The 280,442-nt window shown below is 40.9% G+C and overlaps 11 protein-coding genes and 2 long non-coding RNA genes across 31 annotated transcripts; 7 read left to right on the top strand and 6 right to left on the bottom strand.

Moving 5' to 3' along the window:
- The first annotated feature begins 2,515 nt into the window (after positions 1-2,515).
- On the top strand, positions 2,516-5,879 carry fezf1 (FEZ family zinc finger 1). The gene is made up of 4 exons (XM_077004607.1): positions 2,516-3,675; positions 3,757-3,891; positions 4,554-4,686; positions 4,828-5,879. The coding sequence occupies exons 1-4, from the start codon at positions 2,890-2,892 to the stop codon at positions 5,085-5,087; spliced, it is 1,314 nt and encodes a 437-aa protein (XP_076860722.1). The 5' UTR covers positions 2,516-2,889; the 3' UTR covers positions 5,088-5,879.
- Positions 5,880-6,592: 713 nt separating this feature from the next.
- On the top strand, positions 6,593-24,979 carry aass (aminoadipate-semialdehyde synthase). 2 transcript variants are annotated; one of them, XM_077007321.1, is made up of 25 exons: positions 6,634-6,746; positions 7,233-7,267; positions 7,388-7,608; positions 10,804-10,980; positions 11,471-11,555; positions 11,912-11,979; positions 12,427-12,573; positions 12,726-12,804; positions 13,021-13,148; positions 14,071-14,219; positions 14,450-14,572; positions 15,676-15,787; positions 15,994-16,053; positions 16,381-16,448; positions 19,769-19,890; positions 20,049-20,178; positions 20,348-20,458; positions 20,589-20,697; positions 20,969-21,109; positions 21,378-21,545; positions 21,942-22,037; positions 22,510-22,625; positions 22,739-22,827; positions 22,925-23,101; positions 23,288-24,979. In XM_077007321.1, the coding sequence occupies exons 2-25, from the start codon at positions 7,246-7,248 to the stop codon at positions 23,404-23,406; spliced, it is 2,817 nt and encodes a 938-aa protein (XP_076863436.1). In that variant the 5' UTR covers positions 6,634-6,746; positions 7,233-7,245; the 3' UTR covers positions 23,407-24,979. The 2 variants fall into 2 exon arrangements, with proteins under 2 accessions (XP_076863437.1, XP_076863436.1); XM_077007322.1 differs by lacking the exon at positions 7,233-7,267 and having other exon boundaries at positions 6,593-6,746.
- ptprz1a (protein tyrosine phosphatase receptor type Z1a) lies at positions 24,973-83,533 on the bottom strand. Of its 7 annotated transcripts, none has more exons than XM_077007316.1 (31): positions 83,260-83,532; positions 67,498-67,569; positions 62,261-62,440; positions 61,852-62,003; positions 61,546-61,644; positions 60,270-60,336; positions 59,734-59,891; positions 58,505-58,655; positions 55,181-55,365; positions 54,718-54,844; positions 52,620-52,657; positions 50,760-52,455; positions 49,914-50,393; positions 48,241-48,385; positions 47,592-47,683; positions 46,252-46,337; positions 45,041-45,061; positions 44,775-44,871; positions 44,500-44,576; positions 43,846-43,980; positions 43,489-43,623; positions 42,471-42,634; positions 42,097-42,232; positions 28,931-29,077; positions 28,057-28,150; positions 27,773-27,846; positions 27,513-27,641; positions 27,102-27,254; positions 26,560-26,702; positions 25,947-26,082; positions 24,973-25,831 (listed from the first exon to the last, which is right to left on the bottom strand). In XM_077007316.1, the coding sequence occupies exons 1-31, from the start codon at positions 83,318-83,320 to the stop codon at positions 25,688-25,690; spliced, it is 5,574 nt and encodes a 1,857-aa protein (XP_076863431.1). In that variant the 5' UTR covers positions 83,321-83,532; the 3' UTR covers positions 24,973-25,687. The 7 variants fall into 7 exon arrangements, with proteins under 7 accessions (XP_076863431.1, XP_076863432.1, XP_076863428.1 ...); XM_077007317.1 differs by having other exon boundaries at positions 51,264-52,455; positions 83,260-83,531; XM_077007313.1 differs by having other exon boundaries at positions 49,914-52,455; positions 83,260-83,533.
- Positions 83,534-102,123: 18,590 nt separating this feature from the next.
- On the top strand, positions 102,124-107,658 carry slc15a5 (solute carrier family 15 member 5). Its single transcript, XM_077004646.1, has 9 exons — positions 102,124-102,484; positions 103,088-103,310; positions 103,443-103,612; positions 103,866-104,086; positions 105,709-105,895; positions 106,007-106,195; positions 106,376-106,507; positions 106,643-106,751; positions 106,871-107,658. Exons 1-9 carry the CDS (start codon positions 102,124-102,126, stop codon positions 107,007-107,009), a joined length of 1,731 nt encoding a protein of 576 aa, XP_076860761.1. The 3' UTR covers positions 107,010-107,658.
- Positions 107,659-116,618: 8,960 nt separating this feature from the next.
- tmem17 (transmembrane protein 17) lies at positions 116,619-118,211 on the top strand. Its single transcript, XM_077007326.1, has 5 exons — positions 116,619-116,833; positions 117,218-117,321; positions 117,428-117,541; positions 117,635-117,778; positions 117,873-118,211. Exons 1-5 carry the CDS (start codon positions 116,719-116,721, stop codon positions 117,969-117,971), a joined length of 576 nt encoding a protein of 191 aa, XP_076863441.1. The 5' UTR covers positions 116,619-116,718; the 3' UTR covers positions 117,972-118,211.
- Positions 118,212-118,325: 114 nt separating this feature from the next.
- On the bottom strand, positions 118,326-128,247 carry agbl2 (AGBL carboxypeptidase 2). Of its 3 annotated transcripts, XM_077007325.1 has the most exons (24): positions 127,373-127,436; positions 126,916-127,086; positions 126,393-126,543; positions 125,558-125,743; positions 125,227-125,334; positions 124,913-125,063; positions 124,044-124,277; positions 123,553-123,958; positions 123,248-123,390; positions 123,001-123,157; positions 122,752-122,878; positions 122,286-122,386; positions 122,058-122,170; positions 121,740-121,806; positions 121,497-121,610; positions 121,319-121,411; positions 121,127-121,234; positions 120,828-120,906; positions 120,460-120,627; positions 120,249-120,282; positions 119,899-120,119; positions 119,382-119,511; positions 119,043-119,152; positions 118,326-118,839 (listed from the first exon to the last, which is right to left on the bottom strand). In XM_077007325.1, exons 2-24 carry the CDS (start codon positions 127,009-127,011, stop codon positions 118,826-118,828), a joined length of 3,111 nt encoding a protein of 1,036 aa, XP_076863440.1. In that variant the 5' UTR covers positions 127,012-127,086; positions 127,373-127,436; the 3' UTR covers positions 118,326-118,825. The 3 variants fall into 3 exon arrangements, with proteins under 3 accessions (XP_076863440.1, XP_076863439.1, XP_076863438.1); XM_077007324.1 differs by lacking the exon at positions 126,393-126,543 and adding an exon at positions 127,813-128,247 and having other exon boundaries at positions 118,326-119,152; XM_077007323.1 differs by having other exon boundaries at positions 118,326-119,152.
- Positions 128,248-130,834: 2,587 nt separating this feature from the next.
- Positions 130,835-140,746, bottom strand: fnbp4 (formin binding protein 4). 2 transcript variants are annotated; one of them, XM_077007328.1, is made up of 17 exons: positions 140,565-140,746; positions 139,803-139,886; positions 139,516-139,646; positions 139,056-139,224; positions 138,672-138,819; positions 138,324-138,430; positions 137,825-138,153; positions 135,992-136,190; positions 135,746-135,837; positions 135,473-135,577; positions 134,204-134,337; positions 133,218-133,381; positions 132,834-133,063; positions 132,592-132,727; positions 132,267-132,457; positions 131,978-132,135; positions 130,835-131,851 (listed from the first exon to the last, which is right to left on the bottom strand). In XM_077007328.1, the coding sequence occupies exons 1-17, from the start codon at positions 140,683-140,685 to the stop codon at positions 131,758-131,760; spliced, it is 2,592 nt and encodes an 863-aa protein (XP_076863443.1). In that variant the 5' UTR covers positions 140,686-140,746; the 3' UTR covers positions 130,835-131,757. The 2 variants fall into 2 exon arrangements, with proteins under 2 accessions (XP_076863443.1, XP_076863442.1); XM_077007327.1 differs by having other exon boundaries at positions 137,825-138,157; positions 138,328-138,430; positions 140,565-140,745.
- Positions 140,747-141,082: 336 nt separating this feature from the next.
- lrrc10 (leucine rich repeat containing 10) lies at positions 141,083-143,048 on the bottom strand. Its single transcript, XM_077007330.1, has 2 exons — positions 142,884-143,048; positions 141,083-142,613 (listed from the first exon to the last, which is right to left on the bottom strand). The coding sequence occupies exon 2, from the start codon at positions 142,587-142,589 to the stop codon at positions 141,777-141,779; it is 813 nt and encodes a 270-aa protein (XP_076863445.1). The 5' UTR covers positions 142,590-142,613; positions 142,884-143,048; the 3' UTR covers positions 141,083-141,776.
- A 2,683-nt stretch (positions 143,049-145,731) lies between these two features.
- On the top strand, positions 145,732-152,905 carry cnot2 (CCR4-NOT transcription complex, subunit 2). 3 transcript variants are annotated; one of them, XM_077007332.1, is made up of 16 exons: positions 145,732-145,811; positions 146,868-146,917; positions 147,193-147,315; positions 147,512-147,584; positions 147,669-147,816; positions 147,962-148,147; positions 148,339-148,415; positions 148,629-148,754; positions 148,922-149,046; positions 149,271-149,388; positions 150,292-150,448; positions 150,601-150,662; positions 150,758-150,807; positions 151,068-151,168; positions 151,341-151,485; positions 151,623-152,905. In XM_077007332.1, the coding sequence occupies exons 3-16, from the start codon at positions 147,205-147,207 to the stop codon at positions 151,707-151,709; spliced, it is 1,566 nt and encodes a 521-aa protein (XP_076863447.1). In that variant the 5' UTR covers positions 145,732-145,811; positions 146,868-146,917; positions 147,193-147,204; the 3' UTR covers positions 151,710-152,905. The 3 variants fall into 3 exon arrangements, with proteins under 3 accessions (XP_076863447.1, XP_076863446.1, XP_076863448.1); XM_077007333.1 differs by lacking the exon at positions 145,732-145,811 and adding an exon at positions 145,859-145,962; XM_077007331.1 differs by lacking the exon at positions 146,868-146,917.
- Positions 152,906-154,984: 2,079 nt separating this feature from the next.
- washc4 (WASH complex subunit 4) lies at positions 154,985-171,881 on the bottom strand. Of its 2 annotated transcripts, none has more exons than XM_077007335.1 (33): positions 171,680-171,881; positions 170,735-170,874; positions 170,579-170,632; positions 170,277-170,342; positions 169,818-169,863; positions 168,828-168,895; positions 168,604-168,686; positions 168,448-168,490; positions 168,245-168,348; positions 167,874-167,994; positions 167,279-167,402; positions 166,991-167,118; positions 166,525-166,685; positions 165,914-166,040; positions 165,467-165,592; positions 164,974-165,081; positions 160,408-160,554; positions 159,756-159,835; positions 159,539-159,644; positions 159,225-159,341; positions 158,919-159,087; positions 158,525-158,679; positions 158,336-158,410; positions 158,124-158,228; positions 157,812-157,946; positions 157,610-157,718; positions 157,450-157,516; positions 157,284-157,370; positions 156,935-157,082; positions 156,713-156,809; positions 156,429-156,625; positions 156,182-156,278; positions 154,985-156,008 (listed from the first exon to the last, which is right to left on the bottom strand). In XM_077007335.1, the coding sequence occupies exons 1-33, from the start codon at positions 171,738-171,740 to the stop codon at positions 155,950-155,952; spliced, it is 3,510 nt and encodes a 1,169-aa protein (XP_076863450.1). In that variant the 5' UTR covers positions 171,741-171,881; the 3' UTR covers positions 154,985-155,949. The 2 variants fall into 2 exon arrangements, with proteins under 2 accessions (XP_076863450.1, XP_076863449.1); XM_077007334.1 differs by lacking the exon at positions 171,680-171,881 and adding an exon at positions 171,162-171,288.
- Positions 171,842-187,206, top strand: slc41a2a (solute carrier family 41 member 2a). Of its 6 annotated transcripts, none has more exons than XR_013131061.1 (13): positions 172,320-172,635; positions 173,437-174,026; positions 174,104-174,211; positions 174,629-174,700; positions 174,816-174,960; positions 175,162-175,308; positions 175,490-175,637; positions 175,925-176,004; positions 177,793-177,924; positions 183,258-183,406; positions 183,518-183,718; positions 184,099-184,287; positions 186,409-187,206. XR_013131061.1 is itself a non-coding variant. In XM_077007338.1 (12 exons), exons 3-12 carry the CDS (start codon positions 173,691-173,693, stop codon positions 183,701-183,703), a joined length of 1,503 nt encoding a protein of 500 aa, XP_076863453.1. In that variant the 5' UTR covers positions 171,842-172,246; positions 172,536-172,635; positions 173,437-173,690; the 3' UTR covers positions 183,704-184,058. The 6 variants fall into 6 exon arrangements, 3 of the variants coding, with proteins under 3 accessions (XP_076863453.1, XP_076863452.1, XP_076863451.1); XR_013131059.1 differs by having other exon boundaries at positions 184,123-184,287; XR_013131062.1 differs by having other exon boundaries at positions 184,123-184,278.
- Positions 187,207-227,759: 40,553 nt separating this feature from the next.
- Positions 227,760-244,544, bottom strand: LOC143515226 (uncharacterized). Its single transcript, XR_013131064.1, has 3 exons — positions 243,694-244,544; positions 231,731-231,913; positions 227,760-227,863 (listed from the first exon to the last, which is right to left on the bottom strand). It is a non-coding gene; the product is annotated as an uncharacterized LOC143515226 (long non-coding RNA).
- Positions 244,164-273,162, top strand: LOC143515225 (uncharacterized). Its single transcript, XR_013131063.1, has 4 exons — positions 244,164-244,368; positions 263,504-267,193; positions 267,287-267,337; positions 272,679-273,162. It is a non-coding gene; the product is annotated as an uncharacterized LOC143515225 (long non-coding RNA).
- The last annotated feature ends 7,280 nt before the right edge of the window (positions 273,163-280,442 follow it).

Consider the following 280,442-nt stretch of genomic DNA (forward strand, 5'->3'; position numbering starts at 1 on the left):
AACACAACAGTATTTTAAGTAGTGGACCATCTGGTAATGTAAGCAGTTCCAATTATAGGAATGTAAGAAACGGACAATGGCTTAAGACTTTGGATAAACTAAAAACGATGTTTAAAAAAAAAAGTATGTAATGGAGCGTCGTATGAAATGTGTTTCATCTCGTAATGCTGCAATGATGCGTTGTTTACAAGAGCATAACACTTTTCCAGATAAATATTTTCCAGATGTGTTCACGAAATGCAACTGGCAGCTTTTAGGTACATCAAGGTTAGGCTGCATCTTTTTCCCCCCACATTCTCACCCTGAAATGAACAAGTAAGCCTACAGTCATTTTACCACTCGGAGAAATCGAGTTTTAACAGAACACTTTCCTGAGCGCAGAATACTTTTCAAAGACTCGAGAAATGAGCATCGTCCGACCTCCGCCTACCGTCCATCTGTCCATTAAACTGAAGCCTCGTGTCAGTTGTCCTTTGCAATAAGAATGTTGGCTTATCAACATAGGCCTAATTATCAGCTTCATAGCCCACGAGCTGACAATAAAATGATCTTGAGCTATTAGTGGAATTCATGAGGATATAGTGAGAATAATTCTGCTTACGTTGGAATGCGGCTCGTGCACAGGAGGACAATCCGCGCGCCCCTGTCTATTCCCGTCTCTGAATGAGAACTGAACACTTGCACACTTTAGTCAAGCAGGCTGAAAAACGTGTTCACTGTCTTAATGGAATAAATTGGCGAAATAATATGTTCGCCAACGAATTTATAAGGCAGCACTTCATGTTACGGCTGTTTACTGATCCCGGTGTTTTTATTGCAGTGTATACAAGTTTGGCCTGCAGTAAATTATAAGCGACAAATATCAGACAGCTTAACTTGCCAAGTAGCATATTGTCCAAAATACTCAGCATTAAATAAAAGCATATGACATTTTTAAAATCACAAAGATATTTTTATTTAACACGTCGTTTCACTGAGTTTAGCTTGTACAGTCTGGATAAACTGCTACGTTGGATGTCCCATACACGCCATTTAAATGAAGTAATTTTCTTTATGAATAGTCACTGAGCCGAGACATAAGCTTGTGTCAACCCATTTAGAGCAGATAAAATAACATAAAGGTGTAAGGCCTGATGGAGTAGCACAGAATGTTTTTGTTGTTTAAAGAAAAAATAAAAATATCTTATAATGTGACAATATTTTAAGACCACCATCTTGACTCACGTGTATGCTGTGCGAAGAATTTTCATTACATTTTCTTTCCCATATTGCAGTATTATCAAATTAAACATTGCTGAGAATTATAGTCATTACATCTTGTGTAGCCTATACAACTCTATCAGCTGTCATCTTTTAAATAGGTTTTTTCAGAGTCCCTTACTTAATTCTGACACGAAGCGCAGCACGACAGGAGAGGGTTGAATGCTGATTAACTGAAGAAATCTTTAAATTACAGGTTATTTGATACCCATCTGCCACGAGTTTAACAGCCTCATTAGGGTTGTTAAAATTGATGAAGCTGTAAAATTACGTCCTTTAAAATGTAAACACCATTTTAACGTAACAGACCATTGTTGTTTTAAAAGGCATTCATATATAAAATTTTATTCTTGCAAACTTAAAATAACTAACGTTTTTGACGTTTTAAAAATATTAACGTTTTAACCTGAGGTCTAACCTAACAGACCATTATCTTTTAAGGAAAATAACGATGTCATCTCGTTATCTTTAATTTCTACGTTTTCTCATGGGAAAACAATTTCTCTCCTCCTCTCTCTCTTTCTCTTTCTCTCCCCTTTCTCTTCCATCTCTCTCTCTCGCTCTCTCTCTCTCTCTCTATCTCTCCCTCTCCCTCCCTCCGTCTCCTTCTTTCTCTAAATGCATTATTTTCAGTCCACTGGAGTGTTACTCACTTGTATGACAGTGAATGCTCTCATATGCGTTAGCTGTGTTAGCAATTTCAATAAAAAAATAATTTATCTTAAAACCCCGTATAGTTATAACGTAGTTCTTTTCATAAAATCCTCTATGGTGGCCAGTCAGATGTAGTTACATTATATATATATATATATATATATATATATATATATATATATATATATGATTCTAATGATTATGATTATTGGAATAATCACGTGCTTGTTTTATTTTTTCTGGACCAGCAAATATGTAGGTTATGTGCATGTAATATTTAGCTTATAGATTATAAATAGTCATTAAATAGTCATTTAAAAGGTCATTCTTTAAAGCGTATTTTTATTGTTTTTTTATTTAAAACATTTCCTTAATTTTCTGTTTATTTAGCCAATACAGTATTCAAGTGTAGCACAGTTTTTTTTATTGCTGTTTTTTTTGGGGGGGTTTTTTGTTTTGTTTTTGTTTTTTGTTTTGTTTTTTTTAGCGTGTCAAATGATGACAAACATCAAACCCGAGCTGGGGGGGGCCGTCATCTTGAAAGATTTAAAATGATGTCACAGCAAGCCGCGAGGGGACCTGAGATTCCCAACCGCTTTACACTTGAACAAGAAGCTTTCTAATAAAGAGCTTCTTCGAGTTAGTCACCCACAGCAGTGGACGACAGGTTCAAGGAAGAAAAAACCAGGTGTGGTGATTGATATCAGTAAATCGAGCAGTTATCTCTACTTTCCGTTGCTTTGCCGTCTGCGATTGGTGAGCTTAGAGTTGTGTTATTGGCAAACACGCCCTACTGAGCGGTGATAGACTTAAGTGTTGATTGTCTGAAGCCAACGGGAAGCGGATCAGTAAGGGGGCTTGAGTCGACTGTGCTTCGCTTGATGATGTCTTTTCTTTCGGGTCAGTGAGAGGAATCAAACTTATCTACAGAAGTAGCACGGACACCCGGCGCATAACAGGTGTTGCCTTGCAGTCATGGACAGTGCGCTGCACCACCCAGCAGGAATATTCGGCACCCCTTCGCCATCGGGAAGCCTAACCGCGGGAGAAAGCATGATCGCCGGCACCAAACCCCTCGCTTTTTCGATCGAAAGGATTATGGCCAGGACACCCGAACCAAAGTCGATACCTTTTCCAAACTTGTTGCACGCTCCCGTGGGGAAAGTGGAGCCCAAAGCGGCGCTGAGCGTCAATGGTGCCCCGCTGCACTGCGTGATCCCCCTGGTGCCGCTGGCCTACGAGCAGGGTCACAAACTTCACGTGAGCGGTGCGGTGGAAGTCAACCATCCCGAGGCTTATTCGTGCAACGCCAACAAACTGGTGAGTATTGGCGCGAGTTATAAAAACGAGCAGCAGGACACGGCGCCGACGATCGGACAGTACAAACTCTTCCGTCCGCAAGTGGTGAACCAGTCGTGTTTCCACTCCATGGGCGCGCTGTGCTATTTGAACTGTGGAGAGGGCGCTTGTCCACCTCCACCGGGCTTGGTCAACCTTCACCCCATGGCCTCGTACTTCCTAAACACTCCTCTCCAGTCGCGCCAAAAAACTTTCTTGTCGGAAAAAAGCAAACCCGGACACGCTGTGGACAGTTACCCGTCCGGATTGTCGTTTAAGGAGCTTTCTCAAACCCACCTGCATCATTACATGAAGGAAAGCGCACAGATCCTGTCAGAGAAACTCTTTAAGAATTCGTCCAAGTTAAACAACGGGTCTCCTCAAACTAAACCAAAAGTATTCACTTGTGAAGTGTGCGGCAAGGTAAGAATTTTTTAATAAAATATTGTCACATTTAGCGATCGACACAATCACGTTGTCATAACATGTGGTTTCAACTTGCAGGTGTTCAATGCGCACTATAACCTAACACGCCACATGCCGGTACACACGGGAGCGCGACCTTTCGTCTGCAAAGTATGTGGCAAAGGATTTCGCCAAGCAAGCACTCTATGTCGGCATAAAATTATTCATACTCAGGTACAGCTACGCACAATTATGTGCTTTATTGTTGTTGCTAGAATATAACCATATAATATATAATATATATACCCATACAGGTATCTTATATATATATATATATAAGATAATATATATAACATATATAATATGTTATATAATATAATATAACATAACGTAACGTATAATATATATATATATTATATTAGTTATATTGTATATACAATATATATATATATATATATATATATATATATATATATATATATAGATATAGATATAGATATAGATACCTGTATGGGAATAATAATAATGGTGATAATAATAATAATATGTTATTATTATTACTTTATTGTTGTTGATGATTACATTTATATAACAATAATGATTTTGTTGTTTAATAACGAGTTTTAATTGTTGTAAGAAGAGAGAAGAGAGACAATTTTTATAGACTCTAACAGTTACACCTTTTTATTTGTGTATGTTTACCATGAGTTCATTCTCGTGTGAAACTCCACATTTTTGGGAACTATATAAAGTTAACACATTATATAATTATATATATATATATATATATATATATATATATATATATATATATATATATATATATATATATATATATATAATTATTATGATTTGTATATATGTTGCTATTGCTCATTCACTATGTTTGTTTGCAGGAAAAACCGCATAAATGCAACCAGTGTGGAAAAGCTTTCAATCGAAGTTCAACTCTCAACACTCATGCACGAATTCACGCAGGCTACAAACCCTTTGTATGTGAATTCTGTGGCAAGGGATTTCACCAAAAAGGTATTTGCAATGCAATGCAAAATTCATTCTCTTGGTGTCTTACGTTCTTGTATTTGTTGGGTGCTTATTTTATGAAAAATGTGAATTCATATAAACATGAAGTATTAACCAGAAAACGACGTGCGCATTTTTTTCTCTTAGGTAACTACAAAAACCATAAATTGACACACAGCGGCGAAAAACAGTTTAAGTGCAATATCTGCAACAAGGCCTTCCATCAAGTGTACAACTTGACGTTCCATATGCATACGCACAATGACAAGAAACCTTTCACTTGCCCGACTTGTGGGAAAGGGTTCTGCAGGAATTTTGATCTTAAGAAGCACATACGGAAACTGCATGACATATCACCAGGACCCCATTCACCGCCGACACCTAATGACAACACAGAGACCCAATAAAATCTCGACGCTTTAACGCTGGTAAAAAAATCGGTGTCCTATTAAAAAAATTCTTCCTGGTAATGGAAATATTTTTATCCCGCATGCAATCCAGGCATATTTTGCGACCAAACGTTTCGCGCACCGCGTTTTTTGAGACATGTTTGTAAAAATGATGATTCTTTTCACTCTCAGGGTAATTACGTTGTACTATGTTGTATCTTTGTAGGATAGACTTTAATTTATTTGAAATTGCAATGGTGACATTAACTTAAGAGAGTGAGATCAGTATACGAATAATTTAATCGTTGTGACTACAGTGTAAATTCTTCATTTTGTATAATATCTATTATTTATAGTTCATCATTCTTTATCAGCTATGTTGTTTGCTACTTTCTGTGTGTTACATCAGTGTGAATTATGCAAGGGGTTGTTGTAAATACCATTGACATCAGATTTCTCATTACAACGACAGATTATAAATCATTATAATAAGGGAAAATACAATTTAAATGAAATGGTTTTTGTTATAGCGTTTCCAAATAAATATTTGGAATGCATGCAGTTTTACATTTGTGCCAACATTTAAAACCGTTTCGGTCCCTTAGAAAACTGCGAAATAATGGGAATTAAAACTAATTAACGATAAGTACAAAAAAAGCTATAAACATTGTATAGGATGATGAGTATTGCGGATAAAATAAGACAGCGTTCTCAGTTCAACGAGTACTTTTCATGTGTAAATTAAAGACCTAAGAAATCTGTAATGTTTCAGAATAAAGGCATGTGCAGATTCAAGACTGCCCCAGAAAAGTGCATTAAAGTATATGCAATGCCAACGAATTATTAGTGTTACTATATTACTGTTTCAGCATAGCTAGTTCAAAATCAGTATATCAGTAACATAACGATATGATACTGTTGCTTCTTCATTTCGTGAATGGTTATTTATTGGCTACTCTATTGAGATGCTCATAAATACACCCCCTAGTGGAGAATATCTTAGTATCTCACTACCAGTTTAAACATAATGGATAGCCTCTCCTTATAAGAACATTTTATTTTCAACGCATGTAGCATATTGTTATAACATATATATTATAATTCAGTTGTCTAATTAAACGTAAAATTCACTCTCAGTCATTACTTTCCCAGATGGCTTCCGACATTTAAACATTTTCAGCACCACCACATTGGAACAGTTCCCGGAGTGGCGTATATAATCTTAAACTAGCTATAACTTAGCTATCAACTTTATTCGGATTTATCATATGTTGTGTAAAGAGTACATTTCTTGAAATACATTAGACATATTTACTGGGTTATTTTCTTAACTATATTGTAATTATTTGTAAGCAATTTACAGTCCAAGCTCCAATACCTCCAGGGAGGTATTAATTAATATCACCGTTCGTACGCTGTCGCAGCCGGTCGGCTCGGTGACGTCATAACGCCGCGACGCCTACGTCAAGGTTCGCTGGAGGAGGCCGAGCCGCGCGCTGCGCTGCTATTGGACGAGGCCGCATCAGCGCTGGCATTCCTCAGCAGAACAAGTGTGCTGCTGTTCCATAAACACACTGAGCTAGCTGCCATATGCCCTTACACCCCAGTTCCGCATGAAGCTTGATAACCTGCTGCTGATGAAAATACACATTGAAAACAGAATTTGAACACTAAAAGGTAGGTGAGGATATTGAGAAAAAAATAGTGTTATTTCCAGCGAGGCCTGCAGCTAGAACACTTTGTTTCTTACGAAATGAATGCTATCCTCAGCTAGCTAACTTCTAATTCATTCACACATACTTCTGTGACCTTATTAGCATGTTGGCTATTTGCAGGGTCTTCAATGCTATAGACTAATGCAATATTGCTGATATTTTTATGCAGGTTTCAAGTGACATAGATAATTACATTATTATACCTAGCTTTCTAAAGTGCTATAGTCTTATTTTTCACATATTTGCATATTCCACTCTGTTCTCCATGATATGGCATTGGTGAATTTGTTTACATGTTGTTGGCAAGCAAGGATCAGTTATTAAATGTGTGTAGCTAGCTGTAGCTAGCTGTGTAGCCAAATAATCCATTCAGAGAGGCCTCAGCATCTGAAATGGCAAATACAGTGCCTGTTCATTTTGTGTTGATACAGTCTGATCTCTTGCACAGATACTGCTATTGAATGAAACATTTGACCAATTTTAGTGAGTCCAGTACATTGTGTCTTCATTCTTATTATGTGTAATTGTAACCCTTATTATTTGTATCTGTAACCCCATAACTTGCAACCGTTACCCTGTAAGCTGTAATTTTCTTTCCCGAAGCCATGCTCCGATTTGTAAGAAACCAAGCCAGGGGGTTAAGGGGCTGCATGTGCAGCCAAGAGAGGTCTCTCCACCACAGGACTGTGATGGCCATCCGCCGTGAGGATGTCAATGTATGGGAGAGGCGAGCACCCCTTGCCCCTCGACATGTAAAAGAGATCACTGCAGCTGGCCACAAAGTCCTGGTTCAGCCCTCGAACAGGAGAGCCATCCACGACCGAGTGAGTAGGCAGGGTCATCCTAATAGGACCTCAGGTTTAGTGCTGCTTACTGATGAATACAATGATGACCAGTTCCCTCTTTGGTAGTTGCCATGAGTGTTTTAATAGTAGAATAATTCATAATAATTTATAATTTTTCAGTGAATAGCACATGGTAACATACAGGTCTAGTTGAAATTCTGTAACCCTTAAATGGCAAGCACAATAAAAGTCTGAAGCAGTTGGGTAAAGCAATAAAGTAAGTAATTTGAGGTTTACAGAATTTCAACCACACAGGCATGCAAAATATCATTAGAATTCTGCTACATTTCTTAGTTACACTTTAGCACTAGAAGTCCCTGAAATTTCAACCACCCCCCTGAAGTCCCTAAAGAGGGTCCAAAGAACCTTAGTCCAAACTGACACCTCTGGTGGCTCCAATTAACATCCATTCATTTGCAAAAGTGTCCACTGCCTGAGGAATCAGCAGGGGGGAGAAGAGCTGAACTTGCCTCCAGTGTTATGTAAATGAGGCGTGTGTCAGGTATGGGTGGTTGCTGCTGAAAGCTTGCACCTCCTTGGCTGCCATATGAGACTGTGCAAGATCTCTTGCAAGAAGTCTCCTCATCTACAGAACCATATGTTTGAGATTTGATTTGTGAAAGGTTGAAATAATGTGAAATTGACACAAACATAATATTTGAATTATAATGGCATATAAGTGGCATATTGATTAGTCAAAATGGCTCTGATATTTTATATATATATATTTTATACCAAATACAGCCATAACCAGCAAACAAAAATAGGAAATTTAGGAAATCTTACCAAAAGAGATTTCACTACTACAGATTTTCACTACTTTCTGAAAACTAACAATGTGTTGTGTGTGACGTTTGTGACCCTAGGCTTGAAAATTGCTTCATATGGGCTTTTTTTTTGGCCCACCTCCAACCTTTCACCTTTGGAGGACAACTTTGTTTTCATGTAAGGATCAAAAGAAAACAATTCTGTATAATACAGTACAATAGTGATAAAAACAATTGGGGTTAGGTGAACCATACAGGACAGGAGAGAAAACAGGAGGAGAGAAAAGAAGGGGAGAGAAAGTAAAAAGGGAAAAGACAGAAGAGCAGAAAAAACAGCTCAAATGACCACTGCAATGATTCACCAACTGCTGCTACTAAATGAAGAGCAGAAAGTAAGACATACAGCACAAATGACTGATGTATGTGTGTGTGAGTGTGTGTGTTTATGTAAGTGCAACATAGGATAAATGTACATAATGTACTTATTAGCAAGGCCCCAGAGGCCAGAGGCAGGCAGAGAAAGACCAGGGAACCCCACCCGCCCACGGCCCCTCCAGGATCATGTCCAAAGCCTGCTGTGTACTGGAAACCTTTGCTATCCTTGCTTCTCAGTCAACAGAGTAAGTGAAATGTGTGGTGACATGGATTTTCATCCACATGTAGGTGGCTACAGTCATCTTTCTCTTTATTATAAAACTGACAGACATTATTTGAACTATAATTCCAAAACATATCAAGTCTACCTCCTTTGTACTAATTTTGGATTTTTTTCTCACTGCAAAAGGTGACATGATTATTGGTCAAAATAGCTAAAGTTCAGATTTCTCTGAAAGGGTCTTTTCTTCTCCGTCTGAGTCAATGGATCAACATAGCTCACACTATCACCCATCCCCCCGTCTACCTAGAAATGGCTGCATGACAAAGGATGGCCTCATGGGATGCAAAATACCTCAGCACTGGCTTTGGCAGGCTCAGGTAGAAATGTAGTAATGTTAGTAATGTTTTTCTTCTAAAAAAGATAAGTGGGTTCAAAATAACAATTTTTGAAAAAAATGACCAAATTAATTGTGATGATCCACCTCAAAAAAGGTCATGCAAAAGTCTGTAAGCTGGTCCTGAGTGTGTCTGCCCATCCCCCAGCTGCATTGTTGTGCAGGGGACATGCATAAGGTGAGAGAGGCAGTCAGAGGGCCTGGCTGAGAGCAGCAGCTACAGAGGACATGATGTAAGTTTAGAAATATATACAATAAAGTTGAAATGTTCTCAACAGAGCACTCACATACAATTATCCACTCAGTCCGCCACTCCCTCATTTGGGGAGAAAGCTACACTATTGTGGCTATTCCCCACTTTAGACAATTTAGACAATTTTTAATCATGGAGGGGTCTGAAATTTTCGTCTTAGGTGCATGTCCTCACTGTATTGGAGTATTTTATTGTCTGAGTGAAAGAGAAACAAAATGGGGTCACTAAAGTGGGAATAGCCACAGGACTGTAGCTTTCTCCCCAAATGAGGGACTGGCAGACTGGGTAGATAGTTGTATGTGAATGCTCTGATGAGAACACTCATGAACAATTGTGCAAATGTGAGATGTGTCGACTGCTACAGATACACGTGTGGCAAATGTACCAGGGAGATAATACCCTGGCAGTGCCAGGCATGTTCTGACAGACTGCTGAGTGACTGTTGAAGTGCTAGTCACACAAGAAGGACATGCCACTCACACACACACACACACACAGCCCTGCACTGCAGCCTATTGTAAATATGTGTGGAATTGTTTTATTCCTTGTATTTTTTGTATAATTTTATAGCAATAATAAAAAGCATGGAACATAAAAAAGCATGGAAACATAACAGTTGTTCTTTTGTATGTTTCTCATGCTGAAATTTCAGTCCTCCTGACTTAGACACAGTTGTTCTTTTGTATGTTTCTCATGCTGAAATTTCAGTCCTCCTGACTTGGTCATTGCTCACATGTACCTGGCTATAAAATTTCTAATTTTCTATTTAAAATATAAAAAAATAATTTATTGTTTGTGCTTTGTTGCTCAGATAAAACTAAACTAAATACAATATATAACCTTTATATTATAAAATACAATAAACTAAATAGAACTAACTAGAAACTAAATGGCTAAACTCAATGGAAAACAACAATTAGTTGTGAGCTGAAGCATGCCCCCTCCTGTGGTGCGCCAGTAATGGCCTTATTTACAGGACAAAAGTGCCTGCTCGCAGCTGATAATAGGGTGTTAGCTAAAATCCTTCAGTTCTCTCGACCCTTCTCTGGGTTCCGATGGTAGAAGTGTTGAAAGACCCTTCTCTGGGACTTCTAGTGTTAAGGAGGACAGCTAACTTTTTAAAAGAATAATGAACAAATGTCAGCAGTAGCTCTTTTTTTAGTTCTATGAGAAAGCAGGAGCCATCATTCAGGAGGACATCTCAGAAGCCTCTCTCATCATCGGAGTAAAGAGGCCCCCAGAAGAAAAGGTCATTCCACATAAAACCTATGCATTCTTCTCCCACACCATCAAAGCACAGGAAGCTAACATGGGCCTTCTAGATGATATACTGAAAAAGGTAATGCCCTTTGAAGATGTCCTCTGGTGTTAATAATCGTTGTTTTTCTTGGTCACAGTGCACTTTATTTAATCAGTTGTAACTTATTACCTTGAATCATAATGTATATTTTCCTAAGTTCTTGATATGCTTGATATTAACGTTTCTATGTCAAAAGTGATTAGGAACATAAAAACGAATTCTAAATTCTAGAACTAAAGCCAAGACCATTTTGAAAATTTGAGATGTAATAACTGACAAAATAAACCTCCACATGTCTACCAATCCCTGACTTTTATTGTATTAGTACATATTATTTATGAATAATATTATTGCAAAAGTTATGAAGATAAATACTAAAAAATAAAAAAGGTTCTTAATATTTCTATCTCAGAAGGCCACAGTGGTCATTTTGACCTTATTCTTCACACCGGCTACTCCAGTATTACTCAACTACTATGCAGCAAGGATTTCACTTCTGGTTCTTTAGGTGGTATTTTACTCTTTACAGGAAGTGCGACTGATTGATTATGAGAAAATGGTGGATGACAATGGGTTCAGAATTGTTGCATTTGGACAGTGGGCTGGTGTTGCAGGTAAATGTCCATTATCTGATGATTTTGAGGGTTTTTGAAATTCTCCCTTACCATTATAGTCAAAATATCCATAACCTATAGGAAATTGCTTAATCTCAGTTTTGATCTAAGTGGTGCCTTTTTGTATGGGTCACATGTTGCAACTTGTGCAATACAGTCAAAAATTCATTGAATCATCTAGTCTGGTCAAAGAGAACATGTGATGTATAAAGAGTTTCATGTACATTTCCCAGTTGTGTCCAAAATCAGTTAATAACAGTTGGTGAGAATTGGTGGCACTGATGCTGAATACAGCTGTGGGAAAAGCTACTGTTTGTAAAACCCCTTTGCCTTAATTATTTCCCTTATCCATGCAGGAATGATTAATATTTTACACGGTTTGGGCCTACGTTTCCTAGCCCTGGGACACCACACTCCTTTTATGGTATGTCCTTTTAATTCACCAAGCAAGACTGTGTTGCACTACAAAAATCCTTACATTGGTATGAAAGACACTTTATAAATATTTCATTTTTCTTCATCCTTAACTATATAACATTATGTGTTACATAACAAAGCATTATATGTTTGTTATAACCTTCTGTAATACATGCTATATATACATATATTTTCCTCTGACCTATTCTCTTACATTTTTTATTTTCCTAAAATGTCAGGGCATGTTTGGCCCAGATTATTCTCCTTTTGTTAGTTAAACTGGAGTTACAAGGCAGTATAGCTAACTGGTACTGGTACTGGACCACCTAATTAGTCTTGTACGCCGAACACCAAATCTACCTGGTTTAACTCTATTTAGGATGAGTGAGAAATTTGGTCAGCTTTGACATTTCCTTTGTTTTCTTTTTTTTTTTTTTTTACTATATGGAAACAGCATATTGGAATGGCCCACAACTACAGGAACGTCAGTCAAGCCGTCCAAGCTGTAAGGGATTGTGGGTATGAGATATCACTGGGCCTGATGCCAAAGTCAATTGGTCCACTGACATTTGTGTTTACTGGCACTGGCAACGTGTCTAAGGTATGTCTGAATTGTACTGTACAACCATGTTGTGACATGGTCTTCTTTGGCTTGAATCTGACTAAATCACAGTGTAAAGACTAAACTTACATGAAAATACATGTCAGACATACATGATGCAGTCCCCAATTTTGTCCCATCAATTCCTGTAGGGTGCACAGGATATATTTAATGAGCTTCCTTGTGAATATGTGGAGCCACATGAACTGAAAGAAGTCTCTGACTCCGGAGGTACTACTGCCTTCTGTCCTTTAAATGCTTTTTAGTACTTTTAATTTATCACTCTATATAGGACCATAAAATACAGAAGAAGTTTGGGGGACACACAAATATTTCTCTCTTGTCTGTAGCATGCTCTTCTTTTATTCTCATTTTTCTGTTTGTTGGTGTTTTGGTGTCCATGCACGGAATCATCTAATAAATGAATTGTTGTTAATGTAACTCCAGACCTTACCAAAGTGTACGGCACAGTGATCAGCAGACATCACCATCTTGTTCGAAAGAGTGATGGGCTGTATGATCCTCTGGAATACGAAGACCACCCTGAGCGTTACACCTCTCATTTCAGATCCAGTGTGAGTAACAGATGCAGCAAACAAGTAGTATTTTTTAACCTCACATAATACTCCCAACAGTCTTTATGAAGAATGAAAATGCTGGAAATTACACAACCATTCATTCTGCAATCATGTTAATTGAAAATATCTATTGGGTTAACATCAAAGAAGCCATCCCTGCAAAAATACGAGGCCTGCATGTAGTTGGACGCCATATGTGATTAGAAACAGCAGTTTGACAGTAGACAAGACGTCCATGCAGCTGTTGCCATAATTTAAGGTTTCTGAAAGCTCGGTGGTGTAGGGAATTACACCCGTATGTGTTGTTAGGACACATCAGTCTGTAAGACCCAGAGCAGGATTGGCTGTTTTGTAGCAATGTCAGGTTCAGGGACATCTCAAAATCAAAGGCTACCTTCTTTTCATCATTCCTTGTGAGTCTGCTTCCCAGAAGAAGTGACTTAATCTGCCCTCAGCAGAACAGTAATGCTATGAATGACTGATAGGCTTTTGCCTTCCCAGTTTTTTAAATTCTCCACAAATGGCTTTTTTAATAAGTGATGCTTTGCTTCAGCCGGCAGAGCTGCAAATTCAAAAAGCAATATATAAGCTCTTACGCTATTGCAGCTCTGCAGAACACATCAACATCTCTTCATGTGTTGCTTAAGAGGAATGAAATCACTAACGCTCAAGGTTTTCTCACCCAGAAGAAATTCATTCACTCTTTGACTCATTTTCTGATAAAGCATTTTTTACATCTCCATACGAGAGGCTAGTTTTCAGTGCATTTTGAGAGTGCTGTGTTTTAAGGAGTCTGTTTACTGGATGTTTTAAAAGTCTGTTGGAAATAATAAAAATATGAGTTACGTCATTTGTGCCTGAGATGAAATGGATGGAGAGGAAGAAAAGACTGATATTGGGCTGGCTATTTTGTCTAAAGGTGGCACCTTATACAACCTGCTTGATAAATGGCATCTACTGGGACCCTCAAACCCCCAGGCTGTTACGGAGACTGGATGCACAGAAGCTTATGAGAGCCTCCAAGAATTCGGTCTCCGCCACGGAAGGCTGGCCAGCACTGCCGCACAAGTGAGATTCCCACTGCATGATCTCTGGCTTCCTGCTCCGCCGTGCACCACAACGCTGTGATAGTATCTGCTGCCCAGAAGATGAGCAGTGTGTTGTAGGAGGGTCTTCTGTTTGGTTTTAGAGATGTTTGAATATTGAATATACCCTTAACATGATCCTCCATGACACTTTGAGCCCGGTAATGCTCCCTTTGACACATTATGGGTTTTCTCCTTCTCATATCTTCCCAGGCTTTTGGCAATCTGTGACATCTCTGCAGACACAGGGGGCTCCATTGAGTTCATGACTGAATGCACCACCATTGAGAAACCCTTCTGTATGTATGATCCCAACCAGCACATAGACCATGACAGGTATGGCTTTTTTTTCTACAGCTTTCTACAAAGGCCCGTATCCTGCAATTTTTTTCCCCATTTGTTTTTTCTGTTCACTCCAAAGATTAAAGTCATAATTCATTTTATATGATACTTTTCTTATGTTTGTTTACCCCTTTAAATTAAACAAACTTATCTTTTATTGCATATTTAAGAATATATTAGCTTTATGCTACTGCACCTCGTTCAAATAGCACTCAGATCTGAAACATTCCTGAAAACTGCTGTATAAGTGGACATAGCTGAAAAGGTGGACCAGGTAATTTTTGGTAACCAGCATATGTAAGCTAGTTTTTCAAACGATCATAGTCTCACTCCCTGTGTTCAGCCTTCCCTCCAAAGACACTGCCCCAAAACGCATGAATGTACACTGCCTGACTACAGGAGGGGTTCAAGAGTACTGAAGAGACGATCACAATGTGTTGTTTTCGTCAGTCTGTGCAACTACATGTTTCATTTGCATGAAGGAAAACACCTAGCCAACATCATCATAATAGACGTAAATAACAAACATGGATACTGTTCGTTTTCACATCTGTCAAGCTTGTTAATCTTGGGAAATGTTCAGTTAAAAAGAATTTGATGCAGTAACTTAATTGGCTACCTTGCAGTATCCAGCAATGGTAACATTGTTAGATGTCAGGCAAAGGTAAAAACATCAACAAGATTAGTTATCCTAAACAGCTGAAGTTTTGAATGGTTACTTTGAATTTTCAGTGAATTTCCTCCTAAATGTTTGCTGATGGAAAAGCGCTGCATTTCCTAGCAACGTAGCTAGCAAGCTAATTACTTTTGCAAAACCTCATTAGTGTTCACACTGCTTCATATTTACACCATTTGACATCTGACAGAACCTATTCCAGAGCTACTTACAAAATTACTTGATAATTAATGATCACTGGAGTATTTGATTTAGTGATTGCTAAAGAGTATTCAAAAATATATATGAAACAAATGTGCTTTGACAGTAAATTACCTACTCCACCTTTAAGGCAAGAGGGAAATGACTACAAATGCATTATCGAACTACAGTATCTAAACAGAGCTGCCATCCAGAATATGTCTCTTCCTTTATTTTCTAGTGTGGAAGGAAATGGCATTCTTATGTGCTCCATTGATAACCTTCCTGCCCAACTTCCCATTGAGGCTACAGACTATTTTGGTGACCGCCTGCTCCCTTACATCTGGGAAATGGTAAGACCTGGTGTTTTGGACCTGGTGTTGTGGGATAGGTGCTGCTGCAGGCCTATTGTGTGTTGCAGAAGACCAAAGGCAGTCAGGTTTGGCTCTGTCAGTTAAGCAGTACTTTAACATTGCACGAAAGTTCAGCGCACTTGAATAGCTCACGTCCTGGTATTCCTGTTCGATATATTTAGATTCTGCTTTATTTATATCCCAAGCTCCCCTCAGATGCAACCAGATCACTGGACAAGGAAGGTTTCTCTCCTCAAGTTAGAGATGTGAGTGTACTAGAGCTGTTCAGTGAATTGTATATGACCATCTACGATCAGTTCATATGTCTTTCTAACAAACAAAACATGTTGCACTATTGTGATTATGCCTAAACTCAAGTGACTAATCTAGCTATGCCTCCCATTTGAGAACTATTCAGCAGACATAACTTACACTCTAACACTCTAATCTTAGAGTTAATCCTTAACTAAATACTTCTTTTGTGTTACTGTCTAGTTTAAAGTTGTATATTTTTAACAGATTATGGTCTTGTTTACGATCTCTAGATCACACATTTATCTGGCTTAATGTTTGATCCGTGTCTACATATATAGGCTGTAATAACGTCCAACGGGAAGCTGACTCCTAAATTTGAGTACATTGAGAAGCTGAGAGAGAAGAGGTAAGGAATGTTCGGTTGGTTTGAGCAAGCTATCTATATGCCTTAAGATCATTAAAATAGCACAGCGCTAAAAGATATGTGAAACTGAAGCAGAAGTGCTAAGTTAAGCTTTAACATATATCAGACACTGCAAATATAGAGACTTGTGTTAACTCCATAAGCCATATAGTATATTACCATATGTTATTTATTGTATATTATTTATGTAATATGTAATTTATGTAATTACAATACAAATACAATACAAGCACTTGTGAAATTGCTTTTTAAAAACTACAAAAGTTATTTTGTATGAATGTTACAGGAAGGTACCGCATAAGACTGTAGGATGGGTAAAACCTACAGAAATACAATTAATAGTAAGACATTGCAAAACATATTGTTGGTTAATAGAGCCCTCTAACCAAATTGTGATTTTTCTCTGTATGCTGTTAGCATCCTGCCCTTTTTCAGATGTTCCAGTATTATGTGGAATAACCACGTTATTTTGACCACAAAGTAATTTTATTCAAAGTAGTGCAGTTCAGTCTTTATCACGTTGATGTATTTCACACAGTGAAAAGTTAAGACTAAAGCTAAGTACAGACATTCACTGTACTGTACATGCAGTTTTACTTGCTTTATTAATTTAGCAATGATGACTTATTTTGTGTTACATTTTTCTCCACCCAGTAATATTTATAGTTATTATGCATTCATAATCGAGTCTGCCTCTACCTGTGCCTCACCTGAACATGCTTCCTCATACTAATTATGCCACAGTTATGTCACTAAACCTCCAGCCACGTCTGTTGTGTTCAGCCACAGTGCAGCCTCCGTGTGGTTTTTCTGCCTTGCTCATTCCTTAACCCCTTGCATGGCTCCAGTGATCGAGTGTTCTCTCGTGGCTAGTCGAGATTCGCCACAGCCACCACCTCTGTCTCCTGCTACTTTCTGTCTCTGACTTTTCACACACAGCCAGTAATGCAGTCATATATTTGTGCATTCATGCCGTCCAAGCTCACAAGTAAGCTTTTCTGTTTGTTTTTCCAATTTCTAACCGACCTTCCAATTTATTTTCTACCCACCAAATAGCTAACCTCCTCTTGTCAAATGGCAGCAAATCCTTGCTCACACGTGATGCCACATCACACGTGCTTCATCGGAGGGCAGCCCAGCACACACACAGGCTGGCTAACTGCCCCTGTTGCCCAGGCACAAACACAGTACTGCCGCCCCTCCCACAGCACCGGGTTGTTCCTGTGGGCCCCCTGCCATGCGTGGCTGTGGTCTTGAGCCAACACGCTCACGAGGACAGGACAAACCCTCTTCCCTTGCACTACTCAGGGTCACATATCGGTTAATTAAGATTTCTTTTAATAATTGACGAGAGATTCTGTTAAGAGATTCTGTTGTTTTGATAATGCTCCTCTCCACAAGGCCGTCTTTTCATTTGTCCCTTTCACTCTTAATGCATAATTTATCTTCAGTAGCTTGCACGCAAAAAAAAAAAAAGAAGTGGTCTTTGTCTCATCTCGCTGGGCTTCTCCTGCCTGTGCGCTTGTCCCTAGAGTGTGTGCTTTCTCTCCCACGTGCCGCTCCATGTTCAATACAGCAGATATGCTTTGTCATGCAGGCTTGTGAAATCATGTGCTTGTAATATGACACACAAGGACTGGACTTAGCAGTCCGCTTCATGCTCATTGTTATGTACTTAGTGGGTCTGAACTTCACATAGAAACGGCTGTCTATTTAAAAGTGGACTTGACTGTAAATGTGGTGAGCATTTTTTTTTCTTTTACAATTTTTTCTGTTGAAATAATTAAAGCATTAACATCATCTATGAAATAAGAAAGTGGTTAAGTGGTTTCGGTTGCATTGGTGCACATATGCAGTGTGAGGTTTGCATTTAAGCTAAACATAGATGATTGGCAGAGACTCTAGGGTCTGTCTAGTAAGCACTGATTTGTTCCTGTTTATTTGAAATTGTTCCTGTTGAGAATGCATCTGAAAGATGGGCATTTTTTTTCACATCTCAGTGCCAACTCACTGACAAGCTAATGCTAGAAATACTCTGTCCTAGAAACTAGAGAGCTACACAGGAGTGGGGACGGGGACACCACCTTGACTATGAGGACAAAAATTAATATATTCGCATAATATTACCATGTTCTGTGGACTGGAACATAGTTTAACCCCAAACATTCTCTTCTTCTGTTCTGAGGAGGTTGTCTCACTGTGCATAGGTTAATGATTTTGTAGAGCTTTGGATTAGTATTGATGTTAAGAACTAGAGATTCAGCTATTTTGCTGAGATCGTTACAAAAACGAATACGTCTCTTGGTCAACACCAAGGCTGGCAAATTGAAAAAATAATGTGTAAGTACAAATTAGAATTGGCTTATATTTGTATACTACCATATCATGTAAGTGAATATTCTGTTATAAATGGTTATAAAAGCCAAATCCTAAAAGGCCATTTGTACTAGGTAGTGGTGTTTAAACAGGTGGTGATGAGCTTTGAGTGGTGGTAGTGAAGTCGGGGACGAGTGGGGTGTCTACAGAATTTCATCCATGTGGTGCTCTCTATTGTGTAGTGCTGATCTAAGATCAGTTCAGTTCTTATTTAAAGTCTCATGTGTTATGTACACTACCAGTAAAACGTCTGGACACACCTAGTTTATTTATTTTATAATATTTTCTACATTTTTGAAAAACAAAATAATGAAATAACATGTGACTATGCACTTGTAGGATGAGGGGCAAAATTCACTTTTTGAGGAGGCAAAACATTCATTTCATTAGTATTATTTTAATTATATACTGTATACATTGTTTTGGGGGTGAAATCATAAAATAGGCTATCAACATTACCTGTTTATATTTGTCTTAGAAGCAAATTTAAGCATAGTCCATTAACTAAAAATAAATGTCTTTAAGACTTAAAAACATGCATTCACTCAGTTGTGTACAAACGTTTAACTGGTAAAGTATGTATTAATATAATCCATGCTGATCATGTACTGATGTTTCAGTATCTTTTTTTTAAATAGCAACATCCTTTATTATTCCTGACAGTTCTAATCATTCACTGATCATAATGAAATTCTAATGAACGTAATCCTAACAAGACCTTATTGGATCCATTAGGTGACATTTGTAGACGCGTTAGAGAAACAACATTTTGTTTTCTTTTATTCAGTCTTTCATCTTTTCATTTGCCTTCAGTGGCATTCATCTTTTATTCAGTAGTTTATAACACCACAGTTCGAAATGCGTCAGCATGTGGGCAAGAGCATGTGTACATATCAGTAGTCATGGACGCACCATCTGGCCCACAGGGAGTCCCAGCAGATCCTGCAGAAGAGGGGAATGAAGCGTGTCCTGCTGCTAGGATCTGGCTACGTGTCTGGGCCAGTCATCGAGTATCTCACCAGGGATGCCGACACCCAAGTCACTGTGGGTAAGTGCTATTGACCAGAGCTTAGAAATCATGCGAGGGTGATTTAAACAGCATCGTTTTTCAGTTCTATGTATGTGTGCATAGATGTTCTATGGATGTATGCACATCTTAGAAAGCTAACTTCTATTGTGGTTGTTGATTTCATTGTCTTGGTTTAGCTACAGTGCTTTTGCACCAGGCTGAGGAGCTGGCTGGCAGATACCCCAACACCATACCTGTGATGCTGGACGTGACCAGCCAGGAAGGTCATCTTGAGTCGTTGGTCAAGGACCATGATCTTGTCATCAGGCATGGACCCTGCTCACACCACACACAAATGGTTTTGTACCATCCAAAATCGAGTTATTTTCTAGTGTGATGAACAGTGTTTGGAGCAAAATTACCATCACTAAATATTTTCTGTTGTGTGGCCTTTTTGTTTGTTGTTTTGTTTTTTATTTATTTGTTTTTTTTTTAGCTTGCTGCCATATATTCATCATCCTTTGGTGGCTAAACATTGCATAAATAAAAAGGTGAACATGTTGACTGCCAGCTACACAAGTCCAGCCATAGAAGACCTTCGGAACAGGTAAACATTATCAGTAGTCTGTTATTATTGTTTGATGAACAGGTGACTTGATTGGCTGACCTGTATGTTCCTATTGGCTGGCTGCATCAATCCATTAGTGTTGCTTTATGATGATTGGATGTTTTGCCAGTGCTGAGGAGGCTGGCATTGCATTATGTAATGAGATGGGCCTGGACCCTGGCATTGATCACATGTTGGCCATGGAGTGCATCGACCAGGCCAAAGCAGACGGTTGCACTGTAGGTATTGTGTGTTTGTGTGTTCCCGTCATGTGTGTTTATAGATATGTGTGATGGTGTGAGATATCTCCTTTGGTAGAGTCATTAGCATGAGTGGAAGACATATGACTTGGCTCAGTCTAGTGACACTTTGTCTTGCATGTTCATTTTTGATCATACTTGATAGTCTGGTGGAAGATAAAAACTTTATTTTTTTTTATGTGTGCTGCCATTAGAAGAAAAGATGTTAAAAGGCTGATAAAGGTTGTGTGCGCTCTCAACATATACCAAGGTGGAGTCCTACAGCTCTTTCTGTGGTGGGCTTCCTGCTCCAGAGTGTTCTGACAACCCAATCCGTTACAAATTCAGCTGGAGTCCATATGGAGTGTTGCTTAATACCATCAGCCCTGCCATATATCTAAAAAACAACCAGGTAATAAGAGTATGAAAGTAAAGCACACCAAATAAATCTTAAAACCCCATTATGAAATGGCTGCATTTAGATTATATTTCTAAAATCTTTTACTTTTACAGTCCTTTCAAAATTTTGTCTTTTGTCTGGTCTAAGGTTATAGTATATTATACATATAAATATGTGTTTTCACACATCAAACAACACAACATGTCCTTATATGTTAAAAGATGTCTGTGCATGGTAATTCAATGGCACTGCTAGTTGTCTTTTCAATTTGTGTTTCCAGGTGATAAGTATTCCCCCTGGTGGTTCTCTGATGGAAGCCACGGTGCCCATGGACTTCTTGCCAGGGTTTAATCTGGAGGGCTTTCCCAACCGCAACAGCACTAAGTACGCTGAGCTATATGGCATTGAGTCTGCACACACGTTGATAAGAGGGACATTGCGCTTCAAGGTACCCCAACCAGCAGTTTCCAATTGTTCCGGACTATGACAACTTGCAGAACTTGTGGTTTTTCTCTTATTGCACAAGTTTTGAATTGTGTAACTTCATAATCAACCTGATTTAATAAGAATGTCATGCAAAATCTGAGATGCAAAGACTGGGAAAAAAAACCAAGTGTTTGCAGCAGTCGTCCGTCTGCTCTGCTGCTCCATACTGGCTTTTATTGATTTGAGAGGTTTTGGTTTTGTATGTGGCATGCTCTCATTGGACGGTTATGGAACTGTTGTGGAACTGCTAGACTGCAAAGATCTTCTTGTGAGCTTCTGCTTTGCTTTAGAAACTAGGAACTTGATGACCAGGGCACAACCTGCAGTACAGCGTGTGTCTTTGTGCATCTTCCTGCAGGGGTTCTCCAGTGTGATGACTGGCTTTGTCAAACTTGGGCTGATTAACACAGACCCTTGCCCAATGCTGGAACACACAGCCAGTCCTGTTTCCTGGGTATACATATTTTACATACTAAACATATAACAGATATTTTTGATAATTCCATTATTGTGTGATTTTTTTTAATGCCCAGATTGAGTTATATAAATTGATCAATTCATCTCAAATAATCTAGACTACTGAGTCTAATTCTTAGAAAGGTTAAAATGAACAATAAAGTCCATAGCTCCTGGAGTATGTACTATATTATCAGAAGTTCTATGATCATTAGTACTTTTCTGGCTTTTTCAGGGGGCGGGGGGGGGGGGGGGGTACTTAGTTTCTTATAGGGAAGAGGGGATTTATGATCGTTTATGTTGGGTTAGCATGCTTAGGATGTTCTGTAAACAATTTAATAATTAGTTTACCATTATTATTTACTATTATTACATATGTTAAGATATAGAAATACATATTGATCCAGAAAGACAGATATTGTTGTTTACATATTTTAATATTATTGAGATTTTGCCCTTTCTGCTCACAGAAACAGGTCCTCTGTAAGCAGATTGGCTTGTCGTCTTCTGTTAGTAATGACTGCTTTGAGGAAGCTGTGTTCAACCAGATAGGACGGGATGAGTTCAGGATGCAGACTCTCAAATGGTGCGTAGCAAAATTGAACGACGACAGGATGGCAGTGATGTTGCTTGTCCTTCTTTGAGTTTGGTTTCGGTTTTGTAATCCCAGCCAGGATGGATGTTGTTTTTTTTTTCCAGGTTTGGAATGCTGAGTGAGGAACCCATACCTCGTGCTGATACCATCCTGGCAGCACTTGCCAAACACCTGGAGACCAAGCTCTCCTTTGGTAAAGTAGAGCAACTCTTCCGTCCATCTCACTTACGACGCCAGGCCTCAGGTAACAAGGCCTATGCTGGAATGTCATGTTACTTTTTTCCCCACAGAGAAGGGTGAGAGAGACATGATCATCTTGAGAAATGATGTTGGCATCCGGCACCCCACAGGCGAGCTTGAGACGAAGCACATCAGTCTTGTGGTCTACGGGGACCCCAAGGGCTTCTCGGCCATGGCCAAAACAGTGGGCTACCCTGCTGCTATTGTAGCTCGTATGTTACTCAATGGTCAGTGTCCACTCTACAACTGTTAGACATTTTGATCCCTTTGATCATTTAGTGTTCTTCTACATTTAGTGTTCTTCTAGTTTCTACTAATTTCATCTTAATTTTTGAAACTGAATACATTAAAGCAATGCAATGAATAAAATGATTCAAGGAATGTAAAAGTAAGCTTCTGTCGCACTTTTGCAGGTGAGCTGAACACTAAAGGACTTGTGGTACCAATGACAAAGAATATTTATGGCCCAGTTCTGAGGAGACTTCAGGAGGAAGGCCTTCAGTTCATCAGCAAGAGTACTGTAACAGAGTAGCGTGTTCTGGAAGCCTTGGATCAGCAGACACCCGAGACGAGTCATCTAGGTAGTTTGTGAAGAACTGACTGTGAAGTATGTACATTGTTTATTTTGAGGCCAGATATTTGAAAAGAAGTTGATACTGTAACTAAAGGGTACTGCACTTATTCTCAAAACATATTTTCTTACACATGCAGTTTCGATTTTATGTTACCTGCTGCTGGAGGTTCATATTTAAAGTAAATGTTGATATCAGCCTGATGAAGAAACGGTTAATAGGTCAGAGGGTCAGAATAGCTTAATATTTGAGGTTTTAGTTTTTGCATAAAGGTGTATGGAGTAGATAGTTTGTTTTGCTCACGTTAATTCAAATGTTTTAATGTCTGAAACTCAGAAATCAGTCAGTATTACCTGAGGCCACACTGAAGAGTGCATAAGAAACAGAACTCATGTGAGCATTTTCTGTGGAATGTTTTTGAAGTGTTTGCATTACAGAAATGTAACCTTATCAAAGTCAAGACTTTAACCATTATATATTTTAATGTAGTATTTAAGTTTTTATGTAATATTTGAGATATTTTTAACATGTCACAACTGCCAATCACACTGTAAAGAGGAGTCTTGAGTCTTTCTTAAATAGGCCAGCAAGTTAAGAATAATTGGGGTTGTAATAAAAAACACAAATTAATGGAGTGAAACTGGTGAGGATGATGTCTAGCCATCTGACCCATTTCCCTGCAATGCCTTTAACCTTTTGTGTCTTATCCAGGATTAATAAATAGAAAAGAAGATGGAATAATGATTCTTGAAACAGATTATGCTGTACTTACGTAGTCATCTTTGTCATCAAAGCCTTAGCCTTAATGCTGTAACTGTGTGTGCTGCATGGGTGTATAAGCTACATCTTTCCTGTTTCGTTAAGCATGGTCTACATAATCTTAGAAAGGCCTCTTAAGTGTCTTGTTATGATCATTATGATTTGGGAGTATTGGGTTAAGCCAGGGTTGAAGTGATGAGCGGCTTGTTTGAGTTAATTGGAAAAACAGTATATATTTTAAAAACAAATGATGCTGACGAAACCATGATTGCTAACTTGACCTTAATGACAGTTTGAATGGTGGTGAAGTGTAGCACATGAATGAAACGCATTGACCCAGTCAAGTGACGTGGTGTCTCACAGCCTTAATCAAGAGTTTTTTAAAGCAAATTGGTACATTCAGAGGAACCATTTTAAAACCATTATTTTTGCTACTTCAAGGCATTCCCCTAAAGTCATCACCATATCATCTAATATCCAGTTTGCCCCATCAGGAGATATAGGGGCCCTCTGACAAGATCCTGTTATTGTAAATATACTCATGAGCCCACTTCAGTTGAACTTGAAAAACCTTTTACACCTTTTTCTGTTAAGGTCATTGAATTCATTGTGTTTCATTTCCCCAAAACCATAACAAATAAAAAGAAAAAGTACAAAATGTCTGTGGACGTATTAAACGCCACATATTACCTTCTGAAAATGCCACTTAATGGATAATTATAGAACAATGAGGAACATTTTCATACTATTGAAATACAAAACATACATTCCTGATTGATTGGTTTTATTTTGCTTTGTTTAATCCTACATACAGCAGAAATGATTTATATTTACAGCTAAAGGGTATCAGTATATTATGGTATTCCATTAAGTGAATTACAGTACAAAATACTGGGACAACCTCAGAAATATTAGAAGAATGTTTGACTAGATTAAGTGCATTCATAGATACAGTGTAAAGCGCTACAGCCTCAACAATAGTAAAATATAAAAATCTAGACTTATAAATAGAATTTTGGTCCATTGGCATGATTGCTATAATATTATTTACAAATTAGAATATTATTTCATGCCCTTGTCAGAAAACTGTGACGGGAAAAAAATTGCCACATCCGTTGCAAATTTGTATTTACATCCGTGTGAAAAACAATGTGGCCCTTGTTTACTACAAAATATAGACTAACAAAATGTAATATTAAAAGCAATATCCCCCATTTAAATTAGCTGTAATGCCAATAAATATGAAATTCTATGAAAAGAATTAGTAAGGTTAGTATAAAGTCACAGGGGCAAAGGTTTTTATATCAAAGTGGTCAAACAAAAAGAATGTACAAAAGATACACATTCCCAAACCCCAGGATCATACCATGTGGCACACGCGGGTCTCGCGTCTGAAGGCAGGAAGCAAACAGATTAAAAGCAGCGCGGCACAGCAGGTGGACAGGGACCGGCCGTGGGAGCTGTGTATGGTCGTTGCTATGGTTACACCAGGGATTCCAGACTCTCGGACGCGCTAGCCGGTCCTCTTGGGATTACGCCGTTGTTGTCAGATGACTGGAGCGTCTTCTCGTCCTCCTGGGTCCCAACCAGACTCAAGATGGCTTTGTAAAGGAATTGGTACTGCTCCTATTGGAGAAATGAAGAGGGGTGTCATCAACATAATGTTCCAGGTTATAATTAGGATGAAGATATACTGGGATGCATTAATTCGGTTGCCTAACAGCACAAACAAAAGGCGCACTATGTCGGTGAAGATCCCGGGCCTCATGAGGTTGGTCATCTTGGCCACCAGGTAAACGTCCACGGAGCGCCGAGCTTCCAGCTGCAGCAGCAGGGTGTGGAGAGAGCAGAACGTGGCCGCCATAACACCCCCATAACTGGAGACAGGACGGGAACGTGGTCACGACAGGCAAGATTCAGAGCAACAGTCACAAACACACAATTATAGTTATTTGTTTGTTATATCTAATAATGTGAATCTTACATTTTAAAAATGACAGAATGTGTATACACTTTACTGACTACACTTTATAACAGTGAGGTAGTGATACATTTGCCCAACATATTTGACAGATTTATGGATTTTAGAGTGTTTTTTGTTTTATAGAAATTAAAGTAATATAACTTTAATTAAAACATATTGTTGGTAAATGTTCTTAGAGAGAACCCATTTAATTGATAGCACCCATAATTCTTAATAGAAATATTTAGTATAGGTGGGCAGGCACAGAATTAGTTATAGGTAAAACAAACAAACAAACAAGATCCATTTTGTGTCAAGGAGAATATGTTCCCTTTTTTTCTAGTCCATAATTTCATCACATGCCATATTAAAGGTGAAGATTAGTGCTTACTCATCGTGGACAACCATGGGTCCCTCCGCAGAGCTCCGCTCCCCCCGGACAATGTTGATCAGCTCAAAAGTGTTACTGATGGGGCTGTCTGGGTTGGGCCAGTGAGGGGCTCGGTAGTGCTTCACCTCCAGTACGTAGTCATCCTTAACATGGAGGAGGAGGAAGTAAGAGAGACGGAGAGTGGGAGAACATTTCACAACCTGTTTGGTGTGTGTGTGTGTGTGTGCGCGCATGCACGGGTCAGTAGAGTTACATGGGTGTGTGTGGTATGTCTACTGCAGTAATCCTAAATACAGATGGAGATGTGTTCGAGCTGTGAAAGGCAACAGATGTGTTCATCAGAGGCGTGGCCAGTCTTTACCAGGCTCTACTCTTTTAAGGAGCCGTGTGTTTCCAAATGAACTGCACAATTATTTGTTACAATTTGTGACAGAAATCTGCATATAACCTATAAATGCACATTATCCGAACAAACCCCAAACAAACCCGGGTGAGAGTACTAGAACCTCAGTAGCCTGTGGCTCTCTCATGGCATCTCAAACCTGAGTAGCTTCCAGGAGGTAATCCTGCACGATCAGCATATCCTCATTAGACAGGCACATATGCTCCTCCCTTGTTAAAGTAACGGTGAACATGTTATAGTGGATCGGCTGCTCTTTCCTGGGCCAGAAGGCCTCTTGTTCAGCTTCATCTGTCTGAGGGCACAGGATGAAGATAACGCCTAGTCATCACCACCATTTGTGTGCAAAACTGGACACGCTGTTGTATCTTTTCATCTTTTCACTTTTTAATTATTTATTGTATTATATCCTATAACTACTAAACACTCAGATCATTCAGATCCATGCACATATAAATAAAATGTAAAAAAAAAAATACAACAGATAATAGCACATTGGAAACAGTTTAACATGGAGGTTAATAAATGATTGCAGTAGGAACAGGCTACCCACCACACTGGTTGGATTAGGTAGTGAGACAATAACTTGGGCATTGTGGTCCCAAATCATCCTCCAGAAATCTTTTACTGTATTGGGCAAAGGATTCTGGGTAATGATGTATTCATTTTTCTGATGATAACCCTGGAACACAGCCCCACATTAACTTGAGTTAAGCACTTGAGTTCTTGAATGTACTTCAATTATTCTATTAACATTTGTATAATAAGAATTTCAAAATTATGCAAATTGCATAAAATGCATAAATGTCCCACCATAATATAAGAAGCGTTGATGTAGTCTGATGTGTCCTCTATTGATGTTGACAAACATACTCTTGATCTTTCCACTAAAAGAGAACAAATACCATCAGAATTGAATGTTTCTTCTATTATAGCCTTCGTTCACATGAAGAATGGTATAGAAAAGTGGTGGACTGGGGATGGAGAGCCAGTCAAGCTCATACTGGAATCATGGTGCAAACCATTGTCACAGTACAATCATCTTTGATTGTTTTGATTGTTGATCGTTTCAAAGTCCAAAGTTTTAGGAAACTCACCGGGTATCAAAGAGGAGCTTCTGTTCTTCTCCCTGTTGCACTCCTTCAGAGCAGATGAGTAATCACACTGCTTAGCACTGGACTGGCTTACCAGCTGCAAAACAATGGAGTACAAACATCACTGTAATCAAACACCACAACCGGGAAGAGCAACAATCACTGTAGTTAAACACCAAACCCGAGAAGAGCAACAATCACTAATCAAACACCACAACCGGGAAGAGCAACAATCACTGTAGTTAAACACCAAACCTGAGAAGAGCAACAATCACTAATCAAACACCACAACCGGGAAGAGCAACAATCACTAATCAAACACCACAACCGGGAAGAGCAACAACCACTAATCAAACACCATAACTGAAAAGAGCAACAATCACTGTAATCAAACACCACAACCAGGAAGAGCAACAATCACTGTAGTTAAACACCAAACCCGAGAAGAGCAACAATCATTAATCAAACACCATAACCGGGAAGAGCAACAACCACTAATCAAACACCATAACTGAAAAGAGCAACAATCACTAATCAAACACCACAACCAGGAAGAGCAACAATCACTGTAGTTAAACACCACAACAGGGAAGAGCAACAATCACTAATCAAACACCACAACTGGAAAGAGCAACAATCACTGTAATCAAACACCACAACCATGAAAGAGCAACAATCACTGTAATCAAACACCACAACCAGAAAGAGCAACAATCACTGTAATCAAACACCACAACCATGAACACAAAAATCATCTGTGTACACAAAAATAAAGGAAGCTTGCAAAGCAATCAGAGATCAACCCCCCCCCCCCCCCCCCCCCACACACACCCTTTATACATTCTATGTATTTGACTATTTGCATTTATCTTCTTACTTTGAACTGCTTTTCCATCCGTGTCCTGCAAGAAGGTCCAGTGGTCAGCAGGTCATTGACGTAACTATGGATACAGCTTGTGGGCACCTCAGTCTGCTTACTCATAATGGCTTCTACCAATGCATCATGAATGAATATGTACTGCTCCTGTGAATTCATTAACATACAGAAAATTTATAATAGACACTATGATTATGTTTAAATACTTTTGTATTGCAAATGAAACTTACCATTGTTCTCCTATTGTTGTTATCAATCATCATTATTATGTTGGCTTGCGAAGCAGCCAACATACTGTTCTCCCTATTCTTCTTATTCTTCTTCTTCTTATTATTATTATTCTATTCGAGTTTTCGGTAACTTTCACAGGTCGCAGTTTTTGAGCTAGAACCTTGAAAATTGGCAGGTTCACAGATCTCATATGGAAGAAGTGTGCTTGTGCTTTTGGGACATGTCGGACATACGGTGTCCTCAGGACAAGTCCTCAAAGTTGACTTTTTCCCATAGAGAATGAATGGCGGAATGTTCAGAAATATCCCCAGTTAGTGTGCTCTCATGAAAAATCTCCTGGATAAACAGCTGTAAATTCCTTCCACTTTCATCTAGAAGCTCCATTTAAATTTTAAATGAGAGAGAAATTTGTCCTTTCTGGCAGGCCAAAATATCTAATCATTTTATTAATTACTTTTAGAGTTATGAGCATTTGTTTGGCACTAGACACAGAAAACTGCCCCATTAACTCCCATGTTAATTTCTCAAAATCAGAACTGTCTTTTTCACAATTTGCCTCTGTGTTTAACTTGTCATAAATCAGACAATATTGGGTCAAACAACACATAAATTACACCAAAATGATCAGCCAGGGGTCCTCTCTCATACAATATCTTCGGTTAAGCGATACGTTAAATAGAGCCCGAACTACGACCGTTTGTTCGGAGGGTGCAAATCACATTAAACAAGGCGTCTACAGTGGCAGAGACCGTGTTTCAGTTAAGGGATTTTTCACAATTAGCCTGTTTTTAACTTGTCATAAATCAGAAAATATTGGGTCAAACAACACACAAATTACACGAAAATGATCAGCCAGGGGTCCTCTCTCATACAATATCTTCGGTTAAGCGATACGTTAAATAGAGCCCGAACTACGACCGTTTGTTCGGAGGGTGCAAATCACATTAAACAAGGCGTCTACAGTGGCAGAGACCGTGTTTCAGTTAAGGGATTTTTCACAATTTGCCTGTTTTTAACTTGTCATAAATCAGAAAATATTGGGTCAAACAACACACAAATTACACCAAAATGATCAGCCAGGGGTCCTCTCTCATACAATATCTTCGGTTAAGCGATACGTTAAATAGAGCCCGAACTACGACCGTTTGTTCGGAGGGTGCAAATCACATTAAACGAGGCTCCTCCACTCAGAGTGGTGTCAGTTATGTTGAATGTGTCTCCCCCTCCCCCTCACACACGTACGCACACACACATGCATCTCTCTCATACCCACTCCACACAGACACACACAGATGGAGCAGAGGAACAGATGGGGAAGATGGAGCAGAGGGGCAGATGGGGCAGGTAGAGCAGCAGGGCAGGTAGAGCAGCGGGGCAGATGGAGCAGACGGGCAGATGGGGCAGATAAAGCAGATGGGGCAGAAGGGCAGATGGATCAGAGGGGCAGATAGAGCAGATGGAGCACACACGCACGGAACCTCTTCTCTCCCTCAGTCCCTGCAGCAGTATTAACTGTATAACTGAACAACCACTCAATTTTAACTAACCCACAACCAATTACCCCTCAACAGTAATTGCCCCACCACAGGTAAATACCCCCTCAACAAAACATTCCACATCTAAACAAGCTTTTAACAGGAACTACACAGTAATCTTTATACCCATCAACAACAATAACCCCAACAGGTCAATAACCCCTCAATATCAACTACCCCACAGCCAATTACCCCTCAGCAGTAATTGCCCCAAACAGCTATATTACCTATTCACCGCAACAACACCATTAAACGAATAGCCTTCAACAATATCAAATACATCTGCATTAACTACCCCAATGGCAATAGCCCCTCAACAGTAATTGCCCCACCACAGGTAATTGCCCCTCAACAACAAATACAACATCTAAACAAGCTTTTAACAGGAACTACACAGAAATCTTTAAAGCTATCAACAACAATAACTCCAACAGGTCAATAACCCCTCAATGTCAACTACCCCACACCCAATTACCCCTCAACAGTTATTGCCCCACCACAGGTAAATACCCCCTCAACAAAACATTCCACATCTAAACAAGCTTTTAACAGGAGCTACACAGTAATCTTAATAGCCATCAACAACAATAACCCCAACAGGTCAATAACCCCTCAATGTCAACTACCCCACAGCCAATTACCCCTCAGCAGTAATTACCCCAAACACCTAAACTACTCCTTAACCGCAACATAATCTAACAATGATGACATTAAAACAACCTTTAACATTAGGCCATCAACATTCAAAACAGCGTTTCGACTGCTTTGCAAGCCAACATAAAGTTTGTTCACAAACTTTGCCTATCTAGTATTATATTGTACTTCTTCCATTCCGATTTTCGGTCATTTTCACAGGTCACAGTTTTTGAGCTAGAACCTTGAAAATTTGCAGGTTCGCAGATCTCATTGGTAAGAAGTGTGCTTGTGCTTTTGGGACATGTGGGACATACGGTGTCCTCAGGACAAGTCCTCAAAGTGGACATTACCCCCATAGGGAGTGAATGGCGGCCTGTTCAGAAATGTCCCCAGTTAGAATGTGCTGTCATGAAAAATCATCAAAAATCTCCTGGATAAACTGCTGTAAAATCCTAAAACGTTCACCTAGAAGCTCCATTTAAATTTTAAATGGGAGAGAAACTTGTCCTCTCTGGCATGCCGAGATATCTAATCATTTGATGAATTAGTTTTAGAGTTATGAGCATTTGTTTGGCACCAGACACAGAAAACTGCCCCATTGGCCCCCATATAAATGTATGAGAATCAGAATCAGCTTTGTTGAGATTTTTGTGTGTTTTTAACTTGCCATAAATCAGTCATTTTAGGGTCAAACCACACCAAAATATATCAAAATCATCAGCAAGGGGTCCTCTCTCACACAATCTCTTCGGTGAAGCGATAAGTTAAATGGGTCCCGAACTACGACCGTTTGTTCGGAGGGTGCAAATCACATAAAACAAGGCTTCCCCACACAGAGTGGCAGTTATTTTTGAATGTCTCTCCCCCTCCCCCACACACGCACACACACACACCTGCATCTCTCTCATACCCACTCCACACAGTCACACACATATACACCACACAGACACACACACATACATACATGCAGATGGGGCAGATGGAGTAGAGGGGGCAGATGGAGTAGAGGGGGCAGATGGAGCAGAGGGGGCAGATGAGGGTGAGGGGCAAATGGGGCAGATAGAGCAGATGGAGCAGAGGGGGAGATGGAGCAGAGGGGCAGATGGAGCAGAGGGGCAGATGGAGCAGAGGGGCTGATGGGGCAAAGGGGCAGATGGAGCAGAGGGGCAGAAGGAGCCGAGGGGGAGATGGAGCAGAGGGGCGAAGGGGCAGATGGAGCAGAGGGGCAGCTGGGGCAGAGGGGCGAAGGGGCAGATGGAGCAGAGGGGGCAGATAGAGCAGAGGGGCAGATGGAGCAGAGGGGTGAAGGGGCAGAGGGGCTGATGGGGCAGAGGGGCTGATGGGGCAAAGGGGCAGATGGAGCAGATGGGGCAGGGGGGCAGATGGAGCAGAGGGGCAGATGGGCAGCAGTGATAACATTTAAACAACCTTTAACATTATTTAACAGGTTTATCAACATTTAAACAACCTTCAACATTCTTTAGCAAGTTATCAACATTAAAACAACCTTTAACATCATTTAGCAGGTTATCAACATTTAAACAGCCTTCATCATCATTTAGCAAGATGTCAACATTAAAACAACATTTAACATTATTTAGCAGGTTATCAACATTTAATCAACCTTTAACATCATTTTAACATTAATAACATTAAAACAACCTTTTAACATTAGGTCATCAACATTCAAAACAGCCTTTTTAGCTGCTTTGTCAAGCCAACATAAAGTTTGTTCACGAACTTTGCCTTTCTAGTTATTATTATTCTATTCGAGTTTTCGGTAACTTTCACAGGTCGCAGTTTTTGAGCTAGAGCCTTGAAAATTGGCAGGTTCACAGATCTCATATGGAAGAAGTGTGCTTGTGCTTTTGGGACATATCGGACATACGGTGTCCTCAGGACAAGTCCTCAAAGTTGACTTTTTCCCATAGAGAATGAATGGCGGAATGTTCAGAACTGAACATTCCATAAGGGAAATCCCCACAGGCTCACACAACACACGCACGGAACCTCTTCTCTCCCTCAGTCCATGCAGCAGTATTAACTGTATAACTGAACAACCACTCAATTTTAACTAACCCACAACCAATTACCCCTCAACAGTAATTGCCCCATAACAGTAATTGCCCCACCACAAATAAATACCCCCTCAAAAAAAAAACAAAAAAAAAAAACAAGCTTTTACCTGGAACTACACAATAATCTTAATACACATCAACAACAATAACCCCAACAGGTCAATAACCCCTCAATATCAACTACCCCACAGCCAATTACCCCTCAGCAGTAATTGCCCCAAACAGCTAAGTTACCTCTTAACTTTAACAACCCCATTAAACGAATAGCCTTCAACAATATCAAATACATCAGCATTAACTACCCCAATGGCAATAGCCCCTCAACAGTAATTGCCCCACCACAGGTAATTGCCCCTCAACAACAAATACAACATCTAAACAAGCTTTTAACAGGAACTACACATAAATCTTTAAAGCTATCAACAACAATAACCCCAACAGGTCAATAACCCCTCAATGCCAACTACCCCACAGCCAATTGCCCTTCAACAGTAATTGCCCCACCACAGGTAAATACCCCCTCAACAAAACATTCCACATCTAAACAAGCTTTTAACAGGAACTACACAGTAATCTTAATACCCATCAACAACAATAACCCCAACAGGTCAATAACCCCTCAATATCAACTACCCCACAGCCAATTACCCCTCAACAGTAATTGCCCCACTACAGGTAATTGCCCCTCAACAACAAATACAACATCTAAACAAGCTTTTAACAGGAACTACACAGAAATCGTTAAAGCTATCAACAACAATAACCCCAACAGGTCAATAACCCCTCAATATCAACTACCCCACAGCCAATTGCCCCTCAGCAGTAATTGCCCCAAACAGCTAAGTTACCTCTTAACTTTAACAACCCCATTAAACGAATAGCCTTCAACAATATCAAATACATCTGCATTAACTAACCCAATGGCAATAGCCCCTCAACAGTAATTGCCCCACCACAGGTAATTGCCCCTCAACAACAAATACAACATCTAAACAAGCTTTTAACAGGAACTACACAGAAATCTTTAAAGCTATCAACAACAATAACCCCAACAGGTCAATAACCCCTCAATGTCAACTACCCCACAGCCAATTACCGCTCAACAGTAATTGCCCCACCACAGGTAAATACCCCCTCAACAAAACATTCCACATCTAAACAAGCTTTTAACAGGAACTACACAGTATTCTTTATACCCATCAACAACAATAACCCCAACAGGTCAATAACCCCTCAATATCAACTACCCCACAGCCAATTACCCCTCAGCAGTAATTGCCCCAAACAGCTATATTACCTATTAACCGCAACAACACCATTAAACTAATAGCCTTCAACAATAACAAATACATCTGCATTAACTACCCCAATGGCAATAGCCCCTCAACAGTAATTGCCCCACCACAGGTAAATACCCCCTCAACAAAACATTCCACATCTAAACAAGCTTTTAACAGGAACTACACAGAAATCGTTAAAGCTATCAACAACAATAACCCCAACAGGTCAATAACCCCTCAATATCAACTACCCCACAGCCAATTGCCCCTCAGCAGTAATTGCCCCAAACAGCTAAGTTACCTCTTAACTTTAACAACCCCATTAAACGAATAGCCTTCAACAATATCAAATACATCTGCATTAACTACCCCAATGGCAATAGCCCCTCAACAGTAATTGCCCCACCACAGGTAATTGCCCCTCAACAACAAATACAACATCTAAACAAGCTTTTAACAGGAACTACACAGAAATCTTTAAAGCTATCAACAACAATAACCCCAACAGGTCAATAACCCCTCAATGTCAACTACCCCACAGCCAATTACCGCTCAACAGTAATTGCCCCACCACAGGTAAATACCCCCTCAACAAAACATTCCACATCTAAACAAGCTTTTAACAGGAACTACACAGAAATCGTTAAAGCTATCAACAACAATAACCCCAACCGGTCAATAACCCCTCAATGTCAACTACCCCACAGCCAATTACCCCTCAGCAGTAATTGCCCCAAACAGCTATATTACCTATTAACCGCAACAACACCATTAAACTAATAGCCTTCAACAATAACAAATACATCTGCATTAACTACCCCAATGGCAATAGCCCCTCAACAGTAATTGCCCCACCACAGGTAAATACCCCCTCAACAAAACATTCCACATCTAAACAAGCTTTTAACAGGAAGTACACAGTAATCTTAATACCCATCAACAACAATAACCGCAACAGGTCAATAACCCCTCAATGTCAACTACCCCACAGCCAATTACCACTCAGCAGTAATTGACCCAAACAGCTAAATCACCTCTTAACATTAACAAACCCATTAAACTAACAGCCTTCAACAATATCCAATACATCTGCAATAACTACCCCAATGGCAATTTTACTACCCCACAACCAATTGCCCCTCAACAGTAATTGCCCCACCACAGGTAAATACCCCCTCAACAAAACATTCCACATCTAAACAAGCTTTTAACAGGAACTACACAGAAATCGTTAAAGCTATCAACAACAATAACCCCAACAGGTCAATAACCCCTCAATATCAACTACCCCACAGCCAATTGCCCCTCAGCAGTAATTGCCCCAAACAGCTAAGTTACCTCTTAACTTTAACAACCCCATTAAACGAATAGCCTTCAACAATATCAAATACATCTGCATTAACTACCCCAATGGCAATAGCCCCTCAACAGTAATTGCCCCACCACAGGTAATTGCCCCTCAACAACAAATACAACATCTAAACAAGCTTTTAACAGGAACTACACAGAAATCTTTAAAGCTATCAACAACAATAACCCCAACAGGTCAATAACCCCTCAATGTCAACTACCCCACAGCCAATTACCGCTCAACAGTAATTGCCCCACCACAGGTAAATACCCCCTCAACAAAACATTCCACATCTAAACAAGCTTTTAACAGGAACTACACAGAAATCGTTAAAGCTATCAACAACAATAACCCCAACCGGTCAATAACCCCTCAATGTCAACTACCCCACAGCCAATTACCCCTCAGCAGTAATTGCCCCAAACAGCTATATTACCTATTAACCGCAACAACACCATTAAACTAATAGCCTTCAACAATAACAAATACATCTGCATTAACTACCCCAATGGCAATAGCCCCTCAACAGTAATTGCCCCACCACAGGTAAATACCCCCTCAACAAAACATTCCACATCTAAACAAGCTTTTAACAGGAAGTACACAGTAATCTTAATACCCATCAACAACAATAACCGCAACAGGTCAATAACCCCTCAATGTCAACTACCCCACAGCCAATTACCACTCAGCAGTAATTGACCCAAACAGCTAAATCACCTCTTAACATTAACAAACCCATTAAACTAACAGCCTTCAACAATATCCAATACATCTGCAATAACTACCCCAATGGCAATTTTACTACCCCACAACCAATTGCCCCTCAACAGTAATTGCCCCACCACAGGTAAATACCCCCTCAACAAAACATTCCACATCTAAACAAGCTTTTAACAGGAACTACACAGAAATCGTTAAAGCTATCAACAACAATAACCCCAACAGGTCAATAACCCCTCAATATCAACTACCCCACAGCCAATTGCCCCTCAGCAGTAATTGCCCCAAACAGCTAAGTTACCTCTTAACTTTAACAACCCCATTAAACGAATAGCCTTCAACAATATCAAATACATCTGCATTAACTACCCCAATGGCAATAGCCCCTCAACAGTAATTGCCCCACCACAGGTAATTGCCCCTTAACAACAAATACAACATCTAAACAAGCTTTTAACAGGAACTACACAGAAATCTTTAAAGCTATCAACAACAATAACCCCAACAGGTCAATAACCCCTCAATGTCAACTACCCCACAGCCAATTACCGCTCAACAGTAATTGCCCCACCACAGGTAAATACCCCCTCAACAAAACATTCCACATCTAAACAAGCTTTTAACAGGAACTACACAGAAATCGTTAAAGCTATCAACAACAATAACCCCAACCGGTCAATAACCCCTCAATGTCAACTACCCCACAGCCAATTACCCCTCAGCAGTAATTGCCCCAAACAGCTATATTACCTATTAACCGCAACAACACCATTAAACTAATAGCCTTCAACAATAACAAATACATCTGCATTAACTACCCCAATGGCAATAGCCCCTCAACAGTAATTGCCCCACCACAGGTAAATACCCCCTCAACAAAACATTCCACATCTAAACAAGCTTTTAACAGGAAGTACACAGTAATCTTAATACCCATCAACAACAATAACCGCAACAGGTCAATAACCCCTCAATGTCAACTACCCCACAGCCAATTACCACTCAGCAGTAATTGACCCAAACAGCTAAATCACCTCTTAACATTAACAAACCCATTAAACTAACAGCCTTCAACAATATCCAATACATCTGCAATAACTACCCCAATGGCAATTTTACTACCCCACAACCAATTGCCCCTCAACAGTAATTGCCCCACCACAGGTAAATACCCCCTCAACAAAACATTCCACATCTAAACAAGCTTTTAACAGGAACTACACAGAAATCGTTAAAGCTATCAACAACAATAACCCCAACAGGTCAATAACCCCTCAATATCAACTACCCCACAGCCAATTGCCCCTCAGCAGTAATTGCCCCAAACAGCTAAGTTACCTCTTAACTTTAACAACCCCATTAAACGAATAGCCTTCAACAATATCAAATACATCTGCATTAACTACCCCAATGGCAATAGCCCCTCAACAGTAATTGCCCCACCACAGGTAATTGCCCCTCAACAACAAATACAACATCTAAACAAGCTTTTAACAGGAACTACACAGAAATCTTTAAAGCTATCAACAACAATAACCCCAACAGGTCAATAACCCCTCAATGTCAACTACCCCACAGCCAATTACCGCTCAACAGTAATTGCCCCACCACAGGTAAATACCCCCTCAACAAAACATTCCACATCTAAACAAGCTTTTAACAGGAACTACACAGAAATCGTTAAAGCTATCAACAACAATAACCCCAACCGGTCAATAACCCCTCAATGTCAACTACCCCACAGCCAATTACCCCTCAGCAGTAATTGCCCCAAACAGCTATATTACCTATTAACCGCAACAACACCATTAAACTAATAGCCTTCAACAATAACAAATACATCTGCATTAACTACCCCAATGGCAATAGCCCCTCAACAGTAATTGCCCCACCACAGGTAAATACCCCCTCAACAAAACATTCCACATCTAAACAAGCTTTTAACAGGAAGTACACAGTAATCTTAATACCCATCAACAACAATAACCGCAACAGGTCAATAACCCCTCAATGTCAACTACCCCACAGCCAATTACCACTCAGCAGTAATTGACCCAAACAGCTAAATCACCTCTTAACATTAACAAACCCATTAAACTAACAGCCTTCAACAATATCCAATACATCTGCAATAACTACCCCAATGGCAATTTTACTACCCCACAACCAATTGCCCCTCAACAGTAATTGCCCCACCACAGGTAAATACCCCCTCAACAAAACATTCCACATCTAAACAAGCTTTTAACAGGAACTACACAGAAATCGTTAAAGCTATCAACAACAATAACCCCAACAGGTCAATAACCCCTCAATATCAACTACCCCACAGCCAATTGCCCCTCAGCAGTAATTGCCCCAAACAGCTAAGTTACCTCTTAACTTTAACAACCCCATTAAACGAATAGCCTTCAACAATATCAAATACATCTGCATTAACTACCCCAATGGCAATAGCCCCTCAACAGTAATTGCCCCACCACAGGTAATTGCCCCTTAACAACAAATACAACATCTAAACAAGCTTTTAACAGGAACTACACAGAAATCTTTAAAGCTATCAACAACAATAACCCCAACAGGTCAATAACCCCTCAATGTCAACTACCCCACAGCCAATTACCGCTCAACAGTAATTGCCCCACCACAGGTAAATACCCCCTCAACAAAACATTCCACATCTAAACAAGCTTTTAACAGGAACTACACAGAAATCGTTAAAGCTATCAACAACAATAACCCCAACCGGTCAATAACCCCTCAATGTCAACTACCCCACAGCCAATTACCCCTCAGCAGTAATTGCCCCAAACAGCTATATTACCTATTAACCGCAACAACACCATTAAACTAATAGCCTTCAACAATAACAAATACATCTGCATTAACTACCCCAATGGCAATAGCCCCTCAACAGTAATTGCCCCACCACAGGTAAATACCCCCTCAACAAAACATTCCACATCTAAACAAGCTTTTAACAGGAAGTACACAGTAATCTTAATACCCATCAACAACAATAACCGCAACAGGTCAATAACCCCTCAATGTCAACTACCCCACAGCCAATTACCACTCAGCAGTAATTGACCCAAACAGCTAAATCACCTCTTAACATTAACAAACCCATTAAACTAACAGCCTTCAACAATATCCAATACATCTGCAATAACTACCCCAATGGCAATTTTACTACCCCACAACCAATTGCCCCTCAACAGTAATTGCCCCACCACAGGTAAATACCCCCTCAACAAAACATTCCACATCTAAACAAGCTTTTAACAGGAACTACACAGTAATCTTAATACCCATCAACAACAATAACCCCAACAGGTCAATAACCCCTCAATATTAACTACCCCACAGCCAATTACCCCTCAGCAGTAATTGCCCCAATCTGCTAAACTACCTCTTAACCGCAACAACCCCATTAAACGAATAGCCTTCAACAATATCAAATACATCTGCATTAACTACCCCAATGGCAATAGCCCTTCAACAGTAATTGCCCCACCACAGGTAATTGCCCCTCAACAACAAATACAACATCTAAAAACGCTTTTAACAGGAACTACACAGAAATCTTTAAAGCTATCAACAGCAATAACCCCAACAGGTCAATAACCCCTCAATGTCAACTACCCCACAGCCAATTACCCCTCAACAGTTATTGCCCCACCACAGGTAAATACCCCCTCAACAAAACATTCCACATCTAAACAAGCTTTTAACAGGAACTACACAGTAATCTTAATACCCATCAACAACAATAACCCCAACAGGTCAATAACCCCTCAATATTAACTACCCCACAGCCAATTACCCCTCAGCAATAATTACCCCAACAGCTAAACTACCCCTCAACTGCAACTACCCCTTTAGCCAAATACATAAGCATCAACCACACCAGTCAATTTAGTAGCTGATGCCTAGTGCTACACTGAATATCATATTGATGCCATTTGTCTATCCTCCCCTTCTATCATTCCATTCATCCTTCCATCCTCCCATAAGAATGCATTGACTTAATCAATCCCTTAATTTTCAAGATATAGTGATCAAACTTGGTAAAATGACTCAGAAGCTGATCCCTAACACTACACTGAATATCATATTGATGCCATTTGTCTATCCTCCCCTTCTATCATTCCATTCATCCTTCCATCCTCCCATAAGAATGCATTGACTTAATCAATCCCTTAATTTTCAAGATATAGTGATCAAACTTTGTAAAATGACTCAGGAGCTGATGCCTTGCACTGCACTGAATATCATATTGATGCCATTTGTCTATCCTCCCGTTCTATCATTTCATTCATCCCCCCATCTCATAGAAATGCATTGATTTAATCAATCCCTTAATTTTCAAGATATAGTGATCAAACTTTGTAAAATGACTCAGGAGCTGATCCCTAACACTATACTGAATATCATATTGATGCCATTTGTCTATCCTCCCATTCTATCATTTCATTCATCCCTCCATCCTCCCATATTGACCCATTGATTTCATAACTCCCTTAATTTTCAAGATATCGTGATTGAACTTGGTGAAATGAATCAGGAGCTGATGCCTTGCACTGCCCTGAATATCATATTGATGGCATTTGTCGATCCTCCCCTTCTATCATTTCATTCATCCTTCCATCTCATAGAAATGCAATGATTTAATCAATCCCTTAATTTTCAAGATATAGTGATCAAACTTGATAAAATGACTCAGGAGCTGATGCCTAGAACTGCACTGAATATCATATTGATGTCATTTGTCCTCCCCTTCTATCATTTCATTCATCCCTCCATCCTCCTATAGGAATACACTGATTTCATCAATCTCTTAATTTTCAAGACTTGGTGATCAGACTTGGTGAAATTACCCAAAAGCTGATCCCTAGCACTACACTGAATATCATTTAACAGTGATAACATTGAAACAACCTTTAACATCATTTAGCAGGTTGTCAACATTTAAACAGCCTTCAACATCATTTAGCAGGATATCAACATTAAAACAACCTTTAACATTAGGAGGTCAACAACATTCAAAACAACGTTTCAGCTGCTTTGCAAGCCAACATAAAGTTTGTTCACAAACTTTGCCTATCTAGTTATTATTATTATTATATTTTTGTTATTGTCATCATTATTATTACTGATGTTAATAATAATAAATCATTACAAAATGAAATTCATTTTATGAATTTATATCTAGCATGTAAAAATATGTCAGAAACAAAGTGATTAAGCATAATTCTGTAAAGTAAACAAACAAATATAAGTATGATGGTATATGATTAGCATTCCCAACGCGTGACCAGTAGAATGTTACCTCAGTCTGCACGAGGTAGTTCCTCTGTGAGCGGATGTGTTTGAGGAAGCCCATGACGTTCACTGTTCCCTGCGCTTTGATCTGCTTCATCATACTGTCCAGCACAATGTAAGTGCCTGTTCGCCCAACACCCGCACTAACATGCGTGCGCACACAGACAGTACGTGTAAATAGCAATAAAAAGGCTGAACAATTGAAAATCTAGTAGCAATATAATAACGAGTCAACTGTGTATTAATTGCTAAAATAAATAAAATACACTCTTTTCAGTAATTCTTTGTTTACTGAAAAAAAGATGATTTAGCTATTTTAGCAAAGAGCTGTATTTCAGGAGCTGTATGTTAGGAGCTGTATTTCACTCCCTTCATTCGTACCTGCAGTGCACGACCACAGGCCCCATGTCTTCTGTCCTGCCTCTGGAGGTGCTGCGTACAAACGAGAGCACTGGGAGAGCGTAGTGGGGCACGCCCATGTCTGGCCACTGTGTGTACTGGTAGTGGACCACCATCCTCTCCTGGGCCGGAGCCCTCGTGCAGCCCTGGAGGCAGCCGGACAAGATAGGGCTGAGTGCAGAGCTTTGGCTGAGATGCTGACAACCACAGTGGCTGAACAGTTGAGTTAGTGTTAGTGTTAGGGTAATGCACCTTTGGACATTTGGAATACGCAATCATTGGTTTACACTTTTGATGTAAATCTTCATAACACATTTCAAATACTGTAATATTTTACTAGCATTCCTTCATTTACTTAATCTTTACCTTCTTTATTTTATTGTTAGAATTAAGAATAATTTAGGATTTTGGAGGGTTTTGCAGGATAAATAAATATAAAAATATAACACAATAGGACAAATATATACAATTCTGCTAGACTGTTGAAAGCAGATTTCAGGTGATTGGTATTAACTTCATAATTTAATCAAATCTGAATATTTTTTCTAAAATATAATTGTGTGCTTACTTTGTTTTATATACAATTGCTTTAGATACAATATTTCCTGGGGTAGCTCCCCAAGTGGCGTAGTTGAGTTAAGTGCCATATCATTACATTAATGAGGACCACAAATGCCCAGAGCAAATATTAGGCCCTGCACTCTAGAAGGGAAGGATTACACAAGTCCATAAGGTTGTGTAATCAGAAGTGTGTGGTCAGTGCTCTCCACCACATGCGTTCAGCTGGCCAAGGACATTGTTTGAGCAGCAGTTTAAAATGGCCATACATCTTAGAGTAAGTGCACATTAGCCTTCAACTCCCTAGCTGGTGACTCTCAGAGGAGAAATAGCTTGTGAGTGAGAACTCACAGAAGAGTTTAAAAAAATTATGTACATTACCCATAGGTAAAACGCAAAAAGCATGTAGTTGGTGTGAGGAAGGTAATGTGCGTTTTCTTACCTTTTTAATTTGTGAGTTTCTTATGGTGAATGTCCTCTGAGTGTAGAAGGCCATGATCTCAGTGCTCTTAACAGTCACAAGGAAACAACCGTACTCTTCCTGGGTCTCCATAGGCCAGTACTGGTCACACTTTTTCTGTGAGAGAGATAAATAAGCATAACCAGAGGCGAAAATATCAAGTCATCAGGCATCTGATGCTTTATTAAGATTTATCTATCATTGATATAATGGTGACATTTGTGAAATGTCTGGCACAGAACATGTGTAAACATTCTTGATAGACTCTCTAACAGATTGTCAAAGGTGAACACATTAACAAAATGCAGACTGTGTGGAGGTAGACACAAGATGGCTCACTCTTCCGTTCTCAACGAGGTTTGTGATCATGACTATCACTCCTACATTCTGTTCCCACACCATCCTCCAGAAGTCCACAATACTTGATTTCAGAGGGCCCTGGGCTGCTATGTAGGTCCGTGGTTTATTGAAACCCTGTGTGGTAAACAGCAGTGAGGGTGACAGAGAGATCAGACCAGCGCGGGAAATCAGAGAGGGAGAAGATCAGTGAGGGTGAATTCGGATGTTTCATTGTAATATAACAGCACTGTACTCTGAGTTTGATCAAATGAATTCCAACACTTTTAGTGAAAATGGTGGATAATGTAAGGTAAGCTCTAGCATCCCAGGTTTCATTTTCTTAGCAGACATTTTCACTGGTATCGACAGAGCTGGACATTCCAGGTTCAGAAAGTAAAACTCCTTCCCAGGATTTTATTCAAGCTTGCTGGATATTCTAACTAGTGCAAGTCAGGTAAAATTAGTGGAATCAACACAATCCAGGAAGCCTGAGCAAAATCTTGGTGAGGACTTTTACTTTCTGAACCTTGAATGTCCACCTCTGGGTATCGAAAAAGTACAACAGCATGCCATCTCTCACTGATCGAAACTTCAATTTCAGTATGCCACATTGCAACTAGTCTTCAGTAGCTCAGAACAGGAAGATATACTTACATCCACATAGTTGGCATTAATGTAGTCACAATCAGTCTTTCCATCTTTGTCAGACAATCTGACTCTACTGTGGTCATCTGAAACATCATTCAGAAACAAAGAATGAGTCCCTGTTTACTGGGTTTGAAGTAATCTCAATGATTGGATTGTGGTGATCCCAAATAACTGCATAATTTTTCATTTATGTACAAAACATTTGTTTATGGCTGGATTTAAATTGCATGACGCAATGCCCACCAGCGTCATTATTTGTGTGGTTTGTGTGTGCCACATACAGGCTAAGATGTTGACATATCGGTTCTTGCTCTTGTTGTCTGGGTGGTTGGAGCTGTCTACTGTAGCTTCCAGATCTACGGTGCATGCCTGGACCGCCTACAAACACACACACACACACACATACACTGTATTCAGAAGATGAGTTCTATGTTACAGCAGACCAGACAGTTACACAGAAAACACTGCATGAGTGGAACAAGCAGTGTACGCTACAGACGTCAAATTCAATCAGATCAAAGGAAAACAGACGGGAGATGTGGCTTACCTCAAAATACTCTTTCAATATCTAATTAGGGGAGTGAGAATGCAAAAAGCACAGCAATGAAATTCCATGATGCACAAACACATGACCAGAAGAAAAGAAAAAACAAGCAAACAGACATGGCAGATCACTCTGAGAACATGCCTCATGCACACTGTGGGTCTAAGCAATGCAATCACAAAGCAGCCTAGAACAGACCACTGACCAGTCTCCTTAATACCCACTAACGTGTAGATTAACTAAACAAATCACTTCTTTAATGTCTTTGCTCAGGTTTAGTTCATAATATCACACAGAAAACACTGGGACCAAAAAAAAAAAAGTCAGCCAGAATCATGTGCATCTGCATTTTATCACACAAAACCTTGTGAGACTGCAAGCAGCATCTGCCAGATTTGAGCTTGCATGTTACCAATACCATTCAGAGCTGTATATGGGCTCAAGATGGGCCACCGTGGCAAGACAAGGCCAAGCATTCTAATACACAGAGTGTGTGTGTGTTGTTGATAAACCATGCAGGTTACACACAAGATGGCAACCTTATGCCGCACAGTAACCAAGGTAAGTGTGAAAAAGAGCAGAGGACAGAGGCCAATGAAAACCTTTCCGCAATAATAAACTGTTTAATGTGAACATGAGAAACTTAAGTGTTATCCTGCCAACGCCATATAAATGCCTCAGAATATTTTCAGAGTAGAGAATACTGTAGATAACTCCGCTCTCTTTCACAGTCCTGGACTGAAGGGTGCTATTGTTATTGAAACATAATTACAATTAAGCCCTATTTCAAATGGCAGCATACCTCATTTATTTTTAATCATGTAATTAAGAGCAAATAAATGAAACTCAGGAGTGGGGGAGGTTCCAATTTGACACTGATTGATGATAATTAAGCTTTCTCATTATGTGCTGGTGTATTTTTATACACATCTGAGTTGAATATTGTGAACAGCATGCCAGCACATGTGAGTGACTTGATTATTCTTTAGAAAAAGTTACCTACAACTCGTGTTCATACATGACTGAATATGGGCAGGGCTAGTGGTCCTGAATTAACTAAAAGGGACAAAGTGTGTTTTGCAATCTGTACCCGCATGAGTGAAACTACATGAAAAACCTAGCAAGTCATTAATTTACTTTCTTCTCACATACATTTTCAAAAGACGGAGAATTGGCTGAGTGTGTCAGGTCAAAGATAGAGAAAGAGAACACACCTCAAATTCACGAGAGAAAGAGTTGTTGTTGTGAAGTTCTGTGACATGTTGGACAAATTGTTTCAGTGAGAGAAGCTCCTGCTCATCTGGAAAGGCAGAAAGGAGAAAACAGAGAAACATCTTCAGTCAATAACTCTCAGCAATAGAGACACACCGCACTGACACCGCTCTCAGATATCTTGGACAAGTAGGTCAATACATTTAAAATGAAAAACTCTACAGCCTGACAGCACACAAATGGGACTCTTCAAAACCGAGGTGCTATATTCTCCATATGTAGTGCCCATGACAGGGGTCTGTTCAACCTATGGCTAGAGATTTACAGACCAATGGGGCCAATGGTACTGTGGGTATGAGGACAAAATTAAATGGATAAAAAAATATTGGTATTGAGCATGAGACGATTGGGTAAGGAGGGTATTAGGACTTGAGGAATTGGGGTGGATGGTGGATGGTATTAGTGCATGTGATGTGTTGGGTATGGTATTAAAACATGAAGAGGTGGAGAGGGAATGGTAGAATAGAATAGAAAAAGCCTTTATATGGTGTTGGGATGGGTGTGGTATTAGGACATTAGTATTATGATAATGTGATAGGGTGGGTATGATATTAGGGATTAAGGAAATAGGCACAATGAATATATATTTTTTTCATCTCCAAGCAACTTTCTACAGCAGGGCGTATTTCAGGTTATTCATGTTTATAGGTGTAGCACATTTAAAAGCAACCATGGCTGACCAAAGTGCTTTATAACAGCAGTGTTTAAAGCAGGTTTGACCAATGCCACTGAATAAGCAGCTCTTTAGGATGTGTGAAGTACTGGTGCCCAAGGCTTCATCAGAAACACAGTACCTGTCAGTATTTGAAGACACACTGGCTTCAACTCTTTTAAGAACACAAATGCAGGAGTTAAAACTGATCATTCATATTCTGCAAGTTGCTAATCCTTATGTTATTAATCTTATCCACAAATAATTGTGGAAATCTACATAGCGTTCTGAATGGGAATTGGGGGAAGTCAACAAGAACTGTGTTCAAAGTACTGAACAGTATTTTTTTAGATAATGTCATAAAAAATATTCTGACCTCTTAATTTAATTTTCTTCCATCTGTGCTCCAAATTCCTACTTTCCTCCTTCATAGCACAAGTAGTCTCTTTTGTTCAGAACCGAGTCTAACACTGTTTCTCTACATTTGTACACATGGTTGGGTAGGACAATCGGTGATCAATTACTTCTAGAGTCCATCACACAAACCAATACTAATACCATCACAAATACCTACATCATACATTCTCAGCCCTTTTCCATGTACAGGAGTGCACACATGATGAGAATTACCTGAGTGATTGTACAGAGGAGATGGGGAGGACGATATGACTCTTGGAGAAGTGTTGTCCTCGATGTAGAAATGAGCAGTCTGAAAGCACGTTCTGTTGAGATCATAATCAAATAACAATCACTCTTGTGCAACAGGGGCACCATCTCGGGTGATTCTGTTGAAAGCCTGAGTAAATAGCACACAGCAAATGAGTACAAGAATGAAAGCTTAGCAAAACTCCCTCTGTGTCAAGCACATTTGAAGACATCCTTCATGCTTGGCTCAAGTGTGCATCTGTACCACTACCCAAAAGAGCACCATGCAGAGGACTACAAATTAAACTCACTGCTGTGCTGACACTCGAACCCAGTTCTGGACAAGTCAGATATAAATAATATCTGATTCATTAAAGATAATACGCAGGGCCTTCATTCAGCCCACTTCATGAAGTGCAAACAGATTAGCAATTTAGAGATTTAATCTCTGACATGATTAGTGACAAGATTAGCGACATAATCTCACACAACCTGGTATAATATAATATGTGAAACAAAAGCAATATTTGAACCAGTCAGGAGCATAATCAGGAGGAGAAAGGGACAGCCTTGTGTCATCAAACTCGTTATATTAAGTCATGAAATTGAAGGGATTACAAAAGTATCAACTTACTTCCAGTAAATGAGAATGCCCATCAGAATTATAAGACACAGGAAGGTGAGAGCAGAAACCACAGCCAGAGGAACCACAGCTTTCCTCTGTTGCTCCACACTGTCTACCAGGCCCACCTGGGACTCGTGACTACTGTTACTGGCATCTACAAGCAAGAAAACGTGAGGGCTGATAAGAGACTGGGTGTGATGTGCTAAACCATTCCACGTGTAGTCCTTGGGCACCACATGACACAAATCACATCAGTCACCAACAAACAATGATTTTAAAAGCTTCCTTGCTAGTAAACACAATTTACTTCCAGGCTAGCATTCATTCAACACAAACACTAAACTGTTAAATCAATAATGAACAAAGCTAGCCAAATTGTTCATACCATATCACAGTCATTTGCAAACCAGTGGAGTGTAACGTTAGGCATAATAGCAAGTAAGGAGGCAATTCAGACTTACCTTTTTGTGTACAGTAAATAAGCTGCTTGATAAAAAAAAAACCTGCCCTCAATTGACAGCAATGTAATCTAGTACAGTGTATAAATGTAGTTAAAAGGGGAAGAAGTTAAAAGGATTTTTATGGAAGTAATGGTGATGAGAATTATGCTGTTTGGAGCAGTTGTGATCTGCACCCCCACCCCAACGTGCCATGCCCCCCCCACCCCAGATCCTCCTCCCCCCCCCAATGTATGTGATTAAAAATAAGATATATCTATTTTTATATAAGCCTTTTTTGTTAGTGAATACTTATTTTCTTTGTTCTCTGAGTCCTAATTTTGATTTGTCTGGGACACTGACCCGAGTCTTTCTGTGTCACAGAAAATAATTTTCATAATAGCCTTGTGCAATAAGTGTCATCCTTAATACCACTGCTAAATCTTTTCATTAATAAAGCCTTGCAAGAATCCTACATTCAGATTCTGAGTAGTTCATAGGACAAGATTTATAACAGACTGACATACTTGAGAGATTATGACCTAACCTATGAATGACACGACCTCATCATACAGCCCAAGCATAATTGCACCAGCTGTTAGTTAATGATGCACAAGGCCAGGTCCTCTGCTTCCCTCTCCTGGACAAACATGGACATGACTTGAACATCTAACAAGCACATAGTTTAGGATACACTTACAAGAAAAAAAGTCTAGAAAGGTTAATAGTTATTTTATATCTGTTATACTTTGTGTCTATATATCAGTTTTTGTTTATATATCTGTAAAATTTGTGAAGTATCAATAATTTGAATTTTCGGCTCTATAATCCTAGATGTGGGCTATTTGTAATATATCTTTTTAGCATTTGACATCAACCCAAGAGCATGTGATGTGGAGGTAAGCACACAAGACAATATAGAGCACAAAGAGCAACAAATGAACACAGGCAGTGTGATGATGGCTGTGGGACTGTCAGATGGCTGTGGGACTGTCAGAGTTTTGGCTAATTCAGGATGACAAGCTAATTTATTAGTGCTTCTATATAGCAAAATGTGATTTTAGATGATGCAAACACTATTGAGCCCTCCAAACCTTACCTGGACCACGTGTCGCTGTGTTACAGCATATACTTTCTATAGGGGGTTCTATAGACAAAGACTCTTTGTATAAAATAAGACAGGAAGATATTTCAGCCTGTTGTTCTAATCCTCGAGGAGCAGAGCTGATGGTGGCAGAATTTTACCTGCCACCGGTTCATCCTCTGAGTCTTTGTCAGCGCGCTCTGGAATGCTGAAATCAGAGGACGTCTCATTATCCGTGAGGCTCTCCCCTGAGCCGCTGTCTTCCTCTACGCTTCCCAGGGCCCAGGGCGGGCTGGGGGGGAGGGACACCGCTGCTGTGGTAACCCTGCTTTCTGTCACATTCTCGCTCTCAAAGTAGAAGGACGAGGAGTGCTCCTCTTCCGACTCCTCCGGCAACACCTCCATGGGGACAGAGGTGGGTGTGTGAGGTGCAGAACTCCCATCCCCCGAAGCCGAGCTCTGGCCCCAGTCTTGGTCCACAACCCAGCCAGAGGCGCTACTGTCCAGAGGCCCTTCGCCAGACTGCGTGTGTGGCGAGGCAGTCTCTGGGCTTGAAGTAGGCGATAGAGTGGGAGCTTCCAAGGGAACCGAGGGCCGTGGGAGCTGGAAGCTTTTGCTGTGCGTGACGGCGCCTGCGGTGGCTGTAATAGAGAAGTGTAAGTCACTGGAAGGTTCGGCGTGAGAGACAGGAGGAGACGGTAGGACCCCAGAACGCAGCTCCCAGTCGGCTACACTGCACATGGGAGTCCCTACACTGGAGGATGACGGAAGTGAATGGTCTACCAGACTAGACAGGTCACCCGAGAGGCCTCCACCGAGGGGCATCCCCAAGGTGGAGGAGGGCATCAGGAAGATGGGGGAGGCATGCAGAGAGCTCCTGATAGACACATGCGATGAGACGGCACCGGCACAGCCAGTGCAAGGAAGGTCAGCGTCTTGGCTAACAGTGAGGGCTACCACCGGAGAGTCGGCCCACTCCACAAACAGGCTGGATTCCCCCACACTACCTGACAGAGAGGAGGTGGAATAAGGTGTCGATGCCACCAGGGAGTGGTCCCCAGAGAAGGGGACCGAAGACCTCATGGACGGGAGAGGGCTCGGGGGAGAGGCTGTGCCGGGAGGCTGGTGCAACTCCGAGTCGGACCACGTCGAGAGCGCCAAGTCAGGTAAGGTTTGAAGGAGGAGAGCAGATATACACGGGTGGGCACCCGAGGCTGACCCAGACATCACATCACCATCATCACCATCATCATCATCACCACAACCACTAGAGACAGGCTCCACATACCCATGAGACACAGAGCTGGAGGGGGACCCAGTAGGGTTGGATAGGAAGGAGCTGACCGGCCATGTCCCACCCGACACCAGCACGGTAGCGGTATATGGGACATCCCGGGCAGGGGTGGACGCAGACTCAGACAACACAGTGCTTGAGGGGAGAAGGGACACAGGACTGGCATGCAGGCAGAACGGGGAGTCGGATACACAAGGGGCAGAGGGAGAGCTCTCACCCTTAAACACTGGCTCAGTGGTCTGCAAAATAATAGCACTGACAGCCGTGATGGTGGGAAAAGGCACGCTGGGAGTTGTAGGCTGCAGGTCCTCCGGCAGGAGGGAGGAGCTTTGTGTCACGAGGCTTTCGAGGAGGGGCGTCAGAGTGACCAGGTTCTCTCCATAACTGTCTGAGTTAGTGAGCTCCCCTCCACCTGCCGATGGGCTCAATGTAGCCTCTGTGTCAAGGGTGGCAGTTTCTACTGGAGGTTCTGTAAAGCTGTAACTGCTGACAACTCCATCTACTGGAGGTTCTGTAAAGCTGTAACTGCTGACAACTCCATCTACTGGAGGTTCTGTAAAGCTGTAACTGCTGACATCTCCGTCTACTGGAGGTTCTGTAAAGCTGTAACTGCTGACATCACCATCTACTGGAGGTTCTGTAAAGCTGTAACTGCTGACATCACCATCTACTGGAGGTTCTGTAAAGCTGTAACTGCTGACATCACCATCTACTGGAGGTTCTGTAAAGCTGTAACTGCTGACATCACCATCTACTGGAGGTTCTGTAAAGCTGTAACTGCTGACATCACCATCTACTGGAGGTTCTGTAAAGCTGTAACTGCTGACATCACCATCTACTGGAGGTTCTGTAAAGCTGTAACTGCTGACATTACCATCTACTGGAGGTTCTGTAAAGCTGTAACTGCTGACATCACCATCTACTGGAGGTTCTGTAAAGCTGTAACTGCTGACATCACCGTCTACTGGAGGTTCTGTAAAGCTGTAACTGCCATCTTCACCTTCTACTGGAGGTTCTGTAAAGCTGTAATTGCTGACATCACCGTCTACTGAAGGTTCTGTAAAGCTGTAACTGCCATCATCAACTTCTAAAGCAGGTTCTGTAAAGCTGTCATCACCTTCTGGGGAAGTAGTTGGTGGTGTGTTGTCACTATAATCTGACTGCGAAGTGAGTATATCTGTGATGGCAGTAGTGGTAGTGGTCATGGTGGTAGACTGGGTGGTCAGTTTCACTGAATCGCCCAGGTTACGATATTCAGTAGATGTAGTTGGGCTTGTCTTTAAACCATAGATGGGAGGGTCTGGTTGCTCTGTTGTAGAAAACCTGGGCTGAGCTGTTGTAGTTTGGACGGGATGGAGGATTTGACCCGAGTCAGGCCTAACCCAAAAGGGATTGAGTACGTAATCCTCCTAAGTGATAAAAGGAAAAACAAATTAGTAAGTTACTTCTCAGTGTCCTGTTTTAGGCTCTTTGTTTATTTTAAATGTGGAAGTGATGCAATAATCATAACAACAAATCACAATAATCATAATGTTATCTAATGCTCTGTAACATAAAAGTGCTTCCAAGTTACCTCTTCAGATTCAAAAGAATTAGGATCAGGGTCTGGTTCTGAAATAAAGACAAAAAAGCAACAAAAGTCAAACCAACAGTATAGGTCAAGCTACCTCAGTTTGACCACAAAGACGAAGAAATTGATTATGAAATTATATTTATGTAACTAAGGCCATTTCCTAGATATCAGATGTGAGCAAACATCTAGAAAAAAATCTTCATGCGGATGACGATATTACTGCTGAGAATATCAAGCAGTGGTGGAAAAAAAGGATAACCGACATTCATTTATAAACAATTTTTTAAGGGAAGATATACATACTAATATACATGTAAATAATCTTTAAGGGGAGATATACATACTAATGTACATGTAGACATATGTGGAGGTCACATGGAAACCAGCCTTTATTTATGAGCTAATATCATATCAAGTATCAAGTGTCATAAATGTAAATTTCAAATTTTACAAACTGTTGTTCAGACAGCATCTTACTATTCATAAAGGAAAAACCTCTTAAATGCTACGGCAAGGAGCACCGGCTTTTGTGTAGAATTTGTACATTGTTGGTGTTGGTTTAAACGTTAGGTGAGGGGACTGAGAGGGCGGGTGAGACACACCACAGTAGCAGTCAGGCATTCCACATCACACAGCACAACGAGCACACTAGAGGAGAATGTTCAAGGCCCAATGACAGGCTGGTAATGACCACAGGAAAAGAAAACAGTACCAGGAATACTGGACATTCATGCACGTAAGTGTCTCCCTACAACATTACAGGCGGAGAGCTTGTAGACTCCTACTGGATCTTACCTGCTATGTGGGAGTAACTGAATGACACAAAATGAATGGTAGAAATGACTCCAGCATTCTCGTCATGCAAGCATCACAATGAAATGTGAAGCTATGTTTAAGGTCATTATAACAGTATGTACTGAATTTAATGGGTACAAGGTGAATTGTATATGGGTTTAGTACAAAAATACAGATGTTCTGTTTTGTACATACAATAACGGTATGTCGCAGACAAAAAATATTCTTGTTCATTACTTCAAAAACAAAATGTTGTGGCTTTTGGAAATACGACTCACACATCCATAGACACTGAATTATGATGCAAAGGATTTTATGTAATACAGGTTAGTTTATTATATATGGCAGCATTACAGATTCCCAACATTTCAGTGCATTAACATTTATGTAGTTAAATAGTGCTGTGAGAATGTCAAACTGTTTCTGTTAAAGGAAAAGCTTAGTTATGCTCAGATTACAAATGACAAAACATGAAAGCCCTTAAAAGGAAGATCTGCATAGAGAAAATCACAAAATCCATTAACAGCAAACATCAGAATTGTGAAGAAACATAGTATACTGCCAAGGTGAATATGTTTGGTATGCGAATGTAAAATATTCAGGTTCTCAGTACAGAAGAAAGAACAGAATGCACAGAGAGATGACGAGCAACATTGGGAGCAGAGATGTGAGAGATCTAGCATCAAGAAGGAAGCCACGTTTAACGTGTGTCTAAAACCCAGAGACTGACAGAAACCAGCAAAGGGCCATTCGAGTTTTCAAACAAGAGAAGCAAGTCTGTGATCATCCATACAACTACATCCTAATAAGATTTATCTATACTTCTGAACAGCCACTGAAGAACCAGTGCAAATTTACTTCAAAATGTGCCAATTTTCTTAAATATTAAAGATTTCCTTGAATTAAATGTTTCCTTAAATTAAAATCGTAAAGTGCTCAATCAAATTTAGCAAATAACTTGGTTGTCCTATTAAACTGAAATCCTTACTCAAAAGATACATATTAAACCATAATCTTATTTGATTGAGTTATATTGAAAATAATACTGATGTAATTTGGCCTTTTCATGTTCATGCAGAGATGTAGTTAATATTATGCCTACTAATGGAATGTAACATTATCTGTGTTTTTTAACACATGGGTGACATTACTATTCACAGTGCTAACTAGCACTGGTTTGTACAAATCCCACACCATTATCTATAGAAGAAACTGGTTTGCAAAGGATCAACCTACAGCATGAAGCAATGGGCATATTGTAGCTTTACTCAATTTTCAGGCCAGAGGTCACGGTTGGTCTTACCAGGGTCATCCACGGGTATGTCCACCATCAGCTGCTCACTCGTGCGGCCGTATAGACCGTTAGTACACACAGCCACCACCTCCAACATGTAGCTGGTATTGGCTGACAGGTCCGGGATGATGGCTCCCTGCAAGGAAAATATCCCACACTCTCAAAAATACTGCATGTCTATTCATGGCTATTTATTCTGAATCTCCATTATATGTCTGCATAACGAACAACCTGCTGCAATATCGTTATTCCCTAATATATGGAAAAAATTTCCCAAAAGGTCCTAAAAGGTCCCAAAAAAAAGATTAAATTTATACTGAATGCATTACAGTAAACCATATTACCTTTTGTTTAAAAGCTCAGGAAACAACAAACTTTGGGTACACTGATTTGAAAATGCACCATTAAATAGGCAAACTTCCATAAAAAATGAAAGAGAGTACGTCATTGTCTTAATTCATAGGTAACTTACCACGTCCTGGTCTCCGTCAGTAAAGTACTGGAGTTTGGGGGGGTCGTCTCCCTGGGGCTGCCAGTAGGTAACAGAATATCTTTCTATGGCGGCATCATACACAGCACGAGGTCGCTCCCACATCACCAGCAGACTGGAGTAGTTGTGTGGATACGCTTGCACATTCTCTGGTTCCGAGCTACAAACTGCAAAAAGAGGGTAGCAGGAAAGGAAATATTTGGATTATATATTTGGTCTATTTTCATTTGACTGCTTTTTTGGTTAGATCCGGAATGTTTTCTATGGAATGTTCTTCATGATCTCAGACTATTATCAATTAGTTATATTAAGATGATTCATTAAAAAAATTAAAAATAAATGTTACAAAACAAAATGTTACATGAGCATATCTGTACAGAGTGTGTTTTTCAGTCATCTCACTCATTCATCATTATTGGTCTTAGCACATGGTGATCTTATTATGGGGGTCATTCTTCACCATCTGTGTGTAAGACAAAATACCCTCAAAAAAGCAGCAATCAGATGCCAGATTAGTGCAGATTAGATTACCCATGTGGATTTTACTAAGATTTTATAACTAATTTATTCATCACTGTGCTAACAAACATGAGGTGCAGATGAGAGAAGGTCTAATGAAAACAAACAGGCTGGTTTAAAAAATTCAATATCCATTTCAACAGCAGAGGGCAGAATATGGTTGTACAATGAATCATTTTCGATGATCATTACATTAGCTGTCAGAGACCATGTGCTGGAGGCAAGCCTCAAGCACTGACTGCGATTAGCAGAGTTGGCAAAAGCCACGACGTTTAAGAAAGAACTGAAAACGCCTGCTGTATTTTTGTTAATTTCTTCTTGTTTGTCTTTAGTGTTGGCAATGCTGGTCTCCCAGGTAACCATTGTCCTTTTGATTCCAGTTAAATCAGTCACAGCTGGTTAACAGAATTGTACTGAAATTAAAGATTTGCGTAGTGTTAAACTGATAAAGGAACCCCCAGGTGCATAAGACGTTCTTCAACATTCAAACACCTTCATTGTAAACAGCGGAGTTTACTGAGTAAAGTCAGGCTTGGGAGCAGACGTCGGACGTGGTTACCTGGCAACACAAAATGCTGTCATTCTAAAATAAAGTGGGAATCAGCAATGTTGAGGGGTGATGAGTTGAGACACTACTGACAGGCAGGCCAGTGAGGGCGAGCTGAAGCTATCCAACATTTATTTATTTATATATTAATGATCCCTTGTGCTGCTCCCATACATGACTAGAAAGGCTGCATAGGATTCTCTGAAAAAAAATTGAAGTCACACACATTCTCTCACTGACATTGACACAATGATGGCATTTCTGTATACTGTTTCTATATAGCCTGTTAGCTCAAGTGCTTATACCAAGAATTCACAGAACTAAGCGCATTTAATTAATAAGGGTCAGTTGTGCTTTTGCCATTAAATACCTTGATAACAACTAACTTTCACACTCAGGAATCACAAAAAGTTAGGGATATTTGGCTTTCGGTGAAATTAATGGAAAATGTAAAAAGTTCATGCTGCTATGATATCATGAAAGTAGGGCATTTAAGTAGAAGCAGTAGAAGCATGCAGTGGCGTTTCCCCTCATCTTTACTGAAACAAAAGCCACAGTGGTGGGTATACCCCAACAAAAAATGGTAATGTCTTAATATTTTGTCATATTCCTTTGAGCATCAATTATAGCTTAACAATGAGAACGTGCAGGCCGCTCTATTTGAGGTACCCCAGTCTCCAGCAGCCATTCCCTAATTATGCAACCTTGATCAGCTGGAGCATTGATGTCCATGAAAATTAAATTAGGCCCATGCTGTGGATGCAGAGGCACAATGATTAATGATGTTATTCAAGTATTATGGGCATGTGTAGGGCAGTTCTGTATTGACTAGTCGCACCTGCCCACACTGGAACACCACCACCACCAAAGGCTCGTCTGGTTACATCCGAGGTGTCCGTGGCATAGCGCTCTCCTTGACATCTCCAACATCACTGGCCACCATCATTTCTGCCAGACGTTCCTGTCTGTGCCTGGTGGTGTGGTCAAGTACCCTTGCAGGTCATCTAGCACGCAGACCACTCTGATGTAAATGGTTCTGAATGGTCTGACATGACACTTGGGTGCCTCTCACCTCCCTTAAATGTGCCTGGAGTTGTGCGGCATTCATCATCCAGTTCCGCAGGGCACTGCTCACAATAACGCGATCATCAGTGTGGGATGTGGCCAAAGGACTTTTCCAAAGGTCCACTTTTATGCCTTTATGTGACTCTTCCACATGTGACTCTTCTGTTGCAACCTGCTGCGACACTCTAAGCCCAGTGGCCACTTCTCACACATCTAAGAACATCCTGTTTGAAGCCTCACAAAGGCGAGGTGCTGTTGATCAACTGTTAGGTGTCCTCCTCATGATGTCAGATTGTGAACAGTATATAATGAGGGTGACTGTTTACATACCAATTCTAACTGAACTAGGAAATGTTTTGGTCTATTCATGGATCAAACACCTGTTGTGAATTTTGCAGTCAAGCTCCTTGTTGAAGAAAAGCAAGTTGTGCAAAAAGTTCTGAAACACCGAACAGCTGGGCACGTGCATTCAAAAGTTTAGAGAAGGTCACATTGAGTTCACTTATAAAGATTAGAGTGCATTTTAGGTTCATCCTGAAATTTCACCCGAAAGCCAAATATCCCTTTTAGTGAAGAGCTACTACCATGTACAGGGTTCCACATTCATCATATTCAGTGTTTAAACAGAGACTTTTTTCTTTTGACCTTTGTGAAAAGCCTCCCACGGATTACTGAGGCCTGCAGCAGAGATCTGTAAACCAGGGCACTACTGTCCCCCCTCTGGAGTGTCAGTGCCAGAGACAGACCCCTCCATATCATGGGCTCCAGCACAATGTAAATGGCAGTGCATGTTAAAAACCTGATGATGTAATTCACATGTAGTTAGCATTTCACATCCAAGAACAGTACAAACTGGTCATGATATGTTTCTGTAAGCTACTTGTAAATAGGTCAAAATGTTAATTTGGTTCACAGACATAAGATGAAAGCCACAGGGGCAGGCGTATTATGAAAATAGAAACCTTATCTAATTGGGTGGTGTTAAATGTGGCATGTTTTCATTCAGGAGGCTCAATGGATAATAGATAATTGACCTTTTGTTAGATTTTCTGGGGAAAACGCTCCCAAGTGTTTACAAAATGCAGTTGTACATTTTTGTTTGTAGATGTGCGCTCGTCTGTTTGTGTGTGTGTGTGTGTGTGTGTGTGTGTGAGAGAGAGAGAGCGCACACATACTCTGTGTGAGGAGCTCTTCTGTGCCGGTGTATGAGGAGAAGATCTGGCCCATGAACTGCGGCTGCTGCTCTCTGAAGTTATTTTGGAGGTAGTCCATCAGCATCACATAGCCAGCCTGCTGCATGGTCATCACCTCACAGAACATCTCCAGCTGTACCAGTACAACAGCACACATTTTAGAACGTCAGACATACAGCATACAAGACACAAGGGTAAAATGTCACTAGTGCAGAGACAGGTTATAGATATATTATCTTAGTTTAATAATTGGTAACTTTAGCACACAACACACAATCTAGGAATAGCTAGGTAGCGAGGTAAAATAGGAAGGAATTTAAATCAAAGGATTTTCCAAACCATAACACAAATAAAAACTTTCATGTCACACCTTTACAAGGATTTGAGCTTGAGGGTACAGTGCCTGATATAGGTGATAGACAAGAAAACTCTAATCTACATTCCTGACACATAATCTGTTTCTTTCGTGTATCATAAAGGAACTGGACTAGTGTCTTTGTGTGTAAGGGTTTGGGGCAATTTTCCACTGCATGACTCCATAGCTCAGAGGACAGTGTCTATATATAATACTGTTGACTGCAGTATAACAATGATTTGTCAGAGGGTTGATTTTCATGTTTAAATTATTACATCCTGGATTTGAAAAAGTTATTTTAAAAAATGACATCTTGCTAATAAAAGCACAACAAAGGAAAAAAACAAATTAATTTAACCTGCTGCTTACATTAGTTTCTTAAAACCAGACACTTGACCAGATCAAGTCCCCACTTGACCAGACCAGCCTGAAAAATGAGTTTTTCTACATAGTAATTTGCATCAAGAACATTATGCATTGTACTCAAACGTTCCAGCTTGGCCTGTACCTGATGTGACTGAGACAGTGTCTGTCCATATATGCTGCTACATGTTGTTTTGAATGAGACAGGCCACCTGTATTTGTCTTTCTTCTTCCTAACCCTTTCAGGCATTCAGTCCTTGCCTCATTCCACAAAGCTTTGTGTCTACTTGTAAGTTGCTTAAGGGACATAGCCCAAGGCCCAAATGACGCACAACATAAAGCCTTTAAGTATTCACACGCTTTTGATGTGTGTAAGCCTATCCTCAGTCGCATTTCAGATAATGACAACTTGCTATGGAGCACGAGACGTGCTAATGTCACATTAACTGTTTGACGCACCGCTTCACAGAGTGAGAGAGTATGGTGTGCTCACCTGTGCATCCGAGATGGCTACAGTATTCTTAAAGACAATCCACTCCACAGTCTCAGAGCATGGAGGGTGGGTGAGGGAGCCATTATATATGAAGTACTTCTCCGTGGAGTTGGGCAGAAGGCCTTGCAGGACGAAAGGGGAGACACTGGCACTCTTGCCTGAAGGAAAGGAGGCATTGTTACAAACCAGTGTAATTCTTCCTCAGTGTGATAATGTTTGATGAGAAGCAGATGACATCAGCTGATGATAACGGGTGAGGTGGCGTATAAAGAGTCTCTGATTAGTGGTTTAATATATGAAAAAAATGCAATGCCAACCCCCAGCACCCGACCACACACCGGGACACACACCAGTGATGATCACAGGCTATGAAGGAAGTCAGCAGAGACTGAGATGGAGAGATTCTGGGAGTTGAGCTGATCTCTGTATGAAGCGAGTTATTCATTGATAGGTTTCACAGGTTGTCTTGCCACTGGCTGTCCATCCTTAAGGGCAATTTGAAATTCCATGAAGTGCTGTAACTAAAATGTACATACCATGTCTGCTGACACTGTTGACTGCATCAATGATGGCTTCGTAGTTTTCATTATCCTCAACACTTGTCTGTAAGAGAGGGAGAGAAGATGCTACAGAATTTTAATGCAAGACATAAGAGAGTTCCTTTACAATGATATGTGTTGCTGTATTATATGTCTCTGAGGGATGGATTTGAATGTGTGTTGTCTCCGAACCTTTGCTAATCATCTCTCAAACCGCTGAGGGAGCCTCCCTTAACATCTTACTTAAAATATCATTATTGGAGTGTCACACTGAATTAGGCGTGAAAACAGGCAACAATAAATACTAAAAGGTCGTTACCACAAACTTTCCAGGCAATCTACACTTGTACACACAGGTACACTCCATACTTCAGGAGATAACATGTTGCAATCTCTCTAGCGTCTCCACTGAGATAACGTGCCTAAACAGGCCATGAATGTATGCTACTGCACAAATTCACTGGGTGTTTCATGGTCTGTGATCACAAATGTACAGCCTGAAGGTGCCACCATGCAACATTCTCACATGAGCAAACTTGTTCATTTCAGGGATTAATGATTTTCTCCACCGCACTCATCTTAAGTTCCTCCACCCAAACTGTCCCACAGGCTAAATGGAAACACTCCTATCAGCCTTCAAAACAGCAGGCTCTTATAGAGATGACCCAACAAAGTAACAAAGCATAGAGACAATATTTAGACACAAAAAACATAAACAATGGCCTGTAATGGCTCATGTGTAGTTTTTATTATAACATTTTTAATTCCTCATATTTCTTATATGATGATTATAATATGACCTCAGGTTGAGCAAATGCTCATAACTTGAGAACATGACTATGTGAACAAAACAACCGCTACCTGTTTGAATCAAAGCATATGCATTCATTACAGCTGTGAACTAGCATATGTGATGTCCAAAAAGGCCAAAGCTGATATCTCATACTTCAGAAGTGTCATTTTAAAAATGCCATACAGAATAAATCAGCAAGAGTTTTTGTATTCAGAGATTACATTCTCAATGACAAAAAAAGATTAATGCACAACTCTTGCATCACTCCTATGAATAAAGAATAGTTCTGTTCATATGAGCCGTTCTTGAATAAGGCCCAAAATTGTATGTACACAACTGTATGACATAATTTTTGTGTAAAATTATTTGCTTGACTTTCTTGTGTGTGAACAGTTACAATAGGGACACATTAGGCTATAGTAGTCACACACACACACACACACCCACACACACACACACACACACACAAAGAGCACCTACCTCAAATAGCACAGCAAGAGCAGTAATCTTTCCTCCATCCTTCAGGACATCATCAATTGATTGGTTGAACTGATGGGCTTCATAACAATATATCTGCATCTGTGTGTATATTCAATCATTTTACCAAAAACACCAAAAACCTAAAGACCATCAAATAGCACGGACAGACTGTATGTGAGCATCTTCAAAGGAGCTGTCTATTAAAGGCATGTCACATGACACAAAACCATGCTCAGATATCCTAAAACGTTTGAATGCCTCTATGAAAAACAACTCTTCATAAGGAAACTAAGACGTCCCTCTTACCTCCAGGGGGAATCTGACTCCATTGAAGCCATGCTCAGAGCCATCAGAGGAGGCATTGCAGTGGCCCCAGTGAAAGGTGATTCGACCCACCCTAAACCTGGACCTTAGCCCCCCTCCACTGACATAGAACTCCCCACCCACATCGATGGCCACTGAAACGAGAGCAGCATTGCAACTCCGTGAACACATCACTACGATTAAAACGCGTGATCATTCACAACAGTCACAAAAGGAAAAACAGATGATAAATGTGACTACCAGAGGTCAAGGCACAGCTACTTGAATTTAGGCTTCTGCTTTTTAACTACCGTACATTCTGCACTCCACATTCTCCATTTATACGTCCGGTTTAAATTCTCTTAGCCCTCATAGTCACAGCCTAAGCAAAGACGCACTGTAGCAGGCTCACCTGTCTTGCCATCATTCTTTACGGTAGTATCCTCAGAGGTGTACCTCTCCCAGCCGTCTAAACTCAGCTGCTGGAACTGAACTTTGACCTGTGCCAGACTGTCTTCGATGTTAATTGGGGACTGCTTGGCATTGTTGCATGAAGGGTATTTCTTGGCCCATTTGTTCTGGTTTAGTGTTCCTATAGGGAGTAAAGCATCTTTGAACATCCTTTTCTTAGAAGCATAAAATTAGGATTAAAGAAAGAACTTTCTATAATCAAGAATGGTGGGCCTCAGTGAATGGCAATTTCTTTAAATGTATACACACACACACACACACACAAATGAACCCCCCCCCCCCCCCCCCCCCCCCCCCCAACCATACACAGTCACACGCATATATACATACATACACTCAGGTATATTATTAGACATAGTATATTAAGTGGTAAAATGAACGCTTAATCTGGGTTTTCTCATGGAACAAATCTATGGAAGACATAGGTCATAGATCTGGGTTATAGCTATTTGCATGTCAATAGCTGCTAAACAGCTAAGCAGAACAGAGCAGAGGAGAGGAGAGGAGAGGAGAGGAGAGGAGAACAGAGCAGAGGAGAACAGAGCAGAACAGAGGAGAACAGAGCAGAGGAGAGGAGAACAGAGCAGAGGAGAGGAGAACAGAGCAGAGGAGAACAGAGCAGAACAGAGGAGAACAGAGCAGAGGAGAGGAGAACAGAGCTGAGGAGAGGAGAGGAGAGGAGAACAGAGCTGAGGAGAGCAGAGGAGAGGAGAGGAGAGGAGAGCAGAGGAGAGGAGAGGAGAGGAGAAGAGAGGAGAACAGAGCAGAGGAGAGGAGAACAGAGCAGAAGAGAGGAGAACAGAGCTGAGGAGAGGAGAACAGAGCAGAGGAGAACAGAGCAGAGGAGAGAAGAGGAGAGGAGAACAGAGCTGAGGAGAGGAGAGGAGAACAGAGCAGAGGAGAGGAGAGAAGAACAGAGCAGAGGAGAGGAGAACAGAGCAGAGGAGAGCAGAGCACCGCAGCAAGGACCACGACGCAGTATAATGGACCAGATTGGGCCTTTTTATACACTCTATGAATAATGTCTGTATGTGTGCGTGGGGAGGGTGATGGCAGTGAAGGATAATTTCCCAGGATTCCATAGGACTGATGTTATAAAGCAAAGCCACTTCACCTTGTCCAAGTGCAAACCAGGTCATATCCACCATTGCTCGTCTCTGCAGAATGGTTAGGGGCATGCCATTGCTAGATATTACTGCATTAATGATATGTTTCACACTCTGCAGCATTATGAACTGTAAAACTTGCTGAAGGCAAGAGCCAGTTAAATGCTCTCTGTCTCTGTGTCTCTGTCTAGCCATGTTACCTGCTTATCAGCATCTATGATCTAAGAAAAAACATACACCATCACTTGAGGTGCTACATATATTATCTTTGTACATTTAATGAAAAATATATCACCAAACCATTTTCTCGTTTAACACACAGAAAGACTGCAAGGTGTTTATAGTCATTATTATTAGTATTATTATTATTATTATCATTATTGTTGTTGTTGTTGTTATTATTATATAGAAATGGCTTCATATATATATATATATATATATATATATATATATATATATATATATATATATATATATATATATATATATATATCCTGAGACCCAGAATTTTTTTCTTGTTGATATTTTGTTATTTCTATGATATTCTAAGTCTAAATAGTCATAAAAATTTATCAAATCAATTAGAAACTGAAAACATGTTTTTGTTTGTTTTTTATAGCATGTCCTCTACAGAGGACATCGGGACTCAATACATATAAATTGACTATGTAATAAATATAAATAATAATAAATTGTAACATGCACAAACCCAACATTCATGTAAAAATGATATATTATTCTCTAAATTAATGAAATACATTGAAAATACATTGAAAATATTTGTACAGTCATTCATAAATTTATCAACAATTCAAGTGAATAATAAATATAAAAGTAGATTCAGACTCAGAACATAAAATATTACTCATACTATTTACATTAAATTCTACAGATGAACAAATTTGAAATGAATCAACAATACATAAAGTGTAATGTGTACTTCATGTAAGGAATATGGGTCATTCCCAGTGAGCAGTGAGTCCCGGCGTCCTCTACAGAGGACATGGTATAAATAGGCTTTTATTTTACATTTAGAAATGTTACACAATGCAAAAACATGGATAAAACTGTAAAATAGATGTTCCTCTAAATTAAAGCATCTAAAATACAAATTAAATTTAAATTTAATATTAAATTTACAGGCTTACCTTTTCCTTGCCTATAAAATGTCCCAATTGTGATGCCAGCAATTTTGAAAGACCAGGAAGTAAACATTCACAAGGTCCCACCCCCAAACATGTTGCATCATTTTAAAGCCCACAGTCTGTTCTTAAAGGCACATTAACAATCATCATGGTATCTTGATTAGTTTTTTTTATATAACTGCAAATCTAATGTCCTCCACAGAGGACAAAAATGAATGGCTGGGTCTCAGGAGGATATATATATATATATATATATATATATATATATATATATATATATATATATATATATATATATATATATATATATATATTCCCTTAAATAAAAGTCTTTAATGTGTTTCTCTAATGAGTGCTGACAGCTGCATACACAGTGAGGGAAAATGTAACAGTGTGGAATAACTTGTGAAATTCCTGCTAAAACAAGTCGCCACCACTAATCTGACGTCAGCACTGCAGCCGTTAGGAATAGGGGATTATGGGATACTCGCGACAGAAATGTTTGTATACTGTCACAAGTAGGTATTTTGCCCCCCGCAGGCTACTCGTTTATTCAGTTAAACATGAATTTGTAAGCCTACATACTGTACATTAAAAGGGGTTGCTAACATGTTTATTCAGCTAAACATGATATTTGAAATTTAAGCTAACATTTAGTACATTAAACCTCACCGACGTAATTTGGGGGGGACTTTTTCAAAAGCCGGTTTTGGTCCTCTGCAGTTTTAACGGTTAAAAAGAAATATTTAAATAGCGACGAATCTAGCACTAGGACCATGCAGAAAACGACCGTTCCGAGCTCCGCTCCGGTAACACTTTACGTTCCTAAAAATGAATTTTCCATGAAGCAAACCTGGCGACTTCGTGGCCGCATCCATGTAAACACACGTACGATTTGTAATTCACAGGTTTGAAAACACGTTCTCGCCCCTACTGTGCAATTTGGTTAGGAATACAGCCGAACTAAACTATCAAGTTGAAAGTCATCATAGTTTGCTTACCCATTTTGACCCAGTTCCCAACCCAACTTTAAGAATAGATTAACGGCGATCATTTTTATATCGCCCGATAAGAGTATCAAATTCACGAACGGCCCACCACTAATATATATATATATATATATATATATATATATATATATATATATATATATATATATATATATATATATATATATTCCCTTAAATAAAAGTATTTAATGTGTTTCTCTAATGAGTGCTGACAGCTGCATACACAGTGAGGGAAAATGGCCAGATGTTATATGGCAGCTTATTTATATATGCATGTTTATATATGCTTTGCATATAGTCTCCAAAACCCTTTTTCTATCTGTGAAGCAAACACATACTAACTAGTCTTAAACCCATTCTCTCTCTCTCTCTCTCTCTCTCACACACACACACACACACACACACACACACACGCACACGCACACCCAGACACCTCTCTTCCCGTTTTTGTGGCTGAGAGCAGCACATAGCCTTACCAGGAATGACAGCCCGTCAGGCTGTAATTACAACACACCTCTCACTCTAGGTGCACGTAGCTTTGAGTTATTACAGTCTCTTTTACCAAGGCATTAGCCCGTTTGCCTACTCCTTTTAAGTCCCTCAAAGTTGCCAACTTAGGATGATAAAATTAACCTAATTTAATCAGACCAGTTTTATGGGTGATCCTGAAATTATGCAACACAGAAGAGAACCAGGTCAGTTAGTGGGAGGAGGTGCTGGCATTCAGTCCTGTGCTGAGGAACAATGCCCCATCTGCCAGAGTGCTTATCTGCACCCTGGGCACAGTAATGCCCTCTTTGTTGTGCCAATCTCATGCCTTCCCCAGATCTGGCTTGTTGTGACACAGTAGAGAAAGGCACAAATTAAGTGATGACTGCAGGCCAGAGATTCTTACTTCCACATCCTGGGTTAATAACTCGTATATCAGTGTATTAATTAATTATGTAAAGTGACAGCCAAATAAAAATGTAAACAAAAGGGATTAGATTTTGAATGTAAGCAAAAGACACCTGCAATGACATGCCACGCTACACCAGTTATATCCACCGCCTGACAAGACATACCCTACTAAGATAAAAATAAGCCATAGTAAGCCTCTTAAAACAACCATTCAGTTCAGGAGTCAGAAACTCAGAAAGTAAACCAGATCAGAACTTCAAATCTAGCCTACTTTTGAAATCAGAGCTGTGTGAATCCCGTATTGGTGGAAAAAGTGAAAATAAGTGAAAAGGAGCCCCAGATGTTACAGTCCATGGAAAAGCCGCGGCACTTGGCAGTGTTGAATGGATATTTTGTGCTAAGATCCTACATTCACTGATACTTGAGCATGCAAAACAGATCGACAGCGGTTTAGAGACATTAGCTGAGGCTTTTGTGGGACAGCATTCAATGAGAAACTAATAAGGGTTCAGTTCTTGTTCTACTTTGCCATGTTTGTTGTACGTCATCTCTAACCAGGGCAATTGTGCACCTTTGTTTTACACAGTTATAATATTTCGTGACCCGGAGCCATTTGTCAAGGGCTAGCAAAAATGTGGCTACTGCCATTAATGTCAAGCACGTTTCTTTGACCTTTGTCATCCTTTCGTCATCATAGCACAGAGAAACTCAGTTTAAGAGTCAAGACTATGAAGCTAAACATTATCAAACATACTGTCTTCATGAGTTATTTCACAAGCATCAGAACATCAGTCTGGGCATGATGAGTTAGGGCTGAATACCACATATCATGCTGTAAATGCCCCATTTAACCAATATCAAACAGTTTCATCTTTTGTGTTATGTAGTGCACGAACAAACGTGACCCGTTCCTGAACCTTTGCTGATGTTGCGTGACAGCTGTCACTGTTTCGACATGTCTTCCCTTGCTGGGTGCTCATATCTCATATAATAAAATTATCAAACAGTATAATTTACCTGTGTATGACCAGTCAATGTTTTCTGCAAGCTTCTTTTGTGATCTGGATCCATAGGCTTGTGACACATCTACTGAAACAAAAAAATGGAAGAGTTTTCAAATTCTGCATGCTAATCAGACCCATTTTTGATTATCATGTAGCAGAAGTTTAGTATCTAATGAGAAAAGTGATATGGATGTGGACAAAATGTGGTAGAAGGTACTGGAAAGGCCAAGTGTGAAAGATGGTGGGAAAATTCTGACATAACACACATGGGAATGACTGGGAGGGGTGGCAGTGACTCCATCCCATTTAAAAGAATTGATTTACTTCCGGAAAATACCTAAACAAAGTCATGAAATTATCCAACATTATCTTAACAAAAGACATAACCCTTGTGGCAAATTGAGAAGGTCATGTATGTGTGAAAGTGTGATGGTTTTGTGTTTAATCCAAGATAAATGGTTTCTAAGGAAGAAAGAGTAGCATTCTTTATACCCACTATATTAGGTACATAAAAACAAAACTGTATTATCAAGGTTGTAAATTAATAAAGATATTGCAAATTACATGTAATAGTTATAGTATGTAAAAAGACAACTTCATGTTTGTATCTTTTATATACAGTTCGTGTTTGTATATTTTAGTAGATAATATCAAGGGCCAAAAAATATTCGAATAATATTTAGGAAATCACGTACAACACACAAACTCCCATGCCATGAATATCAACAAATAGGTGAGTGGCACTCTAGTTCATCAGTTTGTTTTCTATGGCAATACGACCATACTGGAATGTGGAAAGTTTTGTTACCATTGTGAGGAACACAGTTTTAGTGCCATAGCGGTGTGTTTCAAGTCATTACAATAATTTAAAATTAATCAGCCATTAAAAAACAAAAAACTTCAAAAAGTAGCTTTAAAAAAACACAACCAAAAAGACACACACAGGGCGACATGAACGATGGAGGCAATAGCAGGGTTTCAGTTTATATAATACGCAACACTTATCACTTAGAGAAGCGTATGAGCAATACAACAGACATAGAATGCAAGACAAGGTCCAGTGACGTGGACACCATTGGCATAGAAAGTATGGAGCTAATTCAGCAAATACACCCCCCCCAATTTACATTAGGAGCAGCACAGATGGGGAGCAGCTGAACTCAGTGATTAATAAACTGATGTTCGTGAGCGAGGAAGTGGTTATGAAGATGGTGCTGGTGTGAGATGATTCCTGACTGGGTGCGGACCAGGGTGTGACAACCTCTCTCTCTGGGGGATTTATTCATTTGTAAGCTATTAAGAATCCTCAAAGGGTCATCCTTCATACAGAGTCAGAGCCTAAACTTTCCCACACACAATTCGTTCCTACACTCAATTGAAATTATTCCTCATCATCCCTGGAAAAATGTTTTTCAAAATTAACATTATTTTGTAGTACAAGATGGTAAGTAAACTCTATAAAGCCCAAAATACTATTTTCTCTGTAGTCATTAAACGTGTTTTCATGAACAAATATTCAATAACTGTACCTACACATTATATGGTACTTTCATACTTTCTGTCTGGTTCTTTGGGAATTAGTGGTTTCTATTCTGATGTGTTTAATATTCTGATATGTTCAAAAGATCCTCAACAAATTACGGAGGACAGAGGACAGAGAAAAATATACTAACAGGCTTCACAGTGATGCTCTAATTACCACATGATTAGTGCACCTTTATGTACGCCAGGTCTCTGATCTGTAGCGGTCAACTTTCTCCTCGTGCCATTTCAGTTTTAGCAACAGCTAGAATCAGTGAGCATCAGCATTGTAAGGTACAAAACAGGGTTCTGCATACATGAAAAAACTATGTTTATCTAGACTGTCATGGCATCTTATAAACATTCCTGATTAAATTAACTTGTGACCTAGTGCACAGCCATTGAAGTTCTTGTGTAATCAGACCTAAACTGTCTCATTTTCCACCATTAGCTTCATTGTGTGAGGCAAAACAAACAGTTCAAATAATACTTCACATATTCTTCAAAGCTTTTGCCTTCTTTCTATAACAACAGTATTTTACACCCCAAACCATGCTATGATCCTCATTGTCCACACAAAAGAACAGTCCCGAGACAGGACACAGGGCCTCTCTCTCATGGATGGAGTGAGCAACAATGCAAGTGACAATAGCCAGGACATGAAACACCTTTCCTGTACTAGACCCTGCCCAACAGATGATGATACAATGATACATTACACTGAAAGGGGTAGCCAAGGGTCCCTACCTATCCAGTATCAACTGAGGATTATAGCTTTGGCTCAACTTCCTGTTGGCTTTGTCTGACAAACAATGTGACAAAGCTTCTGCTGCATGCCTCAATGTGCACACACACACACACACACACACACACACACACAAACATCTGGACACGTATCATTCTCATCTGCCAAACCTCAGCATTAGCTCCCATTGAAGAGCCCAAAGTAACATCAAGTCGATCTTAAATTATTTGAAGGACTTAGGTGCCACGTGCAGTATTTAAAAACACGGCATCATTAAATCGTTAGAACTACATAAATACTTCACAAAAGCACATTTGCTTTCATGCAGCACATAAGTGCATAATGAGTTCACTATGACTGAACCATGGCTACACTGCATATGAGTTCGCTGTGGCATCAAACGTCTGGCCTGATTGCCTTTGTCCAGTTCCTATTCCTTCCATCAGCATGCAAGCTCCACACCAAAGCTCTGGTGACGGCCCAGTTCCTTGTTTGTGGGAAAGGAGTGTAAATAGAAGTGTTCAAATACCTGCCGCAGCTTAACTGAAGGAGACACTGACTTTTTCTTTACTGTTTATTGTATAATTAGATAGGTGACAATTAGGTGTCAAAATTGTGAAGTTTGCAGATGATACTAGTCGTCGTTCTCATCAGAAGCAATGATGAGTCTGCTTACAGATGGAGGTGATTTACAGCTGGTCCTCTGGAGCAGTCACAACAATGTAAAGCTGAATTTACTCAAAACTGTGGAAATGACAGTGGACCTCAGAATTCTCCACCCCTGACAAGTCTCAACTTAATCCACAAGCACTTGATGGCCGTTGAGTTCTTCAAGTTCTTGGAAACTACAATCACCAAGGATCTGGAGAGGCACATCAACTTCAGGTCTTTCATAAAAAATAACCAGCAGAGGATGTTCTTCCTGGGTCAGCTGAAGAAGTTCCTCCTGCCTTACTAGCTGACCGTTCAGTTCTACACAGTCATCATTTCCACCTCTCGTACATTCTGGTGCAATGCTACCATCAAACAGGATGTTCACAAACTGCTGCGTATCGTCAGGTCTGCAGAAAAGATCTCTGGTACTGCTCAGCCCATCCTGCTGGATCTGCACTCCTCCAGAACTAGGAAGCAAGCAGTGATGATCATGGCTGATGCACTGAACCCTTGCCGTCACCGTTCCTGGCTTCTCTCCTCAGACAGGCCCTTCAGCATAATGAGGGTCCAAATAACCATACTGCAGAAAAGCTTCTTTTCCCAGACCATCACACTTCCGAAACACCTACAACACCAATGTTTTATGTTGCCTGATACAAGTCTGTACCCAACCCTCCAGATTCTATTCTTTTCCAAGTCTATTCTATTTTTATTATTTTATAGTATTGCAACCTCCCCTTCAAAGTCAGTCAAATTTATCTAAATAGCCCTTTTTACAACACATGCTATCACAAAGCAGCTTTACAATCACATGGGTCCAGATCCCTAATGACCAAGCCAGGGGTGACAGTAGCAAGAAAAAACTCCCAAGGCAGGGATTAAGAAGAAACCTTGGGAGGACCAAGACTCCAATCGGCGGTCCACAAGTAAAAGTCCATATTTATAGTTCTAATATAGTTCTATAGTTCAAGTTATAGTTCTGATTCCAGGCTGAGCAGTCACAGTCTCCCCAATGTAGATGCTGAGCCCCAAGTGGAGTTGGCATCAGCCTGTCCACTGGCTACTCACCGCTGTTCTCTGCACTTACCTTTCACTAGTATATATGCAGCTGTTTATATGCAGCTGTGTACTGATGTTTACAGGAATGATCATTTGCTGCATGACAGTATGTACTGTATGCATGTGTCAATGTGTGTGAGCGTATATGTGGTAGAACTCATGTATAGATGTTCATTACTGCAACAGTGTATGTTCTGTTGTCAGCTACACTGTGCTGTGTACTATGAGACATTGTGAGACCGTGGCCAAATTTTTGTATGTGCAAACATAGTTTGCCAATAAAGCCTGATTCTGATTCAGAGCATTCATCTAAAGTGACTTAAGCTTTCGTTTATAAAAACGTTATGCAACATATTGGTAAATTAATAACTGAAGTTAAGAGAAAGCCAGCATGTGATACCTCTCCTCCTAATGTCCTATATATTACCAGCTTCCCCTGTGATTTCCATATTTTTGCACCCCACCATGTCTCTGTTTCCTCCCTGCGTTTCCTGACTCCTGCACCTCTCTCTCGGTTCTTCGGATATAGGGGGAGGGGAGAAGGGAGATCCTACCTTTTTCACACAAAACAAAAACCATTGTAATTTCCAGCCTCTCCTCAAAGCTCTACACGCCCCATCTACACTTTAACATTCCTCAAACTATAGACTATTAATAGTAACATTCTAATAACAATAATAACACTCTGCAGTAGTAAATATAAACCTAAGATATAAGACTAATCTTAGCCTACTGATCTTGAGTTTATGGTCAGAATGGACAATGGCCTGACAACAAAGCTTGGTCAAGTCTGAGTGAAGTTAGCATATGTAAAATATGCACACTGCTTTCAAAATAAAAGGATTACAAAGGCCATATGAGGCTCTGGCTAACTCACGTTCACACACCCCATGTCCCATCCCCCACACACATGCAGAGAGAAAGACAGCAGCAGAAAAAGAGAGACAGAAGGAGACAGAGAGAGGGAGAGAGGTTGAAAATTATGCCTACTTGCCTAGTTTTGGAAAGTGTGACCAATTGCACCCATGGGGGGTAGGAGTACGTTTTTAAGATGGTAAATCTTGGAGGGCTTAACTGCTGTGTGAAACTGTTGTAACAGTACATTTTAGCAGAAACAAAGAATCCAGGGGTTAACCAGGCGCTTTACCTCTATTGAGGTACTGTGATATGGCAGACTATTTTGCTGTTTGTGTTTTTTTTATATTTAATATTTTTCTGTGCATTAACATTAAAGTAAATGAAAGAAATATCATTGCTTCATACTTTGTTGACTCACACAAATGCACACACCTGAAAATTGTAGTACAGTTCCTCTTGGTTTTCTTTTTTTTTTTTTTTAAACAATGTGCCACCCATAAAGTAGGTGCACAGGACAGAACAAAGGGGACAGGGCATGTGGGACATGACAAAGGGGACAACATTGCTTCAGAAACTAATATATTACTAACACATAGTGCAGCACAACTTCAGCAATTAAACACGCATGGAAATTAGATAGGAACAAAGGGGACAAAGATAAAGAAAACTAGCTAATAAGATACTACATAAATCATTAAAAATATTCTGTGATTACTTCTAAATACCTATTCAAAGTCAGAATTGAATGATGTGCTATTCCCTGTGGAAACCTATTTTAGATTTTTATTTTGGATGTTTAAAAAAAAAAAAAACACTGGAATGGTCTTTAAAAACCCTGCAAAAGGGTTTCCAGTAATTTAAAATACTCAAGAAGCTATAAGATTTACTGGAAACCAAAAGGGAATGGACTCAGAAGTACAAGGAAAGGATGAGCAAAGGAAAGCTTTGCTCACAGAAAGTATCCTGTAGCTTAAGGCATACTAAAAGAGATACTCTCTCCCCTCTCCTCATAGCTATGAGTTAAAGAGCTGCACTTCAAACACCAGCCCACATTAGCCAAATGGACCCCTGTTAGAGAACAGAACTGATGTAGATCTAATGATATCTTATAAACTCAGAGTACTCCAAAACTAAAACACTCCCTTTATTATGAGACAAGGACACTGTGCCATATATCAAGAAGATAATATTCTACAGAATGTTTTGTTTGGATTCATCAAAACAATGTGCCCCATACAAATATACTACACACATTAAGCTATATGTTGTCTTATGTTCTTATTAGTCTTATCGACATGCCACAGACTTGAACAAGTCAATGGTGTGTAATTAAAAATGGCCAATACAAGTTCATGTATGAAGAATCCTACAATATTAACATTTACTTCATAATATTCATTCATAATATTCATAATATTTACTTTATTTAAAACATTAGCATGTTGTGAACAGGCCTGTAATTCAGTGTTTTATTGTAGAACTTTTAAAAGTTTATTAAAATCAGAACACTGTTAGCAGATACTTCAAAAGCTGCCACAGAAACATGCACTAGCTGCCTATTAAAGTGAATGAATCATTTAAAATGTGTGAAAAAGAAAGAGAGACAGAGAGAGAGAGCGAGACAGAATAAGTTTGCGAATTTGACATGGATGCATTAGTGCAGTGAAATGGCAAAAATTTAAATGGGAGTTGACATAATTGTGCCCCAGTGTGTGTGCCATGATTCTTCGTGTCATTCCCTGTGAGATAAGGCAGCGTGGATGCAGCCAGCAACTGCACAAATATGACCAATTTCCCCTTGACTACCACCGGCCCCGTGGAGTCACCCACTGTCATGTGGATCTGGCATATTTCAGGGTCAGATCCAGGCCTCTTGCTGATGTACTGATGACCCAAAGAATAAAAAACTGAATGAAAACATTTGAGCAATACCCTTGGCTATGAACAAGTCAATCAGGACGATGGAAGTACTTTGGTGATGAATTGCATTTGGTGGTTGACTTGCTTAAACAAATGCTGCGAAATTAGGTAGTAACCTTTTTTTGTCATAACACAGCAGTTCAAAATGCCTTCTTCTGAACTTGAATTTATCATGACCACTCCAAAAAAACCCCAAGTCCATTTCCACCTCACTCAATTTCTGTCCTGATCAGGTCACTCAGTAAAAATGATCACCAGTCAAAACATCATTTTCACCTTCCATCAGTATTAGCCCAGGTTACTCTGTCTGCCTCAGCCAATCAGCATGCAGGCAGCATAGCGAAGCTAGTCCCAGAAAACAGGCAGATCTCCACATGGCCTCTGGCCACCGTGACTTCCCTCTATCCCTCACTCATCGCCATGGACACAGCACCAGTCCGGCCCCTTCAGTCAAACTGCACAAGTGTATATTGCGTTACTCTGCGTTCCCTTTCTCTTCACTAAACTGGACTATTTTTTACCAGTCACAGACTCAATGTGGCCTTTTGTAATGCTCATACAATTATTGTAGTTCTAGATCATTAGCCAGACATTAGCAGAACATCCCAAGGAGGGAAAAAGGTGCCTCTCTTTTCATCCAATCACTGCCTCCTTTGTGAAATATCTATAAACATTTACAGTGGGCCTGGAAGTGTTTTAAACATGAGGTCCATTTAAATGCTTTGTTTATAGAGTGACAGAGCTTTGAGGAGACTGGAGCGACAGAGAATAAACCTCCTTTCATTGAAGAGGTTTATTTCAGACGCACACATGCTTGCTACACTGTCCCTGTAAGAGAGCCTCGAATGCCAGACGCGAAGAATCGTGAAGACTGGGACCTACACAAACAAACAAAGTCACCATTTCTTTCTAATTATACAGCAACACTAGCACTGGAAGAGAAGTCCAACTTTTTACTCAGTGTCCTGACACATTCACAGAGCTTCATGAGAGACTCTTCATGAGAGACTTCATGAGAAGCGTAAGCTGAGAAGGGGCACATTTCTGCCCACACTACTGCTAGTGCAGCTTCAGCTGACAACATATTAAATCAACATATTAAAAAATACAGTCTAGTGCATTCAACATGAAAGTGCTAAGCCTGCTATCCCCTTCACGGTTAGTGGCATGAATTTTAAAAAGGTATTCTGCGCACCACCACTGTGCGTCTTTTTTGTCTGACCAGCAACTTATTCAGTGTGACTTCTGAATCTTTGGGTGAAGAGACGTGTCTAGGATAGCTGTGTGCATAATTTTCTAAGATGCACGATTGACAATTTTGCTTGTCCCGTTACCAATACCAACTTTTTTCTGTTATAAGAGGACCCCAAACTAGGCAATAAAAGCCAAAGTAACAACAGGTGACCCTGGTACAAATGAGATGTCAAATCTAATGACATTTTGGAGTTCTTTTTTTTCACAAATACACAAAGCAACAACTAAACAATATTACATCTGAGAAGACCAAAACAGAGATTCCGTACAAGGTGTGAGGAGCGAATAAGGTGTTTCTGAAGAGAAGACTAATATAGTTTGATCAAGACTAACTCAGGAGGGTAGATTTATTCTTATAAGGGGGAATATTGGGTTACTGTTAAATACCGGATTAAATAAATTACATACTATATATTCACACTTTAGTCTCTTCAGAAAATCTTGAATATCTTGTCAGAAGATCTCTTGATATGCGGGGAGAGTTAAATATACAGTTATGACTAAAGTTACAGTCTTCTGGTAGACTCATATATATATATATATATATATATATATATATATATATATATATATATATATATATATATATATATATATATCAAAGATTCATCCCTATATGTGAAAGTTTAAACTTTTTAGAGATATCAGTCTAAAACAAAAATAGGAATTCAGTTAATAGTAAGAACAAAAGAGAATGCAAGAAAAGTGAAAAAATAAGGTAAATGAAATTCAGAGAGCTTGAAGTGTTTTACAAAACTGTATTCTAAAGTACCAGAGGGACGCACAACCCAAATTGACATCAACCTGAATTCCCTTAAGTTTACTCACTTTAAACGATGACTGCTGACAAAATTGAAGGTGAACTAAAAACTGCATTAGTAGGCTTAATTAACAGGTCACCAGGATCAGATGGTTTTATGACAGAATAATGAATTTTAAAGAGTAGAGTGCTAGAGAATACTGCTTTAGGGTGTTCTACTCCCCACACTGAAATTGGCTTAAAAAAAAACAGAAATGCACTCAGTTCAAGGAATAATCATAATCATAATAGTCATAATCTCAGCTCTACATAAAGAAGGCAAGGATAAAATGGAACATGGGCCATTTAGACCAATAACTGTTCTAAATGTAGATCATAGATTATTTACTTCTATTGTGGCTCCACTATTACAGTACATACCCACACTGATGTATAACGATCAAACAACAGAAATGTATGTAAACATAAATACAGTCTCTTACAAACATAAAACTGTTGAAATTACTTGATTACAATGCCTTAATTGTATGCCGTAATAGAAAAATTACACTGAACCAGATTCACTGATATACTTCAGTATCAGTTCTACTAGTACTCATCTTTCCCTCAGCCCCTCTTCTCAGACTGTGTCCAACATAATTGTGGCAATGCTATAGCAAATCCATGTGTAGGTGAGGACCACCTACCAGGAGTGTCAGTGTGAACAGAGACCGTGTTTAACAGGTCAGTGGGACACTTTACACACCGAAAGTTGCCTAAAAGCTTGATAGCAGTATGATACTTAACACATGGCAAATGTATACAAAGCATTAAGAGTGCTGAAACTAGCTTTAAAGTAAAGACCTCCTTGTCTCATTACAGATATTTAATAATGTCAGATTTTTGCATAATAGGACCTGAGCACAGTGCAGGAGCAGTGGAAGGAAAATTAAAGATCTAGAGCCTCTGAGAGATGACAGAGAAAACCACTGAGAGAAATATCATTTGGCATATTAAGAGAAATATCTAAAACTACTGAAAAATAGCATATACATTAGTCTACATTCCAGAGCCAACAAGCCATTATCCATATTGTAGGTTATCAACTGCACAGAAATAACATACCATCAACCTACCCTGACAGAGTCTCTCCCTTTTCAAGATGTCTTTAGTAAAGCAGAAACTCACACAAAACTACTGACTCAACTGCACAACTGACTCGAGACTCAACTGCACCACTGACTGTGAGGGCTGACAATAACTAGGAATATTGCTGAACAAGTCTAACCTAGTTTTTATTCCCCCTTGTAATATGAAAATTGTACTATAGACCAGTTCTCATACCCAAATAAATGGTGGGTTGTCCCCTATAATGTGAGCTGTCTGGTGGTCCCCGTGGACTCTAACAAAAACACTGATTCAGACATTATATACCTATTTCATTTTTTCCTAATTGGATTATAAAATGAATTATCATGGTCATCTGTCTCTTATTTCATGAATGATGATAGTATCTTGTATTGTCTTATGTATAATGGTAACGTAAATAGCTGAAGGCATCTTATTTCTGCATTACATTGTTCATTGTATTGAACCACCACAGTGGCTCATAAACCAAGACCACCAGTTTTACACCACTCAAAGAGTCAAGCTCTCTTTCACCACAGGACCTGAGGACTATGTTTCTTGCTGCACTCTAAGTTTCTGATATACCAACTCATTGTAAACAGAACACAGCCACATGTAACATGAACTTTGCAAATTAAATCTTAATTAGGCAACCTTTATGCAAGGGGCTTGTGTTCAGAAAGAGCACATACTACAATGACCACAATGACCACTGTAACATCCCTTATACTAATATCATCTTCTCTCCTCAGAGGTTATGTGTTATCATCCACAACTGCAGAACTGATTAAGAATATTTTGACAGATTAACAACACTTTTCCCTGTTAACACTACAGCAAGATTTGACAGCAAGATTTCAAATTAGTGCTGGATTCAACAGCTGTTTCATGCTAACCTTCAATAACTATAAAGCACTGTTGTAGTTACAGACACCTGCAGATACAGAAATATGATATACATCATAATACAATATGAAATAAGTTGAAACACTAGGCAGCAGAATTCAGAAGAGCAGAATTATCAGTAGAGAACCTTACAAAACATGTAGTTTGATGAATTTTAGAAACTCAAATATTTATATCATACCAATGATCAGTACTGGTGATCAGTCAGGATATCTGGTGCCAAACGTGGATGAAAAAGTTCAAGATCCCCCCCCTAACTAAGAGCACTGATATTCACCTCTAATTAGTCTCAAGTAGCCAGAACATGGTTTCAGTGTGTGATCAAGCAATTACGTATCTTCAGCTAAATCCCCCCCAAAACAGCAGCCAATAAGAAGTGTACGGCAGGCTGAGGAACGTGAGAGGAACTCCGGTGTCCTCAACAAAGCAAGGCACCTACCCACTACTTTTTTCTTGCACCTTTCATTTGCAAGAAGGTTTTACAGGTTCAACATCATAAATATTCCAACCCAAAAGGGGGGGAAAGAAAAAACAACAGTGGGGAACCAGTGAGAAGGCTTAATTGCTAATTTCTTTTCACCTGCTTCACTGCAGCAGTTTTCTGAGGACCATGCGGTGAACTGGATTAACAAGAATCGGGCTCATTAAAAGACTCTAAAGATCTGCCATTATTTCTTTGATGGCCCGGAGTACCCAAGCGAGTAGCTATTTGGAGTGGTATCCTAATTGAAAAGGGCACAGATTCTCAGATGGGGGGGAAGGGGAGCGTGGGTAACTGGAGGATTGTTAACCACTCTGAGCAGACTTTGTCCTTGACTGACCCTGAAAGGTTTGCAGCAGGAGTGCTGTGCGGACACAGTAAGCCACAATATCATGCAGTCTCTTGACTGAGGGCTTGTTGGCCCAAACTGGCTGTTTATCCAAGCCTGCTTTTTACTCGGTTTGCACTCGCTCCTGAAAATAATGTCAATGGTTTGATATATTAAAAAGCTAATACAGTATGTTGATGCTGATATGCTGATACTGTTATGTCTTAACTTTCTTTCGACACCATTGAGGTCTCACATTTTAGTGGCGTCTACTTTTTCTCATGACAGTACATTTTACATCTCATCAACTGTAGGTTTATTAAACGTCCAGTCATCAGTAATGCGTGAAAAGCTGAAAGGATGTGTACCACCTGCAGATCAACCTCTGCCTGTATCTTTCCGTCACACTGATAGACAGTAGTGTGCTCAGTAGGCAGGTGATGGAGCCTTTATTATGTCATCCCTAAGGTGTCCTAACCTTGTAAACAGACACAATCAGTGTAGAAAGTGTGCCGGACAAGTAAAATAGGATGGCAAGAAGAATGGGCAGAACTGTGTAAGATGCTGTTTTATATAGTCATAATGCCAAAACAACACTGCATATAATTTGAAATGTGGTTTGGGAGGAGTTCAAATAATGGCAAACCAGATTAATCTAGCATCATTCTCCAGCATTCAACACCTGGATGACAGAGGTACATTCCACCTGATAATCTTAATAGAGAAAAAACCCTCCCACTTTACAAACAGCTCAAGGACATATGACATAATATGCTATGACAAAATTGCTTTATGCCACAAAATTAATATCAACATAATGAACAGATCATTTGGCATTTACATATATTCTTCCAAGTATCTGTTCTACCAAGTAAAATGAGTACTAATTAAATCAGTTATGAAATTGATAACTTATGCGTACTTAAAAAATGTGTTTATGCATTTTACCAGAGGTGGTCATTCCAGGTTCAGAAAGTAAAAGTCCTCACCAGGATTTTGCTCAGGCTTCCTGGATTGTGTTGATTCCACTAATTTTACCTGCCACTAATGAAAAAATCCAGCAAGCTTGAATAAAATCCTGGGAAGGGCTTTTACTTTCTGAACCTGGAATGCCCACCTATGCATTTAACTATCAATGTAAGTAATGACAGAAGCTCAGAAACCACTTATTCTTGCTCAACCAGCAACCATTGCATCAAAGGCAACTCGTGTGCAAGCTTTCTGACAACTTCCTGTACTCCCATTCAGCGTCTGGTCTTGTGTAGGTGTCGTTAATATCTACGACACCTCTAGACCACACATTTCCAGACCACTAAAGAACAGAAGGAGAACTTATCACTTCTTTAGCAGCCATTCAACAGGAATCCCGTTGTCCCTTCAAATTGCTGATGTGAGGTTCCTTTGAAAGTACCCTGCTCCACCGTCGTTAATTAAGTGGCTAGTCAAGTCCACTGACCTCGCTGGCAGAGAAGCATCAGGGCACCAGCAGAGCCTGTCACACCACACGCACGATGATGAAGGCACCAAGTCCGTGAGTGAAAGAGAGCGGGATAAAGGGGTCATCTGATGGTATACAGTCTCAGACAGGCAGAAGAACAATGAAAACAGTATATAGTAGGAGCGAAAACCGAGAAAATCACTTGACACCAGGCAAAGGATAATGACTGAGGTGATGAAGCACAAGTGGACGCGTATGTGTTTGGTTATAGTGACAGGAGCATGAATGTATATGAAAACAGAGTCTAAAGAAATTTGAAAAGACATTTAGGAGAAGCACACATGGACAAAAAACTGGAGCGGGGGGGTGGGGGGGGGGAGTTGGTCAAGAGTGTGATAGAGACATGAAGAGAGGGAAGACAGCGTAGAAGAGGGCTGACCTCTATTTGAAAGCCTTTTTCCAAAATGCTAAAGGAAAGATACTCAAAGTCCTATTGGCTTGAGTCCCCAGAAAGAGAAAGTACAAGCAAGGCTGCCAGCACAGTCCTAGAGCTCACTCTCATGATAGGCACGAACCATACACACACACAGAACACAAATACAAGGACAAACACACACACACACACACACAAAGGACTTGACACCCTCTAGCCTTCAGTAACTGCATCCTGTTCCATCACTGCTGGGACAAATCAGGGGTCTGCCTGAGTGTCACACTCACATGCCATATACAATGAGTTCCCCCTCCCAGCCTGACTCCCTGTGTCTCTCTGCACCCACAAGCACCGGTCGCCTCTTGCCAGCCAGGCACAAAACAAATCGAGCAGCTGACAGCATAATTCGCTGGGGGGACTAGGTCCAGGGCCCTGGGCTTTCCAGCATGGGGATTTGGCTCTGCCCTGAAGCCCCCCCCACGGCCATCCCATGGAGGACAGACAAGACTCAGAGGCTTGGTGTGTCCTCTCTGCATGCCTGAGTGAATACGGTTGAGACTAATACCCACTAATCTGCTCACTGAATGCCCCCAACGCACAGGAGAAACTGCTTGCCTTTTTCACAAGCAGCAGACTGAGTTTGGTGAGTCTGCATGTATAACCACCCCAAGAAAGAGAGATAGGGTGGTAAAAAAAAAGAGTTACCAGAAGAGAAATGTTAAGAGGAACTTTACAGAAAATAAATGAAAAAGCTTTAATTTATAGACTAAAGTGATACTGAATAATGCATAAAATTAAAACTGTCCCAGATATTATGTGGACATGCAGCTAATTGGACAGCATGCCCTTCATAAGCACACACAAGGAATGCGGAAGGGGGGGGACCTATGAAACGTAAATGCCATTTCTGACTGACGGCTCTGCCGTCAACAGCCACCATCTGTCCCAAGTTTAGCTCTCACAAACAACGTAGGGACTTTGGGAGTAAAAAAAAAAAAAAGAACCCACAGTAGCCAAGATGCAGAGGGTAAAAAAAATCTCATCTATAGTACAGGTCTTGGGAAAACAGATGGTGTGGAGGAGAACATTTCATTCACGGGACAGTGTATTCTACTTCCGCAAAGGCTTATGAGATCCAAAAAGATTGAGCCTTTCTTTGTGCCACAGATTTTATGAAAGCATCATTGAGAGCACTTAACTGAAAGGGATGAATAAAGAAGGAGTTGAGGGTGGAGGCTTAAGCTGAGCTTTGTGGAGCGTGGAGCAGGCTCCCATCCCACAGACAGCTCCAAAGGGCATAATAGAATTGAGATCATCTTAACTGTTAGTGTGGAAAGAGACATTTGCACTTCCAATTTACAATAATATTTGCCTCATATTCACAGGCGTTTGCCCAAAAGAGTTTTCCTATCTCCTATGCAAGCTGGATTCAGGCAGATTTTAGATTCTCTTGATACAGTAAATCCTAAAAGCAGTGAGCCTGTGGTGGCTGACTGACTCGGTATTGGATATGTGACAATTTTGTTAGCTAGAAGTCTACACTGAACGAATTAGATCTAAGTCTTTTTACTTGTCTTGTTCTCAAATGTCAAAGCAGAAATCTGTGAGTAGTCATATTCTATACGAGCACAGTTCAGCAGCATTTCATTTACATGAAATACAGTGCAGTATATAAATACTGTGCAGTATTTAGGAATCACGATATAATTAGACTTAAGCTTTAATTCACCTTGACCCTAATCCTGTGAAGCATAGTTTAGTTTAATGCATTAATGCTCCAAAATGAGCTGCATCACTGTTAATGTTACATGTACTTCATAGCTCATCTACGAAGGGCTTCACCACATCCAGCTTTGTCCTGAGATCAAAAGATAACACTGTGGAGAACAGATTCAGATTACCGTAACACCACTGCCACCAGGCCATCCATTCACACCACATTATACACATTACCAAAGGGTGCATATGAAATTAGACAGAATGCAGTATAATAACCACAAAGCCTGTCCATATTTAAAAATGAAAAGCTTCTTCTAATAGTATTTTATCACCAAAATGAACATGAAATAAAAATAACCAAAAAGACTTATGCTATTGAATTTTTGCCAACTTTCCAAAGATGAAAATAAGTAACATGTTCATATGGGTATATCTTTACACTGTGCAGCTGTACCTGAACTTCAGTCTTATCCATGAATATGTACACACATAAGCCCAAAGACATAAAGTTTGAAGTTGCCCGCCAGCTAATCTGTAGGCAACTTCAAACATCGCAATCCAGCTCAAGAATAATAAAAAAACAAATACACACCTATTTGACAGATGAGTAAGAAACCCATAAAAACTGCATATTTGCTGCCGGCTGCTTCCATATTCTTCTTGCAAAAGGTTAGTAAATGGAAAACCTGCGAACCAACACGATGACAAGGAACTCCACATCGACGAAGCTGGAAAAATTACATTTGGTTAATGTGGGAGTTGATGTTCCTGTTACGTACGAGCCATTTCTCTGAGTATGAGGACGCAGCCCGGAGCGAATGCATGGCTCGGCGAGACGGAGGTGTGTGGTGCGCCTGAGAGAGTGCGCCGCCCACACACCACCACGCTCACGGAGGGCTGTTCGTGGCGAATAAACAGGTTCACAGCGCTTTTCTCAAACCACTATTTCCTCTAACAGAATGTAAGAAAACATATAACCTACGTATTTATCCACAAAATAAAAGAACAGCAGATCATTTGGTAGGTTGTGTGAATTCCCTGCCCCAGAGCTGATTCCACATCTCAATAATCGTTCTGAATGATCAATGTTTGTGAGTTAAACTCAAAGTTAGAGCTAAAGACAATGACAGGACAAGAACAAAATGGTATTTGTTGCAGAGACCGTGTCCATAGGTGCACTATAAGGATGAACAATGTTTGCCATTTAATGCTGCTTTCAGAAAGTTTCAGTTTAAACAACAAAAAAAAAAAAACATCGATATTTTTGCAGCACGAATTGACCGAGTTGTGAGGACGATGACATTTCTATTTCGGTTTAACAGTAGGCTACATCAGCAATAAGTATGCTACTCAAATAACCATATGTAAATGATACATGTAAATGATAAAATCGCTAATGGTGGTATAATTGTAATGCGAATTTTAAAAGTTGTACAAATCATCCAAACGTATTTTTTTCTACATCTGTACATATAGCCTACTAGAGAGACAAATGCCTTAGTTCGTAAACAAGCATTAACTTTACTGCAATTATAAACAGCCAAATTGTAAAGGCCAATTTATCTAGCTAACAGATCTTGCTAACAGAATCATCTTATCCAAGCCTGTTGTGTTTATATGAATGCTGCTTCATTCATAATCAAACAGGACGTGAATCAGGTTTCTCAACCTCCATCGTTGGACTTGCACTTGGAAGCACAAGGTGGTCAAATGACCTCTTGACTTTAAGGAGCAGGTTAAGTAAAATGGGCTACTTAAAATGGCAACTAGTAGATTACCAGTGACCCTGAAAATTAAGTGTGTGTGTGTGTGTGTGTGTGTGTGTGTGTGTGTGGGTGTGTGTGTGTGTGTGTGTGTCTTTATAATGGGAAACGAGTGGGTGGTAAAGATGGTAAAGATTTCTGCTGTCTTTGGTTGCAGATGGCGCACTGGACACAAAGCTTTCAACTGCAAAATATGACAAAGGTAACCTCACAACCTATGACTCAAATTGAGTAAACAGAACTACATGTCAGTGATATAGATATCTCTCTCTCTCTCTCTTTCTCTCTCTCTTGTCCACACTATACTGTATTTGTTTTAGCAAGGTAAGATTAACACATTACATTTACCCTAGCACTTCCCGATAAGTAGCCTCAACAACCAAACACTCCCAAAAAATTGACGTTTGTTGGGGAAATCTGATCAAATATTAATAAGGTCAAGACAATGAGGTCAGACTCTGAACAGTAAGGCATTAAGACAGACATGTGACATGCCATGTGAAAAAAAATAGAAACTAAACCTTCTCAAAACTTATGCTAGTCATTTTCATATTTGGTAAATATTTGAAAGACACATATACAAGATCTACAATTGACAAATGGTGACACAGTAACTATTTAAATTTGTCATAGGGAGTTTTTCCTCGCCACTGTCGCCTTTGGCTTGCTCATTAGGGTTCTGGACCCATAGTATTGTTAACCTTGTAAACCCTGTAAAGCTGCTTTGCGACAACTTGAGTTGTTAAAAGCGCTATACAAATAAACTTTGATTTGATTTGATTTGATTTGAAGTAATACATGTATTTTGATGTGTGGGTCCAAGATACTCAAAAAAGTGATGCTTTGGTAACCTAACTGCACAGGTTCTTAAAACATTACCAATATACTACTGTGTTCCTTATTTTAAGCCAATGTGAATATATTTGCATAATTTATGAAGGATTATCTTTAATTTATGCAGTGCTTGCACTTCACTTGTGAGATTGCTTGTTTCCAGGGGGCTGAAAAAAAACTTTATTCTTGTGTGTAACAGAATAGAGAGATAGAGTTCTGAAAGAAAATATCTAAACAAATATTTTATCCATCAGATTACTGTAAATGTTTGTCATATAGACTCAAAAGGACTATATGCTTACACTTTATTTCCGAGCTGTTATACTGCAGTGGCCGCAAATTAAACCTTGACAACTATGCTACTGACTGTAAGGCTATCAGTTACAAACCACTTCTTGTGAAACCTCTGAAATAATAATACCTTCATATGGATATACATGTCAGAGACAAAAAGGTATCTGACTGGCTGGATATTAGCAATTTAACACAAAGGCATAGAAAACCTATGGACTAAATACAAACCATAACTCCAGCATTTTTAATAAAAGTAACAAAGTAAAACCTTTGAACAATGTGAATTCAATCCTATGTTCAATGTGTTCAGTCATTACCAGCAACTAAATTTGTTTTAGCCTTTTGTTTGCTTATTTCTCGATATCTGTCATATCAAAATGTACATTTTCAAGAAATAGCAGCTGGTTTTGAACAATACAATGAACAGTATTGATGTTTGGCCTCATGAACCCACAATGTGAAAAGTTAAACTTAACAATCTGTATGCAAACATTGTAAAATACAAAACAATAAATAAATATGCTCTACTCAAATTAAAATCAAATTAGAAGTGATTAGTGATCCATTGCAAATTTCCCCACTGAGGGATTAATAAAAGATTATCTTATCTTATCTTAGGTCACTTCAGTAAAATTCAGACACAGCTACCATTACAATCAAATTCAAACATTTTATGGTAAAAGGCACAAGACATTTTAGCCAATCCTCTTAAATACTAAAGAAAATTTTTAAATGGAAAATTTAAAAAAAGAATATTTAAGTAGTGAAAATATTATGGCAAAACCTGAAGGGAATATGACCTCCAGTTGCAACAGAATTTCATCAGATTGCTACACAACTGGTAAGCCTACTTCATTGTCAGCCTCTGAACAGGAAGTAAGTCAGATCTGATTTAGTGTAAATCAATAATGTTAACGTTATTGAGATTGATAGATAGACAGATAGAACTTTAATACATATAACAAAAAATAGGTTGGAAACGCATTAGTTGCATTATTTGCTGAAAATGAAAAGTCTACTGAAATCAAAGGACAGAAACGCAGTCTCAGTCAAAGCATAATAATAGATACCAAATAACACAGTACAATTAGAGTGTAAGTCCAGTTACAACGTCATAATATGATATAATGTCAAGGGCAATTACATTTTTATGACACCAGAGGTTGAGAGGTACTACCAGCCATTGACTAGCAGCAGTGTGATTTGGTCTCTCTTGCATGAAAGTGAAAGTGGCTTAAATAAAATGGAGGATATATTCCCATTACTGATTATAAGTACACACCTAACAGGAAGGGGTTCAATGCAAAGTGTTCTTATTTCAATACAAACCTTTGGTATTGAGCCTCATGTAGTCTACACATCCACTCTTTGCCAGCTTTGTTGCCAGGTAATCAAGAACTCCACAGTCCTTCATTATCTGGTTTAGGTGTAGGAGTTGTTCAAACTGAACAAATACATTCTATGGTCCCTGAAGGCTGGATTTGAAAACATCTAATTTACACTATTGAACACAATGACCTGGAGCTGAGAAGATTAGAGAAGTGTTCATGGGTGCACATGTAAAACTTGGGATAGATTTGACCTCTAATCCACTAATGCAGACAATTCCACATCAGAGCTCCTCAGACTTTCTGATGCTTAATCAACATTTAAAACCCTGGAGCGTCATTGTCAGAGCCAACAGTTCACAAGCCCTGGTTACCATTCATACGTTATGAAGATTAACTGTCATTGTGGTACTATAATGCAGTGAGGCTCGTGGAGACGATTGTAAGCCCCGTTTCCCAAATTCATTTTCCCTGGGCCGAGAGTGGTGTCCACTGCGTCGTGGAGCTCTCTACATACCAGCCTCAGAACAAAACCCCCCTTCAGAGGCTCAAACAGAAGCTTTAAATCAAAGTGCTTCCAAATGACATCAGGTTCCCTGAGTCCTGGGAGAGAAAAGAGGAGAGGAGGCACTGAGAGGGCCTTTCATCTGAGCCCCAGTGACGGAGCCAAGCCCAGACTTACGTCTCTGCCACTCGACGGGGGAGAGGAGAGATGACACACACATACCCACACAAGTAAACATGGCTCAGACACAGAGAAATTTAGGAAACCTCAGATATTAGCAAATCTCAGTGGCTCACTAAAACAGGAGAGGTGTCACTTTGACACCGAAACACACCCATTCTGTTGCATATGGTAATCACTGAACAGAAACACAAATCTCCAGTGTATGATTGGCAGGTGTACCAAAAACCACTGCACACTGCTGAAATGGAGCACTGTGCGTGCCTAGTAATCTCACTCCATCGGTGTACACACACAGTCTTATGTCCATTTATTTTTTGTCCATTACATTTGTCTAATGGCAATAATTGGCAAATACTTTCTAAATAGGCCAGAAAACTACGTCAGAACCCAAATCTCTTACATCCAAAGCATCCGCCAAAGGCAGAGATTGCTAACTCAGCCTAATTAATGTGTATTGATTGGCCAGTTTTCTGCAGTTGTGACACAGAGCTCCAGCTAATTAGACCAGGCCCTTTCAAAGCAGCAGACAGCAACATGTCCTCACTCTCCATCAGAGCTGAAAGGTTACAAAATAAAACAGCTAAACACAACATAAGTGAGTCAATTGGTAGTGTTCATCAATGAAAAGGTAACATTTAAAGCTCCAGCTTGAGCTTACGTGTGCATTTGAACTAAGCTATTTTCAAAACGCCCTCAGTAGTTCAAGTGAGATGTTGACTTTGGTCTTACACTGAGCTTTTACACTGGCAAAACTGGCAAGCCAGTGAGCAGTATGACCCTGACAAACTGCAAACAAAGTATTCAAAGCCCTAATTGTTTTCATCTCATATGTAAGCTGTCTTCAGTTAGACAAAAATGTGGAAAAAAGAACCCAGAATAGGAAAAAAGAAGCCAGAAAGGGAAAGGAACTGAACCAATGCAATGACGTTTCCTAGCAACAGGAGAGGAGTGAGGTAAGTGCCAGTATGCCCCATTCTTTGATTTGAATTTGAGAAAAGAAAAAGTTTTTTATACATTTTTGGCAAACATTTGAAATATTAACATCAAAGTATTGCTTTTAAAAGTGGAACACTTTAAGGGAACTGTTTGAAAGGCTGTGTAAGGCTTACACAGTAAGGGAGCCATTACTATAGAGATACAGGGATACAAGCCACCCACACTACTTACCAAAATAAAAAAGGCTGAAACACTATTTCCTGGTGAGAGGAAATGCAAAAATCTTGATATTTGCCTTACTTTCATACAACTAAGAGAACCTTTAAAACACCATCCTGTTCCACACCTATCCAAAAGAGTGTAAAACAAACAAACAAAGCAAAACAAAACAAAACACATAAGGAAAAACACTGATACGGTATTTTTAACTATGCCCCCACCTCTCCATCCCTAATTTCTTAATCTTCAAAGCCGCCCAGCAGTATTGTTTTGCCTTGGTACGGCCTTTTCCAACGCTATTCACGCTATTGAGGCCTCGGAGGCCGGGCAGAAGCATATGTAGACAACGGCTCCGAACTCACTCTTTCTCAGGGTGTCCAGCTGCACAATGCTTTTCTTCAGCTCGAGTACAAAAGAGTGTCGGACACAAAAACGCTCCAAATTCAATGGCATTCCTCTTCACAATCAGCCCCAGCTAACCTTCTCAGACGAGAATGTGAAGATGTTTTATGGTAAGTCAGGAGGCAATGCTGAAACTTACAGGCAAGATTTTCATGAATAAAACTTCACACATAGTTTATAAGCAATTTATTAACACGCATTTCTAAGGCACTGTCAATAATGTCCAGCCAGGTAAACTAAAAACCATAAATGAAAAAGAAGAAAACACAGACTCCTCCCATAGATGTAGATACGGAGTCAAATGTGGACTGCTAATTTGTAAATTAATATATTGTCCGTTTATTACATAGGAAGCGCGCCGTCCCATGTTGTGTAATTAATATGGTAACATGGTTGGTGCCCTCACCTCTCTGTGTGCACCCACAGGCTACATTAGCTCCCCTATCACATCCTCCGTCTGGGCTGAGGGAGCACCATTGTCACACCACACAACAGCCCCTTTGGCACCCCACCAGCTTAACATCCCAAGGCTGCTATACCTCAATGCCCAAGTTTCCAGCAACAGAGAAAGGCCTAATCCTTTTGCCCTATACATCTGCACTGCCCGTTTGGCGCTGTAAAGCAAAAGCCACCTTGCTAATTAGTACACTTGATCCTTTCACTGCTTTCCCACCTCAGGGAAGTGATCTGCTCTTCTCTGTGTATGACAGAGCACTAAGTGAATGGCATAGTGGACACTGAAGAGTGTCTATTTTTCGCCTGTGCTGTCTGACAAGGATGTAAGTGAATGCTTAGGAAGTTCTGATCTACTGATACTTTTAAAGCTGTAATGTCTGACTTGAGGGGCCGGTCTATAGGTAGCTCCACCATGATGTGATTAAAGTTGTCTAGACCTGAATTTCAAAAAGGAAGTAAGACATATGCCGTTTGATACTCAGATTTATGTAAATCAAAAGTAGGTGTACTATGAGATGCCTGGACACCATAGGATTGGGGAACATTCAGGTTGTCCTTACAGACAATATTACAATAATTATTAACATTACATCTAGCACTTCTTATCTTACTGGTGAATAAAGCAATTTCTCATTATAATCACTCTTTCCAGTAGTGAGGAGATATTTTGACTAATTTAATAACAAAATGGCTTCTGTTCATATGGCTCAAAACTTTCCATATAATGCTGCACGATTTCAGTAGGACTGGTGTCATGAATCTTGGTCTTTCTTCAGCCACTCTGATATTGTTTTATATGTTTTGAATCTACTGGATCAATCAATCAATCAATCAATCAAAGTTTATTTGTATAGCGCTTTTCACAACACATGTTGTCACAAAGCGCCTTACAGGATTTAAAAGGTTAACAATACTACGGGTCCAGAACCCTAATGAGCAAGCCAAGGGCGACAGTGGCGAGGAAAAACTCCCTAAGATAGTGGGGAATAGGAAGAAACCTCGGGAGAACCAAGACTCAAAAGGGAACCCATCCTCCATTGGGCGGCCCGTTAACACACAGATTACACAAAATACAGACAAATACACAAGTCACACACAAATCACACAATCAGACTAAGTAAAGGTAAAAATGAAAGTTCTGGGTTATGATATTGTCACTGTAAATGTCTGTTGATGAACGCCAGGCTTTCATTCCGTGTCGGAGCAGCGATGCTGGTATTGTAGGCTCCGACTGCAATGTTACTCTCCAGGTGAACCTCGGAGAAAAGATACGAGATGTAGTAAATATGTAACAGATTAATCAAAGGCCAAACTAAACAGATGAGTCTTTAATCGAGTTTTAAACATTGAGACTGTGTCTGAGTCCCGAATAGAGGCAGGAAGATTATTCCACAATTGTGGAGCTTTAAAAGAAAAGGCTCTTCCACCTGCTGTGATCTTTTTGATCCTAGGAACAGTTAATAACCCTGCGTCCTGCGAGCGAAGTGAACGCGCTGGGTTATATTGTTCAATAAGTTCACTAAGATAGTCTGGAGCTAAGCCATGCAGCGCTTTATATGTTAATAAAAGTATTTAATAGTCAATACGGAATCTAATTGGCAGCCAGAGTAATGACGATAGTACGGGACTAATGTGATCAAACTTTTTAGTTTTTGTTAAAACTCGTGCTGCTGCGTTCTGAACCAGCTGGAGTTTGTTTATCGATTTACCAGAACATCCAGCTAGGAGACTGTTGCAATAATCTAAACGAGAGGATATGAATGCATGGATTAGTTTTTCTGCATCACTAATATTTAATATGTTTCTAATTTTGGCAATGTTGCGCAAGTGAAAGAACGCTACCCTAGTTATATTATTAATATGTGTATCGAACGAGAGATCTGGGTCTATTGTGACGCCCAAGTTCTTTACCTCTGCGCTGGGGGTTATAGTAAAAGAATGTAGATTCAATGCTGCATTATGTATCTTGTCTCTCGCAGCCCTAGACCCAACTATTATCAATTCTGTTTTATCGGCATTTAGTGCTAGAAAGTTACATGCCATCCAATGTTTTATCTCTTCTACACATTTCTCAATCTTACTGTTTGCGCCTAAATCATCGGGTTTTGCCGATAAATATAGCTGAGTGTCGTCTGCGTAGGAATGGAAACTGATGTCATGCTTATGCATAATTTCGCCTAAGGGTAACATGTACAGTGTGAATAGAAGTGGTCCTAGGACTGTCCCTTGTGGGACACCATATTTAACCTGCACAGATTTAGAGGTTTTATTATTAACACTTACACATTGGAAGCGGTCAGTTAAATATGATCTAAACCAGGAGAGTGCGACTCCTTTAATACCTACTGTGTTTTCTAGTCTATCCAGCAAAATGTTGTGGTCTACAGTATCAAAAGCTGCACTAAGATCCAACAGTATAAGGAACGAGACGAGCCCATTATCGGCCGATATTAGTAGATCATTCACTACCCTGAGTAAAGCTGTTTCAGTGCTGTGGTTTGGTCTAAATCCTGATTGGAACTTTTCATGGATACTATTTGATTGGAGATAGTGGTTTAACTGATTGGAAACTGCTTTTTCTAAAATTTTAGAGATAAATGGGAGATTAGAAATGGGTCTATAGTTGGCTAAAATCTGCGGATCGAGATTCTGTTTTTTAATCAAGGGTCTAATTACGGCACATTTTAATTGTTTGGGCATGTAACCTAGGTTAAGGGAGGAGTTAATCATATTAAGTAAGGGCCCTGCAGTGGCTGGGAGTAGGTCTTTAAATAGACGGGTTGGAACTGGGTCAAATATACATGATGTAGGCTTAGACGAATTAATCAATGTTGTGAGCTCTTTTTGCGATATAGGATTGAAGATATTTAGCTCAGTAATATTTTTGGATGCATAGTTACTAATAGCTGAACTACTGGGGTTGGATTGGAGGTTAGGCTGCGATGTATTATGACTGTAGTCGGATATTATCTATTTTATTATTGAAAAAGTTTAAAAATTCATCGCTAGTGTGTGTAAGTGCTGTGTTAGAACTAGTGTCGTTGATATTTCTTGTTAGTTTAGATACCGTCGCGAAGAGAAATCTAGGGTTATTCTTGTTGTTTTCTATTAGTGTCGAATAGTATGCGGCTCTAGCTTTTATTAGGGCATGTTTATATTTGACTATGGCGTCTTTCCATGTGATTCTAAACACTTCTAGTGAGGTGGATTTCCATTTTCGCTCCGCTGCTCGAGCTGCCTGTTTTAGAAGACGAGTGTGTTCGTCATACCATGGTGATAGCTTTTTCTCCCTAATTAATTTTGTTTTAATTGGAGCTACACTTTCTAAGGTATTGCTGAGTGTGGAATAAAACTGTTGTGTTGCCTGTTCCAATTCATTGGGCTGCAGTGGCATAGTGTTCGGTAGCTCTGGCAGTACGTTTATAAATGTTGCTGCAGTGTCGGATGTAATAGTGTGCGTGGTTTTTGTATGGCGCATCTGATGTACATTGTATAAAGTCATTTCATATATTAGTAAGAAATGATCTGAAATGGCATCATTTTGGGGGATGACTGCCAGATGTTCTATGTTTAATCCGTAAGTAAGTATTAAGTCTAAGGTGTGTTTACAGCGGTGGGTAGGCCCTGTCACATTTTGGGCTATACCTACTGAATCTAGTATGGAGTCGAACGCAATTTTCAGTGGGTCTGATTCATTTTCATAATGAATGTTGAAATCACCCACAATTACAAATCTCTCGATGGTTAAGACTAGTTCCGAAAGAAACTCAGCAAATTCCTGAAGAAATTCTGAGTAGGGACCCGGCGGTCGATAGATGGTCACTAATTTAAGCTTTGTTTTATTGCCTATAAGATTATTGCCTATTTCACCTATCAAAGCCTCGAATGAGTTAATAGAGGTGGTTGGTTTTACAGTAAAACCTATGTCTGTGTCATATATTGTGGCTACTCCACCTCCACGCCCTGTGATACGGGGCTGATGAACATAACTGTATCCAGGAGGAGCTGCTTCATTAAAACTTACATATTCGCCTACTCTAGCCCATGTTTCTGTTAAACAGAGTGCATTTAGTCTGTTATCTGAGATTATTTCGTTTACTATCACAGCTTTTGATGCAAGCGATCTAATGTTTAAAAGTCCTAGCCTTAGCTTAATATTGCTGCTCACTTCATGTTGATTATTTAATTTAATTTTAATTAGATTTTTAAAACATATCGCCCTGTTATTCTTATACCTGCCACGGCTAACAGACACAGTCTCAATGGTTTGGTAGTTAGGGAAGTAAGTTCTACTTAGCTGATTTGCGTGGTTTGTTGTGGCTGGTCAGGATCACATTCTATTGTAGATTTAGTCCCTATTGCCATTTGTATCTGGAGAATATGATACTAATGTGATACCCCTCCTGTGGTCCCATTAACTTAATTTCTACTCATTTGATCTCTTATTGCTATATTGTTATAAACTAGCAAGTTGTTATCTCCCCAATCCTCAGGACAAACTGAGTATGAATTACTGTGTAATGTTAAAATTAAAATGACCGAATGATGGAAACCAATTTTTGTCCGAGATCCTCTTCCTAAAGCCCAAGACAAGCAAAAGCAACTATGCGTCTCTGCAGACCAGAAACCATGGAGTGGGAGGGACTCATACAGCAAGTGTATGGAGACCAGCAAATCTTAAGTTATTGCACCACAATAGAGCCAGAACAGCCAAAACCATAGAATGTCTTTATGTGAAAATGACACCGCGGCTTTGATTTTATTGCACGTTCGTTTAGAGAATTCAGCATACTTTTGACATTTTTCTGTTATTTTATTTACATTTATATTTACATTTATGGCATTTAGCAGACACTCTTATCCAGAGCGACTTACAAAAGTGGTACATAGTTGCTTGGAATCTCCAAGGTAGTATAGATCAGTGGCGATTGCTTTAAGACTGCAAGGGAAGCTCAGCTTCCCCTAAAATGTCAAAAAATAAGTGATCAAACATATACTGTTGTGTGTACATGTCATTGACTAAATATGCGCTACAACGCGCTCAACTTTTATTCAGAATCAGCTTCTTATCACTGGTAACGACGCGGCTTTCCTCCCACTCAGTCCCGCAGCTTCACGGTGCTTTAAACGGTGTGGACGCTGAGCGTCTACAGAGTTCAATAGCGAAGCAAAGAGTGCAGCGAAAAGAGACGAGCCATTGGATAAATGCTGGGCTTTGTCCCGCCCATCGGACGCTCAGCGTCTCTGGGGGTCTATGGGGCAGTGGGCTGGCCTCGGCTGGCCCGGACGCTCAGTTTCTGCATGATGATTGGATGATTTGTCTGAGGACGAATTGACAGCGAAATGAGCGAATCAGCGATATTTTGGTGTAAACCTCCACGGGAGCATTTAATTTAATTTTTTTTAATTTTTCATTCTGTTCTGAGTTGAACTGGAGATTTTCCTAATCCTCTTAGCGGCATTTTCTTCGTTAAAAACGATTAGCGACAAATCGAGCTTCTATTTCTGGTCGTTTTTGTTGTAGCTGCTTGTGTTTGGAGACTGACTTCTATCACTCAAGTCAAAATTGAGCTTCCCCTCCTTGAAAGACCAGCATCCGCCACTGGTATAGATAGTCCTGGACAGAAGGTACTCTAAGCTGGAAAAACCACTAGACGAAAGTCATATGATACCTAACAATTATGCCAAGTCATTATTATAACTGAATATACACATCACCTGAGGAAAAAGACAGTAAGCAATTCCTATAACCCAATTATGCGCAATACCTGAGAAAAAGACAGTAAGCAGTACCTGTAATAAACACCTGAGGAAAGAGATGATAGAGCACAGTAGACGAAAGCATAATTATGTAAAGTGCACTTGAAAGAGGTGGGTCTTCAGTCGGCGTCTGAAGACAGCAAGTGACTCCGATGTTCGGACACACAATGGAAGTTCATTCCACCACCTTGGAGCCAGGACAGAGAAAAGTCTGGATGCTTGTCTCCCATGTGTCCTGGATGATGGAGGGTCAAGACGAGTCATACTTGAGGCGCGGAGGGCAGGTATGCTTCTGGGTTTTTACCATGGCCATCAAGTAAGGAGGAGCTGAACCGTTCTTTGCTTTGTAGGCCAGCAATAGGGTTTTATATTTGATGCGGGCAGCTACCGGAAGCCAGTGGAGGGATCACAGCAAGGGAGTGACATGGCTGAACTTGGGAAGGTTGAAGACCAGCCGAGCTGCAGCGTTCTGGATCAGTTGCAGGGGTTTTATGGCATGCATAGGAAGACCAGCCAGGAGGGAATTGCAGTAGTCCAGTCTTGAGATGACAAGGGACTGGACAAGGACCTGAGTGGCCTCCCTAGGGAGAAATGGCCGAATCCTCCGAATGTTGTGAAGGGCGAATCTGCATGATCGTGTTGTGTTAGCAATGTGGGCCATGAAGGAGAGTTGATTGTCGACAACTACACCAAGTCTACGTGCTTCCATGGATGGAGTGATCACGGTGTTCTCGAATGGGATAGAAAGATCACGATGAGGACTGGCTCTTCCAGGGATGTACAGCTTCTCCATCTTGCTTGGGTTAAGCTTTAGTTGGTGAGCTGCCATCCAAGAGGCAATGTCTTTTAGACATGCAGAGATTCGAGCTGAAACCTGTGTGTCAGAAGGTGGGAAGGAAAAGGAGCTGGGTGTCATCCACATAACAGTGATAAGAGAAGCCATGTGCAGAAATTGTCTCACCCAGTGAGCGGGTATAAAGGGAAAAAAAGAATTGGACCCAGCACTGAGCCTTGTGGAACACCGGTGGGGAGTTTGCATGGCGTGGATGTTGATCCTCCCCATGTTACTTGGTAGGAACGTTCCTCCAGGTAGGATGCAAACCACGTCCATGCATTGCCAGTGATACCAAGGCCTGAAAGGATGGACAGGAGGATCTCGTGATTGACTGTGTCAAAGGCCGCCGAAAGGTCAAGCAGAATCAGAACTGATGATAGTCCAGTTGCTCTAGCCGCATCAACCTGAAAATGACAATTAAAGAAGATCGAAAATTTTACAAATAATATTTGATCACTGTTCTGACACATTACAAGCTTTTCTTTAGCAGTTATGAACATTAAGCATTCCAAACTGGTATATTTCACCAGCCATTGAAATTCATCTTTAATGTAGATAACTGGTGGTATTATTTATTTGCATATACCAGGTATCACCAAATGGCGGACCGCGGTCCGGACCCGAACGCCGTCCTGTCCGGACCCAATCACATTCCTGATTAACTGGATACGGACCCAAATGCCAAAAAAGTTTTAACGGGAGACTATATTTTAAACCGGAGAATTTTACCCATTTGAGTAAACATCAGATTAACATCAGGTTCTTAGTCCAGGTGGTTTATGATGTCCTACCTAGTCCATCCAACCTCCATGTCTGGGGCAAAGTAGAGTCACCATCCTGCCCCCAGTGCCCAGGACAGGGATCCCTGGAACACCTCCTCAGTAGTTGCCCGAAAGCACTTGGAGAGGGGCGTTATCGCTGGTGCCACAACCAGGTGCTAAAGGCGGTTGCTGAGAGTATAGCCAAGGCCATTAAGAGCACCAAGGGACACTGCAAGCCCAAGTCCATCAGGTTCCACAGAGCTGGAGAGAAGCCCAATATTCAAGCAGGGGCCAGTTCAGGTCTCCGTACCACTGCCACAGATTGGTAGCTGGAAGTGGACCTGGGCAAGCAGCTAAAGATTCCAGCAAGAATAACATCGACTCGCCTCCGACCAGATATGGTCATTGTGTCTGATTCCACCAAGCAGTTGATCATTCTGGAACTGACAGTGCCCTGGGAGGAACGCATGGAGGAGGCAAATGAAAGGAAGCGTGCCAAGTACCAGGAGCTGGTGGAGGAGTGTAAGAGCAAAGGCTGGAGGACATACTGTGAACCTCTGGAGGTGGGATGCCGAGGATTTGCAGGGCAGTCCCTTTGTAAAGTCCTCACCATGCTGGGCCTCACCGGTGAGGCTAAGAGGAAAGCCATCAGGTCTGCAACTGAAGCTGCAGAAAGAGCCACAAGATGGCTTTGGATCAAGAGGGCTGATCCGTGGACGAATGCTGCTGGAACACAGACCGGAGTCTGATCAACTCCGGTCGGGTCGCCTGGGCGAGGGTGTCTGATGTTGAAAGACCCGAAACACCCAGTGACCCCAGGATACATCACTGATGATGTGTCCCAGCGCATCAGCAAGATGTATCTTTCACCTGTTAACAGGTCGGTTTTGATCCGTGACTCAAATCAGCCATTAGATAACCTAAAAAGAACTTATTTATCATCCATTTTGTTTCTTACTTCTTGGTTACGTTGTTAGGCTTGCTTATCCATAAAAGTATTGGTTTTAATATGTGTGTTGTGCCCACCTGGGCCGTACTATTGACAGTATACACAACAGTATACACAACTCTAAACTGAAGATATTGTGTAGGTGTCACGGTGAGGGGGCTGGGTCGCCACCGGAGGGCGCGCGTCCCGGCCAGCAGCCGGTCCCAGCACACACCCCCGAGCATGCAACCACTCCCACCATCCAGTTCTCCCGAATACTAAACACCTGTTCACAATTATGTCTCTTCTTTTTAAGCCCGCAGGTCATTCGGTCCAGTGCTGCACATTGCCTCTACCAGCTACACTGGACCCCCCTAGCTCTGTTTCGACAGCTACGCTCGTCCTTTGTTTTTCCTTACGTCAAAGTATCTCTGTCTGTTTTCTTTTATGTCTGCATGGATAATAAACTTCCTCCCGTGCAACCTACGTCTCTGGCTGCCTCTGTCCCGACGCCCCCGGCGTCACAGTAGGCCTGTATAATTAAAAGTACAATATTCATTTACCTACACATTTCTGACATATTTAATTATTTTTTATCACTTTTACTATTATTTATTTATTACTGCAATAAAGACCATTTAGCTTCCCCGTTATTTAAGCAGCGGACTACCTAGTGATAAATAAGCAATTATATATAACCACGTATAATATATATATACAGTCCCTGACATAAGTGTTCTGTCGCTTATCCATGTTGTGGAAACAAAAGCTTATAACCTGACTTTAAATTCATCGATTGGTTTTACAAATGACTCATATGAAAGGTGAAACCCTCCCAAATGAGATTTAATTTACGAAAATAAATTTGCTCTACTGCAGAAATATTGATCCGTTAATGAAGACAGAAAGGTCAGATTTTGGCAAGACAAAAGTTTTGTCGCCCACAGAAAGTAAGGTGAAAATCAAACAAATAATTCACTTCATATACAAATATATGCTTCATAACACTGGTGAATGACGTTGTGGTGCTATTAGAGCCATATTTAATATTTTGTGTGCGATCCGGTAACATTTAATGTTGTCCGCTGGGTTGCCAACTCTCACGCATTGCGTGAGTTACTAGTTCGCTAGCTCTGGCGCCAACCACCGGCGATATAACACTCAATCTGTGTCCATTTTACGTTCGCCAACGCCACCTGTTGACTGTTTTCTGGGTGAATCTTGGATCCATACAGCTCCAGTAGGTCTCCTGCAGTATTTGCGGCAGCTGTGATGTAATTCAACTGAAGATTCATCTGAGAAATTCACCTTCTGCCACTTTGCCAACGTCCATCCGTTTAGCAGGCTGCGGGCCTTGGCAAATGCCACACATTTTTTTACCTGCCTTTTGTTTAGTGCTAGCTTCTGGGCACTGATTCGACCATGGAGGCCATCTCGAGACAGAATCCTACAAACTGTTCTAGTTGACACAGGGACTTGAGGTGACCAGGCCTGGTGGAACTCTGCTGCAGTGGAAGAGGGACTGGCTTTGGATTTTCTAACCAAAAAACTTTCCTCCCGAGCAGTTGTCTTGTGGGGTCTACCGGACCTGGGCTTGTCAAAAACATCTCCAGTCTCTTCAAATCATTTTTTTTATTCTTTGTACTTGATGCTGAGACACATTAAAGGTGCCAGCCACCTCTGCAGTGGATTTGGTCTTCAGCGTCTTGATAATCAAGGCTTTGGTCGCAGAAGGGATTTTTGGCATGTTGTTAGAGGTCAAGTTGCAGTGCAAGTGAAGGTCTGGGGTGCCGTAGTGCTTTTTAAACACACCCACTAATTAACCAATCAATTAGTGAGCACAGGTGAGGCTGTAAACTAGGATTGGGTGCATTATATGACAAGGCGACAAAACTTTTATCTTGCCAAAATCAGACCTTTCTGTGTTCATTAAATGATCAATATTTATGCAGTAAAGCAAATTTATTTTCGTAAATTAAATCTCATTTGGGAGGGTTTCAGCTTTCATATGAATCATTTCTAAAACCAATCAATGAATTTAAAGTCAGGTTATAAGCTTTTGTTTCCACAACATGGATAAGCGACAGAACTTATGTCAGAGACTGTATATGAACCAGGAAGGTTCATATATACAGTCCCCTCCCCACCCACCCCTGTCCCATGTATTTTATATTTTACACCTTATTGTGCATTAAAAAAATATGTAATATTAAAATGTAAATTTCTCCACTAGTGAGGCAGACACCTTAGCGCCCTCTATTGGCCAGCTGCCACTGTGGCTCGGCACTAATAGAGAACCTACGACGATGCGTGGTGTTTACCAACTGTGCAGCAGTTGGGACCGTACAGTACATAAATGGTTTTGTCTGATTACCTAATTAAGAAGGGTCTTGTAGTTATTACCAGAATTAGGTGTTATAATAGAGGGAACACATTTGCTGCACTTTAGTTTCTCAGAACTGAAAGTGCAGTGAATGATAGTGCACATAGTCTTGCAGTTCATACTGTAAATTAATTAACTGAATTCAACCAAAAGTATACATTACACAAATGCTGGTCTTTAAAATAATATTTTAAGAAGTTTTTGTATCCTGAATAATCCATGCTTTATCCATGCTTTATCCATGCCTTATCCATGCCAATTCAAACAGTGCCTCCTAGAGGAAAGTTTAACAACTGCAAATTAGATTTACTGGCACAAAATCAATTATAGTATTTTTTATATAAAATAGTATTATTAACAGTAAATGCTAATTTGAATTGAATTTGAGCAAATAAAAAAAAACTTATAGAATATCACAAACCTTTATGGTGGTTCTAAAATAATGTCAACAGTTACATGTAAAACTAAAAGCGAAACAAAAATGACAATGGAAATGATTTCATGGAAGTGCTTCAGGTCCATGATGAAACAGGATGGGATCCATGGCAACCAAACTACAAGCGTATTCACTGATGCACCACACAGAGCTGGTATTCTTTCAGTCTTACTGGTTTCCTTTCTCTCTCTTTAGTGCAACTCTACTAGCTCAGAGCTCCATTCACACTCAGTCAGCCCCACCAGTGTGGCCCTTTCTCTGCTTATAATTGGTGAGCTCAGGCAGAAATATTCAAGTCCAGCACACCGCAGCCATTCAGAACAGTACATTTGTGATGCCAAGTGGCAATAAGCCAGCAAGAACCACAAACAATAACAAAGAAGCTGAGAATTCACTAAGAAAAATTCTTCCAATAAATTATTTGACTTTTTGAAAATCAAGGCGCCAAAAATAATTAATATTTGAACTTTCCATTTTGCTAGCTGGAATAGCTGAACTATTGTACAATTACTTTTGACTAGCTGTTAAAAGTTACTTCGTCAACAAAATTATTGTTGTTATTATTGTTGTTTGTCTATTGTTTGTCATCCAGTAAATAAGTCTTTTTGGACATTATTTATACACATTCCAAAAAAATACTAACCATGGGACTCAAAAGGGTTTGAAAAGTGAGCAGATTCATTTAGGTGGCTAAATTCACACTTCATGCCCTTCTACTCTTACTAAGCCTGACACCCAGGCCTAACACAGAGGACTGAGGTCTTTCACAAATACACGTTACATGCTGTAGGCATCTCCAATCATTAAGTATTTAATTAGCTTTAATTTACCACCACTTACTTTCAGGACTGTTTGTCATAATATTGCTGCTTTCTATAGTAAATAACTAAAACTTTACTTTATATACAATGATTAAAAAAAATAAAAATACAAAGCATGTATGTGTATGTTCTGATCAGATGTAAAAAGTCCAGGGAATTAAAACATCACATAAACTACACTACCACTGTGATGGTCTTTACATGTTCTTTCTGAAATCTCAATATCTATACACTATTTTTTTTATCTGGGGTAATGACAAAATAACTAATCATAATCTAGAACCAGCAAGAAACTCATTATGAAAATATGTCACACATTCCTGATATCAGTTTCACCATCAAAGCTCGTGCCATCACACTGGTATCATGTCCACTGCCCTAATGAGGTGCCCCAGAAGCCAGAGAGCAGAAGTTCATACACTAGTGCGGAGAACAGGAGAACAAACATTTCGCAGGACTCTCGGCAGAGGAGCAGTGCGCACTTATTTACATGCAGCCATACACAAGACTTCACAGGGCTGTGTGAAATTGCTCTTGCAGTTTTCAAGCGTGGATAGGGGTGATACTCCAGTGCCCCAACAACACTTCTAAAGCAGGACCTCAAGAAGCAGCATGGTGGCTGTGAATGTTCCTGGCCTTCATGATAGCCATCCACTCCAAAGGGTCTCCGCCACTCGCAGCGCAAGTGGGATGGTTAGTCCATGTAAGCCTTTAAAGTCTGAAAAGAAGCTACAGGTGATTATCTGTGTTCTTTTTGTGGAGTTATTCGAGAGGTTCACCTTCTTTGGGATTGTTTGCAATATGATCCTCTTTTGCACCATCAAGCTGGGATATGACAATTATCAAGCAGCCACAGTGAACCTTTGTTTTGTGGGAGCCAGTACACTTACACCTGTTCTTGTGGGCTGGTTTGCAGAGACATGTTTGGGAAGGACAAAAGTTCTCTATCTTTGCACTCTCCTTCATTTCTTTGGTAAGTTGATCTCATGACTAAGCTCAAAGTCCTGAAAGGTTTTCAATTATCAGAAGGTGTGTTCAACAAGATTCTACATTTGTAATGTGGGTTTAAAAAAACTCAGTATTGTACAAGAGCTGTCAAGCTGTTAACAGACATATTTGACATATATGAATGTTGACATATAAAACGTATTAAAACATCAATTTATTGAACTCAAGTACTGTGTTTTTAGTCTACAGAAGAGTTATGACAAAATATATGACAGAAAATTTGGCACTTAGAAGTATACCAATGCATGAAGCTTATATGAGAATTAAAATAATCCCTTCCTAGGCAAAAACGTATTATGTCAGCTTTTAAAATTTGCTCACTCAAAAATCAGTAGTCAGTGTGCACTTTTTATAAACAGCATCTATATTTCAAGCAATACTGTTTTGTGAAATAACCACAATCACACATATTTACAATAAAACAGCCTGATGAAACTTTTAAAACATGATCCTGGCTTTATTCATTAAGTATAAGGCTACATCATATCTGACTCTAAGAAACATTATCTCAGGACCTAACATTTCAGAATCCAGAATCTAACCATTGTGCTGTTGATCCTCCTTATAGGAACTGCGATGCTCCCTGTAGTTGCGTTCCCTTTTGAGGATTTCTACATCGACACACACAACACTATTCACCAGCTTGATCCACAGGAGCAACATATTCTCTTCTACACAGGACTGCTGGCTGCTGCTGTCGGTACAGGTGGAATACGTGCCGTACTTTGCCCATTAGCAGGCTATCACCTTCAAGGCTACAACCAACACCAGATTCTGTCCTTTTTCAACTGGTAAATAGTACGATTTATTATTGATGATTATGCGTACATAAATATGAGTACAATAAATGCTGAAATTAGACATCTATATAAAATTTCTGGAAGATATGGTCAAGATGTAATTTGTGCATATTTTGCCCACAGGCTCTATTGGCTCGTGAATCTAAATGCTGCAGTTGTGCACTTGGGAATTGCTTATATACAGCAATCTGTGGCCAAAAACCTGGGCTTTCTCATTCCCTTCACTTCTGTTCTGTTGGCTCTAATTGCAATACATATGGCACGAAACAATCTCATCTTTAATCCCAAAAAAGGTAGGAAACAGAAACTAGAAGAATCTAGAATAGATGCATAGATCATACAATAGATCCAGATACCATGGATTTACTTACCCACACAATATATAAATTATATATATATATATATATATATATATATATATATATATATATATATATATATATATATATATATATATATATATATATATATGCATCACTGTACCTAACTTTTTCCTTCATGGATATTTTCTGAAATCATGAACTTTGTGTTTTGGAAAATATACAGGAAGTTCGATACTCACCACACTGGGTGTGTTTATGAATTCCCTAAAAATGTGTTGCCTCCATTATCGTCACTTGAGTGGAGACGTGGCCAGCTGGCTGGACCGTGCCAAGGAGAACAACGGAGGACACTACAGTGAAACAAGTGTAGAAAATGTGAAGATCCTGGTGAAGCTTTTCCCTCTTTTTGGACTTCAGCTTCTCTACCGTGCTTGTATTACCCAGGCAAGTAGAGAAGGAACACATAATCAAAAGGAAAAGCTATATTACACAATTGAATAATCTGTTTACAAATCTGTTTACACTGAACTCCAAAGAATGCTCCAAATATTGATGAGGAGTTAAGTTTGTGATGAGCCAAGAATGACATTTGGTCATCCACAATTGCATCAATTATATTGATGAGAGTCTCCATGAAGAGACTCCCTTCCAAGTCACCTAATAAAAGTGACACTCTAGGTATGAACTAAACCATTTCCACTCTGAGTCAGTGATTTCTAGTTTGAGGAGGACAGAGAGGTGAATCTTGAAGCAGTAGAGGTCTTATAGAATCAGGGCCGATTACATTTTGGCTTTCTAGCCACATTGTGCTTCTTCATAAATGTAAACTTAATTTCAGTAGAGAGTGCCAGTGTGAAGCCAGACTTATTTGCATCATGGAGTTGGTTCTAAGTGAGAATGACAATTGGTTATATACTCTATAATTAGAAATTTTTGAGAGAAAATAAAGAAGAGATACTGGTTGATTCTTGTCGATGTTAGAGCTTTCTAGTGTGGGTTTCTTCAGTGTTGGTAGCACACTGATGAACTTGAAGACAGGACAAGGAGTAAGGAGAAAAGAGAAACATGTTAGAGCAGTGGTTCTCAAACTGTGGTACGCGTACCACTGGTGGTACGCAAAGCACCCCGCGGTGGTACGCCAGATGAACTCGGAAAATAAAAGATGCTTTGAGGTTTTTTTTTTTTTTACACAACACATTTTTTTTTATTAAAACAGAATTATGACAAGTCCTGAAATTCAGAAACTAAAAGGGATTACTCGTATTATGTGCGGAGAAAATGTCGCTAAACAGTTCGACCTGGTGCATCTTTCAAACGACACGGTCACTCGCAGAATTGATGAAATGGTGGACAACGTCAGACAAACATTGACCGAGAGAATTAAAATGAGTAAATGCTTCTCACTGCAGTTAGATGAATCCCTAGATGTCGCAGATTTAGACAACTTGCTCGTTTACGTGCGATATGCGTATGAGGGCATGTCGCACGAAGAATTTTTGTGCTGTACCAACCACTACCAACACGAACTACAGGAGAACTACATTATAACATATGTGTGTAATGAGCAGGGTTGCCAAATGCGTGAGACACACGCATTTGACCGTCTTCACACGCCACACATCCGATTTCTCACGTCGACAAAAAAAAATCTAGTTTATTTACCTCTGATCCACATCTATGATTCAATGAGTTACTAGTTCGCTCTGGCGCCAACCATCGTGATATAGCCTAATACTTAATTCGTGTCTATTTTACATCCTCCCGGTAACAATTTACATTCGCCCCCCGCCCCCCCCGTCAACAACTTAAACTTGCCAAACAGCTTTTTCTTTTTTTTTTTTTTTTTTGGGGGGGGGGGGGGGGGGGGGTAGTAGGTGGTACGTGGAGGTTTTTCGTTTGACAGTTGGTGGTACTTTGTCTAAAAAGTTTGAGAACCACTGTGTTAGAGGATCAAGAGTAGGAGGGAAAGCACTGATGGGTGGAATGGAGATGAGAAAGACATTATTTACATATTCATATTATTTTTTCTAAATTTAAGCCTCTGACTTACATTTGTGTTTTTACAGATTCCATCAGGATACTATCTTCAGACGATGCATTCAAACCTGAACATCAATGGTTTCCTCTTACCAATAGCAGCACTGAATGTGATCAGTATTCTGCCATTGCTAATTTTAGCACCATTACTGGAATTTGTGAGCACCTGCTACCTATCTTTAAAGAAAACACCTCCTTCTCCAACCAAATTCATAAGTACGCTTCTCCACTAAATGATACATACATACCAGTTAACTGACTCCAAGATTCACTAAGTAAACTTAAGAGATTAAAAGAAATTCTGCTCTGTTTTGTGTTATCTTCTAGCAGTGGGTCATACCTGTGCAGCTCTGTCTGTACTAGTTGCAGGTATCACTGAGATCCACAGGAAAGACTATTCTCAGGTAGAGCAGACGCTGTCAGGCACAGTTCTGCACGTGTCCTCCATGGCTTGCTTTCGACTTGCACCTCAGTACATCTTACTGGGTGTAGCAGAGGCATTTGTCACACCAGCATGTAAGCATCAATTCTTAATATTGTCCACAAATGCAAAACCTCTAAGTCTCTGCTCTCTGTAAGATCCATTGATAGTCAGTAATGACATGATCACTCCTACCACATCCTACTATTTAGCTAAAAGCAGAACATCTATCCTTCACTCCTTCACACAATTCATTCTTGTGTCCCTTTTTTCAGGTTCCCTCATTTCTTTCTGTCTGACTCCGAGCAACCTCAGAGGTATCTCTCTGCACTTCCTTACTCTGTCCTACGGAGGAGGATGCTTTTTGGGTGCCTTTTTGGTTCAGCTCTTTTGTCTTGTGTCGGGTGGTAAGGCAACTTCCTCCTTAGCCCTTTTGGCATATCTTTTAAGCAGTACAATTCGTTGTGTATTTGTGCCATTTCCTCCTGTATTTGTGCCAAACTACTGCACATGACTAACCCTTCAATCACTTCTGCTTCCAGGGAACTTTTATCCAAACACACTCAGCAATGGTAATATGGAAAGATTTTTCTTTACATTGGCAATGTTGATGGCCATAAATACACTGGTGTTCTGGAAAGTATCTTGCAGGTAGGCTATGATTTCATTCGTTGTGTAAGCTATCCCATCTGCGTCTCAGAAATATGTGATGCTGCATGCTACTTTGACACTGAGTATCAATTATAACAATTCAATGTTTTGTTGTGCAGATATACTAACCTGGGTGTTGAACTAGATAAAGGAGTGAGGCAAAGTAATCTCTCTGAAAAGCTGCTACAGCATAAAACCTGTCTGCGGTTTTATGACACAGTGGATTGTTCAGGAACCTCCTTGGAAACTATCCTGTAACTTCAGCATGATGGCCAGATCGTAGAAACAGATAAAAACATATGTATTTATGCATATACAGGCCTAAACCTATGGGACAGACCCTAGATGCTGGTGTCACACAAACTCCAAGCCCTATGTTTACCCTGCCTGTTTTGGACGGTTTGGACTGTACATGTGCAGAATATTACGCCTGTGTATATTACATGTTTTACACTGTATTGCACATGGATGTTTTTTCCTATCACAGGCAACTTATTATAATAATTCTCTTATTGCAAGATTAACTATTTTTTTATCATGATGCAGAGATTTTATGTTCTCTCGGAGAAGCTAGTCCATGGTTAGATGGAAAAAAAATAAGTTGTTGTGTCAGTCACTTTATATTGATATAACTTAATTGCTTGTTAACTAGCTTAGTTGGAGAAATCTAGATAGGTTGTTTGTTTGTTTTGTTTTTCCTCAGTGCTAATGACACCTTATATTTGTCAAATAGAATCTAGTAGGTTATGTTGTGAAAGAACATGATAAAATGGTAAAATTTGTGTCTAGCTTCCATAACCCTGCAATTTTCTCAGGGATCAATAAAGTATATTTCTATTTAAAAATGTAATAAAAATGAATAAAAATATAAAGCATGCAAGTTCAAAATTCATGCCAATATGCTGGGGAACAGTTTTTTTGAAAAGTATTGGGTTTCATGTTTACTAGGCATGTATTTTACACAATAAATCAAATGTCCTTTGAATGAACTGGTTTATAAAATGTATTTTATGGTTGTCATAAACTAAAAGTGCTGGATTAGGTACAGTATTATATCATTTGTGCATTAAAGGTCATTTTAGCTATCATACTGTATGTCATATCCCACACTTAGTCAATTATGGCTAGACCACTTGTGTCACACGTCATCTAGTTGGCATCATACCTATTAGGAACTCCAGGAAATATGTGGAATGTGGAAATATGGAGCCATTTTAACATTTAATGGGTTTTGCTTGACGATCCATAATTGTTGTACAATCTAAAATCATCCACACCCCTGAAAGGTGATTAGCTATGGCTTGGATTATATTATGGCATTCTGAAGACCTAACTGCATAACACTCTGTAGTGTTATTTTCTGCAGTCCAGTTTTATGAGTTATGACAAGAAGCCCACACTGTCACGATACGGCGGCCCCCTACTGGTCGCCCTCGTCTACAGCAGCAGCTTGTCCTGTGGGTGTGGTGTTGTGTTCGTCCCTCAGGTGGGCGGACCCCGCGATCCGTCTCACCTGAGGGTTGTTTGTTCATCTATATATGTCTTGTCTTTGTACCAGTTGACCACTGGTTATTATATCCTAAATTCGGATCAGTTCACGGGTTTTGGTTTGCGCACTTTACATATTAAACCATCCTTTTTCCCTGAGACTTGGCGTGATCGCTTCCATTTATTTTCGCTCACCCTACCCGTCACACACACCAGTGTGGTGGCAACGTCCACCCACAATGCAGGAACCAGTGTGACATCTATGTAAACATGTCTATGATCTCTAATTATAGGTTTACAACAGTTAGTTCTGACTAAGTAATTTGACTGGATAAGAGACATTACATGGGTTTTTAACAATATATGTTTAATGCTGCTTTACATGTGTGTTCTATTAACTGTCAATTACATGAGTATGCCAGAATTAAATATTAGATTGAATAATATAATAATTATATTCAACATTTATATTGCTTGTGAATGGTAAAGTGACCTGATCTAAAGTCATGGATAACACTTGCTCACTCTTCCTAACACACATTTAGATATTTACATTTACATTTTATGGCATTTGGCAGACGCCCTTATCCAGAGTGACTTACATTTTTATCTCATTTTTTATACAAGTGAGCAATTGAGGGTTAAGGGCCTTGCTCAGTGGCACCTCAGTCATGGCCTCTGGGAATCGAACCCACAACCCTCCGGTCACAAGACCAGTTCCCTAACCGCCAGGCCACGACTGCCCAAAATGTAGATATTATATGATATAATACGAATATCTTCATATATATGTGTATATATATATATATATATATATATATATATATATATATATATATATTGTTGTGTTTATCCACTACTGTGTGACTGCGGGTCAGGGAGGTTACTCACCATTGGTGCACGTAGCCAGCTATCTTCTAAATATAGTCCAATGCGAGCTCATTGTGAGCAGTTGGTGTCCAATGAGGAGCCACAAACAATGTTTAAGTTGCGCTCGCGCGAGATTATGAACATGGCGTTTTATCATTGACGGCGGCGCATCACCAGTTTATGACCTAAGAGCTACCTAAATGCTGACTAAGAGCCAACTAAAGGCTGCCTAAAAGCTGTGGGAATAACCTGAAAATAAAGAAAATAAACAAATCCACAAAGAGTTATATCTGTCTGCCGTTTCGTCAATGCCCTTTCGGTGGGAAAACCGAACAGTCATAAACTGCGGTGCCTCAACGAAAGAAAAGAAGAAATCCTTCTAAAATAAATTTCGCCTCTAAACGTCAAAAACAAAGGAAAATGGATTCTGCCGTAATGAAAAGATCTAAAGGGAAAACGGTCCTCTGCACAAGCTACATTCACCAGGAGAGCAAATAAGCTGTCTCTCACTGCTGACGTCTTGGAAAAAGGAGCTCTTGCTGATGAAATGCGTGCACACAGTGCTGACTTTAACAGGATGCATGACACTGCGCTAGCCCTCTTGGAGGCTCTGGATGATGTGGATGACAGTGAAGAAGAGGCAAGAACCACGAACGCAAAAATCGAGCAATGTCTTGTTGTTTACAGTGACACCGTCCAGCTCACCAGAGAAACGCTGTACAAGAAGTTTGCAAGACCCGAGATTCTGCTCTACATTGAAGGAACAGAGGGAAAATGCAAGGAAGTGGAAAATGCAAACGTTGCAGATATGCCAGAACATGAATTTGAAGCCCTACGTCAGGGGTGGCCAACCCGTCATAGACCAAGAGCCACTTTTCTTACTGTGTTACGGCAAAGAGCCACATCGTACATGGGCGAGTGTAATCTGTTGAGCGGGGGGGGGGGGGGGGGGGGGGGTGCAAATCATTAGCTGTGAAGACAGTCAAATGCGTGTTTTCCACTACGCCGGTTTTAAAAGTATTAGTGGCTCGCTAGGCTTGTAAACTAACCGCGCACCACGGGTGGGGAGCCGCATGAAACCAGGCAAAGAGCCGCATGCGGCTCGCGAGCCGCGGGTTGGCCACCCCTGCCCTACGTGATGGCTTTTTGGAAGGGCTCCATGAATTGGAGCAGAAGGTCTTAGCATGGGAACGTCTCGTGTCTGACAAAGTCACTCAGCATAAGCAGGAAATTTATAACCTTAAAAGCAGAGCACGGGCCTGGGAACTGAACAGGAGAAAACTGAGCCGGATGCCCAAACCAGAACCTGTTGCAGTTGATGCACTGCAAACAGTCAACCAGCTTAGTGTCTCAGAGGCTTCTCTACCACCTAAAACTCCTACCATCTCAAAGCCACAGATCAGTCTGGAAAGAACGCGTCTGCCTGTTTTTTCAGGAGACATGACAGACTACTATCGTTGGAAAGCAGAGTGGGCGGAGTTGGAACAGCTAGGGAACCCGATGAGAACTGCTGGAGTCACACGCTTCCATCTGCTGGCAAGCTTGAGTGAAAAGGTGAGAAGAGACTTAGTTCTTTCCAGCTGTTCGACCCCAGATGAGATATTCAAGCGCCTTAACAATCGTTTTGAAAATAAAGCAAGGATAGTTCTCAAGATTGCTGAGGATATTGAAAGCCTACCTCCCGTGAAGGGAAATAACCCTAGGAAGGCAATTGAGTTAATCCAGGCCGTGGAGAGGGCCCTGAGCAATCTAGTCATCCTGGGAGAGGAGGACGTCTTGAAGAACAGGCTGGTCGCCCAATCACTAGAACGAAAGCTGCCCAGCTCCCTTAAGGAGAAGTGGATTGAGTATAAAGCAGAACCTCTGCATGGATTTAGTCCACAAACCCACTTCAACTGCCTGCTGCGTTACCTTCAGAAGCAGGAGGCTGTGCTGGAGGAACTAGACCAGCTGGATGAAGGTCTCAAAGAGGCAACTCCCTATGCAAAATTGCCTGTGGTCAAAGTAGCTAAGAAGGCATATTCCAAAGCTACCTCAGGCCAGAGGGGGTCCCAGCCAAAGCCACAGGCGAATGCTTGCACCGCCTGTACTGACACAGCCCATGCTGGTAGGCTTTTTGCATGCATCACATTCCGAGGAATGGATCTTCAGAACACAAGGTGGTCTGCTATGGGTTGGAAAGCATTGCCGATGTCAGTCACCCTGTCACCCCGCAGCAGCTCCTGAAAATATTCCCGGATGTCGCTGCAGCAGAGCTGACCCGGCCTGAGACCATCGACCTGTTGATTAGTCACAGAGAGGGTCGGCTTGTCCCACAACCATTGAAGATGGAGGGTGATCTTATCCTCTGGGATGGACCACTTGGCAAAACAATAGGTGGTACCCACCCCGACCTCTTCGAGTCTGTGGACTTGACCCTCCACCAGTCTGAAACCCACTTTGCTCGAACCATGAGGACCTCTTCGAAACTTTACAGAGAAGTTCTTGTGAGCTCAGGTGGGGACCTGCGACAGATGGTTCATAGCAACTCCACTGAAAAAATTAAGGACTGTCTCTCATATGTCTTGACAGACAAGCACAGTGATGCTCCTCATTGGGATACAGCTTACCCTTGGAAAGTCAACCCAGCCATTTTGCCAAATAACCGCCAAGCAGTGGAAGCAACCTTTCGAAACACTGAAGCTCGGCTGGCAAAAGAACCACTGTGGGAGGCAGCATATAGGGAACAGATTCAAGATATGGTGGCAAGAGGAGCCGCTGTCAAGTTCACAAAAGAACAGCTTAAAGACTGGAATGGGCCGGTGTGGTATATTAGCCACCTGGTTGCTCCCAATCCTCACTCCAGCTCCACGCCAGTGAGAATCGTCTGGAATAGTAGCCAGGAGTTCAAAGGGTTGACTTAAACAATCTACTTCATAAAGGTCCTGACGTTCTTAACCCCATCCGAGGTGTCCTCCTTAGATTCAGAAGTGGATTATACGCAGCCCTTGGCGACGTCAGGAAAATGTATAATTCTGTGTGGCTTAAAGATGAAGAAGTACATCTCCACCGATTCCTTTGGAGGGATGACCCCAAAGAAGAAATTAGCGAGTTTGCTGTGGTCAGGGTCAACATTGGGGATAAACCTGCTGGTTGCATCGCCCAAGTAGCTATGAGGGAGACTGCTAACCTGCCCCAGTTTACATCTATGACTGCAGAGCGCCGCATCGTGACAGAGGACTGCTATGTCGATGATATATTGACCTCCCACAATGACGCCTAAGCTCTAACCCAGATGACTGAAGGAGTTGAAAAGATCCTAAAAGCAGGTGGCTTCTCACTTAAACCTTGGGTCCTAAATGGCCAAAGTGGGAGGAGTGAAGAACCTAACAGTCTCAGTACCGAAGCAACAGTACCTAAGACTCTGATACTTCCAAATCAAATGCGAGACGAAGAAAACAAAGCACTTGGTCTAGGTTACGAGCTAGAAACTGACAAACTCCGCCTGTTGACATCAGTGAACTTCTCGAGGCGGCGAGGAAAGATGAGAATTGGGTTGAACCTACGAGAGGAAGAGGTCAGGGCAAACACTTCTGACCCTCTCACCCGCCGAATGCTGCTAAGCCAAATTGCAGGGTTTTATGACCCTATTGGCCTAGCCTCACCCGTCAAGCAAAAGGGTGTGATACTAGTGAGGGAGTCCTTTCAGGAAGCAGGAAAGGATCGTCCTGTCAGAGATACCTGGGACGACCCCCTCTCACCGCATCTCCGCGAGGCTGCAATAACGCTCTTCGAGCAGTACGTACGACTCGGCAAAGTAAGATTCTCCAGAAGTCTTACTCCCCCTGGAGCCACAGGCCACCCTATGGGTGTCACCTTCTCAGACGGTAGTGAAGCTTCATATGGAGCAGTGCTGTACCTCCGCTGGGAGACTGCAGGTGGAGTTATTGTCAGACTCGTCGAGTCTAAAGCTAAACTAACCCCACTAGATCAAAAGGGTGATGCCATCAAAGCAGAGCTGTGCGGAGCTGTCTTTGCAACGCGTCTGAGGTCCTACTTCGAAAAGCACTGTTACATTCAAGTCGACAAGTGGGTCCACATAGTTGATAGCCAGACCATTCTTGGAGCCATCCAGAAGGATAGCTATGGCTACCAGTCTTTCTTTGCCAATCGGGTAGGGGAAATCCAAATGGCCGGGCCCGTCGACAGTTGGAGATGGGTCGAAGGGAAAGTAAATATTGCTGACCTCATCACGAGGGGAGCCCCCCCTGAAGATCTTGCTGAAGGATCAGCTTGGCAGGAAGGCCCTGCATTCCTCAAACTCCCTTTTGAAAATTGGCCCGTGAAAACTGCCGGAGAAGTTCTCTCCTCTGTCACCGGAGATGTTGCAGCACTTCAAAGGAAGGCGTTCTCTTCAACAGTCACGTCAGTTGCAGTTCTGCTCAGGAAATGGTCAGCCCAGAGCATCATTGCTCTTGTGGATCTGGTTGAGCCTAAGCGATTCAGCTCTCTGTCACGCCTATGTGGGGATGTCGGCTGGCTGAAGAGAGCAGTAGACACCTGGCTGAGCAGACGCGCCTTGACCCCTAAAGCCTTAAAGTGGGAGGGAAAAACTTACCTCTCAGCAGAAGAAAGGGCTGTTGCTTTTAACTTCTTGGCCCTTGAGGCCCAGCACGGCGTCACGTTTCAAGACTCGATGCTTGATTGCATAGTCGTTCAAAGAGAGTCAACCATAGGCCTTCTTGTCTGTGGAGGGAGAGTCCAGTGTTTGGACGAAGATAAAGTCGTCGTTCCATTGAACCCATTCTGTTCAAGGCTTGCATCTCTATTAGTCAAAGAAGCCCATGAAGAAAAGCATGAAGGTATCGCTCCAACTTTCCTTCGAACACGAAAAAAAGCCTGGATTACTCAGGGACGAAAACTCGTCAAAAAGGAAACTAGCAGTTTTACACTCGCCCGTGTTCCCTTTTTTGCCCTGTTCCCTCCCTGGTTTCCTGTTGGTCCCCGTTCCTGTGTGCGTGTCTGTCCGTGTCCGCATGCCTGTCCCTGTGTCCATTCGTGGTGGTGTCCTCCATGTCCCTGTTCCTGTCTCTGTTCCCCAAATCGTCACCCACTTTGTTCCCGTCCCCATTTCCGTCGTCCTCCGCCTGTTTGCCTCAGCGTCTCAGTCCTCCCTGGTGTCCAATCCTGTGCCCTTGGCCCCGTCTTGTCCGGCCCCCTTGGTCTCGCCCCCTGTGTCAACCCCCTGTCCTGTCTCGTCTGGCCCCGTTCCCGCGTCGCCACCCGTTCCTTGTCCTGGTCCTCCCATACGTCCGGTGTCCGGGCCAGTGTGTCCGTCCTACCCCGTGTCTGTTGTCCCCGCCCCGGCCTTGCCCTCTCGTTTCCCTCTGTGTCGTGGTGTCTCTGTCCCCGACGTCTGTCCGGCCCTCCCTGGTTGGCGTGCCCCGGAGTTGCAAGCCTTGAGGGGGGGTTATGTTACGTCCAGCTTCGCCCTCCTCCCTGGTCCCGCCTAGTTCCCCGGTTCTGTGCTGTCTGCTCCGCCCCGTCGTTAGTGGCCACACCTGAACCTCGTTTCACTCCCCTGTTCAGTGTATATCTTCCCTTCTGTTTCAGTCCTCCGTGTCGGTCATTGATTGTAGTGCTTCCCTCTGTCTTCTTTGCCCTCGCTCGGTTTTTGCCTGCCGTACGCGTTCGCTGTGATCCCTGTCTCCTTTGTGCTTTTCGTCTCGTCTGTCTAAGCCTGCGTGTATGTCTCCGTGTTTGCTTAGCCATCCCATCCCGTCTCAAGGTGTCTGTTATGTTCCTGGTAGATCTGTGTTATATTTCTATGTAATGGTCTTCGTTTGGTCTACGTGTCTGGTTATTGGGTTTCATGTTTCTACCTGTTGGTCTGAGTTTTGTGCCGTAGTTCTGTCCTGTTCTAATCATGTTTGCGCGTATGTTTCTGTTACCTGTCATTTAATTAAATCTAATCAAATCTTGCACTTGCGTCACGCCTGTTCCCCCTGAAACGTTACATAAACAAATCCACAAAGAGTTATATCTGTCTGCCGTTTCGTCAATGCCCTTTCGGTGGGAAAACCGAACATATATATATATACATATATGAAGATATTATAGATATTATACGATATAATATGAATATATGAAGATATTATACATTATGCATTTATACATTTAAAACATTCCCCACTCACCCTCCTCCAGGTCTTTATCTTTCAAACTTCATGTGCCCGACTCCACCTGCAGGTGGATCACAGACTTCCTCATGGACCGCAGTCAGCGAGTACGGCTGGGGAAGATTGCCTCGAACATGCGGACTTTAAGCACAGGATCTCCCCAGGGCTGTGTACTTTCCCCTCTGCTCTTCTCACTGTACACCAACTGCTGCACCTCCATCCATGACTCTGTCAAACTGATTAAGTTTGCGGACGACACCACTGTCATCGGACTCATCTCAGACGGAGGTGAGTCTGCTTATAGGAAGGAGGTGGACCGGCTGGTGACCTGGTGCAGCAACAGCAACTTGGTGCTCAATGCCCAAGGCTGCAGCGCATCGTGTGCTCCACTGAGAAGGTCTCCAAGACCTGTACGTCTCCAGGACGGTGGGGAGAGCGGATCGGATCATAGCAGACCCTTCTCACCCCGCACATGGACTATTTGATCCACTCCCCTCGGGCAGGAGGCTTCGGTCCATTCGGACCAGAACCTCCCGCCACAGGAACAGTTTCTTTCCCTCTGCCATTGGACTCAAGAACAGCATATAATCATGTCACCTATCTCTTTACAACCCTGCCTTGGTCACTTTACTTGAAATGCACTACTCCACGTGCACAGTTGTTTATAGTACTGTTGTTGTACACGCCTTCTGTATTTTTATTCATTCTATTTATATTTTATATTCGCATAGGGTATTATTTATGTGGACTTAATTTTGCATGCCTATTACTACTTGTTTTTATGTTGCACCTTCATGCTTCATTAGCTGTTCCCAGGACTGCAATTTTCTGGATGGAGATCTTGGATGATGTTTATTGGGATTTTCTGGAGGCATGCTCAAGATTTCAAGAATTTGCACTAAAGCCTGTTTTCAGAAATATTAAATATATATTTTTTGAAATAATTTTTATATCTTAAAATAATATCTTATATAATTTTATATCTTAGTTAGTTTTAACTAAATCGGATTAATTACCTACTAATTAGAAACAAAGTAAACATGTCTAATTTGCTTTATGAGTAGTTTAGGCCATTTAATTTTGGATAGCCAATCTTTATTTATGTATCAGATATTAAAACTGAAACTGAATTGCAGATATCTTGATTTGAAACTTCCATGCAACTCAGTTGTAAAAGTGATGTCATTCTTTCTAATCCAAATTTAATTCTCATTATGCCTTCTCTTAAATGTAAATCTGGCGAAGCAAATAAACGTCTAGAGGGTTTCTCTTGAAAAACAATAACACAATCATCCACATCCGATCCTATGATAAATAAAAGCGAGTGTTTAAAACGCACTACGTTTTAATCCAGACCCTCCTCCTTCTATTTCAAATCATCCTAGTTAACACTAATGTGGCTGGCGTTAGCGATGCTAGCAGGCCAACCTGGGTGCAGGGGCGTTTGAACGATGGACCTCCCAGAGCCCATAAGAAGACGTTTGGGGGATTTTTCAAGAACTGTATTTGTAGATCAGAGACATTCAGAACTTTCGCCCGAGGATCACGTCTCATTTCTGAACCAGCGTGAGTTCCTACAGCCTGGACGCCCGGTTGCTGAATCACAACTAGATGGAGTCAGCTTCACTTAGCTGGCCAGCTAGCCTTTGGTTGCTAGCTAGCCTTTTCAGCAAACTAGCTGACAACTTTGCCAACTTGGTTGTTATCTAGCTACACATTAGTTGCTAGGATTATTTAGCTAGCCAACGACTATTAAATCAGCATATTTAGCTAGCCGGCTGTGTATCTAGAACTGGTCTGACGTTAAGTTTGATGTTGGCCTTTGTCTATTGACACTGTTAGCATCGCTAGCTTGGCTTTCTATCCACCTAGTGATGGTGAGCAGCTGAGTTTGGCATGACCTACTCCAACACTGCGTTGACTGCACACCCATTCTTGTTCCGTCCATAGATGCAGACGTCGTATCCAGTCTGCCTCTACAGATGTCACTTTTCTTCAACATGTGGTTCTTTCCTTTTTGGTGGATTAGTGAAGTGGTGATGCTGCACCTCAAAGTAATTGATGTTTTCCTAAGCACTGTTAAAGGTGGGCTGTTTGATACAGTTGATTGTAATGGGATTTTTTGGTTTTCTGACTTTGATACTTGTTCTTCTCACCCAGTATCCCGCACTCCAAGATTACTACAAGTTCATCCTAATTACTATACTAATTTTAATGACTCTCATAGAGGCTATCAGACTTTACTTGGGGTACGCAGGGAATTTACAAGAAAAGGTAAGGTGCATGACTTCTGTATCTCATACAAATGCATTTACATAGCGAGCACATTTTTAAACCTACAGTCCTACATGTTATGCTTTATGATAGGTTCCTGAACTGGCTGGGTTTTGGCTCCTGAGTCTCCTTCTGCAGTTTCCTCTGATACTATTCCAGCTTTTCAATGAAGCTATACTCATTCAGCCTTTGGAGAGAGGAGTTCACATAATTCTGGCCTCATTCATTTTGGTAGAGGTAGGGATAGTATACACATGAGCATTTTATTTTATTTAGAAAGCTCTAAGAGGTTCGTTGTTTGTAATATATATTTTTTTACCGCCACATGCAGGCTCTATCTGGTTTTGCTGCTCTCCGTGCAATGGTCAGACACACTGAAAGCCGCTTCCACCTTCGACAATTTAGTGGAATTCAAGAATTCAAAGCATGAACGTCTAATCACGATGACCTGTATTCATCTTTGGTAACAGTGATCACTTGTACAAAACAGATAAATTATAATTTAAAAGAAACCACCTGGCAAAATAATACATGTCTGTGTGTCCATAACTGTAAATACTTATCTTGAATGGAAATGTGTGGAATGTTCATATGAAGTATTTTGTAGTGAATTACTCCCACTTTACTGTTATATAACTACAGGTTACATAAAAACTTGTTTATTTCCTTATGCATGCTTCCTTGTATTTCTTTCATATAGCAAACACACTTGCACTGAAAGTAATTACAGAAAAGCATAGGCTATTTAAAAGTATTCAAACACTAAATGCTTAAGGGGGAATGAAGACGTGCAACAAGTTTTCATAAATCTGAATTTCTTAAAATGTTTCTGAAAATTAAACAAAGCAATGCTATGTTCATATAATCCTTGTTCAAAGTATCCTTGTCTTCACTTTTATAATGCAACAAATATGTACTTGACTGACCTGAATGCAAAGTAAAGTATATTAGTGAAATATGTATATCTAAATTATGAAGGCTGACTGCATAGCTGCACAAAACATCTGTTTAAACATGGCAATATGATCTTAAAACATCATCTTACTGATGTCACCATGTAAGGTTGACCTTAATATTATATTCTTTGGCATTGTGAGGTTTTACATGGCAGATACAATAAAGACAAATACAGCAAGAAGCTCTTGCATCCCTAGTCTCCATGGTTTTCCAGACCATTCTCTGAAATGAGAGTAACCCTGACAGCCTTCTAGACTTCTTTCAATTTCTTTCACTCATCTTCACAAGCTAGTAGCTTTGAGCTTTTCACTAGAATGTTATCAAACTCTATAAATCATACTCTGTGAAGGTAGAAGAAAGAAAAGAAGTCAAACTTTAGAACGGCATAAAGGAAGAAAATTGGGTTCCCCAATAAAAAGTAATTATTTCTTCAGTGTTGGACCTGAGGTTTTAAACTCACAATGAGTGACATTAAATTACAAAAAAGCTTTCAAAGAGGAGTGTTTTCATTAAACACCACTCCTGCCTTCACTGTGAAGAGCACCTGATGAAGCTGCATCTCCTCCTGACATCTGCTGCCCTGCAGTCCCGTCGGGTACCTTTCCCAAACACAGGCTTCCCAGTCCAGCCAGGCCTCCTGAGGGCCTGTCACGGCTGTGGAGTCAGGTCACAAGAGCACTCTATTGTAAAGGCTATAATTAATACTAATATATAATAAAATAACATTAACCACAATATATTAACTACATATATAGATAGTAATTACAATAATAATATATTAACAATAATATATTAATATTGAAATAATAATGATAAGAAAAATAATTAAGAATTACTAAATGACACAAAAGTATGCACTATGGGGAAAACCAGGCAGAATAACCTTTTTCCACTGGTGTCTATGCTTCTCAGATCAGGAAAAAATAAAATGTCCTCTTGTTCACTGAGTTTCTCTGCTTCAGCTGATTGCTCAGTGTCTGGTTGTGCCAATCCTGCTGTTGGAACTGATAAGACTGAACAATATTCATGTCTGAGTATTAACATTAAATACCAATACAAATTTACACAAGTTATAATGAAAGATTTTTGTTGCAAATAAAATATTATATAACAATCTAGCAATGATACAGTAATGGAATTATGCTCCACCTAAAATATTTGTCCTGCTATAAATGTTTGGATTTTTGTTGTTTTTTTCCATATAAAAATTCATATGAAACTGAAAATAATAACACAGAACTACACCTTAGCTGTGTTCATCATGTAGAAGCTCATGCATTTTTTGTCTTTCAGATCTGAACATTTTCATTTTAATCTGCTGTGCGTAAACAATCATTTCAAGACTTTGCACTGAAGTTAGCAGCACCAATAATGCATATGTGAGTATGAATAGTCTCCACCTCTCGCATTTCTCTTATGATTGATCCTCAGGGTGCCCATGGTGTTCTGTTTTTCAGGCACGTAGTATTTGAACGAAATGGTGGTGGTTTGTTTTTGCCTGAGCTTCTGCTTGTTCAGAGAGTGGGCAGGATTGAAATGTGCTGAGTGGGAGGCCTGCAGTCCTCTGGTGGGGACCGCCTCTGGAACAACTCCATACTGTACATGATCTGTTACCACAGCTCTACAAAAAATGATTCAGACGAATAGGGCAGATTAGTGATAAATAGAAAACGGAACATTGCCTTCCGGACCACACTGGGAAAAGCATACATATATATTGTAGTGTAATATATATATATGGAGTGCTTACCTATGCAGTGAAATGTTCGTCACAGAGTACCTTCCTGTGAAATGTAACAATTAAATTCATTTGAATGTTTAAAACTTTCACACATATCAGTCCAGCAAGGACTCATGAAAACAAAAATGAGACAGATTAGTGGGTAGACTTGAAGGGACCTCAGAGCACAAGAAGGCAAAACAAGGTACAAAAAAATGAAGTACCAAAGTTATGGACACACCTCTTATTCGTGGGTGTCCTCTGGTGTCTGGACTGAAGAGCAAGGGCTGAACTGGCACAGAGGACTGGCATACAGGCCTGTGGCGGACTGCAGAGACAGACAGGGGTAGGCGCTGCCCCTGCCTCCGGTAGCATGAGGCATAATGACACATGGTCTCTCTAGTCTCTTCTGTTCAGACAGGAGAATACACCTAAGCTATACTCAACAAGACAAAGGTTCATGATCCATGTTGACTCACAAGGAACCTTGCATGGTGACAACACTACTGTTCTGGTTATCATAATAGCGTAAACAAGATATTACATGTATTCTCCATGAAAAGAGTTTAACAAGTACATAATGACTGAAATGACGTATTAGTAATTTACCTGAGACATGCTGTTGACAGGAATCTGTCGAGTCTCCTTTGCAGAAATAGGCAGCATTCATAGCTTCAAAATGTGGATTCTGAATGACAGAACAGTGTATTTGATACATGCTAGCAATACAATGAATTACATATCCCAATTAATAATCAACAAATCAGAACAGATAATGAGTGATTAACAGTCATAAAACAGCATTTCATCTAGTCAGAGTACATGCAAGTACAAATTACTTGTGCACAGGTAAACCCTACACTTCCTATGGAACCCCAACTGATGTAGAGCAAATAGCATCACTATACCTTGTCTGGCTTGTTCTTCCAAAAGGTTTCATGGTCAATGACACCAATGCGTGTGGTATGATGTGGGATCCAAGATCTTTTAGACTGATGAACCCTCACTACTAACTCCTGAATACAAAAACAAACATATTTCAGTACTACTGTGGAGATGTTTTAACATGATTTTTCATGTTGTTATCTATATTTCATTACATTATGTCTCTTTTCTTTCATGTCTTTCACTGCAGTCACTGATTTCTCTTGGATCCTCACATTCAACAGATCTTCATTTGACAATAAAGAATCCTGCCAAGAAGAAAAAGACTCCAAGCTGAGGTAATGCTGGGGTTGACACTTTAGACACTTGGAATACTGGCCATGTTAAGCTTACTGTGTGTTTGACACTTCTGTGAAGGATCTTGGATGATGCCTTCTGTGTCTGCTGCTGCCGCAGTTTATTCCTTTCCTTTCTGCTCCGCAAATGCTTTTTCTTAACTTTGATATTCTTGACAAAGCAAATACAACTTGAAAATGTCATCATAAGCAAGGGGAAATTCAGGAAATCTACAAATCTAGAACAGTGCCCTTATGGAACTGAAATTGTGTATATTAATTAGTGAACTAAATACTGCACCTGGTCTGTACAGTTTAACAGATGAACAGGCAGGCCATCTGATTCGGTGCTATTTGATCCACTTGTGCTGTAACAAGCCAACATTATTGTCAAATATAGATCGTTCTCACAGTGTTTATTCAAGATTTCATGCTAGTTTGCCTCTATTATTAAAAGGCCATTCTGAACCACAATTTGTCATTTACCATTTATCATTTATCATCAAGAAGCTATTAATTCTATTCCTGATGAGGCCCTCAATGTTGCATTTTGATTTTTGTGTGTGTGATGTGCAATTAAAACTAATGTACATACTAAAACATATATGGGCCTTTTCACCTTGATTCAATGTCTACATCAGACAGGTCCTCTAGGTCCTCCGTGTCCCTACCCAACTTCTTCCTGATCTCCTGCCTGAGCAAAGCCTCCAGCTCCATTAGACAATGTGCAGTCTCAAGAGAAAAATGAAAAATCATTAGAAATGTTTAGTATTTTATGTAACTACGATGTTTTAGGCATGATACAAGTTTTTTAATTATGAAAGTTGAAAGTGTGAAAATATAAGACCTTGGTTTGATCTGGATCACAGAAGTCCAGCAAGGTGTCACATAAGTGATAGCCCATGGACTTCAGATCTCCAATGGAGAAATGAGTTCCTTTCCTTTCACCTTTCAATGATGAAAAAAAAAGCTGCTGAGCAATTTTGGCAATGAGAACCAGCTAGATGAGATCCTGTAACTTAGTCCAGTATATCCATAATACTGCACAATTTCAAACGTTCGATGTTTATTGAGTCCTAAATATCCAATCTGATAAAGGAAGAGTCTGTTGTGTCTGTTGATTCTGTTAATTTACCCAATAATTTACTGATAAATAAAATTAAATCCTTTAGAGAAGTGGAAAAAAACCTGAGGTGTTGTGTTCCAGTCTTGCACGACCAGAAAATGCAGGACCTTAGGTAGCTTGACACAAAGAAAATCATGAGGTTGCAAGGAACTGCATAGATTTGCATGGCCTTTCTGAAATCCCTTACCCAAATTTGAACCTCCAAAGGTGGACTCCATGGTATAGCTGTTTCTAATTCCCAGCCTCCACATCACAATACGACCAGTGCCTTCTTTGCTTTTTTGGATTTTGAACTTACAGCTCCTGAAAGAAAACTAGACCAAACAAGTATGCTGTGTTATCATCACACTTCAGAATATAATTAGTAAATTAGTGGTATTAAATGAAACTTAAATAACCACTGTGATATTCTGATTCAGCCCTATGGCATCTTCACCTTGTCTGTGGCATTCTTGCTCATCATCAGAGGGAAAATGCGCTCCTGAAGATGTAGTGAATCTTTCCGATCTTTACATCCATACATGAACACATTGTTTTTCCTACTGTGGCCATGAAAGTCGCAATAGAGCACTACCTCTCTCTCAGCGAGCAACCTGAAAAGTTACAAAAGTGCTTTTAATCAAATATCTTTAAATCAAATCTCTTTTTTTATACGTAACAAATATTAAAGGTGCTTTACACACCGTTTCACCATATTGCGAGTGTACCAAACACAGGGGAAAGAGTCCCGTAGGAGAGTGCGATAGTTGCGGTTCAGATCACATCCTGCCAGTGAGCAACGATAATTCCCAACCACCACACCATCAGGGTTCAGCATCGGCACCACCTACAGACGGTTTAATTTCCCTTCATCAAAATTTTGGCCCCCTCAAAAACTTGTAAATGTAAAACATATCATTATACGGTGTCATTCCATTTCATTTGTAAAGTTTAAAGAAAAAACTCATGCAGAAGTAAAAAAAAGTGTTTTGTGCACTCATCTCCTCACCTTAAAAATAAAGGTTTCCCTCAAAAGACACGCATCGGGTGACTGGCCTAGCAGGAAATCCAAGAAGCCCTGCATCATCCACGACCCGTTTGTCTCTCCTGGATGCACCCGTGCGGTCACTACTACTGCCCGTTTACTTCGTCGTTCATGCCAGTTGGTGCAGGGGGCTGTGACAGTCAGCACATACACGGAGTTTCCCGCCAGGCTGCGGCAGAGTACCCGCACTTTACAGTGAACTGCCCGGGATGGGTCTGTCATCACACCGTGTAAGTAGCGCTGGAGGTCTGAGTAGGTATAAGGGTAGCAGTGGGCCAAGTAGCAGGTGTCATTTTCGTAAGGGAACTGGAGCGTCCAGGTTAGGGAATAGAGTGCCTTGCCCTCTATTTCACTGTGATTGCGGTAGTACCTGTGATAGGGACAGGGCAGTAGTGTGGTGTTTATGCAACAGCCTAATTGATCACCAAGTCTGAACAATTGACAAATGAACTCACCGAATGTTGGCGCCTACACGTCGCCACCCCTCTCCCTTCATCCAGGCAGCAATCTCAGAGTACAGCAGAGGACGCATGCCTGCTTCATACAGACTGCTGGACTTCATCAGGTTGATGATAGTGAAACGATAGGTGACACCTGCCTTCATGTTCGACACACGGAAGTAGAACCACTGTGTATGCTTTGTGGTGTACATGTCATTGCGCAGGGTGAGCTCATAGTCATAGATGCCCCTAAAAAAGAAAACAGCACTCATCACTGTATACGTTCACCATACACAGAAATAATAACGGTCATGAATAAGCTGAAGCAGGGTCCATACTACTCTAGGACTTTCAGATGTTCTTGTCCTAAACTGGAAGTTAAATTAGTTGACGAAACTAATGAAAGAACTTCAGAAAGATGACATATTGGAAATTTCTGTTAGTTAAGTATTTTTTAGGCAATAAAGGTATAAGGTGTGAGGGGCATTTTTTTGTTATTCTTTATTTAATTTATAGTTAATTCTAAAGCAAATTCTTTGAATTGATGTTTCTCTTTGTAACTCTTGTAAGGTGTGTAATGTAACTCTTTCACATTCCTGCAATGAACAGATAGAAAACACAAAAAAGCTCTCGTATAACTGTGTACTGTTCATTTTATTATAAACTTCAATATAAAAATAATCTGATATACTCATCAACTATATATTTACATCCTAAAGAATCAATAAATCCTTGCCTTTAGTAGTCCTATCCCAACACAAATGTAGTTGTAAATCCCAACACCTGTTAGTTGTAGCAGTATATGTAGTTCACTTGCCTCAAAAACCTAAAGATGTGTCAATCATAAAGGCAACAGATTTGATGTGTTGGTATACTACACTCACACTCTAACTGCTTTTTGAAGATTTCCACTCTCAAAGCGGGACTCAAAAGACAAGGTGGGCACATCTTGGCTTCTAGCACAAAATGTGGCACTCTTTAAAGGGCCTTTGCTACCACCAACACGAGAATGGGTGAAGTAGGAGGTTTTTGTGGCTTAAACAAATGAAGAACAACAAAGATTAGTGTTATAAACATAGTTTGAAAGTAGTTGATAATGCAAAATTAGGTTAACAGTGTTATAAAAGGTTTCAGTATAAATATTATAAAATAATCGTTTTAAATTTCCAACAAAAAGTTTTACCATGCTGACTGTTACCTGAGTCTATACAGTAGACAGTATGTCCTCTGTCTTCTCCCACTGGCACAGGAGTCCGCTCATGGCCAGTCTGTTGGTAAAAAGGCTCTGGTTCAGGAGGTTCCCATTCTATGAGAAAGGTAGACAATTAGAAAACCAGTTCACTTTAACTTTTTCGGTTGTACAAAACTAAATTTGCTATGGAAGATGCATTTTAGCAAAAAACTGAGTTCCAAGCAGCTGTAAATGACAGGTGTTCCAAATAGACCACAGTAGTCACAGACAGTTTCAAGTCAGGCATTAATGTCTTGTTTAAGCATCAAAGACATAAGCAGAAGCATAGATTAGATACCTAAATGATGAATTTTGTCACCAATGACTTCACATTCAACAGGCCAGCGAACACCTTGGAAAGGAGAGTCAATGGATGGGATAGAAAATAGGTCCATTGGTTCCCTTAGGCGTGGTATAGGCCGTCCACCTTCAAAGTCAACTAGCAGCTGCCTGGTCCTGAGATATTTCTCCACATTAAATGAGTCTAGAAGCATAACAAAAGTACACACATTACAAATTAGTAAAAAAGTACAATAAATAAGTAAATAAAGTACAAATTAGTAAAAAAAAAACAGCATACAGCTCATACTGGAACTATTTGCAGCAACGGAATGGAATATCAGTGGAAGAAGGGATATCAACATGAGGTGTTTAACTAGTGAATTAACATTGTAACCTAGAGGCAGTATACATTTACTTACACGGTTCATATTACTCTAAACAATTACTTGGGTAAGTGCCTGAATCTTTTATAAGGGCAGAACATTTGAACTAGGATTTTGTTAGGTGATTAAAGTATGGTGTAGGCCATGACTTCACTGCTGAAATAATTATGCCCACCACCCGGGAACCACAAAAAAGGTACAAGGTATAATTATGTAGAAACAATTAAACACCTATTTGTCACAGTGGGTCAGCCTAGACGCCACCAGCGGGCACGCACAAGCACATCCTCATAGCCATGCACGCCCACTCCTACACAGAGCACACCCTATCATTCCAGGTCACTCCCCTTATCACAATCACGTCAATACTGACACCTGTTCCTCATGCTGTCCAGTGTTGCACATTCAACCTTCACCTTTGCCTCGCAATGTAGGAAGTAGCCTGCTCTACACTGAAGCTGCAATCACCTGTGGACACTCTCTCTCCTTTAGGACTCTTTGAGTATACTTTTGCGTTTCTACTGCCAAGTGGCCTGAGTTCTTGTGTTCTGTTTGACATGGATAATAAAGCCTTTTGGTTACAGCCTCTGCCTCCTGCTGCCTCTGTCCCCGTGTCACACTATTAATAAAGGTGTTGAAGAAAACAGAAAAATCCAAAATAATTATACACCTATTTTAAAATATTAAAGAAGGTATTTTTTATGATACCTTCTGCAGACTTTTACTGGATAATCTAGTGCACTGAAAATTGTATTTAATAAAATGTAAAATGCAAATTAAACAACCTTTGTTGAAAACAGTATAGAATATACAAATAGAAGAAAATAAACCAGTAAACTTTAAAATTTTAATTCCTATGTAAACTAGAGTTTTAACATCAAATATAATTGCATTGCTAAAGATTTCCCTAAATATGCAGTGGAGTGAAGAGGAGGGTAAGAAAGGAATTTCACAGCCATTCTACTGCACAACAAACAATTCAAAGACTTACATTTTCCTTGATGTAATTCTGGTTCCTCCTCCTCCTCCTCCTCTTCCTCTTCCTCGTCCTCCATGTCTGTGCTGGTAGCAGGTAAATGGATGACATCTGTTGTTACAGAGTCACAGGTGCCATCCCGTGTTTTACTGGCTGGGGCATTTGTTTGGAGAGATGAACTCTGGCCTAAAGACCAAAATAAATAATAAATTAGTCCTTCCTCATGTTAAAGAAAAAAGCAAACTTAAATTCTGGGTCAAATTATTAACTGTACTCTGGATATCACATGGATTCTTATTTTGTCACACAGCCTATTCTACAATCATACTAACTAGCTAGCTACTATTTTGTCACTAATAGTGTGCTTCAACCAAGTCTCAGTAATTTAAAATTACAGTACTTATAATTTTTATATCACATAAGCAATCTGAGACTTAATGTAAAATGCATAATCTAAAAAGGACGAGCTTACCAGTAAAAAGTCCATAATGCTTCAGGTGTTGCAGAATGAATTTGTCATAGGGGTCCTCTGAGGACTTAAATAGATGAGTTATGTTTAAATCTTATATATCGAGAGATTAAACAAATATTAATCTGGGTAGAGTTATCTATCACAATAAAACTAAATCCACCAGACTAAAGCGCCCATTTATGACCAGCATTAATGTGAAAATAGAACTTATTTAGAGTTAGAAATAGTTATTTTAACTTACGTACGGGTCTGTTCAAGGACCGTACATTTTAAACCAGAATTCAGCTATTTTAGCTATAAGATATAATGATATAATGACACTTGACAACGCGTCTTAATATCGATGTTTTGGCACTAAGGAACGCACTAACAGTCAGCATGCACGACGTTCACCAAATTAGGTAAGCTATGCTAGCTAAAGTAGCTAGCTTAAAACTTACCTGCATTTAATTCCCCAGTTCCCAATGGTGTAGTTACGATAACTAGGTGGCTAGCTATAAATAAATGTCTCAGAAATGTTCATCTCAACAAAGTTTATTTGGTATGCTTTGCTTTGCTCGTGGTTAGACACACAACTTAAAAAAGACAGGATTAACTACTTGCTGTCTAATGCTTCTGACGAAAACTGAATACTGACATAGCCAAGTTAGCTAACTAATGAATCTTTTCGTAGTTGCTAAGCAACTGACGTCACTGTACCGTTGTTACTATGGATTTCAAGCGCCTTTTCTGTTAAGCAGACGATGAGCCAAGATGATTTGGAAATGACGTTTCCAAAAGATACACAATTTTAAATTGATTACATTTTCAATAACGTTCTGACTTAAATTATCAAAGATCATCTGCTGTTAATTCATCGCCCATTGTGCAAAGGCCCAGAGAGACCCGACATTTGGTGTTGGCTCCCTGGTACCGGTCATCTCAAACATTCCTTTCGGTTTACATATAAACTACATTCAAAAAGGAAAGTTCAACAAGAATGACCCAGAAATAAAAACTGCTGTGCACAACTGCTCTGATTTAGGCCTATGTAATTTAGCATAATTTAAATGAAAAGTATCATGTTATTTAATCAGCTGATTTTCAAACATGGAAAACAACTTGTTTTTAGCTTATAAACAACAAATTGTAGCCTGGTGTGCAATTACAAATATAACAGTTTGGGAACATGCAGCAGTGTATAAAACGTATAAATGTATAAAACAACAAACAGTAAACACATACTCATGTAAATACATTTATGTATAATTATCTTTACACTTGACAAATGTAAAATAGAAGTTCTGACATATGTTGTGTATATTTGAAGACCTAATTTATAGGAGATGATGTTGAGAACAGCCTACATGGTTTATAATAACTTTAAACATTTCTACTTGGTTTCACCAATAATCCAGCAGTCTCTAAATAATTTCCATAGATGAGGTATAGTGATGCAAGGGATGTCCTCATGGAGGCCAGCAGTTCGTAGTATAGTGTAGATCAGTGGTTCTCAAACTTTTTAGACAAAGTACCACCAACTGTCAAACGAAAAACCTCCACGTACCACCTACTACCCCCCCCCCCCCCCCAAAAAAAAAAAAAAAAAAGAAAAAGCTGTTTGGCAAGTTTAAGTTGTTGACGGGGGGGGCGGGGGGCGAATGTAAATTGTTACCGGGAGGATGTAAAATAGACACGAATTAAGTATTAGGCTATATCACGATGGTTGGCGCCAGAGCGAACTAGTAACTCATTGAATCATAGATGTGGATCAGAGGTAAATAAACTAGATTTTTTTTTGTCGACGTGAGAAATCGGATGTGTGGCGTGTGAAGACGGTCAAATGCGTGTGTCTCACGCATTTGGCAACCCTGCTCATTACACACATATGTTATAATGTAGTTCTCCTGTAGTTCGTGTTGGTAGTGGTTGGTACAGCACAAAAATTCTTCGTGCGACATGCCCTCATACGCATATCGCACGTAAACGAGCAAGTTGTCTAAATCTGCGACATCTAGGGATTCATCTAACTGCAGTGAGAAGCATTTACTCATTTTAATTCTCTCGGTCAATGTTTGTCTGACGTTGTCCACCATTTCATCAATTCTGCGAGTGACCGTGTCGTTTGAAAGATGCACCAGGTCGAACTGTTTAGCGACATTTTCTCCGCACATAATACGAGTAATCCCTTTTAGTTTCTGAATTTCAGGACTTGTCATAATTCTGTTTTAATAAAAAAAAATGTGTTGTGTAAAAAAAAAAAAAACCTCAAAGCATCTTTTATTTTCCGAGTTCATCTGGCGTACCACCGCGGGGTGCTTTGCGTACCACCAGTGGTACGCGTACCACAGTTTGAGAACCACTGGTGTAGATGCTGCTGCCACTGTAGGGGACTAGGGTTCAGACCTCTTCCAGACAAGTGTGCTACGCTATACCAATAAGAGCCCTTGAGATGGTGTTTCTAATGGTGTGTTTGTCTAGTGTTGTAACATGCTTGAAATATATCTGCTGCATGTAAAAATGCAAATGTTTGAAATTGCACTCTGGTGTTTGGATGCAACAGTGACAAAGTGCTGTGTTTAGATGGTACCACAGATCACCTGATATACTTTTCTGAAGAGGCGATGAGGACACAACAAGGCAATCCATCTGCAGCAGTTTGTAAAAATGATGCTATGGTTAAGTACATACAAGTCACAGGAGAATGCTCATAACCAGCCCTGCATTTTGCCATTTTGTTACACCTCTGCATGTGCTATTTTAGGGATGCAGCCTTCTGCAATACACCAAAGATTGAAACTCCTGCTGTATGAACGAACAAGCTGAGTAATAACCATAGCATAATATATTCTCTGTGCCTGTAAATGTGAATCTTACAGTGTATTTCCTTAGCAAAAAGTTGACTCCCACCCAGTAATTTGCACTCTGACTCACTCACTTTGCACCATTCACCTCTACTTGAGCATAGTACACTACCAGAATGGGGCAGTGGGATGTCAATCAAGAATGCTTATTTGAATATTTGGACCATACCCAGTTTTTGAGCAGTATTTTGTGATTCTTGTTTGTAGGTTTTTATGTTTTTGAGAATTTGCCAACAAGCATCCAAATCACACCCAAATTCAACAATGTTGTGCAGAACGTTATCTTGGTATACACCAATCATCACTTTGTCTTTGACTATGCAACAGCAGATGAGGACGATTGGATACCATGTTGTCAGCGAAAACCAAGACTTTGTGTCTCCGGAAAGGAAACGGGATACCCTCCCTCATGTGGAAAAAGCAGTAAATGCAAGCAAAAAAAGAGCGTGTACGAGAGCGTGTATCTGCCTTCTGAATTAGTCATCCCACAAAACACTTAACAAAATGTTTGAGGATGATTGTAATAGAAATTGTAATTATATTAAATCTGTGTATTTTGTTGACTTTGATTTTTACTACCACTTTTAATTTTCTAAATATCTAAAAATTAACAACTACAACAGGTGAAAAAATTTATTCATTATTTACAACATAAAACTTCACTAACCTCTGTCCACAGTGAAGGGCATATCTATATGTAACATTCAATGTAGAAATTACACTGCAGTAAAAAAAAAATGTCCAGAAGTGTTTAAAACAATTGGCACATCTGTAGTGGTGGCTTTTTTCAGTTCTAATTCACTGGAGAAGATGAAATATTTTTAGTCAATTTAAGAAATCAAGAATGCAATGATTCCATCTGGCTAGTTTCATCCAACACACATCTGGACATCACCAGGAACTTGAATATCTGATGCCTACAGAAAATTTAATTTTCATTTTCTACAGGTCTGCATCAAATTCTAGGTGGTCATTCTACAGTGGCTTGTTAATTCTTCACCTGGGTAAATATGGCCTATATTTATGGGGATGTCTCCCAGGCATCAAAGTGTCTGTCATGTACATCCATCCATTTTGGAAATTAAAAGAATTTCCTCACAGTACATGATTTTGGGATCCAAGGCTCAAGATGCTTAAACAATGATTCCCAAAAGCAACATCAAAATGGGCGTCAACTTTAAAGTCAGTCCACAATGAAATAAAAACTATTTTAGACATTTGATTCATGTGAATAAAGTAAACAAAAAAGCAATATATGTACACTTGGGCTAAATTACAAAACCCAATAACCAGAAAGATACCTTTTTAAATATCTTTGTACAGAAAATTTTAGTTTTACAAATGGGTTTGCGGAAAGGGGATGGTTGGTGTGTGTAATTTTACATACCATATAACATTCATACACGCACACGCCCACACACGCGCACGAATAAAAACATTCACTTCAGTTTGATCTAATTTATCCTATAGGACCAGGATGAGAAAAGATGTAGTCCAATTCAGTCCACTCCAAACTGAACGTGAGGTTGTTTGTGACAGATGCTATGAACTCTGCATCATCTTCCTCTTCTTCAACAGCCTCTCTCTCCAGTCGTCAGGTAAAGCCTCAAAGTTGGCATTCTTCCCTGCTTTCCCACTATAAACAGAAGAAATTAATAGCTTTCCCAGGGGCAGTCTTTAATATTCTGCCAACAGTAAACACACACATGCACAAGTACAAGTACAAACATGGGCAAAGTCCTCTGTTCTTCAACGGACTTACGTGACAAGCTGTTGCTGTTTCCACTCTTCTATCCTCTTGTTGTTCACTTGGTCTCGATCTTCATCGCTAGAACTTGACTTCTCCTCTTCATCTAGCTCTCTCTGGATGCTCTGCCATTTTTTCACCAAAGATGGCATCTTTGTCTTGCTCTTTTTCATCTGAACACACATTTATTAAGCTAGTCAGTGACACCAGTGTCTCATCTACTTGTGAGCTTGACGAGCAAAGAAAGTTTACCGCAAGATAAATCAATAAAGAAAGCATGCGGGGAAAGAAACTCAACAACCACCTTATCCTTTTTAAGTTTCTTAGTTTTGTCCATAGGCATTTTCCCACATGCTGGATCATTTGGTGGCTGAGGTGCTGGAGGTGGTGGTTGTGAGGGTGGAGCTGGCACAGGTAGCACCAAAACCTCTGGCTGCAGGTGAGGAGTAACTGCTGCAGGCATTGCCCAATATGCATTTCCAGCCACCACAGGGGCTGTGGACACATGGAAAACACATGCTAAGCATCTATGGCTTCTCATTAACACAGTTAGGCATTGGCTGCAGTAACTATATAAACAAGACTAATGTATTCTCATATTTGTGAGGCGCATCAGTCTCTCGTGTCACCTGCACTGGCAGTAGGCTGGCTGTATAGTATGGGACTGCTCCCAATTGTGATGGACTTGTTCAGTTGCCCTGAACCTGGAGTTTTCCGCTTCTGAGCTTTGGCTGTGGCTCCCTGGGTTACTGCTGTTTCACTGGCCTGGGAAAGGCAAAACACGTAAGATCACAGGCACAGTGCAAGGTTAAAGAATTTAACTCACAATAAAGCAAACAAAATCTCCTTGTAGGGGGGAAAAGAGCCTCACCTTGAATTCTTCTGTTCCTGGAGCAGGTGGCTCGGCATCCTCGTCCTCCATCTCCACTTCCTCAATCTCTCCGTCGTCGCTGAGGGGTGGTGGAGGGGGTGGTGGTGGAGATTCTGGAGGTGGTGGTGGTGGAGGGGGCTGCTCTGTTGGGGGTGGCGGGGGGGTTTCTGGAGGGAGTGGGGGTTGAGAAGGCGCAGACCAGTAGGACTGGGTTTCTCCAAAGGACGGACCTGATGAGACAAGCAGGTGTATATTAAACTGTGTGAAATATGTACACCACCATGACTGTTAATACTACACTACAACTAGAATGCTCTTTAAAACTCTCTAACTGCAATCCTTGTTCATTCTGACCTCAGTATTAATGCTGAAACAGATACCTACCTACAAGACCACTAGATGCTTCAGAAAGCAGTTGACCTTCATTTTCTGGACCAGCTGTAGAGGGTTGGAGACGCTTTGCATCCTCTGTCTCTTCCTCCACTACTGGAAACTCCCACTGGGAGGCACTGGTCCGGTCATTCACGTAAAAGTACCGCCTGTGATCTCTAGAGGTGGAGAAACAAACACACAGCAACGTCTTACCAGCTGGTTTCTAACCTGAGTCCAAGATCATGAGACCCACGGAGACTTAAGGGGAGCAGGGGGTCTCTAGTTCCCCATTGAGGAAATGTTGAATTGGACTTTGCTTTAAGCCCAGGAGAAGAGCCAGATTGGAAGGGGGCAACTGGTGGAGAATCCACCGTGTCTCTAAAATGAACAAAAAATAAAGCAAATCCTGAAAAGTTTAGTAAACAACAGTCATGGCAATACTCACACAGAAAAAAACCCACCCGAGATGCATTTAAGTAGACATCTTCAGCAGAGGGTAAAAGACAGAGCATTTATGCAATCACCAAATGGTGCATGGAAAGCAAACAGTAAACAAAATAGATTGGTCTGACCTTCAGGCTCCAAGGGCAAGGCACCGTCTTCGCTTTAACTGATGCTTGTGTGACACGCTGCTTCCATGTAGTCACTCTGTGTCACTCATTCTCCCATCATTTTGGGCCAGTCCTGTAAAGTTCAAAGCTCTTGCACGCGCAAGCACCTTCCTAAGAGCTAGTGAACCCTTCTGTCTGATTTGGGGGTGACTGGGCTCATCTCTTGGGGGCTCTGTTGCTGCCAGGCAGGCTCTTTACAGACGCTCCCTTACACCACAACTTTGTGTCTTTCTCCTCGCTTGGCGTTATTTCCCAATACTACTTGAACCAGTCAGGTACTTGCCATGTAGCAGAGGCAATGTGGTCAATCGTCACACGCGTGAGATGGGAGCAAGTTTCTAGGGAGGGAGTGGAGTGATAAAGATGTGAAAGGTAAGGAGCGCGTACCTGTCCCAGTGGCAGGACCAGCCCTTGGGAGTGGCGTTAAGTTCATAATGTTTTATGTGCTCAGCAGCTTCCTGCAACCTGCGGCGGAGATAATTTCCATTCAGTGCACCCTCACGCCAATCTGCTATCCGCGTCTGCAGAAGAGAAAAACACAGGGAGTTCACATTCACATTAGACACAGCCTCAGTAAGTCCAGGAATTATATGCTAGAAATCATATCCATAGGGCTCAATGGATTCCAATAACTCCCAAATTAATTTCATTACCCATTTTATTTCAGAGAGTGGCTAGGGAGTTAGGGAATGTGATTGTGTTTTGCTTTGTTTGCTTTCACTTCTAGGTTAGTTTGTTAGTTGCTTAATTTTGGTTTCAGTGTTTTTGGTTATTTTGGCCTCTGTTGGTTGCTGAAATTCACGCCCTTGAGGGTCTACTGGAAGCAACTTCCTCATCACCATTCAGCATAAATGTTTATGGGTTTTCAAATTAAATGTAGTGTAAAACCATGAAGCGCACTGCTCTGGGTAGAGACGTGTGCCATGTGCTGCAATCATATGTCCATGTGCAATTATGTGTACATTTTATATATAAGATTTTATAACTTCATATTGTAGAGGACTAATAAAGGATAATCTTATTTTGCTCCATCGGCAAGTATGTAAAGAAGTGTGCTTCACAGAGTGTGAAAAAGCAACATGTGAATGCCCCCATAGACAAATCTGGCCACTTGGCAGCTGTCTTGGCAACACCTCTGGCCAGTTATTTAAAGACATGCAAGACCAGGCTTCTATGTCTCTGAATGGGGAAAGACCTATGATCAAAAATGGGAGCTGAAATATTGTTTCAAACACTTTCACTGGTACAAGCTGAGAAACAGCACAAAATTGGGGTTTTTGCTCCAACATGTGTATATCTAACAAGAGACAATTTTTGAAAAATATAGAACATGTTAGGCCTAACAGCCTCTCCTTTACTGACAAGACAACTGGTTTTTAAGTGAAGAAAAAATGAGAAAAAAGAACCCACACCATATTAGCATCAACTGAAAATTAAACAGTAGCAATATGTACCTCATACAGTTTGTTCATAAATTTTTTTACAAGTACTGGGGAAATATATATGAATACATTAGTGTTTGTTTCATAAAAAACATTTTCTTTTTGTCACTTCACAAAAACAGGTAAATAAATACTATAGAATACTAAGAATTAAAACCCGCTGAACTGAGGTGAACATGCTATTGTTATATTAATAATACTGAAGCACAATTACCTCCGTTTGCAACAAAAGGAGCTGAAAGTTAGAGATGGCCTTTTTGTTGATTCCCAAGAACTCCATTTTGCTGGTTAATGTATTTGCAAGCTCTCCAATCTGAAACTGAAAAGCAAAGCAAAAATGAATGAAGCAAAATTTACTTATACAACTGACTCAATTTACTCAGTCCTACCGCATGCTGTAATTCATTTAACCACAAAGTGGTTGATTGTAACTATCTGGTTCTTACATTTCATCAGCACTACACATATTAGATGGTTTTGTGATTACCTTGAGGTCTGCTGGATCCTCTTCTTGTGTTTTGGGTGCAGTCCTCTCCTTGTCCTCTTTGTCCCCTTGCTTCTCAGCTGTTTTGGAATGTACTAGAAAACAAACAAAAAAAGGTTTTAAATTATCAAACATATGATAATGTTGGCTGCTGTTGTCACTACTTGTGGGGGGAAATTAAATGCCAATACTGAATACCAACGTCTTGGATTACAAATATGATATGAATCTTGTGCTGGAGTTATTCACCTGGGTCTGAAGGTTCTGGTGTGTCCCATCCAGGCTTGTCAGAGCCCCTGCTGTTTGAGTCGGGGCTTTGAGCGCGGAGGAAAGCAGTTTTCCACTTAGCCTTTTTCAAAAGGAGACGAGAGCCCTCCTGACTGGCCTCAGAACAGGGGCTGGATCCACCAGCACTGCCATCACCTTCCTCCAAGGCACGAAGCTCAGCCTAGGGTTGTACAGGAGAGTATGGTTTTATATAAATAGATACTTCACACACACATACATATGCACACATACCAACCCCTGCCTGAAGGACCATAACCATAACTACTTAGATTTATGGCATTTGGCAAATACTCTTATCCAGAACACATTAATCAGAATGACAGTTTGTGTGCTCCCTGGGAACAAGACTTGATCTTGTCCTACATGCCCTGACAAGCCCCAACATGTACATTGCAATTTCACAAATACTCATAGTTCATAAATGATTAAAACACACCTGGATAGATTTCATTGTAATGTAGGTAAAATTTGTAGCAAACTATTTTGGCAGACAATTACGGACACAAATATTAGGTATGCTGACGAACCAACGTTCAATGCAAAAAATTCGGACTCAGTAATGTGTTCCAAACTACGTTGTACTTTTGTAAGGGTGTCATAGAACATCACTCCTCACCGCCTAGCAGGTGTAAGTTTTTTCCTGAATAATACTGTGACTTCGTCAAGCACAACCCAACCAATCATCAGGCACTGCTAATAGTCAACTCTGAGGCGATTTCAGGTCGGGAGACCAGCGAGAAGATATTTTGTTGTTTTCAAGCGGTCTGTGGGCTACGGACACCATCGAAATATATGTGGACCTAAAAATACAGCTTTTATCTCAATACTGGCCAAATTTAATCGAAATCCGTGCAGGCGAAAGTATTTTACTCGACCACGGAAAATAGGTAGTCATGATTGACATTTGTGTATTGAACGTCACGGTAGCTAGCAACTTTAGGCTAAAAGCAGCGTCTCTGTTTAACTCGTTCCCACAGTGTTTTCTTGAAATACCAGTGTTGTGTAGTTTAATATCTCATTGTTTTCTGATATAACTTGTTGTTAAATGGTAATATAGTTAACATCACTTCGAATTAGATTATGATTATTTATTAATTATGATTAATTAGAATTAGATTGTGAATTTCAGTCACATGACTTCTATTGTAATTAATGTATTATATTTTAATGTGATGCATGATATTATAAATATCATAACTATCAATTCTCCACCAATTTTCAAAATCCAGGTATAATTTTAAAGGTATATTTCAGCTTTTTTAGTTATATTGTAAGCTTGGGGCTGTTTGAAAATTGTGTCATCATACCTACAAATATTAAGAAGTCGAACTTGAAATATTTTGAGACACTACTTTGTGGAACTGTAGAGCCCCAACCCATAAACAATCAAGATTATAGTTCGGTCTTTGTGGAAAACAAAATGACCTGAATCGACATTACAAAATGAAAATCCTTCCTATTGGCACTGAAGTATTCTATCGGGTATCATATAGCAGCAATGTTATTTCCAGCAGAACGTATCTCAAATACAATTGTAAAATTTGATATTTCTAAATTGAACAATACTGAACAATACTCAAATATCCATCAATTATGACAAAGTCTGAAGATATACGACTTGAAAGGTACTTGAGATAGAGTAACATGAATCAGTATCTGCAATAGAAAATGATACATCATTCTTAGTAATAAAGTTAACGTGTTTATATTTCCTAATTATATGTGCATATTTGTACAGAAAAAATATGACAGAACAGACCCATGAAAAGAAATGTAAACCTTTTTGCATCATACCTTTTTTCTCTCTAATGCAAGCTCCAATTCCATGGTATCCTCTTCCGTCTCCTCCTCTCCATCCGAATTTTCAACAGAATCATTCTTACTCTGCTGGTTGCTTTGAGATGGGCTCCCTTCATCACAAAGAGCAGGAGAGCCCAACGGGTAAGGGGCACCTTCCTCAAACTCCTGAGCATTCTCCGGTTTTTCCTCTATCGCCAAAACCTTTTTCCTCCATTTCTCTTCTGCCTCCTTCACTTCTGCAGGTATGAGGGGTGCGAGTAGAGAAGCAGCCACACCTCTCCTCTCCTCCTCATCACTGGTTAATGCAACCACACTTTCTATCACTTCCTGTGAAAAGGAAAGAACTGGGAATTACTCATGAAATTACTTACTCACTTGTACATCACACATGTGCCACAGATGTGTACATATGTACAAAGTATTTTGACATAAAATATATATTTTAAAAGACCGAAGAAGCAAGACAGTCAGCACTGAAGTAAACATTACAAACATGCCTTCTTTTTGGGTTCCCTCTTAGACACAGGGGCAGTGTCGGCAGACTGCTGGTCTTGATAACCCCCTGCTTGCTGTAACATGCCATTGCCATTCACAGATGAACTGTGGGATATAAAAGGGTCAGGTGAAACAAATCAAGTGTCTGAAAATACTTCCAGTAGACCTTTCAGCAGAGAAAATCATTTGAAATCAAACTAGCTTCATTCTGGTGAATCACCAAATGGACATTTGGAAAATGCCTGAGAAAAGTAATGAACGTTTAAAATAATCACAAGTATATTTAAGCATATTTGGAAATGTCATCTTCAAAACAAGCAGATTTAAACTCTTTGCGAAGGCTCACCTGTCTGTGTACTGCTGAAGGCCCTGCATCTGGTCTGCCAAGTAGTGAGGGAGCTCCCAGGCCACCTCGTTAGTTTGGGTGTTCCAGTAGTAGTAGCAGCCGGTGTTCTCGTCCCACACCTCCTGCCAATCACCCATCTCCAACCCAGCTAAACCAAAACAAACACAACCCCTCGGTTTACTCACCGACTTGGACTGCTATTCACACTCTCCTAACACATCTGAAAATGTTCAATATCTTGTTACCACAATATGTTCAACACTTTTAAATACGATGCTGCATCTAATAAAGTGCATGACCTTCAACACAAACTATACTGCAAACCTGCTCTGTTTTCACAGTACACTTGACAGAGAATTTCTGAGAACACACAATAAAACCCACCTCCTGCCAGGGAGTACTGCGTATTATACTGAAATTCTTGTGTAGAGCCATTCTGATTATGAGTGTGCTGTTCTGTCTTGGGCTCGGGACGTGGGGGAGTAGGTGCAGGGGCACTGGAGACCCTTGTAGAATCATCAGCCTGTGGCTGAGTGGTAATAGCATCAATTTCCTGCAACAGGGAGATTAAAATTAAAGAAAGGAAAACAGCCATGCTATACTCTCTCTCATTATATATATCTATATATATATATATATAGTAATGGTACAGTAATGACAAACCTTTTTTTACAATGAAGATGTCAACTAAGAATTGCTTAATTGTCAATTAAGAAAAAACGATTTAATATTTGCGCCATAGCCGTCGGCTAAAAAAGATGTCAATTAAGAATTGCTCTAGGATTCCACTTAAGATGCAGAAAAAACACCAGCACAAACAAAAAATAAAAAAAATCATACTCACAGCCATGAAACTAGCAAGGGTACTATCGATATCTGCGGACCGGTTGTGTTTGCCCTTAACGATGGAGCTGGTCGCTTCAGCTGCATCTTCCTCCTCGCTGTCCTCATAAGCACCAAGCAACGATAAGCCCTCTGCAAAACGAGCACGATTGGCAAGATTACCAACAAGACCTAATATTATATATATATATATATATATATATATATATATATATATATATATATATATATATATATATATATAAACTTTTAAGCACAAACTCGTTGTCATTAAGGCGCTGCACTCACGCGTTGCCTTCACTGCTGGAGTCTTCATTTCGATGTTTATTTCTCTGTGGACACCTTGTCCGTCGGCATTACCTTCGGGCTCCTCTGTTAGGAATGTGTATTTTTGTCAGAAAGGCAACAGACACGTTTAAGGAATCAAAAGCAAACTGGTGCTTGGGGGTGAACGTCGACGGTCTCACTCACTACGATGGCCCGCGGTGTAACGGCGGTTAGCCACCGCTAGCTAGGCTTAGCTAGCGACCAAGCTAGCCACCTCACTACAAAACCCCAGTCTTTTGTTACCCATCTAGATAGCCACTGCTAGCCAATATTTACCACGATAAACTTTAGCCTACAAATACGTTCAATCAACAAAGATATCTGCCCGTTTGAGCAGCTATCACCTAGCTCGCTAGCGTCATATGCTAAGATATACCGAATACAGGACGAAAAACAAAATGTTTAACGTAAACGATTTAATATTTGCGCCATAGCCGTCGGCTAAAAATCTAGCTAACCTGGCTAGATAAATCAGCCATTTAATTTACCAGCTAGTTAGCTAACTCGGCTAACATCGACCAGTCAAGTACGTGTCAGTCAGCTTTTTTAATCTTTTCGGCCTATACGAGGAAGAGACGCACCCATGTCTCGGGCTAAGGACGGCTAACTAGCCAAGACGGCTAACTAGCTAAGACGGTTAACTAGCTAAGACGGCTAACTAGGACTACTCACTCGGCCTGTCAGAACCGACAGAGTAATAAAATAGAAAAATATTTTCCTTACCCTCGGACCCAGAACCTAAAGCCTCCTCTCCTCTTACTACTCCTGTCCCACTGCGCGGTCCGGGCGGAGAAAGCTGTAAAATTGTCCGTCGTCCCGTCCCCGTGCGGGTTTTCTTTCCCATGACTAGCTTACTGTTAATGGGTGAAACGGCGTCGATAATGGAGCCGCGCAAGCGACAAAATGAGACTCTTGTTAGGCTACGTGAAGACGTCGTCAATACCACTGCGATCGCCCTTCAAAATAAAAGACGCAACCCGCCATTGAGGTACAGCTTTTGATTAATTATAGTGCAAGTTATATTCCAAACGGCATAAGTATAATGAAGCACTATTAATAAGAAAACGTTTGTCATATATACAGCTTTTTTACTATGTTCAAGAGAATGAGCACACTACAGTGTATTATGTTATTTTCAACGTTAACCACAAGGTAGGTTATATCTGCATGCATGCGCAATAAAATTATTAAAGCTATTGTAACATAGATGTCACGAAGAACTGAAATGCCTGAGACATACCGAAGCTTGTGACGTTTTATTGCATGAAAATGTGCAGTCTTTGAATGTGTGAAAAATTAAACACTTGATTATTACTGACATCATTAATCACATGGGAACATTCTTTTTGCTTCTTTACTATTACCATTGTGATTACTAAATTTGTATTTCTAGCGTGTATTTACTGAGTGCAAACATATATGAAATTAACCGACAAATTGGGTGGACAGTGCTGAACCACCACAGACCAGAAGGAACAAGCATAATGATAAAAACCTATTAAAGGTCTTACATAAAAATGAAGACCCAGATCTGCCACATGAAATATGTATTATTGAGGAGATGAGGTATATTGTTGGAATTTAACAATACATCATTAAAATACATTACTTCACACCAAAGAATATCAGAAAGAAACAGTGAGTTAATATTGGAAACCTATGCATAAATCATAGCTATAGAATGCCTATTTGCAGATGTTTTATAAACCTTTATGCAATATTGTAAAAGCAGGTCTCTTAAAGTCCTTTTTTTATTATTCAAGAGAAACATTTCTACAAAAAGTAAGATATTTGCATCTTGAAGTCAATCTTCAATGTCAAATTGACATATGTGTACACCCATTCATACCTGTCTTATTACATGCATATCATACTATGACATGCAGTCTTATTTGTCAAGTCATTGAATACACTATACTCCTTGTATAGTTCATGTTATTCATTGTCTGGGAGTTGCTCCCTCACCTCTATTGATACCTCAGTTATCTTACCTTCAGCTTCATTATCTTCATCGTCAGAGCAGTCTGCCCAGCGCCCCACTCGTCTCACACCCTCTCCCACCACAGGCGCATTAATACAAGGATTATGATCATAGATGACCAGTTTAAGTCCCCTCAAGTGACTCAGTGCTGGAAAACGCAGAATGTTGTTCCTATCTACATCAATAACTTCTAAAGAATGCATTTCTAGAAGCACTAATGGAAATTCATTCAGCAAGTTTCCTGCTAGCCAAACACTTCTCAGATCATTTAACTTTGCCAGATCAGCAGGCACACTACGAAACTGATTGTAGCCCAGATGAAGGGTCTTGAGGTTAGGAAGTCTACATACTACACATGGGAAATTTGTAAAGCAATTGGTCTCCAGCCATAATGACTTGAGTTCAGTGAGCTCAGCCAGCTCCTTTGGCAGTTTGTAAAGTCGATTATTTCCGAGGTAAAGGATGTTAAGTTGCCGCAAGCGACAAATAACTGAAGGCAGCTCTTCAAAGCAGTTGAAGTCCAGTGCCAGAAGTTGAAGCTTTTGCAGCCTATGAAGTTCAGGTGGCAGACTGGTCAAGCGGTTCTCACTCAGGTAGAGTTTAATAAGTTCACTAAAGGCACATGCTCCAAGTGGAAAACGACGCAGCTGACGAGAACTTAGGTCCAAGGTACGATCAAGGGGCATCTCTTTCAAATCCCCCACCAAGAATCTCTGGCATCGATCTGACGGAATGAAGGCCACAGCTCCCCGAACAACATTTCCCATTATTCCAACCCATAGGCACGATCTCTTCATGTAGAGATAGAAAATAGAAGTGGATGAGCTCATTAATAGTAATCTGAAATAGATCATCCTTCATCATCCATAGTTAATAACTTAATTTAATTCAGGAAGCATAATTAACTAAAAAGCCAAAATCTCTGATTTACATGCACATTATATATTCTGTAGCTAGAAGTTTAATCATAGTTTTACATCTTAATATAATATGATAGGTTTTAAATCCTACTAAGGCAATGTCACCGAAAAAAACTAATAAACATTACTAACATTACTTACTAAACAGGTGCAGCTGCAGAATCCTTTATCAACACCTATCCAAGTCCATCAAGTAAGTAATTTATCCAGAAGAGATAGATGTTTTCTTTGCTCCTGCACTATTCTGAAACCTCTGCCCTGCTCTGAGCTTTGCTCTGCTGACTCCCAAGAGTGTCAGTGATGATATCCAGCTTGCCCCTCCTTATTCATCCTGCATGACTTTCCCAGCTAAGGAAGGTGGAGCTGGCCAGTCGCAGTGATAAGTTAAGAAGTGTCCACTGATTACAGAATGTGGGGTTATCTGAGCCACTCATTTTTTGTGCATTTATCTAGCCTCTAGCCCACCACATTACCAGGAATACTTAAGTGGAACAATTCTGTTATCTCACTTACAGAATGCTACCAGACCCAAGAAATGTGTTATGGCATGCAACAATATCATACACTGATGCACTTTAAATATATCTCCACTCAATGTCACTTTCATACCCATATTGGTTTTACACTTCAGTAACAATTTACTTAATAGAATAAGTAAATTGTTATTAAGAATAATTATGTTTTATTTAATTGCCAGACTGAATATTTTGGGGAATTTTAATGGAGATGAAAATTTTAACAAAAGAACTGTGATGCCCTGTAGCTAAGAAAGTACCAGTATCCAAATTATTCTCATGACTTTGCTATGTGGGTGTCAGCCAGTGCAGGGTCTGTTACATTATGTGGCTAAGTCGACAACTTCTGACAGTGTTATATGTCCAGTAGATTGAAAATAACCAATATAAGGGGTGCCATTCCTCCTCCTCTTTTTCATCATTGTCATCTTCCTTCCATTTTTCCTGGTGAGGGTTGTGGTAATAGCACGCTGAGAAGATCAGCTCAAACCTGTCTATTTCCTGTGGAAGATTCAAGCGACTCCTGTGGGACACCCAGATGCCATTTACGAGATATTATCCCTCCACAGAGTGTTGGGTCAGCTGCTGGGCCTCCTTGCAGTGGGATGTACCTGGAACAGCTCTAATTTGAGTTGACCAGAGGACATCCTTAAGAGATGCTTGAACCACTTCAACTGGCTTTTTTCAATCTCGAGGAGCAGCGGCTCTACTGCAAGGCTAACTGCAGCCTATCACAGAGTGAACGTCCACCAACTTTGTGGAGAAGCATAATTTCTGACATTTGTACAGGCAGTTTTATCATTTCAGTCACTACCCATATCTTGTCACTCTAGGTAAGGATGGGGACATAGTTTGATTTGTATGCATTTTCTTTCTAAGCACTTATTTCTGTCTTGCTTTCTGATTCAGACAACTTGATCTATTAGTCAATCTCTTGCTCCTTTTTTTATGGAGCAGTCATGGTCCTGTGGTTAGGGAACTGGTCTTGTGACCGGAGGGTCGTGGGTTCGTTTTCCAGCCCTGAGGCCATGACTGAGGTGCCCTTGAGCAAGGCACCTAACCCCAACTGCTCCCCGGGCTAGGGCTAGGGCTGCCCACCGCTCTGGGCACGTGTGATCCACAGCCCCCTAGTAATCACTAGTGTGTGTGTGTTCTAACTGCACAGATGGGTAAAATCAGAGAAAAAAATTACAGTGAAAAATCACAATTGACAAATAAGGCACATTTACATTTTCACATTTACATTTCATGAACAAAATTCTGAGATACAAAGGGCAAGTTTTCTCCTGTCACCTGAAGGGAGCATTACACATTATGTCAAATTTAGGCCGCCATATTGGATACCACTCCAACTTCAGCTGCACCTTGATGTCCTGTAGATGAAAACCACAAGTCTGACTGCCAATGAATTAACAACAAATATATAGACATGGTTGATGTAGACATGATGGCTGAATTCATATTGTGACTGAAACACATGTGCTTCATACTTCTTTCATGGCTTATTCTGGGGAACAGAATCATATGCCTTCTCCAAGTCCAAGCAAATTTCCTTTTCCAACACTCTGACATAGACTTTTCCTGGTAGGCTAAACAGAATAATTCCCCGATAATTAGAGCTCACTCTCTGTTCTTTTTTTTTAATTTAGTGGACACCGTTCAAGTTTTCCATATGTGTTTGGGGTATTACAATAATGCCAGTAGAATCATCCTTGGTGAACAAATCTGAAGAAAGTACAACATACCCCTATATATTACATACCCTACTCCTATAAATAGGAATAACCTGCCCATATTAAGGACTCCAGAACACACCCCTGAAGCCAGGCCTGGGGACTTTGTCTGCAGGCAAGTATCTGGTAGTCAGACTACCCACATAATTCAGCTGTACTCAGCCTGAAAAGGTGATGTTGAACCATTGTGTGGGTTCACCACTTCCAAGGTAATGCTGTAATGCCAGTTGGGTGACAGGCATGCATGGGATAGACCATTTCAGACACAGTCTAACATACCCTATACAGTTTATAAAGGCCTTCAGTATCATGTGAATATTAGAATTATGTATGTTGAAGTTAACATTAATTAACATTAGTGGGAATTGAGGACATAATTAAAGTAAAATGGCTGATTATTTAATGTAGCCATATTAATCACACACCATAGTTCACCCAGAGACTACATGTGAGATGAGGTTTAGAAATTTGCCTACTACACCTGAAATGAAAAAAAAAAAGTTTAGAGGAATATGTTCTCACACTCTGGCACTTGGTATGCAAAGAAAACATTAAAAAGGCTTTTTAGCAAAAAATGGTCAAAACAGTACTTTCTGAGCTAGTCAAAAAGAACATGCTACCAGAAAATTCACTTTATTTTCCAGAAATATCACCACACCTCGTCAAATATTATAATTCCAGACCCACAATAATATTAAACAGTATGAATTTGGCCTAGAGAGGTCAGTGAGGGGTCAGAGGGTAAAGGCTACCCACCCAGGATCCTCGGCTGCAGGATACACAGCCATCTTGGATCTACGAGGAGAGGGTAAATTAATGCGGTTAGTATATTCCATCTTTACGAACAAAAACACCCGCTCCGCGCGGTCGCGCTCGGGCAGAAACGAGAACCGGGCGACCGCCTCGAACGATCGCGACCTCGCACGCGCGCCGCGCTCAAACGGGCGGACCGATGCGGTTCGCGGGCATCTCGTACGTCTTGTTTTTGTCCGAGCTAGCCGCGTTAGCTCGCTGTGCTAGGCTAGGCTAGGCTAGCTGAACAGAGAGGCGCAGGCGAGCTCGGAGCGGACGCGTAGGCCCCACCGGGCTGCTCCACCGCCGAAGCCACTTTGTTAGCTCCGACGCTAGGCTACAGGATGGCTTTATATGCCCGTTAAATGATTGAAGGTAGACGATATCGTCGCGTTGTATCGCGGTTGCGGTGTGGTGGAAGGCGCAGGGTCGGTTAATGTGAGTTTGTCGTCGTTCCGCGGCTCTTTTTTCGGTGTGCGGTTAGCAGCGTTAGCCGCCTGGTTCTGGGCTTATGACAACATCTAGCGTTAGCTTGCCCGTGGACCTGGTCCGATACACGGCTGATTATCGCTGGCTGCTTTATTCGCCGACGGTTCGCTGTGTGTTCGGTGTGTTCAGCTCGCCGACAAGTTTAATCAACTCGAGTAGTTCTGTTAATACACACAGACGTGATTCTGGGAGTGTGGGGATAGAAACTAATGGTTCTGCGTGTCAGAAGTGTTTGCTAGCCAACTATTAGTTCAGTCACTGGTCAATGGATGAAGTTAGATAGCAAGGCATAGTCTGGCTTTAGCCCTTTAACTGTACTTTAATAGCTAGGTTAACATGTCTGTGTCCTAACTTGTTATTGTTTGCAATTTGGCTGCTGCATAACTTTCAGTTGTGTGTTATGCACTTTGCTGATTCTGTCATTCTCAACTGTCAAGCTGTAGTGGCAGCCAGTGTTGATGTAAATAATCATTTAAACAGGCAATCATATCCCTTGGTTTGTTGTGCAGTGTCTGTACAATAACTGCTTCTGTTTACTACAATATTATCCATAGCCTTTTATTGCATTTGTGGTCACATGGGTTTTATGTGCTTAGTTCTTAATTTCAGATCAAGCTTACAGTGATCCAAGACTGAATGCTTTTATGTAAGATATATGTTAATTTTTGTTTATTTATTTATTACATTAATTAAGCTCCATCCGTTACTAATGTTCAGTGCTTTCGGCTTATTATGCCATTTAAAACAGTAATATGCTTAATCTAGTACAAAACTGGTTTAATGGGATATTTTCTTTAAATACATGACATGTGGATGCACACAAAAGTCATGACTTCCACAAGGATAGTTGTAGAATAATATGAAGAAAAACTGATCCCATTGGCATCCTTTTTAATTTAATTTGCTTCACTGTCTTTACAGGAGACGAACGGTATGTTCAGTGCTACAAGAAAGAAGTTTGTCGAGGGGGTCGAAAGTGACTACCCTGATGAGAGTATGTACTATGGCCAGCCTTCGATGTTCCCTCATCGATCAGAGAAAGATGTAAGAGCAACTGATATTTGTTCTTGTCACTGCTTATTTAGCCAGAGGCTTGAGCATGATACATTTTTTTTCAATCATTTAAAAATTTGATTACAAGTCGAAGGTCACATCTAGGTTTACATTTACACTGTGGAGCATCACCTATATTTAAATGTAGAGGACAATTTGACAGCTTTGTGCATCACCCTTCTGTCAGATGCTGGCGTCTCCCTCACCATCATCGTCAGGTCAATTGTCACAACTTGGTGCAAGTTTGTATGGTCCACAAAGTGAGTACACTTATATAATTAGGCTCAGGGTGCGTTACCGTAGAGTGTTCTGGTCCATATTAAACAAGTTACTTCTATGTTTAGGTGCACTAGGGTTCTCAATAAGGGGCATGAGCAACAACAACCCTCAGTTGAACCGCAGTTTAACACAAGGTACTCAGCTACCCAGCCATAGCACCCCCACAACAGGCGTCCCAACAATGTCCCTCCATACTCCACCTTCGCCAAACAGGTAGGACTGTGCTTTCTGGTATAATCTCCAGCGAGTGTGTGTGTGTGTCTGTGTGCACACGAGCGCATGCTGGGATGGTACTGTACCATGCAACTATTGTCCCTGTCCAGACCCTGGAGTGAATGCCATGCGTTCTGTTTCACAGGGGTATTTTGCCCATGAACTCCAGGAACATTATGAATCACTCGCAAGTGGGCCAGGGCATGAGTATGAGTGGCAGGACCAACAGTATGGGCAGTTCGGGTCTCGGCAGCCCCAACCGCAGCTCCCCGAGCATCATCTGCATGCCAAAGCAGCAGCAACCAGCACGCCAGCCCTTCACCATCAACAGGTAACAGGCTCCTTCCAGCAGCGCAGAGGGGCACGTGGGACTGCATGGCACTGTCCAGTCGAGCTGGGATGATCTACAGCTGGTGCAAAATAAATAATGGTTGTAGGTTTTTATGAAATAGCTTGATGGTGTTAGTTTTAGTTGGGTAGCCTATTGTCAGTAGTAACAAACGCTTGTCTGTCGTTCATCAGTATGTCAGGCTTTGGAATGGGTCGGAGCCAGGGGTTTGGCATGAACTCTTTATCGAACAACATCTTTAATGGAACGGGTAAGTGAATGATAGAAGTAGGTTTGATATTCTGACAACTAAAAAGATCCGTTTACTAATGCGAGTTTACCACACCCTTACAGTGTAGTGACTAATTATAACTGTTAGAAACGAAAGTATCTCTTTTTTTTCCCCCGCTCCAAAAACACTAGGTTAACTGTTTGAATGCTATATGAATGCAGGGCTGTTGTTTTGCATTATCTATTATTGTAGATGGGAGTGAAAATGTGACTGGACTGGATCTCTCAGACTTTCCAGCATTAGCAGACAGAAATCGGAGGGAAGGAAATGGAAACCCAACACCGTTGCATAACCCTCTGGCTGGAAGGGCTCCCTATGGTGAGGGATCATTTTACTAACCAGTAACATTAAACGGAGAGTTAGGTTGTCCTCAGAGAAAGAACAAGTACAGCAGCATGTAAATAAACTGATGTGGATTTTCATCGTTAACTGATGTTGTTACCTGACCTGTAAAGTAAATGGGTCTGTTTTTGGTGACGTCACAGTTGGGATGGTCACAAAGCCATCGACTGAACAGTCACAAGACTTCTCGATTCACAACGAGGACTTCCCTGCACTGCCTGGGCCTAACTACAAGGACCCGACGTTGAGCACGGACGAAAGCAAATCAGTCAGTGTTACTTTCTGGTGGCTTAAAAAAAAAAAACAAACAAAAAACATTGATGCACCTTGTGACCAAATGACAAATTTTAGACACTTCAAATTGTTTTGGGGTATATTTCAAGATATTTTGCTAATTTATTCTTTTTTTTTTTTTTTTTTTACTCCTGTCTTTATTGGGCATTTTCAGCATTATTTGCTACTAATCAGTTCTGTTTTGTTGTGTCTTTGAAGAACTTGAACTCTTCAGCCAAGAGCAGCTCCAATGCCGATGGCCCCAAATTCCCAGGTGATAAGACATCAGCACAGAACAACAACCAGCAGAAGAAAGGGATCCAGGTCTTGCCTGATGGTGAGCTTCCCTAGAAACCCAAACTGCTGTATGTCCGAGATCTCACCGTATTCAGAAAAATGCCTGACATCTTTGTTGTGGATTAAAAAAAAGATCTGTCCTGTGTGATGGAGCTTGAGTTCATGTGAAAAAATAATAGGAATTTTCATTATCAATGTGCCCTTTTATTAAGATGGACAGAATGACCTTTTCACCAAACTACTGTTTTGAGTGTCATTCACAAAGTGACTTAACTCAGTGACAGGACTGCCACACTAAAACTATCAGCAAAACCATGCAAGGTGATTAAACTGTTCACTCAGAGCAATCTATGAACGGCATTTTTTTTCTCTTTAAAACAGTAGCTCTGTCTGTATGTCATCTGTGTAAATGATTAGCATTCTGTTTATATGGTACTAGTGGACTAAATTCACCTGCATATTAGTACATCTGGGCCATTCTGCTTATGTTGATTGTTTTGTAGTAAATGAACCACATACTGTGATTGTATTCAAGCAGGTTATGGGATTAATATATGCTTGATGTATATTTGATATATGGGTGTGGGTTTAACTAGGTTTAACATTCACAGTCCTTTAAAAGTAGGACATTATTACAGCACAGGGCATGAGTGCGTTTTCTACCTGGAGTTAGAAATTAAAACTAATTACCGGTAGTAAAATTCCAACTAGTTATTAGCTAGCACCTTTATTAGCATGAACTTGTTCAATTCCTGCCATTCTAATGAATATTGCATTGTTGTAAATGTGTGAGAAAGAGTTTCAGAAAATGTTAAGCGAATGAAGAAACAAAGAAAACCTATAAAAACAGTTATCAGTGACACAAACGGCACTTATGTTGACATATGACTTGATCAATTATAGAATCGGTCCTAATCCTGGTATATCGATGCTCTTCCCACAGGCAAGGTGACAAACATTCCTTCAGGAATGGTGACAGACCAGTTTGGAATGATCGGGCTTCTGGCATTCATACGAGCAGCTGAGACGGACCCTGGGATGGTTCACCTGGCATTAGGAAGTGACCTGACCACACTGGGGCTGAATCTCAATTCACCCGAGTATGAGACTTGTCTGTTCCACTAGAGAGCATGCACTCACAGCTTCTTTCTGTTTGACCCCTCACTGGCAAGCGCTTGCAATAACTTTAAAATCTTCGGTATCTTGGTATTGCTATTGGTTTAAAAGTTTGTGTTTTACCCTTTTCCAATAGAAACCTGTATCCTAAATTTGCATCTCCCTGGGCTTCTGCACCGTGTCGGCCACAGGACATTGGTCAGCGTCTGTTTTGTTAATCTGGTGTAAAGTTGGTGTTAGAGAGTTAATACTTAGCTTTTCAGTAATTGGCATGTTGTGTTTGTTTTTTGCAGACTTCCATGTACCTTCTGAGTACTTAACCAACATTCATATAAGGGACAAGGTATGTGACAGTGATGTAACATTACATAACAGTACCAGTTCATTTCTGGTGGGCACGCTGAATGTCTTTTCGTAGAATCTTTGGACTTAACCAGTTCCCTCTGTGGGATATAGAATCTCTTTGATCAAGGAATTTTTAGTTTGTATAAGTATAAAACATTTAATTCAACCGAATGTTTGTCTTCTCATTTATTGTTCTGTAAAGACAACATATATAATTTTTATATTCATTCTATTTTTATGAATGAATTTTTTTTACAGCTGGCTGCAATAAAACTGGCACGTTATGGAGAAGATCTGCTGTTCTACCTCTACTACATGAATGGAGGAGACCTTCTACAGCTCTTAGCTGCTGTGGAACTGTACGCACCACTCCATATTTTTACCTGAGCATGCATATAAACGTTTACACATCTAAGCTCGTGTATGTAGCACGCTTTAAGGGCATAGGGCTTGAATGTCTTTAGGCAAACGTAATGGACCATATGAATTATTTAGCCTTAATCTGTGCCTTATTTGACACCTGTACTGCAGCTTTAACAGAGACTGGAGGTACCATAAGGAGGAGAGGGTGTGGATTACAAGAGCACCAGGCATGGAGCCCACCTTGAAGACCAACACCTATGAGAGAGGGACATACTACTTCTTTGATTGTCTTAACTGGAGGAAGGTAGCTAAGGTAAAATTATTAACCCCTGGTCCTTCTTGACGGCCCTATAATTACCTCCCAGAATGCATAGTATTGACTTATTTGCACAAACACTGGTAGTATTTCCCAAAGCTATAAAGTGTCTTTCCTTCTATTTGCGTTTTAAGGAGTTTCATCTAGAATACGACAAGCTTGAGGAGCGGCCCCATGTGCCAACCACCTTCAACTACAACCCGGCCCAGCAGGCCTTCTGAGGCACTTAGCGTCTACAAGCTCCAAGAGCAGACCTCAGGGCCAGCCAACCGGCCCGCCCTACCACAACCTGGTTTTATTCCTCACCTGTCTGGACAAGGACTGTGGGAGAGGGGTGGGGGTCTCCACCTTAAGAACTTAGGGGGGGGGTCCCTGCCTTAAAAATTATGTGCTGCCCAAAACAACACTCAAACACGCTCTCACTGTTTTTAAATACCCTCTTGCTTTTCTCTGTTTTCATTTTGAGCACGGGTCTGTGTTTTGTTTACGCCTTAGATCAAAAGCCCATTTGGTCGCTGGCAGGAGAACTGACTTTCAGTACAACAAACACACAGCAGTAAAAACAAAAAAAAGGCTACGTTTCGTTTTCCGAAACGTATTGTGCTAGTAAACAGGACAGACAAAATCAATCCAATACATGTGAATACAAAAGGGCAGAAAAAATGCAATGTTCATTGTTGCACTATTTAGTAATAAAAGAACACAAAAATTGTTTTGTGCTTTTTTATGTGGAAAAAAAAAACTCTTCTCCTGTTTTTGTCTGGAAGGATACACAGCCTGTTGTTAACACCATGGATTCTCTCCCTTGTTCTTTTAACTTTTTTTGTTCTCCTCCTGAACATTCCTTTGATCCGCCATCTTAACCATGCATTTGATCCCATGAACAGGTCAGGTTTTCTCTGCTGAACTCCAATAATAACAAATCAGACTGTTTTAGTGACAATTGTGGGAACAGCTTGTGGATCATCCTCATCAAAGGGGTTGTGAGATTACTGAGCTACGTTGTTCCAGGAAAAAGAAAAAAAAACACTTTTCAGTCTTTGTTACGATTTTGTAATAAACGTGTACATTTTTTTTTTAATTTTTTGGACATCACATGAATAAAGATATGTATGTACGAATGTGTATATATTATATATATATAGATATCTGTATCTATATATATATACATAACGTCTATTTTGGAAAAAGGTAACTATTCTTTGCTCAGCCTCATTTTTTAGGAGGTGAGCAGTGGTGGCATTATGTGTTAGAAATAAAAAGAAACAACCAAAAAAAATCAAAAATAAAAACAATAGTGTTAATAATGTTGAGCTGCCAGACAGGGATTCACGTTTGTTACCCTGTTTACTTAAGACCAAGGTAAATAAAAAAAAAAAAAGAGGAAAGCCTGATTTTCTCGAACCAAGGACATCCATACCCCTAAAACAAAGGGTGGAAACATTTCGGTTGCAGCTGTTTGAATAGAAGCATTTCATAGGAAAAGGAAAACCGGTGCACCACTGGGAAAAAAAAAACAGACCAGTCTTGTATTTTCTGATCACATAAAGCTTCATTCTTTTCTTTATAATAAAGCAGAATGGCTTTCCTGAACCAGTGTCTGTCTCTCTGTGCTGGGCTTTGAGTGCTACATATGAGAGTAGTAAGAGTTGGCCATGACTGAACCAAAATGAAATAGTCTGAAAGTACATGTACATGTATATACATATCAAAAATGAAAATAATCCTTACTGAAAGAGATATTTCTGCAAGAGACACACAATCACCTAATCTTATAGATGGTAGTATACCTATAAGCAGTGCTGCTTGAAAGTTTGTGAACTTGAATAGTTTAGATTTTGCCATGATTCTTGAGTCATGATTCACCAGTTTTTGTATATAAAATGTCAGGTTTATATCATCAATTCCATTTACTTCTTTTGAGGTAAATTACTTGTGTTGCCAGCAGACTACATGAAACATGGAATCAGAGCATGTGCAGAAGTAAATGAACCACAGCTACATTTATGTCAGGTAAAAGACTCGGCTCAAAAGTGAGCAATCGATCAATTAAGCAGACCAATCAAATGAGACATCCTTGAGCCCCACTGATTAAAAGGGTGAGGAAACCAACCACACCATTGTCATGCCAAGACATAAAGCACACATGTCAACAAAGCTGAGAGGAAAGGAGACATCTGAGGACATCAGGAGGAAGGTGGTGACAGCCCATCAGTCTATGGAAAGTTAAAAGACCAGCTCCATCCATCCACTGTAAGACTAATCATTTACAAATGGAGGGCACTCAACTATGCCTCTAAGTGGGTGGCCATTGAAACTTACACCAAGAAGCACCAGAAAGATAAGAATTCAGGTAAAGGCCAACCCATACATCACCTCCTTCAGACCTCTCTGGCAGCATCTGGGACAATGCAAGTGTACATGCTTCTACAATCAAGACATGGCATTAATTGGAGAGTTGCTAGAAGAAAGCCTCTGCTCTAAAGAACGAAAAGAGCGCTTGGACAAACCAGAGGCTCTTGGATGAGTTTGGCTACAAATCACAAGTCAGAGAAGTTGGAGTAAAGTCAACACTGCATATAAAGAGAAGAATCTCATCCCAACAGTGAAACATGGTGGTGGAAATGTGAAGGTCTGGGTCTGCCTTTTGCTTCAGGACCTGGACAACTCCATATTATCAAGGGAAGCATAAATTCGCAGGCCTATCAACACATTCTTCACCACAAACTCCTGCCATCAGTCAGGGAGTTGAAGCTGGAACTGAAATGGATCACGCAATGACCCAAAGCATTCCAGCAAACGTACCAAGGAATGGCTTAAGAGAAAGATTTGCACTCTGGTTTGGCCCAGTCAAAGTCTGGACTTCAATCCCAAAAAAATATTGTGGCAAAATCTGAAGTGGGTGGTACATTCGAGATGTCCCTCCAACCTCTCTCAACTAGTGGAGTTCTGCAAGGAGGAGTGGGCAAAATCCCAAAAAGCAGAAGTGAGATGCTTGTTTGAGGTTACAGATGATGTTTGGTTGAAATAATGGCTGCAAAATCAGATGCCACAAGCTACTAAGAGTCCACATACATTTGCACAGATTTAGTTTTGAGAAATTACTTTTGTTGAATAAATAATGAAGTGTATATCTTGTCTCTTATTTTGAAAGTCCACTGTATAAACTGAGATTTGGATGTTTATTTCAAGAAAACAATGGCCATGTTTTGGGTGGTTCACAAATGTTCAAGCAGCACGGTATATTATATATACTGCTGCAAATTTGAATTTTTTCAGCCTTTATTAATGACCTATTATAGATCAAAGGACAGGTGATTGGTTGCATTCGTTTATCAGTTAAGTTTAATGCAGTTGAACAGAATTGGCAACATCAACAGCTTGACTACCTTTATGGTCCCTTGGACAAGAGAATTGTCTTACTAATTCCCCTGTTGCAAATAACTGACTTATCAGTAAGTGTGAGTTGAATAAACACAAGACATTATATGCAATATCTATTAAGAAATGTCTTTATCACAGCATTTACAATGGTTAATTGTACACAATTTTACAAAAGGTGAGTACAGGAGCATGTAGAGTCAACATTCAGTTGGAATGTTACTGAAATTAAACACAACATGGCACTTCACTCTCTCAATTCAGCATCTTCTTTAATGAGATGTTGCATCTCATTCAGTGCTTCTAGATTCCTCTTGATTATAGTCACATTCATGACTTCATGATTTATCATTTAGAGAAAAGCCCCTCCTATGTCTGCATTGAACACTTTCATCACACAGCATACATCTCAAGTACAAGACAGAGTAATGTCGATTAGTCTGGATGGTGTAAAAGAAGATGAAGCTCAAACCTGCCAAAAACCCCCTGTGCCTGATTCTAAACTAATCAAGGTAACTTAAGTAAATTACAGGACTGTTATTACAGTCAGATTATAGAAAAATACTGAAATCCCTATTCAATGTAGAATTCAATGTAAGTCCAGTTTGTACATTTGAGAGAAAAATCTGATAAACAAATGAAAGTCGTTATTAATACATTCACATTCCATTGTCCTTCATACTACTTCAAATAGCAAAACTTTTTCCATTTCCAAACATTCCTCAAGACTTTAGAAACAATACACCCACCAGCTGCCAAAGTGCACAACTGAGCAGTGTAGTGTTTTTTGATTGATCACAATGTGAATGTAGCACAGGAGGATCAGCATGGCCGGTGGTGAAAGCATACACTTCTAAAAGCTGGCCACAGATCACAAATCACAGTCAGTTCCAGTCAGAATAAGTGCATGATAAGTAACAAAGATTGCATTTTTGTACCTATCCAACTCCTGGTCAGAGAATGGAGGCCTTTATCTCTTTTATAGGCCGAGATACCGTACAAATGACAAGTTTGACATTTATGACTTTTTTCCAGTCTTTAATATCTCCCAAGACCTGTAGCAAGAGCTGCTCTGTTGTCTCACTTGACACTGGAGACAGCTGGCTGAGAGGAAGAAACATCCGCTTTACCACCATCCTCTGAAAGACAGTTAAATAAAAAGAACAGATGCAGCTTTTGACTGGAAGGGGATGTTTAAAGTGAACTTTGTGGGCATGTCGGTAGGCACACCTGAAATGTATGTGTGCAATAATTTGCCCTCTTTTAGCAGTTTGTGAGGCACTACGTTTCTAACAAAGAGCAATTGACAGACCTCTGTCCTTTTTCTCTTGGGTTTCTTCTGCTGCAGTCTTATCAGCCCTGAAGAAGATCCGTGCACTGCTCAGGGAGAAGTACAGCAACTCAAACTCCTGCAAAATTAAAAAAAGGACCCAGAGAATATCAGCAGTGCCAGGATTCAATTCAAACACAATCAACACCACCCAACAAACTCCTTCAACCAATATGCTCCTGTTTAACCCAAGATTAGTTGCGTTTGTGAGGTTCATCTCGCAGCACACCTGCAGATAGACATCCAGTCGCTTCTGTGTTAGGTTCATGGTCTGCAAGAGCTTCTCATCTTGGTTGGTAGCCTGGACATTCTGCTCTTTCACCACTGCTTTCATTTCCTTCATGTATTTCTCTCGAACTGCTTGGAACCAGTGCAGAGAGTCAAACTCCTGATACTGATCCAGAAGCTTCAGGATGTAGGCGACACCTTAGGAGCAAACAGAGTGGTAAGAGATACTGCTCATTTGAAGAATACAAAAGTAGTGGATGTGACAGTAGTGGATGTGACTCTTACCCATGGCAAAGCCATCATCTGTAAATGCCGCTCCGTTTTTGTTCTTCTTGTTCAGCTTCTCCTTGCAACTGATTGAGTGCTCCACAAAATTTACTGTCTTTAAAGGAAAGGGTGACAAATATCAGAAAAGTAATTCTAGAAACCCTACAAGAGGTCAGAGAAGACAAGCCATATTTGAGAAACAAGTGTGCTGCAGAAAAAACAATGAAAATTGCCGCTCACCAAAGGAGGAACAATCATGTAGAAGTTCCTCAAGTGCATGTTCTTGACACTGCGGAACTCTTGGGCAAACACTCCCACAAGCATCTTAAAATACTCCGTCCCCTCTGCAGAGTTACTGGTTAAGTCACTGAGCACACAGTCCAGGAGGCTGAAATGAAACAGTTTGTTTGGGTGTTGTACTGCTGCTTTCTTATTTCCTGATGAAAAATTTAAACTTTATAGTCAAGACATGTTTTTTTTTTTTTTTTTTTAGATTTTCTGAGGTTTCTGATTCTGACATTGCAAGTTTTTCAGTGTAACTTTGAGATGGAAAAGTTGAATAGTCAGAAGTAGAGGTATAGAGCTTAACCTTGCTGCTCTCTGGGTCTCCTCAGAGAGGCCCTCCTCCTTCACCAACTCCTCAAAGTTTACAATGTCCTCCAGATCTGGCACAAACCTGAAGCAGGAGAAATATGCGCGTCACCTCAAGACATCTTTTTCTCGGAGAACATGCAGTGCGTTGAACGTGACCCCACCTGATGGCACTGCTGCAGCAGTGAAGACCCCCAGAGCGGATCATCCGCACGTAGCCCATTGCGTTTCCTAGGAGAGACGGGGATGAGAAGTGAACCTAACAAGTAATAACTTACATACCTTAAAATGTATGTAAGAATAAAATGACTAACTAAGGCTTACCAATCTGGCTGATGAGTTGTCTAAACTGGTCCAGGTAGCTTTGGCCATCTGGAGTGATACCTAGCTTCCTGATACCTCGGTTGAATTTTTCGGCCCTCTCAAATGGGTACTAAACATTTATCCCCCAAAAGAAACAATATACATGAGTGTATAGAAACGATGTTCTTAAGGCTGTCAATAAAAGCATAGCTACATTTTCTACCTTCTGATCGGATTGATCTTTTGTTTCCCTGAAGAAGCGGATATCTTTGATGAGCCTTGACTTGATGTGCTCGTCATACATGAACTGGCTGAAGATGTAAAACTTCTTCCGGAGGAACTGATATGTGAAATTTACCTGCACAGAAATGTTGGGACTGAGCTGCTCAGTGCTGCACAGGTGAGCGTGAGCAAAGAATGCGTACGTGCTCGAGATACAACAGCATGACCTTCAGTCTGGGCAAGCAACGGAGCTCCAGAAATAAAGCAGAATGATCCGCTATTATAGATCACATTCTAATAGAAGTTCACTTACAGTTGTGTTCATGATGCCGGTCCCATGGGTGCGTATGGAGTTTGCAATGTGCCGAATATTGATTGTGTTCAAGTGCTTGTTGTTGCTGGTCTTCTCAATGAAAATCTACAAAAAACAACCAAAAAAGAACCCCAGCAGAGTAAAAATGGTTAACACACTAATATTGACTGATATAAAGAATCTAATAAATAATGTTGGAAAACTAGACCAACCTGGTTGTTCAGATTGTAGAGGTATCGTGAGACAAAAACATGGATGTTCCTCATAATCTCCAATACATCCAGGCCCTAAAAAAAAGAAGAAGTGATATTACAATGTAGAAATCTGTGTCCATTTAAATAAGGTATTGATGGAACGTGTTTGAGCCTTGAAAATAAGTGGGCAGTGTTTACACAACACACCTGTTCAAGCGTCTGGCTGGGCAGATGGGCCTCGGTCATGAGCAGGCCGTAGCGCTGTGTGGCTAGGTTCCTCATCTCACTATATGTGGCCCAGTCATGAAGAGCCACAGTCGTTAGGTTGTAAAATGTTTTGTCCAGGTAATGCGTTACATAGGCTGCAGGAACAATAAACATCATTTGTTACACTGCGCACAATGACAGGATAAAAACACAATTCATTTACATATTGTGATATAAAAATGATAACATCAAATACACCTTTGAACATTATTTGCAGCACTTTGCCAACACAGTACAAAATAAACTCTGGGATTTTTAACCCGCAGACCTCGTTGGGCAATGAGTTTTATTCCAAATCATTAATGTGTTGTACACATGCCTCTATTCCACGTACCTTTGATGTCAATGAAGCGGTTAAAGAAGCGTATAGGTTTGAGGGAGAAGAAATGAGTGAGGTCCTTCATGCCCACTTTGAAAGGGTTGCGGTCATCAAGTTTGAGGTGTGTGTGAACGGAGAGCCGGAGGTCTTTCTCTATCTCCTTACATAGCTTGTCCAGCAAATGCTAAATAAGAGGCCATACAGAGATTAGCCGCCCCAGGTCATGGAACCTTTCTCCAATCGGAGTGTCAAGAAGTAGCATCGTCTTATTACTAACTTAATGTCATTTGTAATTCCTGATGTGTGCTGATGTGATCTCACCTCGGTGAACACCTCCATGATTTCCTTGTCATAACTGTCCAGTAACTGCTCACAGGATTCCATGTGTTTGGCATATAGCATGGTAGGCACGCTGTCTCTCAGAGCGCTGAACATGTACTGAAGGGCACCATGAGCATTGTCAAAAACCACGAACCAAACAACAACAAATTACCCACTACACAATTAGAAGCAAATGTTATGGGATCTCGTGTTCTGCTTCATGTGATATCACAGAGGAGTATCAGTTCCAATAGACGGATGTCAACCGTAACCGCAGCTATGGGATATGAACAGGAAAACGTTAGCAGACGTACGTGCATCCTTGCTGCATCCACAGCGTTGTCGTACACGTCATCCAGGTAAATGGGAAAGATTGCACGATGCCAGTAGAGAAAGCTACAGTCGGAGTGTACTTTCACCCTGAGGAGAGGAGACATGTCTACATGACTTTCAGGAAAAAAAAAAACAACAACAAAAAGGAAAGAAAAGAAACCACTGATTACTGGGTCTGTGTCTGAATATGTCCCTCACCTCTCTTGTAATTCACCAATCAGGTCGAGCTTCTTCAGGACAAGTTGTAAAGGCAGAAGCTCCTCATCTTTGAAGGTTTTCTTAGGAATAAAATAAAAACACGAGTATATGCAATAAGTTATGTAATTGATGTAATACACAAACAAAGTGTGATGCAGTAAAGTGCAATGGAAACTGATTTTTTTTTAAACAAATAAAAATGTATTAAGTGTCTGCTACAGACTCAGTCTCGTTATGCCATCTACAGAGTATTTGCAGAGTATTTTCTCTTGCTGATTTATTTTCAGAAATTGCCCTACAATTTGTAAAACACTTGAATGAAAGCATGTAAAAGTTATGGTAGTCTGGGAAGAAGGCCAAACCATGTTTCCCCATAGGCAAATGAACCCTGCTACAGATATGCTCCTGACCTACCAACCACAGGAGACCAAGTCTGACCAGCAAGTACATTAAAAAGATACAATGGAGAAATGGACTGCCATATCCTTCCCAAAATACATACAAATTACTTCCTACATCAAAGAAGCAAAAAAAAAAAAATCACATCAGAGCAAATAACTGACCCACATTTGCATTTAAATGTTAAACAACCTTGTGTGAACGATGTGCATGGAGCAGGATCACTCCAAACCCAAACGTCATGCGCCCTCACCATCTGAGTGCCCACGCTGAGTGCCAGAGACACCACCAGCCTCCTCTCTCTGGTGCTCGGCCCATTCAGAGTGTTCTCCGCCAGCACCAGGGCTGACAGCACGTCCAGTCTCTGTTCGCTGTACTTCTTATCGGAAATCACCCTTTTCTACAGCACAAAACAGAAGCACTTGAACGTCAACAAAACAACCTCAACTTATTGTATATACATTAGTATTGAGAGTTCAGATAATGCCGTTATCATAACTGCACAGGAATACTGGAAACAATGAACATAAATACCACTGGTGACAAATAAATACCAAGGGAGTAAAAATTTAAATGCAAATATGAGGTAAACAATTTAACACATTTAAAACAGCATAAATGCTAGGTTCTGAATCACTGGCACACACTCCATGCATATCACCCAGGGGAAGGTAGCCACCACTTCCTATGACTTCTGCACAGTTCCATTGTCACATGGTCATAAAATATAGAAGACCTGCAGTGACTCAGTCCTCCACTTCTCATCCTTTTAATCAAGCCCCGGTTGTTGTTGCCGCTGATGAGATGTCAGCAGCACATGTTATTACCATCACAGGATGTGGCACATCTCATAATTACATGGTCATTAGTGGCAGACCCGTTTCTGACCCAGAGCTACTAGCTCCTCTGGTCCAGTGACAGTTGATTCCAACTGTTTAGCTTCTTGTTTGCACTTTGGACCTCACTGAAGCCACTGTTCATTTCTTTTGGTTAGATTTGATTGGTAACTGCTCTACTCCACTTGCTTGTACCAGGAAACGCAGGAGTGGCAAAGGTGTAATGCATGAAATAATTTAATGACTGAATTAATCTGACTCCATAATGCAATAAACTGACATTAGCTGTGGTTTAATTATTCCACCCTTGCTGACACTATTGTGTGGCCCAGCATACGCTATAATCAGCATCCTTACAGCTTGTTCTTTGTCCTGCTTGCAACAGACATCTATACTGGATCAAATGTACAAGACTCCAACTTGTCAATAGTCTACTGATGTCAGAGATCTATTGTTCAATCAAGGATAACCTGACACATTAACATTTCATCAATGCTAGTAGTTAGGGCTTTGATCTAATATATGGGCACAATGAGACAGGACATCAGACAGGGAACTTATACCTGCAATAATAGATTTACAGCTGGTGTGCTACCTACCGTTTACTTGTGCTCTCATTTAAGATTAAGTGTAGACCCACAGACTTCATTTACAATTTAGCCAGTACCTAAGCATCAGCACTACATGTACTATTCAACTACAAACCAAAGAGATCATCCCTGTGAAGGATACAAAGGCACAGAATGGACTGAACACTACGAACCAAAGGACATGTCTCCTTACTCACTTTTCATACCCTTTCAGCAGTTAAGTAAACCAATAATACAGCAGATGATTGGAACCTAAGGATTTTAGCAATAAAACAAAAACAATATATTCAAAACCCATAAAAGTCTCTCTTAGAGCCCTCTTCCTTAGACTACTACAGTGAAGAGATCTATAATTCTATTCAATTAATTCAGTGTCGCCAGCTATATTACCATATTGTTCAATGTGAAAGATGTTGTAAGAACAAACAAAAAAACAACAGGAAAATATAGCCGCAAGCGGCGATTGGCGGGTTCACACACAAATAGGCATATTTTGGCCTCAATAGGCAAAAGGAAGCCCAAAAGGTCCTTTAGACCTAAAAGTGAAAAAGAAGCTGTTTGGGTTTGGCCAGTGTGTGCTCTACAGATAGAGTGTGATGACATCTGCGTGTGTCAGAAAGGGAGACACAGAAATAACACATCTGGCTAGGGCTGCATCTATGTGAACAATATAGGAAGGCCTGCATGTGTCTATACATGATTGGGCCTGTATATTACAGACAGAGAGAGATTGAGGGTGCCAGAGACTATGCTTTGTTAATTCACTCCTTGCACACCTTGCACGCCTAACATGACTGCCCGTGTATTCAAAGTATGAATGTAGTCTGCAAAGCCTGGCATTACATGACTGACATGACTGGCATGACTGACATAACTGATATGACTGGCATGACTGAAATGACATCACTGGCATGATGAACAAAAGTAATATGACTGATATGACTGACATAACTGGAATGAGTGACATGACTGGCATGACTGTAATGACATGACTGATATGACTGACATGACTTATGTCTGACATGACTGGACTGACATGACTGATATGACTGGACTGAAATGACTGACATGACTGGACTGACATGACTGTTATGACTGGACAGATATGCATACAAACTATACATACATTTAGGTAGAAGTGTGTGTGTGTGTGTGTGTGTGTGTGTGGTAGTGTATGTACTCAAACTATGACAACATATACTAATACATACATACATAAGTATACATAGAAACTATACATACATATAGGTATAAAGGTGTGTGTGTCTGTGTGTTTGTGTGAAAGACAAAAAGAAGCCAAATATCAGTTTGTATAAGCATGTGTTAGTCACTGAGATATGGGTGGGTATGGCTAGGGAAGTGTCATTGTGAATACTATAGGAAGGCCTGCTTGCGCCTGTATGTGTGTGTGCCTGGTTAATAGACACAGAGAGATCTAGGTAGCCAGAGCAATGTTTACTTAGGGCACAGAGATGGGAGGGGGAATGTGGGTGAGAGTGTGAGAGAGACTGAGAGTGTGAGTTTCAGCTTGCGTGCGTGTGAGAAGGAGAAGGTGACAGAGGGACTTTACATGCATTCTTATGCATTGTATATAATACTGCACTGTAGAGCCATACGATAACCGATTTAGATGAAACTTGACAAATTTGTTCAGGATGGGATTCTGAATGGGCTTGTGCATTTTGGTCAGAATTGGGTAAAATATGAAAGAGCTTTAAGAATATGAATATTATATGTATCGATGCTGTCCATTAAAAAAATATTTAGCAGGTATAAGTGTCCTCAAATCCAAAATCTTTGGATTGTTTTTTGATTTCACACTCTGTAGAGTATTATAAGACTTTGCTTGACATGATAGTATGAAAATCCTAGGAGGAGTATGAAAAGTGATGATTTCAAACTATTATTAACTGTAAATAAACTGTGCATTTTTTAATAGGACATGTAATGGGAAAGTTGTTCGCACTACTGCAAGGAATCAAAAGAGTCCAATTGCATGTTCCCAAGTGGAATTATGTAGGGGATACACTTGCTTTTTTTGCAATAGCGCCCCCCAGTGGCCAATCGACACCCGGCTGGATTATGTCATAGGGGGCGTGCACTTGTCCACACCCAAGAGGTTTCGTGCAGATCGACCAATTGTAAGCCTGTCAAACGCGTGCCGATCACTGATTGGCCGATTACGTCAGCCATTTTGGAAGTATGGCATGTCTGCTTTAGGACCTGGTTTCCAGAGGCCCATAGATGATGTCTGTCAAGTTTCATGTGGATCGGCCAATCTGAGTGCATGGGGCAAATTTTTGCATGTTACAGCGCCCCCTAGCAGGTGAGGTATGGCAACCTCTGCGAGCTGCCCCAGACCCTCACAGGGAAGCTGTCTGTGAAGTGCCATCTCATTACATGCAAGTTTTCTTAAGTTAGAGCTCCATATACGCAAAATTTACTATTGAATTTACGCCCCCTCATTTGATTGGCTTATACCTACTAGGTAGTGAAGAAATTAGCATTTTTGTTGGATACGTTTTAAAGTTCAGACTCTTCTGAACGTTTTGATACCACATATGTGCATGTATGTGAAAAATCCAGGGACTAGTTCGCGCTCAAAGATGTGTGTGATTTTGCACATTATGCAAATTAACTCGAAATCTAAGTGGGCGGAGCTTAATGGTTGTATATTAATTGTCCTATTGAATTTAGTCAAGGAATGTATAGGAACTGGAATTTTGGTTCTAGGACCTACGGTGTAGAAGATATGGACAAAAAGTCAATATGGTCCGCTATAGCGCCACCATCAGGCCAATTTGGGTCCCTGTATGGGAATCTGGTCCTTGGAGGTAACTGAACCTTTTTGCCAAGTTTGGGGTTTCTAGGCATTACGGTCTAGGCTGCACAATACGTTTTAGGTCAAAAAATGGGACAAAGAATAATAAGAAAGAAAAATTCTAACAATTACAATAGGGTTCCCACACTATGTGTGTGTGAACCCTAAATATGTCCTTGTAAGTAAAACGATACAAATAAAAATTATTCCTTGTAGGAACACAACCCAAACAGTGTGTGACCAGAAATGTGCTCCGTTTCCATGGAGATAAGAACCACCATTCTTAACATCCCAAAGATCAAAAAGCAAAGGGGTTGCAAGCAGGGATAAAAATGCTGGTCATTCAAAAAGTAAAATAGATTTGGTAGCATGCAGTGATGCAGTACAATGACACAGATGAAGATGATGAGACAGATGGAGAAATAACATTAAGAAAAAATAAACCCCTACATAAACACCAGGTTTCCTAAACATTACATTTTTTACACCCATTTAATTTTTCATCCTTAATACAAAGAGCTTGAGTATAAAACGATGCTCCAGACTCCAGAAGAACGCAGTGAGGTCTGTACCTTAGCTGTAGAGATGGAGGACAGAGCTTGTGATTGCAGCTGCTGAGTGATGTGAGACACAGAATCTGCCACCACTAGAGATCGCCGGTAGAATGTGTGTTCTATTGCCTTTGATTAAAAATAAAACAAATACATACATGTCATCAACAAATGCTGAATACAGAGTTTAGAAAATCATGAAATGTGTTACACTGAGACCTTTAAATCCATGGTAAATACAAGTCAAGCTTGCAGTTTGATTTAGAATGTGTTTTCTGGGGTTATTAAGTATCCCCTGAAAAGCAACGAAAACTGTGCTTTCACTTAATATCCCGCAAAACATCAAAGACCAGCTATCTGAACGAACAAAACCTCAGCACCTTAAAAAGGTATGTACCGAATATAAACAAAAATCACCATCAGACCTCAAATTCAAGGCAGAATTAAGGGCTTCATTTACTCCAGAACGCTGCTCTCAGTCTCTAAAATAGTGGCGACACAGAAGAACGCTCACTTTGAGCAGCTCCACCAGGCGACACAGGGCTTTCACAGACGTCTTGGTCATGGGTCGCTGCATGGACATGTGCATGTTCATGCTGGTCTTTATGATGATACTGATGCTGTAGGCATATAGAATTCCCTGCAGACAACATACATGGTCAGATTAGAAGCTCTGTGTAGACAGGTCCCCATGAAACCATAATTTATTCATTTTTGCGCCTTTGACAAATATCGCAGATTAACAATTTGGGAAAAATGTATTACGTATTTAAGCGTACCTGAAGCAATATGGAGGTAAATGCACATAGGTAAGTTACAAATCTAAAAATAATGTTACAGCCCCAATTCTGAAACCTGAAGTTTAATGCTAGATAAAGTCAATGGACCAACAAGCATAAATATATGCTATGCCTTCTGATGGCTACATGCCAATCTTCCTAAACATTATGGCCTTCTTTACCTGCACAAAGACGTTGCACCTGTTACTCAGGTCGTCTGAAAGTTTGTCAGCCCTCTGCTCTTTAGACAAGATTGCCTCCATCTTCATCATCCAGGAGGTGACAAATACGTAGTAAGACTGCACATCCCTGGGGGAAGGGAGACAGGAGGTTTCAGGAAGGACAGACAGGTCTCACAGACAAAACACTACAGGAGGCATTTTATTGTTTTAGCACATTTTATCCCCCCCATCTTTAGTAATTAAGCCAGTTCCTGTCCACTGACTAGCTAGCCAGCTCCCTCTTCCCTGTTATACCACTACCATCTGTGGAGGGTGCAGGCAAGCACATGCTTCCTCTGAGACATGTGAAGCTGGCCGTGCTGCCTCACAGAGAAGCTACATGCAGTTGGAGGAGAGTGTCAACAGCCCTTGTCAGCAGGTTCAAGCACACAGACCTTCATGATTTGCAGGGACTAATAATACATTCCTTCCCACCCAGAGAACAGCAGCAATTTTGCTCCCTTGGATTGGGTTAACAAATTCTTACGTGTTCATTCAGCTGTAAACTATTCAGTGCCGATTCACCACACACATGTATACATAAAAAAATGATGTCACAACATTAAACTCACTTGGTCAATGTCTGTGCCTTCTGTTGTAAGAATACATCTCTGCTGGTGCGAATAGTCTGGACACTTTTCTTATCCAAGAGTTTGGCTGCCGCCGGGACTTTGTTAATCAAAAATGTGTCAGGAAACCAGATTATGTTGGCAGTCAGTGTCACTGCAGGGACCTTGATGAGAAGGTGAATCGCTTTAATCATACTAAAAAAGCAACGGTATAACATTTCCACGTGCACCAGCACAGTTTGGTGAGTTGAACCAGGTGGATTAGATTATGGAAATCACCAAACTGTGCTGAAATCTGGCTCTTCGAGACCAGAGCTGGACTTGTGTAAACACTTAGTTCACTTATGTCTTAATAATCCAGCATATATAAAATATATAAAACCTTGAAAGTAAAACAGAAGGAAGCAATGCTTGAATGGGCAAGAGCTGTTCCTCAACACACAGCTCACTGACAATTGGTCACACAAACCTTTTTGTACACATCCAGCAGAGACTTGTAGAGCTTCTTGTCAACAGTTCGGAAGATGTGGAAGTGCAAGACGAAGAGGCCACAGACTCCTGTGTACTTATCCCTCTGCTCGATCTCTGCCGGTTCTCCTGAAAACACCCCAAGTTACACAGAAGCCTTGAATTGCCACAAATTAGCAAATAGCTGAAAATCTTCAGTATTTTCTAAAACATCACTGAATGCATTCAATTAAATGCTGAAGTAATCAACAGTTCATCACAGAAGTAATCAAATAAACCACATACGCACCAAGTTTCGACTCCACATTTGCAAAAATAGTTCGAATGTTATGAGCAAACTCCTCGGCAAAGGCACTGTTTTTAGAGACCGACACGCCCTCCCCAGGATTATCAAATCTTTGTTCTACACAAGCCTATCAGGAACAGAAAAAAAAAATTAAGATACATGATCAATCAAACACAATAAAGATTGGTGGTTTAGCACACACATCACATTCAAGATCACATAGATTTATGTTTTTTGAGAATGTGTGTCCCATGATGTCAGAGTCAAAATCACATACGTTTCAACTAATATATTTACACAAATTTATCTAATTTCACACTATGAATTGGGTAGAAATTTGGAATTGTAGGTGTTCAAGAATAATTCAAATTCAGAACCTCAACTATTTGGGGAAAGTACCAAACTTGTTATAAAGAACTCCAAACAGCACTGTCTGAGGCTGGTTATAACAGTCAGCAAGGTTGACAATTAACCCCAAACACAGCCAAAGAATCTCGCTACAACTAACATTTGTGAGCTCTTATGAATAATTTTTTTTACTAAAACCATCTTCTGCAAGGACCTACATTTACGAGAAAAATAAAAATACTGTAGGAACCTGAAAGATCATGCTGTCCAGCAGCTGGCCCTCCAACTTCAGCAAAAGCTTCTCAAACGGCTTCAGCTTCTCTTCAGGAACACCAAACTTAGATGGATTATGGTGGACAGACTTCAGTAATCTGTTAAATCAAATCAATAGTTTCTTAAATCCAAACATCAACAAAGGAATTATTTTATAACATACTATCATATTTGCATAAAATAACTTTTTAATGATATACTGGCGATATCCAAAACGTGATAGCCATGTTTCAGGAGATAGCCAAAACATGTAAAAATTACACATGAACTGTAATATATATTTAATTTCAGAATTGTAATTGTAACCAACACAACATTTCAATGTTTGAGATGCCATTTCCTAGTCACCTTTTATACATCTTCCAGTGATCTCTCAAAGTGGCATGGTTCTCCATGATCTCATCCAATGTGATCAGAACCACGAGCAGTTCACCCAGGTGCTCGTACACTGTCTAGCCAAACCACATAAAGCAATATATCAAACAATGATTTCCAACACGCACTGAATTACATGAATTTCATATTAAAAATTTTAAATAACATGTAATTACCTGAAAATGTACTCCGGTTGACTCAATGATTCTGGTGGCACCTCTAAAATAAAGGACAGATAGTGTGAATGAGGTTCAACAGCACAGGCTGAATTAACAAACCACATCACAGAATGCTTCCAGAAACTAAAACAAACTTAATACTGAAAACCTCACTTGTTGCTGTTATACAAGGCAGCCAGTTGATGGACTACATTAACCACAACTTCAAAGCAACGGGTCACAAAGCAAGACAGCTCCTGCACAGTTGAGGGAATACAGAACGAATGATGAGAGACTTGAACCAATCATTAGAAATTTCACAGTGGACGCCTCACTGGTAAAGCAAGCCATCAGCAGGTGCTGATGCAATCAGTTCATACCACGTGCACAAACATTACCTGAAGGAAGGAGACAAAACGCCCCATCTGCACCTGACACTCCCCCTCCACCACACTGGAGTCGGACACTGTCATGCAGAAAACACAACTCTGAGAAGTTTTCACTCATTAGGGTGAGCAATATGATACCATGTTAACTTTTATCATGATAAACTATCAGTACACTTTTACTAAAGGTAATTTATATTTCTGGCCAAATAAAAGTTTAATTAAAACAATTACAGGAAGAAAGAGCAACAAAATGTAGTGATGTATATATATTATATTGTACTAGTAGTCTTTTTAAATGTGACACTACTGTGCTACTTTGTTGTAACATTGTGTATAGACATATTTCATACCTAGTAAAATAGAAAGGGCTATTCTGGGAAAGGGCAACTCCAGGAATATTTACATATTCCAGGAATATTTACATATTCCTGGTTACTTTAGTATGACATTTCTGTTCAAGATTGTTAGTAATCAAATCTACTTGTATGGCTGTGAATGTGCCTATGTGGCCTTTCTGGTGATATTTTAGACAGGTTCTGTGATGTAATCCAATTTATTTGATTGTTTTCAGTACAGAAGCTAGCCAGTAGCAGCCTCTCAGCGTTCTGAAGTATTGGTAAAACATCACTGTCAGTGTACCTTAGTTATAGAACTTCGACTTGTGAGTATAAGCGAGACAGACGTTGTAGCACATGTAACTGAAAAGCCTTTTTAATGCTACTGTTAAATAAATATCTCACAATAATTCAGTGAGACTGGCCAACCCCACCTATGATTCTTGGTTATAAAGGAAATAGTTATGTATGTAGTTTCTGTAAGATGAACTATAAGAGGTTTATCTGGCTAACAACTAGCCTGTCGCAATTTTTGTACTGTCTTTGTACTGCATTTTTGGGGTTGGGGACATTATGCAGAAGAGAAATTCACTTCATGCATTGCATGTCACTGCTTAAAGGTGCAAGAGAGAAGAAGAGTGTATAAAGTAAATAGAGATGTTACCCCCTTCACCGTAGTACAGTAAACCATTGTAGAACTTTGTCTCAGCCTAAATGGGGAGACAGCAAAAAAAAAAAAAAAAAAAAAATAGTTTTATATATATATATATATATATATACACACACACACATTTTTACATTTACATTTACATTTATGGCATTTGGCAGACGCCCTTATCCAGAGCGACTTACATTTTTATCTCATTTTTTATACAAGTGAGCAATTGAGGGTTAAGGGCCTTGCTCAGGGGCACCTCAGTCATGGCCTCAGGTCTGGGGATCAAACCCACGACCCCCCGGTCACAAGACCAGTTCCCTAACCACCAGGCCATGACTGCACACACACACACACACACACACACACACACACACACACACAAACACAAACACACCAAATAAAAATATCACCTCATCAAAAAAGATCAGGTTAACCCAAACACAGGGCTCAAGCAGTGTCACACACCTCATGCTTCAGCTTCTTAACTTCACTGCAGAGAGCTGCATACACTGTAATGACTTTATTAAGAACCTAAATGATGAGCAGAGAAATACTGATCACTTTATATCACTCTACTTGAAATTGCCATATGTAATACAAATTATATATCACATACACACACACCCACCCACACTACCACCTCCCCCAACACACACACATAGTGTACACAAAATCCCAATTTTTCCATAAAAGAATAGCCAGTCAATATTTGCTGTTCAAGATTATATTAGAGCAGCTAAAACTCAGATCGGTCAACTGGTACTCACCTTATTTTCTGTTTTAATCAACTCCAAAAGTGAGGATTGTTCATAGGGAAGGAGCTGCAAAAAGAATACAAAAGGATATTGGGTATATTTGTGTCCTTGTGAATTAGAGTTATCCCACAGTAATTTATTAAGGACATCCACTGGACAATGACGCACCTTCAAAGCTATCGGATCCAGAGTAAAATCCCAAACATCGCCAATGGAGTCATCCAGGGCTTCTTCAATGCCTTTAAGTTGAGACGTATAGTCTTCCAAAAACTTTCCATAGTTTTTCAGCTGCACTTCTGTATGAATTTCTAGAACACAAGAAAGCCAAACACCCACAATTCTTCAATAAACAGGTGGAAGAAGTACAAACATTGTTGTAGCATTTTCATTTCAATGAAAAAAGTATTTGCACAATTTTATGGAAACAAAATAAAACAAACCCGTTCATCAAAAAGTGATGTCATATCAGAATACTGTCGCGAAATTTATATGCAAGGCTTAATTGCTCTTTCAAAGAAAAATGCTTTAAATAGTTTTACCCAACTTTACACAGCTAGTAGCTTAAAACCAAACTATAATGTCACCAAATATTTACTTCTTAAAAGGCAGCTATGGTTTTCAAAGCCAGCAAATACTATTTTTAAGGTTAGGCGATTCCCCATCACACTCCCTCAAATTCCCCCTCCAGAAAATGATAGCAGCACGCCAGTGTGTATCCAGACATTTCTGTCAGTCATGGTCATATGACTAAATCTCGAGTTATCAAACTATGCAGCTAACAAGCTCCGCAGCCAGCCAGTTATAGTGCTAGTGATATAATTAATAACCACTGACGAATCGTATTGGACGGTTAACCATTGAATCGTTAAACTGGAAAGCGTTGGCTAATTCTCCAGAAACCCTTACGGTGACGTTAGCATAACTAGCCCTTTTAATAATCACCTAGGTCACGGGATCGAATAATAGTTAGCATTACATCTCACTGACATAAAAAAACCACGGCTTTTCAACATGTTTCGACATTTGCTAGCAATAAAATCACAGCATGTTAAGCACGACTAATTCTTCATCTTCACGACACTGGCTAGCTAGCCACACAGAGTCCTCACGTACTCTGAGATCCGTCGTCGAAACGGTCAAATTCCCAATCGGCTGAGATCGATTCCCCTGCCATCCTGCTCAATATCAGGGATATTTAGCCGAGAACAGACCCTGACAATACTGCACCGACACCCTGACGTTTGCTCGGAGAAAGTTGAACGTTACTGAATGTTGTCTTTCTCTTTGGGTCCCATGATTTGCTTATTACATGAGTTTCCGGTGTCAAGATCACAGTAGATTTTAAAGTAAAAGTTGATGTTATACGTAAATGTATATACTTTATTATGCCAGACGTAAACATGATGTTTGGTTTTCGAAAACCATATGCAGTTTTGCCAAATTTATGCAATTTAATTTGGTCTACTTTGATCATTTTGAAGAATTTCACTTAATCGCTTTCAGCGAAAAATGCAACCTTCTTTTACACGACTTTCTAAATGTTTGTGGTTGGTAGTCAAACTCCTAACATATATACCAGACTGCATTCAGGTGAAGTCAGTGTCAACATACACTGTCCACTGTCAGCAGGCAGTTGTTTAAACAAGGTTGCCAGTTTTGGCTTGAATACGGCTACTTAAGGTGGGTGCAGCACACGTCAAGATGGCATTATGTCAAGACTTTCCTCTCGTGTTACACCTAATTAGATAAAGCTTATTATCTGGGGAATTGCAGCTGCCAGTTATTAACTGGAATTGCGTAGAACTGGCATTAGGATAATGTAATATACGTCGCGTGATCTACTTTCTACTTCACGTGTGATCCGTAGTCGTTATTACTCTCTTAGTTTTGGTTTAAAGTGCTGCGGTGTAATGTTATAATAAATACAATGATATTTTGGCTGTCGTTAATACTTTGGGGTAAATCTTAGCCGTTGGAAACTATCAACCCAATCTGGCAACACAGAGCATGACGTCGAAGGACTAGGTTGCCTACAGAGTCATTGTTGCATGTTGTTGGTCTTCCTACAGGTAAGCTGCATTTTGCAAAAAATATTGTGCAGATTTGCATTCATAACTTTAACATATTTGGTCCCTTGGAGTAATGCACACTTTATATGTTGTAGACAGAGTTTCTTTTGTAATAATAATGTGATGTGAAGATACATTTCACCTAAGCTTGAAGGAAAAGAGATTTTCATGTTTCTGCTTTCCCAGGACATCAGAGTTTTTGTAAAAAGCTGTGTTTTTCTACAGCTGTGTTACAATTAACTGCAACATTTATTTATCGTTTGTTTGGATTAATGGTTAATTCTATCACAAGTTAATTGTATGTGCCTCAAAACACTGTTGGAAAAATATTATAATTGTAATATTCATTATTTATGTAACACTTCATTTTGAGTAAAGAAATCTTAAAATGCTTTAAAGATTAAACTGCAGATGTTGATAAATTACATTAATGAAATAACAATCTAAATTTTGAGAAATAAAATACCTATAAAGAACACTAAAACACTTTAAACAAATTTTCATATCACATGTGATGAATATATAAAATGTTCCACCAACTTGCATATAATCCAAGGTATTGGATGAGCTATAGTCATTCTGCAAATCAGAAAGATGTACCAGAACAAGGCTGTTGGGGACTTCATAAACACAAGGTCACAATCCAGACTTTGTTGTCAGTGTATGCTTGGAGAAACTGATGTAAAAGGAGTTGATTGGTCTACTACTGATAACAACAAGCCTTGCAAGCACAATATCAGTTGTTTACCTGCAGTCTTGATTTCCTCGTCTCTTTCTCAACCCCCGCCTCCCTTTCTTTAGGATGGATGCAGATGGATGCAAAAAACATTAGAAAACACTGGAAGGTCATTCAGCATATTTGATCACCTCCTTCTCTTAAAAATATTTCAAAGATAAAAAATACAATATATATTAAATAATAGCATGGTGAGAAGAAAAGACATACATGGGCAAAAGATAATCTCTTTGAAAAGATTATCTCTAACAAAATATTTACTAAGCATTCATACATCTTAAGGCTTTCAATAAATATTTGACAAAGTTAATCAAAGATTATGGATGCCGGTAACACTAATCAGAAAGAGATAAATATAACATCAGCTGACGATAGACAGAAGATCCCACCTGTATGGTGTGGAGGACATGATGGCTCTTCAGGACTTGGCACAAACAATGAGTACACAGAGTTGGACCCTTTGCTTCATAGTAGCCATTTGAGGTCATCAGCAACATCTGCCACTGATCTACAGCATAATGAGGAACAGTGGCCAACTTGTGCTCAGACCATGCCAAATGAGTCCGTCTGCTCCATGGTGGTCCAGATCCTGGTTCCATTCCTCCTGGCAGGATTTGGAACAGTAATGGCTGGCATGCTGTTGGACACTGTGCAGGTAAGTAAAGGAATAAAGGGGACAGATAAACCCGGGGTCACGTGGCAGTGAGTGAGATGTCTGTTTTTGCAATGTAGCACTGGGAGGTGTTTCAGAGAGTAACAGATATTGTCATCTTGGTGCCACCACTACTTGGCCTGAAAGGGAACCTGGAGATGACGCTGGCATCAAGACTCTCTACAGCGGTGAGCACATGACTACTCTCAACCTCTCTGCCAGTCTCTTTACAACTGTAATCTTTGTAATTTTCTAAATGCAGAATTTACATTATAGAACATGTTAGTATTATGTCCTATCATCTCAATGAGTTACAAGAATGTTGCATGAACATTCTTCCTTCTCTGTCTTGTGGTCGTGGTTGCAGTGTGAAGAAAACAGCACTTGTGATTTAATTCAGTAATCCAGTTTCAGTGTTTAATGCCTTGAATCTTAACAGAATCTCAGTGAAATAAGCAGCAACATGGGATTATTTGTTAAACTATGTAATCTAGTACTGAAAATATAAGATATAAACAAAAGGTGTTCATATAATTAACAACTTCATCATTATAATGATTGGAACATGATGCAACTGGTTTAAAACGGCTATATATTACCGGCAGGTGAATGTTGGCAAAATAAACTCCTCAAGGGAGAAGTGGAAGTTGATTATAGGAAACCTTGCTCTCAAGCAGGTAAACATAGTTGGCACAGTTTTCTTTACTCTTTTTAGATCTCATATGAATGTGGGGTCTTTGGTGAATGTAATCTTACCTCCTACACTGGATTATACCTCTTATGGTCCTCTAGGTTCAGGCCACAGTGCTGGGTTTTCTTGCTGCGCTGGTGGCCACAATCCTTGGATGGATTTTAAATGAGAAGCTTATCATGAACTATGTAGCACTGTTGTGCTGTGGAAGTGTGGTGACCGCTTTCATAGCATCTTTATTGCAAGGTGAGAATAGACTATTTGAACTGAACACTCACTAAAGTCAGAAGACAGTCATGAGATTTTTTTCTTAGCCATATGTCACAGAATTTGTGATGCTGCGGATTCAAACCCGTTTTTCACATAGTTGCAGAATCTTTGGATGAATTAATATGCTGACTATGTTGTTGGGATACAGACATCTCACCTGTATTTTGCTTTCCATAGGTATCATTATGGTAGGGGTGATTATTGGCTCAAAAAGGTCAGGAATCAATCCAGATAACATAGCAACACCGATTGCATCAGGTTTTGGTGATGTCATCACTCTGGGTTTTCTTGCAGTCATCAGTCAAGGCTTCTTTTACTGCATTGGTGAGAGAAAATGTGCTTTCTCATCCATAGCAGATGTTTGCTTCACGCCAATGGGGTGTTTATCCAAATGCTTTTTGCTGCCTTTGTGAAATATATACATATGTACTGTAGGTTTTGTGGGGGAGGGGTTGATCATCTTTAAATTCCTCAAGTTCTCTCTCTCTCTCTCTTGTTTTTGTAGAATTCTGCCCCTACATTACATATGTGGTCTGCGCTGTCTTTTTGTGTTTGACGCCTGTCTGGGTTACAATTTCATTTTGTCACCCTGAGAGCCACAGACTGCTATATTGCGGTTGGGAGCCCATAATCACAGGCATGATTATCAGCAGGTCAGTGACTGTCTCCGATATTACTTTTTGATGTTTTAAAGATTTATCATTTTCAATTTATCATTTTCTGCATCCTTTGGGCAACGTCTTATATATTACACATTTAAATGAGCATCAACACAGATGAGATTTCAGGATGCTACACTTGCGTATAAACAGTTGTATAATAATTGGGCCAATTCACTTTGTAATTGTAGTTGTCATACATTATGGAAGCATTTTTCTGTTGTACTTCTACTAATGCACAGAAGTAATATAGATTTAATTTTTCTTTTGTTTGTCCACAGCATGGGTGGACTCATTTTGGACAGAACCATAACTGATCCAAACCTAATGGGAATAGCAGTGTACACACCTGTTATAAATGGTCAGTGAAGGCATCAGTGATCAAACTGTTATGCTTTTTAGTACAAATATGGGATTAATACTCACCTAGTACATCTCTGACAAGGAAGTAGCTATTTTGTTCCAAATGATTACAAAAAGGTTGGAATACAGTCTGCAAGAAACTAGACAGTGAGAATTTTGTTGTTGGCTGAGTGCAACAAGTAGTTTAAAGTGCACAATGTCATCTTTAATTCAAAAGTATTTTCTTGTCTATATTGGCTGAATCATGCAGAAATTGCAGTGTATTTAATATATAGTCCCCCATAGGAGATCAAAATCAACATAAACATAAATAGATCTTTCATGTGTAGATCAATTCTTGATCCAAATGTTTATTTAGTTTGTTCTGCTCTAAGATAATGCATCAATCACTTGGGTATTTGGATGGCTCTCAGCAGTTAAGGTGAGGCAAAATACTTCAGAGTTCTTCCTGATCCTGATTCTACTGCAGTCTCAACACTGATGAAGACAAATAATCCAGTTGCACTCGTGGCCACACATACTCAAGCAGCCATGTTTCACAGATGAGCTGGTTCATTATGGATTTAGATTTTAGATACTTTGGATGACAAAGAAAACATTGACTCTTTTGTTGTTTGTCATGTAAACTTGTTGAATTTCAACAAATCCTCTACATTTATTTAACTCCAGGAAAGATACTTTTGTCTATATTTTTCCTGTGATCTAATCTGATTGCTATATTCAGGTTATTCAGCCTGTTTGTATAGGGCAGTGTGAACTCTTGGACAGGCATTATCACATTTCTCTTTTCAGGTTGTAGGCTGTATAGACCACACAGGGACAGCAGGGGGCAGCATTGGATATAGGCCAAGAGTGTTCAGGTTTCTTCTGGTTCACATACTTAGAATTCAAGGCCAAATGTATGAATAACTGGTGACCTTTCTGTGACTAAAACAGGGAATTTTCCACTGAAAATATGTACTACAACTACAGTCATGAAAAACAATATACCCTTTATGATCCTTAGAAGGTCTTAAAATGAGATAAAACTATCTCACATGAATCTCACAACAAATTCCAACGTCATTATTTATTAAACAAAAAATAAGCTGAATGGCGAAGCTATGTGTGAAAAACTATCCTCATGAATCAGTTGCTTGTAGAACAACATTGAAGAGTTGAATAGTTTATGCACAACTCTAAGGTCTCACAGCATTTCAGTTGGTTTTGACTGGGCCATTGTTGTACCTTCATTCTTTAATTTTTTTTAGCCATTTTGTTGTAGATTTGATTGTGCTTGGGATCATTGTCTTGTTGCATAACTCAATTTTAGCTTTACCTTCTGGGTAGACTGACTCACATTTGACTCTAGAAAACTTGGGTATACAGAGGAGTTCAGGGTCAGCTCATGGTCCCATGTAGCTGCAAAACTAGCCCAAATCATTCTTCCACCACCAGGCGTGACGGGTGGTATGAGGTGTTTGTGCTGATATGATGTGTTTGGTTCATGTCAAATGTGGCACTGTTTCTATTTCTATTTTTGGTCTCTGTCAAAAGGACATTGTTCCAGAAATCTTGTGGTTTGTTCAGATGCAATTGAACTAAAGAGGCTTTCTCCTGGCAACCCTTCTAACACGCCATACTTTATTCAGTCTTTTTCTAATTGTACTGTCATGAACGTGAATCAGCTGTTTTCTATAATACAATTGAGACGTATGTTATAAAATAATTGAATTACATTCACATGGTACAGATAATTTATGTGTAACAAGGGTATCACATTGTTTCTGTATCTGTTTATGTAAAGGTGTTGGCGGTAACCTGGTGGCCATCCAATGCAGTCGTATTGCGACATATCTACATTTTCACTGTTGCTTGGGGAAGCTACCTGAAGATTCTCAAGGCTGTTTCTGTCCCTCTCGTGCCTTTTGTGGCAAAGGTAACATCATAATGCTTAGAAATATATTAAAGCATCCAGACCGTTAGCAGCTAGCATATACATTTTGTGTGTTGCTACTATACCATGCATAGTACACAGGGCTAATACCAAGTAAAACACAGGTTATCAATTCATACTGACCCTGTTTCTATAATAAGTAACCAATTTAAGCTATATATTTTTGTGTGAATGACTATTCAGACATGAATACAAATGATGGTGTTTGTGACTAACCAGACATAGAAGTGGGATACATGAGCACAGGGACTTTACTGATAGAAATATGACATGGCTAGAGGCAAAAAACAGAAACCAGACAGGCCAGACTCCACAAAAAATCCCTCCAAGAAACAGAAGTCAGAAAATTGCAGAACAAAAGAGGCAAGACAATGAGCCACAAACAAACAAATAGTTAATGACTGAAACTGATGGAATGTAATTGGGTGTGATGAGCACCTATATAGAGACTGCTAGTATTCCAGGAATGAGGCCCTCTGGTGGCAAGATGCATGCATGGCACACTCTTTCCCGACAGTGAAAGGATTTCTGCATAGTTGAGCAATGATGATGAGCAAGCGGAAAAAAAATTGTCAGTGTATTTTTTTCAGTTTTTTTTTATGATGCTCAAAATCGATTGTCATACCAAACGAATTGAAAAAGAAACCAGCCCAACAGAGGCAAAACAACACATGAAGACTTGGGCCCAAAACCCAAAACGAGTGGGAGGCACCAAGGATGGGTGTATGACTTTGTTCTCGCTCTGTAAATCTTGTTACTTGTATTCCCAAGTAAAAAGTGGAAATTAAAGATAAACCTAGGACCACTTTTCTTATACCAATAACCAGTGTTGGGAACGTTACTTTAAAAAAGTAATTAGTTATAGTTACTCACTACTTGTTCAAAAAAGTAACTGAGTTAGTAACTGAATTACTCTATAATAAAAGTAACTCGTTACCAGGGAAAGTAACTATTTGCATTACAGTTTAAAAAAAGTTATATGCCAATGAATAAGGATTTTTTGAAAAAGCAGTTTTCACAGTTAGTTGAAATGAGTAGATGAGGAAAGTGTTTAACTTTTTATATTCATTGCACATCCACAGACCAGTGCAGGATAAAATCCTTAAAAATCCCAAATCTTTGTAAAAAAAAAAAAAAGCAAAAGTAAACAGTTACACTATATAAAGTGCATTTACATCTATCAAATTAAATAAAATTCTCTCAACCTGAGACGACTGGTTTGTTCACAAGAGAAGTAAACTTAACAATAAAACTCTATTCTTAATTAAATAAATCAAATACCCAGTCTGGTAGACATTCAGGAACTTCAAGTATTTTCTTAAATAATGTTTATATCGCCACCTTGAAAATGCTCATTTGTCTTCGGCTTACTCCTGACTCGCCATTTCGGCCTCTTTTTCGTTTGGTGTGTCCCTGGTGCGCTTCGGCGCACGTGTAAAAACACTGGCTCTGATTGGCTACCATAACGCTGCCTTAGCCAATCGCTTACTGACTTGTTAAGTTAAACGGGTGTTACACAGAGAACTGTGACCTATCGAGATCTGTTACTCCTCACTAACCTGGCCAGCGGTCCGCTCGGTTTACTGTTAGTATATCAATAAAAAAAGTTGTTGTTGGAAAGTATATGCTTTGAACACCAGCAGCTTCGTAAACACTGTCCGCGTCCGGCTCCTTTTGTAGTAACTTGGATATTTTTTTCAACATTACTTAATCACATTTAAAATAATTTTATTAGATGCAGCACAATATAACAAAAAAGATGCCTTAATTGTCAAATTTGATCAAGCCAGTCCAAAGATATTCAAATTTAAATCGTCTGTATTTTTAATGCAATTAACCTACATCTTGTGATCAAGAAATGTGCGCTAGTTTTACCATGTGGCTAGTGCCCGCCGTGATCATGGTTCATCGGACCAACACGTTGTCTTGGGACCCTTAAAAACTACCTTAAACTGTACAGACTGGGATGAAACGTCAGGAAACAATAAACAAGAATATAATGTAACGGTCCACGTATCTATTAATATCTTTTGAACAGTCCCACAATGTTTTTGAATGGTCCAAATGCGAAGTTAAAATTCAAGCAGGCTCAAAAAGAAACAGGAGCACGAAATGCGAGTTCTTCTAACGGGATGAGAGAAAGTGGACATTCAATTATGTCATATTACCAAAACTCTGGGAAGAACCTCCTACAAACCGATTAAAACAGCGATTTATTTACAGCGCGCTTGCGATCACTGACCTCGCTTATGCCCGGTTCACACTACACGATCTTAGGCTGGTTTTTCAGTCGCTGACTGTTTTTTGTAGATCGCCGACAGAAACTGTGGTCGGAGGCAAATCGGCGATCACTCGTCGCTCGCTCAGTCCTGTAGTGTGAACTGCTGAAAGACGCTCGCCGAGCCATCGCCGACTCATCGCAGACGACCGGCAGATATCTAGCATGTTTAATATCTAGCCCGGTCGGCGACTGAGAGTCTTTGTGAGCCCGCGTCGCCGATCAGTCATGTAGTGTGAAAGCCACAACAACTGAAAGACTTGCGATTACAGCACAACCAGTCATGTAGTGCGAACGGCACAAAAACCTGACGACTGAAAAGTCGTGTAGTGTGAACCTGGCATTAGACAGCGCGACCGGAGAAAAATGTCCGCGGCTCAATCATGATCATGCGGGGATATCCAAGTAACTACGTTTTGCTTTGCATTCCATACCGAAGGGAAGGAGCCTAGCGTGGCTTGCAGTTTTAAAACTGAAATACCATCCGAAGAGGATATATGTTTGCTCGTTTCACTTTGTTGAAAAGAAGCCTACAGAGCTGCATCCTGACCCGGAGCTGTATTTGGGTTACGATAGACCACCCCAAAAGAAGAGACGAATAGTTCGCATGAGCCAAACGGATCTACAAATAGTTATAGTAAAAGTAAAACTACAAACAAACGAGATATTATACATATAATTTATTGTTTTTCAATGTTTCACAACATACGTTCTGCAATGCACGAGTAACCCACTGTCTCCACTACTCCACTCTCCCTCAGCATTACCCACGCCTGATGTTTACCTCAGCTCACGGTCTCACTTGGCTCTACCTCAGCTTTAAAAAAATGAAATCACCATGTTTTTTATACAATACCTTTTCTATTTTGTTGCTATAAAGGTAGTTGTATGCCTCTGTGCTTTTATAATTCATGGGGGCAGTCATGGCCTGGCGGTTAGGGAACTGGACTTGTGACCGGAGGGTCGTGGGTTCGATTCCCAGACAGGCCATGACTGAGGTGTCCTTGAGCAAGGCACCTAACCCCAACTGCTCCCCGGGCGCCGGGCTAGGGCTGCCCACCGCTCTGGGCACGTGTGATCCACAGCCCCCTAGTAATCACTAGTGTGTGTGTGTGTTCTGACTGCACAGATGGGTTAAAAGCGGAGGACAAATTTCGATTGGGGTGTAAAAATCACAATTGACAAAATATGGCACATTTCATTTTTTTCATTTTCATTTCATAATTCCGTAGCTCTTCGCCATCTACGCCTTCGGGAAAGACGAAGTAATTGACTATATCAATATCGCTAACTTCAGGCCACAGCTTCATGTTATCAACCCACTCTGAGAGCGTTGAGGGGTGGGGCACTGGTAAAACACAGTCACCACAACTTTTTTTAACGCTCGTACTGTGCAGCCACCTAGTATTATTGGCCGTGTATTTTTAATAAAGCAGCAACGAACGTCCACTTTCTGACTCGCTCATAATGTAAACACTACAACCGGAAACCAACAACCGGATTCAGCTACGAATCATGGGAAAGGTTAAAGTTCAGGAAAATCGTGGATAGTAACGCACCGCTTTTAATGACCAGTAACGTCAACGGCGTTGTAACGGCAGGAAAAGTAATTAATTATATTATCCCGTTACTGACAAAATGATGCCGTTACCTAACGCCGTTATTCGCAACACTGCCAATAACAGCAGGTTAGTCTTTAATATTTTCTCTTCTTCATTCACATGACTAACTTATTCTATAAACTTGTAGTGCTTTAAATCCATTGGGATGCACATTTGCTGCCCAATATATGAATATGAATTAAAATAGTAAAGGGTCTGACAAATTCAGCATATTTATTATAAGCAGAATATTCTAACATGATCGACTCAATGTTTTGAATGAATGAAATGAATGAATGTTTCAATTTATATAGCGCCTTATCTGGATACCCAAGGCGCTTTACAATTGTTATCACAGCTACGTCACAGACAACCAATCACACACCAGCACACAGCGTACTCTCTACCGGGATCCACAGCCCCCTGGGGGACTGAATGGGGTGCAGGAAGGGGGGAGAGGACAGACCCTAGTGGCAGAGCACCATCCACCACTGGGCATACAAGCACACACACATTCATACAACAACTTGTTTTTATTGAACAGAGAGAGACACAGACACACACTCAGGGAAAGACACAGACACACACACACACTCAGGGAGAATTTGTCTGGGACTGCCAATTTACCTAATCTCCATGTTTTTGGACTGTGGGAGGAAACCAGAGACCCCGGAGGAAACCCACGCCAACACGGGGAGAACATGGAAACTCCACTCAGATAGTGGAGCTTTCTGAGTCTAGTAATATCACATTTAAAATTCCTGTAGTTAGTCGTGTAAAGCACAAGCTTGCACCTTGCACCTAATGCCATATTTTGGACTCACTTAGCTCAAAACAGGTGTAATGGTAATAAATGTTTTGATCCTGTTTGTATTTAAATCCTGATGTATTTTGTCCATATTAGCAAACTTAATTCCAATGCTGATTCTCCATAAAATAAGATAGGGAATGAAGCTCAGCATTTGTGTCTTGTAATTAGCCTAGTTTCATCACAGTATGTACAACGAGAGAACTTGATGTATCACACACCTAAACACTTTCAACATAGTTTTTCTTGAATGTTAAACTTTGATGGGTCAATCTAAGCATAAATATCTCCTATGCTGTTTTCATTCATTTTTTGTACATTAATATCCATGAAAAGTTCCAAATCTATATAAAATAACATCATCCACATGGTTTATAATGATTAACATATAGGTGTGATTTTATTACAGTCATGATCATATGAAGATTTTACATAACATTTAGACATGGGGGTTTACTTATCCTACCTCTGAATTATCATGATCTATACATTTTCATTTTATACTAATTACAAAATAAAAGACTGGTTTGAAAATGTAGAGCCATTGGAAATGCGTCAGAGTATAATACATAACCAGCATCTGCAAACCATTTTTAAAGATAAGTAGAATAACATTGTGTCTTCACAGGTTACAACAGCAGAACTGCTCAAGTGCTGATTCTACTGGCCATCCCTGGCCATGTGATATTTCTCTACGTCATTTATCTAATGCACGGTGGCCACACCAGCCCTACAGTTGTCTTTTTCAGTCTCTACTTGGCAGCAGCTTTTACTCAGGTTAGAAAAGAGCTTGGATGTGTTAAAGCTTGTCCTTCTCTGTGTAGTATCTATTCTTGTCTCATTGTGATGTGTGATGGCGCTCCTCCTAATCTGTATTTGTGTCCTCAGGTTTTTCTGCTGCTGTGCACTGCTGATTGGATGGTTCATTGCTTGTGGCGATATGGCCGAGATCCAGATAGCTTTTCTATCCCGTATCTCACAGCTCTGGGAGATCTTCTGGGCACTGGCCTGTTGGCTCTCTGTTTTTACATGCTCAGGGTTCTTAATGACAAGGATACTCATTTGGCTGACTGAGACTGACTTTCTAAGGTTAGATGGATCTAAATCTTACAATGTTTTCATTATTTTAAATTTTTTAAATGTTTTTGGCATATTTCTTAAAACAAAAACCCTTTCTAATCACGACTGTAATATCAGTCTGTGGCAGAAAGCTCACAGCACATTGTTAGTAAGTAGGTCTGGTGTAATTTATTTTTTATACATAATGCCTTGCTTAGTGCCTTATCAGCTTTGGAGAATAATACAAATAACCTAGCATTACTGTTCAATCATATGTACCCCTTATTGAATCAGTTTGTAAACGAGTGAAAGATAAACTTTCTCCAACTCTGTTCATGTTTCCTAAACCTTTTAAAATAAACTTCTGACATTATGATTTGCCTGTGGTATGCCATTGTCTTGAACACCAGATGATTCCCCTAAGTGCCTTCTAGGAGCCCTTTAGGGATGGGACATCTCAACTCCTGTGGAGGTAAAGCAACGTGATTCCAGCCTGCTAAGCATCCAGACCTCTTCCTTACTAGGTTCAGGCCGACCTGAAATGCTTTTGTGGACCCTGTGTGCCCCTGCTAGTGAGGACCTCCATCTTTGTAAGTGAGGTAAAAAGCTACTCCTGAGACTAGATGCGATATCAGTTAGGTACTTTATTAATATATTCATCTAAACCTTTATTTCAGTGTAGAGTACAGTGAGGAAGAGCGCTTTGTAATTCAGGAGAACAACAATAAATGATGTTTTTCAAAAGTTAAGCAGATCTCCTAGTCAGAGATGCATAATCAGGTGTGACAATAAAGGAACAATAAAGATTCACGATTAATTCTAGGTTTAAAGATTTGAAGAAATGCTTTTCTCTCATAAGAGATGTAGGCTGTTACTTGGTTGCCTAAATGTATACAAGTGGGCTTTATAGGGCAGGAGACTGGGCTTTATAGGGCAGGAGACTGGGCTTTTAGGGCAACAGATTTTCTCAGTCTTTGAGAAGAGCAATGGGACGAACATTAATTTTAATTTATGTCTTATGTCAAATGGTTTTGAGTTTGTGATATAATTTTGATTATGATTAGTTCAATAGTATCTCCCAACCCTAATCCTAGAAGAAATCAGGATGATTCAAACCTCATTGAAATTGAATTCCTAGTAAATATTTTTAGCTATACAGTAAATTCATTTATTAGTCAAAACAAGAGGAAATTTTTCTGGCACAGTTAGCTGAAGTGGAGAATGTGTTCTCAGTTATCTGTGGACCTATGCAAAGTGACTCAGTGTTATGCATTTCACAACAGGTGTAAACAAGTAATATTTGTGCAAGAAAATAATTGCCTATGGTAGTGTTTTAGGTAATATACAACAACACTAGCATATAATCAAGAGAAGACTGTGTCAGGTAAAATGTATAAGGATTAAACAAGTGTTTAAGGACCCAATTACACACATGAGGATCTAGACTGTAATGTAACTAAAGAGAAATGTTATTTTTATTTTATTTTGATTTCATTTCTACTTGTATGAAATTCTGTAATAATGTTGCTAGATTGACTTCAGATGTACAGGTCACAGAAATTTCTTTCTAGAAAGAGATTTGTTCCAACCAAGTCAGCCAAGCCATTTTTGCATTCTCTGGAGCTTTAGTTGAAATAAGGGAGGATGTGTGTAAAATAAAAAAACACCTTGATAACTGCCACTGACCATATTGCACAACTGGGCAGAAAAGTTCAGTGATGCAAATTAACATATGTTAAGTGTTCAGGTTCAGTTCAGGTTGTTAACTGTATAGTAGGTAATGCTTACTGGGCTGTACTTGTACTTTACAGAGCTGCAAGGTCAAACACCGATGATTTATTTCATATGCAGTTTCAGCAACTCCCCCTCTATAGCTGCTTCACCAGAACCAGCGTCACATCTACACTCGGCAGTGAGGACATCCACCTATATGAGACCTTGCCAGATTCCTAAATCTCTGTCTCAGCACCAGCAAAGCCCAATCCCTTTTTAGCATCCACCACCTAGCCCACAGAGCCAGACATGTACAAAGTAGACAATGATGATGTCTCCCTTGTACCCTCACAACAAGAGGGTAGGAGGCAGGACAGTCCTTACGGTGACCTAAACAATGGTAGAAAATGCAACAGATGTTCAGCTCTTATTTCTGCCACAATAAGCAGGAGATTCCTTGTCACAACCAGAAGGGGTTCATGGGTTTGTGTAAGGTGCTACGTAACCTGAGCTTTAGGCACAGTGCACTGAAACACTTATTAACTGTATCCACATACTGAAACATACACTGGCAGGATGACACTCATATAGTAACTAATGTGAATTACATGAGAAGTACAGGTAAAGTACATTCATCTGTCCTGAAGATGAGGTAACAATTGTACCAAGCCAAAAACATAGAATCAGGTAATCAACGACAGGGACGTGAGCAACCACGACATAAGAAATGTCAGAATTGTGAAAAGTATGGACATTGGAATGAATGTCAAAGAATGCAAGTCAGTGTCACAATGGCAGGAGCAAATGCCTAATCCAGCACTCTCCATCACTTTAATCCCAATAGCGTTGACCAAATTTGTCATTTGGTCAGCACTATTACAGCTTACAAATTCTCTGCATGAGGACCATATTCATTGAGATCAAAGCTATTATGTCCTCCATTAAAGCATGAAAAAATGTATGTTACTGTGGGCTGTGCTGGTATTCCCATATTTTCTCTTACACAGATGTCCCTACAAGGAGTTGGCTTACTATCACTTGGAGGACACAGTACAAGGAAAAAGCAAGAAGAACTAAAGTAATGTAAAATAATTCAACAGCACATGGGTTGAAGCATGCACATTTGTGATCATCCTTGACTTCCTGCAAGCTGGTGCATTGTCTGCAAGCCCTGGTCAGATGTACCTGATGTAGCAGAGACTGAGATCTAGTGTCCAAAAACAATGCTGTGAGGTGCAAAAGACTGTCCGTGACCACAGTTAAGTGTGGGAAAGGCTCCTATATTGTAGGTGAAGTTGGCCCGAAGGCCTTTAAATATGTTCATATGTCTGCATAAAGATGACACTGTCTGAACTAATAAAGAACAATAATGTAATATGTGAAGGACAGGATCTAATTACTGTACTCACTAATTCACCGCTCATCTGCAACAGTGTTATCGGAGAACTATTTATGTTTTAGAAGTGAGGCCTTTTCCTGCATGTGAGGCATACGTGGAGAATTCTCCAGTGCCATTCTTTACATGAACTGTTCCACCACACTTACCAAGACAACCAACTTCTCAGAAGAGATATAGTCAGATATAAATTATTTCTTTTCCCACAGCTCCACAAAGTAAAACTTTCTACTTTAACCTAAAACTTAGCCAGTAATGTATAGCTATCTGAATATAACCTTCAAATTATGTTTGCTTCTTTGATTTGATAAGAATCCAGTTTTATTATTCTCTGCATTACTTTTTCATTTTTTTCTTGCATTATTTTTCATAATCAGTTATTCTGTATGTTGCTTATTGTATATTTGGAGTAAAGAAATTGTTAAACCCCTTTTACTGTGTTACTATGAATCTTATAGAAATCAACAATATTTAAAAACTTTAAAGACATTAGAAAGGAATTAAATTGATTATCCAATTGTTTCACCCATGTTAGGGTTTGATCTTTTGTTTACAAACATCATTCTAAGAAATTGCTATTAAATTTATGATTATCTTCCTTTGTTCAATTGATTCATAGTGGACCTTTCAAGAATATCTTAATTCTTTTCCCCCATTGTGAAAACAGTGGCTCGTCAGTAGGGGGCGCTGGGGTGCCATCCCCATCAAATAATCCAGAGAATAAATGCTACTTGGACAAACTTATGTTATCTATTACAAACGTTTTATGAAACTAGTAATATTGGCCATTATCGTTTATAAAATTATATCCACTGAGTTTCTGTGACATTACATGTATACCATATACTTCCACTGACTGTATCCACTGACAATTGGGTTTCCTGGCAGAATCCAGGGCCATATCATTATCATGGTCCCATTTTGGATTCTGCATAACAATGTTATGGCCTTTCAAATCTCATTCGAGTCAAGTCCATGCCTAATCTTTTTTCCAGTTATCATCTCAGATCATAAGATTATCCTAACTGTCTTGGATCAGGCATTTGGTTCATGATGTCTTCCAGGTAACTTGCTGTCCAAGGCCGATTAATGAGGTCCTGTCACTTCTACCACAAGCATTTGGTAAGGTCCATGAGAAGGGTCAGAATGGTCGGCATCTTCTGTTCCTCTGTCTGAAGGGGTATAGACTCAGGCAGATGTGGTGGCCTGCAAACGTTGTTTATATTTTGTGGAGCCCGTCAGGAACATCCATCCTGGTTAGGGTCATTATACACTTTGCATTTTGGTTCTGACTTCCTTTCACATTCTTTTACCTTTGCTTGTACATATCATAAGCTTATGATTTTTTCTTTTTCTCAGCTGTCTTTATAGTACCCACACCGTCCTGGCAAAACCTATGTGACGATGTCCGGGGTCTTGTTCTTCGGCTTTCAGGCAACTTAAATAGGCCCTGTAACAGAATTGTCTGTCAGCGCCAAAGCTAACCAAGGTGTTTCCTGTCTCTATGTGGAACTGAAACACTCAGAGACAGAAAAGTACATACCTTTCTCTACTTCCTCTCGTGTCACAATACAGTACAGACACTTTTGTGTATTGCTTACAGATAAAAGCATAATTTTTCCATTACAGGGACTATGGAGAATAAAAATCTGAACTTTGTGAATTGTGTAACAGAATTGGGGGCTCGTCCTCCTTTCTTTTGGCTCTTTGTTTGCTGCTTCTTTTGGTTTTGGTTGGTGGGTTTTGTTCTTTGTGGGTGGGGGTGTGTGTGTGTATGTAAAATGCCGGACTTTGACCTTACCCAGTTCACTGTTTATCCGACTCTTGAACAGTTTGATGATTGCCGCAAGGTTGACTTATTGTTGGTGGCTGATTTCTTTAGTGTGGATGTGCCTCGTTTGGCTCCCAAGAGAGAGATTAAGAGGATTTTGGAGGCACAGTTGGTTAAGGACGGGATCTTGCCAGACCGAGACAAATCGCCTGGTGTTGCACCGAGTTTGGCCCAGGGGCTGGAAGCAGCGGAGGCTGTAACCGACTTCATGGCTAGGCCCAGCATGGAACCTGGTGTTTACCGTTCTCATGAGGTGGATCCTGTGCTAGCAGTGAAACTGAAGGAGCTAGAGCTGGAAATTAAGATACAGGAACACGAGGCAGAGCTACTCAGAGTCAGGGGGTTGCAAGTGGAGGCTGACAAAGAGATTACCCTGAAGAGGTTGAGTATGGGCTTGGAGAAACCTATACCTCATCCTCGGAAGGTATCCTCACCAGCACCAGTTCCCCTTTCTCACGTGAGTTCACCAGTCCCTATGCCTCGTTCCTCACGTACATCTACAAGTCCAGCAAGCCCAACCGTGAGTACTGCTTTTGATGTCAGTAGACATATTGGCCTAGTTCCTGTGTTCAGGGAAAATGAGGTAGATGCCTATTTCCCCATTTTTGATCGCATAGCCACCACACTTAGTTGGCCACACAGTCTTTGGTCGCTGCTGCTACAGTGTAAACTTGTAGGAAAAGCGCAGGAAGTGTGTTCCTCTCTGTCTCCTGAACAGAGCTTGGATTATGACATTGTAAAATCCACTATATTGAAAGCATACGAGTTAGTACCTGAAGCCTATCGACAGAACTTCAGGCGTCTGGCTAAAACCCAGAGCCAGACCTTTGTTGAGTTTGCTAGAGAGAAATCTCTCCTATTTGATAAGTGGTGTGCAGCCTGCAGTGTAACAACTCTTGATCAACTCAAAGAGCTTGTGTTGCTAGAAGAGTTTAAGAATTGCCTTCCTGAGAAAATGGTGGTCTACCTTAATGAACAGAAGGTAGTTAATTTGTCTTCTGCTGCTACATTGGCAGACGAATTTGTGCTGACACACAAAACTGTATTTCATTTAACTCCCCGAAGTGTAAACCCTAGTCGACCTGTTACGTCCAGACCTGTTGCTTCTTCAGAGTCTCGGGAAAACACTTCAGCCACAGACAAACGGGAATGTTTTTATTGTCATATGCAAGGCCATCTCATTGCTGCATGTCCTACTTTGAAGCGTAAAAATGATCGTCAAAACCCTACTGTGAAGAAAGTCAATGCTTTTAGTTCCAGCCCTACAGAGGAGACACTAGGATGTCGAGCCACTGTTTCAGCCACAGTAGACCCTGTGTTTAAACCATTTGTGTTTTCTGGGACTACCTCACTAACTGAGGATTGTACACATAAACAGCCCATATCCATCCTACGGGACACTGGGGCTGCTCAGTCATTTATTTTGGAGAGTGTGTTGCCATTCTCTGCAGAGTCTTATTGTGGTAGTGATGTGCTTGTCCAAGGAATAGAACTTGGAGTACTTAGGGTTCCTCTGCATCGTGTATATCTATGTACTGAGGCACTTACTGGCTATGTTAAAGTTGCGGTCAGTTCTAAACTGCCTGTCACAGGTGTGTCGTTTATTCTGGGCAATGATCTTGCTGGTGGTACACTGTTCACTCTACCAGAAGTGGTAGATGAACCTGTGGATGTTTCACTCGATAAAGACCTTGATGCAGTGTTTCCTACATGTGTGTTGACTCGTGCACAGGCACGTAAATTCGGTGACATAGATTTGGCAGAGACATTTATGAATCCTAACCCTGTTGTGCCCCCTAGCCCTGTTCCTGATGTGACAAGGGATATTAGCAAACGTGAGTTGGGATCACAAGTAGAGGAGTCCAGTGTTCCTCCTCCTGTTACTAGAACAGCATTAATCAGAGCACAAAGGGCTGATCCAAGCCTGGTCCCTTTCTTTAATGCAGTTACGGAAAACCCTCTCTCACTAGACACTCGTGTGACATATTTTTATACAGATGGCGTCCTGATGAGAAAATGGTCTCCAGCAAATGCCAGTGGTGTGTGGGATGATGTGCACCAAATAGTAGTTCCCCAACCATTTAGAATGCATGTTTTGTCCTTAGCCCATGACCACCCCTTGTCGGGTCATTTAGGCATTCGAAAAACAGTTCAGCGCCTATTGCAGCATTTCTTTTGGCCAGCAATGAAATCTGATGTTGTTAGTCATTGTCGGTCTTGCCATACCTGTCAACTTGTTGGGAAGCCAAATCAGGCCATTCCTTCTGCTCCTCTCTGTCCCATACCTGTGGTAGGAGATCCATTTGAACGGTTGTTGATAGACTGTGTTGGACCTTTACCGAAGTCTCGTTCAGGAAATACTTACCTTCTGACCATAATGTGTGCTGCTACAAGGTTTCCTGAGGCCATTCCATTACGCTCGTTGAAGTCAAGATCTGTAATAAAAGCCCTTGTAAAATTTTGTACTACCTTCGGTTTTCCAAAATGTGTACAATCGGACCAAGGGTCCAATTTCATGTCAAAACTCTTTGCTCAAGTTATGTCAGATCTGCATATACAGCACCAAGTGTCGAGTGCTTATCATCCTGAGTCCCAGGGAGCTCTCGAACGCTTCCATCAGACGTTTAAGACTATGTTGCGGTCATATTGCTTGGAAGTAGGAAACGATTGGGATGAAGGTGTCCCATTACTGTTGTTTGCCATCCGTGATACAGTGCAAGAGTCCACTGGTTTCAGTCCCAATGCCTTGGTATTCGGACGCTCAGTCCGTGGCCCACTCAAATTGCTTTATGAGCAGTGGTTAGCTTCCCCTACAACTCGTTCCTTTGAAACTGTAGACCACTATGTCAGTAAGTTACGTGAACACCTTAAGGTAGCTCGTGAAACAGCTAAGCAGAATTTGTGTGTAGCTCAGCAAGCTATGAAGAAGAAATTTGACAGAAACGCTGTTGCTCGTTCATTTAATGTTGGTGACAAGGTCCTGGTTCTGTTACCCATGTCAGGTTCTACCCTACAGACTCGCTTTTCGGGACCCTATGTGGTCCAGCAGAAACTGTCCTCAACAAACTATGTGTTGACAACCCCTGATCGTCGGCGTAAGTCACGTCTTTGTCATATTAACATGCTCAAGCCATATGTTGATCGCCCCACAACTGTAAGTGCTACAGCTGTTGCTCAGTTGTCAGTCCCTGTGCCAGTAGCATCTGCATCACTTGAGTATGCCCCTGAACAGGATGACCTTCACTTGGGTAGGAGCTGTGTTCCAAGTGCTAGACTTGCTAACTCTGAGGCATTAAAGCACCTGTCTGAGAAGCTGACTTATTTACCTTTGGCTGCTCAGTCTGATCTTAGATCTTTGATTGCTAGGTTTCCTTCTCTTTTTGTTGATGTCCCTACGTGTACCTCCATACTAGAACACGACATTGATGTCCAAGGTCACCCGCCTATTAAACAACATCCTTATCGTGTAAACCCTCACAAACGCTCCCTTCTGATGAAAGAGACGGATTACATGCTTAATAACAATCTTGCAATCCCTAGCAGTAGTTCATGGTGCTCACCCTGTCTTTTAGTACCAAAGCCTGATGGTACTTATCGCTTCTGTACTGACTACAGAAAAGTGAATGCAGTCACCATACCAGACTCGTTTCCTCTTCCCCGAATGGAAGATTGTGTAGACCGTGTGGGGTCTGCAAAGTTTGTTAGCAAACTAGACCTTCTAAAAGGTTATTGGCAAGTTCCCCTGACTGCTCGTGCTGCTGAGATTTCTGCCTTCGCTACGCCAGACAACTTCCTACAATATACAGTGATGGCTTTTGGGTTGCGAAATGCTCCTGCTACATTCCAACGGCTCATGAACATTGTGCTAAAAGGTGTGTCGAACTGTGAGGCCTATCTGGATGATTTGGTTGTGTACTCTGACACTTGGGAGGAACACATGAAGTCCTTAGAAACGGTGTTTTCTAGACTGCATGGTGCATCATTGGTGCTTAATCTGGAAAAGTGCGACTTTGGGAAAAGCACAATTTCTTACCTTGGCAAGTTAGTAGGACGTGGTCAGGTGCGTCCCCTTGATGCCAAAGTCCAAGCGATAAACGCCTTCCCTCCTCCCCGGTCTAAACGTGAGCTTAGGCGTTTCCTCGGACTGGCTGGTTATTACCGTTGTTTTTGTAGAAACTTTTCAGATGTTGTTCTGCCGCTTACCTCTCTCTTGCGTAACAATGTTCCGTTTTTGTGGTCTTCTGCTTGTCAGTCTGCTTTTGTGTCTGTAAAGAGTCTACTGTGTAGTTCACCTGTGCTTGCTGCACCAGATTTTGCTAAGCCATTTAAGCTAGAGGTTGATGCCAGCTGTACCGGGGCCGGCGCAGTGCTCCTACAGGAGGACTCATGTGGAATAGACCACCCAGTGTGTTACTTCTCAAAGAAGTTTGCTAGACACCAATTGGCCTATAGCACCATAGAGAAGGAAGCATTAGCTCTCCTTTTGGCCTTACAACATTTTGAGGTTTACCTGGGTAGTAGTTCTGAACCTATTTTTGTGTTCACGGATCACAATCCTTTGACTTTCTTGCATCGAATGTCCAATCTGAACCAACGCCTTATGCGCTGGTCCCTTATTATCCAAGGTTTTAACATTTGTATTAAACACAAACGGGGCTCTGAGAATGTTGTGGCAGATACCCTCTCTAGGTGTATATTGGAATGTGTTGGGTTACCCGTGATTTGGTGGGAGGTCTCACACTTATGGGGGGGGGTGTTATGTCCTATGATAGTGTTGTGTATTGTGTTTGCTGTCTGTTCCGCTCCAGACTCCGCTCCAGACTCCGCTCCAGACTCCATTTCACCCTGCACTATATGAGGCCCTTCCCAGTGCCTCCCAGCGAGACATTTTTGCTCCTTGGTGGTGTTGGTTGTTTGTAATTAGTATTCTGCTTTTGTACCTCATCTTAGAACTCTGGTTTTTGACTGCTTTGAACTTGTTTATGCTTTTTGCCTTTGCCCCTGTTGGATTGTCTGCCGGTTGTACATTTTGTAAATATTCTACGTGTTGGTGTTCTGGTAAGTAGGGAGTGGCTGCCATTTTGTTTTGGGATTTGGGTTTGTTTGTATGGTTTTTTTGTTAGGGAGTTAGGGTAGTACTGTATGTTTGTTTTCTGTTAGAGTAATTAGTGTTTGGTTTATTTTATAGTTCAGTTCTGTTTGTTATGTTGGCCTGGGCCACTCCTGAAGCTGAGACCAGTTACGTGTATGTATATATCTTGTAAATTACAATTTCTGTATAATACACCTTTAACCACCCACTCCTGTTGTCCCATCATCACTAACATTCGCACTGCTGTTCACATACACCACTGTTACGGTCCTCACGCCTAGACAGGCCGTAACACAATAAAGAATCATTAGACTAGGGAGAGTTGAATAAAATAAAGTTGTTATTTTATGTACATATGACTACGCTTGATAACTAGGGTGCATATGTTATGTGTCAAGACATTTACTTGTGTTTATCTGATAGCCTTAGCCTCTTCTCCATTAAGTATCTCTATTAAAGAGAAATAAATAACGTTGAGAAGACTGCAGACCACATGAACTTCTGTGTTGGTTTCTCCCAAGGCCTCTCACATCATCCTCAACAGTCGGGACAGGAAATGATCTAAGCACACAGGGCAGAATTGGAGATCACCAGATCCTTAACAGTGTAACTGAGATTTTAAACTTTACAAATAAACACTCCTGCCTAGCAAATGATCACCAACCATGACCATTGCTTTGCCACGTTTGAAATACATTCTTAATTGTGAACTTCTAGATTTTATCTTTGTTTATTTTTATCTTTATTTAGATTTATTTTTATTAGACTTTACTAGATTCTTGTTTATTTACTTAGACTTGTCATGTCTTGGGTAAATGTATTACTGAGTTCCAATGTTAAATACTTTTATACAGTTTTTGGGGACTACCACTCCTGAACAACAGTGCTGTGAAGTGGTACAGACTGTGTTTAGACCTCTTCAGCTGCACGAGGAGTAGAGATTTTATGCAGATTTAGAAAACAAGATGGTGTTGTTGACAAACAGTTATTGATACATTTCTGCAGAGAAATGCTCTGGTCACACAGCTCCTCAATAGTGACCAAAGAACAAAAGAACCTTTGATAAGAAAAGATTATGCGCTTTGTGTTGTATGCGCTTTGTGTTGAAATGTATCAAATCGCTAACATGGGGCCTTGGATAGGATGAAACAGTGGTGCAGGGCCTGAGGAAGGCACACATCTTGGCATGGATCAAGGCATGGATCATGACAGCCACACCTGTGATCGTGGTCATGTTGTATGTTTTGTATGAAGAGGAAGTTAAGAGACCAGCATACGTTAATCTGGAAGATGATGCAAGACCAACTGATGACTATTTGTATCTACAGGAATTGCAGAAGTATGAGAATGCATGACCTAAGTAATGTCTCTGTGTAAGGTTTGACTCCATGACCCCCACTGCTTGAACCTGCAAGGGATTGTTGTGGGTGATGTTTCTTGACCTTGATATGCTTCTTACGGAGCCACTCCTTGATTATTCTGGCTGTGAGGTACTGAACATATAGGAAGACAATGTATGAGTAAATATTGAATTGTCTGTCTACATCATAGTTTTGGTCCATGAGGAAAGATGATGCCTTTGTAGCACTTCATGGAACTGAGTGGCCTGGATGAGTGTGGCACTTGCAGGCTTACTAGCAGTTGTAGCAAACCAGCAAGGTAACCAACAGCAGCAGAATGAAAAGATGCTGCCCAAGCTCCCATAATAGTGGTCACATGCAAGACAAGGGAAGAGAGAGAGTATGCAGTGGTAAGGGAGAGGGAGGAAGCGGATACCCTCAAAGAGACCACAGCTGCTTTGAGTGGCTAACTTGGCTACATAGCTTGGTAGTGACTCCACAGAAATGCTGATAGTGGTGAAGGAGAATACTCGGAACAGAAATATGAACAGAAATATACCATTGAGTGGGCACTGGGGCTCTCAGTCACAGGTCCTCAGACTGTCTCCTTCCTTAAATATAACTATAAAACATAACTGTAAAATAAGACCAGTTAAGTGTTACCCTGATACTTGAGGTCACATGTTTAAGTAAATATCTCATTACCCTAGTAGGAGGCATCAGGTAGTCAAGTCATTATAACAACAGAGACGAGAAAGAAGGCTTGCAGAGTTACGTTGTACCCGTACATTACGGTCAATCCTCTGAAGTCTCGCTTATTTTGATATGTAAGTTATCACATATTGGCGACAAGGATATCTGGAAAAGAAAAAAAATAAAATTATCGCAGATTGCGAGTGGCAGGCGATAAGAAAATAACTGGTATGACTGCTTAAGCTACTGAAGCGCGAAGAGAGAGTGTGTTCTCGTTGCCACGGTAAGTAGCACAGTGCAGTCATGTGTAAATTTAAAGAAGTCAAGTGTCATTCCTGCGGAAAAATAGGACACATAGCAGTGGCATGTAGAAATAAAGGTGCAAAGGATGGGGGTTACAGACCACCGAAGACGCACAGGAAAGAGCAGGGGCGCAAAGGCCCAAAGTTACACAAGTCTTTCAATGTGCACAGACAGGACGAGGATGGTTCTAATCAGGAGGAGGAAGCATTCACTCTGACGTGTATCAAAACAGAAGCCTCAATACAGAGAGTCAAGCCACTGGAGATAACAATGGTTGTGAATTAAAAAAAAAGTGACTTTTGAGATAGACACAGGATGTAGTGTAAGCATTATGAATAAAGGGGAATTCAATGAGAAATGGGAGAGAAAGCAACGCCCTAGACTAAAAGAAACTAAATTATCTCTGAAATCATACACGGGAGAAAATATCAGAATAGTGGGTGTAGCAAATGTACATCAGAGAAAGACACTGCCCTTAGTGGTGGTGGAAGGTACTGGCCCTAGTTTGTTAGGTCGCGGATGGCTTGAGACTTTAAGACTGAAGTGGGAGGAAATAAAACATGTAACAACAGAAAAACAGGGATTGCAGGATGTGCTTTTGAGACACAAGGAGGTTTTCAAACAAGCATGAAGGCCACAATTCGGGTGTCTGCGGACGTATTTCCAAAGTTCTTCAGGCCACACTCAGTTCCGTATGCCATGAGGGGAAAGGTTGAAGGGGAGATAGAGAAGCTCCTGGAACAGGGCATTATATCACCTGTGAGGTATGTGGAGTGGGCGGCACCTATCAACTTAAGCCATTCCTATCAGCAAATTGTGATGGATGATGAGTCTAAGAAATACCTAATAATAAACACCCATAAAAGCCTCTTCACCTATAGGCTAGCTTTCGGAGTCTCCTCCATGCCAGCGATATTTCAGAGAACGATGGAGAGTTTGCTACAAGGTCTGCCTCGAGTAGCGATCTACCTCGATGATATTCTGCTGACGGTAAGAGACCATGCGGAGCACCTGAGTACACTGGACGAGGTACTCCGGGGATTAAAGAGGCTGGATTACGACTGCACAGATGTAAGTGTTCTCTCTTACAGGACCAGGTTGAATACTTGGGTCACAGGATTGATGCAGAGGGGCTGCACCCAGTACAATCCAAGGTAAGAGCCATTGAGGAAGCTACACGTCCAACCACAGTGACTGAGCTGAAACCGTATCTGGGCCTATTGAATTACTACAATAAGTTCCTCCCTAACCTAGCCACACTTAGCGCCTGACTACACAGATTACTGATGAAAGATGCCCAGTAGACCTGGACGAAAGAGCTGGAAGCTGCATTTTGTTTTTCTAAACACCTGAAGTCGGCAAATGTCCTGTGTCATTATTCTGCAGACCAAGAACTTGTCCTGGCATGTGATGCCTCATTGTATGGCGTCGGTGCAGTGCTGTCACATGTCATGGAGGACGGTGAGGAAAAGCCCATAGGGTTCGTGCCACGAACACTGACACCAGCGGAGAAACGGTATTTGCAGCTGGACAAGGAGGGGTTGGTCATCATATTCGGGATCAAGTGGTTTCACAAGTGCATATATGGATGAATTTCACTATTACAACGGCTCACAAGCCGTTGCTGTCACTGTTCCATGAGACAAAGCCAGTAGCGCAGGTGGGGTCCCCGAGAGTACAAAGGTGGGCAAAACTCCTGAGATCGTACGAGCACCGGTTGTTGTACAAGCCAGGTAGAGACCACTCAAACGCAGACGCATTGAACAGGCTGCCACTGCCTCAAACGGAGGAGGAAGAGGAGATAGGTCAAGTCCTGATGCTGGAGGTGATGGATGATTCATCAGTCACAATGACGCAGGTGAAACAATGGACAGCGAAAGATAAAACACTATCACAGGTGCTGCGGTGCCAGAGGAGGCTGGAGCTTAGCGTCAAGGATGGATGTGTGCTCTGGGGAGCGAGAGTGGTTGTTCCAAAAAGGGGCAGGGCCACCCAGCAACTGCACTGCACGCACCCAGGCATATCCCGGATGAAGGGGTTGGCACGTTCATACCTGTGGTGGCCTGGAATGGATGCTGATATAGAGAAGGAAGTGCAGTCCTGTCACACATGTCTGGAAAACAGAGAGTCTCCAGCTGCTGCACCTCTCCATCCTTGGGAATGCCCAGAGACACCCTGGAGCAGACTACATGTTGACTATGCAGGCCCTTACTTAGTCAAGATGTTCCTCATAGTGGTGGATGCACATTCGAAATGGCTTGATTTGTATCCCACAAGCAGTGCAACGAGTCACATCACCATTGAAAAACTCAGACAGAGTTTTAGCACACATGGCCTGCTTCAAACCATAGTATCTGATAATTGCCAGGTTTCTGTTCAATTACAGAATTACGCCTCAAACTACTTTCTACTTCTACTCTGGCTTGTCTCCAGAGGAAATGCTGATGTCAAAGAGACTGCGTTCCACACTGGATCTTCTGCTACCAGATGCGAAGTCGAAGGTTAGATGGAAACAACTCAAGCAGAAAGAACAGCATGACACACACGAAGTGGCGAAGTTTCTCTCCGGGTGATGATGTGTACATACGGAATTACGGCTATGGCCCAAGATGGGTCCCTGCTGTCATCAACATGACCATCGGCCCTGTCTCCTATACGGTGCAGATGGGGGATGGACGCACCATGAGACGTCACGTAGATCAGATCCGGAGGCGGCTCGCTCCAATGACAGAGATACCTGCTCTGTCTGGACAGCCCACTGGAACCAGCGAACCTTCCAATTCCAAGGATGATGGAGGGCTTCCCTCATGACTCTGTTGTTCCAGTGTCAGAGGGAGAGGGCATGAGAGAACCTGCTGACACTGCACAGGTTCACCCTCCAGCTGGTCAGCCAGGCGAGAGAGTAGACCATTCGCCAGTGCTGCGACGTTCAGAACACACCAGAAAGACTCCTAGTCATCTTCATAGTGATCTTTTAAGTTCATAGTGAACTTAAAAAAAAGTAAAAGTTGGCTACGAAACTAATTAGAAGGATGGTAGTTCTCCTATCTTCCTAGTTGTTGTTAAATAATTAAGTAGATACTTACAACCAGTGACAGGATAGTTAGTTGGTTAATGGTGTCCTGGTAGATTTAGATTGTCTAGTACAGTAAATGTTCTGAATGAGGGTTTTAATGTTCAATGATTTAGGTAACTGTTAGATTATAGGCTCATGGGAGTAGTGTTCTCTTAAGAGGGGAGGGATGTGATATCCTGATACTTCAGGTCACATGTTTAAGTAAATGTAGGAGGCATCAGGTAGTCAAGTCATTATAACGACAGAGATGAGAAAGAAGGCTTGCAGTGTTACGTTGTACCCGTGTGAGAGTTGCTAGCTGTATGCGAATAAACATTATGGTCAATCCTCTGAAGTCTCGCTTATTTTGATATGTAAGTTATCACATTAACTAAATAACACTTTCTTTCAAGGTGAGGATTGAATTGTGTAGGTGATGCAGGATCAGAAATTAGAACCAAAACCACTACACCGTAAACAATGTATGTTGGTTGTAGGTACATCTCAGAATCAGAATTACAGAATACTTTTGCACAGGTACAAGGTACGAAATTCCATCCCCCCGGGCCCACAGTTAAAGCACCAGGAACCCAGAGTCGAGTCAGCCGCAACGTGTACACGCACCACCAGGACTCCACAGGGTGGGGGAGAAACAGACAGTGATAACATTGGGATAACATTGGGAGGAGACAAAAAAAAAATATGACCACAGATTATTCTCGCGAACAGGACAACAGTCTGTGTGCATGCAAAAAATCCCCATAGCACATACAGCATTGGTAACACAGACAGTAAGCAGTGAGAGGCGTGATCTGCATAAAATGGCAGATTTCCCAGGGTCAAGATTATAGATATACATAAACCTCCATTTTATTTTGCAGGACTATTTTAGTCCTACAATTATAGTATGGCCATATCTTAGTTATTCTTTAAAAACTAAAGCAGTCCGATTAAAGCAGCCCAAAGAAAAGGGCAGTGGGATTTATTCATGCTCACGGTCGTCGCAAATTAAGACAATCAAGAACTTTTTTGTCATTGTATTTGTTTTAGATTCTGTGTATTTCTATTGCTTTTGTGTTCATAATTAACAAAATTAAAAATGATTAATTAAATACAATTAATAATTTTGTATAGTCTTATAGTTTTATAGTTTAGTTATATTTTTTGTCGTCTTGTTATATTTTCTGTTTACTGTTATACGAGTCATGTATGGTTGCATATTTAAGTGTGCATGTTGGTTTGTGTAAATGTGTTTATTAGGGTTATTGCTATATAAATGTCTCTGTTTGTGTAACTGGCCTTCCCTATAGGCCTATTGGCCCTGGCTCTCTGCGTTGTGTTCTGGTAGTAGTAACACACAAGTGACACAAGTCAGCTGCCCTTGGCGTACCCAGGTTTATTGTTGTTAACTGTAGTGATATAATAAAAAAGACATCACAGTCAGGCTCCTTATTTACAAAGAATATGCACCTCTCTCTGCCAAATCCAGTGCAGACTCTATTATGCTTTGACAAAAGCAACAAAGCAAAGTTACACAAACCTCACATCATATTCATAATTAATTAATCATACACAAAACGGAATAACAAATCATACATATATAAACATCAAACATTTCTTTTTTTTCCAACTTTTCCCCACCTCAACCATTATGTTACTTAAAATCAGTAACCCATAAACAAAAGAAAACATTTACCAACGTGGTATTAGAAATAAAGCATATACACCAGGGGTCACCAACCTTTTTGAAACTGGGAGCTACTTCTTGGATACCAATTATTGCGGAGGGCTACCAGATTAATACACATCAATCGAACGAAAAATTGTTGAGCCGGGGGGGGAATGTGATGTACAGTTTAATTGTTAACGCTTTATGCTTAGCAGTTGATTAATAAGTAATGCTCTTTCAAATTCTTTTTCCAACACACAGCTTCAAGAAGCAGTTCAAAACTTACAACCCGTGAATCTATCTTTCTTTACAGCACGATCTTTCTTTCTTTCTTCCCTCTGCACCACAATTCTCCCAAGGGCATGGCTGCGCTAGCCAGCGGTGGTGAGGCTAGCTCGCCCTCCATGGAGGACCCCGTCCTGTACGTCAGGAGGTTCCCCACCCAGGAGAGTCAGCCTTCAGTGGACTGGCAAAATTAATCAGACTCCTCCCTAACAGACTCCTCGTGGTGGGAGGCGTAGACTCTGTAGTGTTGTGCTACCTCTCCAAGTCAGAAGAGGAGTCTAACATGGAGGTCAAGACATGGAGGACCCTCCCAGCACCTATGAGGAGGAAACAGCCGCCTCTTTTTTTCCGCATAAGAAACAATGTTGGGAGCATGTAATTCTCCAAAATGTCTTGGCATCGAGAGTTCCTTTCACTGGAACAGCTCCTGAAAACAACCCCACACCATTATCCCACCCATTATCCCTCCACCAAACTTCACACTTGGTACAATGCAGTCAGACAAGTACTGTTCTCCTGGCAACCACCAAACTCAGACTCATCCTTCAGATGGCCAGATGGAGAAGCGTGATTAGTCACTACAAAGAACACGCCTCCACTGCTCTAGTCCAGTGGTGGCATGCTTTACACCACTGCATCCAACGCTTTGCATGGCATTTGGTCATGTATGGCTTGGATGCAGCTGCTCGACCAAGGAAACCAACTCCTTGAAGCTCTCTGCGCACTGTTCTTGAGCTAATCTGAAGGCCACATGAAGTTTGGATGTCTGTAGTGATCAACTCTGCAGAAAGTAGCTGACCTCTTCGCACTATGGATTTTAGCATTCGCTGACCCCTCTGCGACAGTTCACGTTATCTACCAATTTGTGGCGGAGTTGATGTCATTCCCAAACACCTCCATTTTCTTATAATACAGATGACTGTGGAATATTTAGGAGCGAGAAATTTAATGACTGGACTTGTTGCACAGGTGGCATCCTATCACAGTTCCATGCTGAAATTCACTGAGCAGGTAGCGAGACACATCATGGTCAGAACATAACTATGCCCAGATTTTGTCTTTGACCCAACGCAATCAATAATGACATGCTCAGAAGGTTCCCTAATAGCAGGGATTGGTTTTAATTGGTTTTAAAGGGTCTGGAGGAATTATTTGGCTTTCCAATTACTTGACATACATGACAAGACCTGCAATAGCAAATCACATCTTTCTTCCTTAGTGGCCAAAAAAAAAAACATTGCAACAATTGCTGGTAACATTTAGTTATCAACTAAGGGTAATTAAATCCTTCAGATACCAAACCATTAATTGTGAATTTAAGTGAACCACTTTTGAATGATAACAGACATTGTTTTAATCAATTATATACTTGGAGGACATCACATGACATTTATCCCTTCCAAAGAAGAGCTGCTCAATCTACATTTTTGGCATTTTTTGTCCATTTACAGCATTTAAAAAATACTGAAAGATCCTGTGGTAAGTTATGACTTAATTTTTATTGGAACAAGGTTTACATGATGATAGTCTTTTAATTCAATAAATTAGGTATATGCTTACAGATATTTGTTATGAAACCATATGTTTATTATTTTGTGTAGAAAATAAACCCAACAATGTTCTATGGCTAAGCCGGAAAATAGGGCTGAGAATAGGGCAGAGGTGGTTATTCCTCCTGATGCAAATGAGGATGAGTTCAGTGATAGAGTATGAGGGAGTATCAGATTTAACTGATACAGAGGAAGATGTGACAGGTATGTACTCTTACACTCGGATTACATTCAGGTGTCTTTCCCGCATTTTTGGCAAAGAAGGAAAATTTTTCCAGTTCCCAAATGGAAAGGCACCGTACCTTATGCAACAGTGGTCCATGAGCCAATCACATACTTCCAGGGTCTTCTTGGTAGAGAAGTATTTGACAGTATCACAAAGCAGACCGACCTCTACTCAGTTCAACATGATCCCAGCAAGCCACTGAATGCTACACTTGAAGAAATTGAACAGTTCTTTGGCATAGCACTGTATATGTCTGTGTATGGCTTATCAAACACTCGCATGTATTGGAACACTAACACCAGAATTGACTGTGTGGCAAGTGTCGTGTCCCTGGGCCGTTGGGAGACAATCAAACGATTCCTCCACTTTGCCGATAACAATGACCAAGTTGCCATGGCCCAACATGGATATGATAAACTCTACAGGGTGAGGCATCTGTTGTCCTGGCTTCTGAGGAGCATTGGAACTGTCCCCATTGATGAGAAGCTCTGTGTGGATGAACAAATTATCCCTTTCAAGGGAAAAAGTGCACTGAAAATGTACAACCCCAAGAAGCCCAAGAGATGGGGTTACAAGCTCTTTGTGCTGGCAGACCAACATGGAATTGTCCATCATTTTGAGTTTTATACAGGTTCTATTCCTGCAGAACACGGCGTTCCAGACATTGGTGCAAGTGGGAACATTGTATTGAAGTCATACAAGCTTTATGACAACAGATTTTGGAAAAATCTAAAATCCACAGTGTGGGAACTGTGTGGCAGAACCGACTTGCTGGACGTACTTTCATGGAAAACAAGGAAATGAGGGCCAAAGGATGGGGTACATATGATGAGATGGAGGCCACAAACAATGGTGTCACACTCAAAGCTGTGAAGTGGTACGATTAGGGGTGTATTCAACTAAGGATTTTCATAGTCGAATCTGATTCGTCAGCTTTTCCCTTTAGTCGACTAATAGTCGAATCGGGTTTATTTATTTATTTTTTATTTAGAGCATCTTAAACTGGATCCCGTTCTCATTCAGGACTTTTTTCCTCTTCAAAGTAAAAACCTAAAACACTCAGATAAATGAATAAATACGGTAGGTTGGCTTTATTCAGCTTTTATTTATTTACTTACTTATTTTTTATGAAACGTTAGAGAACATTAACCGTCAGTGCGCATTGCGCATATCGAACTGTCAGACAGGCACTGTGCAAAATGTCAAAAATATTTTAAATAAAATATGCCTGCCTGAAAATATAAAAAAAATTGACACACAACAGCAAAAAAAATATAAGGAAAGGTTCAAATAACGGTGTTTAAAAGCAAACAACAAAATTGTTTATAGATTTACTTGCCGAGACACACTGCGACGAGATGAGCTGACACGACCGAAACGACAAACGACTGAACTGGTTTTTTTTCGCCTTACGCGTTTTAAAATGGTATGCCATGTTGGTTGTTGTCGTGCGAAATGAAAGACGTTGATGACATAACTTGCACTTTACTCATCTTTATCTTCTTCAAAATACTTTTGAAGTTTTTTAGTAGCCATTATAATCTCGGTAGATGCTGCGTATTCTGCGTGTTCAGCTCCGCTCGTTTGGATTGTGCAACTGCAGGGTGTGATTTATTAATGTGTAGTAAGGAAGATGCCTATTGTTAATGCGCAAACACCATTTTAAAATATTTATTAACAGAAATTAGGATGATTTTATTTGACAAAAGGCTATATATAACGAAAACAAAGACATTTCATGTAACAACTAATGCTTAGCTGCATCCTCGGGCACCTCCACGCAGTTAGAATGGTACATTCGACTATGACGTTCATAGTCGACTAGGGGGTATAGTCGACTATAGTCGAATCAGCGACTATTGCAGGTCACCCCTAGGTACGATAATAGAGAAGTCACCCTACTCAGCACCTTTGCAGCACCAAACCCCACTACCACAGTTGAAAGATGGGATAAGAAAAGTAAACAGGTCACATCTGTTGTGTGTCCCAACATTGTGGTGCTCTACAATAAGAGCATGGGTGTTGTGGACCTGTTAGTGTCACTGATTGCTCTGTACCGTACCAAAATAAGATTTAAAAAAAAGGTATCACAGAATAGCTTTTCATGTTTGACCTCACAGTTGTACAGGGAAGGCTACATTACCGAAGAGACTGCAAGGACTTGGACATTGCTCCAAAGATACAGATGAGCTTGCTTGACTTCAAGAGTTCTGTCTTGAGGAGAAGCGTCATAGAGGACCAGCTGCCCCAGTCCTGTCAAGCAGCATGCGTCTTGGAGGAGCCGGGCCAAAAATAAATGTAAAGCTGCTTGAAGGTTGCGAGTTTAAATTGTCGAGCGGGGGGGGGGGGGGGGGGGGGGGGGGTGTTGAGTCGTGTAAAATGGAGACAAATTATGTGGCGATCGATGTAATGGTAGCCCAACTAAAAAGTAGCCCAAAAAACAACACTGTTGGTTCGTGATCTCGATGCCTCTCGATTTCGTCATTCAAATTCAGGCACGAAGCCTGAAGGTGGGTCAAATTATTTATCAACCGGCGGGCCGCAACAGAGGCCCGTATGTTGTGCACCCCTGGTCTAGACCGTACTGACCACTGGCCAGAAAAACTGCTTCAAAAGCTTTCACACTGAGTGACATATGTATGCACACATATGAATATGCTTTCATTGCTCCTTCTTAGTATATTTTCAAAAAGGTCTTTGACTGTTTATTTTTCATTGATTAATGAATTGTAACATTTTCCAGTGAACAAAACTAATTAAATTCATATATGAAAGTTCTATGATCTATATCAGGAGTGGCCAACCTGCGGCTCGCGAGCTGCATGCGGCTCCCCAGCCGGTCCATGTCGTGTGCCGGTTACCTCATCAGCTCTGAGGGCGACACACTGCTACATCTTCATGCTGCGCGTTTGTTTACAAGCCTAGCGAGCCGCTAAAGCTTGGTTTATACTTTCGCGAGTGACCGTAGCGCGTTCCGCACACCTCGCACGAACAGTGGAAGCATTTAAACTTTCTGTGTGCAGTGTTCTCCGAAACGATATATGGTAGTATAAAGAAACACCCCTCAAAAACAGGGGAAGGAACATTTATCTGACCAATTTTAATGTTGCTTTGTGTTTCAGGTTTGAAAGTGCTGGAATTTAGGCTAAAGTACTTGAAAATTCTTGAAATTGTAACTACTTCGTTTCACAACAAATATCTGTCTGACTGAACAGTTCTCTTGTATTACGTTAATGTAATTCCAGGAGGAAACACGAGAGAACGTGAAGACGTTAAGATTGGGTGTTTTGAAAATAAACCACCATTAAATAATGTGATTAAAAGCGAATTATTTCGAGTATATGTATGAATATTTAACTTATTTAAGTTTATCGTGCTGGGAAATATTGAAATGGACCTTGAAAGTGATGTACAAGTGCTTGAATTCCATCTTATAAAGGAGTATGAACCCTGCAAACATGACAGACGTAGTGGAAAACACGCATTTGACTGTCTTCACACGCTCACACGAGTTACTACAACTACTGGCGATTGATTGATATAATAATATAATTATATAATCGTGATATAATAATAATAATTGATTGCGATTGTCCATTACCCCCCCCCCCCCCCCGGTCAACAATCTACACTCGCCCCCGTATGCTCTTGGTCTCTGATGGGTTGGCCACCCCGGATCTATATGATCCATATGGTAACGTACTAAAATGTACCCCTTATAAATATATTTCAAAAAAAACTTTTAATATGTAAATCAAAGTTCATTTTAAGTGATTCATTTTCATGTTCCATGTTGGTGTAATAATGTGTGCAATAGAGGGTTAAGTTAATGAGCTCAGCTGGTTTATTCCAATGTGGTCAGAACAAAGGGTAATGGCGCTGGCTTAATAACCAGTGTTGGGAACGTTACTTTAAAAAAGTAATTAGTTATAGTTACTCACTACTTGTTCAAAAAAGTAACTGAGTTAGTAACAGAATTACTCTATAATAAAAGTAACTTGTTACCAGGGAAAGTAACTATTTGCATTACAGTAAAAAAAAGTTATATGCCAATGAATAAGGATTTTTTGAAAAAGCAGTTTTCAAAGTCAGTTGAAATGAGTAGATCAGAAACTTTTGATATGTATTGCACATCAAGAGACCAGTGCAGGATAAAATCCTTTAAAATCCCTGTAAAATTTTGTAAAAAAAAATCTTTGTAAAAAAAAAAAAGAAAAAAAAAAAAGCAAAAGTAAACAGTTACTATATAACAGTTACTACAGTTACTATATAAATTTAATTAAATTCTCTCAACCTGAGACAACTTACAGGGTTCATACACTTTTTTGACAATTAATTTCCATGACTTTTCCATGACTTTCAGGCAAATTTCAATGACTATACATTCTCTAAACATATGTGTAGACATGAAAAATAAGAAAAAATCCAGGCCAAAATTCCACAGTATATCATAAATTAATGAAAAGCCACGTGGTTTAATTGAAAAAATAAACATTTACCATATTTTCAATATCAATATACGTCGCACCTACAAAGTTTTTTTAATGGAAAATGTTGTAGCTATAAGCCGTATCCGGGCTAAAAGTGAGTCCCCGCTTACCGACGGGTCTGGTTAACGACGGACTGGAGTTACGACCGACTTTTCGTAATTTTGCGCGGTGCGCGAAGGTGCATTGGCAGCACAGTGGAGTGTAGTGGAGTGTAGTGGAGTGGTGTATAGTGTATGATAAGCTGAAGCAGCGCAGCCTCCACCGTAGCCCATCTCGACAACGCGATCGCTCTTTCTCGCGTTGTACGCACGCAGTTTTTTTCTATACTGTATTTATGATTAAAGCGTATCTAAATCTAGGGTCACGCTTAACGACGAAAACTGCTTTACGACAGACTTTTCAGTCTCTAACCCCATCGTTAACCGATTGGTTAACCACACAGTGCACATTTTGCACGCGTCCTTGTCTTTCTCAAACCACAGCTTGTATTTGTCCAACTGAAGCAGCCATTGTTGAATCGGCATTTACCAGCATTACGCTGATTTACATGTCAAAGTACAATCTACAGCTCCGTTTGGAGTCCGTCGCTAACGCAGCGAACTAACGTGTGAAGTTACGTTAGCGGTCCGCACAATGAAAAAAAAGGCTATATATATATTTCTTCCGGTTATCAGAACGACAAACATTTATTGTGTCAAGCAAATTTCCATGACTTTTCCAAAACTTATCCAGGCCTGGAAATTGCTATTTTCAAATTCCATAACTTTTCCAGGTTTTTCATGACCGTACGAACCCTGAACTTAACAATAAAACCTCTATTCTTAATTAAATAAATCAAGTCTGGTAGACATTCAGTTAGTAATTTCTTAAATAATGTTTATATCGCCACCTTGAAAATGCTAATTTTTCTTCGGCTTGCTCCTGACTCGCCATTTCTGCCTCTTCTTCGTTTGTGTCACGTGTCACTGGTGTGCTTCGGCGCGCGTGTAAAAACACTGGATCTGATTGGCTACCATAACGCTGCCTTAGCCAATCGCTTACTGACTTCTAAGTTAAACAGGTGTTACACCGAGAACTGTGACCTATCGAGATCTGTTACTCCTCACTAGCCTGGGCAGCGGTCCGCTTGGATTACTGTTAGTCAGTGGGGAACCGTCAGGGCCTTCTACGTCCTCTCAGAGGGCCTAAAATATTCTTAAACCATAAATATATATAATATAATTTATCCTATTTTGTTTTATCTAAAAAATTAAAGGCATTTCAAATGGCAACTTTCTGGCTTTAAGAAACACTAAAAGAAATCAAGAAAACTTTGAAAATCTTATCTTTTATCAGCTGACTGGGAACAACCAACATCTTGTGCAACACTGCGTGACGATTTACCCTCTTTAAGGCAGTACTTCTCAAATGGTGGGGCGCGACCGGGACTGGGGGGGGGGGGGGGGGGGGGGGGCGCAAGACGCCGTCAGACCAGACATCCAGACAGGGGTTGGAGAGGGGGATGGCAAACGTAACACTCGTGACGGAGTGTTATTTTCAATAGCGCTGAAATAAATGCTCCGGTTTAAAATTTATTCTCTTGTCAAAATTTAAAAATATTTTAAATAATTTTTTCTGGGTCCGGATGGGATGGTATTTGGGTCCGTATCCGGTTAATCAGGAATGAGATTGGGTTTGGATCTGGACCGCGGTCCACCTATTATTGACCTCTGGTATAGAGCACTTTCTTTTTCAATGCACCTCTGAAAAAACGTCAGTACAACACAAAATAAAATCTAAGGTTGCTGTGCAGGAACAGTATTCCTATCTAAAAGTAGCAACTGATAAAACGCAAGAAAATGTATGTAGCCAACCGGTGCCATAAGACAATGCAGAACGAGAGGGAACAAATGCCAGTATAACAACTAAATAAAATTGCATAGGTTCACAAATCTATCCTAGGTTACTGAGCAGGAACAGTATATCGTCCACAGTCCCAGGTTTGAGCTGCGTTCTGTGCTCTTGGATCACAAATCCTAAACGCCAAGTTCTCTCTCGTCATTTTCCTTGTTATAGCACGGCCACCCATTTAGCTTTGTAACCACCAAGCAAGCTACAATAAATGCCCGGTACTGCGTTATAACCAGCCTCTGCTCATGTTTCCGCTGGAAAAGAACCGAAGTTTGGGTATTACTCCAGAACGGGTGAAGAGTAAAGTTTTAGCTCGCTCTGACCAACGCAGCTACGGTATAAGTAAGCTCCCCCTGAGCTTCGCCACCACGATCGGGAGGCGCTAATCAGGCAGCCTAACACTATGTTCATTACGTAGCAAATAAAAGCCTACTAAAAACGACCACTTATTTAACTTACTTCCCGATACCCACTAGTATTTAACTTACCCGCCCGCATACCCACCCGTAAAATTGCGGTATGTGTAAAACCCACCCTGCATCTATTTGCCCGTACCTGCGGGTACCCGACCCGGTGCAGGACTCTGTCAGACTTCAAATTGGTAATTGTTTGAAGTTGTTGTAGCTAATTTTATTATTCTGTTTTGATAAACAGGTGAGATTATATGCAGAATGGTGGTGCCAGAAAGTAAAACTGCAGTTTGTACAGATAAATAGTTAATTATTATCAGGTTCTCAATAGTGTTTCAATTCAAGGGGCGTCGTGAAAATTTTTATGATCCCTAGGGGGGGCATGACAGAAAATAATTGAGAACTACTGCTTTAAGGAGTTTGATAATCCTCTCCTTTGTTTCAATTGACATCTCTGATGTGGATGTCAGTCCATTTGTTGCAACAGCTCTTCAAGGTGTGTTCACTCATTTTTACCTGCATACTAACGAGCAGCTTTAATCTGATGCAGGTGTTTGTAGTGAAAATTTGCAGGGTGATTCCATAATTCTTTTCTCAGAATTGAGTGATACCATCACTTACTGTTACTGGCTACCACAATAATTTTTCTTGATTTCTTTTAGTATTTCTTAAAGCCATAAAGTTGCCATTTGAAATGCTTTTAGTTTTTTGTCATGTCTGTGATCTGCTTTTTTTCTACAAAATTAAACAACTGAAGGAACATGTTCAGAGACTAGTGATTCCATAATTTTTGCCAGGGGTTGTATAATACAAATCAAACTAATTTTTGAAAAATAGCCTTCAAAAACAACATACATAAGCATGCAAAGTGAATGTATGAACAATTTTTAAGAAACTGAGGAGGACAACATGCATAAAAGTAACTATGATAAAATTAAATATTCAGAACTGCATAAAATAAATAAGGACACAAAATGAGATATTTCACTATTCAAGGTGGAAAAGCCACTTTTGCAAAGATAGGTCGTGCTGAATGGTAGGATTGTTTTGACTGCAAGAGTGGCAAGAGGTGGATATTTAGCCATCACATCGCTGCACCAGAATTGGGAAAGGCTTACATCTCTGAATCTCTTTTTCAGCATCTGGTCACATGATATCACTGATGTTGTTTGGCAACATGACGCTTTTGACATTGACGATGAAAGGGTTGCGTATCCAGGCATTATCTTCGTGTCTCTGTGGGAAGTGTAGTTGTCAAACCAGTCTTGAAGTTTATTGAGATGCAAGTCATTTTTGGCCATGGTGTCCAGCTGCTGTGCTTCCTGGCAAGCGTTGGGAAACATGTCCAGTCTGTCTTTGGATAAATGATTTACCCACAGTTTGATCTTTTTCTTGAATGCTTGAATGCACCTGGCTTTGGGCAAGTTTATTTTGGGCGCATGCCAGAGACAGAGGTGCAGGGAGGTGAAGGGTCGCAGAACGTTGATATCGGGGAGAGGTGAGTGCTGAGCCGCAGCAGGTGCACTCAGCCATTTTGCTAACAAGAATGTCGCATGTGTGTTGTTTATGAACTCAGTCAATAAACATAGTTGTAATAATGAACTTGTGTTCCGCTTTATTCAACCAACCTCAACCTGCATGTGCTACACGACTTCCTCGACCCACATATATGTATCCCTGACCTTCTATTAACTACCGCAATAGATCCATCTAGTGGTCATATGTGGAACTTCATTTGAATGCATTCTGCATATCAACACATCCTCCCTTTTCTAGATCTAACATTAACAAAGATACTTTAAACACTCATCAACAATTGTCAACAATCACTTTTTTTTTTAAAACAACAATAATAATAATAAACTAACATTCAGTCCATCCTCTTACAAGTCCAATCTATCAGGTCTTTTTATTTGTCGACCAGATCTTCTCAGGACAGGTAAGTTCGACTGAACATTGCTTGTATCCACTTGCAAATGTCCATTATCGTCTGCATTTGATGCTGTATCTGCACTAAATGCATCAGATTCCTTCTCAGTCTCTGTGAAAGTCTCTTTTGTTTTCAGAAGGCTGCGGCGGTTCCTCCTGAGCACATGTCCGTCCTCCGTCTTTACTGCATAGGATCTAGGTCCGACCTCCTGAAGAACAGTTGCTTTCCTGTTCCATGCATCTTGATCCTGGATTCGTACCACGTCATCCTTGGCAAGTGGACTGAGAGGTTTAGTTGACTTGTCATAACGTTGCTTCTGTTTCCATTTCATGCTTTCCAATTTTGTCTGTATCCCTGTGTTGTACTTGATGTCTGTATAACAGGGAAGTGTTGTGCGTAACTTTCGGTTCATTAACAGCTCTGCTGGGGATAAACCACATTCAAGCGGAGCAGCTCTGTAGCTTAGAAGAGCTAAATAAGGATCTGACTTGCTGTCTGTGGTCTTTTTCAGAATCTGTTTGATGATGTGCACCCCCTTTTCGGCTTTGCCATTTGCCTGAGCATGCTGAGGACTGGATGTGACATGACTGAAGCCATAGTGGCTCGCAAACTGCTGCCACTCCTTGCAGTTGTAACAAGGACCATTGTCACTCACCACAGTCTTTGGTATTCCATGCCGGGCAAATATGGACTTCACATGCATAATGACAGTACTGGCAGCTGTGCTTGAGAGCAGGGCCATTTCAGGGAAATTTGAGTAGTAATCAATGACTAGCAAATAGTCCTTCCCATTGCAATGAAACAGGTCAGTTCCAACTTTTTCCCAAGGAGCAATGGGAAGATCTGGAATCATCATGGGTTCCCTTGCCTGTTTGCTCTGGTACTTGTTGCATGTTTCACACTTTCCTACCATGTTTTCGATGTCCTTGTTAATGCCAGGCCAATACACAGCGCTTCTGGCTCTCCTTTTACACTTCTCTATTCCAAGGTGTCCCTCATGTAGCTGTCTAAGTATCTCTGGCCTAAGGCTGTATGGAATGACAATTCTATTATCTCTCAGTAACAGTCCATTTGCCACACTTAGCTCAGATCTGAAGTGATAGTATTCTGGACAGGAACCCCTGGGCCATCCGCTGTGCATATTGTTGATCACTGTTTGTAATACTTTGTCTTTGTCCAATTCATCACTTATTTGCTTTGCTCTGACGTCAGATACTGGAAGGGACTCAACTATCATGTTGATGTGATTTTCAATTTCCTTTTCAGTGGAACTCACGTCACTCATCACAGGTGCTCGTGACAGTGCATCTGCCAACACTAAGTGTTTGCCTGGAGTGTATACTAACTCGAAGTCATACCTCTGCAATTTCATGATGAGTCGCTGGATCCTGGGCGACATCTCGTTGAGATTTTTCTTGATGATCGACACCAGGGGGCGATGATCTGTTTCGACAGTAAAAGTGGGAAGCCCGTAGACATAGCCGTGGAATATTTCTAGTCCATAGGCCAATCCCAAGCACTCTTTCTCTATTTGAGCATATTTGGTTTCAGTTCTTGTCATTGATCGCGAAGCGTAGGCAACTGGCTTCCAGCTATCTCCTTCTGCCTGCAGGAGGACAGCTCCCAGACCATCTTTCGACGCATCCGTTGAAATCTTCTGTGTCTTTGCTGGATCATAGTACGCAAGCACAGGGGACTTGGTCAGAGTTGCCTTGAGAGCGTTCCATTCTCGCTCATTCCTTGTTGTCCACTTGAACTCGGTGGAGTCACGCAGTAGTTCCCTTAGTGCTGATGTTTTTACAGATAGGTTGGGTATAAATTTGCCAATAAAGTTGATCATCCCCATCACTCTGAGTACCCCTTTTTTGTCTGTGGGGCGTGGCATGCTAAGGATTGCTTTTATTTTTTTGTCATCCGGCTCAATGCCTTCAGCAGACAGCTTGTCTCCGAGGAATGTTATTTCTTGCACACCAAACTGACACTTTGCACGATTCAATTTCAGTCCATAGTCAGATATCCTGTGTAAGACTTTTGTCAGTCTCTCGTTGTGCTCTTGTAGGGTGGAACCCCATATGACTAGATCATCAATGTAGCAACGAACCCCTACTAGACCCTCAAGCATGTTATCCATCGCACGATGATAGATTTCTGATGCTGAAATTATGCCAAATGGCATCCGCAGGAATCTGTATCGACCGTAGGGCGTATTGAATGTGCAGTATCGTGAGCTTTTGTCATCTAGCTTAATTTGCCAGAATCCTTGTGCTGCATCCAACTTTGAAAAATACTTGGCACCTGCCATTTCACTTGCAATTTCCTCGCGTTTCGGTATTTGGTAATGCTCACGTTTTATGTTCCTATTTAAGTCTCCTGGGTCCATGCAAATCCTCAGCTCTCTGTTCTTGTTCTTTTTGTCTACACACACCATAGAGTTTACCCACTCTGTAGGCTCTTCAACTTTTGTGATCACCTTCATCTCACTCATTCTGTCCAGTTCCTTTTTAAGGCGCTCCCTCAGTGGTGCAGGGATTCTCCTTGGTGCGTGGATCACTGGTTGCGCATCCTCTTTCAACTGAATTTTGTATGTGTATGGAAGGCAGCCCAGTCCTTTGAATACATCAGGAAAACGTTGCACCACAGAGTTAACTGTGCTGTCGTGTGTCATCACAGCTTCTGCACAGTTGATTTGGTAGACTTTTCTCACCAGATTTAATTTCTTCGAGGTGACCCCTCCTATCAGTGACTCTCGACCTTCAGGTACTACAGAGAACAGCACATCGAATTCCTTGTTCTTCACCGTCACTCTCAGTCTGCACTGCCCCTTGCTTTCTATTTCTTTTCCATTATAATCTTTCAGCTGCACAGTTTTCTTGAGTATTTTTGGCTTTTCTTTCATTTCGCTGATTTCTGTCATGCTGATCAAATTGGCTTGCGCGCCTGTGTCAATTCTAAGTGCTACCAAAGCTCCATTTATTGGCAGTGAGACTATCCAGTTGTCATCTTCTGTGTGACTTTCTTGTGCTTTTGTGGCTTGCCCGTTCTCGGCATTTTCACATGACACCATGCCTACGAAGAAAGTCTCACTTAGGTCTGTTTCCTCAACCATCCTCACTGGCCTTGATTTCTCTTTGGTTAGACATTGTTTGGCGAAATGATTTTTTCCTTTGCACTTTGCACATGTTTTGCCATATGCAGGGCACTGTCTTGGCTCATGTTTTCCACCACATCGTTTGCAGCCTGTTGCGTCTTTGTTATTCTTTTGTTGATAATTTCTTTTCATTTTGTTTCTGACGACTGCTACTCTAGCACTCTCGTGCACTACGGAGGTACTCGCATCAGCAAACGTCTTTGCATGCTGTTGCGCTAGCTCATTAGCATGGCATATTTTCTCCGCCTCTTCCAAAGTTAGCTTATCGTCTCTTAGCATTCTCTCCCTCGTCTTTTTATCAAGTAGTCCGTAAACTATCTGATCGCGGACCATGGAATCTTTCAAATCCCCAAATTCGCATGACTGTGCCTTTAGTTTTAAATCAGTCATAAAGCAATCAAATGTTTCTCCCGCCTGTTGCAGTCGTGAACGGAATACATATCTCTCGTACACAACGTTCTTTTTTGGAGAGCAGTACGCTTCAAATTTCTCTATTACCTTACTGTAGTCTTCTTTGTCATCAACCGTGGCAAACTCGAATGTGTTGAAGACCTCTATAGCTTGGGGACCCGCAACCGTGAGCAGCAATGCAATCTTCCTCGGCCCTGGCTTATTGTCCATTCCCGTGGCGGACAAGTACAGCTCGAATTTCTGCTTGAAAGACCGCCAATTGCTGTCGACATTTCCGACCAATTTCAGTCCCTCCGGTGGCTTCAACATTTCCATCTTCGGTTAATTCTGTTGTCTGACACGAAGTTTTACTCCTGGTACCATGTGTTGTTTATGAACTCAGTCAATAAACATAGTTGTAATAATGAACTTGTGTTCCGCTTTATTCAACCAACCTCAACCTGCATGTGCTACACGACTTCCTCGACCCACATATATGTATCCCTGACCTTCTATTAACTACCGCAATAGATCCATCTAGTGGTCATATGTGGAACTTCATTTGAATGCATTCTGCATATCAACACAGCATGAACCAGAACAAAGGAAAAGCGTGGGTGGGTGACATCCATGCTTAACAAGTTATCTAGTACAAATGTTATTTGAACGCACTACATGCGTTTCTAAAGCTATACTGTCGTCTCGTTTTTTTCTTTATTCTTTATTGCAGTTTATTAGGAGAGGAAAATTTTTCTTCGGGGGGGTAGCAGGCCCAGGTTTAATGGTCACGGTTCGCTACTGGTACCACGTACACTACCGTTCAAAAGTTTGGGGTCACTTAGAAATGTTCTTGTTTTTGAAAGAAAAGCAGTTTTTTTTTTCAATTTAGCTAACAATAAATGCATCAAAAATACACTCTATACATTGTTAATGTGGTAAATGACTATTCTAGCTGTAAACGTCTGGTTTTTAATGCAATATCTACATAGATGTATGGAGACCCATTTCCAACAACCATCACTCCAGTGTTCTAATGGTACATTGTGTTTGCTAACTGTGTAAGGAGGCTATTGGATATTTAGAAAACCCTTGAAAACCCTTGTGCAAGTAGGTTAGCACAGCTGAAAACAGTTTTGCTGATTAGAGAAGCTATAAAACTGACCTTCCTTTAAGCTAGTTGAGAATCTGGAGCATTACAATTGTTGGTTCGATTAAACTCACAAAATGGCCAGAAAAAGACAACTTTCAATTGAAACTCGACAGTTTATTCTTGTTCTGAGAAATGAAGGCTATTCCATGCGAGACATTGCCAAGAAACTGAAGATTTCCTACAATGGTGTGTACTACTCCCTTCAGAGGAGAGCACAGACAGGTTCTAACCAGAGTCAGAGGCGGACTTAGCAATTTGGGGGCTCAAGGCGAATTTAGCTAGGGGGCCCATCAACATTAATATGCGAGAAATAAGTTTCAGATATAACACCATTGTATGTCAAAATGGAAAATATTTATTTTTTAAAATAGTTAAAAAAGGAAACTTAAGCTTTCAATGCTAATTGTACTTTTTATATGTGCAATCAATAAACATATCTTTAAATAAAATATACGTCCGAAGGCCAAAAAAAAAAAAGTAAAGCAGTGTGACTGAGAGCGTTTGTGTGAGTGAGTCAGTATTTTTTATCTAGAATTGTAACTGAACTTAATGAGGAGAGAGAGGTCTGAGTGAGTAATGAAGAGTGTAACTGTGTGTGTGTGTGTGTGTGTGTGTGTGTGTGTGTGTGTGTGGCACCGGTTTTCATGCATCAGGGTCGGGGATGTGTACCATCTGTAGAGATCTAGAACAGAAAAATAAATGCAAACACATTACAGTTAACACTTTTTTGTAATATGATACACAGTATGCACAACCATTCAATTTGCTTGAGATGATAATGATTAAATGATTAATTATCAAGCAGGGCTCAAGTAGTCACAGGAATGCACTGCAAAATCATTACTTCACTTCTTGTCCCTGTATCTGTGCTGTCCTCCTCTCTCTCTTCCTTCTCTCTCTCTCTCTCTCTCTCTCTCTCTGTTTCTATACCTCTTCTTCTGCTCTCTCTCCCTGGAATGTCCATGTGTCTGGCCTTACTGTCACTATCTTCCTGCTTCTTTTTTCCTGTTTATTTCTCTTCTTATGAACACTGAACAGGTGGCAGTTTCTTCTCAAACAAATTTGAGCTTTCTCACTTTGGCCTCTGCAAACCTGCTTATAACTGCATCCATATCAAGGGATTGTTGGACCTCATGCTCAATTGAGATGGTTGCAAGGGCAGACAGCCTGTCATGGGCCATTGTAGATCGCATGTATGTTTTCAGGCGTTTCAAGGTAGAAAAGCTTCTCTCACCTGAAGCAACAGTGACAGGAAGAGTAAGGATATGTCTTAGGGCTATGCTGACATTTGGATAAATGTCTAAGACATTCTCCTTGTAAATGTAGTCTAACATTTGAAGTGGAGATGTGATGTGTGGAGGGAAGGACCGGACAGCTCCTTTGAGCTCCATCTTCAGGTCCTCTGCATCCACATCTCCTATTGCTTCCTCCAGTTGTCTGCAGCAATCATCAAGCTTCCCTCTCTGAATGGTGCTTCTCAATAGGTCAGATGAGTAAAGGAACCCATAAAGGTCAAAGAAGACCTGCATGTTAGAGAATCGTTCTCTTAAAGTTGCACTGGCTGTATCAACAAGATGGAGAAAAAACTCTCTTTTAAAGAGATCCTCTGGAGTAGACATGTCCTCATCTCTTCCCTCATAATCAAACTGCCTCTTCCTTTTTCTCTGTCGCACAACAGGCCAGCTCATCTCCACCTCCATCTTCTCTGCCACTTCCCTGGCATCTATTTGTGCTGAATTAAAGCCACACTCCCTATATTCTTCCAGATAGTCTGACACTGCCATGACCTCTCTCCTTAGTGTCTCAATAGACACACTGGGGCTCTGCAAGATCTTACTGACACGGTTTATGTGGTATAACACGTCGTACCAAACAAAGGTGCTCACCATGAATGACCACTTCATTATGTTCTCCTTGAGGCTGTCAGCAGTGGAGGCACATTCTGGATCCTTCTTCAATGTTGCATGCTTCTGCACAGCTGTCAATGCATCAACAATCTGAGGAAGTTGGTAGCGCACAGCCCTGACAGCATCCACACGGCACTCCCACCTTGTAGCGGACAAGGCCTTGACTGACAAATCTTTCACATGCTCCTGAAGGATGGTCCAACGCTGAACAGAGCTACTAAACAAATTGTACAGCCTTTGTAGTGTGCCAAAGAATCCCAGAGAAATGGTTGAGGACTTTGCAGCATCCCCCACCACCAGGTTTAATGTGTGGCTGCCACATGGCACACACAGTGCTTTGGGGTTGAGTTCCAGCATCCTCGCCTGGACACCCTGTGTTTTGCCTTGCATATTGCTGCCATTATCGTAAGATTGGCCTCGGCAGTTGGAGAGGTCCAACCCCAATCTTTCCAGGTGTCCCAGAAACAGCTGCAGAAGACCTTGGCCTGTGGTGTCATTTGCCACAAGAAATCCCATGAAGTGCTCATGGATAGAAACGCCATTTGTGAGCTCACAGTTGACAATTCGCAGCAGCACTGATAGCTGCTCATTGTGGCTTACATCTGGAGTGCAGTCCATGATGACTGCATAGTATTTGGCCCTTCTCACACGCTCCACTATAGCATCAGTGGTGCACTGGGCGACAAGGCATATTAATTCATTCTGTATGCATTTGCTCAGGTAGGTATCAGCAATCTGTTTCTCTTTAATTTTCCAGAGATGCTCCTTCATCACAGGGTCAAATTTGGCCATTAACTGTACTTGCCCTAGGAAATTTCCATTCCTATGCTCATACAACTTCTCCCTGTGCCCTCTAAAGGCCAGATTATGCTCAGCTAGATGGCAAACGATAGCAAGCAACCTTTTCATAACTTCTTTGCATTGAATTACTTCAGCATTGATGAGATTCTGTGTCCTCTGATCTATAGCTGTCCCACTTTGAAGGCGTGCATTCAGTGTGTGCCAGGCATCCATATTTTTGATGTGTTCAGTAGACCTCTCGTGGTACTTGAGGTGAGCCTGGAGATTTTTCCAATGATTAAAGCCATTGGTGGAGCTCAGCTGTGTGTCTCCCTTGCCAAAAAGTCGGCAACAAAAACACATGGCTGCGTCCTTCGCCTTGCTGTACACTAGCCACGTCCTGCTTATCCTTTCTCCATTCTTCATCTGCATATAGTAGTTCGCTGTTGTGAACCGCCGACCCTTTCCATTTTTTGGGAATTCTGATTGTTGCTGCACGGGCCCTCTTTTAACCAATTCGCACCGTTCCCTGTCACTAACTACTGTGGGCCACAACGCCGGGTCATCACCAAGAACATCACTTTCTTCTGGGTGGTCAGAAACGGCACCAGTAGGCCTACTCACCGCATCCTCCACTGCATTTTCGTCTTTGTTGTTGTTTGATGCGTTTAGCTCCTCTCCTTCTCCTGTTGTTGGATCAACAGCCGGGCCCGGCGGCTCCTCCTTGTCCTCCTCCTTTACCAAAACATTCGGGTCTGGTGGTGTTGACACACTAAAAAAGCTTGTCAGTTTTGGAAGAGCATCTGTTTTTAGTTTTGCCTCTTCCTTCTTTTTTCTTTTTGTAGCGCCACTTGGGTAGTGGCGCTTCATGTTGCTAATTCGTCAAGTTCACGGCTTCGCTCACAACCCACTTGTACACTTAATTTCACCTCACTTTCGTCTTTCACAAGCAGCGCGTTCGCACAGCACTGCTCAATCAGAATGCGTTCTGAATGCACTGTAATTTCGCAGTGTGCTCGTTTGAGTTGCGCAGACATGCGATGGCTTGTTATTGTGTGAAAGGGGCGAATGTTTTGGAACTGTCATTTAGCGCACATGGCATGGATGGAATATTCCATTTTAAGGCGAAAGAGAGGGGGTGTGCACGGAATCTGTATTTCTTTGTAATTTATTGTGTTGTTTTTGTTTCCATTTTAAACATACAAAAATCACCATTTATGAACGCACTATCTGTGAATTATTGTCCATATTACCAGCTGTAGGCCTATGGGAAGTTTGCAGCTAGTCAGGGGGCCCCTACAGTGGGCTGCAGTTGGAGGGGCCCAAGGCAGTTGCCTAGCTATGCCTCTATGCAAAGACCGCCTCTGACCAGAGTAGAAGGAGAAGTGGAAGGCCCCGCTGCACAACTGAGCAAGAAGACAAGTACATTAAGAGTCTCAAGTTTGAGAAATCGACGCCTCACAGGTCCTCAACTAGCAGCTTCATTAAATAGTACCCGCAAAACGCCAGTGTCAACATCTACAGTGAAGAGGCGACTTGGGGATGCTGGCCTTCAGGGCAGAGTGGCAAAGAAAAAACCATATCTGGCTAATAAAAGAAAAAGATTAATATGGGCAAAAGAACACAGACATTGGACAGAGGATATTTTTGAATTTGTGATAAGATGAGCATGATGGAGATGACTGAAGAGGCTACGCTGGTGGATGGGAAATTTAAATATAAGAAACTTCCAGATGGAAGTACAAACACAAATAGTGTTATTTGCACTTTATGTAGGAAGAAGTTCGCTTATCACAGGAGCACTTCCACCCTTCGTTACCACCTCAACGCAAAACATATTGGGGCTAACACGCAGGTCAGTAATGATAACGTAGCTGCTAAATGTATTCCTAGTACGATAGGGTGACCAAACGTCCGTATTTCCCGGGACATGTCCGTATTTCATATCCTGTCCCAGGTTTTTTTTTAAGTGAGGAAATGTCCTGGTTTTTAAATGACCTTCATTGGACCATTAAGACTGGATTAAACTGTCGCGAGTGGCCGTAGTGCGCGACTCCACACATCTCGCGCGAGCGGTGGAGGCGTTTAAACTTGACGCGTCACATTATTTGCAGAGTTGTTCCTCTCTGTGGTCGAACATAAAGGCTTACAAGAAGCGCTGCAAATTGCGTCAACTGATGCAAGTTACGAACTGCCATTCAGAAAGACAATGTCGAAGAAAATCCAGCAGCTGTATGATGAGGAAAGGGAAGTAAAACAGGTTATTGTGAAGAGCGCCACAAATGTGGCTCTGACTGGGGATCACTGGACCTCTGTTAGCAACAAGAATGATCTTGGTGTGACAGCTCATATTATAGATGATGAATGGAAGATCCAGTCATTTGCTTTGATCATGCAGAAGACCACTTCTAGGCACTATGGAGATGCCTGTGGCAGAGGCCTGGGAAATTAAAGAAAAAGTATACCATCTAAAATGGTATTAAAAAACATCTTCTGATTTACTTCAATTCTTCTTATTCTTCCAATATCCTGAGCAAAACTCCCAAAATTAAACAACATTTTAGGTCAGAATTTGCAGTGTTCTGAAAACTGTCTGCTCTGTCTTCTGCACATCTATTGGTCTGTGTAGTAGACTGGTGTAAAAATAAACAAGATGTTGAGGTTTATGATTATGTTAATTGATTCATTCATCATTCAAACTTAAATTAATATTTCTCATGTTAAATACTGAAATGCGATTAATTTCGATTAATTAATTACAAAGCTTCTGACTAATTCGATATTTTTTTAAATAATCGCGTCCCACCCCTAATATTATATATATATATAATCATATTGACTTAATAAGCAAACAGAGCACTTCCGAAATCGGCAATTTCAATGACACAGTGGCCAGCAATTTCTGCCCAGAACTATCATAGAGGCCAAACTGCATTCAATCATATGAACGTTCTTCATTCATGTTGTGACGCTAAGCAGGACGAGAAGCAGGACCTAGTGCTTTCTACGCTGGGGACAAGGCAGAAGAGCGTACATTTACCACTACATTTACCAGATCGTACATTTCCCAGTAGATTTAATTGGGTTAGTAATGGTTTCAATCGTTTTCATATTTTGAGGTAAAACAAAGTTACTGCCGTTTGCTACAGCTTGCGTTGAACACTGTCAGAGCTAGCCACAAGCTCTTGTGAAAAATAGGTAGATAGATGGGCCTATTAAGGTCGTGTCAATCCTATGTAGTTAACGGTGACATAAAATAGGACATAATGGTAATCGCTGTATGCCCCGTGCCGTCACCTGTCATACCCCCCCTCTCTCAACAACCAAGAGGTCAATTCAGTAGCCATGCAGGTATTTAAAAATATTTTGTAGGTTTTAAAAAGATTCGAAAAAATCTTTGAATTTGAAAAAATTCAACTTAAGAATCTCTGTATATACCCTGTTAAAGCTTCAGACTCATCTCTAGACATCTCAGAATTAACAGAAGAAGGTGCAGGAAGGAAACTGTTGGCCTTACCTGGCTGGTTATTTTCTTCCCCCAGGAAAGTTTCAAATAGATGGGCTTCATCAGCATATTTATGTCCCTGGGAATGCATCAAAACACATATGCTAAATACGGAAGGAAATTCTTCCGACAGTGGTTCTAGTTTGTGGAGTTCTGGAACAGGGATTACCTCAGGTAGAGACCCACAATTGGCATTACACAGGTCATTACACAAAATGAAAGTGACACCTCATACAGGCAGTTGAATGGCTACATTAACGGTTCCAGTGACTAAGTCTGACCTTAAAAACACCTTATAGAGTGGTAACCGTGTAACACATTCATGTCAATGCCCTGAACTAGCGCATCTGAGCCACAACTAAGTTCACCAAGTCCAGGTAAAACAGACTAAAATATATGATTGTGCTGCACCACTATCCCTTAACATAGGAATGGGGTACTGTACCACATCTGTAGGTGATGTTGACATGGTGCCTTCAAAAATGAAGGTCTAGGAGGTAGCATCCATTGCCAATAACTGCGACTGAGAAGCAGTAGTGTGTATTAGACCTACTGGCTTTGAACTGTCAGGAAACACAAGTTTCTGTAACCAGGGATGACTACTTTTGTGCTTTGAGAGTGTCCTTGCATATAGGACGTTCCCTAATTAGGGATTGCATATTACGAAAGAGACTGACCATACAGGGTGGAAGGCTGATCCAAGACAAGTCCAACACACCAAGAATGACCCAAGATATGACCTTGAAAAAAAAACCTCATACATGTAAACATGTAAAATCCCACAGACAAATTTAAAAAAATTCTTGTGACCGCTAGGTCACGCCCAATGAGGTCAAACTCTGTGGGGGTCAAGTAGTCAGGCAAAAAAGAACCAGGCGATTAAGCGTCCAAGCACCAGAAATTACTAAAGTGGCATTTTAGGGTTACAAATACCAATTCGGGTTCCAAGCACTTCCAAAAGCGGTCTAATCACTTCTACATTACCAAGTAACCCTAATATGACAAAGGTGGCATTTATATCACCAAAGTGGTACAAATATTACCAAAATGGTCCATTAGGGTTACCAACTTCACTTCAACATAGGACCACCAAATTGGACTCAGGGGGTCATGAGGCCATGCCTAACACCTATCCAATGTCAATTTGGTCCTTGTCCAACTTTGACAAAAAATAAGTGCTTATATTACCAAATTGGTAAATTAGGGTTATGGATGGCAAATCGTGGTCCAAGCACACGCCAAAAGTGGTCCAAACACTCAGACTGCATTACATGCCCAAAGCATTAGAGTTAGAGTGCCTGAGGGCCAAAACATTGACATAGGCCCACCAGATTATAGAGTGTCAATCCGTGGGACCCCCAGATGACCCTCAGCAAATTTCAGACCCCTAGCTCTAACTGGCCCAGCGCAATGAGTTTTTGAAGGTCCATCAACCTTGCATGGGAATTAATCCGATTTGGAGGCCAAAACTAACATGTTGAGGGTTCCCGTAGCTGCACAAAATTATAGAGTCTCGATCTACCCCACCCCGGGACCAACATATTGAAGCCAAGAAGCTCTAGGTTGAACTGTTTGAGCATGGTGAACCTTTCAAGTTTTTGTTGTAGGAAATGTCTACTATGGTTAGAACCCTGAGAGGGCGCTGCGGGCCAATGCATCGATGTAGCAGCAATACCCATGTCCTCTGATGCACCCCACAAAAAAAGGGGTAGGCTGCTCGATTTTAGGCCCAGGTCACAAAAGGTCATCTGCACAGCGCTAAGGCTTCCCGTTGGCCAACCATAGCATGCAGCTGCATGAAATTATAGAGTCTTGACCTGCCCCGCCCTAGGATGAACATACCGAAGCCGCGAAGCCCTGGGTCGCATGGATCGTAACAAGCAAAATTGACAAAATCCACAATAATAACAGGCCATCCCTAGAAATCATTGTAGTTCACACCAACTGGAAATTTCTTGATCACATTCACTTTGGCATCCTCAGGTCATACACAGCCAAGTCCCACTCGTTTACCTAAACAGTTAACAATCACTTTGTCAAACTTGCACTTGGCAAGGTTCATTGTAAGGACTGCAGCTTGGAGTTGTGAAAACACCAACTCAAGGGTCTGAACATGCTCATTCCAACTCTTTGAATGTACAACTACATCATCCAAATAGATGCTGCAATCAGGCATATCTCTTGGCACACAATTAATTAACATCTGAAAGGTTGCAGGAATGTTTTTCATCCCGAACACCTGTGTACTGCAGATAATTGTCAGGCGTAACAAAAGCTGATATGTCAGAAGCATGAGAAGTCAAAGCAACTTGCCAGCATTGCTTTATAACTTACTGCTTTATTACTTGCAGAGTTGTATAGTAACGAGGTAGAACTACTTCACTGCTATACTGAAGTACTAAAATGCTGTATCTGTACTTTACTGGAGTATTATATTTTTTCTCCTACTTCCACTTTTACTTCACTACATATTTTCCATCAGTTTAATACTTTTACTCCGATACAGTTTTTTACGTGCTGTATAGTTACTCGTTACAATTATAAACATGTTAGCTGGCGCTGTCACCGGGTCAAGCGATCAGGTTGTCTTATGAGAAAACTGCGCATGCTCCGGTCACGTCTCGTTTACTCTGCTGCTGCCTTCACTGAACACTTGAGCTTCGTAATCTAGGTTCACTTGACACGTCGTGACTTCCACAAGGGACCAAAAATGACGCAATTGTGGTGGCTCCGCCCATGTACGTTGGCCACGCGCGCGGTCGCGTCGCGAGGTCATGCACCTCTCGATTTTTGTGTGTGCAAAGTTAAAAGGTGGAATTCATGCACTTGTACGGCACTTTGAAGGTCCATTTTCAGTATTTTCCAGCAACTTAAGCTTAATTTACATATTAAACTCATATTAAGCATAAATGCACATATACTTGAAATTATTCCAAATAATTCGCTTTTTATCTCATTAAAAGAGATGGTACTGTGTTTGGTAACAGCAGAAGAGCAGCATAAGTGCTGCATAATAAGCTTGTTGGCATTTTAATGTACATATATTGGCACCTTCCACACCTTCAACATCAAGTGATCGTGGCGGTGAGGAAGGAGACCACCCTGACCCTACCTAGAGACAGTGTTTGCGTTTGCTGGAGTGAAAGTAAATTCCTATAGGATGAAGTGCCATCTCTGCCTCCCTAAAGAGGGTGAAATATTGGCCTTCAAATATTCACCTTCGAACTTGAAGAAACACATCAATGTAAGTTATAAATATAACACACAGAAAACACACCAGCTTTAGCTGTCAGTAAGCACTAGTTAGGTTAGATATCTTAGCTAACTAACCTAATTATGTTCATGACGTGCTGCAGTATTCACTTAACATTAGCTGGCAATCATAAAGGCAATGTCACGCTGAGTTGTGTTTTTAGCAACAGTAAGCCGTGTCTCTTTTCATGCTGACTAATCATGTGCCCATTTTTATAGTGTAGTGTTTTATAGGGTAAGGGCATTTATTGAGGGTAAACGCAGGGCAGTAGGCTCACCCTTAGAATCCAACGGACGGATTTTACGTCCAAAATACATCTAGTTTTCTCAGCTAAATTAAGGCGAACTTGTACTTCTGCATGAAACCTACGACGTAGCAGGACATAGGTTATCTGTTTTTTGTGTACGAAGTGTTAAGCCCAGTTTTTTAAGTTGCTACTTGTTTGTACATACAGAACATACAGTGTTTGTGGTCTTTGATTTGTAATAGATATATAAAAACAATTGATAATTAAACTTTGACGGCTTTCTTTAATTCATTCAAAACACAATACTTGTACTTTTTACTTTCAGTACTTGAGTAATAAATTTTAGAATAAACTACTTGCAATACTTAAGTACAAAAAATGCTGAATACTTCTGTACTTCTACTTAAGTAAAGTTTTTAAAGAACACTTCAACTTCTACTCAAGACAATTTACTGATAGAGTACGTGTACTTTTACTCAAGTATGGGTCTCTAATACTTTATACAACACTGGTTTATACATTTAGTTTACTCCCAAATATCCCGCTAAGGATTGGTCATGAGCTAGAGCTTACTCAGGAACAACTTGAACCACTGTGTTCCAGTCTTGGCCCTCATGATCCCTATATGGGGTCCATTTGCAAATTAAAACATAATTATCCCAAGCATAGGCAACAGTAGCAGAACTGTCAACTTTATGCACACACACTCTCTCTCTCTCTCTACATTCTCTCTCAACATTGGATTATCATTCTGATCCTAACTGTGCTGTTCATTTGTAGCAGATCTATGGTCAAAATCCATTAGTGGTTTATCAGATCTTTGTCTGAGGGCAGGTGGTTCTTCCTCAGAGTCCTTAGAAAGAAGAGGGGCTGTTGAGCCTTCTTGACCAGCTTGGAGCAGCCGGTTGTCCAGCTGAGATTCTTGGAGATGTGGGCACCTAGGAACTTGAAGCTATTCATACGCTCTACTGCTGTACATTTGATGTGGATGTGGGTCAGCATTCTTTCCATGATAAGCTCCTAGTTTTATCAGCGTTGAGCAGAAGGTTGTTAGTGTCGCATCACTCAGCCAGACGATCCACCTCCTCCCTATAGTTGTCTCTGATGAGGCCGATCACTGTGGTGTCATCTGCAAACAATGATGGTATTGGAACCATCAACAGGTTAGCAGTCATGGGTGAAGAGGGAGTAGAGGAAGGGACACAGCTTTGTGGTACATCCATGTTTATCGTGATAGTAGATGAGCAGTGATTATCCAGCCAGACATGTTGGGGTCGGTTGGTCAGGAAGTCCAGTAACCAGTTGCACATGAACTGATGCCTAAGTTTGTGGGTTTTGTGATGAGTATTCAGGGAATGACTGTGTAGGTACCATGCCTCCACAGACAGGGGGGGGGGGGGCACTCTCCCTAGTGGCACGGCCCAAGTCAGGACGGATGTGGAACTACATCATCAGACGAATCCCTTTTAAAAGGGAGGATCCCCCTTTGTCCGGTCTCTCTACCTGGCTGCATCCCAGTAGCTACCTAGAGACAAAGAGCGCGCACACCTTCAAGAACAAAGCGGTATTGGTTCTACACTCGGGCCCTGTGAAACAAACGACCGTCGCAAGAAGTAATTAGTTCGTTACTTTTCTTTGGCGGAGTTCGCTAATAACCCAACCGCTTCAGCTAGCCAACGGTAATTAAGAACTGTTTGAACATTCGCGTGACGGCCAGACCGCCGCGAATTCATCTCAAAGTCGACTGCAAACACTTACCCGGGAAAACACGCAACTGACCACCGAGGGACCGCCGACCGAATGGCCATCACAGCTTCCCCTGGATGGAGCAACGCGATCCAGCACTCGAAGGAGTCCTCCTCAAGAGGCTGCCTGGCCTACTGTGCAGCCGTGGACGGACAAAGCCAAGTAAGACTGTGCATCTGGGCAGATGTAGAGTGATATTGTATGCTTGTAGAGTGTGAATGTAACATTTATATTTGTGCTTATATTCATGTTTAACCCTTACTAATTCTAGATATTCTGTACAAAGCCTCTTCAGTTAATCTTAATTCATTGTAAACTTTATGGTTAATTAATTTACTTCAAACTTCATAGTTAGAACAGTATTTCATATTATAGTTAAGCGTGTGTCCAAACTATAATCTTGTTGGGGTTGTATAGTGACCGACGATACCGTGTCTTAGCTAGAGTTTGTGGCAGTAGTGGAGAGCTCAGTTTGGTTTTCGCACCGTCCAGTTTCTCTTTGTCTGAAAGACCTCCTCCCCCATATGCACGTACATACGCATGCGCACTCGAATACACATCTATAAACACACACACATACACCTACACGAATACACACACACACATAAGCCTACCCGGTTGCCCCCTTTGTTTGCTGTTTTTTTATTATGGAATGTGATAAATAAATGTTTTTATGTTTAAATGCTGTCGTCTGAGTCGTTGTTTTTATTATCCAGGTGTGAGAGGACAGAGTGCAGTGCTATGGAGGCTATGTCCTCTGTGCTCTTATTCTGGCAGTATGCAAATTGGTGGGGGTCCAGAGTGGGGAGGCAGGATTTGAGGTGTGCTAGGACCAGCCGCTCAAAGCACTTTGTGATGATGGGGGTAAGGGCTACTGGGCAGTAGTCGTTGAGACTTGACAGATTGGAGTTTTTAGGCATCGGGACGATGGAGGTGGTCTTGAAGCAGCTTGGTACCGTCAACACTCCTGCCAGTTCTCCAGAACACGCTCTGAGAACACGTCCAGGGATGCCATCAGGACCCACAGCCTTGTGGACTTTAATCCCTCTCAATGAAGCACTTACATCGGTGGGATAAAGAGTTAGTGGTTGGTGGTCTGCAGACACATCTGCCTTGGTTGCAAAACAAGCATAGAAATTGTTGAGCTCATTGAGGAAGGATACCTCGGAGGAAGTGGGTGAGGGCATAGCAGGAGACATGTTGGTGGAATCTGGGGAGGATTGTCTTCATGTTGGGAGTGGTTGAAGTTACCAACATCAATAAAAACAGCCTCTGGGTGATGATCTAGTGTTTGCTAATGGTTGCATAAAGTTCTTTCACAACCAGCTTAACATTAGTATCAAGTTCTATGGGGAGATAATAATCTTTTATTATCTTTATAAACTTCACATTAGATGAGCATTATCTCTCAGTAGTGGCATAGACTGTGCACCAAGCTTTGTTAATATAAATACACACCTCTGGTATTACCAGAGTCCTCTACTATCCTGTCGGCTCAGTATGTGTGGCGTCCTGCTATCTCAATAGCATTGTCTGGGCAGCTGTTGTTTAGCCAAGTTTCAGTGAAAATCATGATGTTTGAGTCCATAATCCATTGTTGGTGATGGAGAGCCATATTTCATCCATTTTGTTAGCCAAAGAACGGACATTGGAGAGGAACATGCTGGGTAAGGGCAGCCAGTGTGGTGTAACCTTTAGCTTAGCTCGTTTCCCTCTGCACCTACCCCACCTTTGTTTACATTTTCGGCACCGTCTTCATGCACTTCCGCCCATCCGGGAAGAGTGTACAGCCTCTGGTGTTCTGGAGATCTCTGGAATGAGTCGGAGATCGGCAATAAAACTGTCAGAGATTTGAGTCCTGATGTCTGCCGTAGAACAGCACCACCGAGCCATTGTGGCTGAGTAGCCCAGTCAAAAGCAGTGGGGAACCGTCAGGGCCCTTTACGCCCTCTCAGAGGGCCTAAAATATTATTAAAACATAAATATATAATTATCCAATTTTATTTTATCTACTTAAGAGTTTGACAATCGACATCTAAACAATTATAAAAATATAAGCAAATAAATTATTCAACCGTGTCTATTCAATCTGTGTTGGAAGGTGAGGGGTTATGTGGAAGCCCGTGAGCCTGTCTCTCCCCCATCAGGACTGCGATGCCTTCGCAGAATGTTGGTAATTGGTGGTCCCGCTGTTCATTTACAGAGGGCCAAGCAGTTATAATTCAGCGCAATACCAGTTTCAAATGACACTAAAATTGACCAATCATATCTTCCCTCTTAGTGGGCGGGCTTAACTGTATGATAATTTCTGCCAGTTGTGGCGACACTAGCTGTCGTTAGCGTACCACTGCTAGCTAGTTTCGATTCATGTCTTTGATGCCCTCGTGCGCATTGTTTACATATTCCGCTTCCGAGGAACACGGAGCTGTAAAACCTTATTATTTTAATTTTATTTTTTTGGAATCTTATTTTGCTTAAGATGAGATAAACCTTTATTAGTCTCGCAATGGGGAAATTCACAACTCCCAGCAGCAAAGTGACAGTAGTACAAAGGACAAACTCCAAACTTACACGATACATATATACATATAGAATATAAGCAAAAGAACTATAAGCAAAAAGTGTATTATTATCAAGAGCAGTGCTGATTGTACAGTCTAACCGCAGCAGGGGTGAAGGATCTCCGGTAACGCTCTGTAACACACTTTGGGTGACGCAGTCGGTCACAGAAAGTGCTGCCCAGAGCTGATAAAGTCTCATACATGGAGTGGGATTCATTGTCTATAAGAGTTGTTAGTTTTTTTAGCATCCTCCTATCTCCCACCACCTGTACCGTGTCCAAGGGTTCTCCCAGGACATAACTGGCCTTTCTAATCAGTTTGTCCAGTCTGTTCCTGTCTGTATTAGTGATGCTGCTGCCCCAGCACACTACTCCATAAAAAAGGGCTGATGCCACCACAGTGTCAAAAAAAGTCTTAAGGAGTGGCCCCTGCACTCCAAACGACCTTAGTCTCCTTAGTTTTCCCAGGATTTATCTGGAGGCGGTTAGCTTGGCACCAGTCCACAAAGTTCCGAATAACCAGTCTGTATTCTCGATCGTCCTCATTACTGATGAGACCGATAACGGCTGAGTCATCTGAGAACTTTTGGAGGTGACAGTTCTGTGTGCTATACCTAAAGTCTGCAGTGTACAGGGTGAAAAGGAACGGTGCCAAGACAGTTCCTTGTGGGGCCCCTGTATTGCATACCACCAAGTCCGACACACAGACCCGCGACCTCATATTGTGGTCGATGTGTAAGATAGTCCAAAATCCAGTCAGACATGTGAGAGTCCACACCTATTAAATCCAGCTTGTCCCTCAAAAATCCAGGTTGGATGGTATTAAAAGCACTTGAGAAATAAAAAAACATGATCCGTACTGTGCTTCCCTGGTTTTCCAGATGAGAAAGCACCCTTTGCAGCAAATAGATAACAGCATCGTCCACACCAACACCAGTCTGGTAGGCAAACTGAAGTGGATCCATCGATGACTTCACTAGTGGCCGGATATGTACAAGCACCAGTCTCTCCAGTGTCTTCATCAGATGAGACGTCAGTGCCACTGGCCTGTAGCTGTTTAGGCCCTTTGGGTGTGGAGTCTTTGGTACCGGTACCACGCAGGATGTTTTCCACAGTTGTGGAACTCGACTGAGCTTCAGGCTCATGTTGAACATGTATTCAACAATTACACTCAGTTGGTCTTAAGAAGTTATACAGATGTTATTGTTTATTGCGTTTCTGCGTCAAAAGTATATAAAAAATGTTAAATAGCAGATTCTGGAGAGCCGCTGAGCCTTGCATTGTTCATGCGCCGCCATCTTGGTCAAAGGTCTATACAATGTGGGTCTCATTAAAGGATATGAGCGAGTGCACATCGTTCCCAAATCTGATTACAGATCCAAACAACACTAATACCTGTTGAAACCTGAAGCCGTGAAATTCATCAGGCCCGTTTGCCAATCACTATGGAAGGATGGCGTGATAGTGGCATGCGAAAACTCACCAGTAAGAACTCCAATTTTCCCAGTTAAGAAGCCAGGACGAGAGGAATGTAGGTTTGTTCAGGATTTGCAGGCTGCCAATCTGGTGGTACACCCTAGAGGCCCAGAAGTTCCAAATCCTTACACCATTCTCTCCCAGATTCCCCCAGACAATGGGGGGACATTTTTCAGCATGCCAGTTCACCCTTCGAAGGAAAAACATACACATTCACTAGATTATGTCAAGGCTACTGTGAGTCACCCACCATTTACAATGGTGCACTACATGTGAGTTTAAAAACATTGAAACTTTGAGAGAACAGCTTTACTCCAATATGTGGATGATCTTTTAGTCTGTGCTCTGACCAGAGACCTTTGCCGACATGCCACAGTAGCACTGCTAAATCATCTAGCAGAGCAATACTGCAAAAAGTAAATTCCTTAGGACATGTTGTCTCACAACAATCGAATGCACTATCTGAGGAAAGAGTGAAGGCCATAGTGAAACATCTCAAACCACCAAACTAAGAAACAATTGTTGTCATTTCTTGGCATGTGCTCATATTCCGGATTTCATGAGGAGGTTGCACTTATCCCTTGCACCTGCACTCCCTGGTTTTTTGTTTAGCTTCTCTGTCTAGTCTCAGTACCCTGACGCTGCTCTTAGAATTTGAACAAAGAAAATGAAATTGAAAGTGCTCTCTCAATTCAAATGACACTTTTTTCCACGAGGAGTCATGGTGCAGAAGAACCCACATGTCCAGACGGAATGTTCTCAGCAGGATATGTGCTCATGTTTGTGGGGAACATGGTGTGGTTTGTGTCTCATGCCTCTCTCCCTGGAAGATGTTGAGGACGTGTATCTATTTGGAACTTTGATCACTGTGTTTCTGCTGATTGGATTAGGCATTGCCCTGGGAAATTAGAAGAGTGAGGTCAGATATTGAATGACCACGGAAATTGCCCAACATGATTGACGCGATGAGTAGAGCTGTGGGAACGCAGACTATGACTGTTAGTAAAAGCTTGGATTCGATCATGGAGGGTCTCGCTGCTCTACGTGCAAATTTAGATCAGTTGAGAGACCACTGACTTAAGAAGAGTTTCTTGTGCTCATGAACAGGCTCTACATTGGCACCCAAACAAAATTCACTTAAGACAAACAAAAGTCGTCTTGGTTACCTGCTCCTTCCCCCACACAGAGACTGTCAGAGATGGCTCTCGCTTTCTACTGCGAACTTTGACACAAAAACCGTATGCCACGCCTCTGGCTCCCCCTCCCCGTCTAGATGAATCACACCTTTCACTGCTTGACTGTCTGTGTTATGCTTATATGTGCTATGGGGATTTTTTGCATGCTCACAGACTGTTGCGAGAATAATCTGTGATCATATTTTTTTGTCTCCTCCATGTTTATCTCTCTATGTTTCTCCCCCCAATCTGTGAACAGCGGTGCTCTTGATGCAGCGGCCACTCTGGGATCTCGATGCTTTACGCCGTAACCCAGGAGGAACTGAACTCTTGGGATCAATAAAGTTTCTATTTTATTCTATTCTATCATCACACTTGTATTTCCTCCTATCCAGAGAGCGAGGGGTACTGTTGAGAAAATTAGTTTTTTGCTCATCAGTAAAAATGATATTAAAATGAGATGTACTGTATTTTCTGGACTATAGAACGCACCTCAATATAAGCCACACCTACCAAGTTTTTTTTTAATGAAAAATGTTGTATAAGCCGGACCGGGCTATAAGCCGCATATATCTACTGAACTGAATACAGTGAGTCCCCGCTTTACGACGGGTTTGGTTAATGACGGAACGGAGTTACGACCGACTTTTAAAAATTTCGCGCAGAGGAGCAGTGGCAGCACAGTGGAGTGTTGTGTACGATAAGCTGAGGCAGCGCAGCCTCCACCGCAGCCCATCTCGGCAACGCGATCGCTCTTTCTCACGCTGTACGCATGCACAAGAACATTGTTCGTTTTTTCTATACTGTATGATACAGTATCTAAATCTAGGGTTACGCTTAACGACGAAAACTGCTTTACGACGGACTTTTCAGTCTTTAACCCCATCGTTAAGCGGGGACTCACTGTACATTTAACTGAACTGATCAGTTTCTGAACAGTGCCTGTAGCATTTCATGTGCGACTGTTTTGGCTTTCAGCTGGTATTGTGTCGAATTCCGACTCCCCTTGTTTATCCGCGCATAAAGACGCTACAGATTATATTGTCGATTTATGTTTTTATGCATAAATAAGAGCTAGACTTTAATCATCCATCACAGCAAACGACATGGCATTATCTATGTCCAAAGCCACACTGGCTCAAGGGTGTTAATTATTTGAAATAAAATACACACTGGCTATACCGAAGTTCACCTCTGACAACGACTTTGCAGTATTACTGCAGTATTATGTCTAAATATCTAGTTAGGACAAAACTTGAGTGCTCAATGAACTAATTTATAGTCACTGGAACTCCCTAAAATTATCTGTAGTGTCTTTATGCGTGTGCAAACGAGGGGACTTGGAATTTGGCACAACACATGTTGGTTTGAAGAAAATACTCCGTCGTGCCTGCTGCTTGCATGTGCTAAATGAAATTGAACACTTTCTTCTTTAATTTACAACTTTGTCCTACCACCTGATTCACTTTCTGCTCCACCCCCTGATGGGTGAAGAAAAATCTACAGAAAAGCTGCACCTCAGTATAAGCCGCATCGTTCAAATCGTGGGGAAAAAAGTAGCGGCTTACAGTCCGGAAAATACGGTAATTGCTGCCTTAAATGCTTTAACCTATAAATCTTAAGAAGGGCCTCACAAGGGCAATACAGCATATTGTTGCAACAGAAAACGGTTTGGTCTACAGGAAGTGTCAGACTCTTGCGAAGTATGTTTTATACTGATAAGCACCACAGAAGGTGACTTGCAACAACTGCCTTTAACGACACCCTATCAGGTTGAGACATTGTGAACATAAAATAACGTAAAGTCATGCATGTATGTATGAGAACTCCATATATGGGATGGAAGATGACTATAGGGGTGGAGGAGTAGCATATAAAACCTACCTGTTACCAGTAACTTTCGGATCTCTCTGATGTACATGTTTTATATGTATGTATGAGATCCCCGGAGATATCTCTGTTCAAATAAAAGGCTTTTTTGGCATTGCAATTATTTTGGTCTGTTGTTCCTGCTATCTCCTTTTGCATCAAACGAACGCGGTGGGCTGAAGTGTTGAAGAGAAGTACAGAGCCCAACAGTACATGATTACATACTGATTCATACTGTTAACAGTTCTTTGGCATTAGAATAACAATTTCCTCCACACTATGAAAGCTACCAAAGGCATTAAACAGGAGCTGACTGCAGTATGATTAACGCTAACTCAGAACAGGATGGCATTAGATATGCTTCTAGCAAAGGAGGGAGGAGGGCGCCTGGAGGTAATATCTTTATGGCCCTACACCACATGAGCAAGATTGCCGATCCGTGCAGAAGAAGCAGGGGTTCAGTCATGGGACTGTGGATCATTCTTTTCTACATGGAAGAGCATATTGTTTATAACTATTCCAGCCTTGTTATTAACCCTTATTGTCTGCTGTGCTCCATTATTGTGTAGATGCATGATGGACACAGTTAGAATGCACATGGACACTAGGTACTAGTGTTGTCAAAAAAATCGATATATCGATATGTATCGATACTGAACATTCTGAAACGGTACAATACTCGTTTCTCTTAAGTATCGATTCTTTTTACATAAAATGTGCTTTCGTTTGACCCATCCAAGCTGCCGTAATGCACAGGACAGTTTGTAATGCTAAAATGGCAGCTAAAGCAAACGCAGTGCTGTTGGATTCGAAGCAGATACAGATGGAAAACCGAAGGACATGAACAAGCCAGTTTGCAAGTGGTGCTTTTGGAACATTTCAACGAAGGGCGCTAAAGCCTGGTTGCGTGACCATAGCGCTCGACTCCGCCCACCTCGTGCGAACCTCCGCGAGCGGTGGAGGCGTTTATACTTTCCATTTGCATTATTGTCCGAAACTATATGTGGTAGTATAAAGGAAAACACCCCTCAACAACAGGGGAATGAACACTTACCTGACGAATTTTAATGCTGCTTTGTGTTTCAGTGTGTTTCAGGTTTGAAAAGTGCTGGAATTTAGGCTAAAGTACTTGAAAATGTTGAAATTGTAACAACTTCGTTTCACAACAAATATCTGTCTGACTGAACAGTTCTCTTGTGTTAACAAATACGAGCCTCTTGTAATTCCAGGACGAAACATGAGAGAACGTGAAGAGGTTAAGTTTGGGCGCTTTGAAAATAAACCAAATAATCAGCAGATTTAGCCCAAATGCAAGTAAAATAAACAATACATATGTTAAATTTGTTTGCTCTCTTATTTATTTATTAGTTACTTTTTTATTAAAATGTAACACAATAAGGAAATGAATCATAAAACAGGCTGGCTGACAGGCTGGTCCTATGGCTAGGTGCTCACGGGCTGGTGCTAACGGAGCTGGCTGCTGCTCATCCTCCTTTTCATTATCAGTATCAGACTCTGATATTTCAGAAATGTGATCCTGAAATTTCTTCGTCTGAATCCTCTGTCTCTTCCAATATCAGCTGTAAGGCAGTCTGAACTGAGAATCGCTTTGCCATCTTCTATAGCATTTATAGCATCATGTCCCCATGATTGGGTGAAACACACACACACACACAGGTCCAGAGAGGATGGAGGGATAATGAGGGCTGAGAGAAAAGATTCTTTTTTCAGATCTCACCCCTTTGTCTCTATGGAGATTCTTCGTCTGCTGTCTGACAATATGCAATCAACCCCTGATGTGGCAACCATCAAAACTGTTGATGGTTGCCCACCTTTGCATGCCAAACACCTCTGTCCTTTGTTTGTATATCCTTTAAAGTCATACTGACGACTATCAACTACCCAACCCAATGTTGATTGCCCACTTTGACCCTGGACCCTGTATGTAATACACATGTGAAGGGGGGTGTACGGGGGGGTGGTCATTGAAAATATTTTCTGATTTATGTTGCTCACGGAAAATGAGCCAAGGGCAATGAATCTTAGTTTGAAAAAAAAAAAAATTGTATAATTTTTTTTAAGCTGATTTTTTGAAAATGGGTCCCACAGACCCATAGACCTGTGATTAAAAGTGCAATGTTTCGAATCATTTCGAGTATATGTATAAATATTTAACTTAATTAAGTTTAACGTGCTGGGAAATATTGGTACAAGCACTTTAATTCCACCTTGTATAGGTGTATGAACCCTGCAAACATGACTTTGTTCATCGCGCTGAAGCGCGGCGCACACGAGGTCGTGCACCTCTCGAATTTTGTAACTTCGCGCGCGCCGCGCTTCAGCGCGATAAACAAAGTCATGTTTGCAGAGTTCATACACCTTGTGGAATTCAAACACTTGTATGTCACTTTCAAGGTCCATTTCAATATTTCCCAGCACGAGCAAAGACACTTTGTCAGACGTTCAAAAGATGTCCACTGAAAAGCCAGAATGAAAGTTTTTGTGACGTCTTTTGAACGTCTATTACTGCCTTATGTTCTCAGACATATGTTCTGAGAACATGAGTGACCTGTGTTAACAGAGGAAGACCTCAGTCAGCAAGTGCACTCGACCTTTCAATGCACTTGTGGTTAACTTGCTGCACCTGGCTTGGGCGAGTTTATTTTGAGCACACGCCAGAGATCGAGGTGCAGGGAGATGAAGGGTCGCAGAACGTCGGTGTCGGGGAAGGGTGAGAGCTGAGACCGATGGGTGCACACCATCTTTTGCTGGGGGGGGGGCGGTGGTTGACCTCTGTGATAACCTCTGTGTTAACCTGTGTTACTTGGAAAAGAACTAATAGAGAACTGAAGAGAGAACGGTATAAAAGGGGAAGTTTGCCCAGCTCGAGGCTTCTTGCTCAGACTCTGCTGTTTGACATACTGGCTTTTGGTAGACTTTTAAAATAGGGCAATTAGCCCTAGTGCACTAGATACATTGTACTAGGGCTGGGTATCGATTCAAATTCCAAGAATCGATCCGATTCCGATTCTGAAGATTAAGAATCGATTTATTTCGATTTAATCCGATTTAATCGATTCGATCCGATTCGATCCAATTCAGGGTTTAGTGTTATTAAAAATGTATTTATTTGAGCTGTTTCCTGACTATGTACAGAAGCAACATGTTAAAACTAGTATTATATCAATATTAATCAGCAAATAGTTACTGGTAGTTGGTAGTTACTGATGGCTGGAAGACTGGTGAAAAGGGTAATCATAAATCTACCTTCAAGAAAGGCAATCCAGGACAATAAACAGAGGACATCTTTGAGGTGTCTATATCTGCAACAGTGGACTTGTCACGGTGAGGTGGTCCCCTACCGGCCGCCTCTGTCCACAGCGGCTGTTGTTGTTGTTGTCTGGTGACATCATGTGCGTCCCTCAGGTGGGCGGAGCCCGTGATCCGTCTCACCTGAGGGTCGTTTGTTTGCCTATATATGTCTTGTCTTTGTACCAGTTGACCGCTGGTCATTATATCCTTGATTTGGAGATATTGCACGGGTTTTAGGTTTGCACACTTTCTATTAAACCATCCTTTTTCCCTGAGACTTGGCGTGATCGCTTCCTTTTTGTTGCTCACCCCTGCCCGTCACAGAATGACCAGCCACCCTTCGGAAGCCGCCGAGTCCAGGGTTGCCAACTGTCACGCATTGAGCGTGAGACACACGCATTTGACCGTTTTCACACGCTCTCACGCCACACTTCCGATATCTCACGCCGAAAAAAATATCCAGTTTATTTACCTCAGAACCACATATATGATTCAATACGTTACTAGTTTGCTAGCTCTGGCGCCATCCACCGGCGATATAACACTGAATCGGTGTCCATTTTACGTTCGCCACCCCCCCCCCCCCCCGCTCAACAACTTTCGTTCGCCACCCCCCCGCTCAACAAAATACACTCGCCACCGGCTTTAGGTTAAAATCTCACTCCAAGCGAACGTCAAAAGTTGGCAACCCTGCGAGTCTCTTTTTCTTTCTCCTTCTTTCGTGGTCATGTCTCGTGGTAAGTGTTTGTCTGCGTGGTGTTTGTTTGAAGAGATCCGCCGTGTTTGTGGCGCGGCGAGGACCAGGACGTCTTCCCTGGGAGCGCTCTTCATGTTTTGTGTGGGAAAAATGTGTACATGTTGACGGACGTGTGGATCCGTGTGCGTGCTCGTTGTTTCATGTTAAATGTTTCATGTGTGACGCGGTTGCCGCTCGTCACTGTCGCCTCGCTCCCCGTGTGTCTTGTGTTTTATGTGGGGAGCGACTGCGACTCGGAACGGCGCGTCACTATTGTGTATGTGTATGTAGAGCGCGCATGTGTGGGTTTAGTCTGTTTGTTTGTACACCGTTTGTTTGCTTGTCTAGTGTTTGCGTGTTTGTTGTGTCCTAGCGTGCTCGTGAAATGTCATTGTTGCGTGTAATTCCACGCTTGCTCCTCCCCTTAAATGTGTGTTTGGGGGGGGACCGGTTGTGGTCCCGTGCCACGTGGTATGGCACGGAGGGCGTCGGTGAGGCGCGTTTGTGTTGCATGTTGGTGTTTGGGTGTGTGGCTTGGTGGGGGGGTCTGTCACGGTGAGGCGGTCCCCTACCGGCCGCCTCTGTCCACAGCAGCTGTTGTTGTTGTTGTCTGGTGACGTCATGTGCGTCCCTCAGGTGGGCGGAGCCCGTGATCTGTCTCACCTGAGGGTCGTTTGTTTGCCTATATATGTCTTGTCTTTGTACCAGTTGACCGCTGGTCATTATATCCTTGATTTGGAGATATTGCACGGGTTTTAGGTTTGCACACTTTCTATTAAACCATCCTTTTTCCCTGAGACTTGGCGTGATCGCTTCCTTTTTGTTGCTCACCCCTGCCCGTCACAGGACTCCTACTGGGACACTAACCAGTGCATTATTATTATGATTGAAATAATTAAGAAGTCACCCAAAAGATGTTGCTACCAAATGCATTTTTATTTTAAAAGTGCTCACACTTAATACAGGCATGAAAATGGGTCAGGGGTTAAAAAGGTGAGAAGACCGGGGGGCGGGGCATGTGACGTCATGGGGATACGGCGACGGGGCGTTGACATGTGACGTCATGGGTATACTGCGACGGGGGTGGCTGCTGGGGATACAGCGACAGGTGATGCCAAATATTACGGAGCTCGTAAGGTGACGTCATGTAAAAAATATAATAACGCGTGGCCACGACTTACTAACGCATGCGAACGACTTACTAACGCGTGCGAACAAGATAATTAAGTATTACTTTATATAAAGCCAGGTTTACCTTCCTTGGGCAGTCAGTTCGCGAACATCCCTGGGATCTGCTTGCTTTGCTGTGAAAAAATAAACTTTGTTGCCGCTTGTGAAAGGCGACGTTAGTATCTCGTTCCCACGCGTTAATAAGTCGTGGCCACGCGTTATTTATTTATTTTTTACATGATGTCACCTTACGGGCTCCGTAAAATATAGTAAAATCCATAAAAAAAAAATTTTTTGACTGTCATGTCAATGGATTCAATGTAAACGCAATCCGTAAACGCAAGAAGCCGCTTTCGCCATTCCGGATGGCTCAGTCAAAACCATTACGTCTCAATGAACCAATACATACATCAGCGGCGAAAATTATTGTAAAAATACCAGGTTTACGTGTTTTTATTTTCTAACATGAGCTAAAGCACAGGGTAGACTCAAACGACAAGAGTTTACAACTTCATCTTCAACCTTTTCAGCCCTGGTGCGAATGTGATCCTCACACGTTACAACTACAGACACACTAGAAAAAAAATCTTGTTTCTTATTTTATGTCACCGTTAACTACACGGGGTTGACGCGAACTTAAATAGGTAGATAGATGTGCCTATTATCACAAGAGCTTGGGTTAGATCTGACAATGAACAACGCTGAACGGCAGTAACTTTGTTTTACCGCAAAATATGAAAACGATTGAAACCATTAATAACCCAATTAAATCCACCCAATAAAAAATGTACGATCTGGTAAATGTACGATGTGGTAAATGTACTGGTAAATATAGTGGTAAATACGCTCTTCTGACTTGTCCGTGGTGTAGCACTAGGTCCTGCTTCTCGTCCCGCTTAGCAGTAAATGAATAACATGAATGAAGAACGTTCGTATGATTGAAACGCTATTTGGCCTCTATGAAGGTTCTGGGCGGAAACTGCTGGCCACTGTCATTGAAATAGCCAATTTTGGAAGTTCTCTGTTTGCTAATTAAGTCAATATGATAATTAAAATATAATCTCCCTCATCGGATCTACACGATTCACGTAGGTCACCCTTTTCAACTTCAAAACGGCGAATTTCGCCAAAAGGTGACAGATTTTCATGCCTGTTAATAAACTGAAAGTATAAAATGTAAACGTGTATTTTTCTTTAAAGTGAGATTATAAGAACAGAACTCTCACGTTACGGTCCCCGACCCCTCCCTTTTGGGCGTGTGTTAACGTTGTCTGCGTCTACTCGTCTGCGTATCTCCGTGGGTGCGGGTGCGTCTTGTGATAATCCTCACCTGTGGCTCGTCTCGTCATTACGTGGGGTTTGTGTGGTTTGTCTACTTAATGTGCGTTCGCGCAGCGTCCTGTGCTCGTTGTTTGAGTCACACATGTTCTATGTAAATGTGTTTTATGTGCGCTGTCTGCGCTTTGGTAAATGTAATAAACGTAACGATTTGGAAAGTGCAAAGGATTAACACTGGGTAAACTGTCAGTGACATGGACTAACTGTAAATAGTCACTGACACTGGATAAACTGTCCTTCTGTTTTTAGATTGCCGATTTGACTATCGTCGTTACCGTCACTGTCCGACGCCATGTTGTTTTACAGTTAGTTAGACCGAGCACGCCTGCGTGAATTCAGTGACAAGGCGGGGGTAAAAGTTCACAAAAAATCTATCTTTGGACGTACGAATTGATTATCAGATCATCATATGCGAATCGATTCTGAATCGGAAAATCGATTTTTTCAACACAGGCCTACATTGTACCACGTATACTCGTATACTCTGATTAATCTGCATTTGGTTTTATACAATACAAATTGAATACAAAAGAACTTTTGGTGTCAAGACTTTATTTGAATCGTCCACTCAACAACCTGTCGGTCCATCGGGGCGGTGTTGGGGCCCGTCTGGGTCTACAGAAGGAGAATTTCTTTTTCCCCCAACATCAGACGTTCAGATAGAAAACTCGTCATAGACGTCCATGTTAAGTTAAGTTAAGGTTAAGGTCCTAGTCACACTGTCAGATTTTGAACCAGTTTTGAATGTCCACCAGACATGCAAAAATGGGTCTGGACTGACCGATGTGATACAGACATGATTTTAATGTCTTTCTGACGTCGCATGTTTGTTGGGATAAGTTAAATATTTATACATATACTCAAAATTATTCGCTTTTTTTATCACATTATTTAATGGTTGTTTATTTTCAAAATGCCCAATGTTAACATCTTCACGTTTTCTCATGTTTCGTCCTGGAATTACAAGAGGCTCGTATTTGTTAACGTAATACAAGAGAACTGTTCAGTCAGACAGCTATTTGTTGTGAAATGAAGTTACAATTTCAAGTATTTTCAAACACAAAGCAACATTCATTTGTTTGTTTATAAAAAAAATAAAAAGGCTTTAAAACAGAAATTAGCACAGTATCTGACTTTGGTATCGAACATGGTATCGAATTTCATTATTTTTTTAAGTATCGTATCAAAGTTGTCATTCTTAGTATCGTGACAAGCCTACTAGGTACCAACTCATCTAAGCAGTTGATGTAGAAAAGAAACCTAAAGGTGAAATGAAACTTAGAGAGAGGGTGTGAAAGAGGGGACACTGCCCCGATGAACCAATTGGGTGAGGAGGAAAAATCCCAACATTGAGAATCCGGAAAATCCTTGTGATGATGATGTAAATTCTACTGATGACTTCTCCAAATTAAGCGACTTGTTTGAACTTGATGACAACCCACCTGATCTCAATTCGCAGCCCGACTGGGTTGCAAAACCAAATGATTCCTTAAACTTTCTGAAAAATTACTGTTGCATGAAGATTATGTTGGATGATTAAAAGAATCAAAGGGGGAGAAGGAAAATGTTAATTATATTCATGTGTGTGATTCTTGTTTTAATCATGTCCATACAGATACTATAACGTAGCCCTGTATAATCACTATGACCATACTAGGAGGTGTTTTTCGGTTTGACTGGAGTTTTCTGCACAGCAACAGAGCTAGAGATAACATTGCTTATCCATTTCTGTACACTCAAGGTTGAATACTAGGGAATTGATAACTGCACATGAAAAGTAGCCACCCTTAGTTTTTTTCTGCACGCACACACCAACTATAAAGAAAGTGAACTGAGAGAAGCCGTTCAGATTTGCTGCATAAAGCGTAGGCGTCATATTATACATTTTATGCTTTTCTTATTCTGTAACTCTTTTGCTATCAAATAAACACTGGTTAATATGTTATAAAACCTTGACTCCTGTGCCATCCATTCCACCAACACAGAGCAGGGAGTCCTAAATGTCACTTCTGGATGCGAAATTCAACTGAACCATTTACGCAGTATTACTATAACAATTCTTGCTCTTGCAATACTAACAAATAGCCTAACTACTGTAAGGAAATGAAAACAATAAAACAATTTAGCTATTATGTGTACTCATTGATTCTGTAGTTGAATGGAAACCTTCACTAAACAAATGTTTAATTAATAAGTAAATAATGGCTTTGACTTATATTTCAAGAATGGGGCAAGGCCCTAACAGGAAGAGATTTAACGGGGTAAATAGATCATAACACTATGCTAACAGTAATGCTAATCCTACTAAACATAGAGTTATGGGTAGAGAATTCTACAGAAATAGAATTGCCACCCCAAGGCAAAGCTTACTTTGAGCAGGAGGGAAAGGAAACACCTCATCCATGTGCATTCAGCAGTGCTGGTTGTGTGATCCTTGTGATGGTGGGTTTGAATTGCAGCTGGTGCTTTCACGACCAGCGTATCTTTAGTACATTGTTTGTTATTGTTTGTAAAATTATTCCAGAGAATGAGAACATTTCCACTGCAAAAGTAATACTCAGGCATGGGTTTATTCCACATAGGGAAGAATATTCTGCCATACAAAAAACATGGAAACGCTGGGCCTTTCCTTGTTTAGTTGGCCTACGTTTTTTATCCAGTCCTGGTGGATACTTTATTTGTATTAGTTACTCTTTGAGAATAAAAGAGGGGGTAGTTAGAATTTCCTATAAGGAGAATTCGTTTCTGTAGTCTTTGAGCACATCCTGATGATTCGCGAGCAAACCAGCTGAAATCAGTTTGCTAGTTTTGCCTCTAGATGTTTCTGGAAATGTTGCTGAAAAATGCTGTTTCAACTTTCGCGGACTTTTTTCGGATGGGATTAGTCCAGGAGAGGGGCGTGGCCATATCAGTCTTGGCCATATCAGCTGTTTAAAGATGGTTCTTTTCGTGTCGTTTTAAATAATACAGTTAACGGCAAGCTAGAAAACAGCAATGCACGACAAAGATTATTGAGGATACCCCTTCTTTCGAAGCACGAGTTCTGTAAGTTTACATTTTTTTCCAGATGCTTTATTTTAGTAGAGACTACGTGTGTTACAATATTTATTAGAATTAGCCCACGAAAAGTTGGGGTCAGTCTAGATTTCAGTCGATGCCTTAACGAATTACTTCGTTACAATTTGGCGACATCATATTTAGAGTACTCACATTATTTTTAAAGAGTGTAATCTACCCATATAAACGCAGAATTATTAAAGCGAAGGCGAATTGATACTAAACAAATGTATCGTTACATTTGTGCTGGTTCTATTGTGGATTGTTGGCTGTAAACTTAAGATTGGCGACAGATGCACATCATCAAATTATTCTGCATAAGAAAATGAAACCCAACATAAATTCGACTACGAGTACAACTATTAGACCGGCAACACCGAAGCGAACACCACGGAAACGATTCTGAACGAAACACGTGTAAAAATGTACTACAGTTTCGCGAAAATCCGTGCCAGAAAACACTTCATGATTACATCGTTGGTTGTGCTTAATTGTAGACTTATGGTCGGATGTCTCCTAACGTGGAAAATTAAACAGCGTAAAGCTGGTAGATTTAGGTGTTTCATTTGAATAACTAGTAGAGTATATGCTACTATTTTTGTAACGGTAACTAATGGAAATTTGATTCTTTGCTTATGATATCCTGATCATTCTGTCGCAAGTGTGAGCTTTTTCTTTAGAACTTATCTTGACCTAGCTGTTCCTACGTCCTGTTTGTCGCTGAAGACCGGTTGGTTTTACTTAACCGATTGTTCAACTTAGTTGTTGTGGATGTCTTTCTCAAACCTCGGAACTCTCCTGACACTCGTGTGTTGTGAATCTGTTCTCCTGACGTGAGTGTTAGCAACAATATATTTTGCATTGCAGTAAACTCGATATTAAAACCAGATATGAATGCTACATAAGGTGCATTAAGCTACAACAGTATATTCATAGGTTTAGGGGCATTACAAGGGTTAAGCAGTAGTGTGCACTCAGTAACGGAGAACAGGATGGTACACAGGAAGTTTGTGCGAGTTCACAGAGGATGTTTTAAGTTATTACAACAATACATCAAATGATGTCATAAAAGTATGAAAAACTCCATATTTGGAATGGAAGATTACTGAAAGGGCAGATAGGAGAAGAATCTGCATATAAGCTTGCAATTTAGCAGTTATGATCAAATCTCTGATCTCTACCTCTTGGGGTGTGGAGCATATACATGTGTTGTATTTGTGAAATCTCGGCACAAATAAGAGCTTTTTTGTTTGCAGTAGGTCTGCAAGTGGTCTGCTGTTTCTAATTATTTCCTTCTCCATGAATGAACACGCTGCGCTGACGTAATGAAGAGAAGTAGAAGTGCAACAAAACCAACTCCATGAAGCTCTCTGCGCACTGTTCATGAACTAATCTGAAGGCTACATGAAGTTTGGATGTCTGTAGTGATTGATTCTGGAGAAAATTGGCGACCTCTTCGCACTATGCGCTTCAGCACCCGCTGACCCCGCTCCGTCAGTTTGTGGCCTGCCACTTTGTGGCTGAGTTGTTGTCGTTACCAAACACTTCCATTTTCTTATAGTACAGCTTACAATCGACTGTGGAATATTTAGGAGCAAGTAAATTTCACGACTGGATTTGTTGGACAGGTGGCATCCTATCACAGTTCCACACTGGAATTCACTGAACTCCTGAAAGCGACCCATTCTTTCACAAATGCATGCCTTGGTGCTTAATTTTGTACACCTGTGGCCATGGAATTGATTGAAACGCATGATTCCGGTAATTTGGAACGGTGGGCAAATGCTTTTGGCAATATAGTGTGTGTGTGTGTGTGTGTGTGTGTGTGTGTGTGTGTGTGTGTGTGTGTGTGTGTTATTGAATAAATTAGGCTAGTTTATTTTAGAGTTTACTGCAATGCTGTGTGGACCCAAAGTATTGTCACGCTTTCTCTCCTCCCGTCCTAGCGCAGTGTGTTCGTTTGATGCAAAAAATCATCACTGGGGCAGTCATGGCCTGTTGGTAGGGAACTGGTCTTGTGACCGGAGGGTCGTGGGTTCGATTCCCAGACTTGAGGCCATGACTGAGGTGCCCTTGAGCAAGGCACCTAACCCCAACTGCTCCCCGGGCGCCGGGCTAGGACTGCCCACCGCTCTGGGCACGTGTGATCCACAGCCCCCTAGTAATCACTAGTATGTGTGTGTGTTCTAACTGCACAGATGGGTTAAAAGCGGAGGACAAATTTCGATTGCGGTGTAAAAAATCACAATTGACAAAATACGGAACATTTACAAAAAAAAAAGTCACCAGTCTTGTGTTTTTAAATCATTTATTAAAGTTAATAACAAACAAGAAATAATAAATAAAAGAGGTCTCTGACTACACAAAAGTAACGGCCTCAGCCTATTCGTGTCACCCAGTGTGCAGCTCTGACACCAGTCCGCTTCTGTCCCTAATCTTTAAATAATAGTTCTGGGTGTCCCCCTCCCCCATCTCTGTTGGAATTTCCCTAACTTAGCCTGTTAGACAAAGACTATTTGTCTAAGGCTTCTATGATGAGCCCACCCTGTTTTTCCCTAAATCCCACAATGGCTTTTTGTCAACTGGGATTTTCCTAGAGGTGATAGTGGTTAATAATATCATGTAAGCAAAATATAGAGTGATTTAATATAATAAATTTGGTTAATACTTTATGGCTAGTCAAATTATATAAGGATTATAATAAGCTTTTCGATTAGAATATATGAGCTTCCAATCTTGAGCATTGTGGGTAAAATTTACCTTAGCATTCTTTTACACATATAATTCTCAAACAGTATCCAATCTTGCACTTCACCTGTTGGGATTTTCTTCTCTGGACCCAGACGGGCCCCAACACCTCCCCGATGAACCGACTGGTTTTGACTGAGTGGCCCAAGCAAAGTCTTGACACCAAAAGTTATTTTAGATTAATTTATATGGAATATAATTGAATACAATATAATCAAAGTATACGTGGTACAACCTCTTCAGTGCACTGGTGCTAGTTGCCTAGGAATCTACCTAACCCAAGTGGATCTCAGCAGTGTCCAAGCGAAAAAGCCTCTCGTGCTAGGCGATGTCCTCCCTTTCATACTCCTTGTCTCCAAGTTTTGATTCTTCTCTAAGTTTTGATAACTCCCCAATCCTGGCTGCTCTCCATGAAGACCCACCTGCTCCTCTCTCCTAGCCTGTCTGCCTGGTTATCTAAAAACTGCTTGCTACACATCCTGCTCTGAATAGGCCCCTTCTGTTCTCCTCAAGGCCACTGAGGCTTCATTACTCCTGCTTTCCCACAGTCTCCCTGAAAAACATTAAGTTTGATACATTAAGTTATTCACCTTTAAATTTCTTTTTCCTTACACACCCCATCTATGAATATTTATAGCCTGCACTCACTCATCAATACGTTCACATGTGAACGTAATAGGGGTGTGACGAGATCTCGCGAGATGTAACTCGGCGATATTTCTCATCACGTTAAAAATATGTCTCGCGGGATTTGTGATCCATCAAGCAACCAGAATGATGTCGGAAAATACAGGTATTACTATTGAAGATGCTCCCGCCACTTTCAAATCATTTGTGTGGCAGCATTTTGGGTACCCGGCGGAAATGATAAATGGCAAGAGAGTGACTGATAAGACATGGATATGCAAACATTGTATGAAAATAATGCAGTACACCGCGGCCAATACGAGCACAATGCAGAGACATTTATAGCACCACCACAGCTCAAATCAACATATCTCACTTGGAACAGAGGTAGCAGGGACAGAAAGGCATGCTTTGGCTAGTTCAGACAGCAAAAGATATCGGGAGCTGTGTGGGGATGCTAATGTGTTGGAGAATTATATGTGTAAAGGAATACTAAGGTATATTTTAACTACAATACTCAAGAATGAAAGCTCATATATTCTAATCAAATAGCTTTTTGTAATCCTTATATAATTTGACTAGTCTTAAAGTATTAACCAAATTTCTTATATTAATCACTTTATATTTTGCTTACATTATAGTATTAATCAAATTTCTTATCAAGAATGTCTGGGAGAGTGCTTGTATGCCCTTTCCCATACTAAAGCCTGGTTTATACTTGACGCGTCGCGAGCGGCGTGAGGGTCCGCGCGGCGAAAATGATTTTTGTAACTTCGCGCGCGCCACTCTTCAGCACGATCGACAAAGTCATGTTTGCAGGGTTCATACACCTATACAAGGTGGAATTAAAGCACTTGTACGGCACTTTCAAGGTCCATTTCAATTTTTGCACTTCCTATCTGCACTTCCACCCACTCAGCTGAGGTGCCCGAACACCCTCCTTTCACCCTACAGAAGCTGGGATGCTTCAGGACCGCTCTTCGTCTGCTCAGGTACTGGAACCTTCTTGCAATGGCTAGCGTGAATCCACGTTCCATGTTGTGCTGTGGACCTTAGGGAACGCCTCTTTCACCGCCCTGCGAACTTGTGACAAGACAGAGGACAATCAACATGGCATCATTGCACTCATTCGTTGTCGGTACAGAGGGTCGTTCTCACCCGATGCCTGTATGTTATCAATTGTGCATACACAGGAAACATGCTCCCAAGAAGAAACGGTTCATCATTGGCCCCCCCCCCCCCCCCCCCGTTCCATCGCACCCGCCCGCATTGCCCTGCAGACAACTCAGAGGCGGCTGCTGTGTCCTGGAGCTCGCTAATCTCAGCTGATGGGGAAACAATGGTGTTATCAGCACACAGAGTGTACATGTCCAAATTCTGCTTAAATGACTGCCCAGCCACCTGCCCAGCCACACCTGCCCATTCATTACCCAGAAAAAACTATATTGTTAGTATGCGCATCATATTTACACACAGCTATTTGTTTCGGGAGGAGGATGGCATCACAAAGTTCAGCAATTAATTTACAATGTGTGATCAACTCCCCCGAGGAAGTGAGAACCCCCTGTGTTTCTAGATAGCCCCGAAGTCGTGCACTACTTCAAAGGCATATCCGTTGACCATGCGAATCGCCACTGCTTCACTTAGAACCACTCAGCATGCCTCAGCCAGAGTCACCAATCCAGCTGCCTGCGCCGAACCGTGCTCTGGCAGCGGTCCAGATTCAACAGTGCTGTGTTGCGAAACCACCGCATACCCCACACAGGTTTACTCTGTTGCTGGGTCCCGTGATGCCGATCCGTCCACAAATGGCTCCAGATCTCCCTCAGGTCTGGCCTTGGGGAATAGATCTCAGTCACCGCTACTCATCTACTGTTTGGACAAATGAAAGTACAGAGTTAGGCGAGCCCAATGTTAGGGATGTTTGCAGTGTTTGTATTTCAATTCTGGAAAACTTAAAATCAACCCAAAACCTGTGAGTCTGTATGTGCCGGTACAAAAAAAACACAAGGCATTAGCCAAATCAACACCCGAAAACCACTTCCTGTCAGGTGGGCCTTGTGACAGAGTTGTATAGGGATTCGGTACCAACGGGGCTCTCGCTACCACAGCTAAATTTACCGCCTGGCGACCTTTTATCAATCTCCACTCCTCTGGTACACCAGCCCTCCTAAATTTTCTCTCAGGAAAAAATTGGAAATAGCACATGGAACAATTACCCCCCACCCCCCCCACCAATGTCTCAAAGACTGGTCGTGACCGCTTCAAGGGATACTGTGGTTTACAAGGCCTGAAGTCAGACTTAGGTGTGCTGCACACCGGCTCACACTCCCTGATTAAGCCTACGTCACCCTTTCCCTTTGGACCACAGAGTCTGCGGGACTCCCTCCAGTCCCACACACACACCCTTTATCTTTGGACAATGGAATGTTGGCAACATGCCCAGATACAGCTCTTTTCCTCTCCCTACCCTGACTACCCAATTCAGTGGTTTAGAAAAACGTCCATTGATGGACTGTACCGCACACAGTCACACCCACTCGCCAGTCATGCGCACACACAAACATCCGTTTCTCCACCAACATTTCACCCTGCGCTGTCTAGCTGAACCAATCAGCAGCATCATTTGTCTCATAAAACAGCATATGTCCCCCAGATGACAGTCCCTCATTAATTTGCGTGTAAAGGCAAAAGCATTTCTTCATTGCAGGGCATAGGAAGAGTTTGTGTCTTACCTGACCCTTCCGGAACATCACCAGTCGACCCCTCCGACCATCAGTCCCCACCTTGACTTTGCTGACCTTGCTTCTCCCGCTTATCCTGTCTTCGTGGACACTCCCTTGACCAGTGCCCTTCTTTCCCACAGATGTAACAAGCGTTGTGGTCATCATCTCTCCTGCGGTTCTTCACCTTTTTAATCCTCTTCTGCCTTTTCCCGCCTTTGCCTTTTTCATCGTCCCTCACCACTTGAACCATGGAAAGTTGTTTGTCGCGGTTCTTTGTCTTGCTTCCAGGCACTCACCCTTTTCCGTCGCAATCACCTCCATCTTGGCTGTCTCCCACGTGATGCAGGTGTCCTTCAGCTTCTCGGATATCTCCAGCTTCAGACCATTGATGAAAGCATTCCGCAAATGAGCCTCATAGGGTGTGACCGGCCCATTGTCCATCCTGTCGGGCTTGTCCATGCCGCAGTGAGCATCATGCACCTGGGTGAGCCGACACAGGTACTCCTGCACAGTCTCTCTGTCATCCTGCTTGCAGTTAGCTATTTTGGTTAAATCCATCACAAGGGGAAAGGCATAGGGTGGGTGCTTGAGCTGCTTTACGACTTCCTGTAAATCTGCAAAAGTCCATGGTCTCATAACAAGCATAGGCCCATCCTGACCCGCCACTTCCACCATTGGGCACATCACCTGATTGTTGGTTGTTTCCGGAGGTGGGGGCAGGGACAGCTCGCTGACGCGGACCATCTGTCCTTGGCTTGGTCCGGCTGTTGCGTCTTGCCCGTCTCGCGATCTCGTGTGCAGAGCCACCGAGCTGATTGGCCGTGCTGGAGGAGGCTTGTTTCCTCTGAATGGTTTCTGGGGCTTGACGTTGGTGGGGTTGGGTGGGGCCGTCGGGGCGGTTGGGGGTCGCCTGGGACATCCGTCCAGGTCTGGATCTGCAACACACTTAACAGACTGAAGATTCTGAAGTTCCTGTCGAACCTTAAGTTTAGTTTTTGTTTGCAATTCATAATCCTGCCGTTTCGCCTCCCTCTCCCACAAGTCAAAAGCTTCCCAGTTTACCTTAAACCCATCACATTGTTCCTTTATCAAACTTTGTTTTAATGCTGCAATTCGGTTCATGTTAAAACTCCCTCCCTCTGGGAAATCACACTTTGTAACCCACATGTGAAATTGTTTTAAACTTTCGGACCCATACCGTTCTTTCATGTACCTTACTCTAGGATGTGCGCGCAGTATCTCACTGATCCCACAGTCAGTACGGCTACTGGCACATCCACCCATTTTGCTGCTTCTGAAGACAAATTCCAACGCTCCCACACACAACACACTCGCACAGAACCTGACTCTCACTCTCCCTGATACCCTGGTCCTCGACTCTCAGCCGAGGGTGAAACACTCAATCGTTTAGTTACCCTGCCCGATAACCATCACCGTATATACACGCACCAGGAGAGAAGTCACCACCTCTGCACTAAGTTTATCTGACAGTTTGTACTCACCGGGTTTTAGTTACTTTAACTGTTCGTCTGTTTCTGGGAAAACTCAGACGCCGAGGAGGCACACACACCTGCGAGTCCCGCTCAATGGAATTTGTCGTTGGCTGACTGAAGTAAGGCCTTCAGGAGCTAAGCGCTTAGTCTCCCCCTCAGGTGTGCCGTCCTCAGTCGTGGGGTGCCAAAATGTGTTGGAAATTCTGAAACCCTTAAATGGTGAGCACAAATAACAAGTCAGAAGCAGTTGGGTTAGATAATAAAGTACAATGATTTATTTTAACAAAGCATGGATTAACCCTGAGATCTCCGTTATAAATACGCCAGGTGTCTGTCACAGAGAGAGCTCAGAGACCCCTTTCCAAGAGATCCCTGTTCCAAATGCACAAGGCGTCTACAAAAGAGAGCCAATTCCCCATTCCAAACTCATCTTTTATATGTTTAATCATCAATACACACGGTGTCCACGAGGTGAACATGAGGTGATCAACCAAATGTGATTGGACAATACATGAAATAATTAACGTTGATTTGACAGATGCGTATGACGCATGTCCCCTCCACGCTCAGCATCCTCGTGATGTCACAACAGACTGAGTGTCGACGAATCCCTTCCAAGTAGAGATTAGGCATCTTCCAGCGAGGTCAGTTTTGGAACACCAGAGGAACATCAGATTAGGCCTCAGCCGAGGCCAGAGAACATAAGCACACACATCTGAGGCCTACTGAAATCACGAGAATGGCTTCAGTGCCATGATTAACACACGTATATGTAAAAAGATCTCTAACACCTATATCTAATGTGTTTAATGTATACTAAGAAAGCCTGACATAAATGGAAATTACCAAATTTCCACCACCGTCTCTAATGAGTCGGTGGGGTTGGGTGGGGCGGTTGGGGGTCGCCTGGGACATCCGTCCAGGTCTGGATCTGCAACACACTTAACAGACTGGAGATTCTGAAGTTCCTGTCGAACCTCAAGTTTAGTTTTTGTTTGCAATTCATAATCCCGCTGTTTCGCCTCCCTCTCCCACAAGTCAAAAGCTTCCCAGTTTTTCCAATTTCTCTAATGAGACGGCATTCAGATGCAGGCTGAAGGCTTGTACTCCTGTACTTGTGCTTTCACTGATGTCTTCCTGTAAGTGGCAAAATGGATGCAAGAGGGTGCTCTACCAGTCAGAATGACAGAGCTGCCCACAGCATTGCCTGTGTGCATTGTGTAATTATCGGCCTTTTGGTCTCATATATCAGCCGATGCCGATAATCTAAAAATGCCAAAAATCGGCCCGATATGCCGGCCGGCCGATATATCGGTCGATCACTATTTCAGACAAGTCTGCTACAGGTTTCGGGCAAAGAAGACAAGCCTGTCCACTGCCTCAGGTTTCTAAGCTGCCCTGTGGCATGTGACAATATTACCCCCTGTACTAAAAACCTTCTCAGAGCGGGTACTGGTTACAGGGATGCACAAGTAGTGTTTTGCCAGGCGGCTTACTCTTGGAATGTTTCTCTCATGAATCTTCCACCACTGTAAAGAGTCCATTTCACTGTCTGCATCTGGTGCAAGCAGGTAATTCTCAAGCTCCCTTTCCATGGTCTCTCTTTCACCAAGTCCTGTGCTGATGGAGTAAGATTTAGGGGTGGGAATTGTTTACTATCTCACGATTCAATTCGATTCCGATTTTGGGGGCCACGATTCGATTCAAAATCGATTTTCAATTCAAAAAATGATTTTATTTATAAAAATTTCTGCTTCAGTCTATAAAATCTGCATGATCTACTACAGTCTGCTTTGCAAGACAGAATGACAAATACAGAAAATAAAGTGTATTTCACTTTTAATTAACAAAAATAATGTGCTTTGGTAAAATAAAATGCTTTTTGTTGTTACCAAAATTCTTCAGCTTCATTTTGCAAGCTCTTAGGGCTGGCTCGGATGCAGTTCCCCCAGCCGTTGCTAGGGGCACCAGAGTCAGTCCCAGACTAAACCGGTATAACCGTACACAGCCAGGTCCCTGCTTTCTCTGTGGTTGCTTCTCGTTTAATGGCGTCTCGCCACCTTTATGTTTTCTTATTCGAGTATCTATCTCCTGCGTCGCTTCCTGACTCATCTCAAGTTTTCCCAATCCTGTATTTCTTCCTATCTGTTTTGCCTTTATTTTTGGGAAGGGTTTTATTTTGCTGCGGCGTTTTTTTCCAGTTACTTCTGCTGGCGTCCTTGGTTTTGTTTTCGCGTTGCATTTATCCGCGCTGTTTTTTAGTTACTTTTATTTTGCTTCTTTCTTCCGTCTCTCTACGGTTGAGTGTTATTTTCCACGCATTGTATTTTCCGCATTATTTTTTTGTTTCTATTTACTCTGTGCCCTCATGGTTTTTGTTTCTATTCTTTTGCGCGTTGAGTCTTCCGCGTTGTTTTGTTTGTTCGTTCTGGGTCACTAATACATTTGACAAGTATCAAACGTCTTGCTCTTGCGAGCCAGCACTTGGGTCCACCCTTCTCTATATTATTTCACTTGGGTCCACCCTTCTCTATTATTTCACGCGGTGTGTACGTTCCCGTGCTCACTGCGTTACACAAGCCTTGCACACGAGCTACATTGTGTCAAGTTCGATCTTCCCTGGCATTCGGTAAAAACCAAAATGGACCCATATTTTTGCCTTAAATGAAGACGGGACAGGTTGAATATCTTTCCTCCATTTGTTTTGAAACTTTTCCGCACATGTGTGTCCCAGACTCTGCTGCGTAAAGTCTCGCGTAATTTTGTAATTACGTAACGCGAGACTTCACCACGACTTAGAATCGATTTTGGGACATTTAAATTCGATTCTGAATCGTAGTAAATGAGAATCGATTTTTGATATATGAATCGATTTTTTTTTTTTTTTTTTTTTTTTTTTTTTTTTTTTTTTTTTGACACACCTCTAGTAAGATTTCTTAAAGAAACTGCCCAGTGACTTTCTCTGTTTCTTCTGGCTAGGCAGTACTGCAGCAGCTCCTCCTTCGTCTGTTGCTTCCTCTGTTTGGACTGAAGTCAACAGGTCTTGGTTGTCCTTCAACATCTCAGACACTGCTCTCATTTTAATGCCACAATGCTTTTTTGGTTTGATGCATTGAACTTTGAAGCATGGTTGCCACATCAAGCAGGTCATCAGTTTTCTGGTCAGCATACTTTTCATCAAGGTATGCCATGACAGTCACCATGATGGCATTTGTGAATCTGTGTTCTGAAGAGATGCAGCATCGGCTTGAGGTAGAACACACTCACGTAAAATTCACCAGAGCGTGAGTCAGTGAATTCTGCTAGTGCACTCGAGGCCTCTTGCATCGACTCTCAAATCCACATCTTGCCACGAGGGAACCAAGTGCCTGGTCTTCTTGTCTGCACTAAGTACCTGAGAGATTGCTTTGTTCTGCTCCAACACCCTTTCAATCATTTTCTGATGTGAACCCCACCTGGTGGGTGACTGTCGCCAGCTTGCGATTGGGTAGGTGATGCTGTTCCTCGGCATCTTCCAAGAGAAAGTGAAAGCAGACGCCATTTTTACACACACCCACAGCTTGCTCCACCCACTTGTCTTTCCCTGCTCTCTCTGAGAGAAAAAAGGTAAAAAGTTAAATACAATTAAAGAATTTTGTGCAGAGATGGAAAATTAAATTAAAGATGAAATAAAAATGTATCGATTTTAAATCCATTCATGAAAATGTCAAATATGACAAGCAGTTTAGTTTTTTAAATAAAACATTTTATTAAAAAAATTATTTGTGAATTTTAAGTTAAGGATTTAATTGAATATCCATACTCAATACAATTTTATTAGCATAATTTTTATTACTCTTAATAACACTAATATAGGATATCAAGTTCATTATTCTATCTTAATTTGAGCTGAGTAGCTGAACCGGAGCGGAGTTCCGCATGCGGGGGTCAGTTTCTCCGCTGGCTTGCCTTTTACCAGTAATAAGCAAACGCACACGGTATGATAACCATGCATTTTAATATCGTGGTATACCGTGAAACAGGTTACTGCTGCAACCCAAGTAGTAACAATAACCAAAAACCCAGTGGTCAATTATCGACATCAGCAAAAATGATCGCGGGATAATGTAATTATCGCGACAGGCCTAGTTAGAACTAATGCTGTGCAATATGAAGCAAAAATAATATCTCGATATTATTAATATACGATATTGGGGATGTGACGAGATCTCGCAAGATGTAACTCGGCGAGATTTCTCGTCGCGTTAAAAATCTCTCGTGAGATTTGTGATTCAGCAAGCAGCCAGAATGATGTCGGGAAATACAGGTATTACTATTGAAGATGCATCCGCCACTTTCAAATCATTTGTTTGGCAGCATTTTGTGTAGCCGTCAGAAATGATAAATGGCAAGAGAGTGACTAATAAGACACAGACCATATGCAAACATTGTATGAAAATAAAGGTCTGGTTAACGACGGACCAGAGTTATGACCGACTTTTCAAAAAATTTCGTGCGGTGCGCGGAGGAGCAGTGGCAGCACAGTGGAGTGTTGTGTACAATAAGCTGAGGCAGCACAGCCCATCTCGGCAACGCGATCGCTCTTTCTCATGCTGTACGCACGAGAACATTGTTAGTTTTTTTTCTTTAACATATATACAATTTGGCGTATCTAAATCTAGGGTCTCACTTAACAACGGACTTTTCAGTCTCTAACCCTGTCGTTAAGCGGGGACTCATGTTTGCAATTGAAAAAAGGAGAAGGGGGCGGGGGTGAGTTGCGCAAGGAAGAGCGGCGGGGCAGGGCGGAAGTTGTTAAAAGAGAAACTCAAGTAAATTCTCTCGCATACTTCTTTTGCGTACTATTCACAGTGTTGTGCATGAACGTGTTCAAAAGAACGCGTTCATTGAACATGCTAATTTTTTTGTGAACATTGAACTGAACGCAACACATTTTTTTATAAAGAACTTGAACGTTAATTAGTTCACATTGTGTCATGAACGGCAGACATCACTGTAAATGAATGTTGGAATTTGTTTTCCATTTAAAACTGAGTGACATCTGTTTTCTCTTTTGAAATGCAATGAGAGAAAGCTCCTGTGTTCTCGCTGGTGTCGCTTAAATCATGTATCACCAGACAGAAATGGTTTTGACGTGTGCGCAATGCATTGCAGGCAACGTAGTGTCCGGCTGAGAATAGTTAACATACTGTCTAGTTAATAATATACTGGCTTCCGCACGACGTTACCCATGATGAATTGCAGCAGAGCGGGGTAGTCATAGCATGTATAAGAACACAGTGATTTCTAGCTTGTAGTTGTCATGTCTGGCTCCGCCCCCTTCTAGTCTCTCATCAGGCCCCTCTGTTTCAGCTGTTCCGTGTTGGCTCATCTTAGTTTTACAAGTGTGTGTGTGTATGTATAGCCTGTGTCCAGACTATAACTAACGCATATGCAATGTTGTATTCTTGCATATGAGTGAATTTCTGAGAGGTGGTAGTTGGTGGTAAAACCATGGGGAAGTCAGAAGGTTGGTTCCTCAAATTTATGAGGAACTGTCCTTTGTGGGTTTGTGAACTTTGGGTCCTCTGGGTAGAAAACCTTTGTGCATTCTTAATTAAACACTGCAGGGATTTTCCCGTGTGGGTCCTCAGAAAAAGAAAACAAAAACTTTGGCTTTCTCCACTACGTGTGTGTGTGTGTGTGTGTGTGTGTGTGTGTGTGAGAGAGAGAGAGAGAGAGAGAGAGAGTGTAAGTGATTGTGTGTACACAGCATGAAATGAAGGTGTGTACAGTGTGTGCATAGTGTGTGTGTGTGTGTGTGTGTGTGTGTGTGTGTGTGTGTGTGTGTAATTCAAGGAAACCTTTGGTATGTGTCTGAGTAATTGTGCGTGAATGAAGGTCTGTATATGGCATGAAAGTGTGAGTGTGTGTGTGTGCGACGGTTTGTGCAGTGTGTATGAAAGTGTACAGTCAGCGTATGGTGTGAGAGAGAGAGAGGGAGAGAGAAAGATTGTGAATGAAGGTGTATAAGGCATGAAGGAAGGGGTGTGTGTGTCTGGGGGGATGGTGTACAATGGTGTGTGCTAGGGCTGTGACGATAACCGCATTACCGCGGTTATGTAGTGCCTACCGCGGTGTTGAGCTCATTACTGCCGTTTATCTATTTATTTATCTATAAAAGGAATCGTTTCCATTGCGAAAAAACATGGAAAAAACATTTCCATTGCGATCGCTGTGTACACGAGAGGAACAGTCCATTAAATAAATGGGGTTTGGGGGAAGGGGGGTGTGCTGGATTTTTGTGTGCGATTACCGTATTTTCCAGAGTTTAAGCCACTACTTTTTCACCCCACAATTTGAACCATGCGGTTTATAATGAGGTGCAGCTTTTCTGTAGATGTTTCTTCACCCATCAGGGGTGGAGCACAAAGTTAATCAGGTGGTAGGACAAAGTTGTAAATCAAAGAAGAAAGTGCTTATTTTCATTTAGCACATGCAACCAGTAGGCACATTGGAGAAATTTTTTCAAACCATCATGTGTTGTGCCGAATTCAGACTCCCCTCGTTTGCACACGCATAAAGACGCTACAGATGATATTCGGGAGTTACAGTGATTATAATTTGGTTCACTGAGCACTCTACTTTTGTCCTAACTAGATATTTGGACATAATACTGCTATAATACTGCTGTAATACTGCGAAGTCGTGGTCAGAGGTGAACTTTGGTATAGCCAATGTGTATTTTATTTCAAATAAATAACACCTTGAGCCATTGTATTTTTGGACATAGATAATGCCGTTTGCTGTGATGGATAATTAAAGTCTAGCTCTTATTTATGCATAGAAACATAAATCGACAATATTATCTGTATCGTCTTTATGCGCGGATTAATGTGGCAAGTCGGAATTCGACACAACACCATTGCACATGGAATGCTACAGGCACCTTTCAGAAACTGATCAGTTCAGTTAAATGTATTCAGTTTAGTAGACATATGCAGCTTTTAGCCCGGTGCGGACACTGAACTCGCGACGTATTTGCAGGAGGAAGCCCTCGATTCGCACCACGTCACCGCGGTGATACGTTGCTCTTTCACCGCGGTAAAAGAAAATCCATACCTAGTGTGTTTGTGTGTAGGTGAACTCCACTACCTTAGCTTTGTGTCTGTGTGTAGTGGGTATAAGGGAGATGTATGTATGTGCATGTGACCCCTCTCCAAGAGATGGAGAGAGTTGATCAAAATAACTCACTCTGCAGCTTTTAGCGGAGAAGTCTTGCTTGAATCCAATTTGCAACCTCCGAACAAATGGTTATAGTTCAGGACATTTTCAACTTATTGCTCAACTGAAGAATTTGTGTGAGTGGACCCCTTGACGATTTTGCTGTAATTGTGGTTTGACAAAGATGTCTAATTTATGACAAGTTAAACACATGGACAAATTGGGGGAAAAGTCAGTTCTGATTTTGAGAAATTTACATGGCAGCCAAAGGGGCAGTTTTCAGTGCCTAGGGCCAAAAATGCTCATAAATCTAAAATTGCTTGATCAAATGAAGAGATAGTGTGTGTGTGTCGAAAAGGACAAGTTTCAAGTAAATGGAGCTTCTATGAATGTTTAAGGATTTTACAGCAGTTTAGTCAGGGGGTTTGTCATGAAAAAATGATCACAGTACACACTATAACTGGCAGTTATCATTTGAATTTCTTAACATTCTGCCATTCATTCCTATGCGAAGTTAAATTTAAATATTTAAAAACTACAAATCCTATCAAATCCAAAAATATATAGCACAATTCACAGCGCCGAGAACTTCAAAGGGCATTTCGGACAGAGACTGTATGTTAAGCAGTTCGAACTGTATTAATTGCAGAATTGTGGACAAGGAGAAGCACAGCGTAGTGTGCTCCTCTAGCAGGTAGCAAGATCTGAATTCTAAAACTAAAGCAGTTGGTTATACGGTTTTTTCACTCCCATCGTATGAAGCGCTCATTGCCCTGCCCATCTGCCAGTTGACATTCTTTCATTCTTTATTTGATATTGTTTTACCTGTGTGGTGAGAGACTGTTCCTATTTTAATTGCTACAGCTTGGTGTTTTTCAGTATTCATGGTGTTTACCTTGCACACAATCTGCTCCTGTGTGTGTGTGTGTGTGTGTTGCCTGCCTCTGGTCAGTGTTGCAGTCTAATCTCGCAGGTGGCTCCTTGTATTCTGCGGCGCTCCATTGTGCTGGCTATAATATGTCAATTAACCCCTTAATATTCTTAACACTTTATAACCTTTATTTCAAGTGTACCTTGAAAACCTGAAAGTGTGGGCTGGGTTGTGTTGGGATTTTTCCTCCTGACCCATATAGGCCCCAACACTGCCCCGATGAACCGATTGGTTTCTACTGAGTGACCCAAGCAAAGTCTCGACACCAAAAGTTATTTTCAGATCAATTTATATAGAATAAAAGCGAGTACAAAATAGCCAAAGTGTACGTGGTACAAAAACTCTTCAGTGCACTGATGCTAGTTGCCTAGAAGTCTACCTAACCCAAGTGGATCCCTGCAGCATCCGAGCAAAAAACTCCTGTCTTGGGCGATGTCCCCTCTTTCACACCCTCCCTTCGTTTCGTTTCACCTTAAGTTTTTTTTCTACAGTTGTTGGGAAGGAGATCGGATGGATATTAAGGAGCAAGTTTACTTAAGGCTTTATAGGGGAGTAGTGTTGGGGAAATTCTCCTTCCGTAGACCCAGACGGGCCCCAACACCGCCCCGATGGACCGACAGGTTGTTGACTGGATGATCCAAATAAAGTCTTGACACCAAAAGTACTTTTGTATTCAATTTATATTGATACAATGTATCTAGTGCACTAGGGCTAGTTGCCTAAGTCTACCAAAGCCAAGAATGCCAAATAGCAGAGTGTGAGCAAGAAGCCCCATGCTGGGTGAACTCTCCCCTTTTATAACTCTTTCTTTAGTTTCCTGTTAGTTCTTTTCCAGGTAACAGGTTCGTACAGAGGGCACAGATGTCACCCACCCACGCTTTTCCTCTGTACTGGTTCGTGCGACATTCTTGTCAGCAAAACGGCTGAGTGCACCTGTTGCGGCTCAGCGCCCACCTCTCCCCAATATCAACATTCTGTGACACTTCACCTGCCTGCACATCCGTCTCTAGCATGCGCCCAAAATAAACTTGCCCAGAGCCAGGTGCGTCGTCAAGTGCGCTTGCAGGCTGGGGCCGAGGTCTTCCTCTGTCAAAACAGGTCACTCATGTTCTCAGAATATATGTTTGTCAGCCCTTTCTTGGAACGTGATGTACAGTTTAATTTTTAACGCTTTATGCTTAGCAGTTGATTAATAAAGTAATGCTCTTTCAAATTCTTTTTCCAACAGTAGGAATATTTTTTTTTATTCAATATTTTTCAGGGAGCCAGTGATGATTCAATAGGTGCAATTTTGACAGCAAAAGTGAGTATGAATGAGATGACGGACAGCAGAAATTTTAACCATCTGGAACCTGTGAGCCAAGGATGAGTTAATGTCGAACAAAAGAAAGTTGCGATAAGGTTAAGATATGAATGGGTTTTTCAGCAGCAGATTTATGGATGACCTAGCAATGTTTGAGTAGGTGGAAGAAATGTGTTTTAACTAGCTATTGAATTGATTTGAGCCTTGAATGAGAATTGAATCAAGGATGACACCCAGATTCAAGAGTTCAAGAGTGGGTTTCTAATGTATTTTGTACATAGAACTGTAAATCTATTTGCATTGGCATAGTGTTAAAAATTGAGATATATTGTATCCAAAGGAAATAGGGCTGCACGATTAATCGTATTTTTATCGTTATCGCGATGTGAAGTTTCACGATAAACACATCGAAAGAGCCACGATAACTCCTTGAATAACAGCAAACTCAAATTGCGTTATCCTCGTCCAGCAATAGAGGGAGCTATTCGCGCTGCAGACTATGATCACGTGACGTAAGTAGGCAAGAGGCAGAGTGAGGCAGAGTTGCCAGGTTATTGAATTAAATATTTATACATATACTCTAAATGATTCGAAATAATTCGCTTTTTTATCACATTATTTAATGGATATTTATTTTCAAAACGCCCAATCTTAACGTCTTCACGTTCTCTTATGTTTCGTCTTGGAATTACAAGAGGCTCGTATTTGTTAACGTAATACAAGAGAATTGTTCAGTCAGACAGATATTTGTTGTGAAACGAAGTAGTTACAATTTCAAGCCTTTTCAAATACTTTAGCCTAAATTCCAGCACTTTTCAAACCTGAAACACAAAGCAACATTAAAATTGGTCAGGTAAAAGTTCATTCCCCTGTATTTGAGGGGTGTTTTTTTATACTACTAGGCCTACATATCGTTTCGGACAACACTGCAAAGAATGTGACACGGCAAGATTAAACGCTTCCGCCGTTCGCGGAGGTTAACGAGGTGTGCGGAGTCGCTCACTCGTGAAAGTATAAACCTAGATTGAATCTATTGTTGAATAAACCTGCAAAATATTTGGAATTATTCTGGATTCATTACACAGTAAAAAAACAAAACAAATTAACGTGCTGCTGTTCAGAGAGACACTACATTTCTGTATTTTAATCTTAATTTATCGTGGTCCACATCGATATCGGGATATCCAACAATGTTATCGCACATCGCAATTCTAGTCCATATCGTGCACCTCTAAAAGGAAATAACATATAAAATAAATAGGAGAGGCCAAGAACTGATCCTTGGCTAACCTTTTGAGTGGCAGAGGAGGTGAAAGAAGTACTATGGCCAGAGAGGATCACAAATTGGTTTCAGTCAGTTAGACAGGATGAGATCCAGTACAGGGAGTAGCCATCAATGCCCAGTTCATGCAGCCTTGACGGAAGAATGGAATAGCTTACTGTGTCAAAGGCTGCACTTATAATAACTAATAATGAGTCCCCAGACATGAGATCATTGATCTTTAGTAAGGTGAATTCAGTGCTGTGGAAGTTAGGCTTGTCCAAATCCAATATTTGGATCGGATCGGCCGCCGATATTTGCAAAAAAAAAATCGTATCTGTATCGGATCGGCAGGCATGAGAAAATGCCGATCAAGACTCCCGATCCAGTTTTTTGTTTTGAAAGTCCGATCCGGCACACCCATTTAGATAATCCATTCCAGTTTTTGCTGTGTTTTCGCCAGTGAGAGTAAAATCCAATGATCTTGCCCATTCCATGAAATTTTGTTGGCCAATCTTCTAAGTCCCTCATATCATATCTATATTGCAAATTATTTTCTATTACCCTTTATGCTGACCCTGCACGAGGTCCGCATGCCATACTTCAACAGCCTTATCCCTTTAGAAGAAAACCTCCTGTGCTTTTTGCTACAATTTATTCCCCAATTAATTTTATTCAATATTCCACAGGTTCAAAGTAGTAGTCTCCTTTTATTTCTTTATTTGTATTCTCCCCAATTACTTCATTAAATTTGCTTATATCTCCAAGTTAAGGTATCTTCAGTTATCCCATGTTACAATGACAAATGAGTAACCCAATTTTCTTTTCCAGGTTGGTATCAACATGCTTTTCTGGTATTCTGCAACCCCATTTATGGATTCTAAACAGTGATGGCAGAACTTGGTGAATTAAATTATTATGCATCTTCTGATAACCGAAGAATACCACTTGAGACTATTCAGAGAGACAAGGAAAGAGTTTCACATGAGGGCCAAATAACCATTCGAAGTTACTGGACCAAATCACTACAAAGTCTGCAAACCATTAGTGATCATATTTCTACACACCCTCAATATAGTAGTGAATCTCATTTAAGCCATGTACAGGGTCATTACAATAGGAACTCAGAATGGAGGTCGCCTTTAGAACAAAAGAACTCTCAGACCATTCTGCGAGATAACTCGATAGAACCAATTCAAAGACTGGCTGAACAGACTTCAACCCATGATTATACAACAATGATCTCTGGAAATAATGACCCTTGCCATAAACTGACACATTGCTTTCCATATAAAGGACCACCAGAAGCACCTTTCAGGAGTGAGATTTCCCATCAACAATCCCCAGCTAAGATCAGCATCCAGCATAGAGTACCCATAGAGCAAAGATGTTTTGGATCACCTTTTCCAGTAGTAAATAGTAACCCAGTACCCAGTCGTTCACTTCAAGTTTGTTCTGAATACTTTAAAAAGCAAACCATCATGAACGTTCAGTCGGACAATGTCAACGGGATTGTGGTACTTCCATACAAAAAACGAAAACAGTTTTTTGTTACAATGACAAAGGATAACACTGGATTTGTTGCTGAAAATGTTTTGGCAGAAGGTCAAATGGGCAGAGAGACTTTTCATCAAGATGCTTTTATACCTAAAGAGAGCCGGCATGAGAAGCATGTTCCTCTGAAAGCTGTTGCTGTCGTTACACCATTAGCTCAACAGGCAGTGCCTTCTGTTACATTATCAAACAATTGGACCAAATTAAATAAAAGGGGTCATGAATCTATACTGGACAAGAAGGACCATCAGCCACATGTAGTACATTCAGTAAGGGCAAATGAAAGTATCTTAAAATTTCAATGTAATGCAGGACGACTAAATGTTTCACAGGAAACGGAGTCAGTATTGACAAAGCTTCCTGAGACTACAGCTAATGTTGTAGCTAGTGAACCTAACCATAGTGAAAGATGCTCTGTTCTTCTTGGTAGTGTCAATGGTGAGACAAAGGAGCCAGCACAGTCATGTCACATGGATGATCATACCAGTACTCATTTTCTTAAACAAAACAACGTTACTGTTTCAAACAAAAGTTCTGAGAACACTGAAACCACAAAGAGAATTCAGTCACCTTGTAAATTGTCTTCTAAACCTATAAATGAGTGGTCACTTCAGAGATTGCGCACCTTGGTAACTGACTCGGAACAAGTGGAACAAAGTCAGAAAGATATCCCTATTGTAGATCTTACAAGTGAGATTGTAAAGTTGTATTGGAATGGTGATGATCAGAAGCTCTGTAATGCAGTAAGATCAGACCATTACATCAACATCATGAAACAAGCAAGTCTGCACTCTGGAACAGAAAATTCTGTAATTCTTAAAGAAATGTCAAAAGAGGATCAAGCAGAAGAGGATGTTCAATTTTTAAAGCCTGACCTAGCACCACCCAGAATTGTAAACAATTCATCCTGCTTCATGCTTAATGACCGGGACAACAGTTCTCATTCATCGTTGACCTTTTGTAGCAAACCAAAAGTGGCTAGTGGTGCAGTAACAGTGGAAGAGCAGAAAATAATTGAGGGGAAAGTACGTGATCAAACAAATACAGACAATGCACAGTGTGGAGTGGTTTCCTCACAGGCACGGAGTACAAAGTTTCCAACAGAGCATGGAAAAATCCACACAAGTGTTCAAAAAGCCAAAGCATTAGTTAAGGAGCCAATGTGCATGCACAGTGAAAATAAAGGATCAAATAAACATGCAGAATCACTAAAACAAAAAGAGTCTCTGATGGTGTGTTTGAATAATCGATCATCATTTACGACTGTTAATATCTGCAAACATGATATTGGTAGGGCAACAGCAGTGGAACTGACTGAAACCGAGAGAAAAAATAAAGGAAAATATTTTGCCAGAGAAACTGTAGAACAGCAGCATTTGATGGACTGCAAGGATAAGCCCTCATCAACTATGACTGTTAATCACTGCAAAAATGTAATGAACAGACCAGCAACAGCAGGACTAGATGGAGCAGGGGGTGAACCAGAAGACATGACTTTAGAAGAGAGTCCAAGCAATGAATGGTGTTCACCATTGTCCTTGAGTAAGGAGCCATCAGCTATAAGTGCCAAAGCAGCTGCAACAGTGCTGACTCTTCCGTCAAAAAGCTGTGATAATGCCAACTGCACAGACCCGTTTGCTTTTGTTAAAATCAACATTCTCTCACCGGCGAAAGCTAAACGAATTTTTTCTGGTGAGTTGAACGAGAAGGTAAAAAATAACAATATCTCTGCAGAGCTTTTTACAGGCAGCAGTGATCATGTCATCGTTAAATTGCCCGATGTGATGTCTGAGCATAAACAGCATGTGGACGCTGAAATAAAACCCTCCGAAGGAAAGAATGGAAGCGACACCACTGGGCGAGTAAATAGATACTGTTGTTTTTCTAAATGGTTTCAAGTCTTAGGATATGAAAATGGTGAGCTTTGCATGTGTGAGGAAAAGGGTGAACTGAATCCTCCTACTGAGGCATCATGCAAAGGTGTAAGGGAGACCAATGAAAGCCGAACTGCAAAAAGTAGTGCGGCTTTCCGTCAGTATGCCAGCATGGATGAGCCCAAGATATTTGATGGTCTCTCGGGTGATGAGGATGTACCTAAAATGAGAAATACTGTAATGGAAAAATGTAAGGATAATTCACTTGCACAATGTGGGTCACATGACTATGCGAAGAGAAAACGATGTTCGTTAATACACGATATACAATATACACCTCTGCTCTCTACAGAAAATGGCATTCATGGAGTTGGTGAAAAGAGCAAAGATACTACAAATCTACAGTATGAAAAGAAGGAAACAATAGTACATCTTTCATTATATGGATCTCACCCGAACAAAACTATAACTGGTAGTTGTATGAAAAGAAAGCGTTGTAGAATGAGACCATCAGATGAGGTGCATCGTCCTGCAGAAACTATTAATATAATTGTAGGCTCTGACTGCAGTGATTATTCTAACAATAGAAGTCAAATTACTAAAGAACAGATTTTGTGTACAAACAGCCAGGTGCCATTAGACATGTTTACAGACAGCAGAACGTCAGAGAACAAGGAAAGTGCAGTAGAACTTGAATCAAAAATTGATGGTGCCGATATCTCTGCCAGAAAAATGTGCTCATTGTCAGCAGCATTTGATGTGACTGGAACCTTACTGTCATGTAAAAAAGACATACAAACAAGTGGATCTGAATCAACAAAAAACAAAAATGTATCTGCAGCTAACCGACAGCATAATCCATATAAGCAATCAAAGCACAAACAGAATTCGACCAACTGGGCTAAAATAAAGAAACAACAAAAAAAAAGTAAATCCGTTGTCTCATCTTGTGAGATGACCCGTACATTCCATGAAGACACGTGTAAATCACACAAGGGATTATTATTGGATTTCAGAGTACTGCCAGAGTCTTTCAGGTTAACACATGAAGTTCCTAACATGACAGCGGACCAGACTGCAGATACAAAGTGTGGTAAGTACTGCAAACTTTTCTATTTGATGTCATGGGAGGAAACTTATTGCATGGTTTCTTGTACTTGGATTCAACTTTCTTTTCAATTGCCAGGCCCAAAGGTTAAAACGCTAACTCGGAAGAAAAAGATGGATGAAAATCCAGGTATGTATTTATTTATTATACATTAGTAGGTGTACACACAAAGTTACACACAAACATTTTCAGCAGATGTGGAAAAATACTGCTAAGTAAGAATGCTTTCAAAAGTGTTAAGTTAAGAGTTAATAGGTTTTTTTGCCAATTAATATTTGGTGTGACCTCTCTGTCTTTAAATCGGCATCAGTTCTTCTTGGGTACACTTGCACAGTGTCAGGGATTTTGTAGAATTATAGTTGGGCATATGATTGCTGATTGGTTGATTAAAAACAAACAGCTGTGTACAAGCACACTGCACAATCTATTCCAAATCAAAACAATATATACGTTGTCCAATATAAGTAATATCAAGCTTATTACTTTATTGAAAATTAAGAAATGAGAATATTGCACTGTTAAAAATTGGAGTGTCTGCATTTTTCTTTACCAACATTTACTGTATAAACTGAAAAATGCTTGCATATTTTGCTTTCCTATGAATCACAAAACAAATATTTGGTTAGAAACTACTGTTTCACATCTATGTTTCATGGAGTTGACCAAGTTCTGGCACCTGTGAACAGGTATTCCTGTCCAGGATGATTGGACTACATTTACAAAGTTCCTCTGAATTTCTTTGATTTGACTCAAAAACAGCATTTTGATGTCACCCCACATGTTTTCTCTTGGGTTGAGGTCCTAAGATTGGGATGGCCACTCTAATAGGTTAATCTTGGGTGTGAAATCAATATGTTTCATGCCTACTGGTGTGTTTGGGATCATTGTCATGGTAAAACACTAGGCCTGTGTTGAAAAAATCGATTTTCCGATTCAGAATCGATTCGCATATGATGATCTGATTATCGATTCGTACGTCCAAAGATCGATTTTTTTTTTTTTTTTTTTTTTTTGTGAACTTTTACCCCTGCCTCGTCACTGAATTCACGCAGGCGTGCTCGGTCTAACTAACTGTAAAACGACTTGGCGTCGGACAGTGCCGGTAACGACGATAGTCAAATCGGAAATCTAAAAACAGAAGGACAGTTTATCCAGTGTCAGTGACTATTTACAGTTAGTCTGTGTTACTGACCGTTTACCCAGTGTTTTTACAGTTTACAAAAAGTTTAAAATGTTCTTGTAACGTTGGGCGCAAGGCGATGGACGAGAGAGAATCCTTTGCACTTTCCAAATCGTTACGTTTATTACATTTACCGAAGCGCAGACAGCGCACATAAAACACGTTTACATAGAACATGTGTGACTCAAACAACGACGAGCACAGGACGCTGCGTGAGCACAAATTAAATAGACAAACCACATTAGCCCCACATGATTACGAGACGAGCCACAGGTGAGGACTATCACAAGACGCACCCGCACCCACGGAAATACACCGACGTAGACGATTAGACGCAGATGACGTTAACGCGCCCAAAACGGAGGGGTCGGGGACCGTAACGTAAGAGTTCTGTTCTTTTATTCTCACTTTAAAGAAAAATACACGTTTACATTTTATACATTTTATACTTATACATTAAGTGTGAGCACTTTTAAAATAAAAATGCATTTGGTAGCAACAGCTTTTGGGTGAATTCTTAATTATTTCAATCATAATAATAATGCACTGGTTAGTGTCCCAGTAGGAGCCCACTGTTGCAGATATAGACACCTCAAAGATGTCCTCTGTTTATTGTCCTGGATTACCTTTCTTGAAGGTAGATTTATGATGACCCTTTTCACCAGTCTTCCAGCCATCAGTAACTACCAACTACCAGTAACTATTTGCTGATTAATATCGATATAATACTAGTTTTAACATGTTGCTTCTGTACACAGTCAGGAAACAGCTCAAATACATTTTTAATAACACTAAACCCCAAATTGGATCGAATCGATTAAATCGGATTAAATCGAAAAAAATCGATTCTTAATCTTCAGAATCAGAATCGGATCGATTCTTGGAATTTGAATCAATACCCAGCCCTATAAAACACCCATTTCAAGGGCATTTCCTCTTCCGCATGAGGCAACCTGAACTCTTCAGTTATTTTGCTGTGTTTAAACTGATGCCATGCGATTAAATAGACCTGACACCATAGTATGAGAAACATGCCCTATATCATGTGTGTGCAATCATGCTTCACAATCTACTGTGGCTTGAATGCAGAGATTGGGGGTCGTCTGGCAAACTGTTTGCAGCCCCTAGACCCTAAAAGAACAATCTTGTTTTTATCAGTCCACAAATGTTGCATCGTTTTACTTTTGGCCGGTCAGTGTGTTCTTTGGCAAATTTTAACCTTTTCAGCATGTCATTTTTGCAACAATGGGACCTTGTGGGGGCTTCCCGCCAATAGCTTGGCTTCACATGTCCGTCTGCTAATTGTTACAGTACTCACAGTTAATTTTAGATTTCCCTTATTTGATTTCCCTGGAGCTGATCATTGGCCAAGTCTTTGCCATTCTGGCTATTCTATGATCCATTTTAATGGTTTTTTTCCCACCCAAATCTTTTTGGTTCTAATTGCCATTTTAAAGCATTTCTGCACTTCCAAATTTTTCCCCTCTCCAATCAACATTTTAATCAAAGTACACTGTTCTTCCGAATATCGACCGATACCGGCCTATCAGAGCATGTATTAAAGTTTAAAGTTATTTAGCCAACTTACTTTGTTGTCAGACTCATGTTGAAAAGTGTTTTACTCTTGATAACAAGTAGCCAGCTGAATTGTGTGTTTGAATAATACACAATGGTTGGTAAGGAGAAACTGACCTGTTTATTTCTCAAAATAGACAAAATAATAAATAACAAACAGAAATGGCATCAGTAAACTAAGGCTTAAAAAGCTATAAGTGCAAATAATATTGTAAATGACTCGTTATTCCCTGGGCATTGGCACTGTTCAGTGGGAGTTTGTCACGCTTCGCAAACGTTTCTGCCAGTGTTTGTTGTGTAGGACCTTTCTTTTTGTCTTCGGTTTTCTTCATGTTGTTTATGGTGGTATTTCACTAAATGCTTGATTAGATTGGTTGTATTAAAAGTTCTTACAGCTTTACCACCATACTTGACTTTACTGTGGCATATGTTGCACTCTACCTCTTTGTCTTTGTCCTCCTTTAAGGTTAAATAATCCCACACAACTGACATTTTTACAGATAACTTCAAATTTACATGGCCATCTTAATGGTTAGGAGATGCCACTGAGCTAAACTGGGGAGATGCTATGATGTGCTGAAGGTGTGTGGAAAATGCGGACCGGATTTTACTCTCACTGGCGAAAACACAGCAAAAACTGGAATGGATTATCTAAATGGAAGTGCTGGAAAACCCGGATCAGACTTAAAAAAAAAAAACTGGATCGGGAGTCTGGATCGGCATTTTCTCGTGCCTGCCGATCCAATACCGATACGCATTTTTTGCAAATATTGGCGGCCGATCCAATCCAAATATTGGATCGGGACAAGCCTAGTATGTACTATATATATATATATATATATATATATATATATATATATATATATATACTCGCCGGCCACTTTCTTAGGTACACCTCGCTAGTACCCCCTTTTGCCTTCAGAACTGCCTTAATACTTCAGGGTATCAATTCAACAAGCTACTGGAAACATTCCTCAGAGAGTCTGGTCCATATTGACGTGATTGCATCATGCAGTTGCTGCAGATTTGTCAGCTGCACATCCATGATGTGAATCTCCCATTCCACAACATCACAAAGGTGCTCTATTGCATTGAGATCTGGTGACTGTGGAGACCATTGGAGCACAGTGAACTCATCGTCGTGTTCAAGAAATCTGTCTGAGAGATGATTTGCGCTTTATGACATGGTGCGTTATCCTGCTGGAAGTAGCCATCAGAAGATGGATACACTAAAGGGATGGACATGGTCAGCAACAATACTCCGGTAGGCTGTGGCATTGACAGGATGTTCAGTTGGTACTAATGGGCCCAAGGTGTGCCAGGAAAATATCCCCCACACCATTGCACCACCACCACTAGCCTGAACTATTGGTACAAGGCGGGACGGATCCATGCTTTAATGTTGTTGACGCCAAATTCTGACCCTGCCCATGTTGCAGCAGAAATCGAGACTCATCAGACCAGGCAACGTTTTTCCAATCTTCTATTGTCCAATTTTGGTGAGCCTGTGTGAATTGTAGCCTCAGTTTCCTGTAGTGGGGTGGCACCCGGTGTGGTCTGCTGTAGCCCATCTGCCTCAAGGTTAGACATGTTGTGCGTTCAGAGATGCTCTTCTGTATGCCATGGTTGTAACAACTTGTTATTTGAGTTATTGTTGCTGTTATTTGAGTTACTGTTGCTGTTCTATCGGCTCAAACCAGTCTAGCCATTCTCCACTGATCTCTGGCTTCAACAAGGCATTTGCGCTCACTGAACTGCCACACATTGGATATTTTCTTTTTTGGACCATTCTCTGTAAACCCTAGTGAAAAGGTTTTTGTTTCTCAGTAGAAAGCACCTTTCTTGTGTTCAGCAATGAGCGGAGGGTCAAGGAGGATCACCAAGTATTAATTCTTCAGTTTGATAGTAACACCCTGCAGAGAAGTGTGTGGCGGAGAGCTCTCGGAACAAATGAGGAACAAACTCCTCTTAAAGAAGAGAGGTTTATTCACACAGGCATGCTGTACCCAAATGTTCAAAGATGAGAGGCCGCTCCCCTCATTTATACATACACAGACCAGCCCTGTGCGTACAAGCAACAGGGTGGGCTCAATCAGGTGATATATTCTACCATATATGGAAACAAATGCATTCTTCTCAGAAGCCTGTGTGAAGATGAAACGTGATTCATACGTGTACATCAAACGCAGCACCTTGAGGGGAAATGATAAGCCGCTTCTGGTACACACACTCAGAACGTACCGGAGGAGGGGGAGAGGTGTGAAAAGGGGGAGAGAGGTGTGATAAGAAGGGAGAGTTGTCAAAAGGGTGTCAGGGGTCACAGAGAGAGCATTAGGGGACACAATGTTCAGAGTTACAGCAAACAGAAGAAGATAAAATATTCCTTCACCTAGAGATGATTTTGCGTAAAAATCCCAGTAGATCAGCAGTTGCTGAAATACTCAGACCAGCCTGTCTGGCACCATCAACTATGCTAAGTTCAAAGTGACTCAAATTGGCTTTCTTCCCCATTCTGATGCTCTATTTGAACTGCAGCAGGACACCTTGGCCATGTCTACATGCCTAAATGCATAGAGTTGCTGGCATGTGATTTGGCTGATTCGACATTTGCGTTAATGAGCAGTTGGACAGATTTAACTAATAATGTGTGTGTATATAATATATAAAAATGTGTGTGTTTGTGTGTGTGTGTCCCCTCACTATGTCAATCTATAGGTACTTTGTGTGTGAGCCCTTGGAAGAGGCGGCATTTCAAATCGGCTCAAGACTCAAATGTGTCTGGATCATCCAGCACATTTCAAGAATTCAAGAGGAGATATGAACAGATAAAGCAAAGATGTACTTGAGCATTTGTTTAAATAAATGAAAGCAAGATGTTATTGAAGCAAAAAAAAAAAACCAACAAACTTGTTCAGCAATTCTTTTAGCACAGATCAGTTTCAAATAACTGATATGTTAAATGCAGTCTGTTAAATGTTTCAGTTTATGCAGTAAAAGATGGTCATTAATACTGCTTTAAAAGGTGTAATAATTATTATAATATACTTAATAATTTAAACTGTACAGTTGTTTTAAATTCACTTAGAGTACCCCAGGTGCTTTTATGTCTTGTGATTTGTTGAAGTACAGTTTCTTTTAAGTTTAGGTTTTTGGTTTTGTTTTTCTACTGAATAAAAATGGCTGCTGCATTTGTTCTGAATGAAGTGAAAGTGTTAACTGCTCAGGACTTTGAACTGGCACATGCTTTACTCGAAAGACAACTGAGGCAGAACTTAATTCTCAGAAGTTGTAAACATCAGGTCTAAGAGAAAATGTACAGACTAGGATTCAGGGGAATATGGAACCAATTTATTATTCAAGAGCAAAAATATTAGATTTTACATAGGTTTTGGAATATTTCTTTAAACACACATCTATACATTTGAGATGGAGCAAAACCATTTTAAGACATTTCATAAAAACTTATTTAAATATTTTGTGGTTTAATTTATGCAATATCAATTCAAACATAATGGAAATGCCCGGAAAGAGTTCTGAAGCTCTAAAGAAGTTCTAAAGTTCTAAAGAAGACACAGTTAAACATGGAACAAAGACACAGCTTAAAACCATTTAAGAATAAAAAAAAAATGTATGATTGGTATTTTTTTTGAATTGTATTGAAAAGGAGGGTACAGTCGAGACAGTCTGCACAAGATAAGCAGGGAAGAAAAACAAAACATTCTAGCTGAGGGGCAGCCACCTAGATAATAGAATGATCAGAATGTTCAAATTAAATCATTAATTCCCTTACAGGTTCCACATCACACAAAATCATTTTGATTTGCCTTGTGAATATTAAAAAGTATTTGTTTTTTCTTTGCAGTCAACATTTAGCTTGCCACACATCAGGTGAATTGATGCGTCCTCATTCAAGGACCAGTCCTGTTCTTGTAGGGATGGAAGCATGTCTGGATAATTTTATCTGGTCATCAAACTGATAATTTCAGTGCTGAGTCTGTGTAGGAATGATAATGGATTTTTGAAAACTTCTTGGGACCTACTTGGTATGGCTTAGGTTTTTCCAAGTTGCATTTGAGGTGGCCATTTTATAAAACTTATTAAACAATCCCAATGAACTGTTATAACCCCCTAAGTCATTTTACCAAAAATAATAAATGTGGGAGATGTGGACCTGAAGAGTAGAATCAGTAGGAGTGGGTCATGGCAGTCAATGGTTATTTCAAAATCAGCTTTATGCAGTGTAGTGCACTCTGCAAAGACATAAAGGATTAAATGTATTATTAATAATATTAAAGACCCATGTTTTCATAGTTTTATATATTCCTTTGTTTATTCAATCTGTTACGTACCCCGTCTAGGTGGGGACTAGTAACAGATAAAATGAAAGTGATGGACCGGTATACGATGAACTGTGACTGCCGAATGCCAAAAACACCCACAGAGACAGCCCAAATTGAATAGTTGAAAGATGTTTTATGTAGTATGTAAATATATAGGATGTAGATAGAATGACGGTAGTAATAACACCAGGTATACTTCAGGGTGACCCTCACTGAAAATGAAAACGAACAAAAGAAACCCACACTATCTTACACAGGAAATATTAACTAACCTTTTTCCAAACAAAATGGGAAACAAAGAACACAATGTCTTTCTTAACTCCCTGATTAGCCAAACACAGAACAAACCCTTAAACAAGAAACAAAACGGCCAGTCACCCTTACTACTGGTGCAACAACTATATATATATACAAATGTAGACTAACAGTATCACAACCAAAACAAACTGAAATCGTAGTCAGTCATATGAAGTAGGAAGTAACCATCAATCGAATGATCAAATACACAAAACCGAGGCCTGCTTCGTTCATGTCCACTTCCACCTTTTATGCCTCTCTTCCACCTCTCTCCATCGTCATGTTAAGCCGCATCAGGTGTGGAAGGCCAAGAACGGACGGCCCCTGTAAACAGACTTAAAGGGGCAGACTCACAATAGATACAGGCAAAGCAGACATTATGACATAATTCACAATACACAATATGACGGATGTCATAACAAATCACACAAATCAAATGTACCACTTTTCCACAGAGCATACAAAGAAGGCTTCACATATTCCCCAGCAATTTTAAAGTTGATTCTGTACCTCACAGTCCTTACACAGTGAGGAAAATATGTATCCCTTCGGTTTTGTTGACCTCACGTTTTTTACTTTAGTGTTTCCGGTCTAAAAAGACCGGTCTGTTTTAACACAAAAAAATTTTTCAGATCAGAGTGGGCCTTGCAAACATAGGCATAACGTGTGTGTGTCTGTGTCTGTAGGTGTCTGTGTGTGTACGTGTGTGTGTAGGTGTGTGTGTGTGTGTGTGAGTGAGTGTGTGTGTGTGTGTGTGTGTCTGTGTGTCTGTGTGTCTGTGTGTGCACGCGCGCATGTGAATTCATGCACATGAGTGGCATGTCACACTCAGATCAGAGTGGGCCTTGCAAACATAGGCATAACATAGGCCGCGAGAGGCCAATCATAAATGAAACAAATATCTATGTCGTGCGTGCAATACAACTGTGACGCTTTTATTTTGAAAGCGCTACGTTTGTGTTAATTCCGTGTGGACATACCTGCGTGTGTGTGTGAGCTGTGCGACAAGGTAAGGCTGAATTTATACTTTCGGGAGTGAACGTTGCACCTCGCGCGAACCTCCGCAAACGGCGGAAAATTTACGTGACGAATTTTAATTGTGCATTGTGTTCCAGGTTTGAAAAGTGCTGGAATTTAGGCTAAAGTACTTGAAAATGCTTGAATATGTAACTGTTTTTCGATTCACAACAAATAGCTGACTGAACAGGAGGGTATTCCAGAAAGCGGGTAAATAAACTCAAGAGTTAACGAAAGCTCAGGTTTTCCGTTCCAGAAACAGAGCTTAAGAGAGAACCTGAGTCAGCTGGGAAATATTGAAATGGACCTTGAAAGTGCCGTAGAAGTGCTTTAAAGCTAGGTTTAAGCCTGGTTTATACTTGACGCGTGCGAGGGTCCGCGCGGCGAAAATGACGTAATTACGGTGGCCTCGCGCGCTGTCGATTCGCGAGGTCGTGCACCTCTCGAATTTTGTAACTTCGCGCGCGCCGCGCTTCAGCGCAATGAACAAAGTCATGTTTGCAGGGTTCATACACCTTTACAAGGTGGAATATACGTCACTTTCAAGGTCCATTTCAATATTTCCCAGCACGTTAAACTTAATTAAGTTAAATATTTATACATATATTCGAAATGATCCGAAATAATTCACTTTTTTATCACATTATTTAATTATTGTTTATTTTCAAAACGCCCAATCTGTCTTCACGTTCTCTCATGTTTCGTCCTGGAATTACAAGAGGCTCGTGTTTGTTAACGTAATACAAGAAAACTGTTCATTCAGATGGCTATTTAGCCAAGTATTTAGCCTAAATTCCAGCACTTTTCAAATCTGAAACAAAAAGCAACATTAAAATTGGTCAGGTAAATGTTCCTTCCCCTGTTTTTGAGGGGTGTTTCTTTATACCAACACATCGTTTCAGAGAACACTGCACAGAATGTGACGCGGAAATTATAAACGCCTCCGCCGTTCACGGAAGTTTGCGTGAGGTGGGCGGAGCCACTGTGATGACGTCATTATTGTTTGTGTGGCCCTCTGACACAATTCAGGTTTCTCATGTGGCCCCTTGTAAAAATTAATTGCCCACCCCTGGCATAAGGCCTTGCAGCAATCAGATGTAAAACACAATATTTATGAGTGGTTTAAGTTGTAAATCGGTCAGATTTGACCCGAACACGACAGGAGGGGTATTTGAACACCATGTGACTTTGCAAGTTCTCCCACTTAGAAATCATGCAGGAGTCTGAAATTTTCATCTTTGATGCATGTCCACTGAGAGACATAAGCTAAAGAAAAATCTGAAAATCACAGTGTCTGATTTTTTAAATATTTTTTTGTGTGTTACTACTGCAAATAAGAATTTGAACACCTGCCTATCAGGCCAGAACTACATGGGAGGAGCTGGTCAATGACCTCAAAAGGAGCCGGCACCACTATTTCTGAGGTTATTGTGAGTAATACACTAAGACATCATCGTTTATAGTCATGCGTGGCACGGAAGGTTACCCTGCTTAAAGCAGTACACGTCCAGGCCCATATTACGTTTGCCCACGACCATTTGGATGATCCAGAGTCATGGGAGAAGGTTCTGTGGTCAGATGAGACCACTGTATTAAGGAGAGGATGTATTACATTTACGGCATTTGGCAGACGCCCTTTTCCAGAGCAACTTACATTTTTATCTCATTTTTATACAAGTGAGCAATTGAGAGTTAAGGGCCTTGCTCAGGAGCACCTCAGTCATGGCCTCAGGTCTGGGGATCAAACCCACGACCATCCAGTCACAAGACCAGTTCCCTGACCGCCAGGCCATGACTGCCCTGGATATATTGTAACATCCATGTACTGTGGAATTTTGGGGAACAACCTCCTTGCCTCAGTTACAGGCATGAAAATCTGTCACCTTTCGGCGAAATTCGCCGTTTTGAAGTTGAAAAGGGTGACCTACGTGAATCGTGTAGATCCGATGAGTTTTTTGTTTTGTTTTTTTTTTGGGGGGGGGGGGGGGGGGGTCGGGAGATTATATGCATATATTTTAATTATCACATTGACTTAATAAGCAAACAGAGCACTTCCGAAATCGGCAATTTCAATGACACAGTGGCCAGCAGTTTCCGCCCAGAACCATCATAGAGGCCAAATAGCGTTTCAATCATACGAACGTTCTTCATTCATGTTATTCATTTACTGCTAAGCGGGACGAGAAGCAGGACCTAGTGCTACACCGCGGACAAGTCAGAAGAGCGAACATTTACCACTACATTTACCAGATCGTACATTTACTACTACATTTACTAGATCGTACATTTACCACTACATTTACCAGATCGTACATTTACCACTACATTTACCAGATCGTACATTTCCCAGTGGATTTAATTGGGTTATTAATGGTTTCAATCGTTTTCATATTTTGCGGTAAAACAAAGTTACTGCCGTTCGCTACAGCGTTGAATACTGTCAGAGCCACAAGCTCTTGTGATAAATAGGTAGATAGATAGAACTCTATTCGCGTCAACCCCGTGTAGTTAACGGTGACATAAAATAAGAAACGAGATTTTTTTTCTAGTGTCTGTAGTTGTAACTAACTGGTGAATCCAGGGACGTGTGAGGATAACATTCGCGCCAGGGCTGAAAAGGTTGAAGATGAAGTTGTAAACGCTTGTCGTTTGAGTCTACCCTGTGCTTTAGCCCATGTTAGAAAATAAAAACACGTGAACCCTGATATTTTTACACTCATTTTCACTGCTGATCTATTTATTGGTTCATTAAGACGTAATGGTTTTGACTGAGCCATCTGGAATGGCGAAAGCGGCCTCTCGCGTTTAAGGATCTGGCTTCATACATTGAATCCATTGACAAGACAGTCAAAAAAAATTTTTTTAATGGATTTTACTATATTTTATGGAGCCCGTAAGGTGACATCATGTAAAAAAATAATAACGCGTGGCCACAACTTATTAACGCGTGGGAACGAGATACTAATGTTGCCTTTCACACGCGGCAACAAAGTTTATTTTTTCACAGCAAAGCAAGCAGATCCCAGGGATGTTCGCGAACTGACTGCCCAAGGAAGGTAAACCTGGCTTTATATAAAGTAATACTTAATTATCTTGTTCGCACGCGTTAATTATCTCGTTCGCACGCGTTAGTAAGTCGTGGCCACACGTTATTATATTTTTTACATGATGTCACCTTACGGGCTCCGTAATATTTGGCATCACCTGTGCTGTATACACCAGCAGCCACACCGCCCCCGTCGCCGTATACCCATGACGTCACATGTCAACGCCCCGTCGCCGTATCCCCATGACGTCACATGCCCCGCCCCCCGGGCTTCTCACCTTTTTAACCCCTGACCCATTTTCATGCCTGCAGTTAGAGCATTGAAGATTGGTTATGGCTGGGTCTTTCATCATGACCCATCAATGACCCAAAGCACACAGCCAAGATAACCAAGGAGTGGCTCCGTGAGAAGCATATCAAGACTCTGGAGACACCTAGCCAGTCTGCAGATCTAAACCCTATAGACCAGGGGTAATCAATTAAATCTTTCCGCGGTCCATTTTTGGCAGATAGCTCAGACCTTAGGTCCGGGTCCGCGGTGGCGAACGAAAGAAAGTTGTTGAGAGGGGGGGGGGGGGGATGTGGCGAACGAAAGTTGTTGAGCGGGGGGGGGGGGGGGGGGGGGGGGCGAACGTAACACTCAAATGGGTGGTGAACGTAACACTCGTCTGAAAATAAATTCTCCGGTTTAAAATAGTCTCCCGTTAAAATTTTTTTGGCATTTGGGTCCGTATCCAGTTAATCAGGAATGTGATTGGGTCCGGACAGGACGGCGTTCGGGTCCGGATCCGGACCGCGGTCCGCCATTTGGTGATACCTGCTATAGACAATCTTTGGAGGGAGCTCAAAGGCTACTGTACCAAATATTAACACAGATTTTCACAGGTGTTTAAATACGTATTTGAAGCAGTAACACACAAACTATTTTAAAAATCATACGTGATTTCTAATAATTTTTTTATTATGTAGGGTTAGGATGATAATTAAGATGAAAATGTTTGCTTTATATATAGTGAATCCCAGGAAGGCGACTGGCCCCGATGGCTTACCTGGAAAGGTGCTAAAAGCGTGTGCCGACCAACTGGTCCTCACCTGCATATTCAACATGTCCCTGTCACAGGCCATCATTCCACCTTGCCTCAAGTCCTCCGTCATCATACCAGTCCTGAAAAAGTCCGTGGTGGAGAGCAAAATGACTACAGGCCTTTTGCACTTACACCAGTAGTCATGAAGTGGTCTCTAAACACCTGAGAGTCTGTCTACCTCCCAACCTGGAACCCCATCAGTTTGCCTATAAGGCAAACCGCTCCACAGAGGATGCCATAAACATCATGCTCCACACCGCATTGAGCATAGGGGGAGCTACGTGAGAATGCTCTTCCTAGACTTCAGCTCAGCATTTAACCACATCATCCCGAAGATTCTGGTCCAGAAACTCACGGCTCTGGGTATCTCCACCCCCATCTGCCAGTGGATACAGAATTTTCTCACAGACCGCCCACAGTCTGTAAAATTAGGCCCCCACCTCTCCTCCACCATCACACTCAGCACTGGCTCCCCCCAAGGCTGTGTACTGAGCCCTCTCCTGTTCACCCTCTACACCCCCGTCTGCTCCTTGACCCATCTCTCTAATACAATCATAAAGTTTGCAGATGACACCACCATAGTTGGGCTCATCTCAGGGGGAGATGAGTCGGATTACAGGGACGAAATAAACCGGCTCTCCAGGTGGTGCACTGCCAACAACCTGCCACTGAACATTCAAAAAACCAAAGAACT

The sequence above is a fragment of the Brachyhypopomus gauderio genome, chromosome 5 (genome assembly GCF_052324685.1).
Source record: "Brachyhypopomus gauderio isolate BG-103 chromosome 5, BGAUD_0.2, whole genome shotgun sequence".
Taxonomy (NCBI): Eukaryota; Metazoa; Chordata; class Actinopteri; order Gymnotiformes; family Hypopomidae; genus Brachyhypopomus; species Brachyhypopomus gauderio.

What these genes read in the sequence shown, in the direction of transcription:
- ptprz1a (XM_077007313.1), bottom strand. Translation starts at nt 83,320, where the DNA reads ATGGAAGCAGCCGGCAGCAAATATGCAGTTTTTATGGGTTTCTTACTC. An exon ending in AAAGAATGATGGCAAGACAG is followed by an intron (nt 62,004 to 62,260) that starts GTGAGCCTGCTA and finishes CTCTCGTTTCAG; the next exon opens with TGGCCATCGATGTGGGTGGG. An exon ending in ACCTCGTTGAGAACGGAAGA is followed by an intron (nt 43,624 to 43,845) that starts GTGAGCCATCTT and finishes TCTCTCTCACAG; the next exon opens with AAAAAGTGTGACCAGTACTG.
- fnbp4 (XM_077007328.1), bottom strand. Translation starts at nt 140,685, where the DNA reads ATGGGAAAGAAAACCCGCACGGGGACGGGACGACGGACAATTTTACAG. An exon ending in GGAACCCAAAAAGAAGGCAT is followed by an intron (nt 138,154 to 138,323) that starts GTTTGTAATGTT and finishes TTTCACAGGAAG; the next exon opens with TGATAGAAAGTGTGGTTGCA. An exon ending in ACCAGAACCTTCAGACCCAG is followed by an intron (nt 135,838 to 135,991) that starts GTGAATAACTCC and finishes TTTGTTTTCTAG; the next exon opens with TACATTCCAAAACAGCTGAG.
- cnot2 (XM_077007332.1), top strand. Translation starts at nt 147,205, where the DNA reads ATGTTCAGTGCTACAAGAAAGAAGTTTGTCGAGGGGGTCGAAAGTGAC. An exon ending in CTCATCGATCAGAGAAAGAT is followed by an intron (nt 147,316 to 147,511) that starts GTAAGAGCAACT and finishes CCCTTCTGTCAG; the next exon opens with ATGCTGGCGTCTCCCTCACC. An exon ending in GCACGGACGAAAGCAAATCA is followed by an intron (nt 149,047 to 149,270) that starts GTCAGTGTTACT and finishes GTGTCTTTGAAG; the next exon opens with AACTTGAACTCTTCAGCCAA.
- agbl2 (XM_077007323.1), bottom strand. Translation starts at nt 127,011, where the DNA reads ATGTCATCCATTTACCTGCTACCAGCACAGACATGGAGGACGAGGAAG. An exon ending in CGTGTAGGCGCCAACATTCG is followed by an intron (nt 123,959 to 124,043) that starts GTGAGTTCATTT and finishes TCCCTATCACAG; the next exon opens with GTACTACCGCAATCACAGTG. An exon ending in TGAAAGAAAAGAGACATAAT is followed by an intron (nt 121,235 to 121,318) that starts GTAATGAAATAT and finishes TTTTGTATTCAG; the next exon opens with GAGTTAGTAGTGAGGGTTCA.
- slc15a5 (XM_077004646.1), top strand. Translation starts at nt 102,124, where the DNA reads ATGGTGGCTGTGAATGTTCCTGGCCTTCATGATAGCCATCCACTCCAA. An exon ending in ACCGTGCTTGTATTACCCAG is followed by an intron (nt 104,087 to 105,708) that starts GCAAGTAGAGAA and finishes GTGTTTTTACAG; the next exon opens with ATTCCATCAGGATACTATCT. An exon ending in CTTTTGTCTTGTGTCGGGTG is followed by an intron (nt 106,508 to 106,642) that starts GTAAGGCAACTT and finishes TTCTGCTTCCAG; the next exon opens with GGAACTTTTATCCAAACACA.
- aass (XM_077007321.1), top strand. Translation starts at nt 7,246, where the DNA reads ATGAAACATTTGACCAATTTTA. An exon ending in GAGAAGCTGAGAGAGAAGAG is followed by an intron (nt 16,449 to 19,768) that starts GTAAGGAATGTT and finishes TCTGGCCCACAG; the next exon opens with GGAGTCCCAGCAGATCCTGC. An exon ending in AGGATGCAGACTCTCAAATG is followed by an intron (nt 22,626 to 22,738) that starts GTGCGTAGCAAA and finishes TTTTTTTTCCAG; the next exon opens with GTTTGGAATGCTGAGTGAGG.
- lrrc10 (XM_077007330.1), bottom strand. Translation starts at nt 142,589, where the DNA reads ATGGGAAATGTTGTTCGGGGAGCTGTGGCCTTCATTCCGTCAGATCGA.
- slc41a2a (XM_077007338.1), top strand. Translation starts at nt 173,691, where the DNA reads ATGGATGCCGGTAACACTAATCAGAAAGAGATAAATATAACATCAGCT. An exon ending in TGCTGTTGGACACTGTGCAG is followed by an intron (nt 174,027 to 174,103) that starts GTAAGTAAAGGA and finishes TTTGCAATGTAG; the next exon opens with CACTGGGAGGTGTTTCAGAG. An exon ending in ACAGGCATGATTATCAGCAG is followed by an intron (nt 175,638 to 175,924) that starts GTCAGTGACTGT and finishes GTTTGTCCACAG; the next exon opens with CATGGGTGGACTCATTTTGG.
- tmem17 (XM_077007326.1), top strand. Translation starts at nt 116,719, where the DNA reads ATGGACCTCCCAGAGCCCATAAGAAGACGTTTGGGGGATTTTTCAAGA. An exon ending in CGTCTCATTTCTGAACCAGC is followed by an intron (nt 116,834 to 117,217) that starts GTGAGTTCCTAC and finishes TTCCGTCCATAG; the next exon opens with ATGCAGACGTCGTATCCAGT. An exon ending in CAGGGAATTTACAAGAAAAG is followed by an intron (nt 117,542 to 117,634) that starts GTAAGGTGCATG and finishes GCTTTATGATAG; the next exon opens with GTTCCTGAACTGGCTGGGTT.
- fezf1 (XM_077004607.1), top strand. Translation starts at nt 2,890, where the DNA reads ATGGACAGTGCGCTGCACCACCCAGCAGGAATATTCGGCACCCCTTCG. An exon ending in CTTGTGAAGTGTGCGGCAAG is followed by an intron (nt 3,676 to 3,756) that starts GTAAGAATTTTT and finishes TTCAACTTGCAG; the next exon opens with GTGTTCAATGCGCACTATAA. An exon ending in ATAAAATTATTCATACTCAG is followed by an intron (nt 3,892 to 4,553) that starts GTACAGCTACGC and finishes GTTTGTTTGCAG; the next exon opens with GAAAAACCGCATAAATGCAA.
- washc4 (XM_077007334.1), bottom strand. Translation starts at nt 171,228, where the DNA reads ATGGGGAATCGCCTAACCTTAAAAATAGTATTTGCTGGCTTTGAAAAC. An exon ending in TGGATGCAGCAAGGATGCAC is followed by an intron (nt 159,342 to 159,538) that starts GTACGTCTGCTA and finishes GGTGCCCTTCAG; the next exon opens with TACATGTTCAGCGCTCTGAG. An exon ending in CCGCTTCATTGACATCAAAG is followed by an intron (nt 158,680 to 158,918) that starts GTACGTGGAATA and finishes TTGTTCCTGCAG; the next exon opens with CCTATGTAACGCATTACCTG.